The following is a 288,358-nucleotide window of genomic DNA, read 5'->3' on the forward strand; positions in this document are numbered from 1 at the left end:
AACATAATCATACAATAATCATAATGAGGCTGTATATTGGCAAGGAAGGGAAATGAGGGACATGATATGTATTATTGCATGGATAAATATACATGTAACTAATATAAAGCTGATTAGTAAAAGTAAATAGAAGATAGATAAATGGCAAATATACCGTGCACCAGATGTAATTATCGCAATGCACTCATAATGCAAATTACAAAAGGGGGTGGGGAGACGCTGTCTAAATATTAGAATCATACCTTTGAATGTGAAGGAGAAAGGAACTATACCAAAGGCCATTAAATTATGTAATTTGAAGGTGAACCCGTGAAATTATAGCGAACAATCATATCACATGTATAATTCTTTATAATGGGGGTGTTATATACTTATACGGAGACCACCCACCACCCCAGACAGATTCCAAACAACTGTTACAAATACATTAGGAAAAAAACAGTCCAGTAATTGTATAACATTATAGAACAGATATTTCAATGTCCTCGTTAAGGCCACCGGGTGATAGGGTGTCAAGGGTATATATCCAATATGTCTCCCCTTAACAGACCTTATGAAGTTGCTGTGCTTCCAGGAGACATCTGGGTACATGTTCCACAATCCAGACCTCTAAGTCTTTCATGGACTTTGTGATACTCCACAAAGTGTCTCGGAATGCTGTGTTTTTACTTTCCCTCTTCCACCAGTCAGCAGTGCTCACCAAACCATTTCCTCAGAGGCCAAATGATGCGGCCTATATAAAGTAAGTTGCAAGGACATGAAATGCAATATACTACAAATTCTGAGGAACAGTTGTAAAAGTCCTCTTATTTATGGTTTCCCTTTTGGTGCCAAATTATTTCTTTCCATGTTGGACGAAAGAACACATCTTGCACAGTGGCTTTTTGCACTGATACTGGTGGTGTTTGCTTGTCACGATAGACAACTGATGTCTGGTGTATCTGGGTTTGCAGCTATTCCTGGTGGTGGAGCTGCAATGGACTGTGGCCGTTTCACCCTATATGTGCCTGGTCTTGTCTAAACTTGGAAGCTAAGCAGGGTCAGCTCTGGTTAGTACTTGGAGGGGAGACTACCTGAGAATACCAGTTGTTGTAAGCTTTTCCCCCTCCAGAATCTGAGAGGGCTGTGTTTTTGAGAAGTATCTCAGACATAGGATGCTAGGGCGGTCTGAGTTGATTTGAGACACTAGACCAGTTTGCACGCCCAAAACCAAATGGGGACGTGAAATCTATCTTAGATCTCAAGGCACTAGACAGAAGTCTAGACGTCGTCCTCTTTCGGATGGGGTCGTTCCATCAGTGGTGGCTTCTCTGCAAGAGTTAGATTTCAGGTGTCCATTTTTTTGTTTTGGGACTCTGCCCAAAACCACCAGGGTGGCACCAGGAGTCATGCAGTTCAGGCAAAAGTGAACCACATTCTGTCTGGGACAGAGCAGCATGTGCCGTCTCTGTTGGCAGTTCATATTCCAGGTATAGAGACCTGCTAGGGGGTTTTTCTCCAGACGTCAGAGCGGTTGATACTGGGAGAGTGGTCGCTGCATTCTGAGATCTTCTTGGCAATCTGCCAGTATTGGGGAAATCTGGTTGTGGATATACTGAGGTTCTACGGGACCATTCAAAAAGTGCAGTGCTACTCATGCATGCGTAGGGGGCACCTGGCTGTGAAGCCGCAAGCTGTAACAGCCAGGTGCCCACACTAAAGATGCTGGTGCCAGGGAGAGAAGACGACCAGTGAAACCGGCAGTGGTGAGGACACTGCTGGACCGAGGGACAGGTAAGTGTCTATATTTTAAAAGTCAGCAGCTACAGTTTTTGTAGCTGCTGACTTTATTTTTTTTACAACTAACTGGGACTCTGCTTTAACCACTTGCCATCCTGAGGATTTACCCTCCTTCCTAACCAGGCCTCTTTTTGCTATTCGGCACTGCACTATTTCAACTGATAATTGCGCGGTCATGCAATGCTGTACCCAAACGAAATTTACATCCTTTTTTTCAAACAAATAGAGCTTTCTTTCGGTGGTATTTGATCACCTGTGCATTTTTTATTTTTAGCACTATAAACAAAAAAAGACTGAAAAATTTGAAGACAAATGATATTTTTTACTTTAGGCTATAAAAAATATATAGTAAACTCAAAGTTGGTCATAAATTTAGGCTAAAATTTATTCTGCTACATGTTTTTGGTAAAAAAAAAAAAAATCTCAATAAGTGCATATTGATTGCTTTGTGTGAAAGTTATATCGTCTACAAACTATGGTATAGATACTGCAATTTACGCCTTTTTTTTTTTTTGCTATACAGCGCTGCACTAGTTTAACTGAGAATTTCGCAGTCATGCAATACGGTACATAAATTAAATTTACTTCCCTTTTTTCACACAAATAGAGCTTTCTTTCGGTGGTATTTGATCACCTGTGCACTTTTTATTTTCGGCACTATAAACAAAACATTTTTTTTTTAATTTTTCTTATTTCTGTCATAAAAAAATCCAAATAACTAAAATTTCGGCATACATTTTGGCCAAAATGTATTTTGCTACATGTTTTTTTGGTTAAAAAAAAATCCCAATAAGTGTAGATGCTACAACTTTCACACAAATCAATCAATAGACAAACTATGGTATAGATAATGGAATTATCACAGCTTTTACTTTCTGACAACCCATCACATTTCTTGAGATGCTAAAATACCAGGACAGTACAAACACCCCTAAATGACCCCTTTTCGGAAAGTAGACACCCTAAGCTATCTGCTGAGAGGCATATTGAGTCCATGGAAGATTTATTTTTTTCCACAAGTTTTTGGAAAATGACAAAAACATTTTTATTTTTTACACAAAGTTGTCATTTAAATGATCTATTTCTCACACAAGCCTTGGGTATATGTGGAATTACACCCCAAAATACATTCTGCTACTTCTATTGAGTATGGGGATACCACATGTGTGATAGCACCAAACCCCCCCAAATGACCTCTTTTTTTTGTTTTTTAAAGTAGACACCCCAAGGAACTTAAAAAGAGGCATGGTGAGTATTTTGCAGATCTTATTTCTTTCTCTCAAGGTTTTGTATTCTAAAAAAAGAAAAGAAAAAATGTTTTTGTTTTCTTCATTTCCCAAAAAGTTGTGGCAAAAAGATTTGCAAAATACTCACCATGCTTATCAAATTCTTTGGGGTGTCTACTTTCCAAAAAGGGGTCATAAGGGGGGGGGGGTTTGGTGCTATCCTGGCGTTTCATGGCCTCCGAAACTGTGATAGGTAGTGAGGAAGTGTAATAAGGAAATAAAGTCCTTTAAAAACCTGAAGGTTCTTATTGGATTTTGGGGTCCTGTACTTGGCTAGACTGCCAAAAAGTCTCTCACATGTGGTACCCCCATACTCAGGAGAAGTAGCAGAATGTATTTTGGGGAGTAATTCCACATATACCCATGGCATGTGTGAGCAGTAAATCATTTAAGAGATCATTTTGTGTGTTAAGAAAAAAAAATATATATATATTTTATTTTTCCGGCATTTTCCAAAAACTTGTGGTAAAACAAATTCTTCTATTGACTCAACATGCCTCTCAGCAAATAGTTTGGGGTGTCTACTTTCCAAAAAGGTGTAGTTTTGGGGGGTGGGGGCATTTTATGCCCAGCATTAGACGGTTCTGCCACACATCATTCTAACCACCTGAAGACCAAACCTTTTTCTGACACTTTTTTTGTTCACATGAAAAAAATCTGTGTATTTTGCTAGGAAATTACTTTGAACCCCCCAACATTAAATATGTTTTTTATAGTAGACACCCTAGTGAATAAAATGGTGGGTGCTGAAATTTTTTAGGTCACATAGTACTCATGCAGCGATTTTTCAAATGCAGATTGTTTGCAAAAAATACTTTTTTTTTACTGCACAAAAACACAATATATTTGCCAATTATGTGGTAAAATATAAAAGATGATATGCCAAGTAAATGGATACCAAACATGACATGCTTTAAAACTGCGCATGCCCCGTGCATTGGTTCAATGATGACAAACTGCATACATTTTTAATATCCATATGCAATGCTTTAGGAGCATTTACAAGCTACCATTTTAGATTTACAGAGGAGGCCTAGTGCTAGAGTTACTTCCCTTGATCTGACGTTCAGGGCGATACCTCACACGCATGGTGCAACTGCTGATTACATACCGGCACAGGATCAACGCTCGCGCATGCAGGTGCACACACGTGGGGGGCGAGGGTGCTTTTTTTTGGTATATTTTATATTTATATATATTTTATGTATATATATATTGTATATTTTTTGCCCAAACAGAGGCTATCAATGGCACATAAATTACAAAACATTACTGTAACTGAATATAACAACTAAATGCAGCAGGCCAGTCACACCAAAACAGAGAACGAATGGAAAAAGAAGAAAGAGGGGAAGAGAAAAAAAAAAAGAGAGGCAGGGGTCGAAGAGCGCCAATATCGAACGCCATTACATCCCCAGACTAGCCGAGGAGAGTGTGGGAAAGGCATATTGCAACCACAGCTCCCATATTTTCAAAAATTTATGTTGGGAGTCGTTGCGGATACTCGACATCTGTTTGTTGAGCATCATAGTGGTCATACGATCCCGCACCCCCTGAAGAGGGACAACCGGACTCTTCCAGGCCTGAGCAATTGTTCTAGCGGCCGATAAAAACAGATAGGAAGCCAACTTCTGCTGATGAGCCAAGAGGCCCGGTATGGGGCAATGAAGCAAAGCATACTGAGCATCCCGGCGGATGGAGAGATGGAGCAAGGTGAAAAGGAGGCCAAACACACGAGACCAAAAACGAAACAGTCTCGGGCATGACCACCAGATATGCAATACATCTCCACGATGGCCACAACCCCGAAAACATTGATCACTACAGGCAAGGTTAGCCCGGGCCAACCGAGCCGGAACCCAGTACCAGCGAAACAATACCTTATAGGCTGCCTCCAGCATGGTCGTATTAAATGAGCATTTAGCTATGAGTGACCAGGCCTTATTCCAGTCCTCCGGATCCACGGCCACTCCCAGGTCGCGCTCCCACTGAACGACATATGAAAGAGAAGTATGCGGCGAGCGTCTATTCAAAGCTGCATAAAGAAGGGAAGTAAGGCCTGGGGTGCCTGGCCGTTGTTGGCAAAGCTGTTCAAAGGCAGATTTCTGGTACGGGAAGACAGACGTGCCCCGCAATGAGATCAGCCAATGCCACAATTGAAGGTAATGAAAAAACTCCGCCGGAGGGACATCCCGTGACTCCTGAAGAGAATTCCAGGTAGGGAAGGACCGAGAGGTCAAAAAGTGTCATACCTGGGAAAAACCATTGGTCACCCACCAAGAAAACGCCCTTGGTTGATCTAAACCTGGTGGGAAGAGGGGGTTGTTAGTGATTGGGAGCAAAGGCAAAAAAGGTGACATTAGGCCACTGGAGTAACGTACCGAGTCCCACACTTGCAAGCCATGGAGCAAAATCGGACTCAGTGCCGTGGGACGCAGGGCAGAGGGAAGCCATAGAAGTGTCGATATCGCAATAGGGGCACAATTGGGTAGTTCCAGGAGGACCCAGAGAGGTATGTCTGAGGAAGCATGCAACATAGATAGCGGGGCCATCTGGCTCGCCTGATATTTAGTAACATTGGGAACCCCACGTTCCCACCTTCTGAGCGTCCTTTCTGCCTTTTCTTCTCTCCCCCTTTCTATTCGCTCATCCCCTCCCCCAAGAACGGCCTTCTCCTTCTGGTGGGAGACTCTAATATTGCCCTCAATTCTGCCCTGGATAGGCAATATTCGCAGAGGGACAACCCGGCACCTGAGGCCCAGTTGCGTGAGGTCTTGCAAACCTGAGGCCTTATAGATGTTTGGAGGGAGCTACATCCCACTGCCCGTGACTTTACATACTTATTCTAATTCACATATTTCCCCTTGGTCCATAAGATCTCTATGCCTTCCTCTCCATGGAATGACCATGACCTACTGGTTTTTCTTGTGTCCTCCTCAGGCCTGGCCAAGCGTCCCTTTTTGTTGGAGACTCAATGAATCTTGACTACCCAAGCCGCTTGTCAGCATATTCATAGTCTTCTATACAGACTTATTTTTCTGACAAGGTGTAACTTTCCATTTTTTACAATAAAAAAACTTAGGTTTTTTTACATCATATAGGGGACAAAGTTCCCTATGTGATGATTTTTTTGGTGACAGGTTCTCTTTATTGAGGCATCCAGGGTCTAAAAGATCCTGCATGTCTCCCATGTGCTCCACTGAATGTAATGCATTACATTCTTTCCTGGCCTCTATGGCTGGGAATCTCTTAACGAGGACCCGGAAGTGACATAACATCATCCGGGTCAGGACAAGAAGGGGAGGGGAATGGATGTGTCCTCTCTAGCCGACGACAAGTGGAGCCTGTGAGACCTCACTGGGGGAGGGGGGATGGGAGAGAGGCTGGCACTTGAGGCCCCCACATATACGCAAGTGCCAAAGTAAAAGCCCATACTGGGTTGCCTACGCATGAAAATGTTGATTGCGGTGTACATATACTAGAACTCCTCCGTAACGCTAAACTGATGACCTATAAGGAGCTTTAAAAGTGTCGACCTATGGAAAATATAGGGTACTGACGTTCGTTCCCATTTCACGTGTGCACAAATTTAAGGTTTGAAAAGTTTGATATCTGTTTACTCGGTGCAACCTCATCTTTTATATTTTACAAAATAAGGTAATTTATTGCTTTTTTGTGTCATAATATTAACTTGCTTGTAATTTTTACTGAAATTGTGTGGTAAGATCACGCAAACCACCACCATTTTATTCTCTAGGGTGTCTGCTTTCAGAAAATGTTGGGAGTTTTTATGTACTCTTCAGGCCTAAAATGATTTGTGCAAAAAATGCAAAATACGGCTCTGGCAGCAAAAGGAATAAAGGATAAGCCCTTTCCTGATGAGCACCCAATTGGTGCTCATTACACTTCAAGGTCTCTCCCCTCCCTTCTAGTCCTCGGGTGCAGTGCTGGAGAGAGGCAGGTAGAAGAGGAGGAGATAAACAGCGCAATGTTAAAAATATTAAACGTTTAAGGCGCCATAAAGCCTCTTGTTTTTAAAAACCCCAGACATTCCTAATATCACCTGATTTAACCACTTCCATACAGGGCACTTTTACCCCCTTCCTGCCCAGGCCAATTTTCAAGTTTCAGCGCTCTCACACTTTGAATGACAATTGCGCGGTCATACAACACTGTACCCAAACTAAAATTTTAGCATTTTCTTCACACAACTAGAGCTTTCTTTTGGTGGTATTTAATCACCGCTGGGGTTTTTATTTTTTGCTAAATTAACAAAAAAGACCAAAAATTAAAAAAAAAACAACACGTTTTTATTTGTTTCTGTTATAAAAGTTTGCAAATAAATTGTTGTTCATAAATTTAGGCCAAAATGTATTCTACTACATGTTTTTGAAAATAACCCAAACTAGTATTTTTATTATTTAGTCTGTAGGAAAGTTATAGAGTTCTCAAACTATGGTATATATCTGAATATTGATCAATCCTGAAGTACTGACAGCCAATCTAATTTCTTGAGATCCAAGAATGTCAGAGCAGTACAGATATCCTCCAAATGACCCCTTTTTGCAAAGTAGACAGTCCAACGTATTTCATAACAGGCATGGTGAGTTTTTTGAAGTTGTAATTTTTTTGTCATAATTTTTTGGAATGAAGACATAAAAAAAATGATTTTCACTTTGTTTTTTTACATACTGTCACCAGTGCAGTACAGTGTCATCATATAACTGGCATGGCAGTGATCAGGGACACTGACTGGTGACTGTACGAAAAAAAAATTGATAATTTTTTTTATTTTTTATTACATTTTTTTTAAGATTTTTTTTTTTCATATTTCACTATGACCAAAGTAGTATAATGTTACCATAGTAACATTGTACTACTTTGGGGAAGTGATCTAATATATAAAATATATAATTTTTTTTTTTTTTTTTTTTACACAATTTGCTTATAGCAAAGAATTACTTTGCTATAAGCAAGCATTTACCTGAATGACATCGATTCATTCACGATTTTTTTTTTTCTTAACTATTATTTGGCCACAGCTAATCACATGACACAGCTAGGCTGTGATTGGCCCAGCTTGTGCATGTGATCTCTGTGACCATTCACAGCTAGCCACACTTGTATACAATGGATGGCATGATAGGAAGCAATCCATTGTATAGAACTGTCATGTGACCTGCTATGATTGGTCACAGCAGGTCACATGGGACTGGCAACAGGGCCGGTACACAGATCTGTCATCGGCTGTGTCTGAGGTACACGGCCGGTGACAGATCGTGCTGCTGCGCGGCTCTGCTGGCATGCAAACTGCGCATGCCTGAAAGAATGCCATATGGCGTCCACCCGGAGGGACAAGGGTTTTTGCCGGCCGCCATTCGACCGTAGGCTGGGCGAGAACTGGTTAAATACAGTTTTGGTTAAAAATATTTTTTTACCTGGACAAGTAAATTGTCATGAGGGACAAGTACATTGGGACACAGATTTAGTCCCTGGACAAGTAGTTTTTTCAAAAGTTTCCACACACTTTATCCCCCAATGGGCCCATATGTTGTGTTTTTTATGTCTTCTATGTCTGCTGATGGAGGCTGTTCCTCCTCCCTCGTGCTTCCTGTGTATATCTGTTCATGTGATGGCGCTAGTTATAGCCCCTGTATGTGCAAACTAGGTGCTTCTTGTACCTTTTGTTGTTATTGAAAAAAAATTATTCAAAAAAGTGTTTTATACTAATTGTACAGGACACGGGCTGAAAAATCATGTGCCTTGGCTAATAGGCTGGTACTTTCAGGTGATTGGACACTGGTAAGCTTTTGAGGATATGTCCCCTGACGGAAGCTGTATCCATACCTCACATCATGGGGACAGCTTTTAATGTTGCTTTGGGCACTGGATCCTGTGTGAGCGCTCACCTTGGCATTTTGTGCAAGGTGTGTAGTTATCCACAGGGTGCTTCACAGGTCCAGGGCTGTGGTGCATCCCAGTGAAACCCAGACCCTAAAGACCATTTTGGGGGTATTTCCACTGTGACAAAGCCTTGACCTTCCATAGGGATCAGCAACATGGCCAAGTTTATTACAGAGTTGCTGTAGCCCCACAATCCTGAATATTATATATATATATATATATATATACAGTCAGGTCCATAAATATTGGGACATCGACACAATTCTAACATTTTTGGCTCTATACACCACCACAATGGATTTAAAATGAAACTAACAAGATGTGCTTTAACTGCAGACTGTCAGCTTTAATTTGAGGGTATTTACATCCAAATCAGGTGAACGGTGTAGGAATTACAACAGTTTGCATATGTGCCTCCCACTTGTTAAGGGACCAAAAGTTATGGGACAGAATAATAATCATAAATCAAACTTTCACTTTTTAATACTTGGTTGCAAATCCTTTGCAGTCAATTACAGCCTGAAGTCTGGAACGCATAGACATCACCAGACGCTGGGTTTCATCCCTGGTGATGCTCTGCCAGGCCTCTACTGCAACTGTCTTCAGTTCCTGCTTGTTCTTGGGGCATTTTCCCTTCAGTTTTGTCTTCAGCAAGTGAAATGCATGCTCAATCGGATTCAGGTCAGGTGATTGACTTGGCCATTGCATAACATTCCACTTCTTTCCCTTAAAAATCTCTTTGGTTGTTTTTGCAGTATGCTTTGGGTCATTGTCCATCTGCACTGTAAAGCGGCATCCAATGAGTTGTGAAGCATTTGGCTGAATATGAGCAGATAATATTGCCCGAAACACTTCAGAATTCATCCTGCTGCTTTTCTCAGCAGTCACATCATCAATAAATACAAGAGAACCAGTTCCATTGGCAGCCATACATGCCCACGCCATGACACTACCACCACCATGCTTCACTGATGAGGTGGTATGCTTAGGATCATGAGCAGCTCCTTTCCTTCTCCATACTCTTCTCTTCCCATCACTCTGGTACAAGTTGATCTTGGTCTCATCTGTCCATAGGATGTTGTTCCAGAACTGTGAAGGCTTTTTTAGATGTCGTTTGGCAAACTCTAATCTGGCCTTCCTGTTTTTGAGGCTCACCAATGGTTTACATCTTGTGGTGAACCCTCTGTATTCACTCTGGTGAAGTCTTCTCTTGATTGTTGACTTTGACACACATACACCTACCTCCTGGAGAGTGTGCTTGATCTGGCCAACTGTTGTGAAGGGTGTTTTCTTCACCAGGGAAAGAATTCTTCGGACATCCACCACAGTTGTTATCCGTGGTCTTCCGGGTCTTTTGGTGTTGCTGAGCTCACCGGTGCGTTCCTTCTTTTTAAGAATGTTCCAAACAGTTGTTTTGGCCACACCTAATGTTTTTGCGATTTCTCTGATGGGTTTGTTTTGTTTTTTTCAGCCTAATGATGGCTTGCTTCACTGATAGTGACAGCTCTTTGGATCTCATCTTGAGTGTTGACAGCAACAGATTCAAAATGCAAATAGCACACTTGAAATGAACTCTGGACCTTTTATCTGCTCATTGTAATTGGGATAATGAGGGAATAACACACACCTGGCCATGGAACAGCTGAGAAGCCAATTGTCCCATTACTTTTGGTCCCTTAACAAGTGGGAGGCACATATGCAAACTGTTGTAATTCCTACACCGTTCACCTGATTTGAATGTAAATACCCTCAAATTAAAGCTGACAGTCTGCAGTTAAAGCACATCTTGTTTGTTTCATTTCAAATCTATTGTGGTGGCGTATAGAGCCAAAAATATTAGAATTGTGTCGATGTCCCAATATTTATGGACCTGACTGTGTATGTATGTATGTATGTATGTATGTATGTATGTATGTATGTATGTATGTATGTATGTATATATATATATATATATATATATATATATATATATATATATATATATATATATATATATTAACCTATTATTATAGGTTTTAAGTATCAGGAAACCGTGACGGTGCTTAAAGCTTTAGTAATTGCCCCACATCTGCACAAATGGATATAAATAAATAAGACCTAAATAAAAAAGTGAATAAATACCCAAATCTATGATTGCACACCAAATTGAAAAAAAAATTAAAGGTGAAAGCTGCTTGTTATCAGACTCAAAACTAGGTCCAAGATGTTACGAGAAAAAAACTCAAATGTTTGACTGACCTTTCATACGCTTCCCCCAAAACAAAAGTGTCAACAAATCAGAATCAAGGAGTGTAATCACAAATCGTCCATATCGAACATAATGCCCAAACCATTATCAGTACACACTTAATCCACATATATTGTGCTAAATCTGTGCCGCCATAGAATGTGCTCCTCCTCTCCACCAGACAGAAACACCTCACTCACCAGAAGATATTTAATAAAAAAAAAAGTCAGATTGCTTGCCCAGTACCCGCTGATCATCTCTACAAGTGGTGGTTGTTCTCCAATCCACTCTTGTACAGATAGATAAATGCGTGGACTATTCAATTAAACAGCTTTCCTGAGCCTTTACAAGTATTCCATGTATCCAGCCCATATAGGAAGAGAGATAAAAGAGCATCTCATACTGTATTATTATTATTATTATAATACAGTATTTATAAAGCGCCAATAGTTTGCTCAGCGCTGTACATTACAAAGGGGGACAGAACATGTGACAGAACAATACCAATACAATGCAAAACATGAGGGGATCGAGGGCCCTGCTCTTTCGAGCTTACAATCTAGGAGGGAGGGGATGGTGGCACAGGAGGAATTGTTAGGTGGAGGTATTACCATCAACTTAATAAAAAGAACTAATTAAAATGCACTTAGAAGTGTTAAAGTCACACAGGCTTGTAAATACAATACAGGATAGCTGGTTTGCCGTCCATTAAGCGGAAGTGACAAGTGACATGTCCTGGAAGTGTTGGAAACTTGTTCACATTTATAGTGCAAATGTTTAAAAATTGATGCTTAAATTCAACCACTCAGAGCTTAGTCTCGTAACACAGGTCCCACACATTTTTCCACCACTTTTTCCTAGAGCCCTTATAAGTTACTCAGGCGCCTCCCCCGCCCCATTGCCACAAGGACTTCAATACAGAACACTCACTGTACAGGTTGCTGTGTTTTCCTTCTCAGACATGCTTACTCCATTTCCATACTCCGTGAGTACTCCACAGAAAAATACTCTCACCTATAGCAATGGCAGGAACTACAGCAAAAATTCTGGCAAACATTTGCTCTACCGAAGGGCCACACAGCCCTCAATCACATAGTGATGATGCTTCCCTTGCATCAGAGCAGTACCCGATTTTAACACCAGGACCCTGCATCAGATTCTAGCTCTATCTCTGGCCCGCAAAAAGCGGTCTACATGACCAAGGCCTAGTTCACACTGGCATTAAAAGCAGGCGTTTGAGGGGTGTACAAATTCCTCAAATGCCTATGCAAACGATACTATGGGCCGGACACAGTGCTGTTCACATTATCAAAACATGAAGTGTTAGCATCGCTTCAAAATTGAAGCTTCATGTTGAGTCAGGAGGAGTTTAAAGCCTTTCAATGCCTCTCATTCAAGTCAAGTCATGGTGACGCTCCACAAATGCGTTGGCAGGTGTTTGAAGGGCATTTGCGGTGTGGTTGCAGCATGTTAATAACATTACAATTTACTATTTGTGTTTGTGGTTTAACGCTTGTAAAACACACATACACTTCAAAACTGCACATGGCATTTCAGGAGCGTTTTTAATGTATGTAAAAAGCCAGTCTAATGCCCATACTAAAGCTCATTAATACCTAACACCTATATGAACGCTATAGGATCATTTGGGCAGAGTTAGACAGGCTTTTCTGAAACTATGTCCCAATCACTCAGAAAAGTAGGGGCATTAATACTGTAGTCACTGTACAGGACTCAAGAATGGCAGGCTCCCTCTCCAACTCCGTTTTGATTGGACACAGCTGATCATATGATAGAGCCTGTGTCATCAACAGCATATGATGTCCTCCCAGAGCGAGAGAGCCACTGCCCACCCGTCAGTTTCCTTATATGGTGGGTGGGAAGCGGTTAAACGTCATTGTACCAATTTGAAATGTTCCTTCATTCAGAGATTATATTGAAAGGAAGTTTTAAAAGCTTTTTATTTGCAGGCCCAGCTCTGCCACCAGTAATTGCTGCAATTTCTGTCTGCCAAAACTGCATCTAACTGAACTGGAACAATGAACAGCCAATACAATCCTGTATTTTAGGGCTGTACATTAAATAAGCAATTACGTTCTGCCTTGATGTCTTGTGCGGATGCTCTAGAACAAATAATGAAATAAATCTCCATAATGGTTCTGATTTCTATTCACATGTGCAGAAGCTTGTGGCTCAAAGCCTGGTCAGCTGAAGCTGCCTGTAAGACGTCTCATGTATTCTCTTTGAAGGATGTCTTTGGCAAGGCACTTGACAAATTTATAAAGGATGTCACTGGAGGGAAAGTTCTTCCACAGCAGTCCATCCTTTTAGAGCAAAACCTGGTCCACAAAGCACATCACACTATCCCCAAAGCCCTCTTTCCAATTCACTAACTCCTAGGAGTGGGGGAAAATCTGCTACAATTTTACGATCTGTGGATCACAGGCGTCCCACATCTGTGGGTTCAAAGGATACCACAGTCATTCAAGAGGTACACAAGAGTGTTTAAAACTCTGCCCCCTCACCCACTTTTTTTCTCTCATCATATCAACAAAATCTGCCCAAGGACTGAGATTTGCAGAATGCTCTGAAGTATCTCTTGTCCTTGGAATTAGTTGTTCAGTAACTATAGAGAACAGGTTAAAAAGATTTATTCCAACCTGTTTATGGTACCAAAACACAGCGAGAGTATTTGTCCTGTCCTGGACTTGAAGGGAAAAGCTGCTGTTTGTAAAAACACTTGGAACTTTAGATCAAGCCGACGCCCCTTTGTGAGATTCTTCATGAGTCTCATGGTGGCTTCCTTCAAGACTGTCCGATTTTACCCAATTTCATTTGAGACCTATCAAACAAAACATCTTGTTGGCATGGAACAAGCTGGCTCATTCTCTCGATCTACCTATGCTCCTATTTAGCTAAATAATGAATTCCCTAACTTGTCAGATTTCTAACCCAGTCTTGATAATGGGGAAGTAGTTACTGCCATATCATTCAAAGGTGATTATGACATATGTCATTTATTCAGGGGGGGTAAGAGTGCTGCAATCCCTCGCACTTCAGGCAACATGGTCACTAAAGAAAGACAAGCCTTCCCATGATCATACAGGAGCCCATTGGTGTCCACATATAAGAAGTGGACCACTGGAAGATGGATCACCCCAGCCATCACCATCTAAACCAAGGGGGATAGGCCATTCACCCTGATATGTTCAACCTTATATGTCAGAGATAGGAGACTCTGGACTTGGATATCCTGGCCTCCACAATAGATATACTTTGACTAGGAGACAGCCATTGCCTTCTTCCCAGACCTTTCTAAGGACCCCTATTCAATCCTGTTTCTTTCATAGCTGTTGAAGCCCGGTACTTAAGGGACAGAGGGGTCTCTGAGTGTGTAATTCCTTCTATGCTAAAAGCAAGAAAAGCCACTTCCAAAAAGATGTACTTTTGTACCTGGAAATCTTTCTTTGCCTGTTGTGAACACAGAAATGTCAGTCTCAGAGATTATTCTGCCTCGCATTCTGGCCTTCATACAATCAGGACTTGACCACAACATGACCTTGTGTTATCTTAAGGGACAGATTTCTCTGCCCTGCAGGAACCATCGTTTGAACTTATAGGGGAAGCCCTCTTAGATGTTAAAGCAAACAAGGCTGCCACATTGCCAGAGAGATCTGTCCGATGTGTCTGAGTTGTGGTCTCTCTCTTCTAAGGAGCCATTCCTCATTCACAAAGACATGGTAGTCTGCTGTCCAAGACTATCTTTTCTTCCTAAAGTGGTGTCAGTTTGCCATCTTTATTCTCTGCTCCAAAGCGCCAAAAGGTGCTTTGGGAAAGGTGCTCTTCGCTTTCTGGTTGTAGTCAAAGACATCAGAGTCGACCTCAAAGCAAGCAGCTTCTATAAGGAAGATAGACTCCCTATTCACCCCACTTGCAGAACCTCTCAAGGGGTATCCTTCTTTCATGTCCACCATCGCTAGATAGAGTGTAAGCTCTGGTGAGGAGTTGTCTTATCCAAAGGACAAAACTCCTGTGCTTTTAAGTGCTCATTCCACCAAGTCAGTGGGAGTTTCTTGGGCTTTCTGGTACCAAGCCTCAGGTGCCCAGCTTTGTAAGTGTCACGTACCTGATAGAAGTCTGAATTGACGAGGTCAGCCTCTCTTGTATCTCCAACCCAGGCCCCACTGAAGGTGAAACAGATGGTGCCAAGGGACAGGAGGAACACGAATGCCTGTGGATCTTGTTTGTGGAACTTGCGGCTGTTGATGGGCATCCAGTCAGAAACAGAGCTGATGCCGGGACGGCCAGCTGGGGTTAAAGATGCACTCCACTGGAACTGCAAGATCTGTGTACGTGGCTTGCCGGAACTTCTGATAAGCGTGAGGCCGGAACACACTGTGACAACTGGAGCTGATGTAATGACAGACAGGACAGGCACTCGGCAGAACTGTAGAGCAAAAACTGGAGCCAGAAGCATAGTCAGAGTAATAGCCAGGGTCAGCAACAAGCAAGCGATGAGGTACCGAAACATCAGACTGGGACGAGGTCAGGGGGAAGCCAGGATCAGAAACCGATGAGCAGAAGCATAAACAGGATCCAAGAGCAGGTCAGTGGCAAGCCGGGTCAGCAACTGATACACACAGGATACAGCAGGAAACAGGAAGTTAGCTGAAGACCAGTCAGCACTGACAGAGAGTAAGAGCTTCCTTTTTAAATAGCCTGTCTGGCGCCAGAAACAGTGAGCACGCTCCTGCGTGTGTGTGCGCATTCTTGCACGCATGCTTGAGCCTATGCTTATTTCTATTAGCCAGTTGCTGTACAGGAATTCCCTTACAGTAAGGCTGCCACCTGATCCTCTGTTCATATCTTTTCAGAGTTCTACCAGGTTGATGTCCAATCCTCTACATGCAGCTTGTAAAGTCCTTCTCGTACAGTAGAGGACCCAAGTCACCCTTCCCCTGTTGCTGTATTGTTAGTCTGCATGGAATATTTGCTAAAAAAAACTGAGGTCTTACAGAGTAGGATAACAGGCATATGCCCAAAGGGGAGCATATCTAAAAGTCAATACTTTGCTTATGGTCCCAATGCAGGTTAAGCAGGGAAGGAAATAAAGGGGAAAGTTTTTTTTGTTTTTTGTTTTTTTTTTAATAAAGGTTCTTATGGCATGAACAATCTGGTTATTGCAGCTCTCTTTTCTGATCAGGGTAGTTTGATGCTAATACAAAGTCAAAAATTGGACAAGAGCAGGAGATTCAGTTAATGTTGTATTGCTTTATTCCATATAAAATATAGGACACAGTTAAGCAGCTCTTTGCCAGCATGGACCACAGTAAACTATCCTTAGCACATCATCAGTAGGGGCTGTGAGTTAGTGGTGAAGAGTCCCAGTGCCAGCTGTGACTAACCCAGTGCCTGACCCCTGCCTGTCTCACCAACGCATGACAAAGGACTTACTATCTCACACTGTGCTGTTACTTGCGTAACAATGCCGCTCTCTGGTGCGCCTTACACAAAGATTTAACAAAAAAGCTGTAATTTGGTTTTATGTCTGCAGCACATTCTCCCAAAAGGATTTTGTCTTCCTCCAGGTAAGTTTTGACGAACTTCAATCTGGCTTTTAGATGTTTGTGTCAGCAGTGGGGTCCTTCTGGGTCTCCTACCATTGCGTCCCTTTTCATTCAGTTGGTGACGTATAGTGCAAGCTGACACAATTGTACCATGTGCCTGAATGTGAGCTTGAATTTGTCTGTTAGTGCATCAAGGTTTTTTAGCCCTCATTTCATTGCAATCTTTGATCAATTTTTCTCTTTTGTCCACTCTCAGTGAGACTAGCTACAATGCATTTTTGCTGTAAACTTCTTGACTTGTACCCTTGAGATTGTCCATGCTCTTCCACAATTTTTGTTCTCAAATCCTCAGACAATTCTTTCTCTTCTCCATGCTCCATGTGGCATACAGAGATACACAACAGGTTGAATACATTTTTCCCCATTTTAACTGGTTGCCAGTGTGATTTCTATATTGTCAGCACCTGGTAATTGATACAGGTGAGTTTAATTACAGGAGCATCACAAACTTGGAATACAATTATTTCTTACAATTTTGAGAAGGTGCCAATAAATTTGTCCAGTCCATTTTTGGGGTTTTGTGTGGAATGTATCAGGTTTGGCTTTTTGTTTCTCCACTTTTTTGTGTTATACCAATTCAAACAAAAGAAATAACCATGAGACTGCCTAAACATTTGTAATTGCAACAATTTTCTTGGCAAAGTGGTGCATTATCTGACAGAAATGCAGGGGTGCCAATATTGTTGGTCATGGCTGTAGATATGACAATTCTCGGTTATCTTTTTCTCATAGGAGAGGTGTGGAGACCTAATCCACTCTGGTACCTCCTGCGTAGGGGTGTTTGGGTTGAAAATGCTACCCAATAACTGATGAAGGTGAATAAGTCTACAATGGGGAAAATATTTGATCCTGTGCAGATTTTTTAAGTTTACCCACTTACAAAGAAATGAAGATTCTATAATTTTTATCATAGGTGTATTTTAAATGATACAGTATACCAACCAAAAAATCCAGAAAAAACATGATACAAATGTTATAAATTGAGTTGTAGTTCAGTGATTTAAAAAAAGTATTTGGTCCCCAAGCAAAATATGATTTAGTACTTGGTGAAGAAACCCTTGTTGGCAAGCACAAAGTCATATTTTGCTTGGGGACCAAATACCTATTTTAATCACTGAACTACAACTCAATTTATAACATTTGTATCATGTTTTTTTGGTTGGTATACTGTATCATTTAAAATACACCTATGATAAAAATTATAGAATCTTCATTTCTTTGTAAGTGGGTAAACTTACAAAATCTGCGGGCGATCAAATATATTTCACTGCTGTATATCCTGTTTGTGCTGTCATTATTGCATGAGTTATGAAATATGCTGAAGTTTGAGTCTTGGCTGATAACCAGTCCATCAGGGATATGTATTCTCCCTACTTCCAGCTAACGTATTTATGACCCAATGTCTGGAAACTTTCTGTTCATCGAAGCGTATGCATCAGACATTTTTATGGGCCCTGCGATGTATATTGGGGATTATATCCTGCTAGTCCTGCTACCAGGCTGATAAGGGGTGTCTGCCAGCAAATAAGATTTTGTGGATTGTATGAGCTGAAGGCATGGGGGGAAAGGAAAAGGTCACTTTGGCCGTTTTTTTTCTCTCCTGACCAAATGCATGGAAGACTTGTGACCTGAACAAGATGGATGTCGCCTACAGCTTTTATGTGCCTAAATTGCATAACCACTACACCGGCTGCTTGTGGACTCACTCACTGTACCATACTATGGACACTCTTCAAGTGGCATCATCCTGTGGCATAAGTCCTCGTGGAAGAGCCTTATATCAAGGGAGGGGGTAGCAATGCGTGCCCTAAATGGTAACTGTGGCTATTTATAGCAGGGAAGAAAGAAACACAGCTCAATGCAGTACTAGCATTAGGACCTACCGCCACTGCCTACCAATAACAGAGAGCTACAACACTGCAACAGGCAATGAAGTTGGAATACCACTATACATGTATGGGTGACATGTTTCCTATGGTTGTGGTTTCCCAGGAGAGGAAGGAGTGATTACTGCTGGCTGCTGGATCTCCTGCAGTCTGGTACCAAATCTCTATAAGGATTAGTTCATATTGCACGCCATAGAAGTATTGGAGGCATGTTGGGCGTTCCTATACCGTTAGCTTATGGCCATAAACGGAGAGCTGCTGGAGGGAAGTAAATTCCTGAGACGATGGTCTCCTATATGACCAAAAAGTGCATCTGACCACCTTCATTGGGGGTCAAAAGGTCCGGTGAGAGCAATTTTTTTATATTCCCTGCAGGTACATGGTGAAGATATGTGACTTTCCTGGTTTGGGTCACAGCGTAAAGAAATTGAAAGGACTGTCACCTTTTCCTAAATTCAAATTCACTTGCAGACTTTTATTGATTTTGTGTTTTTCTATTTTTGATGTTTTGTAAAGGTAATGGGAACATAGCACCCGCCTTTAGGTGTAATATCTTATAGTTTGGTTTAGGTGCATGTTATAATATAAGCCTCTGATAAGTACATGCACATTTTATAATTTATATGAAGCACCTGTCTATTTATATTATTCATTTGAAGGAAATCACTATCTGAGAGAAATCCCCACTCACTACCAACCAGCATAAGTCAATAGCAATCCATATTAAATGCTACAAGAATTTCACATAATTTTTAAAATGGGATCATTAATTCAATATACATTTTTAAAAAGAGTATACATTCTACGTATGTTTATAATAACTACATAAATTCTGTAGATTAATAGCAAAAATGAATAACGCAATATGATCATAAATTTATAATACAACCTAAATTTAATTACTACATAATGTGTAACCTATATAGGGAAATAACTTTATAAACGATAAGCCATAGAATATAAAAAGGGCAGGTTTTAAATGGGCAAAAAAAAATAAAAGGAAGAAGGCCACTATTCCATAACAGCCTTCATGGATCTAAAGCCTAGGCCCAATTTTAAATACCACCAAAAGAAAACTCTGCAAGTAGAATTTAAATTGAACAAGGAGATGTAGACCATATAGTGCTGAGTCACTTTACACTGAAACAGTCCACAGAAGGTCTCAGAGTTTTGATGTAAACTATACCCAAAGGAGGCTCCTTTGCAAAGATATTTCAGATACTGTGTCTGAGAGACTTTTTGGATATTCACACTTGATAGCTGGAAATCCATACTATTTGTAGTAGAGGATATTTTTGTTAAGAAGCAGGTTGAACACATTATTTATAAAACAAATCTGGTAGTCCTTAAATAATATTGCAGTACCCAATTTTGTATAGACTATTCTAATTTAGGCTAAAAGCAGGTTCTCAAAGATATTTCCAAATGAACACTTTAGATATGCATATTTCTATAAAGGGTAGATTCAAAATGCTTATACATAAAGTTAACCATTTTAGTTTTTATTTTTAAATTACCTGATAATAGGTTTTATAAAACAATTAAATATTGGAAAACATTTTATATAATTTTATTCACGTGTCAAACAAGACTCGTGGGTCGAGTCTGACCCGCAAGGCCATTTAATGCAGCCCTCGCACCCAAGGCTTTTTTTTTTTTCTTCTAACCTGAACATGCCAGAACTCCATTTCACCACCTCCAGCTCTTGCTCACCACTGTCGCTTAAAAACACAGAAGCCTTTTGTGTTTACAAGGACAGCTTTCCTGCCTGCACTGCACTCGGGGAGATAGCAGGTGCAGTGTGGGATCGAGCATCATGTGGCAAGCTGCACTGTGATCTCCACGTGTGCCTGGGTACACATGAAGACCAATGGTCTCCCTGCAAGTGATGGATACAGACAGAGCTACAGTACCTACACTGCCTGGGAGGTACTATAACTGGGTAAGGTAGGGGAGATGTGAGTCAGCGCCCTTGAAATCCGCGCTCCTGTACATGGTGCGCCCCTGAACTCCGCGCTCCTGTACATGGTGTGCCCCTGAATTCTGCGCTCTGTACGTAGCACCCTCCTGAACTTTTCGCTCCTGTACATAGTGCCCCCCCGAACTCTGCGCTCCTGTACATAGTGCCCCTCCCCTGAACTCTGCGCTCTGTAAAATACGGCGCCCCTGAATTCTGCGCTTGTACATAGCACAAACCCAAAATGGCAAGCACTAAGTCCTGCTGCTGTAGCTGAAGTTATCTGCTTTATAGAATGTGGCGAGAGTTCAAAGCCACTGGAGCGTGGTCACCTGGATTGGTGAAAACTGTAAAGCCATGGTCCAATACAACTATCAAAAGGTGCTCAGAACTCAACTGTCCAATAAATAATAGTGCAACCTTGTGTATAAATAAACGTCAATATGGTCACCAGCTCCAATAAAAAGATAAAATCTTTATTAAAAATGCGTATGCTGAATATTTTATGTAGTTTACAATAGCATCCACCGATATATCCACCGATCAATATATTGCTCCTCAGATATAGGAGATGCCATAAGAACAGTAATAGCCACAAATGTGCAATCAAAGTTAAATTCCTTACATGTGAGGGTCCCATACTGGCGATGATGGGAAGTTACAATATGCGAGGTAATGTAATATGCAGACCGGCAATGTTTCCCCCCAGCAAAAGTGACTCAGATGATCACAATCGTAACAATAGCAGCTTGAGTTTCAAGCTTCCTTGCCATCCCGATCTGCAGATTCCTTCTCAGTGACTGTCGGCGGCCCTCTGATGTCATATCCAGGGCATCACTTCTAGTGTGCGTGGCTCTGGCCCCGGGACTATTTGCATCATTTTGGCACTATATTGAAGCAGTATTTTAAATTAATTTATAAGTTGATCATGTTGCAATATTCATTTTTTATCTGCAGAATTAATTTTATTTAGTTATTTTAAACATACATTTATTTTAACAGCATAAATTCTACATCTAGTATGTAGAATTTTTATGATCTCACGTAAGCTTTATATAGAATTTTTGTAACATTTACTGTTGATTTATACTGAGTTTTAATTACTCCTGCCAGTTGGTAGCAAGCGGAGATTTTTCTCAGATAGGGATTTGCTTCAGATCGATAAATGTGTAGTGGTATCCCAATTTCATCTTCTGTAGCAGAGCTTTAGTTCTGTTAGTTATCGAAAGGACTCTCAATGCCAGTACTGCATTGAGCAGCTCTTACTTGTCCCCTGTTTATTACAAGAAGCCATGGTTACGGTTTGGGGCAGGCTTGACAGAACATACCCCCTCCCTCGATGAAAGGCTCTGCCCTAAGAATAAATGGCAGCAAATGACACAGCTCAAAGAGTGTCCATGGCATGGTCCAGTGAGTGGGTCCCCGAACAACCAGCATTGGGACACTCCACTGGTAACTCACAGCCTTTTTGGAGGGGGTGGCTGACATGTGAAGCGCACAGTCACACGGCTCCTGAGTTCTGCTTTTTTCTCTATCCCAGGGGTCTCCACACTTCATAAACAAAGGGCCAGTTTACTGTCCTTCAGACTCTGAGGGGACCGGACTGTGGCCAATGAGAATAGAAAATGCCCAGGGAGTAAACCATGCCCCATCATTGGTATTCGTAAGAGGAATATTGCCCATTGTTGGTATGAAACAATAGTGCCCCATCATTGGTGTCAGTGGAAGGAATTATGCCTCGTTGGTGTCAGTGGGAGGAATAGTTTGCCATGGGCCAGATAAAGGCAAGCAAAGGGCTATATCTGGCCCTCGGGCTGCAGTTTGGAGACCATTTCTCTATCCTGTAACCATCCTGTGACCGCTGATCGCTGCCTCTGCTTCTTTCCCGGGTGGATCGGGTCCCTGTTCTGCTGTGATCTCCCTGCATGTTTCTTCCTAAACTCACAGCCTCTACTGATAATGTGCTATGGATATTCCACAGTGGTCCATTTTGGCAAAGAGTAACTTGCTTGTAAGTGCTATATTTTATATGGAATAAAGCAATAAAGCCTTTTAACTGGCTTTCGCACTCCTGTCCATTTTCTGTCTTTATATTGACTTATAACCTAGGGTCTGTGAAAATCAAGCCTGTATATCCTGTACTTTACTCCAGGATATGGAATTTACAAGTAAATCCAAATTCCTTTTTGTACTAAAGCCAGGTAAATATAACTTTGTGAGGAAAGAACAAACAGAGGGCGCACAGGCCTAGTGCATTACCATAAAAAATGTTTAAGAAATAAAGTAGGTGTTGTACTCACAAACGACAGTCAAGGCACATCATAAAAAAACAGCTGGGTCAACACCGCGCTGAGTAACAGTCCGCAATAGGGAGTGTAGATATCCAATAGGCTGACGCGTTTCGAGGAATTGCCTCTTCCGCAGAGCCAACTGACCAAATGTCTGCTCCCTCTTTTATATGCTCACTACTAGTTGAAGGTCACATGGGCCGTCCTGGACACTCCCCTATGCAGGTGGAGGAGTCACAGGGGCAATTGACATAGTATAACTAAACACAAAAAATCTATAAAAATATATATGTATAAATAAAACCATTGAAACTAGTGACAATCATAAAATCATATGAACCATAAGAAGTGTGGAAATGAAAAATAAATAAGTAGAAAGTTACTTACATATACATATATATATATATATATATATATATAAAAATCCTTCCCTGGTGATGCACTGCTAGCATTTAAATAGATGGATGAACGACACTACGAAGCTGCCTAGTTCTCTGCTTGCCATAGACAACCATGGGACATGGATTTAATGAAGAGAGTAGATCTGAAACCCAGCAGAGACACTTATTAATTCATAGAAATGCAGCCTACAGGGTGTGTACTATTCTAGTATAGTCATATGTGATGAAACTTAGGCATGTGTGGCAATGCAGTGCACCATGGATGGATATGCATATGCGATACTACATACGGGGATAAATAAGGAGATAAATCACTAGTATAAACATAAATGTTAATATAAAACATTACAAAAAACTTCTTAATATGGTTTACAAAGTTTAAATAAAATTAAATAAGTATTGTTACAATATAGTATAATATCTGGTAAAATTGCTATAGTGTATGGTATACGTGTGTATGCATAAACATAAAAGCATAGGAAATATATATCTTTTACACATTTTTTTATATAATTTTTTTTTTATTTCCTATATATTTATATACTGTATATGTGTGTGTGTGTGTGTGTTTTAAATATAAGAATTATATAGATGTCAAAGGTGTTATGGAACAAGCAAGCGGTTACAAGAAAGCAGTTACTCATATGGACGTGTTACACACACATGTGCGCACGCATGTGGTCCAGTGAGCTCTCTCCAAGCACTGCTTTCTCGTCATGCTAGTGCTTGTTCCGTAACACCTTTGACATCGATATAATTCTTATATTTAACACACATATATATCTTTTACACACTTTTTTATATAATTTTTTTTTTACATTTTTTATATATTTATATTTCTTATGCTTCCATATTTATGCATACACACGTATACCATACATATATTTATGTATTTTTATGATGTGCGTTGACTTTATTGTCGTTTGTGAGTACAACACCTACTTTATTTCTTATTAAACATTTTTTATGGTAATGCGCTAGGCCTGTGCACCCTCTGTTTCTTTCCTCATTCAGTATATTTGGATTCCCCCGGTCCATTTGAGGGCAACAAGGTGTGCATGTTCCAGGACATTCTTAATGTGGTTGTAGCCTGCATTGAGTCCATCCCCAAGCACAGGAGCATTTGTGTTTTCAAAATATAACTTTGTATTTCATATCTTTTACCTAGCAGGTGATGACTCCTGTACAAATATACCTTCACTGAAAATGTCTGTTAACAGAACTCCGTAGTCCAAGCTTAAATTGTACACACAGCTGAAACTTATCTTCTCCCTCTTAGCTCTGCACAGATTTTCTGGTAGTGTCATTACTACTTACAGCTGAACAAAAGTCTCGCTTTTGAGCAGACAAGTTCTGTATTGCAGAAGAAATATGCACTTTTTCTTCTACAGTTAGACACCTACCTGTCTGCGCACAGTCTTCTGTAGAATGTACACTGGGCTGCACAAGCACAGTGCCATTGTGCCGGGTTGACTTAAAAAAAAATTCCAGTATATATACCGCCATTTGTAAACACTATAACTTTCATGTAAACCAATTAATTTACACGTATTGGGATTTTTTTTTTTTTTTTTAAGCATACATAGCAGAATACATTTTGGCCTAAATTAGACAATTTGATTCTTTTTTTAAAAAAAAATTTTTTACTGGACATGTTTAATAACAAAATGTAAAAAATATTGTTTTCTCAAAATTGTCAGGCTTTTTTTATAGGTCAACAAATAAACGCTTAGGCGAGCAAATACCACCAAAAGAAAGCTCAATTTGTGAGGGGGAAAAAAAAGGACATAAATTTAATTTGGGCGCAGCGTTGTATGACCACGCAATCTTCATTCAAAGTAACGCAGCACCGTAATGCAAAAAATGGCCCAGTCAGGAAGAGGGGTAAATCCTCGGGCAAGTGGTTAATTTCTCTGTGTACAAATAACCTATTTTGTGTAAGATGTGTGATTGACAGTTAACTGCTGTTAACAAGTTGGCAGATGCTGTTTGTAGTCCATTTTAAAGGATGTTAAAATTCATGAATTATTTGTAAGTTTGTTTTTTTGTTTGTTTTTTTTCATAGGTCACCATCACGTGGATGTTTTATGTATTATCCTGCTGCTTTAAGTCAAGAATACTGCAAAGCTGGGACGCTAAATTCACCTTCGTTTAAAATATCTGTGTACGTGGTGAAATGTATCACTTAAAACAAGAATGGTGGAAGCAAGGGTCACCTGACCGGAACACTTGCCAGTCATCTGCTTTAGGATTGTGCAAAAATTAAATGCTGGAGTACTTTGAGCATTTTTTTTTTTTTTTTTTTTTTTGCTTCAGTATCGCTCCAGCCCTAGAGACATATTAAAATCAATAGGCAACTAAAAAATGCTTTAAAAGTATTTTGTTCTGAAATCCTCAGTTGCCCAGCACATAGACTGGACCAATCACCTGTGCTGCCATTGTAGTTGACTGAAGTCAAATTTGGTTAAGATGTGTTTAATTTTAAGGGAAACATGTTTAAAATGCATGTTACAAATTTATTGACACCACGTTGGTCATTTGTGTTACCTAATTTGGCTTTAACAGGTTTTTTTTGGGGAGAGGGAGGGGGGATTGCCAATGACATGAAGCGTCTCCCAAATGCTAGGTCAGCTTTAATAGTGCACCCACAGATCAGATGACACAGAGAAGAATGGAATAGTTAAACAAAAATAAAACCTTACAACAGTCTATTTGCAGCACCTGGGTGACATTACAGTTCCCCTGGCAAGATTCTGAGGATCGCCTGAGAAGATACTGCTGTTCTGTGCTGGAGCATCATCTTGTGAAATTTGGGATGCTTAGTATTCCAAGGATCTCATCAGAAACTTTGTATTTTTTTTTTTTTAACACTGATTGTGGCCTTTTGGCAACAAAAGTGGCAGGTTACTGTCTAATAAGTAGACCTTGATTTTGGGTGCAGTCTTTAAAATATGTGATTTTTTTTTTTTTAATCTCAGAAGGATATTTGGGAAAACCACTGAGTAGTTTTTTTCTTCATATAGAGGAGTAGTATCATATGGCAGCAAGTTAAATTGCAGTGACAAAACACTATAATTTGTGATCACTGCCACCCAGAATATACTTTTAGGTGTAAGACCACATTGCATTTGATCACCCTGGTATATTGTGGTTGATAAGGCAGAAGATCAGTTTCCACAGGCCTTGTATAAACAAACATATATGGTCTGAATCTCCCCAAAAAAAAGTCCATGCATATGCATGTAGAATGTATTAATTTTAAAATATGTCCTCTGAATAGATGTATACCATTTTTACACAGCTGGGTAAACATGCACTGCGTTCAGATCCATCACACAAAATCCCCAAAATTGTCTCTAAGGACATGCGTTTACACTTTAAAAAAAAAGAAAAGGACAAGTTTACACATTAAGACATACCTATTTACTGATCATTTATGCAGTAACTTTTTGTTCCTTGCCCAATAATCAATACAAATTTTACGTCCATATGAATGAGGCCTCAGAGTTAAAGGCATACCTACAGTTTAATGTAAACCCCTTTACCACAAACCTGTGGTTTGCCCATAAAGGACGAGAAACTGGTTCATTTTAATGCCAGCCCACACAGCTGCTTATTCTTTGCTTTTCTTCTGCTGTGTTTGCCAGGGGAAGCAAAACTTCCATGGTTGGAGTATATGACTAGCTCCCCTTTCCCTCAGCGTGGCTGCTCAGGCATAAAGTACTGTCACATAGGGGTTCTTTCTTAATTCTGCAGGCAAAGAAGAAAGATAATATAAGCAGCTGCAGAGGTCAACATTAAAGTGAACATGTTGCTTTGCCCTGCATTACAGCACTGCTTCAACCTTTAAAACAGTGTTTTAGGCTATGGAGACAATAGAGCTACATTGTGGATGAAAAAGGACAAGGCTCGCTAAGCAGCCTGAATGCATTTTGCATGTGATATTGGGAGGCTGTGTACATATTAATCTTCAGAAAGTTGGTGTGTACATAGAATTACAGTGGCTGAAGTGTTTTTGTTTTTTTTATGAACTGCACAGTAATGCAAATACATTAATGTACCTTTTTTGTGATGCATTCTATACTGTGACATTATTAGCTGTTTCTTGTAAGTACAAGTGTTTAACAGTTTTAGAGTATACGTTTTGGCCATGGAATGGCAAATAGTCCTCAAAGAACTGTAAGTGTGGAAATAGTCTGTGTTCAAGTGAGTTTTTGTCTACCAAAACACACTGACCACTGTGATTTATTTGCTGCACTCTTCCACACAGTGTTTTCCACAGAGTGAAAAATCCGGTATGCTTGACTGATTTTGTGATGTTAAGATCACCTCCAGTCACCTGAGATGCTCCTTGCTGCACCCTTAGAGGTCAGAGAGAAGCAGCGTACTAAAGTTGGTGATCAAATTGGCAAACATTGTTTGGATTAATCAGTCCTGCTAGCTAAGACTAGAACAGTGAGATCTAGTTGACATTTCCTCCCCGTTCTGTTGATGATTTTCTGCAAATTTGGTTCTATGGCTAAGAACCTGTCAAGTTCACCAAATGTTTGGGTTTTTCTTTTTTTGTAGCAATTAGAAAAAGTGTTCTTGACTAGTTGGCGTGGAAACATTTTTGTTAATTTTGAAATATTTTGACATGTTATTTGGTCCTGCTTGTTTTTTGTATATTTAGATGGTCTATGGTTTCCCCCCACCCTAGTGGTTTAATAAAGCATTTGCAGAGTGTTGGCATTCTTGTGTTTTTTTTTTTTTTTGTTTTGTTTTTTTTTAATCATTTTATAGAAAAATAATGGAGATAAATGCAGATGTATGTGTTTTAGCCAAAAGAAAATCCTGCAGAGATTGTGATTAGTTGACTGGGCCACAAGATGGCAGCATAATAATTTATATTGTGCTGTTTGAAATGTTTGTTCTTTGATAACAGGATAGATAATCATACAATCATAACTTGCATTTCATTTATTGTATGTGGAGACTTAAGAAAATAGGGTCTTTTATTAGGGTGCCCTTTTAAAGTAATGAATGTGTGTATGTATGTGTATATATTACTTTCTTTTTTATTTGCATGGCTTTTTCTTACTAATAACAGAAATTATTATAGTTAATGCTGCAACAGTTTTGTAGACCATGAGCTTTACTTCCTTGCTTTGTGGAATCCAACTGCGTACACATTGGTGGGGGTTTTTTATTCTCTTGGTAGACGTGTATTGACTTTAGATTTCCCATTGTTTTTACTGTAAAGCACCTCCTGACAGGGTTACCTAATTTATTTGTTCTATAGGAATGCTTTTGTTTTTTTCTGTCGCCACAAATAAATATATACACTCACAGGCCTCTTTATTGAGTGTATATACTATAGGTAGTTATTAAGAGGTTGTTAATTAAGTTATCGTGTCACCCAATGTTTGGTTTCCATTCAGTAGCCAAAAAAGGCATTCAAAAAAAGGGGGTTTGTGAAAAGAGATTCACAGAAAAGCGGCTACATTATGAACAGACCGTGACACTCAGAAAATTTTCCAAAAATTGTGCTTTATTACACAGATATAAATATGACATATGGGCATTCGCCCTGGTTTACCATCACCTCAGTATGAGACAATAACACACAGACCTAAAACCATATAAAATGACATCAAGACCGGTCTAAATGTATGTGCAACAGAAAAAGTGACTGCAAGAGTCTAATATCTCTGTAGTACAAACACATAGGTAAACACTTCCCAAAAGAGGTGTATCCAAAAATTATACCATAGGTATACCATAATATTAAATAATGAATTTACACCAATATCATGATGGTGAATCCCGAACAGGGAATCCAAAAATTATACTATGGATATACGTATATCACATGTATGAAATGCAGTAAGCACAATAAGCGTGAAGAGGGGAACAGTAAGCCTCAGGCCTGTTTGGAAAAAGACATAAATGTCAAATATATGATGCAATACATTCCTGTGTCGGCACACGTGGTTGGGGCCCGTTCATCTGTAATGTGAACAGCTGTGTCATAAAGCTCTTGAATGGAAATAAGCCCCAATTATTGAGTGTACCTGTTCAATTACTGGGTAATACATTGCTAATCAGCCAAGAGGCTACAATTTGCACAGGCTCACCAAAATTGGACAATAGATTGGAAAACCATTGCCTGGTCTGATGTCTCAATTTTAGCGGCGACTTTCAGATGCTAGCTTCAGAATTTGGCGTAAAACATGGATCCATTCTATCAATGGTTCGTGGTGGTGTAATGGTGTGGGGGATATTTTCTTGGCACACTTTGGGCTCCTTTGTACCAATTAAGCATCATTTAAACGCCATGACCTACCTGGGATTTGTTGCTGACCATGTTCATCTTTTTATGACTACAGTGTAGCCATCTTCTGATGGCTTCTTCCAGCAGGATAATGCACCATGTTACAAAGCTCAAATCATCTCATACTGGTTTCTTGAACATGACAATGAGTTCACTGTACTCCATTGGCATCCATAGTCACCAGATCTCAATCCATTAGGGCACCTTTGGGATGGTGGGCGTTATGAATGTGCAGCTAACATCTGCAGCAACTGCGTGATGCTATCATGTCAATATGGACCAAAATCTCTAAGGGATGTTTCCAATACCTGTTAAATCTATGCCATGAAGAATTAAGGCAGTTCTGAAGGCAAAAGGAAGTCCAGCCTGGTACTAGCAAGGTGTACCTAATAATGTGACCAGTGAGTGTAAGACCAGGTGCACTCACTTGGTCATTCTTATCCTAACCTTTTGTTTAACATCACACAATAACAAGAAATTTCCTTATGAGTAATGTGGGCTGTCAAGATACAATAAACCAGGGCTTGACAAATTTGCTTTGCATCTAGGACCCAGCTAAAAATATTAGCCAGTTTTGTTTTTTTTATTGATGAACAGCTTTTTTTCAATGACGGAGATGGCAGATCTTGAATTTGCACATGGAGGGGACTTTACCGGCTTGTTGGGGCTGAGGTTTTTAATATGTGAGTAGCATGCTGTGTGGACTGGAGTCTGCTTGCCTCCAGCACCACGTGTGGGGACTAGCGGCGAGGAGCAGGGGTGGACCACAGTATGCATGGATTGGCTGGTGTCGAGGGAGAGAGGAGTGTGGAAGAGGCTTTCCGTACAGTGGTGGTGGGTCTACTGGGGGAGGGTGCACGGGGTTGCTGGTGTGTGGAGAGGAACTTTGGCTCTGCTGTGGTTAAGCAGCAGAGCTGGAGGGTTTTTTTTTTTTGGCTGGATTGGGTGCCTGGATCTCCATGTCTGGGGCATCGGGCAATGGGAGTTGCTTGCGCCTGGTGCCGGGCGTGAGTGCGCTGGTGGAAGCCCAGGTGTCAGAACGTGGTTTCTGGTTGCCATGGCGACCTGGGATTTGTCAAGCCCTGCCCCCACACCATATACCCTGGTTCCCTCTGTATACACACGGGGTCTGGTTTTCCCCTCCCCCCCTCTATATACACGCTTGTCCTGTCCTCCCCCCGTATACACCCCAGGTGTGGTTCCCCCACCGTACATGCCCCGTGGTGTGTGTGTGTCCCGTATACGCCCCAGGTGTGGTGTGTTGTCCCCCCCCTGTTACAGCCCAGGTCTGGTCTACCCCTTCCCCCCCAGGTGTGGTCCTCCCTTCTGTATACACCAATGGCACACACATACTGGACATACATACATACACACAGGAGACACACACACCTCTGTCCCATATCCAGGTGAACTTACAGCCCAGGCAGTTCCTCCACCAGAACACCTCCACTGCGTTAGGGTCCTTCAAGGAGTACTACCAGTCCACCCGCTCTGTCAGATGGAGGCCACACAGAGCTGCATACAGGCCGCCGGGTCCCCACCTCACCCCTTGTCGACGACTCCACCTCCCGCACCAGATGAGCTTCAGGGTTTTTGTGTAATCTTCAGGCCTAAAATTATTCTTTTAAACGTGTGCAAAAAATGCAAAACCGGTTCTGGCAACAAAAGGATTAAGGTAAAAAAAATCCTGTGTACAACACTCAAACTCAGGGTGACAATGTTTGCCTTGCAGTGGAGCAAAAGCCAGCTCCAACACTGGTCTCGGTATTGGATTCTAGCTCTTTCAGGCACACAAGTGGCCCATTTGATGAAAGCAAAATACAGCCATCTTCAAGAGCCAAAAATGCCACTTTTTTTCTATTCCCGTTTCTGAATCTGAGTCGGATTCTGATATGCCGGTCCTAGAGATTGAGACACAGAAGAGAATAAAGAGGCTATTGAGTGAGATTTGGAGAAAATCAGGTTTTCTGTCCCAGTTTGTCACTATATTGAAGAGGGAGCTTCATAGAACATGCTTACTGATGTGAAGAGCTCATTGCCTCTGTCTGCAAAATAGATTGGCATTGTACACCCTAACTCTTCTCTATCTTGTCATGCTCCTATATGGGTACAAACAGACGTACAAAATCCTGCAAACATTACCTATTCATGAACTGATAGAATCTGCAGTATTTGACAATTGTGTCCCTCCACAAATGATTTCTCCCCTCCCAAAATATCTTTCTGAACACTATTCAGTGGGAAGAGTTTGCAAAGATGCAGGCTATTCTGGTGGTCGATTTTGCCATCTGTTTTAAACAAACATCTTGCTGTACCTATTGAAGCTGTTCCTTCTTTCAAAGATTCTGCAGGTAAAAAATATGAGGCACTCCTAAAAGCTCTCACTGTAATTTCAGTATGTCAAACTCTAGCTAACTGAACTAGGACAATGTACAGCAAACATGACCATGTATTTCATGATCATGCTGTTAAACAGCAATTGCGTTCTACTCTGCTATATTTTTGGTTAGATGCCCTAAGAACATGTCATGAGACAAATTGAAAAAAATGGCTCTAATTCCCATGCACAAAGTAGTAGAGCTAAAAGCTTGGTGAGCAGAAGCTGCTTGGAAAAGGAGCCTCACGCATATGCCTTTTCAAGGAAAACATCTGTTTGGTGAGGCCTTTAACCAGTTTCTCAAAAAGAGCTTACAGGTGGGAAGGTTTTACTTTCACACCGACAGGGCCCTAAACTCCTCTCTGTAGAGCTAGGTGCTCCTGCGTACAGAGCACCGGTCTGCTCTTACCAGGCTTCAACATCAAAACCTAAGTTTAGACCTTCCCTTTGACACAAGGCTTGGCCCTCAAATGCCACTAAGCCTTCCCCAAAGCCCTCTTTGCAATAAAGGGGTGCCCTCACTCCTAAGAACTGGGGGACGTCTGTTACAGATTGAACACATGGGTCTGGGATGTCTGTAACCCAGAGAGATGCAATCGGTGTCGGAAGGATATAGTTTAAAACTACCTCCCCACCACTTTCTTCTTTCACATTAACCAAAAACTGCCCAAGGGCAGATACTGTATATGTGCAGAGTGCCCTAAAGATTCCTGTCCCAGGAAGTCAGTGCGCCAATACCACCATAAGAGAAATTCAATGGATTCTACTCAATCCTGTATATGACGACACCAAAGACCAGCGGGGTATTCATCCTATTCTGGACTTAAGATGTCACAACAGATTCCCCCAAATTCCAAAATTTTGCATGGATTCTGCAGGGTCAGTAATTGCCGACAAGACTATTTTGATGTTCCAGGCTTTTGGCTGGATGATCAATTTCAGCAAATATGCTCTTCAGCCTTCATTTCGTCTGAAATTCTTGATCTGGTCCTTGACACATCCCAAGCAAATTTTTTTTTTCTCCCAGAAAAAAAAAAAAAGTGTTTTTTTTTTTTTTTTTTTTTTACTTATTCTATTCAGTCAAGCAAGGAATTCTCTATTTTGGTGGTTCTATTGACCCTGCAACACTGGGCCTCCTCCTGAGAAGACACCAATCAGAGAGCAATCAAGCAAATGCAATGGCTGTGGCCTACATCAACCATTAAGGGCACCAGGACTCTGGCTGCCTTTGGAGAATGCAAACCATATCATTTCATGGACAGAAGCTCACTGTCCAGAGATCTCTGCAGTCCACTTCCTGTAACTGGAAAGTGGCTTACCGTAGCTGACATAGCCTTGATCAAGGGGAATGGGCCCTTCATCTCGATGCGTTCAGTCTGCCTTGCCAAAAATGAGGAATTCCAGATGTAAACATCCCAGCCTCCCGATTCAGCAGCAAACTGTTTCTGGACCCAGGGATCCTCTAGATCTAGCCTCAGATGCTTTGATAATCCTCTGGTTTCAGTTCAAGCAAATTTACACCTTCCTTCCAGTGCAAAATCTACCTCATCTGCTCCGGAAAATAGAGGAAGACAGGAAAAAGGTGATTCTAATTGAGCTGAACCAGGAGAACCTGGTACACAGACCTACTCAGACCCTGGCAGACAATCCCTGGCCTCAAACCAGAGCTGCTCTCTCGAGGCTTTGTATTTCATCCTGATTCTCAGTCTCTGGCTTTAACAACTTTGCTATTGAAACTCAGGTCTTAAAGAACAAGCAGAGTTTTCCAAATCTGAGACTCCTACATTGTTAAAAGCAAGAAAAACGTTCTCCTGAAAAAAATCTACTAATGCACCTGGCAATTTTTTTGCCAGGTGTAAACACACTTCAATCCCAGATATTACTCTCTGCTTCTCATTGTGGCCTTCCTGCAAACAGGTCTTAATCAGAACTTGGCCTTAAGCACTCTTGAAGGTCAGGTGTCCACCTTATCTATTCTTTTTCAAAGGCCTCTGGCTTCACTCTTCCTTGTAAGACCCTATCTTCAAGGTGTACCTTATTATTTAACCTCCTCTTGCAACAACCTGAGCTTCCTTGGGATCTGGACTTGATTCTTCCTGCCTGGAGAAATCATGCTATAAACCTATTAGGGATCTTTCCCTAGCGCACGTGTCAAACACAAGGCCCATGGACTGAATCTGGCCTGCCAGGCTATTTTATGTGGCCCTCACACCCAGGCCATGTTCTCACACCCAGTAAGAACATAGCTGAATTCTGGCGCTCAGCCTCCGCTCCCTGCTTACCATTCTCACTTGTAAACACCGAAGCCTTCTGTGTTTACAAGGTCAACTTTCCTCTCAGTGGTTCTCGCAGATCCTTGCCTGCCCTGCACTCACAGCAGCGACAAGGGAGATGCAGTGTGGGATTGGGCATCACATTGTAAGCTGCACTGTGATCCCCATCTGTGCCCGGGTGCACCAACGATTTCCCTGAAAGTGAAAGACTGAGCCAGTTACACTGACAGGAGTTAATAGTGTTGGGTAGGTGAGATGTGAGGAAGCTTTTGAGGGAAGGGGTGGGGGGTGATGGCTGTGGAGGGAGATGTGTGCAGAGGTCAGAGCTGGGGATGGGTGGAAGTGAGATGTGGACTGCCTGTGAAAGAGCCTTAACAATTCCCTAGCTTGGTGGATCCATAGCCTTAACAATGGGGATGTCTCTCCTTCCATATCACTGGAAAGTAATAATAACAGATTCCAGTCTTTCAGGTTGGGGAGGAGTGTTCCAGTCCCTTGCAGTTCAGGGAACATAGTCATCAGTGGAAGCCAAGGTCCCTATCAACATCCTAGAGCTCAGAGCAATAAGGATGGCTCTTCAACATTGAACCCCCCTTCTTCAAGGATGCGCAGTTAGGGTCCTCTCAGTCAATGCCACAGTTGTGGCCTAAAACCATACATAGGTCACATAGGGGAGGAAGAATGAAGAGGGGATTCCATAGCGTAAAACCATTTAAAATCTTTTATTGTGTAAAAACAATTCATAAACTCCATGTAAGGGAGAATGTCACCAGCACACCAAGGCTCACCAATATGGGTCCAAATGTTTTTCATAAACGATCACAGTTACAGCAAGGCAACGTTTTGGAGTCTCACAGAACCTCTTCATCAGGTATGTTGGTCGTCTTGCGAGACAATGAAACGTTGCCTTACTGTAATTATGTGATCGTTCATTAAAACTTTTGGACCCAATATTGGTGATCCTTGGTGTGCTGGTGACATTCTCCCTTGCTGATTCTGTTCGGTTCCAACTGACGGACGCTGCAGCACCCACTTATACACACAGCCATTTTTAACGCAGGAACATATTTGTTGGGATTGTACACTCACATTTACATGTGTCGCCACTGACCCAAGTATACAGGCACAGTCCTCAAACGTTGGGTTGTTTCCAGCCACATCCTCCAAGCCGTGAGCACAGACCCAGCCGGAGACAACCCGGCGTTTGATGACTGTGCCTGTATACTTGTGTAGGGTGGGGCTTTGATGTGACATCACCATGCATGGCTGGATGATTGAGAGGACCCTGACTGTGCATCTTTGTAGAAGGGGGGTTCATTGTTGAAGAGTCATTCTTAGGCTTCATATACACAAGCAGCTCCTAAACTCGAGTTTAGGAGCTTTTGGCATTTTTTTTGCCAAAGCTCCTAAACGCAACTCCATAAAAGCCTGTGTGTCCATGTACACATAGGCTTTTAGCAGAGTTTATGAGCTGCCACATTTAGGTGAGGTTAAACCTCTCCTGAACGCTAAAGAATAGCGTTCAGGATAGGAACGATTTGACCGCCAACCGTGGGAAAACGCAGCAACCGCTGTACCACGTTTTTGCTGCGATTTGCTGTTTCCCACAGCCGGTGGTAAGGATAGGCTCGTGTACATGAAGCCTTATTGCTTTGAGCTCTAGGGTGTTGATAGGGAGCTTGGCTTCCACTGATGACTATGTTCCCTGAACTGCAAGGTGGGCCAGATTCCCCAGAGAACTCCCCTAGCCTATTACAATACTTTTAATATTCTCTTTATCCCAGTTTGCAGTTGACTGCATGTCTGCATAGTAGTACCCAAGCAACAGGTCTTCAAATCAGCCTTTTGCCAAGGTTGAGTAACATTTTAGGTGTGTTTTTTTGATATGAGGTATATTGTTTGTTTTAACAATTTTAACCTCCCTAGTGGTCTGATTATGTCAGTATTTCTTTGCTCAAAGCGGTACATTTTTTTTGCATGGAAATATGTAGGTTTTTTTTATTGTAGGCCTGTACTTTTTAAGAATAACTCGCTGAAATCTGTCCGAACAAGAGTCTAGTAAACATCCCGGGTATGTTAAAATTTGAAACTCGAAATCATAAATTATTTAATAAATATTCATAAAAATTACATTTAATTTGATAGTATAATCAAACCAAAAACACTGAAATTTGAAATATAGCCCAAATTCGCACATCACTGAGCAAAGTCGCAAAATCGGTTTCTGTGTCTGATGACTAATGACTAATTTCCCCACGAATCATCACTCAATTCTGCAAGTAGCTCTAATTTACTATTGCTGTTCTCTAGCTGGTCTAAAACCGCTTTTGACCTAAAGGGACGCTTTTTGGATGCCATGGACATTTCTCAGTTTCAAGGCAGAAAGAACAGTAAAAATGCAGGCAGGGCACTGGACAAAACACTAGGGACAAAATGTATGTGAAATGCTTTGATACAGTAATTTTATTTATTTATTTCAGGTACTTATATAGCGCTGTCAATTTACGCAGCGCTTTAGATATATATTGAACATTCACATCAGTCCCTAACCCTCAAGGGGTGTACAATCTAAGGTCCCTAACTTACATTCATACATACACATATTAGGGCCAATTTAGACAGAATCCAATTAACCTACCAGCATGTCTTTGGAGTGTAGGAGGAAACCCACGCAAGCACAGGGAGAGCATGCAAACTCCATACAGGAGGAGCCATGGTTGGGAATCAAACCCATGACCCATTTTACTGCAAGGCAGATGTGCTAACCACTAAGCCATTGTGCCGCCCATTTTAGTGTATTTAGTAAATGTCACTGTTTGACATTTTTAAATTTCCCACCAGTTCTGTCCCCATACGTCCTGACGTCGCAGGGAACGGAACCCGGAAGACAGATGCCAGCATCCGCCAGAGGACATGGCCGGGGACGCTGCAAGGGGGACATCGCGGGAGCGAAGGGCAAGGTAAGTGAAGAAGAGATCCCGGAGCAACGCTGCAGGGTATTCCCGAGTGTAGCTCAGGGTTACCGCTTGTGGTGCTGAAACTTTACCCCGAGCTACACTCTCTTCTTTAAAGAGAGGTTTTTACACAAAGTGGGCGGTTGGGGCGAGACCCATTTGTGTGTACTTAATCATCAAGCATTGAATAGCGCTTGAGAACTAATGAGTGCCAAGGTTTGATCAATTAAGAATAAATTCATATAAACAAGCAAACAAGTAATGGGGTTGGTGCCAAAAAGGCCAGTAAGGATCCCCACCACCTCCACCCAATACCACTGTAGCTTGGGACATCTCCATAGGAGATGGATATAGGATCCCTGGGGCCTATCCATATCTCGTACACTTTGAATCTCCCCGCACCCCAATATTATAGAGAAATATGGGGGTCCTGTATACCTTGTGCAGAATAAATATCTAAGTCTGAGAGGGGGATAGGGATACAATTTGTAGACACTGCAACACATTCTTCCCAGTGTCAGCTGAAATGGGGCCCACCTCTCTCAGGAGAGAGCCTTACATAACACGGAAAATTTCAAAAGAAAACGATCCAGCCATGTAAGGCAAGTATAAAATTTCAACCTTTTAGATAAAAGGGACCACACCACGGTATCAATAATGGGCATAGGGAAAAAGGAAACCCTTGGGCTAATAGGGCAAATTGTACCCATTAGGAATACGGTGGGTAGGATGGCCTGCAATGCTTTACAAGTTGATACTTCTAAAGTGGATAGGGGATGGCGGCCCTGGTTTGCATGTGATAGTATACGAAAGGAGAAGCTAGGTGGCGTCTCCAGGTCCCACCCGACCAGGTGCTGTAATTGGGCAGCAATGAAATAGATCCACGGATTAGGGACAGCTAGTCCACCCGCATCTTTGGGATACTGCTGCAATTCCAATTTAATTCTTTTTCCTCCAGATCAGATCCCATAATACAGCTGCGACCTTTATGAAAACTCAGGGGTATCCACACTGTGGAGTTGTAGAGAAGCTGTGGCATCCAGATCATTTAAGTAGGTTTATTAGTCCTTCAACAGAGGAAATTTACACCACACCTTGCATTGGGCTTGGAATTTGGAAAGTAAAGGCAAGATATTATCCAACACAGCCTCAGGGAGATCTAGACAGAACTACTAGCTATTTTATAGAGTAAACCACTTTAAGGTGTGCTAGAGATGGTGGCAAACGGCCAGGCATTGGATCCAAGGGGAGTTGCATGGATTTTCCCAAGTTATTATAAGCTCTGAGAATTTTCCAAAGGTGTCAATAACACACTGCATTCCAGCTGGAAATGATGTTTGAGTGTTTGTGAGGAATAAAAGCATATCATCTGTGTATAGAGAAGCGTTCAAGAAACCTCTGATATCTGAAGAGTGGAAAAGTAGGCAAGCCAGAGACTCTATGGAGATGGCAAAAAGCAGTGGGAACAATTGGTGCCCCTGTGTAGCTTTGTTCAGAGTGGGCTTCTCCAATAAATTTAACACCGTTCTTCCTATCAGTTCTGGTAAATGGGGTTAAAGGAAATGGTGTGGGAAAAGCCCTAGCAATAGCAGTCCTATTAAATACATTACTTGGATACCTTTTAGCCATACCTCCCATCAGTTCCCCTATAATAATGACTGATAGACCATTGTGCTGAAGAAGAAAGCTGGTCTGATTTGGTTAATTTGTGAATTTTATTCTTGTGTTCCATATATGCAAGATTTTATAGCCACTTTTATAAATATGACGAAAGCATTAAAATTGATATTCTTGGTCCACAGACACCCATTTATCAAAATAGTCCAAAGTATACTTGCCAATTTATACCTGAGTAAAATATGTTTTTTTAACAATTTGATCTGAACATAAAAAAGGAAATATGTACAAAACCACTACAAATTTCTTTTAATGCAAATAATGTGACATTGGGCTACAACCAAGTTTTACTCCTACAAGTCTGAAATTGAGGAAACTATCGTGAAAACGTTACTAAAATGTGTTATGTTCTCTTTAATAAGAAACATTCTTTCATCTGATCTTTACAAATCCAATGTAGTAACATCCGTGAAAAGAATTCTATACATAAACATAAAAATGTTGTTTTCCAAATGTTCGACTATGTCTAAAATTAACTGAGTCATGAAGCGCTTGTTTAAAAAATTCCCCATATTTGAAATTGCTTGCTTCTACCTCAGTTTTCAATAGGTCAGGAATAAAAGCCAAAGCAAAAGAAAATTTTGTTTTCGAACTATATGAAAAATAGATATGTTTGTGTGTTTTCTGTCACTTAAACATTTCTGTATTTAACCTCCCTGGAATTTCTGAGTGTAGCTCGGGATAAAGTTTCAGTACCACAAGCGGTAACCCCGAGCTACACTCGGGCTTACCATGCAACGCTTCTCCACGATCCCTCGATCACTTACCTTGTCCTGCGCTCCTGCGATGTCCCTCCTGCAGTGTTTACAGCAATGTAATCCGGCAGGTGCCGGCATCTGTCTTCTGGGTTCTGTCCCCTGCGAGCGTCGGGATGTATGGGGGACAGAATGGCGGGAAATTTGAAAATGACTAAAAGTGACATTCACTAAAATCACATAGTAAAACATTACTGTATCAGCCATTTCACATACTGTGCCCTGCCTGCATTTTTACTGTTCTTATTGCCTGGAAACTGAGAAACGTCCATGGCGTCCAAAAAAAGCATCCCTTTAGGTCAAAAGCGGTTTTAGAGCAGCTAGAGAACAGCGATAGTAAATTATAACTACTTGCAGAATTGAGCGATGATGCGTGAGGAAATTTGTCATCAGACACTGAAAACGATTTTGCGACTTTGCTCAGTGATGTGCGAACTTGGCGCTATATTTCAAATTTCAGTGTTTTTTTGGTTTGATTATATTATTAAATTAATTATATTTTTTTATGATTATTAAATTATAATTTAGGATTTCGTGTTTCAAGTTTTATCCTACTCGGGATGTTTACTAGACTCTTGTTCGGACAGATTTGAGTGAGTTATTCCTAAAAATTACAGGACTACAATAAAAAGACATATTTCCATGCAAAAAAAGTACCGCTTTCAGCACAGAAATAATGACATAATCATACCACTAGCGAGGTTAAATTCAATTTTTTTTTATTTTTTTTTCTGGAAAGTCATTCTTCTCCATGAAATCTTTGTGGAACCTTCTTTTTTAATTAAAAGACTATAATGATTTTTATATGTATATTTACAAATAAACAATATAATACATATAGCACTATGACACTGATTTTGCTGAGCATAGTGTTAGCTTCTCTCATTGATACAGTCTGTCTCTAAATAAAACTTTACATGGGGGATGGGAAGAGTTATTTGACTGGTTCAGCTGTCTGTGTATTTTGACCTTCAGCTATTCAGAATTGTAAACAGGCTTTCTTACTGATTCAATAAGAAGAGCAGAATAGTTTAAAAAAAAAAATTTGTTTATACTAATGCCCTTTAGGAGGATTTGGACACTGGTAAACAACCTGTTGGCCAGCCAGATATGGCCACTCCCAGCATGCTTTGTTTTTTGTTTTCTAGTTTCATAGAAGGATGAATGGATTTTCTCTATTGAGAAATGTCTACCCATTTTACTAACCATTCACTTTTCTTTTTCCAAGATTCTTTTTCTTCATTTCAGACTTTTGCTACATGCTGTTGCTTTATGCAGCTATCCAGATTGGCATATTTTCAGTAACAGATTTTGAAGGCTGAACCCAAACCCTGCTGAGCTGAAGATTGCTGGGCTTGCCTGGAGTGTGACTTGTGATGAGTTGAAGGTTCGAGGCACCTTCGCCAATCATTACTAAACTACGACTGCCAGATCTGAACCCTGTTGAAGTAAATGGGAGCTGAATGTTGAAAAACAGCAATGGCCATTTTCTAGGCTAATACAGTACCTTGTAAAAGTATTCATACCCCTTGATATTTTCCACATTTTGTCATGTTTTCAACACTGCTAGGTTGCGCCTCAGACTGTCCAGGAGCTCAGTGATGCCCTGGTCCAGATCTGGGAGGAAATACCCCAGGATCCCATCCGTTGTCTCATTCGGAGCATGCCCCAACCCAACATTGTCAGGCATGCATACAAGCACGTGGGATCCATACAAACTACTGAGTACCGTTTTTTGAGTTGCTGCAATGAAATTTCATCAAAATGGACTAGCCTGCTGCATCATTTTTTCACTTTGATATTTGGGGTATCTTTTAATTCAGTCCCATGTAGGTTGATATTTTTCATTTCCATCAAATGGGGCATCCTTATGTTCCTAACACATTACCCAGTCCATATCAGCATAAATATCCAGCATGCTCTTTTTTCCCATTGAGATCTGATGTGTTTTCAAAGTTCCTTTATTTTTTTTGAGCAGTGTATTTTAGACCCCTTCACCTTTTTTTAAGCTTTATTATGTTGCAGCCTGGTACTACAGTTGTTTAAATTCATTTTTGTTCTCAATTATCTACACTTTGTACTCTGGAATGACAAAGTGAAAACAGAATTTTAGAGAAGTCTGAATTTATTCAAAACTGAATTCTCATGTACTTAAGTATTCTGACCCTATACTAAGTACTGTGTTGAAGCACCTTTGGCAGCAATTACAGCCTCAGGTCTTTTTGGGTATAATGATGCAACAAGCTTTGCACACCTGGATTGGAGAAATTTCTGCCATTCCTCTTTGCAAATCCTCTCAGTCAGGTTGGATGGGGAAGGTCGGTGGACAGCCATTTTCTGGTCTATTGACAGATGTTCAAAAAGGTTTGAGTCAGGGCTCTGGTTGGGCAACTCTAGGACATTCACAGAGTTCCTAAGCCACTCCTGTGTTGTCTTGGCTGTGTGCTTAGAAACGCAGTTGTGTTTGAAAGGTAAACCTTAGGCCCAGTCTGAGGTCCTGAGCACTGTGGAGCAGCGTTTCATTGAGAATATCACTGTACTTTGCTCCATTAAGCTTCCCCTTAACCCTAACCAGCCTCCCAGTCCCTGCTACTGAAAAACACCCCCACAGCATGATGCTGCCCCCATTATGCTTCACTAGTAGGCAGGTAATGTGCGGTGCCTGGTTTTCTTCAAATAGAATGTTTAGTATTGCAAAATCGGAGAGGGTTGCAGTGATGGTTGGTCTTCTGGGACTTTGACTTGGCTCCAGAGATCCTGTGTAGAGATGGTACAGAGTGATCATCGGGTTCTTGGTCATCTCTTTTACGAAGGTCCTTCCCCAAATGCTCAGTTTGACCTGGTTACCAGCTCTTGGAAGAGTTCTAGTTCCAAATTTCTTCCATTTGAGAATTATGGAGTCTATTGTACTCTTGGGATCCTTCAGTGCAGCCTTGCCCAAATCTGTTTCTTGCAATAATCCTGTCTTTGAGCTCTGCAGGCAGTTTCATTTGACCTCAAGGCTTTTGCTCTGATACAGTATGCATTGTCAGCTGTGAGGCCTTTTAAAGGAGAGGTGTGCGCCTTTCCAAATCATGTCCAATCAATTTAAGTTGCCACAGGTGGACTCCAATCAGGGTGTAGAAACCTCTCTGCACCAATCAAGATAAATAAGAGGCACCTGAGCTAAATTTCAAGTGCTGTTGTAAAGGGTCTGAATATGCCAATGTGATGTTTGTTTTTCATTTACATTTGCAAACATTTCTAAAATTCTGTTTTCACTTTGCCATCACGGCGTACTGAGTGAATGTAAACAACTGTAATATCAGGTTGAAACATAACAAAATTGAAAAAATACTTTATAAATGCACCATACAGACCACCAGTGGATCTGGTGCGCATTAGCTCTGCCGCATTTCACTGTAGAAGACTCTTTCAAGGGGATCAGCTGCAGCTCTAGTGGCCTATGAGTCTTCTGTTGAGGAAGGTCTGCCTGGCAAAAAATCTCAGAAATTTTTGATGTATGATTTTGTTCCTCAGAAAACTGCTATAGCTCCCAATCTTACTGATGCAGTGCATGCTGCTTTAATAAGAGAATTGCCTGTAGCTTCTACTAGTGCTGCTGTTAGTCTGGGAGTTATGTGTAAAATGCATTAACCTGTGCCTCTGCTTGGAGCTGTGTCTGTTGTTTTTTTTTTTTTTTAAACATGTTTTAATTAATTAAAATGCAGCATAATCTTTTCACACATCAGGAGTGCCACAGATCATTTTCCTTTTCATGCTACTAATGGTTGCGGACCAGTGCTGGCACCCAAGGCAGCAGATATACATACACTCGGCAACACATTACATAATAAATGCTGAGATTATGCTGAGCAAGCTCAGTTGGTCTGTGTGTAAGAGCCCTAAATGCAGTCAGTGTAAGGTCTACTGCCCTGGTGTGCTGTAAGCAGTTCTGCTCTGTTGTAATGTTATGATGTTAGCAGTAAAATGGTTAAACAATAAATGTACTGTAGCCTTCTTTTGGGAGGTTATGACAAATGACCCTCCCCAAAAAGGATATTACACTAAACCTGTAAGTATATAAGAGAACCAGAACTTTTGCTAAGTGACAAAGTGGGTTTGATAATAAAGTTAGCAGTGCCTCCAACCAGGACAGGGCCTCTGTGCGCAGAGGGGATTCCCTACCTTAGAACCAGTAATCTAATCAAGGTAATTGAGAGAAGAGGAATGACTGCAACTAGCATGTAATAACACCAGTATGGAAAGAATACGAGAATTATATAAAAAGATTCATAACCGTACATACATTCAATATACAAACAAGTATCATCAAGGGACCCAACAAGCATCCTTGTAGAATTGTGCACATATATCCAGATATAGTCTATAAACCTCTTCTTGACTGCCTGTCAGGAATCAAGGAATGACCAGAAAGGTGTGGACTGACACAGGGAAACGCAGGTCTCAGGTACAATACAATACAGGTTATTATTAGCCACCCAGATATAGATCTATATAAACGCACAGTGAGCAAACCAACCTTCCACTAATCTTTAGGAGGTGCAGGAACACAGGCGTAGTCAGGGCTGGAGAGGTGGAACGGTCAGGCCGGCCGTAGGGTTCTGTAATGACCGTTTGGTGGTACCTCTAGCGGTCCATAGGGCAGGATTCCCCAGGGCGCGGAGTCTAAGCCCCAGTCTGCCTTTTCACCAGAGCCCCTGATGGTGGGGATGGACTTGGTGCAGGACTGAGACCAGGTCGCGGCCCCTGAGTACACCTGCTAGTGGTAGGGGGATCCGCCAGAGGTATGTGCAGGTACGGCTGGATCCGTGCAGGATGGATGGATGGCAGAGTAGTTAGCGTGGTCAGACAAGCCGGGTCGGTAACGGTGGAGGCAGATCAGTACAGAGCAGCAGGCAAAGAGTAAACATGTCACAAGCCAAGGTACAGCAACAGGAGGTCAAACAGCATAGGAGTAGGCAGAAGAATAGTCAGGGATGAGCCAGTAGTCAGAACAGGAGACTGTCAACAGAGATCAGGATCAAGCCGGGTCAGCAACGAAGCAGGAACACAGGATACAGGTACAGAGGCTCATGGGAAACCATACACCAAGGCCCAGAGCACAGGCCTGGTCATGCCTTATATACACCTTTCTGTAATCAGCCCCAGGTTTGGCTGATTGTGAGCTTCTGGCTGCTAAGAGCACCCGCTGGTCAGCTCTGGTACTGCAGCCCACACGGCAGGCGAGTCCCACCACCAGTGCTGAGAGCATTCCTGACAGTACCCCCCCCTCAAGGAGCGGCCTCAGGACGCTCCAAACAGTCCTTAGTGGGCAAAATGTTCCACCGCCCGGGTCAGGTAACTGGCTGAATATCCTACTGCTGGAGTAAACCGGCTGGCTGGGCTTCCTGCTGGTAGACTTCTCTTTGTGTAGGAGAACCCAGGAAGGCAGGTCACTGGGCACAGGATTTCCAGGAGCAGGCTGGGTATCAGTTATCGGCCAGTTTAACTGGACATCAGGGGCTGGCATGTCGGGCTGTGCAGCGGGCAGAGGCACGTCAGCGGGCACCGAGTCATCTGGCACGACAGCGGGCACAGAGTCACCGGGCACGTCAGCGGGCACCAAGCCATCTAGCAGAACCACGGGTACCGGGTCACCAAGCTTGACAGCAGGCACCAAATTAACTGGCACAACAGTGGGCACTGAATCAACTGGCACGACAGCGGGCACCAAGTCATCAGGTATAAGGTTATGTGGCTCAACAGCGGGCACTGGGTCCTCAGGCATCAGGTCATCTGGCTCGACAGCGGGCACCGAGTCAACTGGCATGACAGCGGGCACCGAGTCATCAAGCATCAAGTCATCCGGCTCAACAGCGGGCACTGAGTCAACTGGCACCGAGTCAACTGGTACGACAGCGGGCACCAAGTCAACTGGCACCGAATCATCAGGCATCAAGTCATCTGGCTCGACAGCGGGCACCGAGTCAACTGGCACCGAGTCAACTGGCACGACAGCGGGCACCGAGTCAACTGGCACCGAGTCAACTGGCACGACAGCGGGCACCGAGTCAACTGGCATCAAGTCATCCGGCTCAACAGCGGGCACTGAGTCAACTGGCACCGAGTCAACTGGTACGACAGTGGGCACCAAGTCAACTGGCACCGAATCATCAGGCATCAAGTCATCTGGCTCGACAGCGGGCACCGAGTCAACTGGCACCAAGTCAACTGGTACGACAGCGGGCACCGAGTCATCAGGCATAAAGTCATCCGGCTCAACAGCGGGCACTGAGTCAACTGGCACGACAGCGGGTACCGAGTCAACTGGCACGACAGCGGGCACCGAGTCAACGGGCACGACAGCGGGCACCGAGTCAACGGGCATCAAGTCATCTGGCTCGACAGCGGGCACCGAGTCAACTGGCACCGAGTCAACTGGCAGGATGGTACAGTGAGTGGGAGTAGGGTACCGACATGTGGCAGATTGCTGGGTATACTGGGCTGTCACTGGGAGTGCTGTCGGGAATGCAGGAAAAGAGCTTTGAGCAGAGGAATGATGAGAAACAGGACTGGTTCGTTGCAAGCTGATTGAGGCTGGGTGTAACAAGTCTGACCATGTCTGCAGTAAGGGTTGGACAACGCTCAGCTTACACAAGGCCTGTCTGGTCAAAGTTTGCACTGCGTTTATACACTTCTTTAGCACCTGTGGTGAACATGCTGAATAATGCTCCAAGAAGCAATCCGGATCATCCTCCAACAACCATACCAGTGATATTATTTGACTCGCCCTGAATGGAGGAAGAAATTCATCCCTGCTTTCAGGGGTACTAGATGAAGCCAACTCAATACAAGCCTGAATCAATGGTTGCACCTCAGAGAGCTCTAGGTCCTGACCTACTAGGGAATGAGCGACCCGTATGCACTCTAGTAGCTGATCCCTGGTATACTCCCGCAGAGTCTGATAGGCATATTCCCTGTCATCAAAGACTAGCATAGACAAATATATAACCTCATCAGGATGCATCCTTCACAACAAGTCAAGATGGCTTCCCTGTGCAGCCACTTCTGGTCAGGAAAGGCCTTGGTGTGATGTCAGGAATCAAGGAATGACCAGAAAGGTGTGGACTGACACAGGGAAATGCAGGTCTCAGGTACAATACAATACAGGTTATTATTAGCCACCCAGATATAGATCTATATAAACGCACAGTGAGCAAACCAACCTTCCACTAATCTTTAGGAGGTGCAGGAACACAGGCGTAGTCAGGGCTGGAGAGGTGGAACGGTCAGGCCGGCCGTAGGGTTCTGTAATGACCGTTTGGTGGTACCTCTAGCGGTCCTCAGGGCAGGATTCCCCAGGGCGCGGAGTCTAAGCCCCAGTCTGCCTTTTCATCAGAGCCCCTGATGGTGGGGATGGACTTGGTGCAGGACTGAGACCAGGTCGCGGCCCCTGAGTACACCTGCTAGTGGTAGGGGGATCCGCCAGAGGTATGTGCAGGTACGGCTGGATCCGTGCAGGATGGATGGATGGCAGAGTAGTTAGCGTGGTCAGACAAGCCGGGTCGGTAACGGTGGAGGCAGATCAGTACAGAGCAGCAGGCAAAGAGTAAACAGGTCACAAGCCAAGGTACAGCAACAGGAGGTCAAACAGCATAGGAGTAGGCAGAAGAATAGTCAGGGATGAGCCAGTAGTCAGAACAGGAGACTGTCAACAGAGATCAGGATCAAGCCGGGTCAGCAATGAAGCAGGAACACAGGATACAGGATACAGGTACAGAGGCTCATGGGAAAACATACACCAAGGCCCAGAGCACAGGCCTGGTCATGCCTTATATACACCTTTCTGTAATCAGCCCCAGGTTTGGCTGATTGTGAGCTTCTGGCTGCTAAGAGCACCCGCTGGTCAGCTCTGGTACTGCAGCCCACACGGCAGGCGAGTCCCACCACCAGTGCTGAGAGCATTCCTGACACTGCCCTATAGCAGAAATACTGCTACAGGGTGACACGGGTGCGCAAAATCACATATATTTATATATACGTCATTTTGCATTTCCTGGTAGCGGGCGCGCGCCCTACCTGCGCCACGGCTGTCAATCACTGGGTCCTGGACAGTGATTACTCGCCAGCACTTGGTGATTTCTGAGGATCTCCACCGGGGAGAACTGTTTTGTTTACGAAAAGTTCTCCTCCCTGTCAGATCGGGCACACTGCTTTGCACAGCACAGCCATCCAAAGCAGTGTGATTACAGTGAAGCACGCTGACACAGCCCCCTAGTATTTGATTGCCCCTCATATTAACCCCTTCCTGCCTAGTGCCGTTAGTACAGTGTCAGTGCTTTTTTTTTTTTCTTTCTTTAAAGCACTGATCACTGTATTAGTGTTACTGGGGATGTCAGTAACACCAAGTCAGTTCCCCCCTAGTGTCAGAATGTCCACCACAGTCCCGCTATAATTTGCTGATCGCCGCCTTTACAAGTAAAAATAAAATAAAAAATCCCAGTGTATATATACCGCCATTTGTAAACACTATAACGTTCACATAAACCAATTTACACGTATTGGGATTTTTTTGTAGCAAAGACGTAGCAGAATACATTTTGGCATAAAGTTCTGATCAAATTAGATTTTTTATTTATTTTTTTTTTTTTACTGGACATGTTTAATAGCAAAAAGTCAAAAATGTTTTTATTTCTCAAAATATTCACTTTTTCGTTTTTATTTTTTTTTATAGCGCAAAAAATAAATGCACAGACAATCAAATACCACCAAAAGAAAGCTCAATTTGTGGGAACAAAGAACGTAAATTTCATTTGGATGTAGCACTGCATGGCCGCGCAATTGTCAGTTAAAGTAAAGCAGTACCATAATGCAAAGAATGACCTAGTCAGGAAGGGGGGTAAATCCGCAGGAGGGCAAGTGGTTAACCAGTTGCCATCCCTCTCCTGCAAGTATGCTGCATCGGGGTAGCACTTGTAGGTTCAGTTACACACACACACACACGTGTCATTGAGCTTGCTGAGGTTTAGAAGCCTGCTAGGGAGCGCAGTGTGACCTTGATGTCCACTAGACACAGCGGGTCACTGTTACCAGTAACCGGGTATCATGATTGCTATGACTGGTCATAGTGATCATAATGTAAACCACTTGTTATGAATTAATTTCCATTTATGAACAGATTGGTTATGGTCTGAGATTGGCCCAAAGCAATCACATGGTACCTGGCTACTTTTTCCATGTGATTAGGTTAGCCAATCAAAAGCAATCAAGACCATTAACTACTCTTATGACATGTAAAAAAAAAAAAGTTTTAAAAATTTAGTAGACATTTTTTTATTTGTTACATGCTGTCATTAGTCCGCATCCTTGATCATTGCCACACCAGTCATGATGCTGTACTGCACTGGTGCACTAGTTTGTGAACTCTATATAACTTTCCTATAGACTAAATAATAAATATGGATTTGGGTTATTTTCACCAAAGAAATGTAGCAGAATACATTTTGGCCTACATTTATGCAGAACAATTATATATTTGCAAAACTATAAAAGAAACAAAGAACAACACATTTTTTCAAAATTTTCTGTCAGCTTTTGTTTATATAGCAAAAAATAAACAAACCCAGTAGTGATCAAATACCACCAAAAGAAAGCTCTATTTGTGTGAAAAAATTATCTAAATTTTATTTTATTACAGTGTTGCATGACTGCAAGTTCCAGTTAAATTAGCACAGTGCTGAATAGCAAAGAATGGTCTGGTTATGAAGGGGTTAAAACCCTCCAGAGCGCAAGTGGTTAATAAAGAGCTCCAGATGAATGTTGCAGTAAACCGCAGTTGCAGGAGCTCCTGAGGATGGTTGCGATCTGGCATTCAGTCTGGGGTCAGAGACCTGAAGACAAGATGAGCAGTGGTGAGGAGATATCTACCCTGCATCTTAGTTCTTAGTAGCTTCTAGTCTGTCATGCAACTGGACCTCTAACTATCAAGTGGCCGTCAGATTTCTAACCTGGCTCCAGGCCAGGGGTCCTCAAACTTTTTAAACGGGGCTAGTTCACTGTCCCTCAGACCGTTGGAGGGCCAGACTATATTTAAAAGAAAAAAAAATTGCTATTAGTAAAATACCTATATATATATTTATTATATACATAGCGCTACAAAAACAATATACCAGCAATAACTTTGCCCACACAGAGACATACAGACTGCACTGCACATCAATGCAGTCTGATCAGTGCCCATCAATGCAGCCTCACCAGTGCCCATCAATGCAGCCTGATCAGTGTCCATTAATGCAGCCTCACCAATGCCCATCAATGCAGTATGATCAGTGTCCATTAATGCAGCCTCACCAGTGTCCATCAACGCAGTATGATCAGTGCCCATCAATGCAGCCTCGCCAGTACCCATCAATGCAGTCTGATCAGTGCCCATCAATGCAGCCTCACCAGTGCCCAACAATGCAGTCTGATCAGTGTTCATTAATGCAGCCTCACCAATGCCCATCAATGCAGGCTGATCAGTGTCCATTAATGCAGCCTCACCAGTGTCCATTGATGGACACTGGTGAGGCTGCATTAATGGACACTGATCAGACTGCATTGATGGACACTGATCAGACTGCATTGATTCAATGCAGTATGATCAGTGTCCATTAATGCAGCCTCACCAATGCCCATCAATGCAGTCTGATCAGTGTCCATTAATGCAGCCTCACCAGTGTCCATCAATTCAACGCAGTCTGATCAGTGTCCTTCTCCTCGGCTGTCTGTCACTGGCCAGCGCAGGAAAACTGCAGGCAGCCCCTCCAGAGATCAGACTCCACCCCTCTATCATTTACTCGCCGCGCCAGCCAGATCTACATCCCCAGCACACAGTACTATCACTGGGGGTGGAGGCGAGGAGCAGGTGAGGGAGAGGCAGTGCCAGTCAGAGCGGTGCTGGTGGAATGAAAGTATGCAGGGGGATGCCAAATATTTCAAAACACCCGGCAGGCCAGAAAAATGTCCTCAGTGGGCCGCATGCGGCCCGCGGGCCTTAGTTTTGAGGACCCCTGCTCTAGGCTATGCTGTTAATTCAGCTATAGAATCCCAGACCAGAAAGGGCAGGGTTAACTAAAATAACATGAGCTGCTTATAAACTCTATTGTAATACAGGTTCGCCTACTAATATACTGGATGGTGACCAGTACTCACATACAGTAGCACAGACATAGCTGGCACTATGCATGTGTGATAACAATAGGATAGACGTCTATCAAAAGGATTGTGATATACAGTGAAGAAGCTGGGCAGCTGCAGTTAAAAAATTAGAACATATGAATACTTGCCTAATAGTCCCTGCGTCTGGTCTGGGTGAATACAGCAGCGTGTGTGTGTGTGTGTGTGTGTGAGGTTATGTGGCTCAATTCTGTTGCTCCTTCTTGGGAACTCCCCTTTTTGGATCACAACACTCCAATCGGTGATTATGACAGATAGGAGGGACAGGAAACACCTGTCTATAACCAACAAAACATCTATTTACAAATACAGATAGCAGAGGGCAGCAGACCCCTACATATTTTGCAAAGAACAAGCATAAATGTCTGATTATAGAAAACTGATATCAAGACAAATTCAGAGTCAGGCCAAGTGGTAGGCAGATTTGGTGACCACCTTGCTCCTTCATTAGGACAGGGTGCAGTTCCCAGGCCATAGATAAGGGGTTCAATTTTGGCTTGGATGCTAAAGAAACCTGTCCTGGCAGTGCCTGTAATCCCATGTGCAGCAGCAGTCAAACGCAGGGTTCTTTTCATATGAGCATCATCAGTTCAGTCATGTTTTCAGGTAAGAGAAAAATCATCTTTTTTTTATGTTGTTTTTGTAGTTGTTGAAGAAACTGCTCATGAGTTACAAAAGTATAAACCAAAAATGTATATCTTGCCTAAAAATAGACATAAATGGACTTGGATGTAAACACATGGTTTACAATCACCCACCCATAGACCTACATCATGAGTAAGTCTAGATCCGTTTGTAAAACAATGTTTTTAGGGCCCTTTCACATAGGCCTTCAGTATTTTACACTGGACCATTTAAAGCTCTATTGCTATACACAGCACTGTCTGTCATTAGTTTAAACATGCTTGCAAGAGGAGAGAGCAGAGTGAATAAGATGCAGCACACCAAGGAGATCATCATTCAGTCACAGTCTGTGGGCAGGTTGGTGACTAATCTGTGTTGCTTGCCTACAGTAGAGAAAAAAGGAGCTCATCAACTTGGTTTTGCTGTCTAATGGGGGTAACTGGATTACAAAGCTGTTTGGACACAACTGAATATCATTTGGCAGGTTAAAACAGTTAATTTTATATGTACATCTGTGTTTTGCTGTTTGTGTAAATCACACAAATGCTTGATCAATTATGTTCCATTATAGTCGGTGGAAATGTTCATGCCTCTGCATTTTTTTTTTATATATATAAACAAGCCCTGTCGTATAGTTGTATAGAAAACGCGTTAAAAAGTGCATGCAATGGGGGAGATTTACTAAAACTGGAGAACACAGAATCTGTTGCAAATTTGCATGGTAACCAATCAACTTCTAACTTCAGCTTGTTCAATTAAGCGTTGGCAATAAGACCCCTTTCCCATGTGTGAACTGTTTGTCCATTTTTCATCCATCTGTTAACCACTTGGTAATCGTGCTATAGTCGAATGACGGCTACAGCGCAGTTACCCAGTTCTGGGAGCGCGTCAGATGACATCCTCCCAGAACGCGCCCCCCAGTGCACCCCCAGGGGCATACCCCCAGGGGCGTGCACTCGGCGATCTCCATGATCGCTGTGTCCTGTGGACACAGCTGATCACGTGATGAGGTAAACGGCCAATCACAGACGCCTTTTACCATGTGATCAGCTGTGCTCAATGACACAGCAGATCACGGAGTAAATACAGTTGCCAGGTATCTGCAGCACTTTCCACACGCTGTCACAAGGTGAGGAAAGTACTGCCAATAACCGGTAGCTGTCACAGAGCAGATCAGCAGTGATGATCAGTGCCCTGCAGTGCCACCCATCAGTGCTGCCAGTCAAGACTGGCAGTCAGTGCCGACTATCCGCGACCATCATTGCTAAATATCAGTGCCGCCTCATCAACGTACATCAGTGAAAGAAAAAAATTACCTGTTTGCAAAATTTTATAATAGAAAGAAAAACTTTTTTTCACCTTTTTTTTTGCTCTTTTTTTTTGTTTATAGTGGAAAAATAAAATGCCCAATGTTGCATGACTGTGCATTCATCATTCAAAGTGCGCAAACGCTGAAAGCTGAAAATTGGCCTGGGCAGGAAGGGGTTATAAGTGCCCGATGGCAAGTGGTTAATGGATGAAAAACAGACATCAATGCATCTCTGTGGAAAAATGGATGATCATCCGTTTACATCTGCATCCATCAATATCAAGTTTTTGAAACAAATCAAACCCCTATCTTTTGTTCCATTAAAAAAAAAAAAAAAACCAACAGACGAAAAGTGGATGAACATAGACAAACGGTCTGTTTTTTCATTGATAGTGGGTGTAAAAAACTGATGTGTAAACTAATGAAAAACTGATGTAAAGCCTCTTCTAGCAGCAACTAAAGAAATAAAATTAAAGCACCTCAGCCTTTCTCAACCTTTTTTAACTTTTCATTCTTAGGCCTTGTTCAAATCTCATGATTTAGGATCGTGGGCAGAATCACTGAGACTCTGCCCTTAATCCCCAATCACATGACAATCATAGTACAAAGCTCTACGCACATTTGCATTCCATTATCCTTCAATGGCCCCTCAAATGCAACATGATTGCATGGCACACAACGCCTTTTTAAATCCTGTGAAACTTTTCACCTCAAAAGGAGCAGGAGCTTCTTTTTGTGTGACAGACGCGCATAGGGCTGCTCAATGCAACATGCAGAATTGCGTAGCAGGAATGTGATAATGTGAACGGAGCCTTAGGGAAACCCTTGTTCATGATGACTATATCTACAGCTCACAGTACATTAAAGTGATGGTCACTGGGAAGGTGATTTTCAGAAATTCCTCAAGTGATTGTATACCCATTAACACCCATCATACAAAAATAACATGCCTAAATAATAAAGTCAAACTTGTGGGAAAACTTTAGGCATCAACCCCTTTTGTTGAGTTTAACTATATTTTGTTTATTAAATAAACTTTAAAATGATTATAAAGGCTAATGTTTTTCCACAACAAAATAAAAAAGATGTTATACCTGCTCTTTGCAAATGGGATTCCACTGAATAGTCCCTTAACTCCTTTTTTTGGAGTCCCCCACTCGTGCTTTCTGCTCTGTCTTCCTGTCTAGCAAAAGCCACCCCGTCGCTCCGTACAGGAGTTTGACAACAGCAGGAACCTATGGCTCTGTCAGCTGTCAGTGTCTCTTGTGAGACCAGGAAGAGTAAAGAGCAGGACGGGGGGGGGGGGGCGCAAGTAGTAGGGAGTTTTTGTTTGTTTTTTAAATCTTAATGCATAAAATGCTCTAAGGTAAAAAAAAAATAAATAACTTGAACTACATTCACCTTTTGTAAAAACTAAAAGAATAATAAATTCTTGTCTTTTTGCATCTTATTTACATTGCATCCTGTAAAGCATTGCCTGGATCCTAAAATTAATACAAATAAAAAGTGCTGTGCAACACCACTATATCTGTTTGTATATGCATTGATCCTTTACACTCTCAGTAAGCTGTCTGCCCATACGGGCAAACAGTTACTGAATGGCAGGAAGAATGAATGAACTAGGAGAGCGCTCACTTGTGCCCTTGCAGTTCATTGAGAACTACAAGCCATCAGCTGCAATGGGTGACAGTACGTGTAGTCTGTTCATTCACAGGAAACGGTAAATGAATAATGCAGCCAAGTGGGCGGAGCCCTGTATGGATGTGCTGTTTTAAAATTGTGACAGTGGGAGATAAACCCCCAGGGGAAGAGAGGTTGAAAAATGTATTAAGGCACAAAGAATAATGCACTTATTAGAGCATAATGAAATGTCAGTATATCAGTCCAAATATCCATCAATCCATTCCTCCTGCAAGGGATCTGGTCCTCCAGCAGCTCACCGACCAACGGTGCTGAGCGGTGTATGGCTCCAGACGTTGGCTATTGTGTAGTTTCTAGCATAAATCATTTTACCATCATGGCACAGTTTGAGATTTAAGAAGGCTAGGGTGTGTCTATCCTGAAGTGAAAGAAAGTCCCAGATAAAGACACCCTAGCCTTCTTAGATCTTGAAATGTGTCATGATGGTAAAATGATTTATGCTAGAAACTACACAAAACCAATGACTGGCAATTCTTTTCTTAACCACTTGCCTACCAGGCACTTATACCCCCTTATTTACCAGGCCAATTTTCAGCTTTCAGCGCTGCCGCACTTTGACAATTGCGCGGTCATGCAACATTGTACCCATATGAAATTTTGATCATTTTTTTCTCACAAATAGAGCTTTCTTTTGGTGGTATTTAATCGCCACTGGGCGCTTTACTTTTTGCGCTATAAATAAAAAAGGTGCAAAAAATTTGAAAAAAAAAAAAAAAGTTTCTTTGTTTCTATTATAAAATTTTTCAAACAGGTAATTTTTCTCCACTGATGTGCGTTGATGAGGCAGCACTGATGGGCACTGATAGGCGGCACTGATGGGCACTGATAGGCAGCACTAAAGGGCACTGATAGGCAGCACTAATGAGATGTCATGGATAGGCGGCACTAATATGCAGCACTGATAGGCGGCACTGATAGGTGACACTGATGATGGGTACTGATAGACGGTACTGACTGGCATCACTGCTGGGCACTGGCACAACCGCTGGGCACTGACTGACTTCTGGGCACAGGTAGGTGGCACTTCTGGGCACAGGTGCGTGACACTGCAGAGTGGCACAGGTGGGTGCATTGCTGGGCACAGGTGGGTGCACTGCTGGGCACAGGTGGGCGGAGTTAGTGGGCGCACTGCTGGGCAAAGGTGGGCGGAACTTGCGGGTGGCACTGCTGGGCACCGATCATCAGGGCACTGATCATCAGTGCCCTGATGATCGGTGCCGATCCTCGCTCTGACAACTGCCGGTTCTCGGCAGTACTTTCCTCACGATCTGACAGCGTGAGGAAAGTGCAGCCGAGAACCGGCACTTGCATTTCCCTCTGATCAGCGTGTCATTGGACACCGCTGATCAGGTGGTAAAAGGCCGCTGTGATTGGCCTTTTACCACATCACGTGATCAGCTGTGTCCGTAGGACACAGCGATCACGGAGATCGCCGGGTGCCCGCCCCCTGTGGCGCGCAGGAGAGTGCGTTCTGGTGGGACGTCATATGACGTCCACTCAGAACTGGCCGGCCGCAGTGCAGCCGTCATTCGGCTATCTGCGGTTGGCTACTAGTTAATTATAAGAGTTGCTACTAACTGTGATTGATAAATAATATCCCCAGAAGTCCGTTTTTGAAGACTGAGCTATGTAGTCATTATCTCTCGTACAGTTGTTTTTCAAAGTGATAACCTTAAAAACAAATTTACAGTAAAAGGTTATCCTCTTGACATAATAGATGAAGTATTTTACTGATATACAGTGCCTTGAAAAAGTATTCATACCCCTTGAAATTTCCACATTTTGCCATGTTACAACCAAAAACGTAAACTGGGATTTTATGTGATAGATCAACACAAAGTGGCACATAATTGTGAAGTGGAAGGAAAATGATAAATGGTTTTCAAAATTTTTTACAAAAAATATTTGAAAAGTGGGGCGTGAATTTGTATTCATCCCCCTTTACTCTGATACCCCTAACTAAAATCTAGTGGAACCAACTGCCTTTAGAAGTTGCCTAATTACACCTGAGTGTAATTTAATCTCCATATACAGTTGTGTTCAAAATAATAGCAGTGTGTTGAAAAAAGTGAATAAAGCTGAAAATCCTTCTAATAGCTTTTATTTCTATATACACAAATGCACTGGGGAACGCTACACATTCTATTCCAAATCAAAACATGAAGAAAAATATATCAAATTGGAGTTGTTCCTCTAAAAAAAATTGAAGAAAAGTGAATATTAGACTGTTCAAAAAAAATAGCAGTGTTTGTATTCTTCTTTACAAACTCAAACATTCACTATATAAACTGAAAAATGTTTGAAGATTTTGCTTTCCTTTGAATCACTTAATTAATATTTAGTTGTATAAGCACTGTTTCTGAGAACTGCTGTACATCTGTGTTGCATGGAGTCAACCAACTTCTGGCACCTGTGAACAGGTATTCCAGCCCAGGAAGATTGGACTACATTCCACAGTTCTCTATTTCTTGGTTTTGCCTCAGAAACTGCATTTTTGATGTCACCCCACAAGTTTTCTATTGGATTAAGATCCGGGAATTGGACTGGCCACTCCATAACGTCAATCTTGTTGGTCTGGAACCAAGATGTTGCACGTTTACTGGTGTGTTTGGGGTCGTTGTCTTGTTGGAACACCCATTTCAAGGGCATTTCCTCTTCAGCATAAGGCAGCATGACCTCTTCAAGTATTCTGATGTATTCAAACTGATCCATGATCCCTGGTATGCAATAAATAGGCCCAACACCGTAGTATGAGAAACATCCCCATAGCATGATGCTTGCGCAACCATGCTTCACTGTCTTCACAGTGTACTGTGGCTTGAATTCAGTGTTTGGGGCTCATCTGACAAGCTGTCTCTGGCCACTAGACCCAAAAAGAACAATCTTACTTTCATCAGTCCACAAAATGTTGCGCCATTTCTCTTTAGGCCAGTCAATGTGCTCTTTGCCAAATTGTAACCTCTTCAGTACATGTCTTTTTTTCAACCGTGGGACTTTGCGAGGGCTTCTTGCAGATAGCTTGGCTTCACATAGGCGTCTTCTAATTGTAACTACTCACAGGTAACTTTAGACCTTCTTTGATCTTCCTGGAGCTGATTGTTGGCTGAGTCCTTGCCATTTTGGCTATTCTTCTATTCATTCGAATGGTAGTTTTTCGCTTTCTTCCACGTCTTTCAGGTTCTGGTTGCCATTTTAAAGCATTTGTGATCATTTTAGCTGAGCAGAGTATCATTTTCTGCACTTCTTTATATGTTTTCCCCTCTGCAATCAACTTTTTAATTAAGGTACGCTGTTATTCTGAACAATGTCTGGAACGACCCATTTTCCTCAGAATTTCAGAGAGAAATGCACTGTAATCAGCATGTACAACATTTGCTGCCTTCCTTCCTTTAAAAAACAGGTGGCAATTATTGCCCTTATTTAAAGAATGAATGACCTCACTAATAGAACTCCACACTGCTATTATTTTGAACATGCCCCTTTCAATTAGTGATTCAATTACACAGAATCAGCAGCATGTCATGACTGTTGGGTCTGTTGGATTTCTATTACTCTACTACACCTGCTAGTAAATTATTTGTCATGTAGAAATATCATTTCTACCAAAAACAGTGATTGATCCGGTTAGTGATGTCTGACTGCTATTATTTTGAACACAACTGTAAATACAGCTGTTGTGTGAAGCCCTCAGAGGTTTGTTAGAGAACATTAGTGAACAAACAGCATTATGAAGGCCAAGGAACACACCTAAGCTGACAGGCCGGGCAAGGAGAGCATCAATCAGAGAAGCAGCCAAGAGGCTCATTTGTACCTCTGGAGGAACTGCAGAGATCCACAGCGCAGGTGGGAGTATCTGTCAACAGGGCAACTTTTAGTCGTGCACTCCACAAATCCAGCCTTTATGGAAGAGTGGCAAGAAGAAAGCCATTGCTGAAAGAAAACCATAAGTCCTGTTTGCAGTTTGCGAGAAGCCATGTGGGGGACACAGCAAATGTGGAAGAAGGTGCTCTGGCCAAACGAGCACAAATTTGAACTTTTTGACCTAAAAGCAAACTATGTGTGGCGGAAAACTAACACTGCACATCACCCTGACCATACCATCCCCACCGTGAAACGTGGTGGTAGCATCATGATGTGGGGATGATTTTCTTCAGTGGGTACAGGGAAGCTAGTCAGAGTTGATGGGAAGATGGATGGAGCCAAATACAGTGCAATCTTAAAAGAAAACCTCATATAAAATAAACATGCAGCACTAAAAATGTAATAAGAGCATAGAACATCTAAATCATATATGACTGAGTCAAATTTCTTAATAATAAAATATAAATGACCAACTGTGGTTATCTCAAAGTCTATAGCAGCAATCAAAATGAGTAAAATAAATGGATGAATGCACTAGGGCGTTTTGCAAAATAGAGTTGTGGTAAACTTCCCAAGTTGGCATTTCAAGGTGCATAGAGTGAAGCAATATTCAATTAAGGTATACTCAGTGGAAATCCGTGATGGTGGTATTAGAATATATAGATGTAGATTGCACTAACCAGAGAGCGCAACTAAATGCGCATTTGAGTAAATTGGGACCAACTCCTGGTCATCTGCATCAGGTTACTGGAACACCGGGTCATCTAATGGGCATCAGTAGGATAAGCAGCACACCATCAGGGCATCCAGGCACCAGCATTAATCAGCCACACTCATGGTTAATGCCAAGTCACTATAGATATCCTTATAGGGGAGGATCATGACAAATGAGCCAGAGCAAAAAGAATTTCCATAGTGTAGTAACTTTTTATTAAATAAAGGGGTAACAAAAGTAGATGCAAAATAACTCACATTTAAAAAAAGGTCAAAGTTGCAGTAGTATAAAGATGGCAGCCGGCCGTTCACATAGGCCGTGCGGTGTGACATCTATGAGGCAGCTTCCTAAAGTTAAAAGAAAACCTGTTAGAGTCTGCAAAAGACTTGATACTGGGGCGGAGGTTCACCTTCCAGCAGGACAACGACCCTAAACATACAACCAGAGCTACAATGGAATGATTTAGATCAAAGCATATTCATGTGTTAAAATGGCCCAGTCAAAGTCCAGATCTAAATCCAATTGAGAATCTGTGGCAAGACTTCAAAATTGCTGTTCACAGACGCTCTCCACCCAATCTGCCAGAGCTTGAGCTATTCACATGTTAGAATGGCCCAAAGTCCAGACCTAAACTGTGGCAGCACAACCTACACAGGCCAGAGACAAATGGAGGGCAGATCGAGTTCATAAAGTGTATAGGCTCAAATTAGCTCCAATGGCAAATGCCAACATTTGTCTGTGAAAAATATTAGATAAGCAAAATAAGAAAACTATATTGGTATTCAGGTCCATAAATGTGGTTCAGGAGGGCAATACTTTTAATATGAAACCAGGATCAAGAACACAGGGACGTGACCTCAGACTAACTGGAGGAACGTTCAAAACTAATCTTAGAAAGTGAGAGGGTAGTTGATGCCTGGAATAGACTTCCAGCAGAAAATACAAAACGTATTAAAAAAAAGGGCAGACTCGATGGACCCATTGGTCTTTATTCTGCCATCACTTTTCTTTGTTTCTATGAACACTGTATAATAGACCGCTGTTCACGAGGATGTATACTTTGCCATCACATAGGTGGTTTGTCACCCTTGTAATAGCAATAACATAAAAAAATTTGTATTAAACCCAAAACCAAAAATGTATTCTATTGCAATCCTTAAAGTGGAACTATGCTCACCTTGGCTTCAGCGATGCAGTGTCCCGGAGCCCCCCCACCTGGCAGCTGACATCTTCGGGCGGGTGTCTTCTGGGTCTCAATCATCATCCGCTTTCTTTGGCCAGATGGGGATGACGTCACTCCCATGCATGTGCAGGAATTCAGTCCGATTTGACGTTGTTGATTTTGTACAGTGAGCTGCACGCCTCACTGTACAGGGGTGGACATGCAGGTACGTAACTTTATTGCAGACGAGACCAAGCATATCTCTTCTGCATTAAAATTCCTGTCAGTTTGCCCATTTTAATTTTTTTTAACTAACGTTCCACTTTAAATGTTATTGCTGTATTAGTTTTATTTATGAGGCTTTTTTTCTTTTATTTTCACCTGGTGGTCCAGTGACTAACACATTTTCCTATCTTAGGGCTCATTTTATATTTGCTTTGGTATCTGAAAAACGATACAAGACCATAGAATCAAAGCTTAATAACATTTTAAAGCCCAACACCCCTCGTGGATGCACACATACAAAAATGTTTGCCATAATGATATCAATAATTGTAGAGACTTAATTCACTGTTAACTCCAAACTGATGTCCTGTAAAGGCATTTAAAGTGCCACCTATAGACAACTTTCATCTATCATCATTTAAACATTACAAAGAACATAACAGAATATGCAAAAAAGAAATAAAACCTGCAAAAACGAAAACGAACGACAGATTGCAAAATATAGCAGGACCAACCCCAAAAAATTCTTGAAATATGTTAAAGGTCCGGTCCGAGCATGTAGGCCCTTTACAAAATAATCTAGAGCGGGTGACTGGGGACAAAGAGAAGGCAAATTTATTAAATACCTTTTTTAGCTCTGTGTATACAAAGGAGCATGGGGGAGCTCTTGTCCATAATGGGCATGGTACTGACACAGCTCCAGATGATCCAAAAATATTTAGACAGAATAAAGGTGACTAAAGCACCTGGACTGGGTGGCATACACCCACGGGTCCTTAAAGAATTGAGCTCTGTCATTTCAGAGCCATTGTTTCTCATTTTTAGGGACTTTAATGACTGGCATAGTACCACTGGATTGGCAGAAGGCCAATGTGGTGCCAATATTTAAAAAGGGGTCAAAATCTTTACCAAATAATTATAGACATGTTAGTTTAACTTCTATAGTTGGGAAGATACTGGAGAGTTTAATAAAAGACCACATAGATGAGTTCTTACTGGAAAAAAAATATTTTAAGCAACAGACAGCATGGATTCATGAAAGACAGAAGTTGTCAAACAAATCTGATTTCTTTTTATGAGGAGGTGAGCAAAACCTTAGACAGAGGGGTGGCGGTGGACACGGTATACTTGGATTTTGCAAAAGCGTTTGATACAGTTCCCCACACACGGCTAATGTGTAAGGTGAAGCCTACGGGCTTGGAAAAATCCATATGTAAATGGATAGAAAACTGGCTAAAAGATCGAATTCAGAGAATAGTGGTAATGATTCATACTCTGAATGGTCTAGGATTATCAGTGGTGAACCCCCAAGGTTCAGTGTTGGGACCCTTACTTTTTAATATATTTATAAACGATATAGGGTCTGGGATTAAAAATACCATTTCAGTCTTTGCAGATGACACCAAGCTGTGCAGTGGAATAACGTCCTTACAGGATGTCTTCAACACACAAGCCGACCTCAATGCACTGTTTAATTGGGCAACTATGTGGCAAATGGGGTTTAATGTTGATAAATGTAAGGTTATGCACTTGGGGGCTAAAAATATTCATGCATCATACATACTAGGGGGAGTACAACCGGGGGAATCAATGGTGGAGAAGGATCTGGGAGTTCTGGTAGATCGCAAGCTTAATAATGTCATGCAATGCCAAGCTGCAGTTTCTAAAGCGAGCAAAATCATCTCTTGTATTAAGAGGTATAGACTCCAAAGAGAAAGATATAATTTTACCCCTGTATAAATCATTAGTATTACCTCATCTGGAATATGCAGTTCACTTTTGGGACCAATTCACAAAAAGAACATTGGGGAACTGGAGAAAGTACAGAGCAGGACAACCAAACTGATAAGAGGCATGGAGGAGCTCAGCTATGAGGAAAGATTAGAGAAACTGAATTTATTCTCTAATGAGAAGAGGAGATTAAGGGGGGATATGATCAACATGTATAAATACATCAGTGGTTCATATAGTGAACTCGGTGTAGAGCTATACACCCTGAGGACATCACAGAGGAACAAGGGGGCACTCTTTACGTCTGGAGGAAAATAAATTTAATCTCCAAATATGGAAAGGTCTCTTCACAGTGAGAGCTCTGAAAATGTGGAATAGACTCCCTGAAGAGTTGGTTCTGGCCAGCTCAGTGGATTGCTTTAAAAAAGGCCTGGATTCTTTCTTAGATACACAGAATATAACTGGATACTAACATTTATAGGTAAAGTTGATCCAGGGAATATCCAAATCAGATCATGCTTTGCTGGGGTTTTTTGCCTTCCTCTGGATCAACTGTGGGTATAGGATTATAACTTTTTTGTTTTTTTCTGTTTTTTTTAATGGTTGAACTGGATGGACTTTTGTCTTTTTTCAGCCAGATTAACTATGTAACTTTGTGTACTGTAGTTATTTTTCATTTCATGGGGGCATGCAGTTTTGAGGCTTGATGTATTTAGTTTCTATTTTCTTGACACAACCTCCTGGTTTAAATTTTGCCCAAAAAATTGGGCTTATATTGTCTTTATGGGCACAGAAATGAATTTGAGTGTTTTCTTTTCTGAAAATATACTTTTGATAGACAGCACAAATACTCTGTGGCATAAAAAAATCAACTACCGCCATTTTATTCCAGAGGGACTCTGCTTTCAGAAAATAATATTTTGAGGTTTTAACTGGGTTTTCATGTAAAAAATTTACATTTTCCTATGTATGTCTAAATGATACAGTGGCTCTGTCAGCCAAAGGGTAATGATATACTAATTAATACAGAGCTGCATTAATTTGTGCCTTTTTTAAGTTCAGCTTTAAAGGCTATATGAAGACATGTACTGGAGGATACATTCGGGCAAGACGAGAACCCTTGTCAGGCTTAAAGCTGAATTCCAGCTATGAATATGCCAATCCCTGTGGCAGTGGAGAATCACTGTAGTATCCACTGCTATACCAGTGATCATCACTATCTTCCGGGCCCTGCACCAAGTGGCTGCCCTCCTCCATGATGTGGATTACCTTAGTAGTGGCAGCTATTACAGTGATTCTCCAATCCACATAGACCTGCCAGGTATGCAATATGCTTGACTAAATAAATATAAAAACTGTACAAACAACTACAAACCTAAATGGCAAACAGCCAATTAGCAATAATAAATGTGATTCACACTCAAGTAAACAATAAAGAACGTGATAAGTGCAGCACTGAAAATTAATAGACATACCTGTACATTGATGTACTAATGCAAACTCCATTAATAAACAAATGAACATATAAACAAAATGATACAAATATGTGAGGAACGTGGGCTTTTTTCAGTGGGAATGTGGGGGAATGCAGTTCTGGCACCTCCAGAAATGAATATGTAGTGCCAAAGAGTGCTGGGGTGAGCTGAAGTGTTGCTATTGATGCTGGCTGCTGGTGGAATCTATTGTCGCTGGTGGAGATCTATTTTTGTGTGGGGGTTTCTACTGCTGGGAAGGTCTACTGCTGCTGGTGGGGGTCAATTGTTGCTGTCTACTGTTGGGGAGAAATCTATTGTTACTGGCTGCTGGGAGATCTGTTGTTGCTGCTGGGGTGATATTTTGTTGCAGGGGGAATTGTTGCTAGGGGGAAGTCTATTGTTGTGTGGGGGATCTATTGTTCCTGAGGTAGTCTATTGTTTCTGGGGTGGTCCACTTTTGCTTTGGAGTCTATTGTTGCTCACTGCAGGGGATCTATTTTACCGTCTTTCTTGTTATCCTTAACAAATTCTGTGCAGCTTGGTTCTGTATTCTCTAAAAGGGGTGGTACTGGGAGGGGAGTAGGAGGTGGAACCAAGGGATGGTGCTTAGAGTTGAGTAGGAGGCAGAAATGAAGGGTGACTCAGAAGGCAGGAGTTCCTGCACCTATTCTCTGAGAAGAAAAGCCCTTCAAATAACACACAAAATCATAACATAATGTGGCTCAAAATGTACAATCCAACATGAGGAAAATTCCATGCACACACTGTCACTAAGGCTAGGTTCACATCTATGCAGATTGCAGCTGATGCATTTTTTATGCATGTTGCATTTTGTACTTTGTGTGACTTTACCTGGTTGTCAAGGAACGGGTGGCTGCTGGCATCCTTAACAACCAATAAACATGTTTTACTGGTTTTGTGTGTAAATACACTACTGTGCAAAAGTTTAGGTAGGTGTAAAAATGCTGTAAATTAAGAAAGCTTTCAGAAGTAGAAATGTTAATAGTTTATTTTTAACATTTACCAAATTAGAAAATAAATGAACAGAGGAGAAATCCAAATCAAATTAGTATTTGGTGTGACTACCCTTTGTCTTCTAAACAGCATCACTTCTTTGATTCCTCTAGGTACACTTGTACACAGTTTTCAAAGGAACTCCACAGGTAGGTTGTTCCAAACATCTTGGAGAACTAACCACAAATCTTCTGTGGATGTAGGCTGCCTCAGTTCCTACTGTATCTTCTTGAAATCCCAGACAGACTCGATGATGTTGAGATCAGTGCTCTTTGGGGCCCAAACCATCACTTCCAGGACTCCTTGTTCTTTACTTTGAAGATAGTTTTTAAAGACATTGGCTGTATGTTTGGGGTTGTTGTCCTGCTGCAGAATACATTTTTGGGCCAATCACACGTTTCTCTGATTGTATGGCACGATTGATAAGTGTCTGTATTTCTCAGCATTGAGAATCTCCAAATTCTCCAACTCTTTGCATAACTGTAGCCCCTAACTTGCAAGGAACCTCCATCATGCTTCACTGTTGCCTGCAGACACTCAAGCAAGCCGTGTTCTATGGGGGCACACTTGCGGGCAGCTCCTGAGCCAGTTGGTGTGAATAAACACAACCAGCGCAGCTTAGCCATGTCTGCCGCTCCCTCCTCACAGGTTTTGACTGAGAGCAGCAGGAGCCAATGACTGCTGTGAGACCAGAAACAGAGGAGAACTGCAGCTGGGCACAGCGCTGGATTGAGAGAAGACTTAGGTAGGTGTTTGGATGGGTGGAGGCAGAGGGTACAACAAGTTGTAATTTCCAGGGAGTACATTAGGGTAAAAATAAAAATTAACTTTAGAACCACAATAAAGCTAACGGAACAAAATAAAGGAAAAATATATTGCTGGGACATGATCTGGAAGTGGCCAAGGGACGGTTTGGAATTAAAATGTAGATGATGCTTGGAAATGCACATTAAAGAAAACTAGAAATATTTGTGATGCTTTGTTTTTAAAGGCACAAGCTTAAGTCAAATGACATATGACAAGTATACTTGTACTAAGCCAGTGACTTCTGAAAAGTGATGTAAGAATGAGAGCCCTAGGGCCTGCATCTTTAGACCCATATCCCCAATGGCAGCTTTTAACCTGATAGTTTTCTTTTAAATTCTGATTTGAAATGTTGCTCAGGTTTGCAATGATCATGAAGTAAGTTTCAATGACAAATAGATTTTATATGGGCATGGTTTTAATAATTGTATTATTCACGTACAGTGCCATGTCTGAAATACAGGAAACCTGTACTGAGGGGAATATGAAGGCTACCTTTTCTGGCCTTCTGAAAATTCTACTTAGCTGACTGTCTGTGCCTTCAACTCTTTCTTAGTCACTGACCTATTACAGTAGTGCAACTCATAAAAGTCAGCATAAATTTTTAAAGAATAAGTTCACCTCTCAAAACAAATGCAAAAGAAATGTTCATTTTTTTTTTAGGCGGTTCTCTCTACCCACACTTATTTACTTGGTTCTATACAGATTATAAATGTAATAAGTGATTATAACCTTGTCTGTACCTGAATTTAGCCAATCCTCATGTGGCTAATACCAACAGTGTTAATAGCAAAGGAAAAACAACTGTGCAAAAATAAAGATCTAATTTATTTACACAGCAAAGAAGCTGACTACTAATCAAATACAACAAAAATATAATACCAAATGTTACCAATACAAAGAAATAGTTACAGGAAAAAGACAGAGCAATGGGGATATACGTTACACAAACACCCTGATGTTTCTGAAGTCTGGCTCCAGAAAGCACACAAGGACAAAGAGAGTGTCTTCCTTGTAAAAGCTGTTTAATGCACTTTCCAAAAGACCATCCCTAGACCCACCCAAGTAAATTCACACCTTTATCTTCCAATGGGTGGGCTTCAGAGCAATGATCAGTTTAGTTGAAAGAAAAACAGGAGATTCCAGTTGCCTTCCATCCCCCTCACCTCCATTGAGTCTTTTGTGTAACCCCCCCACAGCAGAATAACCTTCATGAAGGTGAAAATTACTGTAGACCCAAAATTGCTATTACACAGGAAAACAGATGTGCATTTAGAATTTTTTTTTGTAAGAGCTTGGAAAGCATTGTACCTGCGACCTCTACCTTGCGGGTGAAATGCAGGACTCCTGCAGATTGTCAATGTATCTGTCTACTCATACCTCTTATGGGTAGGCAGTTACACAATGACTGGAAGACTCAATAAACTATCTAGAGTGCTCACTAGCGCCCTGGTCATGGGTGTATTTGCCATGAGGCACTTGCCTAGGGTGGCACTTTTCAGGGGGTGCGGCGCCGTGCCTTTGAATAAGGGATGTCAGTGATGTCACTACAGCAGAGGAATACAGTGAGGAGTGGGAATATCAGGCCTCCCCTGGACACTGCCGTCCTCTGGGATCATCTCTCAGCCCTGGCTCTCCACCACCATCCACTGCAGAGAGCTCCGGGAGCTCCGACCCTCGAGCAGCCTACAGCCTGGCTGGGCGCACTGCATTCTGGGAGTTGTAGTCCTTCCCCCGCCTCCGACCTGCCGACTCCACAGGAACGAACTACAATTCTGGCAGTCTGTGCGGGGGAAGGGCCATAACTCCCAGCATGCTATGCGCCCGGCCACACTGTAGGCTGCTCTGAGGGTCGGAGCTCTCCGCAGTGGATGGTGGTGGGGAGCCAGGACTGAGAGATGATCCCGGAGGAAGGCAGTGTCTAGGGGAGGCAGGGATCTCTGTCACAGAGATGGAAGGGAAATGCGGCTGTGAGGAGGATACATACCGGCAGTACATGACTCTCCCCTCAGTCTCTGCTCCTCCGCCAGGCCTCCTGAGGGATCTCCATCCTACTGCCAGGTGACTGACTCATACCACTAACTGACACCTTCTCGCCGCTCATATCACTAAATGACATCTTCTCGCCACTCATACCACTAATTGACATCTTCTCACCACTCATACCACTAATTGACATGTTCTCACCACTCATACCACTAACTGACATCTTCTCGCCGCTCATACCACTAACTGACATCTTCTTGCCGCTCATACCACTAACGACACCTTCTCGCCACTCATACTACTAACTGACATCTTATCGCCACTCATACCACTAATGACACCTTCTAGCCGCTCATCCCACTAATTGACACCTTTTTGGCGCTCATACCACTAACTGACACCTTCACAGAAAGATGTGGCCGACCACTAAGTTCCGCACAGCAAACGGTGCACTAGAGACAGTGGGGGTGCACTGGGGAGGGGGGACGGCGATTTTTGTGTTGCCTAGAGCAACACAAAACATAAATACACCACTGGCCCTGGTAGTTCATTGAAAACTACAAGCCGTCAGCTGCAAAGACTGTTGGTACTTGTAGTTCATTCATTCACAGATCTCTGTAAATTAAATATGCAGTTGTGTTGGAGAAGCCAGCACAGCCATGTTCTTTTCAAATTGTGACAGCAAGTGCGGGGAAATGATCCCTGGCTTGCTGTCACAATGAGGGAAGGGGGGGGGGGGATCAGCAAGAGGCTGCAGAAGTGGGAATATGTTACATGTTCCACCCTAAAAATGGGTAGAACATGTAACATGTTCCCAAAGGTGAACTTATCCTTTAACAGAATACTGTAGATAATTGGCTGAATGGTTAGACCAAGAATTAATGTAAATTGCAGTATACTAAGCAGGTAGAATGTTAGAAGCAATAATGCAAAACAGGTTCAGGATGGCAAAGAGAATGCATATACTGCAAAGGAATATTCAGCAGATGAAAGCTGCACAAACATAGATTTTTCACAACAATGTCTGGGTGGTTTAATTAGGGGTAACGTGGCTGTTTAGCATAGTTTCTATCAGACTCTATAACAAAGCTGAGAATCATTATTTAAGTATAATAGATTCAGAACACAAAAAAGGTACTTGTAATTATCCTCATAGACACTGTCAACGAGGAAGTCTGTGATAGCTCTGATAACACTGGTGAACAGCTGGAAGGATCCAAGGTCCAAGGGGCCACCCTACTGGAACTGGAGTAATCTGGTAGCAACTGGGGAGGTGTTCCCCATAGTAGTTGGGTCATCTGGAAAAGCTGCATGTTATTAGGCTCTGGACCAGTTCCCTGCACACTGGTTCTGACAGTGGAGGGACGTTCTCCTGGCTTCAAATCATTTACCCTCTGCCTCATCAGGTGTGACCTCCCTGAGCCGCTGAGGGAAGGAAGCTAATGAATTTATTCTCGTTGGGTGTCTCCAGGAACCCAGGGAGTTGTGGCAAATGAAGTAAAAGTGGCCTATGCCTGCATTTGAGCAGTTAAGCTGGGTACGTAAATCCGTTTGGTTAAGCAAAAAAAAAAAACCTGACAGATCACCATACTAAACATGCAATGTTAGAGTGGCGATCTCTCCCCCTGTGCCTTTGTGTTCTGACAGAGGGAATGCCCCGCCGCAAAAACACCCTGAGTGCTCACAGTGCTGCGAGAGCTGATTGGATGCTGGTTTTCCAGCACGTCCAATTGAGAAAAGCTGGTCAATAAAATAGCTTCTGTCGGAAAGACAACTATACACATTGATCGAATGTCAGATGGTTTCTGTTGAACCGGATACCAGCTGATATCCGGCCTGTGTGTACCCAGCCTTAGAGGAATTGATCTGCTTCCTTATTCTAAGTTAGTGACTGAGAATGTTCTGTAGACACTGTAAACGTATGACAGCCAGGTACTGGTGTACTCCAGAGGAGAGGTCAGCAATGGCAGCTTATATACCTCATTAATAAAAGTTTCCTTTTATAGCATATGTATAAAAATAAATTCCTATTACTTTCTGCCTTTTTGTCTGTTAAATATGCCATGAAAGTGTTTTATTATATCTGTTTGATAAGTGCAAAAAATACTTATTGATCATGTTGGAAATTCAGAGCTGTCCTGTATCTTGTCAGAATTCCTGTATTACCGTAGGGAATCTAATAATCCCCCTAATTCTAATTGTGGACTAGTCTATGGAAGTATTTTTTTTCTATATTATAGAGCTATAGAGAAGTTTAAAGCTGTAGAATGGGATGGTTTGAGTAGTTTAGCAAAAGACGACTGGACAGGGCTGACATCACTCAGTCCAGAGAAATAGTGTATGCTGTCAGCCCACAACACAACTTGAGACTGCATTTCTGGCAATTCAACGAGTCTTCTGTACTTGCAGGGTCTTTTTCTGTACTTGCAGGGTCTTCAAAGAATAAAACACACATGGAAATGTATTTATATTGCACATATTGTACTACATATTTTTAATTCATTTTTGTCCTGACATACACCTTAAATCCAACTTGACCTCTAGATTAGTATTATAATGTAAAGCTTTAATATGTGAAATATCATCATATGCAAACTAGTATTTTGGGTTAAAATCCTCTTTTACTGTGTGTCGAATGAGCGATGAACATGGTCTTAGGTGATTCAGATGAAGTGCAGAGGGTTTCCATAGGGAATCAATGATGAATTATTGATGAGATCAATGATTTGTAATTTCAGTAACTATTTCACAGTGACCATTGCCAATAAAACTTAACATTAACCATATCAGAAATACTTCAAATGTTACTTTGAACTGTATTTTCCTTTTGAAGTGTGAGAAGCCAGATGGTAAATAATTGCCAGCAAACTCACCCTGGCAGGACATATAATGACATAGGTGGTGGGGGTTTCATTTGGACAGGTACGGGGTGGTAAAAGATGAGAACCTTTCATCTTGTCTAACAACTTCTTTCCCTTTCTCCTTTTGTCACTACTTCCTCTTCCTTCATGGGACATCTCATAATTATTTCAGATTACATGACTTGTTCATAGACCAAGTGGGAATCGACAGGTACAATTCTAACTCAACAGTTTATTACAGACTGACACCTCTCATAAATGAGACACTTTTGCTCTAGCTGATTATTATGTCTGCTGCACATCAATACCTCTACAAGGAAGCATCACACATTGTAACTATCAACCAGTATGCAATTATGTGTACTGTACAATTCCAACCTGCTTAGATGATGAGCTGGGAAAGAACAACAACAAACTAACAATTGTTATGCATTCTGTGAATCATTTTCAACAGTTTTGTAAAACTTTAATGCAAAATAAGAATACATATAATTGTTGGTGAATGTGTATTAAAAATGTATCTCAGCTTCTGAAGTAGGTCTAGCAAAAAAAAAGGCAAATAGTCAATCAATAATTTGCCACTTTACAGGCACCCATTATTCTTTATAAAATACCCTGTTATTGGGGACTTTAACCACCTGCCCTCTGGAAGACTTACCCCCCTTCATGACCGGGGCAATTTTTGCTGTTCTGCACTGCGCTATTTCAACTGGTAATTGTGTGGTCATGCAATGCTGTACCCAAACAAAATGTATGTCCTTTTTTTCACACAAACAGAGCTTTCTTTTGGTGGTATATGATCGCATCTGCAATTTTTTACTTTTTGCGCTATAAATAAAAAAATACAGAAAATTAAAAAAAAACAATATTTTTCACTTTTGGTTATAAAAAATATCCAATAAACTCAAAGTTAGTCATACATTTTGGCCAAAATGTATTCTGCTACATGTCTTTTATTTTTTACACTGTCCTGTTTATTCACGTTTATTCACGTGTATTGTTATCACAGGGAATGTAACCATCCCCTGTGATAGCAATAGGCAGTTGCAGATATTCTTTTCTGAGAAATCTAGGGTCTATTAGACTCTAGATATCTCCTCTGCCAAAGATCAGTGTGATCAGATGTTTTCCCAATTTAAAATGGCGCTGCTAAAGTCCAGGGAAACAGAAATGATGAAATGCTGGTAGACCATAGAGATGATTAGAGCCATTCTGGTCTCTGGTCAGCTCTATAGTCAGCCAGCGGAACTGCCGCCTGCATTCTCAGATTCCCCTGTGGGACAGGAGAGCCAAGAAAACTGTGGAAGGTGGCAGGAGGGGGGGCTGTCCCTTCCTGCTGCTTGTAAAAAAGATTCAGCAGTTAATTGGCCACTAGGATTGCTTTTATATGAAAAAAGTATACCAGGGTGATGCTTGTAGCTGCAGGCATCATCCCGGTATACCCAATCAAAGTCCAGTGACGTACCAATACATTGCTGGTCTATGTTAGAGATATATGTAACAGCAAAGAACATGGGCATATGATAAATCGGGTCTGTGGACCAATATAACCGCAATTCATTCTTTTTTGTAATGTTGAGGGTTAGGCCCAAAAAAGTTTTAAATTCAGAATCCGTGATAGGCTTCCATGCAAATTGTCTGGCAAGAGCTGAATTTGGGTGAGTGGCGATGTATAGTTGTGTGTACAAATTGCTTTGGCCCACAATCAATTGGTACAAATCTTCCATGAAAAACAGTGGAACATCTAAATGCTAGTGATGACAGCAAATGGGTCTGATCCTGCTAACACTGCGTTTTTGGGGACACTATACAAAGCAGGCACCAGTATAGTTCTGTTCATGATCATTATATTGATCCGTACAAACACTATACTAGTAATGGGGGTGATCAGCGACCTATAGCGTGAGTGCAATAGTGTGTGGGCAATCTAACCCTAGCTGACCTTGTCTGGGAGGGGAGCTAACATTATCTGATGGCACTGGCTGGGTGACGGGGTGATCAAAGGGTTAAATGTGCTAATCTAATGTGTGCATGTAAAATGTAGTGCTTTTACTTGGTGCAGTGTTCTCTCTTCTCTCCCTAGACCAACCATCAAGGGGGGGGGGGGGGCGCAAGCGCCTTCACACCCCAAAATAAAAATTGACATAAGATTAGGTTGCTTTGCCCAGAGCCGCTGCTTGCCCGTAAAATGTGGGTAAACGGTCGGCAAGTAGTTTAAAAAAAACCTTAAAATTTGTATTTTTTTTGTAATTCTCAATTTGGTATTTTCATACTTTATATTTTTTAACTTTTTTTTAATACTTTTATCAGATTAGTACAATGTTACCATAGTAGTAGTCAGGGATTTTTTTTTTTCCTTCAGATTGATTCATAACAGCTTTGCTTACAATGTGATCGCATAGCAATTACATGATCACCGGGTCCCGTTCATTCCGCTGTGTCCGCCAGACACAGCAGTCACAGGTGGGGAGCACTGCCTACAGCCAGAGCGATGTATGGTACCTGTAGCTGCCACCCGGCCGCAGTACATTGCGGGTGGGCAGGAGGTAGTTAAAGTGTTACTACACCCACAACAGTAAAACCAGTCTATATGCAGTAAAGCATGCTTGTTATACTCACTGTGGAACCTAAAAGGTTAATCCTCCGCATTGTTTAACAAGGATGTTTGATTCTGTCTTCTCTGATCCTCCCCTTCTTCTACTCTACCCAATCCATCTGCTGATAGAACAGAGCCTTGGCGGCAAAGTGCACATGCTCAGTTTGGAATGTATTGTTAGAGAGTTTTTTTTTTTTTTGCTTGGAAGAGTGCATGTGATCAGCACAGAGCCAATCAATGCTGTCCAGACAGAGGGTCAGTGATTATGCAGCCTCATAGGAAAATCAGGGAAGAATTGAAACTCATCCTACATGTTTTAACCAGTGCTCTGCTGAACACTGATAGAAATCACAAGACTGTTCTAACTGCTGATGAGAAAAGGTATGTAGCAGTTTATTTTTACTAAAAATAACTTTATTTCCATGTTGTGTGTTCTGTGGGGGACCAGATATGGTGAATGCAGGGTCCAGGGTTTAGTAACACTTTAAGTGATCAACAGAGGAGGAATGACTAAACACCTGGCGGTAACTAACAGAACTGGTTGGAAGAAGGGAGAATTGAAAAGGGTTCAGATTTCTTTGTAAGCCAACAGCAACACAGTGATGAAGTCTCCGGTTTAACCATTTGTTGTCAGTCACCTTATTAGCAATACATTGACTTTAGCTTAAATTGATTGCAAACAAGTAGTTACATTTATCCATGAGATGGAGAAAAATGAATCTGTGTAGCCCAAACCCTTTTCTTCATTTTGCATCCCCACCCTGCCCACATCACATTAATATGGAAATTGATAGCTATTATTATTATTATTCAGTATTTATAAAGCGCCAACAGTTCACTCAGCGCTGTACATTACAAAGGGGGACAGAACATGCGACAGTACGGTAACAATACAATGTGATACACGAGGGGTTCGAGGGCCCTGCTCTTTCGAGCTTACAATCTAGGAGGGAGGGGATAGTGATACAGGAGGAGATGGCTGTGGGGGATGGAGTGGTAGGAAGAGTGGAGGAGGTCGGCAAATTAGCAGGGGGTGGTGTAGGCTTCCTTGAAGAGGTGGGTTTTCAGGGTACGCCTAAAGGAGAGGAGAGTAGGTGATAGTCCGATGGGTTGGGGCAGGGAGTTCCAGAGGATGGGTGACACCCTGCAGAAATCCTGGAGGCGGGCATGGGAGGAGGAGACCAGGGAACTAGAGAGAAGGAGGTCTTGTGAGGAGCAGAGTGTGCGTGCTGGGCGGTACTTGGATATTAGGTCAGTGATGTAATTTGGGGCAGCATGGTGGACAACTTTGTACGTCAGTGTTAGGATTTTGAATTTGATCCGTTGTGCAATCGGAAGCCAGTGAAGGGAATGGCAGAGGGGGGTGGCAGAAACGGAGCGGTTGGTAAGGTGAATGAGTCTAGCTGCTGTATTCAGGATCGACTGAAGCGGGATAGCCTGTGGCGAGGCAGGCCAGTGAGGAGGGAGTTGCAGTAATCGAGTCGTGATATGATAAGGGAGTGGATGAGCTGTTTAGTGGTTTCTGGGGTTAGGAACGTGCATATTTTGGCGATGTTGCGGAGGTGGAGTCTGCATGAGTTTGTTAATGATTGGACGTGGGGCTGGAAGGATAGGTTGGAGTCCAGAATGACACCAAGTACTCTGGCCTGCGGGGCGGGCCTGATTGTGGCATTGTTGGACGTGATGGAGAAGTCAATGGGGGGTGGTGTGCAGGCTGAGGGGAAGACCAGGAGCTTGGTTTTGGAGAGGTTCAGTTTAAGGAAGTGGAGCGACATCCAGTCTGATATGTCGTTCAGTAGGTTTGTGATTCGGGCGGAGACTGAGGGGGTGAGGCGAGGGGTTGAGAGATTTGTATGTCGTCGGCATAGAGGTGGTAGTTGAAGCCGTGAGAGTGTATGAGTTGGCCAAGGAGGAGGTGTAGATGGAGAAGAGAAGGGGCCCGAGGATGGAGCCTTGAGGGACCCCAACAGAGAGGGGGAGTGAGGGGGAGGTGGTAGCGTTATAGGCAACGCTGAAAGAGCATTGTGATAGGTAGGATGAGAGCCAGGAGAGAGCGGAATCTCTGAGGCCGAGGGAGTGTAGTTTTTTGAGGAGAAGGGGGGGGTCGACTGTGTCGAAGGCCGCAGAGAGGTCAAGGAGTCGGAGCACTGAATAGTGGCCATTATCTTTGGCGGTTAGATAGCTATTAAATATTATCAGAAACAAATCTACAGCTGTACACCTTCCTAGTCCTAAGGATTGAAGCAAACCTCTACAAGTGTGCCATTGCTGACCTAAAGGTGCTAACTGCCTAGACATCTCAGACATCAATATCAATATACCAGTTCTGATTACAATACTCACATGTAATCCAAAGCTGCCCCCTACAGTACCTCTTCCTTGCCTCAAGATGTCTTCAGACATGCCCGGCCTCACTTATCCTGGAAGGACTGTGAATGCTGGGTGGTATGGCCCCTCTCCCTGACCATGGTGTCCTGCACTCAGAGAATGGCAATGATCTCCAGAGGTAAAATGACAGAGCAGGAGACCTCTGAAAACATGGAAGTATAACAAAAACATAAATAACTGCAAACATGGGCCTCGAGAGGGTGGGCAAGAAAACTGTTTTTCAGGAAATGCTACTTTCAATGAATTAAGCAACATATTTTTCTCAGTTAAGGTTTCCTTATGTGGTTAATTACATTAAAAGTAAAAGTCCATATATGCCATGTCACCTTTTTACTTACGACGCACACTGATATCCAAGGATCACCAATTCCTTTATGGCTAGACCAGGGGTGGACTGACAACTCATGGGGCCCCCGGCAATAGGGGATCATGGGGCCCCTGTGTCCTTGCCCAAACTCAAGCCTATGAAAAAGGTACCAGGGGCATCTCATGGGGCCCCCTACTGACCCCGGGTCCGAGTTTCCAAATGGTCAGTCCGCCCCTGGGCTAGACAGCCTTACCTTACCTGCCTTCAAACAAAATATAGCAATTTGGTTTCAGCACACTGATACAAATCTTTTAAAATGTAGAGTGTTGTAGTTTATTGGTCAACGGTTGGAAATTTGCAGAATAATAAAAAATTGATTATATGTATTGTGAGCAGTAGAGAGTCTTGTGAAGCTTTCTGTTTGCTTTGCTCACCTAACTCCCTTCATTGCCATATCTGGCACAATCTATAACAGTTCTGAAACAACATTAAATACTAGTAAAAATAAATTATATGTTTTGCTGCTGCTGCTTCTTTATCTTGCTCCCCTAGACACTTTGGTAGGTGAAAGCCCCAAGCAATTGACATTTTGCTTGTCAAAGCACTGTATATCGTAATCAGAAATGACTGTTTACAAATGTAAATGTTCTTTATTGAATAGAAAACCTCGCTGTAACCTAGGAAATATAAGAAGAGAAAATGTCATTGCCTTCTTGGCTTGGTTTATGTTTCCACTGGGATCCACATTTCGAAAAATATGGGTAATCATGCAAGATATTCTGAAATTGCAAATCGCTGTAGCTTGCAGGACTGGCTTTGATAGATTTTGCACAAAACGGGCAACCTTGTGAAATCCTCTTCCATATTTATCAAGAACAATAGTGACAGGATAGACCAAATATTTGAAAAAGCCCTTTAAGCTTATCTTACAGTTCAAAAAGAGGTTGTGGCCAAAAATAACTGTGGTATAGACTAGAACGTAAACATGGATATCAAGTGCAAAGACCCTTATTTGACCAGTTTAAAGCATAGTTAAAAGATAAATAGCAGTAAATCACTAAAAGTATGCCCTATATGTAAATAAATGCAAGTCATCTGTTCATACTCTTGCAGAAGCAAGCTATATATTTAGCCATTCTACAAATCTCATTTTAACTCCAGGCAGAAAAAAGACACAGATTATCATCTCCCTGTATTTAGCAATACATCCTTTTTGTTTAACCACTTGCCCTCCCGTGGATTTGCCCCCCTTCCTGACCAGGCAATTTTTTGCGTTACGGTGCTGCAATACTTTAACTGACAATTGCGCGGTCATTCAACGCTGTACCCAAATTAAATTTGCAACCTTTTTTCCCACTAATTTAACTTTCTTTTGGTGGTTTTTGATCACCTGTGCGTATTTTATTTTTTGCGCTATAAAAAAAAACAGACCGACAATTTTGAGAAAAAAACAATATTTTTTACTTTTTGCTATTAAACATGTCCAGTAAAAAAAAATTAAAAATAAAATGTAATCATAAATTTAGGCCAAAATGTATTCTGCTACGTGGTTGCTAAATAAAATTCCAATACGTGTAAATTAATTGGTTTTTACTAGTAATGGCAGCAATCAGCAACTTATAGCGGGACTGCGGAAGGCATTCTGACACTGGGGGGAACTAACTTGGTGTCACTGAAATCCCCAGTGACACTAACACAGTGATCAGTGCTAAAAAAGAAGCACTGACACTGTACTAATGGCACCAGGCAGGAAGGGGTTAACATGAGGGGCGATCAAAGGGTTAACTGTGTGCTGGGTGTGTTTTACTATGAGGCGGTGTCTGTGTGCTTCACTATAAGCACACTGCTTTGGATGGCTGTGATGTGCACAGCCATCCAAAGCAGTGTGCCCAGGCTGACAGGGAGTAAACAAAACAGTTCTCCCCGTCGGAGATCCTCAGTAATCACCAGGCGCCGGCAAGTAATCACTGTCCGGGACCTGGTGATTGACAGCTGCGGCCGCGAATGGCAGCGCAGGTAGGGCACGCACACATCTCGTGTGCGCCCCCTACCCAGAAATGCAAAATCACGTATATATATGTGATTTTGCGCACCCTTGCCGCTCTGTAGCAGTATTTCTGCTATAGGCGGTCGGCAAGCAGTTAACGCAAGCAGTGTAAGTATCTAAATGTGACTTGTTATCATTGTTAACTTGTTATTTTTTTCTGCCTTTGTACTATTGGAAAAATTTCCCTTCACTTTCTGTTTCAGAAATGCAACAAGAAATAGAAGGAATTCTTTTAGACAACTGTCCTCAGAAGAGGTGTCCCCATTGAACTATTTGCCCTTACCGCTTGTTGTGGGGATAACTCTAAAATGTTGGGTTGCCAGTCAATTTTCTTCACGATGGTCACCAACACCAAATGAGTGGTGAATCTCCACAGTGACAGAGAGGCTAATTTACAGTATTAAAGATGATTTATTCCTGGAACAAATGGCAGATTTTTCAATTCCCCAGAGGATCCTATGCACAAAACATTTGCCCTCATCTAAATCTGTACAGGGGTTGTTAAGCTGTGTTGTTGGATAGATAGGCCTACCAGGCTAGCTATCAGGCAAGACAGTCCTGAATGACTGCTCAGAAAATAAGGGGACATGCAGTGCAAATTAAGGTTGCACCGCTCCTTCCCCTTCCTAAATTGATAGACAGAACATGTGTACTGTTCAGTGCCATGTCTTCTCATCCCATTTGTTTACATAGAGCCCACATAGCATTCACCTCCCCCTCCTCATAAACCACCAGACAACACAGTGCTGTGCAGTGCCATTTGGCACCATTCACCTGCAGACAGTTTGAGCTCAGGAACATGCATCAGTACCCACACCTACACAGATGTCATATTGGGAGCAGCATACAGGGCCTCACATGGGTTTACACTGTAATATGCCCAGGTGATGGAGGCCTTACTATGTTTCTTTAATTTTTATACAATGTATTTTACTTATTTTTATTATTTTTAACTTTTTTTGGGTTGGGGTGGGAAAGTTGGTGAAAAATCAAAGGTCTAAATAGACCCTGATGTCTCCTTTTTGAGACAGAGAAAGGGACTGATATCAGAGTCCTCAGTCCCTTCCTCTGCTGCACTGCAGATGACTGAACGAATGGTAGAGATGGGAACAAGATCTGCGTGTGCCAATGAATAAGGCAAAATGGGGTAAATTAGCTCAATATGCCTCTGTCTCTTAGCAACACTTCGTTGATAGAGGCAAATTACAAGGTCCTCCTGCGATGGTACAAGGTACCTATGATGGTGGCATCCTGTGTCCTGGATGCCTCGCTCCTTTGCTTTAGAGGTTGTGGCCAAGCAGGGACAGTGTTCCATGTTTAGTGGATATGCCTGAAAGTTAGGCGGTTCTGGATATGCACATATAACTTTGCCTATTCTCTCACCCAGATGAATCTCATAAACCAACAACAGCCCCTACTCGGAAGCCCAGTGGAGGGGGTGCCGAGACCAGTGCGAAGGTTGATAACGTTTATCTTTATGGCAGCTAGAATTTCCATTGCACGATCTTGGAAGTCTCCTGTGATCCCGTTTCACCTCTTGAGAGCCAAGTTGATATGGATCATGACACATGAATGCTTGTCAGCAATCCTACATGACATGATGGCCCTCTGTGAAAGGATTTGGGACCCATGGATCAGATATCTGTTGGAACTCCCTGTGATTCAGACAGTCTACCTACCCATGATGAAATGAGAGCACACTTTCATTCTCTCCTCCCCACGCCTCCTTTTTTTTTCTTTTGTCTCTCTTTCTTACCCACCCTCTTTCCCCCTTTTTTCATACTGAGTTTATTGGAGACATGCTATAGTATAGCGGGTCTTTCATAATACGTCATGACTTTATGTATTTTCTCTTTTACCTTTTACACTGGAATGTGCCTAGATGCATCTGTTGTTGGAACTGTTTTATACTCTTTTTTTCTTCCTCCCTTATGCTTAAGGGAAGCATTTTCACTTTGCTGAAAAATTAATTAAAAAACTATTGAAAGGAAAGGTCTAAATAGCCCCTTGATTTCTCCTTTTTGAGACAGAGAAAGGGACTGAGAACAGAGTCCTCAGTCCCTTTCTCTGCAGCCTCAGCTGCACTGCAGATGAATGAATGAATGGTAGTCCTGTACTGAGGCTCCTATTCACTCACAAACTGAAGCATTGTAAGCACAGTTTACTGTGCTTCAGTAAAGAATGAATGCAGGAGTGATCAATACCGATTGCTCACTGTGTCCATTCAGGAAGGAGCTGTTAAACATGACATGTTTACCAGCCCCCTCGCTTTCCATCCTGAAACTGATCTTCTGTCCCAGAAGCAACTGTAGTCAGTGAGGGGGGTTAGGTTGGCCAGCAGTGCTGCAGGGAGAGGGTGCCATGGGATCGGTGAAAGAGGGAGCCAGTATGGGGGGGGGGGAATCTATTTGCAGAGTTAAATTAACCTGTGGCTCTCCTGCAGCACCCAATGCTGGCAGGAAAGGAGAGAATAGGAGAAGACGGCAGCTGCAGAGGAGCCACAAGGGATCGGTGCTGCGGAGGATTGGCTGGATTACTCCTGTGTGCAGTTGAGACAGGACACAGTGGACCTCCCTTCCCTCGGGGCTCTTGCACCCAGCACACACTTGGACACATGATGATACTCCACTGTAACCACTGTATTATGCATTACTGCCCTACATGCTATTATATGATACAAAAGTTTATTTTAGAACAGCAACTTTGCAACTAGCTATTGTACAGACTACAATTAGTACAGACTACGCTCAGCTGAGTGAATATTGTCTTTGCACTTCCTTGCTACATTTTATGAATAATAAATAAAAAATATGTAAAAAATAAAATTTTGCCTTTAGTTCTTTCTTGCATAGAATACCTTTAGACTTTAATGCAACTTTAAAGGCTAATTTAACCTTTGGGGAAAAAAATAATAAATGCACATATTTTTACAGAAATAAATGTGCATTCATTATTTTCCCCCAAGGAGTCTGCAAAGCATTCCATCTGCAATCACTGGATTGTGGGTTCAATGTCAATCTCCTGCATACACTTACTCATCCTATCATGTACAGGCTTTCTGCTGAAAAGCTGGCGAAAGTGTCAATGAAAGTCAATGAGAACTTCAAGTTGTCTGCTGCCACCACAACTTGTTGTTTCTTCATTCACAGATTGCTGTGAGTAAATGACACGGCTGTGCGGCACCAATTTTGAAATGTGACCGTGGGGGAGAGGAACCACTACCCGCTGTCACATGGGGGTGGGTGCAGGGGAGGTGCAAAAGCATATTAGACCCTAATTATGTAACATGCAAAGGTGAACTTAGCCTTTAAAGTGGTTCTAAAGCCAAAACATTTTTACCTTAATGCATTCCCAGAATTACAGCAACAAATGTTCCACTAGCTCTTCTCTCCCCTAAACACTTCCCTGATGCCTCTCACAGTCCAGCAATGTCCCTGCCAGCAGCACCACTCTCCTATCTTCCTAGTTTCACAGGCTTCTTTTTTTGTTTATCTTGACCGCGGAGGTGTGAAAAAACTAAAACCCATAAGTGTACAAAAAACGTGCAAGTGCAAAAACACGAACACAAAAAAGTGCACTTAAGGGAGTGCTTTTGTCCACCCCCCGAAGGAGTAGGACTTCTACCCTCATCCCTTGGGGCGCAAGGCTCCTGACAGGGACAAAGGGTTTCCAACATGGTCCACCTAGCCAAAAGGCCTGGCGGACCCCTTTCCTTGTGGCTAGCCGAAGTCAACCACCAAGTACTAGGGCAGGGAGCTCTCCCAAAGACAGACCCCCCCCCCAGGAATGGCCATGCATCCTCCCCCTAGACTTCAGGGCAGGTCCGAGACCCACACCCTCCATCCAGTGAGGAAAAAAAACACACAAAAGTGAAAGGTGACCAAACAGTGAAGAAAACATAAATAAATAAGTGGCCATGCAATTGTGCACTGGCTAGGCCCTAGTTTCACAGGCTTCACTGAAAGCAATTGGAGTCATAGGTCAAATCCTTTGAGGAATGAGCAGAGGGTGTGGTTGAGCGAGTTCCAGCATAAGGCTGCTTGGGGGGGGGGGGGGGCTAGAATGGAGGGGAGATGGAAAAATCCAAATTCCTAGCTGCTGGGGATTCCGATTTTTTTAGATACCCGTCCTCTGTTCCCTAACACTGTACCATCTCTCTCACTGGGTGCAGCATGGAAGGTTTAGTTAGCCTCACCCCCCGTAGCCAGTGAGGGGAAATGGGGAATACATAAACCTGTCCCCTCATTACAAACTGTCGTTTAGTGGCAGTTCATCACAGCTCAAATTTTCAATGCTGTGTGATGTCCTTCACATTATGGGCGCACCGTGAAGGAGGTACCACTGTGAGATGGGGACATGGGGCAGAGCAAGGGACATGAGAACAGAGGAAGAGACATGGAAACAGCATGGGAGATGAGGACAGAGTAAGAGACATGGTGAGATAGGGACATGGGGACAGGTCTTTTTCTTTTTTCTGTAAGTTAAACAAACATTCTAAGCATCAGAACCACTATATATTAATGGAGCTCAAATAAAGTGTATGCTATATGGGGGTGTGGGGTAGTCAAAATGCACCTTCACTTGTGTAGACAAAATCCTTGCACTGGTCCTGGGTTTGAGCGATTGTGTGTGTGTGTATCAATGCACACAGCCTGGCTCTGGAGCGCACCCACATGGCTTCCCCATAGCACACAGCTTGCTATGGGGGCACTTACAGGTAGAAAGAGAGGACATGCTGGCAGGTGACCAAAAAGGGGAGGGGACCGGCTCTGTGCAATATCATTGCACAGGACAGAATATTTAATTTAAAAAAACTTTGGCTTTAGAACCACTTTAAAGTGGTTCTAAAAGATAACTTTTTTTTTAACCTAAAATAAAAAAATATATGATATTCACCTGCTCTGTGCAATGGTACTGCACAGAACAGCCCCAGACCTCATCTTCCGGAGTCCCCTGCCAACACTCTCTGCTCCACCTCTTTTGCATCTGCCACCATTGTAAACTGCTTGCTATGGGGGCAGGCATATGAGCTGAGCTATGTGTGTCCATAAACACATGCAGCGTTGCTTGGCCTCACTTCCTCTGCCAATACAGGGAGAGAGAAGAGAGCTGCTACAGTCAGGCACAGTGCTGGATCGAGTGAATTCTCAGGTAAGTATTTGAGAGGGGTCCATACTGCTACTGGGACTTTTTTTTACCTTAATACAGGGAATTCATTAAAGGTAAAAAATGTTATGACTTTAGAACCACCTTAAAGCGGAGTTCCACCCAATAGTAGAAGCTACACTTTTCTGCCTCCCCTCCACTGCCACATTTGGCACCCTTTGGGGGGAGCGGGTACCTGGTTATGACAGGAACCTCCTCCCACTTCTGGCTCAGTTTGCCACGGTGAACTGAGCCAGACGTTTGTTTCCCCCCCTCCCCCCAGCTCTCCGGGACACTTCACAGGTCCCGGAGGACAGCAGCCCATTGACAAAGTACAGCACGCTTGGTGCATGCACAGTGGACCTCTTTCACATGGGCGTTCCATATGTCCATTTTTCATCTGTCCTTTTATGGATGAAAAACGGACCCCTATGTATTTCTATGGACTTTTTGATGTAAACTGATGAACATCTTTTTACATCCCATAATGTCCGCATCCGTTAACATCCGTTTTTTGAACAGAAGAAAACTCTATTTTTCTTCCGCAAAAAACCCCGGAACGGACGAAAGACGGATGTCAATGGATTGTATGCAGCTCGGCAGGTCAGGAAAGGGCAAGTGCCCCCCCTCCTGAACTATACTAGGCCACATGCCCTCAACATGGGGGGTTAGAGTTTTTAGTCATCAGCTGTCAGCAAAATTGTTGGCAATTAAAAAATAATTTTAAAAAACGTTGTGGGGTTCCCCCCACCCTTACCAAGCCCTTTGCATCTGGTTTGGATTTTGAGGGGAACTCCCACGCCAAAATTAAAAAAATAGTGTGGGGTCCCCCCCAAGATCCATACCAGACCCTTATCCGAGCATGCAGCCCGGCAGGTCAGGAAAGGGGGGACACGAGAGAGCGCCCCCCCTCCTGCACCATACCAGGCCACATGCCCTCAACATGCGGGGGTGCTTTGTTGATAGGGACAAGGGTCTCTTCCCCACAACCCTGGGCTGTGGTTGTGGGGGTCTGCGGGCAGGGGGCTTATAGGAATCTGGAAGCGAGGGGGCCCCCAGATCCCGGAGCCCCCCCATATGAATAAGTTGGGGTACATGGTACCGCTATCCATTCACATAAAAAAAGGTAGTGTAGTGTGAATGAAGACAGGAGACATTCTTTGACAAGTCTTTTATTAAAAGAAGGGAAATAAAAGAATGTCTCCCGCAGTAGATCCAACGTCAATCACGATGCCCACCCCCCCCCCCGAAAACCCCCCCCCCACAAAGGCTCCACAACCGACGTTGGCTCCCGCCGTGTGACTGCGTCGATGGCTTGACAGTTCTTAAATATGTAAGGGGCAGGGCCACCCGGTGACATTACCCGTGTGACCGCACCCCTATGTGACATCATCAACTGGGGCATGCTGGATCAATGATGTCACATGGAGGTGGTGGCACATACATGATGGCCTCGCCTTGGGGCGGACTGACAACACATGGGGCCCGCGGGCAATAGGGGATCATGGGGCCCCTGTGTCCTTGACCAAACTCAAAAAAGCCTATGAAAAAGGTATCAGGGGCATCTCATGCGGCCCCCTACTGACCCCGGGCCCTCGGGCAGTGCCCGAGTTTCAAAATGGTCAGTCCGCCCCTGGCCTTGCCCCTTACATATTTAAGAACTGTCAAGCCATCAGAGCAGTCACACGTCGGGTGCGGAGCCTTTGTTTTTTTTTCTTTTTTACGGGTGGCGGCGGTGGGCATCGTGATTGACGTTGGATCTTCTTCTTTTCTGAATGAGTAGTGGTACCATGTACCCCATACCCATTCACATGGGGGGGGGGCTGGATCTGGGGGCTTCCCCTTGCTAATGGGGGCTTCCAGATTCTGATAAGCCGCCTGCCCGCAGACCCCCCACAACCACAGCCCAGGGTTGTGGGGAAGAGGCCCTTGTTGCCATCAACATGGGGACAAGGTGCTTTGGGGCGGGGAGCCCCCCGCCCCAAAGCACCCCCCCATGTTGAGGGCATGTGACCTGGTATGGTTCAGAAGGGGGGGGCACTTGCTTGTCCCCCGCCTTTCCTGAGCTGCCAGACTGCATGCTCGGATAAGGATCTGGTATGGATCTTGGGGGGCGACCCATGCCATTTTTTTCAAATTTTGGCGTCGGAGTTCCCCTCAAAATCCACACCAGACCCGAAGGGCTTGGTATGGATGGGAGGGGGGACCCCATGCCATTTTTTTAATTATTTTTCATTTCCATTTTTTTTTTGCATTCAGCTGTCAGTGGAGAACCCCGCTGACAGCTGATGACTAAAAACGGATGAAAAAAAACAGATGTAAACTCATCCGTTTTTTTCTTTGAAAAATGTGACTGAATGGAAGAAAAAAAAACGGACCGCCCGTGTGAAAGGACCCTATGCCACAAGGCTTCACTACTGGTTTCCCATAGTCAAGATGGCAGCGCCAGCACCCAACAGCAGATTGAAGGATCAACTCGGGGTGAGAACACTGCTGGATCCCTGGACAGGTATGTGCCCTAATATTAAAAGTCAGCAGCTGCAGTATTTGTAGCTACTGGATTTTATTTTTTTAGGGGCTGGTACTCTGCTTTAAGTCTGCTCTTCCTTAACTGTAGTTAAAAAAAAAAAAGGTTTAAGCCCAGTACACACAATGAGAAAATCAGACGATAAATACCGCTTTTGGAGCGATCGTCTGATAATCTGATAGTACACAGCTTTCAAGAGCCGATCACCACAGTTCATGTGAAATTATCCAAAGGGACAAGCACGAAATCTTTTATCTCGTATAACAGAACTAACGATTTTTGTTTAATCAGCACAGTTTCATCTGTAAAAAATTGAGTGACCGAGCCCACGCATGCTTGGAAACGAATGAATCCATTCCAATCGATTACATCAGGGCGGGCAGTTTTATTCTGCTTTATGAGAATTTTCATATTTTTAGTAACCTATTCTTTTTCGATTTGAGATTAGCATGTGAAAAAAAAAAATACGGACACTCATTCGAGCGCTATTCTCATTGTGTGTATGAGACATTAGTATCCTTTTAACTGCAACAGAGAAGAATGAACTCTCCTGCTGTGGGGCAGAGCTGTGTAAATCTCAGAAATGGATTGACATAAATACAAATCCTTTAGCAGAATAAACATCCCCATTCTATGTATTTAGCTGGGGAGTCCATCTGTGACTATTGCAGACAAGCGGCATCCTGGCAGGGCTGTGTGATTCCCCCGGGGAGCTGAGCCCTGGAGTGGTGCAGATCAGCCATACAAAGCCCAATCTTCTCCCGGCTCTGTAGATGGGGATGGCAGTCCTCTATAGAAGTGAAGACAGGAGCAGGCGGCGATCTTTGCTCTGGGAGTGTGCCTTGTATTCCTGCCAATGTACAGCAATGCTAGGTGTGTGCGGTGTGACAAAGGAGAGGCCACAGGACGACGACTATGTGCCGATCACATCGCCCGGACAGCTGCAAGTGACAGGGACTGCTGCCGCTCCATAGTAATCCAATATCTGCGGCTGGACAACGAGGACAGAGATAACTAACTGAAGAAAGTCATTGGAGGATTCCATGTCACCGCGATCTCCCCTGGACTGCCATCCATCCGCAGCGTCCCTGACACCCGACCTGCGTACACCTCCGCACAGACGCTGACAGTCCGATCTATAGTAATGGCACGGACATTCCTGGGATTCTAGGGACAGATCCCGGCCGCACTGTGTTCCTACATATCCTATTTATATCGCATTCGGATCTAAACTTAGATGTAGTCTACAGAAAGGAGGCTGAAGGCTGGAGACCATCCACTTCCTATAGAAGGACGGAGGAGGCTACACAGAGAGGAGAACCTCATCCAACATACAGAGGAGGAGTGAACATCCCACTCATCTACACAAAGCTTGAGGGAAGACCTTCCACCTACTCACTGAAGGATTGTCCTTCCCACCTACACACGCGTATGAAAGAGGGTCTTCCTCTCATCTCTGCTAAACCAGAGAAGTCTACATCCAAGGAGAGGATCCTATAGACAAGGTGAACTTCTCTATGCAACCTTCAAGAAGATCCTATAGACAAGGTGAACTTCTCTATGCAACCTTCAAGAAGATCCTATAGACAAGGTGAACTTCTCTATACAACCTTCAGGAAGACCCTATAGAAAAGCTGAACTTCTCTATGCAACCTTCAAGAAGACCCTATAGACAAGGTGAACTTCTCTGTGCAACCTTCAAGAAGATCCTATAGACAAGGTGAACTTCTCTGTGCAACCTTCAAGAAGATCCTATAGACAAGGTGAACTTCTCTATACAAACTTCAAGAAGATCCTATAGACAAGGTGAACTTCTCTATACAACCTTCAAGAAGATCCTATAGACAAGGTGAACTTCCCTGTGCAACCTTTAACTTGAAGCAGATCTCCAAAATATCAACCTTTTAAGTGAGAAGAATCACATCACTTATTGAAATTCTCAGATCTCCATACAAGTCCCAAACTTTCACTGAAGCTTTGTAACAACAACTTCAGCCCCAGTTGGCATCAACATCTCAGAAGGGATTATGCTGGAGATGACCTCCCTCCTCCAGATGGGTTAAACTCACCAATGGTTACCATGAGTTATGGGGAAACAAATCTAGCAGGCATTTTTTCCAGCTGCATAGAGAACTGGCTTTGTGAACTTGAAATGCTATAAAACGCCCACAGGTGGTTAGTACCAACGGCACCGCCTTCATCATCTTCATAGAAGTTTCCTGCACCTCAATGTGCCTGGTCCTCTGGAGATATATCCAATTCTTGCTGTGATCATCACTCAGAGATGACCTTAGTGTTCTCATGGCTCCTGCAGTAAATGTGTATGCAGTGCTCTGAGCCCAGGACACAGCAATGAACCTAAGATTTCTTCTGACATCCAGACATCTTCTCTGGATCCTCATAGGTAAGTGTCTTATCATCATTGTGTACCTTAGTGTCTGATTGTGTACTAGCTGTTCACACTGACGTTGCATTAGACATGCGTTTTGGCAAGGTTTAATATAATTGCTTATAATTATCCTCACGTTAGGTTGTTAGTTTCCTTGAGATGTTTCAGGACAACCAAGTATTAAACATGCTAAAAAGTGGTTCACTCGCACCCAGTAAGAATTTCCATATCTTTCAGGGTTTTAGGTACCAGGTAAGTAAAATAATACATTTCATGTGGCTTAATTGTGTCATGATTGTATTTATTTTGCAATTTCTCTAAAGCTATACATCTTTACTAACTGGTCAACTGCAAAGAAAAAATCCTTAGTACAGAGTTTCCAAATTGGATCCTCCAGGGGTACCTTAGTGAAGTATACAATGAGCTTTGTTCATTGTGTGCATTTTTTTCATTTAAATCTATTGCTGCAAGGTTAATGGAAATTGCTTGACACCATATATAGGGTTCAATTAATTATGTAGTAAGGGATGAAATGTACTGTAGACGGCTCCCTTGTGTCATGCCTAGGGTCTTTTGAACATGCATTTTGCTTTAAAGCAAGTCCTGGTTGCACCAAATTTGTGATCACCTTCAGTTTTAGTGAACCCTACCGCAGCTTTCCAGTCCATGCAGAGTATAGAACTCCAAGGAACATGACACAGGTCCTAGTGGTGGCCTCATGCCTGGATGCTTTCTGGTAAGTGTCACCAATTTCAGGCAGCACACAAGTGATGGAGCTGATCAAGGCAACCTACCTACCCACCTACAGTGTGGATAAAAAGTGCTAGTGGTAGATTTCCTTTAACCGTTCAGCTATTTGTATGATTTAAATCACGAAATACTTCAGCGTGTCTGAAAGTATGAAGATAGTTGTATAAGACAGTTGTATTATAGCACCTTGACAAAGCTTGAAGAGTGGCCACCAGTTCATTCCATTTTCTCTGCTCTTAAGGGTCAGAGTTATGAAAAATATTGTATTTTGATGACTGCACGTGGAAGAATGTACAGAAAAGGATAGTATTCAAGCTATACGTTCCTTTATTCCTGTTTCAATAAGTTATTGAACACGCCTTTATTGATATTTTTTGCACATTTTTATGCAGGACAAGCAAATATAACATACATGCATAAATAAATAAATAAAAAAAATAAATCCTGTAGCAATATCAATGGTTGGGAAAATATAAAGCTGCCAGAGGTGCTTGAGAAGTTGCAGCATTCACTTTATTTCTTCAAGAAAAGATGAAGAAGATAAAAGGTGGCCATGTGTAAGCACCCCTGGCAGTGTTTTAGTTTGTCCCAACCCCACTCATTCCCATTTTGTTGAACAATTTGGTCTGGATGCGAATATTGAGAAAAATATACCTAAAGGCATGTGGAAAAAAAAAGGTATCAATATACTAAATCTAACATTACCATAACCATATACTAACCACATTTATTTATCAGAATACTATACCTGGAATTCATAAAGAGTGACACTGTCTCATCCATGCAACAAATGAAGCTTGCGTCAGATTCATGTAACTGTTGATAAGATGTAAATGAATCTGTCGCAGAATTGCCTCAGACAGAATTCTGCCTCATACAGACCTATGTGTGTTGTACAATACTTACACGAGCAACACAATTTACTCCAACATTCAGCCCAGGTTCACACTGATGTGGTGCGGCACATCGCATGTGATTCGCATAGGAACCGTACCGCATTCCTGTGCAATTCACATGCAATTTCTGTGCAGTGCAATTTGAGCCATACATTTTGTATGGCTCAAATTGCAACACATCCACAGCAAAAAAGTGCAGGACAGGGTTGGACTGACAACTCATGGGGACCCCAGGCAATAGGGGATCATGGGGCCCCTGTGTCCTTGCCCACACTCAAACCACACCCAAAAAAAGCCTATGAAAGGCACCATGGGCATCTCATGGGGCCCCTACTAACCCTAGTACCCCAATGGTCAGTCCAACCCTGGTGCAGGACCCTTTTCTTGTCTGCATTACAATTGGATCGCATGTGTGTGAACACCCATGGGATCCGATTCTGCACATCGCACTGCAATTTGTGAACGTTGTGTCGTTAACTTAAAATACACCCACAACTATTCGTATGAATGGGGTATGATTATGATGCGGTGCGTAAATCGCACAGAAACTGGTGCGAATTCCAGACCCGGGCTAAAGAGGTCATATTTGCCTCTATTATTCTTATCACCAACGGCTGTATTTTGTGTTTTGCAGCCAAGTGCCTGAAATTAAAAATGTTTGCATATAACAATTACCTGAATTGGAAATAGCAAGGAAAGTGTTGCACAGCTTTCATGAATTTCATGCAGGACTTTCTGATACGGCCATAAGGCTAGAAAAGTGTGGTAAATGCTTTTATTGAATCGCCCTCCGTGCTTTTTATCTATAGGGGCCCATTTCACTTTCCACATTTTTGGAGGATTTCACTGTGATAAATCTGTCTTGGAGCTGGAACACATTCTAAGCTTTGCCTGTGTGGTTAACAAATGATTGATAGTTTGATTAATTATCAGAAAAAACAACAACATGAAAACATGTTTCACACATTCAAGAGCTTGAAGCAACTAGAAATGTTCACAATCAACAGCTAGCCTAGTCACTGGGATAAGCTTTGCATATGGCATAGATGAATGAAGACAGAGCTGTCATTTGTCACCCAGAAGATACAATTATGGAATATTGTTTATTTAGAAGGATTGACTTCTGAATCAATGTGGTGGACTGTGGTCACCTGAAGAAATAGCACACTGTGTCCTTTAAAGAGTAATCCATGGCGGGTTGCTTTTCAGAAAGCAGTGCAAGCATGGCTGATAGGCATTCAGGAGGTGATACTGCTGCCTTGTGAATATCCTCTTTTGTTTTTTTTTACATCTGAATGAGCCTTTTGAGAATACACACTGCAACTGCGAACCTAGCATTTGGCTCAGGGTTGCTGTATCTCCCCATTCACTCGAATATGTCACGTGGTACTGCCCTCCAAATGCAAGAGGATAGATCATTTTTGCCCTGCCAGAAAACATTGCAGCAGCAGCAGCATGTATACACCCCTGTCTATCTGACTTTACAGCTTGAGAGGGGTTGGTAAAAACATGGCTCAACTGTCTATATTTATGCCCCTGTCCCACCGAAACGCAAGTGCACACTAAGCTTAAAGGTTTTATACTACTTTATGATAATCACACAAAATAGCAACTTAAAGTGTTACTAAACCTAGGACCCTGCATTCACTATATCTGGTCTCCCACAGTACACAGAACATGGACATGCAATTATATTAGTAAATATAATCTGCTAAATACCTTTTCTTATCAGCAGTTAGAGCAGTCTTGGGACTTCAGTTGAGCACTGGTTAAAGCTTGTAGGAGTAGTAGTAGCGTTCTTTCTGCTCCAGGAGGATGCAGAACCCCTGACCTCTGTCTGGACAGTGCTGATTGGCCCTGTGCTGATCGCATGCACTCTCCCAAGAAAAAAAAAAAATCTCTAGCAATACACACCAAACTGAGCATGTGCAGAAGGACTACGGGTTCTGTCTGTCTTATCAGCGTGGACATTTGATCAACAGGAGGGGCAGAGAAACCAGGATCAAACAGCCTTTTTACACAATCTAGAGGATTAATCGTTTAAGTTCCACAGTGAGTGTAACACGCATGCTTTACAGCATATACAGACTGATTTTACTGTTGTGGGTTTTGTAACACTTTAATGTTTTGTCTAGAATTCAGCTGGTGGAAATGCTGACACTTGTAGAACCAGAGCAGCTTCATACCAGTCTTCTACTGCTGAGATACAGATCTAGGTCAAGAACATCTGAATTCACACGATAGTGTTTCAAAAATTCTGAATTCATTAAGGTTTAATAATCATTTTGCTAGAAACACTATACCATCTCCAACAGTGATATTGTCAGTCCAGGGCCCCCTGGTGCCCAGGCCTAGCTGCTAATATGGGCAGGACATTCTGGTTGCCTAGGGACTTTTTACAGTCATCGCGGTGACCTGGATTTGTTCAACCTTTATTTAACCAATCAGAGCAGATAACCAAGTTCTTAAAGCAGCACTAAACCCAAACACAAAATGTAATATATTGCAACCTACCAGTTCTAAAAAAGGGATGGATACTTATTTTCTAAGTATTTTGTCCTTAATTTTCACCTGTTGATCTTGCCAGTAAGTCTGTTATTTTTTAACAGACCAAGCTATCCAGTACAAATGACAGTTAGAGGGTGGAGACAAACCATTTAATACTGACAGGGGTGCTTACAATGGTAAACTCTTATTCATTTATATAAAACCATTATCCTAAAAGGGAAAAAAACTGCTGGAGTTTGGCTTTAATATGTTAGCCAAGTCCATTCAAATCTGCTAGAACATTGAACACTACCTTCTCCCCAGATTGACATTGAGATGCTGCTGTCCTAAGGTGTCTCCATTGCTCCTCCATCCAGAGTGCAGACACTCTAAGACAAGAGAGTGTGTTACTAGCCGGATTACTAGGTGAAAATAAAGGGTAAAAAGCCTTAAAAAGAAAACAAATGCAGCCACCTCATTTATGGCTTGGAAAGCCTTAAAATATTTACAGGCAATATTTTTAAAGAACACTTGTAGCCATACAAATCCCACGCTTAGTGCAAAAAAAACAAACCAAATGTGAATGGGAAGCAGTCTGTATCAAACTGCCTTAAGAAGACATATACAAACCATAAAATATATATGCAGTGCTATCCTTTTAACAATATGATTCTCATATGAAATCCAATATCATAGTTCTTGTATATTAAATCAAATCACCATGGGAATACATGTATAGTGAATATAATCACATACATGTAATACATTAACCAAATAGATCTATTCAAATGTGCATAAGAAGTGAACAAGATCATTTTCTACAAAACAATTCCATGCTGTTGCTCCATCACCATGACAAACTCTTACCAAAGAAAATAGACATAACAACCTCTGATGATGTCACTTATGACCAAACTCGTTGGGTGGAGCATAGCACACTGACTTCATCACATCCATGTTTTTGAAGCTTGTAGTTCTTCATTTCTTGTGAGATTTACTCTTATTTTAAATTAAACTGGTTGTGTTTACTTCCATTATTATTATTATTATTATTGTACAGGATTTATATAGCGCCAACAGTTTGTGCAGCGCTTTACAAAATAAAGGTAGACATTACAGTTACAATACAATTTGGTACAAGAGGAAACAGAGGGCCCTGCTCATTAGAGCTTACAACGTAGGAGATCTGGAGTTATTTTCTCCTTGCATGTACAATAGATGGCAATACACATTGTGGGTTGATTTACTAAAACTGGATCTAAAATCTAAATGAATAAGATCTAGTGCAGCTCAATAAATAAATAAATGTTCAAAAAAGAAGTACAGCCAAAGCTCGTTTGTACTTCTCCTGTGGATGACAGGAGTGCATTTCGTTCTGCATTCTTGTGACCCATTTTCAGCCGAAAGCGGGTTAATATCCGCTGTCAGCTGACGTCACTCAGCCGGCCCAGGCTGGGGAAAGATCCCGACTTTAACGTCGGCATCCACCCAGATGTCTGGAGTGGCATCTGGCTCAGCCTCTCAGTGAGCCGCTGAGAGCCTGAGCCAGCCACTCTCCACTCCCTCCACAGCTCAGAGCTCCAGTGACCTCTGGGGGGGCAGAGCTGACAGCGGTTACTGACAGTCATCACTCTTTGCTCAGAGTGGCAGGGAGAACTGAATGATCAGTGGTGTCTGATTGCTCAGTTCTCACCCTTAGAGCCATAGGGGCGGACAGGTGCAGCTTCGGATAGGTGCTGCATCCACCTAGGTAAATATGATTTAAAGAAAAAAAAAATGCTCATCTTTAAGGCTTTGACAATGAAATATGGAAGCTGATTGGTTTCTATGCAGAGCATCACCAAATTGCACGCTCTCCAGTTTTAGTAAATCAACCCCAGAATGTGATATGATGGGGTGGACATATGGCCAGTAAATACAGGGCATTGTCGATGTGATGGTCATCCACATAGAGCACTAAGTGACCTCTTTTCATCTGGGGGTCTACTCTCTTTCATACGTGTTTACCTTTGTTGCGGTAGTGGGGCAATAGCATGCAAGAATTTATTTTGTAGAGGATTATCTTCTCCACCAATTCATTTCTTATGAACTTTTGAATAGGAGTATTTATCTAATAAAATGTATGTATATTATTATATTCACTATGTGTATTTATGCTGATTTGATTTATAAGAACTATGATATTGGGTTTCACATAGGAATCACATTTGTAAATGAATTGTGCTGCATATACAGTATATTGTATAATATTTTTAAAGAACTATAGGTATAGTAACATAGACATTATGCAGCCTTGTGCAGCCTGTGTTCTTGTATTTTAGCAGAAAGAGGAAACTATGAAGGTAAATATACATCATTGTGACAATCTAAGATAATAGATAGTAAAGTATTTGAAATGAGGACAAATGAAATATTTGAACACCCCTTTGGTCTCGTTCTTGCATGACACAGTTTACATTGCCCTATTTGCTTTTCTTGGGATCTGTATAAAATATTTAATGTATGAGCAAAGTAGTGTTTGGATATCACGATGACCAAGCCATTCCGAAGTCCTGTTCCCAGCTGTCTATTTTCCTGCCTGAAAATACAATTCAAGTAGAAATCCCATTAATTCCTATTCCGCTAGTTCATATCTAGGCCCTGCAGCTTTCTAGGATTTTAAAACATAGGAAATGCTGCATTTTGATGCACTTGCACACAACTGGTAAATGCAACTTTCTTGCAGCTTTCTATTTTGTAACACATTTGAACGGCAGAGGACCCTATTCTGAATGCTTCTGCCTTACTTTAAATAAACAATTATTAAAAAATAATACATATACACTGCTCAAAAAAAATTAAAGGAACACTTTTTAATCAGAATATAGTATCAAGTCAGTTAAACTCCTGGGATATTGATCTGGTCAGTTAAGTAGCAGAGGGGATTGTTAATCAGTTTCAGCTGCTTTGGTGTTAATGAAATTAACAACAGGTGCACTAGATGGGCAACAATGAGACGACCCCCAAAACAAGAATGGTTTTACAGGTGGAGGCCACTGACATTTTTTTTCTCTACTCATCTTTTCTGACTGTTTTTCACTAGTTTTGCATTTGGCTAGGGTCAGTGTCACTACTGGCAGCATGAGGCGATACCTGGACCCTACAGAGGTTGCACAGGCATTCTAACTCCTACTCCTTCGATATGTGCTATTGCCAGAAGGTTTACTGTGTCTCCCAGCACAGTCTCAAGAGCATGGAGGAGATTTCAAGAGACAGGCAGTTACTATGGGAGAGCTGGACAGGGCCACAGAAGGTCCTTAACCCAACAGCAGGACCGGTATCTGCTCCTTTGTACAAGGAGGAACAGGATAAGCACTGCCAGAGCCCTACAAAATGACCTCCAGCAGGCCACTGGTGTGAATGTCTCTGACCAAACAATCAGAAACATACTTCATGATGGTGGCCTGAGGGCCTGACGTGCTCTATTGGGCCCTGTGCTCACTGCTCGGCAACATAGAGCTCAATTGGCCTTTGCCATTGAACACCAGAATAGGCAGGTCCTCCACTGGCGCCCTGTGCTTTTCACAGATGAGATCAGGTTCACCCTGAGCACATGTGACAGACATGAAAGGGTTTGAAGAACCTGTGGAGAATGCTGCCTGTAACATTGTTCAGCATGACCGTTTTGGTGGTGGGACAGTGATGGTCTGGGGAGGCGAGGGGCGGACTGACCATTTGGAAACCGAGAGCCCAGGGTCAGTAGGGGGGCCCCATGAGATGCCCCTGGTACCTTTTTCAGAAGCTTTTTTGAGTTTGGGCAAGGACACAGGGGCCCCATGATCCCCTATTGCCCGGGGGCACCATGAGTTGTCAGTCCACCCCTGGGGGAGGCATATCCATGAAGGCATGGAGGGACGCGGAGACCTCTACAGGCTAGAAAATGGCACCCTGACTGCCATTAGGTATCGGGATGAAAATCCTTATACCCATTGCCTTGGTGCAGTGGGTCCTGGGTTCCTCCTGGTGTACGACAATGCCCGGCCTCATGTGGTTCGAGTATGCAGGCAGTTCCTGGAGGATGAAGGAGTTGATACCATTGAATGGCCCACACGCTCACCTTACCTAAATCTAATAGAACACCTCTGGGATATCATGTTTCGGTCCATCCAATGCCACCAGGTTGCACCTCAGACTGTCCAGGAGCTCAGTGATGCCCTGGCCCAGATCTGGAAGGAAATACCCCAGGACACCATCCGTCGTCTCATTAGGAGCATGCCCCGACGTTGTCAGGCATGCATACAAGCACATGTGGGCCATACAAACCACTGAGTACCATTTTGAGTTGCTGCAATGAAATTTCAGCAATATGGAATAGCCTGGTGCATCATTTTTTTCACTTTGTTTTTCGGGGTGAATTCAGTCCTCTGGAGGTTGATAATTTCCTAACACATTACCAAGTCTATGTCAGTATAGATATCCAGCATGATATTTTTCCTCATTGAGATCGGATGTGTTTTCAAAGTGTTCCTTTAATTTTTTTGAGCAATGTATATTTTATACTATAATACATGCACATTTGTTCTGTAAAACAGTGCAAAGAACCAATTACTAAACGGAAAGGGCAGTACACACAACAGAAAATCAAATCCATCTTGTACTGATCAGGCTCCTGAAAGCCAATTCTGATTGTTGTACTTGGCCTATTGCAATAGTGTCTTTTGCACTAATTATCCATTACCCCAAATCCCCTTCAATCTCTCAGAAAAATCTACATTGCGTTGCTTTTAGAGCAGCTACTATTAGTCACATTTACCAGGATTTGTTCAATCTGTATAAGCAGCAAAATATCACAGAACAAGTGCAGTTGAATGTTACAACTGTCTAATAGCTATACTATGACCCGAATAAATGGAATTCTTCAAATTCTAGAACATGTAATGGCCCCATTTTTGTCCTCCTTGCTTTGTCCATCAAGGGACCCATAATCATGATAGTAACAGTCTGTAAGGGAGTCTCAGAAGTTCACACTTGACATTCATCTGGGAAAAAACAATCAATAGCCTGTTTACAGAACTCAGTGACTCATCCTTTATAAGAGGGTCAGTCTGATCTTTCAGTAAGAACAATTATACCTGCAAGCAAGTTGCACTGATGTAATATCCCTTTAGCTAACACATAGTGCTCTGTGAATTCTTTATTTTTGAAAAACAAATAGTGTGTGTGTGTGTGTGTGTGTGTGTGTGTATAAACAAACTTTTGTTTTCTCTGATATTAAGAAGTCTTGCCTGGGTCCTGAAGCCCAGAGATTTTGTAGAGCTTTGGCTGGGATAAAACCTTGGTTCCTGGGTCCATATATGGTAGCCAGGTAGTCTCAGATGTCCACAGGCCTTTACATGTGTGAGCTGCCTGATGCTCAGGGCTCCCTCTCTGTCTCTCTCCTTCTGAGCCTGCTGCTGGGTAAAAAGGCTGAGTGCTAACGTAACACTTAAGATATATTTACAGAAATCACCCCGCGCTCCACAGAACCTAGTGAGTTAGCTGCTATCACCTAATTCTCTATACCGCAAGATATGTAAAACAAAAATAATATAAGTGGTGAAGCGCTCAACTTAAATAATCAAAAACTAGTGCAATATCCCCATATATAAATATCACATCCCTAGTGGTATAATGATACCCAAATGATAACTCTTAAGCTATGCAGATATACAAATAATAATAATATAAATAATAATGAATGAAAAACTAGTGCAATATCTTCATATATACATAATATATCCCTGGTGATATAGTGATAAACAACTAATATCTCTTAGACTGTGCAAAAGTGATACTAAAATACAATTAATAATACCAATTTACATGAAATATTAATTACAATAAATTAAATAGTGATGCCACACTGTGCAAAATTATAGAAAAGTGTTCAAATAATGTCACTCCATGCTACAATAGTGCTCTTCGTGAAAATCTTGACGTGACTCCCCTCAATAGCAGAAATGCCCCCTCACCTTCCACATTCGACCCTTGCGGGTCACAGAGCTTTTTATATATATATCTCTGCCAGATATTAATCTCCTCCACTGCCTCCACCGACCTTGATCCTCCTCCAGGCAGTAAGTAACACTCCAATAACTCCCCTCATACAACGAATTCAAGCATCAGGGCAGGCCAGAGAGCTTCCTTCGTGTCCCAGGAGAGCTCTCCTGGGACACGAAGGAAGCTCTCTGGCCTGCCCTGATGCTTGAATTCGTTGTATGAGGGGAGTTATTGGAGTGTTACTTACTGCCTGGAGGAGGATCAAGGTCGGTGGAGGCAGTGGAGGAGATTAATATCTGGCAGAGATATATATATAAAAAGCTCTGTGACCCGCAAGGGTCGAATGTGGAAGGTGAGGGGGCATTTCTGCTATTGAGGGGAGTCACGTCAAGATTTTCACGAAGAGCACTATTGTAGCATGGAGTGACATTATTTGAACACTTTTCTATAATTTTGCACAGTGTGGCATCACTATTTAATTTATTGTAATTAATATTTCATGTAAATTGGTATTATTAATTGTATTTTAGTATCACTTTTGCACAGTCTAAGAGATATTAGTTGTTTATCACTATATCACCAGGGATATATTATGTATATATGAAGATATTGCACTAGTTTTTCATTCATTATTATTTATATTATTATTATTTGTATATCTGCATAGCTTAGGAGTTATCATTTGGGTATCATTATACCACTAGGGATGTGATATTTATATATGGGGATATTGCACTAGTTTTTGATTATTTAAGTTGAGCGCTTCACCACTTATATTATTTTTACTTAAGATATATAAATTATGCTTTTTGTTTTTGGGAACCCTGTTAGTCAGAAGTTGACTTAAGTTTAGTTAATGGCTTGCACAGCCAGATTTTTGTTTTATGTTATAGATTTGCTGCACAAAGCTCTCCTGTATTGAACCTGTTTGCTGGCTTCTGACTAAATGTGGAGGACAAACTGGCTTGGGCTGTTTCTGGTTGTCTATGTATTTTACATGGTTTGATGCTGCCTATACCAGTTGAACCTGTCCCCCTTTTAATAAATAAATAAATAAATATATATATATATATATATATATATACACACATACATACACACACACTATATTGTCAAAAGTATTGGGACACCTCTCTAAATCATTGGATTCAGGTGTTCCAATCACCTCCATGGCCACAGGTGTATAAAATCAAGCACCTAGCCATGCAGACTGCTTCTACAAACATTTGTGAAAAAATGTATCACTCTTAGGAGCTCAGTGAATTCAAGCATGGTACCGTGATAGGTTGCTACCTGTGTAATAAGTCCATCAATTAAATTTCTGTGCTATTAAATATTCCACGGCCAACTGTTGGTGGTATTATAGCAAAGTGGAAGCAACTGGGAACAACAGCAATTCAGTTACGAAGTGGTAGGCCACGTAAAATGACAGAGCAGGATCATCGCATGCCCAAGTGCGCAGAAGTCGCCAACTGTCTGCAGAGTCAATAGCTAAAGACCTCCAAACTTCACGTGGCCTTCACATTAGCACAACAACAGTGCGTAGAGAGCTTCATGGAATGGGTTTCCATGGCAGAGCAGCTGCATCCACACCTTACATTACCAAGTTCAATGCAAAGCGTTGAATGCAGTAGTGTAAAGCACACCTCCACTGGACTCTAGAGCAGTGTTCTCTGGAGTGACAAATCATGCTTCTCTGGCAATCCAATGGATGTGTCTGGGTTTGGCAGTTGCCAGGATAACGATACTTGCCTGACTGCATTGTGCCAAGTGTAAAGTTTGGTGGCGGGGAGATTATGGGGTGGGGTTGTTTTTCAGGGGTTGGGCTTGGCCCCTTAGTTCCAGTGAAGGAAACTCTTAAGGCATCAGCATACCAAGACATTTTGGACAATTTCATGCTCCCAACTTTGTGGGAACAGTTTAGGGATGGCATGTTCCTGTTCCAACATGATTGCGCACCAGTGCACAAAGCAAGGTCCATAAAGACATGGATGAGTGAGTTTGGGATAGAGAAACTTGATTGGTCTACACAGAGTCCTGACCTCAACCCGATAGAACACCTTTGGGATGAATTTGAGTGGAGACAGCAAGTCAAGCCTTCACATCCGACATCAGTGCCTGACCTCACAAATGCGCTTCTGGAAGAATGGTCAAACATTCCCATAGACACACTCCTAAACCTTATGGACAGCCTTCCCAGAAGAGTTGAAGCTGTCATAGCTGCAAAGGGTGGGCCAACTCAATACTGAACCTTACGGACTACGACTGGGATGCCATTAAAGTAAGTTTTGGACACGTCACCATTTTTCTAGGTAAATAATTTTCTAAAGGTGCTATTGACATGAAATTTTCACCACGTCGGTAACAACCCATGCAATACATACATACAGAGAAACCAAAACAATAAGTTCAGAAATTAGTTATGAGTAATAAAATGGAATGACACAGGGAAAAAGTATTAAAAACATGAAGAAATGGAGGTGCAAAAAGGCATGGCAAGCCAAGACACCAGCTGAAATCTATCAGTAATTAGAAAGCAATCCTGCCCCTTGTCAGTGCAAATTAATATCAGCTGGTTCAGTCTCAACTGATGGCCTATAAAAAGGTGTCTCATTGCCAAGGTGTCACACAAGAAACATCCCATGATGGGTAAAAGCAAAGAGCTCTCTCAAGACCCTCCCAACTTTATTGTTGCAAAACATACTGATGGCACTGGTTACAGAAGGATTTCTAACCTTCTGGATATTTCAGTGAGCACTGTTGGAGCCATAATCTGGAAGTGGAAAGAACATAATTTCACCATAAACCAGCCATGATTAGGTGTTCCTTGCAAGAGTTCTAACAGAGGAGTGAAAATAATTATTGGAAGAGTTGTACAAGAGCCAAGGACCACTTGTGGAGAGCTTCAGAAAGACCTGGAATTAGCAGGTACAATTGTTTCAAAGAAAACAATAAATAATGCACTCAACTGCCATGGCCTGTATGCATGCTCATCATGCAAGACTCCATTGCAGAAAAAAAAGCATGTTGAAGCTGGTTTAAAGTTTTCTGCACAACATTTAGACAAGCCTGTGAAATACTGGGAGAATATAGTCTGATCAGATGAGACCGAAATGGAACTCTTTGGATGCCATAATACACACCATGTTTGGAGGTCAAATGGCACTGCACTTCAACCCAAAACACCATACAAACAGTGAAGTGTGGAGGTGGGAACAGCATGGTGTGGGGCTGTTTTTCAGCATACAGTACTGGCAAACGTCATGTTACTGATGGGAGGATGAATGGAAAAATGTACCAAGACATTCTTCATTAAAAAATCTGCTGCCATCTACCAGGATGATGAAGATGAAACAAGGATGGACATTTCAGAAAGACAATGATCCCAAACACAAAGCCAAGGAAACTATCAAATGGTTTCAAAGAAAGAAAATAAAGCTGCTAGAATGACCCAGCCAATCACCTGACTTGAATCCAATAGAAAAACTATTGAAATAACTAAAGATCAGAGTTCATAGAAGAAGCCCACAGAACCTTCAAGATTTGAAGACTATTTGTGTGGAAGAATTGGCTAAAATCACACCTGAGCAATGCATGTGACTAGTCTCTCCATACAGGAGGAGTCTCGAAGCTGTCATTACCAACAAAGGATTATGTACGATTCAGTTAGCATGTTCAATACTTTTTTCCGGTGTCATTCCATGTTATTACACAACTTAATTTCTGAACATATTTGTTTTAGTTTCTTTGTATATATGGATTGCATGGGTTGTTACCAACATGTGGTAAAATATTTCATGTCAATAGCACCTTTAGAGATTTACTTACTGAGAAAAATGGTGATGTGTTCAATACTTATTTTATCCACTGCAAATATGTATATATATATATATATATATATATATATATATATATATATATATATATAAAATTTGTAAAAAGAATCATTTACAAATATATAACAAACCATAAACCTTTTGTGAGAGAAGTGTGAGGGGTGCTGTCCTACTGCTGTCCTCCTGAAAATGGCAGTCGCCTAGCTGTTTTGCTGTCAAACTGACATCAATACATTTAAAATTAACCAGGAACAAATATGCAGATCATGAAAGATCTTTCTCTGCACACTTGTTGAGGTTTAGGGCTCATGTACATTGCAGCTCCTAAACTGGTGTTTTTTTCAGCAGCCCCTGAACTCTCCCTAATGTTTTCCTATGTGTCCATGTACATATCGTCGTTTACAGTAGTCTACAGGCAGTTGAGTTTACAGTAGTTTTTTTGAATGCACCAAACTTGTGTTCAGGAGTAGATTTTACTGGTGTTTCCAATGCCAAATGCTTGTAAAATCATGTACACGCTTGTAAGCGCGGTTAACCGCGTTTATAAGTATTTGTGTTTAGAAGCATTTTTTAACTGTTCCATGTCCAGATGCTGTCCAGAGCCTTTTTTCATCATCAGAAATTCATGCAAAGTGTTTTCCATGTGTTTAAATGGACCTAGTACACCAGGGCAGTCAGTTCCAGGTTTCACGTGAAGGAAAAAATGGTAGAATGTGCTGCATTATGCTCATGATGGGATCCATAGTGAATACAACCAGAAAAGACAGGTAAGCTCAACACATACTGCTCTCTCTGCTTCTGCTATCTCCACTCCTCTCAAAATATCTGAAATAGTTAATTGTTTACTATTTTTCAGTGCATTCTGGACATTTGGGAAGGTATTCTGAGGTTATCTTTTAAAAACACATCTAAACGCAAACGCACATAAACGCGGTATGCAAACGGCTAAACTGACTTTTTTTTAACCTACGTTTTCCAGCAGTCAGTTTTGATTTTTCAGAAGAGTTTTCCAAATGCCCCGTGTACATGAGCCCTAAGTCTATCAAATTATTGAAGGCAGAGTATCATAGTGATGATCAGACACACCTATCCATTTCAGAATGGCAGCCTCCATGTTTAAAGAAAAAGATGACATTGTATAACAAGAAGGGATCAGATTTGTGAATACAGGAGGCACAAAACATGTGTAACCTTTCTCCTGAATTTTGCTTTTGTTTACTAACTCTTGCTTACATTGACACCATTGAAAAGTAAGTACACCAGCTGTCATGTAATTCAGGTTATGTAGCAGTAACATCAAGTACGGGGTAAATGAAGGAAAATAAACTGGATTGTGCACTTCAGATTTCCTTATTAAAACTTTGAGGCTGGCCTGTCAAACTGTTGCCAAGAAAAAAAAGAGTGCTGGTATATGCAGCAGTTCACTAATTAAATAAAGTAATATGTTTCCACTCAGTCTGTCAGTGTCCAAATTAATGTTATAATGTCGTACATAATTCACCCGGGGCATAGTTGTATTGGATAACAATCTCTACTGTTTAGACAGAAAGCTTTTGAGAGCTGCCAGCTCCATACAGCTTCCTGCTGCAGTGTTGGAGATTTAAATAAATGATGCCAAAACCTCTGAATTTCTACTACTGATCACTGGGCTATGGCAGGATGAATCTGAAAAAATAACAATGACTTCTGCAATGACTCAGTATACTCCGCAACACTGTAATCTTGGCTCATTTGTTCATTTTAAAGTTGTACTTTTACAAAACTTAGGTAGCTACTGAAATACAAATGTCATTTAAAGTGTACTTCCACTTTTCAAGCCAAATTGGCATAACCCCTATTTTATATTTGGTGCATGTTACCATTATTATTGCATGAGTTATTTACAAATTACTGATTACCTCCTTCGTGTGCCTTTTACGTAAAAAAAGCCTTACATGCTCTTCTTGCTTTGTAATGTTTAGACCAGTGTTTCTTAACCTTTTTTCAGTCAAGGCACCCTTTAAACCTATGGACAGTCTTGAGGCACCTCATTTTAAAATAGGGTGCCTCTAGTCTATACTATCCATAATTTTAAAAGGGCACCCTATTCTAAAATGTGAAAAATTATTCTACTAGTTTTATATAACGCAGAAACATCCACACATGTAGGACACCCAGTGTTAGAGGTGATTTATTCTTCCAAAGCAAATACACTTTTGCACACTGGTACTGACTAGTATTCCATTGTTTCTCTTCTCCCTCAGGTTTTCTCCATCACTGAGCTAATGTGACCCCAGCACTGATGGAGAGGGGCAGGGGAGGGTCAAACTAGGATGCTGTGCAGGCAGCTGACATCCTCCCTATCAACTGATGATGTCATTGGTTGTCAGGATGCCAGCAGCTAGAAGGTTGTAATAGTGCACAATTTTATTATTTATTATTTTATTTTAGGTTCTTATATAACACTGTCAATTTATGCAGCGCTTTACACATATATATTGATAGTCACATCAGTCCCTAACCCTCAAGGGGTGTGCAATCTAAGGTCCCTAACTTACATTCATACATATACATATTAGGGCCAATTTAGACAGGATCCAATTAACCTACCAGCATGTCTTTGGAGTGTAGGAGGAAACCAGAGCACCCGGAGAAAACCCACGCAAGCACAGGGAGAACATGCAAACTCTATGCAGGAGGCACCATGGTCAGGAATCAAACCTATGACCCATTTACTGCAAGGCAGACATGCTAACCACTAAGCCACTGTGCCGCCCAATGCAAACCTGTGGCTTTGTGTAACTAAAAGGCAGGCTTGTTCCATCTGCTGGCTTGTATACAAGTTTTGGGAAGTTTTTTAAACATTTTGCAAAGGCACCCCTGAAGAAACCTCAAGGCACCCCAGGGTGCCTGGGCACCCTGATTGAGAAAGAATGGTATAGACAGAGACTGTGAAGTAGTGTTTAACATAATTACATCTCTCTGTACTGTTTTCACAGTTCTCCATTATCAGCTGTAAACTAAATTTGAACACTGTCTGTCCGAATAGAGGGTTAAACATTAAAGTGGAGTTCCAGCTGAAAAAAAATATAAAGGTCAGCAGATACAAAAACTGTAGCTGCTGAATTTTAAAATAATGACACTTACCTGTCCCTCGGTCCAGCGGTGTCCTCACCACCGCTGATTTCTCCAGCCGTCTTCTCTCCCTTGCGCCGGCATCTTCAGTGTGGGCACCCGGCTGTGACAGCTACAAACACACCAGAAAGAGAAAAATGCACCTGAACCTTTTTTTTCTCAATGCAGCCCACTGCAAAGCATGGTAGTAGATTTCTGTGGGTTACTGCAATACATGGGTATAAAGCCAGCCATAGGGGAATAACACATGATAGTTTTTTTTACTGTAGTGTCAAGCATCTCCAGAACATTTGATGTCTGTCAATGTAACTTACCCAAAGTTTTCAGTGTTCCTCGCAAATCTTGCCATCACTTTCCGAATACATTGCAAATAATACCTTCTCGTCCTTCCCAGGATCCCTTCAACATGCTGTAAATTACTGACATAACCTCCTGATAGCTTTGTTTTGGAAATTTATTGCACTTAAAAATAGCTACTAAAAAGGTTGTAATATTATTATACAGGCTTACGAAAACAGAAAAGTAGTGAAAAATGTTGGAATATGTTTTACCAGATGGAGGTTGCTGTGTTACAGGGTTTTCACTGTAGTTTAAAACAACATAGCTGTCAGTTGAAGCCTCGAACAAATAATCCTCTGTGCAGCATTACCATATTCCTATAAAGCCAGATTTAAGTGATTTTGTTTTTTCAGACCATTTTTAGTGGAAGTGCCGATGTTTAGCTGCTTCTTGCATGTTCACAGACCATCATATATAGAAATCCATCTGACTTATTGTGTTGGAAAATAGAAAAACAATAATGGTTTCCAAAAGTACAAACCCATATCAACCAGCTGAAAGAACCTCTAAGCTGGTAATAAACCATAAACTGAAATTCCGTTCTTATGGGAAAAAGCATGCTGCACATTGTATGACACATGAAAAAAAGTTATCAGAAGCAAATATTCTCATTGGAAATATCAGCCCTTATATAATAAGTTGGACAGCCATTGCTAGGCTCCAAAATCATAACTTAAATGTATTAAAGTATTCAGTATGTATGACAAAGTAAATATATTATTATTATTATTATTATTATTATACAAGATTTATATAGCGGCAACACTTTGCACAGTGCTCTACAACATGAGGCAGACTGTACAGTTACAATACAATTCAAGATATGAATATGTCAATAAATTTCTACTTCTGTTCAGCGACTCTTGTGATCAAAGCATTCCTGCCAGACAGCATGGCTAAGTTGCTGGCCTCACTTTTCTTAGCTGCAGTTAGACAATACAAATTGGTCACTAGCCTGTCCCAGCTTGTTAATGGACACTCTGGAACCTGAACCCCCTTTATTAAGGCCACCCCTCTGCTCTCCACAGTGTTTGAATGAGTAGCCACAAATGGAAGCTACTAGTTCTAGTACTATGACAAAGAAGCTGGGCTATACATATTACTTGGGGGCCCCACTCTGGCTACCATAGTCATGTGAGATGGCTACCGCTATTATCTGGGTGCAGACTGGGGATGAGTCTGCCCTGACACAAAGAACACTGTGGATATAAAGTGAAATCACGATATATGGTAAAAAATATATGTTAAAATTACTTTTTTATCTGAAGAATATATTTTAAAAAAATAGATTTTTTTAACATATAAAAAAGTAATTTTAACATATTTTTACATATATTTGTAATTGCCTTCCAAAAATATAGATTTGTATTTTTAAAGACATACAGTATGTTTGAAATGTATTTTTAAAAATAGTTTTCATGTATTTTGTAATAAAAATTTCAACATACAGTATATTTATTGAAATATATTAAATATGGGAAAAACGCAAGTTGTTGGCAAAAATTGGGTTAAAACAGGTGGGGAGATGCATTGCAGGTCGTATACAAGTGCGGATTGGGTTTTAGAGGAAAGGGAGATTTAGACACGTCTAAATTCACTCATATAGCTTTCCATTATTAAAATAACAAAATACTTTAGTGCAAGCTTGTAAAAATGTGAGTCAAAGTTGACTGAACATCAAAACTGCAAGAATAAAGTAAACAATTTAACTTCCAAGGTTTCCACTTGTTGAAAATTTGCTTTCATAAATCAACCATTTCTCTGCATTTTTGTTTTTTTTATTGGATCAAAATTTTTACGGAAAACCAGATCTTTAAACCTGATCTTTATATAATCAGTTATTCGGCTGATGGAAAGCTGTGTGCAGTGTCCAGTAACATTGCACGTAGGAAAATGAAGCCTAATTTAACAGGCTATCACGTTTTATAGGTTGCGCTGTATGAAATGACATTTTCCCTTCTTTAATCAAATGAGATCTTCATTAATCTGTCAAAACACTCATTTGCATTTTATATATTAATAATCTTGAGTCAGTAAATATATAGCTGTACAATACAAAAGACGCAAATATTAGGAATGCAAATAGAACATTATCCAGTGTGTACCGGATTCGTTGTTCATTTTAATCAAGTCTTGATATCATTCTCTGTTCTACTATGAAATCTGTTTGATTTGATTTAAATGCTAATTACCTCTCTACAGATTTCTAGGCTGTAAATGTAGCATCCATTCTGCTGCAATGCTTGGGTGAAAAACCTTTTTTTTTTCATGTTCACTTTGGAGTCCAATAAGTGGCGTATCTGGAACAATTACATTTCAATAGTGTACAGATCACAGACATTTCACTGGAAGCTCATCAAACCTCAGAGCTGTCTGGCTTAACCCTTTGCAGGAAAAATTGTCAGCAGCGTGGATAGAGGCTGCTAAATCAGAACACTCTCTCCAGGGTCAAGGCCATTCATTTTAATCACAGTAAGCACCGGATGTGATACTGATACCCTGTAACAGAACTGAGTGCCTGGCTTTAATGTCACACAACATTCCTTTCCAGATCTGTTGCAACGCTAGTGTTTGTGCTTGCAGAATCCTGTCCTTGCTAGCTGTGTTAGAGTTCCTTGTCCTTAAGACCTTACTCACATGGTCACAACATACCATTTGCACCCAGGGCCACTCATCTGTTCCTAACTGCATGGAGCCGCAAACAGCCACTGCGCTTGTTTTTTTATTTGTACAGGCTTCTTGACTGCGGCTGATCACACCTGCAATCCCCGTCGCAGATTTATGTTGGTGCTCTGATTGGCCCTGTGACTGAGACCTTAAAAAACATATAAATATTCATAATGATATGTATGGAAAAAAAAAATAGAAAAATTAACACAAACTTTAAGAGCAGCTCCAAGCAAGAAGACAACCAATGAACCGCTAATAAATTCCAAGTAAAACCAAGTGATTCAAGCAGCCAAAACAAAAAAAAGAAAAACAATTTAAATATTTTTCCACACTATATCAACTTTTCAGTGAGTATAACTGAATAACAACAAACCAAAAAGCTGCTCAACCTCAGGCTCCATGTACACTGCAGCTGATAAACTCATGTTTAGGAGCTTTTCTGCATTTTTTTCAGCAGCCCCTGAACTCTCCCTAATGTTTTCCTATGTGTGCATGCACACGTCATCATTTACAGTCATTTAAAGTAGTTTTTTTGAACGCACCAAACTTGCATTCAGGAGTAGATTTTATCAGCGTTTCAAACACCAAAAGCTTGTAAAAACGCATCTAAACGCGGCTATCCGTGTTTATAAGCTTTTGCTTTTGGAACATTTTTCTTCCATTTCCAGATGCTGTCCAGAGCCTTTTTTCATCATGAAAAATGCATGCAAAGCGTTTTCCCGGTACTCAAATTGACCTGGTACACCATACTTTGAGGTTTCGAAAATATGTTAGACACTGCTGCAATAATGTTTGCACAGAAATGAGCTGGAACACATCCAAACACCACAAAGAAAAAACAGCTAATCTCAACAAATACTGCTCTCTCTGCTTCTGCTCTCTCTATTTCTCTCAAAATGTCTGAAATAGTTAATTTTTTACTGTTTTTTCAGTGCATTCTGGGCATTTTGGAAGGCTTCTAATATATGCAAACGTGGCTAAACAGACGTTTTTTAACCTATGTTTTCCAGTAGTCAGTTTCCAACGTTCAGAAGTGAAACGTCCCGTGTACATGGAGCCTTACACATACTCATAACATATGCACAACCTTAATAGAATAAATATATAGCGCTTCCTCTAAATTCCCAAAAATCACATGTGAATACAGACAAATATTATATACATAATGTGAACAATCCTAATTGCAAAGTCTCTTTTGATGCTTCTTCTTATTTCTGCTTCAAACAATCAAACAATCCATTATAGCTATATGTCTTCTTAAAATTAATCCACCAAACACAAGATGTGCCCTCACCTGGAGTTTTTGACCTCACACAAAGTTAGGTCAAAAAACGTGTGTGTCCCTTGATGTGGACATGTAATGCCGGATGTATTTTGTATATACTTCCTCCAGTTTTCCTCCTAGTTGTGAACAGTCCCTTTAATACATCCTCCTCCACTCAGCATGCATATGTCAGAAAAAGTGAGTAAAACACAATAGTGCTTTATGCTTTTAAAACTCTGCTTTATTAAAAAACATAAAAATGGCCACTCACATTATGCAGGTGCTCAATTGTACCTAATATCATGCGCATGTAAATCCAAAATATCACCTCGTGTACACATACAGATAGCCTTCACTTCCCTGATCTGATATCAGTGTATCGGCTGACTGCAAGCACCGTGACGTCACCAAGCCCCTCCCCTACACATTACGCCACAGGTTCACGTGGCTTCCTCAGGGGGATATGATTGGATGCTACCACGCTATAGATGTTTATATAGCCAAGACTTATGGCCATTTTCTTGTAGCCTAAGCATTTCTTACTTCCACAATTTTAACATTATGTTGATGTACCCTCCCTTCGTGGATCTATCTACGTACAGTTATATGAAGCTCAAACCTAACTATTATACTGTGTATCAAACACAATTACAATATAGCACTAAAAATTACAAGAAAATTAAAAAACATAACCCTATATTAATCCACAGGTAATCAGTGAGTTATTACATATGTACATGATTAAAATATAAAACCAAAAAGACAAATACCAAAGGTATAAATCATCATTATATAACTACACAACTATAACGTCACTAAGGTGTATTACCATATCCCATAGATGAAATACAATGATGAACTTGAGGGATACTCTAAAAATCAATATACAAATATTATAACCGTGTGGATTTAATGACAATTATATCGCAAGGCTAGTTCAGCAATAAATAAGCTGGGGCCAGGTGTACAATTTTATTAATAATTACTCAAAAAACAGGTAAGGTCAAATTCAGCAGTTAAGCCATTTGTTATTAAGGACCCTAACTGATATATCCATCGTGATTCCTTTTCGCTCAATTCCCTGATCTTATGGTCCCCTCTCCCCCCAAAAAACTAATTGGCTATAATCCCTTTGATGGAAAACTCTATAATTGGATCAATGCCCTCTTACTCCTACCTACATAAAAAAAATCCACAAGGACATGTCAATACATACACTACTCCTTAAGTGTGGCAAGATATAAAATCCTTTCCCGTGTTGGGATTACTAAACGTTTTTCTCCTCTTATTATTCTTTTTGACCCTTATGCAACTGTAGCAATTACCACAAGCATAAAAACATTTTCCATCAAAAAATTTTGAATTTTTATTATTTGAGGGGGTCTATTACATTGTGAACCAATCTATCCTTTAATATGGGTGCTTTCTTATATATAAAGTTCGGATTTGTAGGTATATGTGCTTTTAAATGTTTGTCATAAATTCCAAGTGACGCAAAGTCAGGAGGTCCTACAGGAATTTATGTCAAAAGGCCAAATCCACCCAAAATGAAAGGAGAACTCCTTCTAAAAACATGATAAAAATGTAAAGCCTATTAAAAGATTAAATAAACAGCAATTTGCAGTCCAAATATTTTCCCCACAGTAGTTTATTTCTGCCAGTAAATGTCTTTACCCTGTTTGCTAGCATCATTTGTTCTACCTCCTCTGAGTTCAAGTTGCCCTAGGCCTTTCCCACCCAGCTATAATATTCAGATTCAGTCCAAAAAAAATGTTTTCATACAGTACTTTTTTATGCCAGTGAATGTCTTTGGTCTGTATGCCAGCATCATTTATTAAACCTCCCCTGAGCCATGTCATCCTAGACCTTTCCCAGCCAATGAATGGACAATGAAAGGAGAAGCAGTGTTGTGAAGCACTCATCATTGCATTACTCTGCTTTCCCTTCTTATCAGCTTGCTTGTTATCAGAACATGAACTGATTGGCTCCTTGTGCTGTTTGTTTTTCACATACCTCAGCCCTAATCTACAGAGACTGCAAAAGGCTGATAAAAAGTTAACCTCAGGTCTAAGCCTAGTACACAGGATCAGAAAATCGTACGGAATAACTACTACTACTTTCAAAGTGACTGTATGATAATCTGATCATTAGTACACAGCTTTTGTCTGGAATTATTAGACGAGACAAGCATAAAAATTTTTCTTGCATGATACCAGATCAGACGATTTTCGTTAATTCAGTACAATTTTCAGCCAAAAACACAATACAAATACAATACAATACAATACAATACCTTACATGACTTTTGAATTTTTATTCTGACGTACAAGAATTTTGGTAACTTTAGTAACCTCTTCACTTTCAATAAGAGATTAGCATGCAAAAAAACGGACGATCATTCGTTTGATATTCTCATTGTGTATACGAGGCTTTACACTGCTTGCATGTAAAAAAAATCTATTTACTGATGTTTTAATGCTTATGGTTCTGCATTTATCTGTATCTATTGTACCTGCCTAAGGTTTAGCTTTAATATTTTTGTTTAGCAGGTGGACAATAAAATATATCACATATTGGCTTCTTTTATCTCTTGGGGACTCCCATGGGAGTATTTTACACTGTAGTTTTGATTTAAGTGTCCTCTTAGAAGGACACAACAAAAGGTTGTTCTGATTCTGCTGAATCCACCAATTATATGTTTATTGACAATATGGAAAATCAATCAGGGGAGCATCACACTATCAGCTGTAACATTCAGACTAGTAATTGCTGCAACAGTTGACTATTCCTAGGATTTCTTAAGTTTAGTTCCCAAAAAGGATGAGAGAAGCAGGCAAAACTGAATTTTTCTACATTACCCTAAAGCTAATTTATCCAATCTGGAGTCCATCAAGTTATGATGAGCACATCTGTTAACAGATCAGCCTATATATATATACAGTATTCATCATGTGCCCAATTAGCTATAAAATTTTTGAACCTTAGCTATACTCATTTTTGAATATCATGAATCTCTGCACACTATAAGCATAGAAATGTACAGATAAAACAAAACAGTTGTGATTTGCTGAGTCTTTTAAAATAAAAAAGCAGCTTTTCGTTTCACCTGAACATTTCCATATTTCAGTAATGCTGACAAATGTGAATCATTCATTTCATGGATCTCAGTAGATTGAACAAGTCTACATGAGCAGAGGTAAATTAAATATTTGCACAATTGCACATTGATTTGCTCATTTCTCTGCTCCAAAGATATAGGCAGACAGAATTTTATTCAAGTTGCTAGCAACCATAAAAAACTGAATGACAAGTTAGGGGGGAGATTGTTTTTAATCTGAGTTGTATAACATGTTATTGCATGCAGTTTTATTAGCCAGCCTCATACAGGGCTTTTGCGCTGGACTGAATATTCTGTTGTGCCAACCTTTGTGCTCCAGTGTACATGCTCAAGGCTAGGGGCTCAGTGAGAGGGATGTAGCCATCTGCTATAGATAGATGCCAAGATAAAAATCACAGAAATGTAGTCTTTTGAACCATATTAAATACAACAATTACATGCTGGTCAGAGTGCGCCGTTAGAGCCAGTAAGCCTAAAATGTGCTGCTTAGAAGTGTGTTGATAATCATACTAGGAGGATACTAGTAAGAACTGTAAAGGTTCCTCCCGCACACTTTGGTGCTGTGGAAATGGACATGAACACAACAGTATGCAGAGATAAGCTCAGCCAGTGCAGAGATCCCCCTTCCACTTTCTATACGTGCATACCCTGCAGATACAGCAATCCTGTCACCTCATTTACTGACCACAGAGGAAGTAGAGTATTGCTGTCCACACACATTATAAGAAATGAAAATCAACTATATATTTTATCATATCAAATGATCATTTGCTTGACACCAATCATTCTATCTACCCAGAAAAAAATCAGTTTTACAAATGCAACTGTAGCACCCTCCTTGCATAGAATGCTAGGTACATTTAGTTTTTAGCGCTTCCTGTAATCAAGGGAGCAGTGATAGTTTGATCTGTTCAGGGTTTCACAGGCTGGGTTTAATTGCTTCGTCCTGCATCTAGAAGACGTTTCTAGGGCTTAGGCAGGGAGAATTCCAATGACCAGCCCAGGGGCAGACTGAAAACTCATGGGGCCCCTGGGCAATAGTGGATCATGGGGCCCCTGTGTCCTTGCCCAAACTCAAAAAGCCTATGAAAAAGGTACCAGGGGCATCTCATGGGGCCCCCTACTGACCCTGGGCCCTCAGGCAGTGCCCGAGTTTCCAAATGGTCAGTCCACCCCTGGACCAGCCTGAGTATTGACCAGGACTTAGCCAATCCCTGGGAAGGTGTGCCCAGGGGGTGGTTGGAAAGCTGATAAATAGTCTGGCACCCTGCAGAGATTGTTTTTCCCTAACAAGGAGAACTTCAGGCCTCAGGAAAATATTGCCCCTGAGGCAGTATGAGGACTGTGTGATAAATATACTAGAAATTTAATGCAAAAAAGACATGCTTTGCCAATGCCAAATCTGACTGAACTCCTGCACATGTGCAGGTGTGATGTCAGCCCTTGCCCAGCCAATGAAATCGACATCCGGAAGCCGGCCACCCAAAGATTTCAGCTTGCTGGAACCAAAGTAATTATAGTTCCGTTTTAAGGAGACAATTCCTCCAATTGCTAAGTAACAACCATTTTGGAGTATCCCGTGCCCTAATCCCTCATCTGTTACAAGTTTTACCAGCAATAAATCGCAAAAAGACAACTCGTAGACTGTTTATTGGAGCCAGAGTCAATGGACTGCTGCTTAATTTTTAATCAGGCTATAAAATATTTTTTTCAACGAGAATAATAGTTTAGGATTTTACACCCTATTTAGCGCAAATAATTTTTTTTCCAAAGCTTTTGTAATGACCAATCCTATGATTATATGGCTACGTAATGATTCTGATGTTACCAGTCCCTTAAGCTGGCCACAGAATGTGCAATAGGATATTACAGACGCCTTTAGATTTATTAGGAGTTGTGTAGTAAAGGGGCCAAGTAAACAACCTATGCAGTTTATATTCCTTAAAGAGGAATTTCACTTTTTTTTCTTTTAAAGTCAGTAGCTACAAATACCAGTTTCTGGAATTCAGCACTGTCTTTTCACTGCTGCTGGTCCCCGGCGTCGCTATCTTGGATGTGGGAACTGACTGTGGCTTCCTGAAGAACCACGGCTGGCTCCAGACTGTGCAAAGCTCACATGGCGTTCTGGGAATGGTACCTCAGCCTCCTGGGACATTTGAGGTAGGGTGGCAGGAACAAGTCAAGTCACTTGTGAAAGTGGGCACCAATAAAAATCGATACTCCCTCCAACAACCCCCCCCCCCAATAAACATTTAATATTTAGTTACAGGCTAAGGAGAGGGAGCAAACCAGCTGGACTCCACTTTCTGAGTGAAGTTCCACTTTAAGGCTGTCTCTTGAATTATATTTAATTGAGTACATTTAAAGACGACTGTACAGCCAGACTATGGAGTTTATTTACTAAAACTGAAGAGTGCAAAATCCAGTGCAGCTCTGCATAGAAACCAATCAGCTTCCAGGTTTTATTGTCAAAGCCTAATTGAACAAGCTGAAGTTAGAAGCTGATTGGCTACCATGGAAAGTTGCACCAGATTTTGAGTACACCAGTTTTAGTAAATCTACCGCTATAGCATGCTGTAGGGGTTTCCTGGTTGGCTATGGCAGCTCTGCCACTGGAGGAATAACAGCTGATTCAATGACTCACTTCTTTTAAAGAGATTCTAAAGGTTCATTTTTTTTCAAATAACAAACATGTCTATACTTACCTGCTGTGTGCAGTTATTTTGCACAAAGCAGTCTGGATCCTCCTCTTCTCAGGTCCCCCACAGGCTCTCCTGCCTCCTCCTGTCTGTCAGGTGCCCCCACAGCAAGCAGCTTACTATGGGGGCACCCGATGCTCCATGTGTTCATTCACACAGGGAACCACGGCTTAACCCCGCTCCTCTCTCTCCTCATTGGCTGACTGGCTGTGATTGACAGCAGCGAGAGCCAATAGTTCTCGCTTGCTGTCTCAGCCAATGAGGAGGCAGAGACACGGGGCAGCCGAGGCTGTCATTCGCATTGCTGGATCGCAGTGAGGCTCAGGTAAGTATTGAGGGTGCCGGGGGAGCTACTGCACATAGAAGGTTTTTCACCTTCATGCATAGAATGCATGAAGGTAAAAAGCCTTCAGCCTTCACAACCACTTTAAATTCTTGAAACTTTTAGGTATATCTCTTAGATTGTAAGCTCCAAGGAGCAGGGCCCTCCTAATCCTCTTGTATTGTTGCTGCATTGTCTTTCTTCTATTGTAAAGCGCTGAGCAAAATGTTGGCACTATGTAAATCCTGTATAATAATAATAATAATAATAATAATAGTATTATGCTTTTTTCTGCTTCAGATAAACAGATTTGTAATTTAGCTTTACTGTCTCTTTATGCTTCCTAATTATAGCTGGAAATGGCTGCACTTCCTAAGCAGAAACAGATGGATCTGTTTTGAAGTTAACTGGTGTGACCTTTTGGGTCTTGTGCTGGATAAAAGTAATACAAGCAGCCTGTCAGCTCACACTACAAAATCAAGGTCACCATTCACAATTCATCAGTGTCAGGTGTTGACTGGACTTGTAACGAGTTTCCATCTCACGCTTTGTGTTAAGTCCTTGCCGTTCTAAAAGAACAAAACTGTCCATCCAGATTATTTAAGGTAGCTACATACATCAGACATACCGTAACAGACCGTTTATTTTTTGCACCCAGAGCCAATATGTTCAAACCGGGCAGTCATGTTTTAAGGGAATGTCTAGTCTTTTAAATTTTTTTTAATATATATTAATTAGAGAGCTGGTTGATGTAAACAATCTGACCAATTTGTGTTATAGCGGAGTTCCACCTGAAAAAAAAAATAAAAGTCAGCAGCTGTCACAGCCGGGTGCCCACACTGAAGTTGCCGGCGTCAGGGAGAGAGCGCTACAAAAAAATGTAGCTGCTGACTTTTAAAATACAGACACTTACCTGTCCCTTGGTGCAGCGGTGTCCTCTCCACCGCTGGTTTCACCAGCCGTCTTCTCTCCCTGGCGCCGGCATCTTCAGTGTGGGCACCCGGCTGTGACAGCTTGCGGCTTCAAAGCCGAGTGCCCACTGTGCATGCACGAGAAGCGCAGTGCTTTGTGAATGGCCCCGTAGTCTTCTGGTTCTTGTCACGTGTCCCAGAAGACTACAGGGAGGGAGGGGGGAGAACAACTTCTGCTTCCAATCGCCTAGGACAGGGGTGTCCAAACTTTTTTCAAAGAGGGCCAGATTGGATGAAGTGAACATGGTGGAGGGCCGAACATTTTTCCGAACATTCTTTGAACCATTACAATTAAATGCAAATAAATTATTATATGCCAAGTTAATTGCAAACGACATACTTTTCATTTCATAACATTAAGATCAACTGACAGCTGAGTTTTCACAATGTATTGAAAATAAATAAAAAAAAACTTAACATTATGCACTAATGTGAAGGGTGAAAAAGGTAGCTGGAGCTGAAGTCTCTGTTCGGCAGCCGGGAGGGGAAGAGAAACACACTTCAGGCTGGAAGCCCGGCCCTGACGTCACCGCCCTCTGTCGCTCCCAGCGCGGCGCAGTCACGCATGCACACTGCTCTCAAGCAGAAGACTGTCTGCCACAGAAGGGAGGGCCGTGCGACAGCCGCATTTACACAGACCAGGGAGAACGCGCCGCAGTCAGGCATGCGCACTGCCCTCTGCTCTCAAGCAGAAGACTGTCTGCCATAGAAGGGAGGGCCACATTACACAGAGCAGGGAGGGCTGTTGGAGGGCCGTATTAAACCGACCCCCGGGCCGTAAATTGCCCGCGGGCCGGACTTTGGACATGCCTGGCCTAGGAGATCGCAGCCGAAGTGGGAGCAAGAGGTGCCAATCCTTAATGGGGAGTGGGGGACAAAGGCTTAAAGTGGAATTTCCCCTTTTGGGTGGAGCTCTGCTTTAATCTTAAAAAAAAACTTTCTATGTATAAATTGTAAATATAAAAGTACATGGGAGCAGGCATAGTTGCTGATTACATATTTTGACTCTGCTTCCTACTTTAAACTGCTCCCCATTGGTTGTTGTTCTTCTTCTGCAATCTAAGCACTAAAAGTGTGATCTCTATAACTGATCCAGTTGTGGTGAGACAGCTTAATTTACAGTCTAGTAGCTTGGCAGACAGTGACTCAATCCAAATGATATCATGCAGATTGTTTAAAGCTATTATCCAGATGACATAATGCAGATTATAACAGATGAACATCAGATAGGTCCAAAATCAGAGTGTATCTAGCTCCAGCAGAACACGGTGCATATGGAGTGTCTTCTATCTATGAAGTGAGGAAAGGACAAATTTATTTAATGGAAAACAACAATGCATGTGTAGCATGATAGTTGTCTGTTGCTGCTCCTTCTCACATTCTATTACTGCTCCTTCTATTATTCAGAAATCTTAAAGTAGAAGCAGGGGTGGACTGACAACTCATGGGGCCCCTGGGCAACAGGGGATCATGGGGCCCCTGTGTCCTCGCCCACACTCAAACCACACCAAAAAAAGCCTATGAAAAGGTACCAGGGGCATCTCATGGGGCCCCCTACTGACCCTGGGCCCTCGGGCAGTACCTGAGTTCCCAAATGGTCAGTCTGCCCCTGAGTAGAAGTAAACTCCCACTGGACACTTGTACCTATAGGCAAGCTTATAATAAAACTTACCTGTAGGTACAATGAATATCTCCTAAATGTGCACAGTTTAGGAGATATTCAGAGTCCCTGCAGCCGATGACATCGCATGCGCTCTGAAGGAACGGCATACCCATGCTATTCCTTTGGAGCCCTGTGCTGCGGCCGAGACTCTCGGGTGCATGTGCAGGAGTGACGTCATTGGGGCTTGGCTAATCAATTGGCCAGAGCCCGTGAACTCGTATGGTAGACCAGGTGAAGGGTGAGGGCTTCGTAAGTAAGTCTGCGATGCTTACTAGCACATTTTGCTATTATTTTGCAGGGGAATGTACTTTAATTAAAGCATTGTGCACTCTGTCTTCATGACGTCTTATCTCACCAGGCAGAGTAATTGTATTGGCCACTCCACTCTACCTCTACTGGTTAATCTGCAACTGTCTCTCTACTGGTTAATCTGCAACTGTCTGCATTTAATAAAATGTGAATGTCGCATCAAAGATTTATTTAAGTGGTTGTTTTGAGGCTGGGAATGATCTTCCCGAGTACATAGGAAAGTGATAGAATCCCCCCCAATATTACTCCTTCAGATACAGTATTGGTCTAATGTGAACGAAGGCAAGGACAGAGATCAATCGTGCAATGTGTGTCACACTTACTTTCATCTAATCACTCTAAAAGGAAAGTAGGGGCTCCTTGAGTTCCCTATGCTATATAAAATGTGGTTTTCTGTTTGCAAATTCTGGAGCTTATTTTTTTAAATTTTACCTAAAATGTTAATTTTAGGGATGTGCAGAATGATCCCAGCAAAATTGACTGAGAGATTACCATCTTCATTAAATTAGATGCTCAGGAAAACGTTTACTGAAAAAAAAAATCTACAGTACTTCATTTTATTTAGTGATCCTTGTATTTATGTTGTTTTCCCTTTATAATTGTTATTATTATTTTCTTATTTAGAGGTGAGCTTTTAGGAGAATATATAGGATAGTTTATTTTATTTAGAGATCTTTGCATTTTTTTTTCTTTTTTTGTATTTGTAGTGTACTGGTCTTTTCATTTATTTTCCGCTGTCTATTCTTTTCTGTGAAGGAGAAAAAAACATACAAGAAATGGTGTTTATGAGGGGCATTTTTGGAACAAGAACAGCTCCAGGATAATTGAAATTTGCTGTAAACCTCAGGAATCATTTAAATCCCATTGCACTATAAAGCGATTCTAAACCTATTTTTTTTTCTTTAAATTACAAACAGGTTATATTTACCTGCTCTGTGTAGTGGTTTTGCACAGAGCAGCCCAGATCCTCCTCTTTTCGGGTCCCCTGGTGGCGATCTTGGCTCCTCCCCACTGCCAAGTGTTCCCATATCAAGCTGCTTGCTATGGGGGCACTGGTGCAGGCTTGATCCCAAGCCATGCTGTGTGAGTCTACTGACACACAAAGTGCATCTCGGCCCCATTCCCTCACCACTGGAATTGATTGACAGTAGCAGGCGCTAATGGCTTCCACTGCTGCCGAGCTTCCTGAGAGAGGGGAGAGAGCACAGCATTGGATAAGGGGGGGGGGGGGGGGTTGGGGAGGGAATTGGTCACAGAAGGTTTTTTACCTTAATGCAGAGAATGCATTAAAGTAAAAAAAAAGAGCATTCTGCCTTTACCAACACTTTTGTTTGACTCCCAATGCATTTAGCTGATTTGGTGACATTTTGCTTACATTTCATGATTTTAACAAAATTTCAGGGCAACAAGAACACTTGTTCTCTCATCATTAGTTATTGTGGTGCGCCCAAAGATTGCCTCCATCAGCACAGCCCATATGTATTTCTGTTCTCACTTCTGAAGTGAGATTTGAGGTTTATTGGAATGATTAACATGGGCAGTAAGAAGTCAGAGGCAATGACAAATTGGCACCATTGGCCACAGGAATGTATGGCATGCTGTAAAATGTCTATAAAGCCCCGTCTCCAAAGCAAATGTTTTTCAGCTATTCTTTTCACGGAGCTATTTGATGATATTAGTGAGGGAAGTTTGGTCTCTGCAGTCAGCTTCTCCTTCTAGTGACAAACTGTGGGACAGGATAGAAAGCCAGGCAGGTGTGCTCTTCCGTTTCCTAGAGCCTCTTGTGTACTTATGGCACTGTTCCCTCAGGGAGATTTATCAAGCAAATTACCTGCAAAGTCAGGAGCATACCAAGTGCAAATCAGGCTGTCCTGTCTAGAAAAGAATTTATGAGACGTTTTACATGAATTTGCAACTGCTATGGATGCCTTCCTATGTAGCAGACTACATCTGCTTTTATATATATTGTATCTAACCCTCGGTTCATACCTGTGTGGGTGGTGCCACTGCGGGACCCGCACAAATACCTGCAGCCGCACCACCCACATAGAGGAATGGGGGACCCGCACAAATACCTGCAGCCGCACCACCCACACAGAGGAATGGGGGACCCGCACAAATACCTGCAGCCGCACCACCCACACAGAGGATTGGGGGACCCGCACAAATACCTGCAGCCTCACCACCCACACAGAGGAATGGGGGACCCGCACAAATACCTGCAGCCGCACCACCCACACAGAGGAATGGGGGACCCGCACAAATACCTGCAGCCGCACCACCCACACAGAGGAATGGGGGACCCGCACAAATACCTGCAGCCGCACCACCCACACAGAGGATTGGGGGACCCGCACAAATACCTGCAGCCGCACCACCCACACAGAGGATTGGGGGACCCGCACAAATACCTGCAGCCGCACCACCCACACAGAGGATTGGGGGACCCGCACAAATACCTGCAGCCGCACCACCCACAAAGAGGAATGGGGGACCCGCACAAATACCTGCAGCCGCACCACCCACACAGAGGATTGGGGGACCCGCACAAATACCTGCAGCCGCACCACCCACACAGAGGAATGGGGGACCCGCACAAATACCTGCAGCTGCACTACCCACACAGAGGAATGGGGGACCCGCACAAATACCTGCAGCTGCACTACCCACACAGAGGAATGGGGGACCCGCACAAATACCTGCAACTGCCCCACCCACACAGAGGAATGGGGGACCCGCACAAATACCTCCAGCTGCACCACCCACACAGAGGAATGGGGGACCCGCACAAATACCTGCAGCTGCACCACCCACACAGAGGATTGGGGGACCCACACAAATACCTGCAGCCGCACTACCCACACAGAGGAATGGGGGACCTGCACAAATACCTGCAGCCGCACCACCCACACAGAGGAATGCAGGACCTGCACAAATACCTGCAGCCGCACCACCCACACAGAGGAATGCGGGACCTGCACAAATACCTGCAGCCGCACCACCCACACAGAGGAATGGGGGACCCACACAAATACCTGCAGCCGCACCACCCACACAGAGGATTGGGGGACCCGCACAAATACCTGCAGCCGCACCACCCACACAGAGGAATGGGGGACCCGCACAAATACCTGCAGCTGCACTACCCACACAGAGGAATGGGGGACCCGCACAAATACCTGCAGCTGCACTACCCACACAGAGGAATGGGGGACCCGCACAAATACCTGCAACTGCCCCACCCACACAGAAGAATGGGGGACCCGCACAAATACCTCCAGCTGCACCACCCACACAGAGGAATGGGGGACCCGCACAAATACCTGCAGCTGCACCACCCACACAGAGGATTGGGGGACCCACACAAATACCTGCAGCCGCACTACCCACACAGAGGAATGGGGGACCTGCACAAATACCTGCAGCCGCACCACCCACACAGAGGAATGCAGGACCTGCACAAATACCTGCAGCCGCACCACCCACACAGAGGAATGCGGGACCCGCACAAATACCTGCAGCCGCACCACCCACACAGAGGAATGGGGGACCCACACAAATACCTGCAGCCGCACCACCCACACAGAGGAATACAGGACCTGCAGGGGGGTGCCAATAATTATAATGGCATGTCGCCCGCACTGGAAATTGCAACTGTACTGGGAACCTCAGTTCCCATGCGGGCTGCGATTTTCAAAGTAGTGCAGGTAATTCTTCCCTGTGTGTCTCGGGGCACGGGAGACCATTCAAATGAATGAGTGGCATCTTGTACAAAGAGGACTAACCGTAGGGTAAATGCCTGCCAACCTCTGCGGGGTATAGTAGCCCCTATGCAAGAACATTATTTGGGTAAATCTATCTCTAGTGGAGATCACGTTAGTAACATAAGAATCCATACAGTTCTCCCAGTCCTCATTAGTAAGGTCAGGGATAAACATTTTATACTTACCAGCACTGTACAATGGTTTTGTAGAGAGCAACCCTGATCCTTCTCTTCTGGGGTCCCCTGCTGGTGTTCCTGGCTCCATCTGCCTTTGAGTGCCTCCCAGTAAGCTGTTTGCTGGGGGGAGGTACTCGTACAGGCTCTTTCCTGAGCCATACACTGTGTGTCTATTGACAAGAACAGTGTGCTTGGCCCCACCCCCGCTCCCTCAATACTGGATTTAATTGACAGCAGCAATGGCTCCTGCAGCTCTCACTGAGTCCAGTGAGCAGGAAGAGAGAGAGAGCAGAAGTGCTGCTCTTGTGCACAACACTAGACTGAGATTGGGCTCAGGTGAGTATTTAGGGGGTAGGGGGGATCTTCACCTAAAGGGTTTTTTACCTTAATGCAGAGGATACTTTAAAGTGTTACTAAACCCACAAAAGTAAAATCAATCTATATATGCAGTAAATCATGCTTTCTATACTCACTGTGGAACCTAAGGGGTTAATTCTCTGCATTGTTTAAAAAGCCTTTTGATCCTGTCTTCTCTGTCCCTCCTCTTGTTCAAATGTCCATCTCGTAGCCACTCTGCTCATGCTCAGTTTAGAGTATATTGCGAGAGGTTTTTTTTCTTGAGAGGGTACATGTGGTCAGCACAGGACCAATCAACACTGCCCAGACAGAGTTCAGGGGTTTTGCATCCTCCTAGAGCAGAAAGAAAACTCCTCCTACAAGCTTTAACCAGTACTCTGCAAGCCTGCTCTAACTGCTGATGAGAAAAGGTATATAGCCGTTTATATTTACTAAAATAATTGCACTTCCATGTTGTGTGTACTGTGGGAGACCAGATAGAGCGAATGCAGGGTCCTGGGTTCAGTAACACGTTAAGGTAGAAAACCTTTAGCCTTTACAATCACTTTAATACATACCTGGCTGAAGAATAAAAAATAAATTAGTGTAACAAATGTATTTCCTCACACTGAAATCACCGTGCTCATTGTTAGGGGTTAGGATCTGTTTTCTGAACTGATACAGCCATATAAATCCTGGTGCCAGTGCAGTTCTTGGCTGTGTTGTCTCCCTGTTGTGTTCCCTTCTCCTGCCTTCCCATTGAGCCCTCATGTACACTTGACATTTTTACAGCTGCTGTTTTTGGCGTTTGATGTTTTTTTCTACAGCCAGTAAACTCCCCCCCCCCAGCATGTTATCTTATATGTCCATGCACACATAGACTGTAATCAACGTTTTTTTGGCTGGGATGTTTTTTGGCTGGAAAAAAAAAACAGGACTAGTGGGTTTCTATGATATTAAAGGGGTGTCTCCTGAGAACAACTGACCAATCATCCAGTTTGAGGATGGGTGCTAGGCGGCCCCCAAGTTAATGGTCCCAACTGGTCATTACCTCCAATACATGCATTTGGCATTCTAGCAACTGGCAGACAGGGGCGGACTGACCATTTGGAAACTCGGGCAGTGCCCGAGGGCCCGGGGTCAGTAGGGGGCCCCATGAGATGCCCCTGGTACCTTTTTCATAGGCTTTTTTGAGTTTGGGCAAGGACACAGGGTCCCCATGATCCCCTATTGCCCGGGGGCCCCATGAGTTGTCAGTCCACCCTGCTGGCAGATTAATATTCAGAATTATATTTCAAACCCAGGGATACCAAACACAGCGCACCCTTGTCACCCAGGAGGGAAGAGACTGCTTTCTCCTCTCTCCTGTGTGCTAATATGACCTTGATTGGCTCAACATGAATGATCTTTCCATATATATACCTAATATTAATGTGCCCAGTTCCTGTTGAATGTTATGAACTGTATGTGAAAATGGTTACATGTGGAATGGAGATTTTATGGCACGCTCTGCATTCCTAGAGCCCTAATGGCCTAACAGGTCATGTGCGACGGCTGACTGAGTTATTGATTTACGATAGGGCAGAGGAAAGTGGTTTTTCATTCGTTCCTGAAAACCAGACATCCTGCACAAGACTAATTAGCGGTTTACAGCTCTGGAGCTCATCTCTTTGTGTTTTATTTAAGATAAGAGGCTCTTTTGAAGTTGTTACAACTTACAGCCACAAATTCCATTTTCAAAATGAGGGAGGAGAGTTGATTGTTCATAAAAAACAACGTGGCTCATCACAACCTACGCTCTAAAACATAGGTCGTTGCAGACGCTGTGCGGGCCACATGTAGACCTAGCAGTTGGATTTCTTCATGAAAGCATACGGTAATTTCTTGACAGCAATTAGTTAGCTAAGTTTTAGGCGAGTATGTGTATGTAAGCTGTTTAGTGTTAATAACATGTGAATGTGTATTCATTTTTTGTTAATCGTCTTTCTATTTATAGTTTTTAATTATAGATCCCTGGGGCAGCGGTGACTACTTCTCATAAATATAGGCTGCATTCTCTGCCTGCCTATTAGTGTGGCACTGTAATTGCATTTTTATAGTTCCTTTCTTAAAGTCGTAATAAACCCAAAAGTAAACATTTTATTATATTGCAGCTTACCAATTTTTAGATGTGATGGCTGCCTTAGTTTTCTTTTTAGGCTTTCTGTCATTTATAGTTATCTGGTGATCCAGCCAGTAAGTCTGTTGAACAGGCTCTCCTGCAAAGGTGTGTTGACACAAACCATGTACCGCTGACATGTGTGCTTACAATGATCAGCTTTTATTTATTCTTTTAAAACTTTTATCCCAAAATAAAAAATAATGCTGCTGTAACTGCTTATAAAGTGTTAGCTGGAGTTCAGCTTCAATTTTGTTAGATTTACTAGCAGATTTAGATACACTAACACTCCATTCATCTCAGACTGACAATGCTGCTGTCCAAAGATGGCCCCTGTACTCCTTCATCCAGAGTGGGGCACTCTAACACAGGAAGTGTGCTACTGGCCAGATCAAAGTGAAAAAGAAACAGAGGGAAAAATTAGCTTAAAAAAGAAAACTAATGCAGCCAGCATATCTAACGATTGGTAAGGTGCAATATGTTACATTTTTGTTTTTGGGTTTATTACCACTTTAAGCTGGTTATGCTAGACTAAGCAAGAGGAATCAGTACATGTATGGCTAGCCTTAGGCTACTAGAAGATCAGATGTGGCAGAAAAGGAAAATTCTGCTTCAATTTATAGAGGTTCACGGAAGTCAAATCAGTACCAGACAGAATCCAATTGGTTGCTATGGGTAGTGCGCTCTACAATAACCCAGCACTCTTATAAACATCAGTACCTCTTCTCTGGGAAAAAATACCGGCCTTATGATCTCTTTTATATAAATAACACTGGCAACATGTCCATTTTTCTCAGCCAGGTTGCTGCAATTCCTGCCAGGAGGCAACCATAGCACCCAGATGTAAATATTTGACATTTGTGTATTGTGTTGAGATGCATTGACAAGTGCATACTGCCTTAACTCAACCGGCCTCAATGCGTACTTACTGTCTGCCAGTGTGAATGGGACATTAAGAATTTATCATTTTATAGCAACTGGAAAAATGAGTTTTGAGTGGACTGACTCTGTAAAAAAAAAAGGCTACAACTCTCTTTCTAGCCTTTGCAGACACATCTCATATGTTTGCTGTGACATATCCAAATCATGAATAATTTATTGGCAATAGGTTCATTGTACTACAGCGTGCCTGACCTTGGCTTCCAATAGCAATTCAGCAGCTTTGACATCTTGTGCTTTCATGTATTCCCCAAACTATAGAAGCTCTTTTCAGTATGGCATTCCTTATTAAAATCATTTTACAGATATTTCTATTGTAGCTTGGATTGCAGCGACATGAAAAATAGCTACAAGTAGTAAGTGGTAAGTTTGGGAAAATGCTAAGCACACAGTTGAAACACACCTACAATACATATTTACTTTTAGCTCGATTTCATTTTTCCACTGCTCAGTAAACTGCTTTTGCTTCTCATATAATATAATATACCATAAATAATTATCAAATGCATCCAAGTCTTTGGAACATTTAAATAACATGATATTTATTAATAATAAAAAAATAAGAATTATCTGTATAAACGTTTACTTAACCCAGGACCCTGCATTCACTATATCTGGTCTCCCACAGTACACGAAACCTAAAAAAGCAATTATTTTAGTAAATAGAAATGGCTAAATACCTTTTCTCATCAGCAATTATTATTCTTATTATACAGGATTTATTTAGCGCCAACAGTTTGCTCAGCACTTTACAATATAAAGGGAGACATTACAGCAACAATACAGTTCAATACAAGAGGGTTAGGAGGGCTCTGCTCCTTGGAGCTTACAATTTAAAGCAGTTAGAGCAGTCTTGTGACTTCTATCAGTGTCCAGCAGAGCACTGGTTAAAGCTTGTAGGAGGAGGTTTTATTGTCCCCTGACTGTCCTATGAGGCTGCAGGATCCAGACTCTCTGTCTGGACAGTGCTGACTGGCCCTGTGCTGATCACATGAACTCTCCCAACAACAACAAAAACCTCTCTAGCAATACACACCAAACTGAGCATGTGCAGCTTGCCCCCAAGGCTCTGTACTATGAACAGTTGGATTGGGGACTGGGGAAGAATGGGAGGATCAGAGCAGACAGGATAAAACACCCTTTTTACACAATGCAGAGGATTAGTCCTTAGGTTCCACAGTGAGTATAACAAGCATGCTTTACTGCATATACAGACTGATTTTACTGTTGTGGGTTTAGTAACACTTTTTAATCTGAGTGTCCAGTACTTCCTTAGTTTATCATGTATCCTGTTTCATAGGACCATTGTACAAGGCTACAACCTAACCAGATGCATAATAAATTAAGGAAGCAATGACACGTGGATTAGAGATAATGTGAACAGTTACTTTTAAGATTTCATATTGCTAATTCTCAATCATTTGTGTCAATGAAGGCTTCAGCTTGTATAAGAGCAGTGTGAACATCAAGCTTTGTTGAAGTCTTTAAAGTGCCCTTCAGCTCCTGTTTAGTAATGTTATACACAGATCTTAATGGGAGTGCTAATTGCCACTTTAAACAAGCTGCTAACAGGCTTCGGCAGGCTTTCAACAATCTTCAAGTAGTGCTGAAGCCTGCTAGCAGCCTTTTTACCATGGCAATCAGTACTCCCATTAGGACCTTACATTTACAGTCTGGAGCTGAATGGTACTTTAAAGCTTTAGCAAAGCTTGTTGAAAGCTTTGCAAATGCTTTGTAAAAGCTTGCTGTTCACACTGCTCTTATAGAAGCTGAAGCCCATGTGAAAAAGACCGTAAGTTGTTATTTCTTAATATCTGTAACTAATGAAGTAATGGACTCTTCAATAAATTATAAATGAAATTGTTTGTTTTTTTAAGGTTTTATACTGATGATTCTTAATTTGCGATCAATAAAGGCAGGACTTGGGTTTTGAGGAAGTGTTTCTCAGATGGATTGGCTTACTTTATGACCATCCAGTAGCAGCCATTAAGTCGGGAGGTAGAATATCAGCTTCCTTTTCTGTTGGCAGAGGCACGAGACAAGGTTGCCTATTGTCACCCGGTCTGATGATGGAACCTATTGCACTGGGCCTGAGAAGTTCCCCCTTGGTGTGGGGTATTCGGGTAGGCAGTTTGCTTGAAAAGACTGCATTATATGCGGATGATGTAGTGTTTTTTTAGAGGATCCTGTAATGTCCTTACCCGCTGCCACTGGGGATGTCTTATATCTTCTGAATGTATATGTATACCAGGTTCTCTGTACAGCATGTTTTTCCTCTCTTTTGTATTTATTATTATTGTTGTGTAATTGGATGACTAACTGGCTTATTGGCCATAGTTGTTTCTTGTTGTTAATCTGTATTTTTTCTGGAAAATTAGTAATAAAGAGAATTTAACAAAAAGAAAAAAGTAAAGGCAGGGCTCGACAAATCCCAATCGCCAAGTTGCCACAGTGACCAGAAACCGCATCCTGGCGCCTGGGCCCCCCACCAGTCCACTCTGCCCGGCACCCCCCACCCCACCCTGACTCCTCTGCTGGCTTTTCTCTCCCCAGCCCCACAAAGTGGAGCCCAACCCAGCCCAGTGTCCCGGGAATCCTGTAGCCCCTATCATCACTCCCCGTGCACAGTCCAGGTGGAGCCCCCCAGTGCACACCTCTCCTGGGCAAACCAACCCCCCAAAACTCCATGCACAGCCCCATGAAAGCCAGTCCCCAGAGTACACTGCAAGGCCGCCCTTCTCCCTCCACTGACCACAACAACCAGGCAGAGACAGGCTCAGCTACCCCTCCTGGCACCAGATCCTCTCCACTGTCAACATCTGGAGGAGCCGCTACTGGACAGGTAAGAGCTGGGAGGACTGGTGCTTCCCAAGGTGTTTGTGGGCAGCACAGTGGCTAAATGGTTAGTACTTCTGCCTGGCAGTAGGGTCGTTGGTTTGAATCCCAACCATGGCACCACCTGCCTGGAGTTTGCATGTTCTCCCTGTGCCTGCGTGGGTTTCCTCCGGGTACTCTGGTTTCCTCCTACACTCCAAAGACATGCTGGTAGGTGAATTTGATCCTGTCTAAATTGTCCCTAGTATGTGTATGTATGTGAGTTAGGGACCTTAGATTGTACACCCCTTGAGGTTTAGGGACTGATGTGAATGTACAATATATATGTAAAGCACTGCGTAAATTGACAGCGCTATATAAGTACCTGTAATAAATAAATACTGCCCACAACCTGTCCCACTGCCCTCTCCTATGCCACCTCCCCCTCCTGTTTTGCTGCCCCCCTCCTGTAATGCTTCTTCCTCCTATCCTGTGGCCCCCCTCCTGTCCCGTTGCCCCCAACCTTTCATGCTGCCCTCCACCTTGCTCCTACATTCAAAGCAAATATGTCAAGCCTTGAATAAAGGAATTAACTCCATTCATTCCTAAATGGTAAGCTTAACTCTGCTTAGCTGTACTCTGCTTAACTTATCTGCTTACTCTTCAAAATGAATGGAGCCATGACATGCATGTACTTTAAAAGGATGAGCCCATGAAGGATACATGAAAAGGCAATGCAGCACTAGGTGGGGTAGCACTAGGTGGGGTAGCACAGTGAAAACTGCTTGTTGCAAGCAGGAATGTAAGTATTTGGATAGGTACTGATTGAAGGATAATTATTCCAAGGATTAATTTGTCCTTTAAATGATCTAGTCTAGCGGCTTGGCTGGATAGATCATTTATAACAATTTACAGATGAATTACAATATATAAGAGAGGCAAGAGTCATGATGGAAATTTGAAAAACGTATTGTTGGTGAATGGTATAAAATACACCTATATCTGGCACAAGCCCTCAGAGTTTTACTGTTTAGTTTGTGTCTTGATATTATTTCAAGGATCCATTTTGAATTTGAAAATCTTCTAAAAAGGAGGACTGTAATACTACCGTTTTATCTGCAAAACGTGTTACGCTGTCTATCTGGTCTCGTGATGTACACATAACTGTGCATCCTCAACGTTCAGCCTAGTACTTCTCAGTTCTACTTTACCCTCCTTCTCCTTGGACAGAGTTGATGAGCCTGAATCGCTGTCTAAGTCTAGGTTCACATCTATGCAGGTAACGTTTGAGCCAGTTCTGCATTGCGTTTTTGCACTTGCATTTTTACAGCGTTTTGTTATGCATTTTGCGTTTTTAAATTTTTTAAATTTTTCTTGCTGCTAGGCAGATTTAAAATGCAAAATACATCAAAAACGCGACAAAAATGCAGCAAACATGCAATAAATGCTTTTCCACAGAAATTCCATTGAAGTGTATAGAAACAAAAACGCAACTTTTTGCATTCAAAAAAGTCCCTGACCCTTTCCAAAAAAGGCACCGGGTGAAAACGCACAGGTGTGAACATGTCCCATAGGAAATCATGTTAAATGGACTGTACTGCGTTTCTGCAAAACGCTGCAGAAAACGCTTAGGTGTGAACCTAGGGTGAGGCTGGAGGTCTGGAAGGTTGACTTAGGAAGCTGCACTACTGAACCAAAAACAAAATGTATCGCCTGCCTTAACTGCAGTGCGTTGTGGGAAGATTATGCAGAATAACAAATCCTTTGGCAGGTAAAACTGAACCTTTATGTTGTTTTCCATAATGTATATTTAGTCTTTCCATTTAGCCCCACCTTAAGAATGTCCGTTTGCAAGCTTTATTCATATCCTATACTGTCTACAGATAGACTTGAAAGGCAGCAGAATTCTTTGAATAAAAAAGAAAATAACTCAGAGTTGCAACATGCCTGCTCAGGGCTGCTACAAGTAGGTCATAGGCAAATGAACTTGCTACACATAATTATGCACACATTTATCAGATGTATCTTCTAGTTAAATCACAGCTCCTGCAATTATATACACAACACACTGGACTGAAATGGTGCAATATTCCAGTGATGTGTGTGCATGTACCTCTAGGTGCTCTGGTTTTATGAACTGTGCGTGTATATTTTCTAGGAAAAAATTATTACAATACTCTTTTGTCACAACATCACTCTTTTATAATTAAAGTGTTACTAAAACCACAACAGTAAAATCAGTCTGTATATGCAGTAAAGCATGCTTGTGATACTCACTGAGGAACCTAAGGGGTTTATCTTCTTCTGCATGTGTAAAAAGGCTGTTTGATCCTGACATCTCTGATCCTCCCCTTCTTCCAGTGCTCCCCTCTTATCTCCTTATAAGACATGTCGTGTGGAGACACTGTACATGCTCAGTTTGGTGTGTATTGCTAGAGAGGTTTTTTCTTTTAGTTGGGACAGTGAATGTGATCAGCGCAGGGGCAATCAGCACTGTCCAGGCAGAGGTCAGGGGTTCTGCATTCTCCTAGAGAAAACTCCTCCTACAAGCTTTAACCAGTGCTCTGCTGAACACTGATAGAAGTCACAAGACTTCTCTAACTGCTGATGATAAAAGGTATTTAGCAGTTTATATTTACTAAAATAATTGCATTTCCATGTTCTGTGTACTGGGGGAGAGCAGATATAGTGAATGCAGGGTCCTGGGACAGTTCTATGTTATTAGGGCCAGATTGCACTATATCACTATAAAATATAGTTTGTTCTGTCTCTGGCCACACAAGCAGTATTTCATGTACCATAATTAAGCTGGTACCATGTTGCAAAAGCAGCGCCATTATTAGGGACAATGGTACTATGTTCAAGAGCATCATATTCATATTTGCAATCCTTAGGTGCTGGTTAATAACCCACTTTAATGACTATACTTTGTGATTTTAGTATTCTAAGGAAGCTGCATAAGTACACAATAAAGTATTTGGAACACTTTTCCGCAGTGTGCTCCTCTTAAAAAATCCTGCACCTAGCTTATGAAAGCCTTGTGGCTGTTCTGTTATAAGTTCCAAAACATGCAACAGATCCAGTGGTGCTTATTTGCTTCACTTTCACAATAGACAACTATTGCTCTGACAATCTCAAAAAGAATGAACTCCAGTTCACAGATCAGAAAACTGAAGGAAATTAAGACCACTACCCCCAACCTGTCACTGATTGCTAAGACACTGTCAACTATGCACCCTCGCTGGTTGCTAGGACACTGTCGGCTACACAGCCTAACTGGTTGCTGTACATATTGCGGTATAAATGCAGGCCCCAGTTCTCATCCACTACCCCCAGCCTGTCACTGGTTGCTAGGACATTGTCAACTATGCAGCATCACTGGTTACTAGGACACTGTCAGCTACACAGCCTTATTGGTTGCTGTACATGTTGCAGTACAAATGCAGGCCACAGTGCTCATCCACTACCCCAAACCTGTCACTTATTGCTAGGACACTCTCAACTATGCACCCTTGCTGATTGCTAGGACACTGCTACACAGCCTAACTGGTTGCTGTACATGTTGCGGTGCAAATGCAGGCCACAGTGCTCATCCACTCCCCCCAGCCTGTCACTGGTTGCTAGGACACTGTCAACTATGCAGCCTCACTGGTTGCTAGGACACCACACAGCATATCTGATGACACAAACTATCTGCTCCAGTGCACAACATCAAGATCAAATGACAGCCAGCTATGTATTTTGCATTTGCCCCTGTTTCTGATTGGCTGTTTAACCAGCAGCTGAGGACAGGTATAGATTGCACAGTACAGCCCTTTGTCAGTATAGCTGGATCCCATTTCCTGGAGTAGAGAAGTTTTCAGCTGGTTGCTGTGATGGTGTTTCTGTAGCCTTCACTTGTTGTAGGACCTTGTTTTATAGGGGGTCTGGAAGACATGGGGCCCTGGACAATTACTCACTTTGCTCCTCCCCCATATGTCCACCCCAGGGGTGGACTGACAACTCATGGGGCCCCTGGGCAATAGGGGATCATGGGGCCCCTGTGTCCTTGCCCAAACTCAAAAAAGCCTATGAAAAAGGTACCAGGGGCATCTCATGGGGCCCCCTACTGACCCCGGGACCTCGGGCAGTGCCCAAGTTTCCAAATGGTCAGTCCACCCCTGGTCCACCCAGACCCCTAGTCATAGCAACTAATTTGTTGATTTTCTGAGGCAAAATTTCACAGAACGCCTACAAAAAAAAATAGTCACATTTCTGGAAATTTTAATGCTGTGTACTATTTTTGCTGTTTATTAGAAAAAATCTATTGGTAGCTGTCAAACACACAGTCAATAAAACACAGTCTATGAATATCTGAACTATAAGCTTTCTGCAAGGAAGACTAGGAACATTTCTGAAGTAAGAAGAGAAAGCGTATTAGCTATACAGAGGACATGCAGACAGGCAATGGTTTCTGCTAAATTTAGGTTACTAAGTCCTGGCTGAGAGATAACTAAAGACTTAAATTTGTAAGCAAAGTCCATTCTAAATGGCAACATCCCTTTGTGAAATTGATATATGATGAACTCCATACCTGACAGCCGATGGTCACCCAGCACACATTTTGAATTGAGAGCTCCCAGCCGCCGCAGGCACAAATAATCAAAACGTTTGTAAATTGTATAGCAGACTGTTTAACACTTTACACAATGTGATTTCTTTTTTTTTTACTGGAATAACAAGAAATTAGAAGGGGCTGTTTAGATTTAACTAACAACACGTTTGGTGCGTTTTCGGGTCTACTGGACTTGAACAGTCTCTGACAGGCAGGAGAATTCCAATAAGCATGCAGCTAGTGAAGTCAGAGAAAAGCCAGAACTCCTGATCTATATGCTTGCTCTTGGACAGTTACTCAAAGTAGAAAAACCTTTTAAATAACATTGCAGCCAGGAAGCTAGCATTTTCAAGAGAAGAGTCCAGTAATTCCAGCCTGCATATTTTGTCAGCCCAGGTTTCCTATAAACATTTCACAAACCTCAGAAATTTAAAGGGTAAGGATCCGTTCACACCAATGCGTTTTTTTAGTGTTTTTTTGCGGAAATGCACTACAGTCCATTCAACATGGTTTCCTATGGAACATGTTCACATCCAGGGGCGGACTGACCATTTGGAAACTCGGGCACTGCCCAAGGGCCTGGGGTTAGTAGGGGGCCCCATGAGATGCCCCTGGTACCTTTTTCATAGGCTTTTTTGAGTTTGGGCAAGGACACAGGGGCCCCATGATCCCCTATTGCCCGGGGGCCCCATGAGTTGTCAGTCCATCCCTGGTTCACATCTATGCTTTTTTCAGCTGCTGCGTTTTTGGAAAGGTTCAGGGACTTTTTTAAAAGCCAAAAGCAGCGTTTTTGCTACAATAGAGTTTGATGGAGAATCTGCTGAAATGCATGGTAGTGCGTTTTTGCCACGTTTTGCATTTTTTTTCTGCCCAAAAAAAAAACATTTCACTTTAAAAAAAAAAGGCTGATCAAAACGCAAAACGCGTCCAAAACACATAGAAAACGCATAAAAACATAAATGTAGAAAAACGCAAAATGAACTGCGAAAAGCACTGCAAAATGGACAAAAAGCAAACTGTATAGGTGTGAACGGAGCCTTAGTACTCCGTTTGACCATCTTTCGCCCATATTGAAGGTGTAATGTGAAACATGGTCACAGTTTGTAGTCCCCACCCCACACCACCTGAATCCAGGGGTTCCTTTCTCTGGAGTGCCCTGTGTATTTTCACATTTGGCATCGATATGCATGACTCCCCTTACACAGCCACATCATTCATAAACAGCATCTGTAAATGAAAGGACCCCAAGATCCCAATGGAGCACAAATACAGTGGTGTCCAGAGGCGGACTGACCATTTAGGCACTTGGGCACTGCCCGAGGGCCCGGGGTCAGTAGGGGGCCCCATGAGATGCCCCTGGTACCTTTCATAGGCTTTTTTGGGTGTGGTTTGAGTGTGGGCGAGGACACAGGGGCCCTATGATTTCCTATTGCCTGGGGGCCCCATGAGTTGTCAGTCCACCCCTGGTGGTGACCCTGCACTTGTAGTCCAATAATACATCCCCCAGCTCTGTGAGTGAATGTCCAGATCTCAGTATGGACCTGTGCTGGAGGAATAGTCTTCAGGAGCTGGAGCCATGCACCTCTGATCCACTGACCGTGGTTGCAAAGCTTTGCAGGCTACTATGCAAAGAAAATATTAATTGCACATTTATTTTGTAGCCAATGTGGGTGCATTTATAATTTTGTATTTTATTGATTTGTTTATTTGCAAAAGGCAGAATTAGCCTTCAAACAGCATAAGGTAGAAAAGAAAATAAATAAAGAGGTGTCAGTGGCTAAATGGTTAGCTTTTCCGCCTGGCAGTACTAGGGTTGTTGGTTCAAATCCCAACCATGGCACCACCTGCCTGAAGTTTGCATGTTCTCCTTGTGCCTATGTGGGTTTCCTCTGGGTACTCCAGTTTCCTCCCACACTCCAAAGACATCCTGGTAGGTTAATTGGATCCTGTCTAAATTGCCCCTAGTATGTATATATATGAATGTAAGTTAGGGACCTTAGATTGTACACCCCTTGAGGGTTAGGGACTGATGTGAATGTACAATATCTGTAAAGCGCTGTGTAAATTGACAGCGCTATATAAGTACCTGAAATAAATAAATAAATGTCACCTTCAGCAAAACCCCCCCTGTCAATGTGATATTAGATCTGGAGCAATAGGCAGCTAAATTTATACACAAGGATTGCCAGATAGCTGCTGGAGCTTTTCAGAAAGCCTTGGGAATTTCATAATGTACAGTATATCTCCAATCCTGCAGAGAAAGTCTAGCTCCAACCCGACACTTCCCACTCCCCACTTTAAATGGACTGAGAGCAAGGCCTGGCAATAATGATGTGGATAGTGTAGTAACTTAATGTGGGAATACACAATTAGAAAATCGACCGATCGGTCATTCGACGACCGAGAAGGGTTTGTTTGTTGGTCAAAATCATGGCCCACATTAACCAATCTAAAAAAATTGTTCGTTGGGCAATACGTAGTTTTGACATCTTCTGTACAAGTGGAAGTGTGCGTGTGACCTTGAAACCACGCCCTTCCGGCCAGAACGAGCGATATACACAACAATTAACAGCAATGAGTATAATATAGTTTATTACATTATCTATATACATAAATAGTGATACATAAAAATATAATATGCAGAATTCTGGTTTAATTATCTCATTAGGCCAATCTACTTTTAACATTTGGATTTTTCGTTCGTGTTTACGAAGATTCCTTGGACATAAACATCCGGGTCATCTTCTGTTTCCGCTCATGTGTGATAGCGCTTGATAGATTTTTTTTGTACAACCGTCATACCACAGCATAGAAAATCAGTCGTTCATATGCGAAACGACAACATTTTTCACTGTTGTTCAACTGGATTTTTTCATTCACAATATTGTTATCGGTTAAAACATCCTTCTCATCAACGAAGAGAAAATCATTCGATCAGTGGTTTTGCAAAAATTTGCAGACGATTTTCTTATCATGTGTATGGGGCATTGGAGCAACCTTCTTCCTTGAAACTGATTGCAGTAAATGGGAGGTGTTGACTATTTCTTGTTGTACACTATCCTCATTGGCCTTTGCACTGTCAGGCTAAAAATAATTTTGAATATTTTCAACATAATTTTCAACATTTTCTGCTACATAAAATGTTATCAGAGTTTTAGCTTAGAATGTTTAAATTGGAACAAAGCAGCATAATATGGGATAACAAGATGACCTTGGTTCTTGAGTGTCTAAGGAGGTTTATAGATTGGTCAGTGAGTGGTAGATATGTAAAAAGTGATTTCGGCAACATGGCTTTTGCAGCAAAATGACTCGTTTCACTGAAGTGGAAACTTTCAAACTTAGGGGAATTTTGAAATCCACTTTGTTTTTTTCTTAAGGCAGGCATGTCTAAAGTCCGGCACGCAGGCCAATTGCGGCCCATGTTCCGGTTTAATACAGCCCCACAGGTAATTTGGCAATATCTAAAAAGGAGAAAAGCGCCTCTAAGTGCAATATGTGGTACATTTATTGAGGAACATAATGAGAAACACATGATGAAAGAAAACGAAAGGCTTAGGCATATGTGGTGAAAGCGAAGGACATGGCGGCGTCCTCGATGTATATGCCGTAGTAAGCACTGGAGGAGACTCGAGATGTTCACAGGGAGCCGGCCAGCATGTGTGAGATCCAAAGATGGCGTCCGGAGTCCACCCTGGAGCACAACATCAATGTCAGCATGATGATGTAGGTATGTGCAGCATGCAATGCGACACGTTTCAGAGCATGCTCGAGGCCGATGAAGGGCAAAGGTGCCTCTCTTCTCAAGCATTGAAGGAAATCAGTGAGAGTAATTTTGCTTTTTTTTTAGGGGGAGAAACAAGTCCAGATTTCAAATATGTCATGACCAGTATCAGTCGCTCCTCTATCCATTCATTTTTTTTTGCCGCAAAATGGTCAGCTCTCACACATGTTCACTTCATCAAATCTGGCCCTCTTTGAAAAAAGTTTGGCTACCCCTGTCTTAAGGATAGTGTAGTTTATATTATGAAGTGTTCTTCATATAGATCTATTTTTCCTTTTTCTGTTATTAATTGTTATGAGTGTAATGTCAGTTTAATTTTTATTTGACATTTTTGCTGTCTGTCATTTTTCTTTCTTTGAAAACAAATCCTAAAATAATGAGGCTAATATGGGGCTCTTTTTTGGCAAAAGAAAAAGGCATTTTGGATTGTAAACTTTTACAAACAGAGCCTAACCCTCTTGTTTTACATTGCATTGTAACTGTACCGCCTTCTTTATTATGTAAAGTGCAGTGCAAACTATAGGTGCTATATAAATATATTATAATAATAATATTATTATTCTCCCTTTTCAATGTAGATCATCTCTCGTTTTTTTATTGCTGACACTTCCATTATAGTGATGGCACGCCCTGCATATTTTATGTTCCGAGGTTTCAATCAGAAGTCATAAAAAAACTTGTCTAACTGGTATACACACCAACATCTCTTAGGTGACCAAACTGGAACTGAAAGTGACTAAAAGAGGAGTTCCCTAAAAGTTACTGTGCCATAGAAAAAGTAAAACACCTTAAGGCTAGGTTCACATCTATGCAGTTTGCGTTTGCTCCGTTTCTGCAGTGCTTTTTTGCGGTGTGTTTTGCATTTTTGCGCCTTTATTTTTGACGCGTTTTACATTTTTTTTCCAACTTGTTGCTGAGCAGATTAAAACGCAAAACACATCAAAAGCGCATCAAAAATGCACTACATGCATTTGTGCAGCGTCTCCATTGAAGTCTATTGAACCAAAAAGGCAGTGTTTTGCGTTAAAAAAAAAGTCCCTGACCCTTTCCAACAAACGCACAGGGTGAAAATGTGGAGCACTTCCGCCTGGCAGTACTAGGGTTGTTGGTTCAAATCCAGCCACGGCACCACCTGCCTGGAGTTTGCATGTTCTCCCTGTGCCTGCGTGGGTTTCCTCCGGGTACTTCGGTTTCCTCCCACACTCCAAAGACATGCTGTTAGGTTAATTGGATCCTGTCTAAATTGGCCCTAGTATGTGTATGTATGAATTGAGTTAGGGACCTTAGATTGTACATCCCTTGAGAGTTAGGGACCGATGTGAATGTACAATATATATGTAAAGTGCTGCGTAAATTGACGGCACTATATAAGTACCTGAAATAAAATAAAATAAATAAATATAGATGTGAAAGTTTCCCATAGGAAAGCATGTTAAATGGACTGCAGTGCATTTCTGCAAAATGCAACGGAAAACGCCTAGGTGTGAACCTAGACAAAGCCATCATTAAATCATGTCAGCTGACAGTCATGGAGCATACGGTGCACCCCGAGTTATGGATCATTTGTACTATGGTCAATAAACTGCAGATCAAAGTGCTCCTTTTTTAATATTTTTTTTTACTGTCAAGGTAGGTTACAAGAAATGAACATCATGTAATCCAATTTCTTTTTGCAGGAGGATTAAATAAGAACAGTATTCAGATAACAGAACATGTACATTTACAGCACATCTTTTCATATTAGATACTGTACAGAGAGATGCAAAGGTAATAGGATTCAGGTACATTACCAGGCCAACCTTTGCTGGTGCTCGGCGGTAGGAAAAAAACAAAAAAGCCAATCAGATGAGATTTGGGAGACAGAGGAAAAGGTTGCTGGGATAGAAAAGAAATGATCCCCGACATTGCTGATCCTTTGGGTCAGTAAAAGCATCAAGCATGGCACCTGTCTCAAGAGTACTTAAAGTGTAACTCTAGTTTTTGTTGAAAAAATATTCACAACTAGACTAATTGATATACATTGAAATTAATTTAATCCATTTTTTTTTCAAAACTTCCTCTGTTTTGAAGACGCTGCTGTGGGATTCCTCATGCCCTCTGAGAAGCTGATTTCTAGAAGAGGCTATGTTTATTATTAACACCTGGTGCCAATTCCATGTTATAACGAGGAGAGATGCAGGATCTGCATTCATGTGACCATATCATATTGTTAATCCCAGTAACACTTCTAAACTCCAATCTTTTATCTCTTACAATAGCCTTTACTACAAAACTATGCCAAGACAAAATAGTTGTATTTTATTACATTTTCATATTTCATTGCCCCTCCTTGTAAATCTTTGTATAAATATCTGAGTTTCAGATCCATTTTTCACAAATGTATAAAGCCTGATGAGCGGATCTGACTTATCCAGCAAGCTTGTATTTTTAGTAACTCAAGTTAGCAAATGAAAAATATTGCACATCAAAAATGTGGTTTTTGAGGGTGTTTGAGGGTTTTTTTATGCCCTAAACATCCCACCATGTTAGTCTGTGTCCAAGCACACATAGGCATTTACAGCTAGAAAGAATAAAAAAAAAAGGACCAGTGCATTCAATGGAGGAACATTTCATCGTAAAAACAATTGACACATGTAAACGCATCTAATCATGCTTAAGTGTTAAGTGAGTTTAGCGCTTGGTGTTTCATTCATTACAATGGTCAGAATCTAGCCAATGGAATTTGCCCAAGCACTTAATGTGCCTAGATGCATTTATAAACCGCAGCTTTAGGCACATTTTACCACTGTTTTTTCCTCCCCTTGAGCAAGGCGTCCTCTGTGCATGAGGCCTTGAACTTCAAATTTTCGACATTTCCCAATTATGTGACCACCGTGACGGTGAATCATGGCGGTCACATGACCCTAAAACCCCACCCTGCCTTCTGGCTTCTGAAACCCTTAAAGGGCCAGGAGGCGCTGGTGCCAAGGGGTTAAGGCATTCCTTTCATTAAAGTGGGGGTCTCCAAACTTTTCAAAGGGCCAGTTTGGGGGGCCAGACTGAGGCCAGTCAGGTAGAAAATGTCCCAGACCTAGCATCAGTGAAAATAAACATTGCCTCAGGGTTGGAGGTCAGTTGCATAGCACCTATGGTCAGTAGGAGGAGGAATAGTGCCCCATCATGGGAGTCAGTGGAAGGGATTATGCCCCACTGTTGGTGTCAGTGGGAGAAATAGTGCCTCATATCTGTTAGAGGAATACTGCCCCAAGGGCTGGTTATATATCATCTGGCCCTCAGGCCACAGTTTGCAGACCACTGCATTAAGGTATAAAATGTTTAGGTATCAGTATCCCCCCTCACTTCCCCTTTTACTTACCTGAGCCCTCATTCACTCCAGCGTTGTGCATGTCTGCAGCTCCTCTCTCCCCTCAGTTCCAAGTCTCACAGGCTTTGTGAACCAGGATCCATTGGCCCTCGCTGCTGTCAATCAAAGCCAGTGATGAGGGAGCAGGTGTCGGGGACAGATTTCTATGTCTTTGTCAATGAATGCAGACAACAGGGGTGGGGAGCAAGCCCTCACAAGTGCCCCCATAGGAAGTAGCTTCCTATGTGTGCACTGGAGAAAGAGGAGGAGCCAGGAGCACTGGCAGGGGCCCCGAGAAGAGGAGGTTCGGGGCCACTCTGTGCAACAGTATGAACCTGTTTGTTATTTGTTTTGAAATTACGTTTAGAACCACTTTAATTACAACATTGCTTACATAGCAATATCTAGTGGTTAGACACTCAAGCTGACCTTTTTACTTTAGTAAATCAGAGTCACTGACCTGAAGCAAGTATGCAGACCAGTTCTAATATTTGCTGAAAGCCCATTCCATGTCTGTGACTGAAAATACTGAAGATCAGGATTGGCACCCTGCATATTTTGCCTACGACATGTTTCCTTTAATGGGAATTTGAGCTTGCATGTATGAAATACTGAAAGTCCCCTGTGACTTCCAAAGTGAAAAGGGCCTGACCAACCTCCCCAGACTAACCATTACAAGCTGGAGGTCGTGTGAACCGGGTCTTATAGTTTAGAAATGAGCTCACTTGCTGAGAAATCTTGCAGCGTGTGTGCCCATAGGAATGCAGTTGGCAATAAAAACATAGAGGTACTACTCCTTCACGCTCTGTACAAAATTAAAAAGAAATTTTGTCTGGAGGCCACTTTAGGTTTTGAGACAGGTTAGATTTTAGCGGCATTTTAGGAAACTGGTTACTTTTAACATTTTTTTTTACACTAGCATGCTGCTTTGTGCTTACCGTTGTTACTCTGCACACGTGCATGAAGTTATTTCATGGTGTGATCCTTCCACAGTATACATACATTTGTAACTAACAGCATATTGTGTCTGTGAGCACAACTGCCCATTCTTCCATGCTCTCGTATTACTATACCATATATAGCTGTCTCAGCTGAGCTTACAGTGGCACCGCCTGCTATAATGGCATCACTCTCCGAAATGTTTCAGTTCCAATGGATACATGCCACAGCCCTTAAAGAGGACCTGTCCCCACACCATTCATTTCAACAATAATCATAGTTAGTCTGGCTGAAAAAACACAAAAGTCTATCCAGTTCAACCAACAAAAAAAAAATTATAATCCTATACCCACAGTTGATCCAGAGGAAGTCAACAAACCCAGCAAAGCATGATCCAGTTTGCTCCTGCAAGGAAAAAAATTTCCTTCCTGATCCCCCGAGAGGCAATCGGATATTCCCTGGATCAACTTTACCTATAAATGTTAGTATCCAGTTATATTCAGTGTATCTAAGAAAGAATTTAGGCCTTTTTTAAAGCAATCCACTGAGCTGCCCAGAACCAACTCTTGAGGGAGTCTATTCCATATTTTCACAGTTCTTATTGTGAAGAAATCTTTCCGTATTTGGAGATTACATTTCTTTTCCTCCAGACGTAAAGAGTGCCCCCTTGTCCTCTGTGATGACCTCAGGGTGAATAGCTCTACACTGAGTTCACTATATGAACCACTGATGTATTTATACATGTTGATTATATTCCCCCTTAATCTCCTCTTCTCAAGAGAGAATAAATTCAGTTCCTCTAATCTTTCCTCATAGCTGAGCTCCTCCATGCCTCTTATCAGTTTGGTTGCCCTTCTCTGTACTTTCTCCAGTTCCCCAATGTTATTTTTGTGAATTGGTGCCCAAAACTGAACTGCATATTCCAGATGCGGTCTTACTAATGATTTGTACAGGGGTAATATGATATCTCTCTCTGGAGTCTATACCTCTTTTAATACAAGAGAGGATTTTACTTGGTTTAGAAACCTCAGCTTGGCATTGCATGCCTCTAAGATTACATTTAATGTATTTTATGCATGTTATTTGTCTGTAAAAGCATCTCTTGTGTAGATATCCAAACACCCCAAGGCTGTTGCTGGGCACCGTCATCTTAGATGTGATGTCAGCAGCCCCAGCATATCATAGAGCTGTTACTCAAGTGACACTCTCTATAGCATTCCCGTTTTCTCATCCCACTGGCAGCTACATAAAAGGTTATGTAGAGAGGTAAAGGGAGGGGTGTAGGAGCTGGGCCAGCACAGAGAGTAATTAGACACTTCCAGAAGAGGAGAGGGCTATGATGTGCAAGGAGGGAGGGGGCAGTGCTAAAGAGTTGACTCTACCTGGAGTAATCAAATTTTCTAGTTCAAAGGCACATTGGAAGCGAATAAAAAATATAAATTGCAAAGGAAAAACACTGAAAATAAACATTTTAAATAATTGTTTTTCTGTCCTTTCTAAAGTTCTTCTTGTAGCCAGGTCCTCATACCAAGAGGGTTAGTATGGCTAGCAGTGAAAGGCAGGGAGCCCCAATATCTGAACTTGCTCAGGTTACAGTTTTAAAATACGCAGAAACTGATATTTTTCTTTTTTGAGCCAGGGCTTGATAAAGAAAATTTTATATTACAAGTGCTCCCATTAATGTACAACTACAAATCACATTTCTTTGTTTTTCTTTGAATCCCAGACAATTCTTCTGGCAGTTGTGGCTGCAATCTTTCTTGGTCTACCTGACCCTGGCTTGGTATCAGGAGATCCCCAAACTTTCCACTTCTTAATAGGTGATTTAACAGTACTGATTGGCATATTCAAGGCTTTGGACATCTTTTTATGTCCTTTTCCATCTTTATAAAGTTCCATTACCTTGTTACGCTGGACTTTTCACAGTTCTTTTCTGATCCCCATGGCTCAGTATCTAGCCTAGTCAGTGCTTCCATGTAAGAGCTAACAAACTCATTGGCTATTTATACACTGACACTAATTGCAATTTAACAAGCCACAGATGTGAGACATTAACCTCTAATTGGCATTTTAGCCCATGTGTGTCACCTTGTGTGTCTGTACCAAGGCCAAACATTCCAGGATATGTAAACTTTTGATCATGGCCATTTGGGTGATTTCTGTTATCAATATGATTTAAAAAGGAGCCAAACAACTATTTGATAATAAATGGCTTCATATGATCATCATCTTTCAATAAAAGAACATTTTTTGGCATGATCAGTCATATTTTCAATATCAATGCCAAAATTTCACAATTTCTGCCAGGGTATGCAAACATTTGAGCACAACTGTTTATGTTTTTTGGATTTAGATACACTTTACAGGATACGTTCACTTTCTGGAACATCCTACATCTTGCAACCATGTTTAGGGTGGAGCATGCAACATGTTCCAGCTCCTACATCCAGTTCCCTTATTTGTCCCCTCATTGTGACAGCGAGTCAGGGATCCTCTCCCCTCATCAGTTGTCACAATTCAAAAGCAGAGCGGCAGTGCAGGGCTCCGCCCACACAGCCGCATCATTCATTTTCAGTTTTCTGTGAATGTATAAACTTCCATAACTGTCAGCCATTGCAGCTGATGGCTTGTAGTTCTGAATGGACTGTGAGGTCACTGAAGAGCCATCTTGTAGTTCATTTATAAGTCTTGCAGCTTGTAAACAGTTAGCCCATATGAAGGTACAGGCTGTAAGCTACAGAGCTTGTCTGCAGGAGTCGTACATTGTACCCCTGATCCAATGATCACAGGTGCCATGCCAGGCTCTCAAGGGAAAAAATAAAAAATGGCCATTTTTTCATGCAAAAATATTTGAATTTATTATTTTTTTCCAAAGAGGTGAACTTATCCTTTAAGCATTGCCACTATTGCCTGTGTGTTGCCCTTGTAGCGTTACAAAAGCTTGTTTGTTGCCTACTGTATATATTTCCATGACCATCCATTTAATGCCCACATATTTCAATGACTGCCTGTTTGTTTCCTATGAATTTCCACCACTAATTGTTGCCCATGTACTATCGCAATTGCCTATTTGTAGTCCACATATTGTAACATTTACTTGCTTGTTTATGACAAATCACATTTGCCGCCTACATATTGTGACAACTGTCAGTTTGCCACATGCAGGCAAATTATGCTTTTTAAGTTGTCACGGCAAATTATGCTTTTTGAGTTGTCATTAGAAAGATAAGATTTGCCTGCTACGGATGTCTACAGACATTTATGACTTTTGTGACAAAAAGCTTGAGTCATTTTCAGTTCCTAGTGACCTTTGATGCTCATATTGCCTTGCGTGCCGTGCCATGACACAAGTTCAATAAAAGATGAAGTAACACAGTGGTCCCATTTCCTGAGTGTACTGATGTGGGATACTGCCATTTGTCACATATTCTTCCTCAGTCTGCTCTAAATACACATAGGGTTGTGGTCACATCACACACTCTGGAAAGCAGAAGGAAATGGATAATGTCAGTTTGAAGGTCTGTCACTAACTGATAGAATTAGGGAGCGAAAATGGCAATTATAGGAACAAAAGTGACTCAAGTTTGTTGCTTGCCAACCGAAGTTTAGTTAGAAGTTTCCTTGTCTAGTTACATTGGTACCCCTTGTATTCATTGGACTAATGTAAAGCCGGCCATACATTGATTGAAGTTTAGCAGGTTCAGCAGGGACCGGAAGGATTTCAATCAATGTGTGGGCACTGTGGCTGTACAGAAGTGGATCTACCGATCAACTTTTATACAACCGCTCCCTTGAATTTTCCCCACTTGATTAACACTGCAGGCTATAGCCAGCAGGACTTAAGGGAAGCTTTAGAATACAATAGCTCATTGTGTAGCACTACCCACTAAGGGAGTTGCTGAGTTTTGGGTCCCCCTATAGTCCTGCACACCCAGGCAACATGCATTTTCTTCAGATCTTGCACTGGAGACAGTAAACAGTCCTTGAGCTTGTTTTTTTTGTTTTGTTTTATAAAGGAGTATTGAACTTGGATAGGGTTGAGGGGTGTATAGGATGCCCAAGGAATCTGCAACTTAAGGACAACTTCTTAGCAACTATGTACAAGTCCACAGACAAAGATTATCTTCTTAGAGAGCTCTCCAGCCCTCCTGGTGTACCACCTCAGACCCCAGATGTAATCTCCTCTTCACCCAGCTGCCTGAGAGAATCACTGAGCAAAAGAGCCCAGAAACTGCCACTTTAAATCAACAGTCCCAGATGGGGGTTAGTCAGGTGCCACCAGAATTCCCTCTTCCCTTATCCAGCTCAGGGTGTGTGGGATTACGCACTCAGTCCTCTCCTGCAAGCTTGTGGGTTGGTGGCTGCCTTCAGGCCTTATGCTGGGCTGGCTCCTTTCCTGCTTCCTAGGCTGTCTTCTCTCAAGGGACAGTTGAGACCGAGCAATCCTCCCTTCCAACTCCTGCCTGCAGGTAAGCCTCTCTCCTGGGCCCCTCCCAGGCTCCACATTCCAGCCTTAACTCCATCTTCCACCCGACACTACTTCCCTGCTGAGCAAGCTCTCTCATAGTTAAGGGCTGTTCTGACCCCATGCCAAGCCTCCTGCTTGGGGATTGGTCAGAATCCCTTGAGTATGCAGATCAGCCCCTCCTCACCCACACCCACTGCTTTCTAGAAATTTCTTAAGCTTCTAGAGCAGGGGGAGGTATCACGGAACTGACCTGCAGAGCCCTCAGCCCTGACCCAGGGTAACCTGGCTGAATCATCCTAGGTTGCTATTTAGCCTCTATTTAAAAAAAACCTGTCTAGCTCCCCCTAGCTAACTAGAGGGACACTACATTCAGGAGGATTCTCCCATCCACACTGAATATGTGGATGGATGAATTGAGTAAGTTTTTTCATTCAACCCCTGTGTAAGGTACAAAAACAATGTGGTGGTTACTGCTACTACAGTGATAGCAGCAGTCTTCTTACCAGTGCTGTGTGGCTATCCTTCTGCATAATAAACACAGACAATCTCTTGGTCTGCACTGCTGGCATTCAAAGAAAGCCTTGTATTTTTATCAGTGAATAAAAGGCGTTCCCTGATTGGACAAGGTAGAAATTGTGATTTCATCAACCCTCCTCTCCACCTTGTCCAATCAGAATACCCCTTGTATTCATTGAAACAAAATGGCAACAGTGCCGATCAATCAACACCCTGCAGTTACTAAGCAGAAAGACAGCCACTCTGCACTGGACCCAGAAATCTGCTGCTATTGCTGCAGTAGCTGCAACTACTACAGTGATCTGCAGCTTACAACAGAATTGGTCAGGTATGAGATATGAATACATACGTTGCTCCAGGCAACAAAAATTACTTCTACACTTCAGCTTTAACCTTCGAAAAACTTTATAACACTTTTCACACAATTTTCAAATCCAGACTCCCAAGCCGTGCACTATGCAAGGCTATGGCTATTCAAAATTCTGTACTGTTAAAGCAATACAGCTTAGTCAAGACTGTGATTGGACGGTGGAAGGAAAGCAGCTCACCAATGAGATTATCTGTGTGTTCTCTCCTCCATTCACCAAGTTCCAAATGTTAGATGTACAGCACTCTACAAGGCAGTATCCTGATAGGCTTCATCTCCCAGTCTGAATACTGTTGTTGAGGAATTACAGGAGGCTAGTACAAAGACAGATAGAAGTACATTTTAAAAATATATTTATGTTTTTAAACATGAATAATACAGATCATTTATATCTGGCCACACTTATACTTTGCATCTCATATTTATTGGGCTTACACAGGAATATATCAAGTCCATGTTCAGAAAAAAAAGGCTTCAACATTATGTCACCGGCTGAAAAACCATCAATCTCTGCCTGCTGTCAGGTCACATTTTGTCTGTTATTAGAATAACTGGCATGGCACAAGGTGTTGACGTACCTTAAAATAGAAAGTCACCCTTTTCTTTGTTCAGATGACTGGATTTGACCTATACAAGTATCCCTGCACTTGATTTTCTTTGTCCTAAGCTCTGTAACCCACATGTACCATTCATTACATGGAAAACCGGGTGTACGACACAGATAAACCATTTATACGATTTAACAGGACATTCTGACAACTTAATTGCATACATAACAGGCATAGACCTGATAAGGTTTAAACCCAAATATTGACAATCTGGCACTAAACATTGGACTGCTTTGTTCGATGTAATATGTGATCCCAGAGTAATTGAATCATGTGTACACTTAATATCTCATGTAGTGATTTGGCAATAACAGTACAAACATTACACATTCTGTACACGGCGACCAAACTACTATAATCTTAACAAAGATCCATTTACATTAGCTTCCTTTTATTTCACCACTCTAGATGTGGGTCCTGTACACATAAGCTGATGTCTGATTCTTGTGACTTTCTAGCTTGATGCGCAGTTAAAGGTCCCATTAACACCAGTGTATCGATCTGTAAACCCATGCAAAGGAGTTGTCTTCGCCCACATGGGGTGTTCCATGCAGACCAGGGCAGGCAACCTGTTCAAATCAATGACAAGCAGCCAACTGCACATACCTGCAAAGACACTCATCCTGGAGTGTACATCCATGAGGGTCCGACACACAGATCAAAATGGATTGGTGCGACCATGTGGAAAAAGCCTAAAGCTGAACTCCAGGGAGATATAAAGAATACAAATGAATGCATCTCTGTATCAAACACAGGTGTACCTCGGTTTACGAACCCTCACTTAACGTAGTTTACGAATGAAAATCCATTGAAAAAAATGCCTCAGTTTATTAATTGTTTTCGCAATACGAATGGATTAATTGGTTTTCAATGCATTTACAATTTTTTTTAATTATGTCCCTGTACAGTACTATGCCTTTAAAGTGCACTTTATAAAGAGTTTTGAACAGATAAGAATTTATTTTACTTTTTTATGACCTCCAGAACAGATTAATTGGTTTTCAGTGCATTTACAAATTTTTTTTGCAATACAAACAGATAAATTGGTTTTTAATGCATTTACAAATTAATTTTTAATCATGCCCCTTTACAGTATTTATGCCTTTAAAGTGCACTTTATAAAGAGTTTTGAACAGATAAAATACTTTTTTTTTACTTTTTTCTGACCTCCGAAATGGATTAATTGGTTTTGAATGCATTCCTATGGGAAACCGCGTTTTGGTTTACGAATTTTTCGCAATACGAAGAGTCTCGTAGAATGCATTAAATACGTAAACCGAGGTACGCCTGTAATGCATTCCTAAATTTATTTTTTAGATGCAAGTAGTGTAAGTACCTGAATGTGAATTGGTATTAGTCTGCAGACCCTGTACAACAGAGCTCAGACCAGGAGAAGGAGAAGCAGCACAACAAGTCAATCAGTGGTTCTGTAGTTCAAGGAGCCTGCTGATAGGAGGAGACTGCACAGTGAAAGTGAGAGATGAAATCATCAGTCTGCTGCATCTCCTTTGACTGTCCAGTAACAAGCTGGGGAAGGCACAAGACCTGTGAGTGTTACTGATAGTAAGCAAAAGAAAAAATATTTTTAAGTTACCAAAATCTATATAAAAAACTGTAAAAAATAAAAAAAAACACCAGTCACCACTATAAAAAACAAGACAACATGGCTGGCCTCTTTTTTTTTTTGTCTATCCTGCACTACTATGTTGCAGCTGTAATACGACTTGAGTCTTTTAGATTCTGAAGCAGTGTGAAAGTTGCAAGTAAGATGCACTGCATAGTCTCACTGGAAATTAGACGCCAAGGGGGACACAGCAGTGTAAACCAAGCCTAAATAGCATTAGATCACAAATTGATAATTTATTTCAACCCTGATTTCATATACAGGCCACAAGTGAATACTGGACAAATGTTTTATCCCTTCCTACTCTACCCAGAACTTAAATATTTGGAGCCAGTCTCTAAAGTCAACCCTCCCATTCCCAAAGCTTTATGGTCCTCTTATTTAGCTGTTTCAAATAAATTCCCACTTTCCTGAAAAGGTTCAGGCTAGACGACACTGTTACTTATACAGGCGTACCTCGGTTTACGAATGCCTCGGTTAACATAATTTTCAGTTTACAAATGAAAATCCATTAAAAACAATGGCTCGGTTTACATATTTTGTTTGCAATACGAATGGATTAATTGGTTTTCAGTGCATTTACGTATTTTTTTAAAATCATATCCCTGTACAGTACTATGCCTTTAAAGTACACTTTATAAAGAGTTTTGAACAGATATGACTTTTTTCTGACTTCCGAAATGAATTCATTGGTTTTCAATGCATTTACAAATTTTTTTTAATCATGTCCCTGTACAGTATTTATGTCTTTAAAGTGCACGTTATAAAGAGTTTTGAACAGATAAAACCTTTTTTAATTTTTTTCTGACCTCCGGAATGGATTGTTTTCAATGCACTTACGAATTAATTTTTCATCAAGTCCATGTACAGTATTTATGCCTTTAAAGTGCACATATAAAGAGTTTGAACAGATAAAATACTTTTTTTTTTACTTTTTTCTAACCTACGGAATGGATTAATTGGTTTTCAGTGTATTTCCATGGGAAACTACGTTTCGGTTTACAAATTTTTCGCAATACGAAATGTCCTGCAGAATGCATTATATTCATAAACCGAGGTACACCTGTATACACATTTCAACTAATCAAGAAAAGCCAACAGCTAAGCTCTCATCTCCATCTCCAACTACTCCCTAGGCCTGCTGACATATGTAGAGAACAGTGACACATGGCTGTGAAGGACGGATATATGTTTGATGTGTTGGCTGTGATTGACAGAGTGGCTTGACCTTCTCTATGGTATGCAAGGGGCAAGATGGAAGCGCCAGTGGGTAGTAACTATCTTTCTGGGGACAGACTGGAGCAGAGCTTTTGTTCACAGTTTAAGCACAAGTGAGTTTGTTATAAGCCAGATAATGTATATTTGATAGATACTGGCAAAGTATAGGGTTACTTTAAATATCCGTTTTAGCTGAACCTTGCTTTCTGGCTTCATTCAAGCATTTGTACAAAAAATTTCATACTGAAAAGACCTGTGGGTTTAAAAGTGCAGTTTAAAGGCTAAGAAAGGATGCCCCCCTTCCCCCATGGAATTATGCACCCCTGCTCTTCTAAGTATTATATATATTTGGTTAAAAGTGTGCCAGATACCATATCTAATTTCTAGGTGCATATTACCTGCATTAGGAGGATGCCTATCACTGCACACTAGAAAGCATACTGAAACTGCTGCCTGCTCGACTTTGGCAACATACCAGAACTTCAGAACCAAAAATGAAGTTCAAAGCTAAAGTTAAAAACACAGCTTATAATATGGTGTTATGTTTAAATCTTACTGGTTGTCATGGGTTATTTCTTGTAACCTCCTTTATTTTGACGTTTTTTCCCATTTTGGAAACATTTGGTTTGGTACAGATGTCAGCTGCAATTCAATGAGAATCAGCCTTCACCAAACTTTACTGTACCAGGAAAAATTCACTAGAAGTCCACCCAGACTGACCTTATTCTGACATGTTTCACCCAGAAGAAGCTTAATCATAGAGATCATATTTATCTATGAATACGCCATTCCTGGGTGAAACATGTCAGAGTGCTGCTTGGTGTGGGCAGAATTTCTGTGATTTCTTCCTGGAACAATATATTTTTCTGAAGGTTTATGTCACCTGTGACGATTGCGACGTCAAACCCCAGCCATTCACTCCAAACTCGTGACTGAAGGACTAGCCAATCTAAAACCGCGATGTCACGTGCGTAACAATGCCACGCTCAGTTGCACCCTGCACAACGATTTTCCAGCTAATGGACCACAATCGATGTACTGGCAGCCTGAGCGTGATTGTTACTGGATCAGGTTAATTACGCAACTAACCCTTCACGCTGCCACCACTGCCACCTTTTTCTACAGAGAAAGAGGAAACTCGGCAATATCAGCAATAACACTATGATGGTTGAAATAATTGTCTGTATACCACTGTCACCGCAGGCAGGTTATACAGAGGGTTAAACACACACAGTAGCGCTCTTCAGCGGCAGGAATTTGTAATTTGCATTAAAGAGCTTTAGAAACAGTTCAACACTTTCAGAAAGTAAGATTTATTACTAAAACGTCAAAAGGGTGTAATAAAAATATTTACAGAAAAGGATGTAGCCAATATATATATAAATATACAGAGAACAATAGCACAGCAAAGAGATAACAGAAAGGAATTTAGAGGGTTAAAGTACTTGCCAGTCAGCTTTGGTTTTAGCAGCTTCAAGTTTAATAAGTCAAAAGGATTTCTTGCCTCTACTGTCAGTTTCGATGGTAAAACAGGAGACTCTTCTTTTCTCTCTCAAACACACCACCCCAAGCATAACAGCCTTTTTCTAGGATCTCAGCAGGGTGTCTCCTTACAGCAGAGAGCCAATTGCCTCATTTGGGGAGGGGTGTTGGGGTGGAGACCCAAGCTAGAACAAAAATCCCTCCTAGCTTATATTATGGCCCATAACTTTTCCTCGGGGCATTTAGCAGCCGTGCCACTAGTAGATTAATATGCAGACACATCTGCGGAATGGTTAGATGAAGTATGAAATATTTGCGTGAATGGTTCAGGAGATATAATTTTCTGCTTTTCTATATATGCCAGCTAAGGAGTGTAACCTATCAGGAATCTTGTATCAAAGTGACCAATCGGAATATATGCCTGGTTTTTATGTAAGTCCCTCATATTCCAAGATATGAAATCATAGGGGAAAATGGATGTTGAATGTGGTGTCTAGTTTATTACTTCTCTGAAATGTCTTTGAACTCAGTGAAGGGCTTGGTTTACGCTTTTACGATATCCCAGATTGCACAACTAACAGACAGCTAGGCCCCAGCTCCGTTGGGGGTTCTATAGCTCAGAGCTCTCCTGTTGTGCTTTGGCTGCCTGTGACCTCTGTCATCACTCAGCCCACAGGTCACTCCATAGCGAGGGGGGGGAGGATGATTGGAGGAGGCAGCCTGCTTTGGGAGTGAGAAATGGTACAACATGGAAAATTCTTAACAAAATGGAGGTTCGTATCCACCTCTGGGTGCACAATTGCAACATCACCAATTTCTTTGTTTGTTCCATGTGTGTAGTGCTGACAAGCTCTATCAGCCAGCACCTACAGCCACAGAAATTGGCGTACTGTGAGTCACACCAAAGGTGGCGACAGCCTTCCATTTAACAGACATCTGGGCCTTTCCTTACTTTCCAGAGGATCAATCAGAAAAATTACATGAACTGGACGTTTCCAGAACTCTAAAAAAGTATCTGTCCGCAACTGCTCCTTTCAGATGATCTGATAGGCTTTTTGTGATTCCAGCTGGAAAACACAAGGGAAGAGAAGCTACTGCAAGGACTTTAGCAGGATGAATTGTTAAACTCATTCAGAGAGCATACAGAGCGAGGAGTTGGGAGCTGTCAGGAGTCGCCACGATCTGCGGCTCGGTGCAGGCGCATTGTGCCCGTTCACGCTAGTGTACGGGCACTAGGTCCTGGCCGGCCGCGGCGGAGACGGAATCCGCGCATGCGCACTCGAAGCCGCTGGTGCGCGCCTGGCACCAATGACAGCGCAGGGTGCGGTATTTAAACCGCCCTGCACTGACAGGAGTTGCTGTTTGGTCTCCCTGTGTTCCTGATTTGCTGTTCGTGATTCCTGATTGTTGCTGACCCGGATTGTTCCTGACCTTGCTGTATTCTCCTGCTCTGACCCCTGGCTTGCCCGACCTCTCTCCTGGATGCCCCCTATTGGACCTGATATTCTGTTGCTGACCTGGTATGTGACCCGACCATTCTCTGCCCGCTGCTTTGTACTCCCATGGCTACCGACTTGGCTTGTCTGACCACGCTCTTGCTCATCCATCTATCCACCTCGCTCTGGCATATCCGCCTCTTCACATCAAGCCCTCCCCCTTCAGAAACCTCTGGCGGATCCCTCTACCACGGGAGGGTGTACTCAGGAGCCGCAACCTGGTCTCGGTTCGCTCCAAGTCCATCCCCACCATCAGGGGCCCTGGTGAACAAGCGTACCGGGACTTAGACTCCGCGCTCTGGGGAAACCTAGCCAGTGGGCTGCTAGAGGTACCGCCAGGCGATTCCTTACAGGAGCCTCCCATAGCAGTGACTGCAGAATCTACCGGGGCGATGGCAGCCTCATGGGCAACCCATTGTAGAATATCAATGGAAACCATCTGTCAAACGGTGTCATGGTTGTCCCGGCCCATCTTTGTAAAGCATTACGGGGTAGACCCAGATTCCTTACCAATAGTGGAGTTTGGAGCTATCCAGTCTCCTTTAACTTCCTAAATAAATTTTGTTTTGATGAGCAGCACCCACCCCCCACCCTGTCAGCTAGTTATTTATCACTGGTATGTTGCCATCTTGGCACCAGGAAAACGGAAAATTGTATCAAATACTTACCGTAATTTTCCTTTCCTGACGCCAATCTATGGCAGCATACATACCCGCCCTATATATACCTCAGTAAGTAGCTCATTACAAAGAATGAGGGCGGGCCTAACTACTCCTTTTTTATTCACTGGTCCTGAGGGAGTGGATGAGAGGCGGAGCTCTATCACAGGTATGCTGCCATGGATTGGCATCAGGAAAGGAAATTTATGGTAAATATTTGATACAATTTTTCTGCTTTATTTGCTATCAGTAAATAAATAATGGCGGAATATTATAACTGTAGTCTCAGGTTGACATGCATCCCTCCCCTCAAGTAAATAAATGTCATCAAACACTGAGGAGTAGACTGCTGGGAAGTAAAATACACCATCACAACCTTCACAACAGCGTTTCCAGTGTCCCAAGGTTTCCTCTCCTTTTCTTGTTTCTCTTCTATCATGTTTTTTAAATGAAAAACACAGAAGCTGATGGATGGAAAATAATTGTAAAGCTGTTAACCTGTTCTAGGTGTGTCTGAAAGCTCAGCGAGGCAATGCAAACTGCACCTGTGCTGAGAACAGAAGCATGTTCTTTCTAAAATGGCTAATGGCAAATGTGTCCATATACAGAACAAACATTACCTACTTATTAGTGTGTATATACCCTTCAGTGTCAGGAACGCTTCTCCAATCAGTGGGGAGGGGGACTTGTCTAATATCATTTGCACGTCAGTTTATAGATAATGTAGGAAATTGCTGATGATTACTAATTGTAGGCTGCTATATAAATTGTCATGTATCACTGATGCGGCATTCAACAAAGAAGCATTCACTGAAGAACATTTCAGTGTTCATCAACATCAAATTTCTGCAGAAGACAGTGGTTAACAGGAGCAACAACGCAGAAGGTATAGAGGAATGCCCATTTTACTCACCATTGGGGATGAGCATGAGTTTGGTTCACACCTGGATTTGTACCAAACACAGAGAGAGAGCTGTTCCCGCCCACTGCTACCCAATGAACTCGGCATTCCCTTCCTGGAAGCTGCACCTACACAAAGGTGTAGGGATGCTTGTAACATCTTTGACCTAATATAGCCACATGGCCATACTGAGTCAATGACATTGGCCTTACATGGTCATGTGGCCATATGAGCGCAATGATGTCACGAGAATCCCTGCCCCTTTACTTACTCCTGCTACCTATACTTACACCAAAAATTAAAGTGGTATTAAAACCAAAACTATAATATATTGCAGCTTACCAATCATTAGATGTGGTGGCTGCATTAGTTTCGCACTTTTAGTCTTTTTTCCATCTGTTTTCAACTGGTGATCCAGCCAGTAACACTCCTTTGGTGTGAATTAAATGGGGGTGGACTCCTGCACTGCCAAATATCCTCACAAGGGATGAAGTAGCTGCTAACACCCAAAGAAAATGAGCTGAAAAAATTATTTTGAACAAAAGGTGTAGCGCTGTAAACACTGAAATACCATATTGTCAAATCATCAAATAAATAATATTAAAGTGAAAGAATATTAATAAACCTTCCCCCCAGCCCGCACACCACCCCCCATTGACTTCTCCATCACGTCCAACAATGCCACTATCAGGCCCGCCCCGAAGGCCAGAATACTTGGTGTCATTCTGGACTCCAACCTATCCTTCCAGCCTCAAGTCCAATCACTAACAAACTCATGCAGACTCCACCTCCGTAACATCGCCAAAATCTGCACGTTCCTAACCCCAGAAACCACTAAACAGCTCATCCACTCCCTCATCATATCACACTCGATTACTGCAACTCCCTCCTCACTGGCCTGCATCGCCACTGGCTATCCCCGCTTCAGTCAATCCTGAATACGGCTGCAAGACTCATTCACCTCACCAAGCACTCCGTTTCTGCCACCCCCCTCTGCCAATCCCTCCACTGGCTTCCGATTGCACAACGGATCAAATTCAAAATCCTAACACTGACGTACAAAGCTGTCCATCATACTGCCCCGAACTACATCACTGACCTAATATCCAAGTACCGCCCAACACACACACTCCGCTCCTCACAAGACCTCCTTCTCTCTAGTTCCCTGGTATCCTCCTCCCATGCCCGCAATTTATGTATGGGGAGCACAGTGACTAAATGGTTAGCACTTCTGCCTGGCAGCACTAGGGTTGTTTGTTTGAATCCCAACCATGGCACTACCTACCTGAACATTGCATGTTCTCCATGTGCCTGCATGGAATTCCTCCCACACTCCAAAGACATGCTGGTAGGTTAATTGGATCCTGTCTAAATTAGCCCTAGTATGTGTATGTATTAATGTGAGTTAGGGACCTTAGATTGTACGCCCCTTGAGGGTTAGGAACCGATGTGAACGTACAATATATATATGTAAAACACTGCGTAAATTGATGGCACTATACAAGTACCTGTAATAAATAATATAAGGTTACAGCAACAGTTTTCTTTTGTGATAAAGGTATTCCATAAATTAATAAAAACTGGTCATTAAAAAAGTAAATTATGCGCTATTACGAATAGCTTCATGACATCATTACATGTAAAGGCCTAGGGGTGTGCCTTCACGACACTGAGAGAAAGAGCAAGCTGACAGTGGAAGCGTACATTGAAGGATCCAATCCATGCCATCTGCCTGGACAGTTGAAGATGGGAACTTTTTAAAGCTATATAGGCTCATGTCTGGTCTTATTACATGTGAATGGCTTTCTACTTTTTGTTTTTTAAAATAACAGAATACACTATAAACGTTCTTATTGTCTTTAAACGTGTAAATAATGCATCCACCCTCCTGAGCTGCTGAGGTTCTCCAAGAGTCCTTGCTGATTAAGAACGAAAATAGTCTAGTTTTGGGGTGCGTATTGACTTTTGTTGTAGGGGTCCATATAGTGAGGTGAGAGGTTGTCCATAAGGGGTTCACCGTGGTGGAGGTGTTTTCTACTTACCTGGGAGAGATATATATCACAAGTTGTATGGGACTACTACATTCACGATTATATGGAATTTTGCTTGTTTATGATTGTTTTTTCTGATTATTTGACAATTGCTGAAAATAGAACATCAGATTACAGACATTGGTTATTACTTACAAATAAATCATTGGTGATAGCGCAGCAGTTACTCTTTTATACACAGTGAAGTGATTTTTTTTTACTTCATGCTTGCAGTTTTAATTATTCACGCTCTTGTGCACAGATAATCACATACACAAAAGCTGGTCATTGTAAGCACCCCTTTCAGTATTAAATGGTTTTCCTCATCCCTCTAACTGGTACCTCTGCAGAACAGCTTGTTCTGTTGAAAAATAACAGACTTACATTCCAGATCACCAGATAAAAAGAAAGGAAAGAAATCTAAATAAAGAAAATGAATGCAGCCACCACATCAAAGTATTAAACCACTTAAACGATTACTTTTGTTCAGTCTTTTCAGAAATAAATTGTACTAACAGTAATAGGCTGGGAAATCGTATTGGTTCCAGTAATGATGGTTCATTTTTAGGATTTCTGGAGGTAGCAGAGGAACTGACTCAGTTAAAGATTAATAAAGCTATGGGCCCTGATGGTATTCATCTCAGAGTTCTGAACATTGAGGTATAGGTGTTGGACCATTAACTGATCATTTTAATCAGTCTCTTCTAACAGGAGAAGTTCCCCAGGGCTGGGGGACAGCTAATATTGTACGTATCCACAGGAAGGGCAGCAAGACAGAAGCTGGCAATTATGAGCCAGTGAATTTAACATCGATTATAGTCAAGTTATTGGAATCACTCCTGAAAAGAAGGATCATTGATCACTTGAAAACACACAACTTGCTGGATCCAAAGCAGCATGGCTTTACTGAGGGCAGACTAATCTGATTGGATTTTTTTACTATATTACCAATGTTTTGGACCAGGGTGGTGCTGTGGACATAGTCTATCTTGATTTCAGCAAGGCATTTGATACAGTTCCACATAATGACCTGATACAAAAGTTGTACAAGCTAGGACGTAGTCCTTGGGTGGTTCAGTGGATATGCAGCTGGCTAAAGATAGATACCAGAGTGTGGTTGTAAATTGGGGTTCACCCAGAAAAGAGACCAGTCACCAATGGTGTACCACAAGGCTCTATACTAGGTCCTGTTCTATTTACTCTGTATGTAAGTGATATAACTAAAAGTTTGTTGAGTAAGATATGTCTTTTTGCTGATGACACAAAGGTGTGCAACAGGGTTGATATCCTTGGAGGTGTACGTAATATGGAACATGATTTAGCATTGCTGGAAGATTGGTTAAATAAGTGGAAATTGCACTTAAATGTTTCTAAATGTAAAATAATGCACCTAGGGAAAAAGAATCCCTTGAGAGAGAGTATAACATTGGGGGTACATTGTTGGCCAGCACTTCAGAGGAAAAGGACTAGGGTACTAATTTCAGATGATTGCAAAATTATCAGTGTGGCCAGGCAGTGGGGAAAGTGAATAGAATTCTACGATGCACGACTAGAGTGGTCACCAGCAGGAGGAAGGAGGTCCTGATTCCTCTATATAGATCTTTAGTTAGACCTCATTTACAATACTGTATCCAGTTCTGGAGACCTTGCTTACAAAAAGATATTGATAAGACAGAACAAGTCCAGAGATGGGTAACAAAAATGGTGACTGGTCTGGGGGATAAAACATATTAAGGGCAACTTCAGGAACTTAACAGGTACAGTCTGGAGGAAAGAAGGGAAAGGGCAGACATGATTGAAACTAAATACACCAAGGGTGTGAATAAGATTCAGGAGGGCAGCATTTTCAACATGATGAAACCAAAATCAAGAACACGGGCACGTGACCTTAAATTAACTGGAGGAAAGTTCAAAACTAATCTCAGAAAGTTTTATTTTACTGAAAGAGTAGCTGATGCTTGGAATAAACTTCCAGCAGAGGTAGTGAGCCGGTCAACAGTAAATAGCTTCAAACATGCTTGGGACAAGCACAGATCTATAAAAAGTTAACAAAACAAAACAAAAAAAAAACAACCCCCCCCCCAAACACCCCCTCCCCTCCAAAAAACAAAATCAGGCAGACTCGATGGACCACGCTGTCTTTTTCTGCTGTCACTTTTCTATGTTTCTATGTAATTGGTAAGCTGCAATAACATAAATGTTTGCTTTTGGGCCTAACACCACTGGGGATTATTTTACGGGTCTATTTATATGGATTTTTCCAAATAAATATTACATTTAGACCACAAAACTTTTAATTAATTTCACAGGCAACAGGTAAAGTTTAATGAACAAAGTATGAGTTTTTGTAGTCAACCTCTTGGCATTCCATTTGGTGTTTGTATGCAGCATCTGTGGATGTATTCCGGTTCTGTGCTTTGTAGCTTGCTAATAAACGCAGACCTCTCTGTCTGGCATATACAGCTATTAGGAGCAGGCTAGAGCATAAGGCACAGGATCTGTTCCTATTAATGGTATAGACAGAGTTAGTATTTAACTACTTACCTGGTTGAGGAGCATGTTTTCTCATACTACCCAGTCTCTTTCTACTATATCCATTAATCAGCCCACTTTGCCTGCTTTGGGCATAGCTTCAGCTAATTTCTTCCCTTGACAATTGTGACTCAGAAATCTCCTGTGGTTGTGATGTCTGTAGTGACGCCAGCAGTGGATCCTCGCTGGCTCTGTTAGAACATGTGAGGTTTCATTGGGTTGTTTGTGCAGGTTCAGCTCTCAGGGACACATTAACAATGCTTAACTGTTATTGCTTTTAGCTGTTCCCTATTCCCTTGTCTGCCTTCTAAAAATGTCCCCATTTACTTCAAATACAAAATCTTTCCATTTATAAACTAAAGTTTTCTAAGTCTAAAGTACATGATCACTCAGTATAAAGTGTAGCCAAAATTACAAACATATATTTGAAAGTGTATTTTCCTCCAAGCATAGCAAGGGCCTACTTATAGCAGCACAACATCATGCAAATGCTGGCAGACCTAGTACACTAAAAAGAATGTATCCCGCAGGCCTCCTCTGTCTGACTGCATTATCTAGGAAGTAATAGTAATTAATATTATATATGATAAAAGAAATGTTATCCCTGCTTACTTTTCATCTTCATTTAGGTGCTTAAGGCAATTATTAGACAGAAAGATTTCTGAGCATGAAGCCTCTTCAGCGATCACCATTTCTGGGCTGGAAAATCAGATGGCCTCTGTACATTGTTACATTTTGTTTTCACGGTTCATCTTTTATAGTTTTGCCATCTTTGTTACAAGGATTTGAAAGATTTGGAATCCTGTTAAATATTAATCAGCTGGTGGAAATGTTTAGCCAGGTCTGTGTTTCCGTAACTGGCATCTGCAAGCAGGGTTGGACTGGGATTCTGGGGACCACTGGGGGATTTCAGATCTGGGGCTCTCCCTCACCGATCTGTCAAATTTTTAACACAACTACAGCCTTCACCCATCAACATTGCCATTATAGGGGTTAGACTCAAATATGGAAGCACTACATGATTTGAAGGTGTGAAAGTGAAGACATGTTTCACGTTAAAAGTGGAAGTGATTTAACATTCTTTTGCTTCCGCTGAGTAATGAGACACCTAGCTAACTGGTGAGAAGGTTCACATTCGTCATTCTCTGCATGTGCTGCTAGTAATATGGAGTCAAATCAGAGTTTACTGAGTTTCAAAGTTGTACAGTATCAGGTTATGATGGTATATACAATTTCCAGGAAAATGTTGTCAACTTAGTCAACCAACTGAAAGAGACAACAGGACATTTGTGCAGGTTTGTGACCCATAATAAGAAAACAACTGCTGCAAAAGTGACTGCAGAGCTCAATCTCAGTATTCAAAAGCCCATGTGCACAAAAACTGTGCGGAGGGAACTCCATAAGCAACATATTCATGGTGAGCTGCATTTGCCAAATCACTAGTGACCGATAGTAAAACTCAGAAGAGGAGAGAGTGGTGCAACACCTATAAATCATGGACTATTGATCAATGGAAGACTGCAATATGGTCCGGTGTAATCAGCTTACCACTATTCCCAACCACCAGATATGTTTACGTGTGGCGAACACCATCCCAAACTTATGGCTAGGACTGTCTTGTGCCAACAGTAAAGCATTGTGGAGGTGCAATCATGGTTTGGGAAGCTATATCTTGGTATTCTGCATGCCCTATCACCACAGGTAGTCATTGCCAGTGACTATGTACAAATTCTGGCCAGCTTTTTGCACCCCATGGTGCAGACATTGTTTCCTGAGGACAGCACCATTTATCAAGACGATAATGCTTCGATTCACACAGCTGATGTTCTAAAATGGTGGTTAGACAAGGATGCAGATGAAGCCTCGTACCTTTCCTGGGCACCACAGTCACCGGACCTCAATATCAAAGAGCCACTATGGTCAATTTTGGAGAACAAAGTTTCTGGCTCGTTTTATTGCCTCTGCCTGCAAGAACTGGAAAGATTTTTGCATGAAGAGTGGTATCATATTCCATTATCCACCTTCCAAGACTTATATTTGTCAATTCCCAGGAGAATTCAGGCCATCGTGGATGCCAAAGGCAGTCCAACATCATATTTGGAAACAATTAGTTTTTTTTTACCTGGTATTTCCATAATTTTTTAAAACCCATACATTGCCATTATTTCTAATTCCGCCATGTAATACAAAAGATTAGTAATTTGTATTATATTTATAACACAGATTTTCATAATCAGAGAATTTTTCCCATCTGATTTATGTATTTGTGCTTAGTAAACAACACAAAGATGTATAGAACAATGAAGAAACATATGACAGGAAAACTGAATACACAGTAACCAATCAAGCGCCTCTAAGTATCAACATGATGACCAGTGATTGGTTAAGCAAGTTTTGCAAAGTATTATGGTCAATAGTACAGATCTTAAAATAATTGTATTATCCAGTCCTCAAGATGTTGACATTAGTTATTCAGAACAAAATTGTATACATATACAATATACAGACAGATGATTTCCTCTACTTTCTAGATTATTTTGCCCAGCAAATACACATTTTGGATTTGTATAGCAGAAAAGAAACAGGTGACAGGAAAACTGGTGACACAGTAGTTGGCCAAACAGGTGTGGCTAAGTATGATCAGAGCTTTGCGGGAACACGGAGGAACACAGCACTGGGGCACCCCCAGCACTAAATGTATGTAATGGCAATGGGTGTTGGGATGTGCTGGAGGATCTATTGATGCTGGTTGCTGGGAGGTCTATTGTCATTGGAGTGGATTCATTTTTTCATTTATTGTTGCTGGTGAGGTATCTATTGTTGCAGGGGATGGATCCTATGTTTCTGGTGGTCTGATGTTACTGGGTGGGATCTACCGTTGAGGAAGGGGTCTGTTGTTGCTGGCTGCTGGAGGGCCTATTGATGCTGGTTGCTGGGAGATCGGTTGTTGTTGTCGGGAGTCTATTGTTGCTGGGAGGTATTTTGTTGCAGGTGGTCAATTGTTGCTGGGGGGGGGATCTATTGTTGCTGGCTGCAGGATCTCTTTTACTGCTTTTCTTGAAATGATGAGCAGTGGTAAAAAACTGAAAACATTGTATTGCAAAGTCCACAAAATGTTGACATTAGTTATGTTGAGTGTAAAGTGGAGTTCCACTCACGCTGTCAAAAAATAAAAGTCAGCAGCTGCAAAAACTGTAGCTGCTGACTTTTAAAAAACAGCCACTTACCTGTCCCTCTGTCCAGCGGTGTGTCCCCCGCAGCCTGTTTCACCAGCTGTCATGGAATCCAGGAGGCCGGCATCTTCAGTGTGCGCACCCAGCTGTGACAGCTTGCGGCTTCAAAGCCGGGTACTCACTGCGCATGCGCAAGTAGTGCTGTGCTTCATGAATGGTCCTGTAGTCTTCTATGGTCCCAAAAGACTACAGGGAGGGAGGGAGGACACCTTCCGCTTCCCATCATCTAGGCGATCGGACTGGAAGTGGGGGCGGGTACCTGTCAAATTTGGGTACCTGCTCCCCCCCGCCCCCCAAAGGTGCCATCCCTTAATGGGGAGTGGGGGAGCAGTCCTTAAAGCGGAACTTCCCCTTTTGGGTGGAACTCTGCTTTAAGATCTGGTTCACACCACAAATACGCACTCCGGATGCATTCCAGATACGTTTTTGCTTACAGTTACACCATACTTACACCATACTCCGTTCCGGTGCAGTTTTGATGCAGTTTGCTATGTTCCAGTACAGTTTGATGCAGAAAAAATGCAGAATGTTCTACTTTTTTTCTGCACCAGAAACTGACTGGAACTGACTGCACTGGTGTGAACGTGGGCCATTGGAATACATGGAAAACACAGCCCTCAGAGTTACTGTATTGTGCTCTTTAACTATACCCACAACATTTTAACTAACATGTCAGCCTCCATACCCTTTGTAAAATCTGCAGGATGTAGTTATTACTGGCTTAGTTACCTTACTTTTTACAGCTTGCTGACATCTTACAGGACTATTCTATGCCTCCATGGGGACAGGGCAGTGAAATCTGGATAATTGTCTAATTTTTGTAGTCAGGTTTAAAGAAGATTATTTTGCGGCATAGAAGAATGATCAAATTTATCAGGGATGTCATCATAATCTAAACGTCAGCTGATATCCCTCTCTGTATTTAGGGATAAGGGATTCCCAAGGATCCTGAGCAATAGAATACCTTAATCTCTTTCAGAAGAGCATTTAGTGCATGCAAGAGTAGGAAGTAGTTTATATCCAGCAAAAAGCTTTTTATATGCAGAGTTATGGTCATACAAAATCCTATAGCAACAACTAAGACAGTTCTCACATGCTATAAGTATTTGTATTTCACATAACTGATGATCAATCATACAGCATTATGACCACTGACAGCTTAAGTGAATATACAGCTTATACCTATGCACAACTGTTTTGCTTTCCATTTCAATTTTAAATTGAATGGGTTGTTTTACAAGGTGAGGGTTCACATATACTTTAACAATATCAAAATCAAAAATTTTTTTTGGATGGTGACAATCGTCATAAGAAACAGTTCAGCAAGCTAATCTCCAAACCGAGTCAAGAACATGAATAAAAACCTGACAGGAGTTGTAACCATTCCCCTCTCTATCCAAAACAAGAAATAATGATTTCAGATTCACTTTAAAGCGGAGCGCCACCCAAGAGGGGAAGTTCCACTTTAAGCCTTTGTCCCCCGCTCCCAATTAAGGATTGGCACCTTTGGGGTGCAGAGGGGAGCAGGTACCCGCTCCCACTTCTGCTGTAATCGCCTAGGCGATCGAAAGTGGAAGTTGTCCTCTCCCCCTCCCTCCCCGTAGTCTTCTGGGACACGTGACAAGTCCCAGAAGACTACGGGGACATTCACAAAGCGCAGTGCTTCTCGCACATGTACAGTGAGCACCCAGCTGTGAAGTCGCAAGCTGTCACAGTTAAGATGCCGGCGCCAGGGAGAGAAGAGGGCCGGTAAAACCAGCCGTGGTGAGGACACCGCTGGACTGAGGGACAGGTAAGTGGCTGTATTTTAAAAGTCAGCAGCTACAGTTTTTGTAGCTGCTGACTTTTATATATTTTTATTTCAGGTGGAACTCCTCTTTAAAGTGATAGTAAACCTCACTTAAAAAAAAGAACGTTTTCCCCTGAAAGGTAATGCCATAATGTCCTAGTATGCATTGCATACTAGCATTGCATACTAGCACATTATGAAGGACTCCTTTAAAACGAAGCCCTCCAGCGGCATGCAGTCACCACTACAGAGGCTTCCATCTTCCCCTGGTCTTTTTTCTGGGTTTGCAAGCTCCAGCCATCTGACAGGACGAGCCGCGATGATGCCACTCCTGCACATGCGTGTGGGAGTCCCAGACCATAGTACAGTGCTAGCCGTGTCGTTTTTTCAGAGTACATTCGATGGCTGTCAAAAGAAGCAAATATCTCCTAAACGTGCAGATATTCATCTTACCAACAGTTAAGCTTTATTATAAACTTACCTGCAGGTAAAATTATACAAAAGGAGTTTTCTACCACTTTAATGAGTTTTTACATAATTTAAAATTACGACTGTATCAAGAATCGCCCATGCCCCATACCCTATGACCCCATAGATGCTCAAAATTTTATGAGATTGTCAATCAGTGGGGCTGTTAAAGTGGAGCTCCACCCAAAAGGGGAAGTTCCGCTTTAAGGACTGCTCCCCCGCTCCCCATTAAGAATTGGCACCTTTGGGGAGTAGGGGGGAGGGAGCGGGTACCCGAATATGACAGGTACCCGCTCCCACTTCCGGTCCGATAGCCTAGGCAATCAAAAGTGGAAGGTGTCCTCCCTCTAGTTTTTCGGGACACGTGACAGGTCCCAGAAGACACAGGACCATTCATGAAGCGCTGCTCTAATCGCACATGCGCAGTGGGTACCCAGCTGTGAAGCCACAAGCTGCACAGCCGGGTGCCCACACTGAAGATGCCGGACTCCTGGAATACAGGACGGCCGGTGAAACAGGCTACGGGGGACACACGGCAGGACCGAGGGACAGGTAAGTGGCTGTTTTTTAAAAGTCAGCAGCTACAGTTTTTGTAGCTGCTGACTTTTATTTTTTGACAGGATGAGTGGAACTCCGCTTTAAGCATCTCTCAGTTCCACATTCTAATGGACTACAATGAAAGAGATGTCACAGATCCGTCTACAGTCCAGCATGTCACTCTACTCTGTAGCAGCTAGAATAAATTGTCCTAGAAAGTCTATTGAAGGCAAATGTTATATTTAATTTAGACTGAAAAGAAACAAACTCATTTTTTAGTGCCAAGGACAAGTATTGATGGGCAATTATCGGTTTTAGTCATCCCTATTATCTAGAAATCAATTGACCAATAAAATCTTTACAGGAAATGTGTATATGTATGTGCTCAGCTCCGGACTCTTGGTTAATATGCATATTTCTAGGGTATTGCCTAGGACATTTCTCTTCTCTGGCACTTAGAATCCAATATTCCTGATTAGCTTTCAGGAAACAAAAGCTGAATGAACAATATTACCAAGGCATGCATGGCCACCGATCACTATAAAATAGTTTGAGAGATGTTATAGTCTCCTTTATGGAGAATGGCATGCTTAGGATTATTCATCAAGGCAACACAAACAATAGCTACGGAGTGCAGTAACCAGATAATGGAAAACTCAAATCTATATTGTCCTTCCAGGATGCTACGCTTTTAGTATTGCCGTAGGTTCCTGTTACTTCCTTGCTGCTGTTTTTGTCTTTTTAGATTACTCAAGTTCATAGACAGAATGTATCCGTATAGAGAACCACATACATTAGAAGGTATTTGTATATTAAGAAATATTCAATATAGTTTAAAAGCTGTGTCAGTTTCATTCCCGGAATGCCCGTGGCATAGCTGTGTGGTGAGGAGTCACACAGCTATTCACACTTGAGCATGTTCTAACTTGTACTCACCTGGGTCGCACACCAGTTGACTCAGTCTTTTTGGAGTAGTAGAAGAAGCAACACGTGTGCTGTTGGCGGAAAATGAGTGACAGGAATCTGGATCAGCATCACATTTTGCATGAAAATTGGAAACTTTAGCTCTGTTACAACAACCTTATGGTGAACATTAATTTTTTTTGTTTTACATATGCAAAAGATACCAAGTTGGCACACCAGTTTAGTCCTCTGTGTAAAAATGCCACAAATATGGAAGCCCCTGCTTTGTTGATACCCACCAGTATTACTGTGAACATTGAGGGTCACACTTTAGTGTTTGATTGCAGTGCATTAATGCACGTCATAATTTATTATTTTATTGAGCTGCTTACACATCACAGTGAATAATAAAATGCACATGACCTTTTTTATTTTACAACGCAGTGCGCCACATCACACAGTATATGTGATGTGTTACATTGTGTATTGAACTCTATGCACATATTCGCCAGCTCACCAAGGATCTTCCAAGTGTCATCCAAAACTTATATTGCAGAAAGATCACATCACAAAAAAACAAGTGCAATGTTTTGGAGCCACGCTGGACCCCTTCATCACATGCCTGATCTTGAAACGTTGCACTTGCTTTTTTTGTGATGTGATCTTTCTGCAATAAAAGTTTTGGATGACATTTGAAGATCCTTGGTGTGCTGGCGAATATGTGCATTGATCTATGATGCTTCCAGTATCCAGCTGGTAGTCGCTTCAGGACCCACTGCTGATGAGCCTTGCTTCCAGGAATGTGTGTGATGGGAACATACAGTGCATTGGACTTTGTCGTACAACGCATTGGGATGCCATTCAAAATGAATGGTAACACAATACATCACATATAGAGCAGGTGTGTTGCCATGTGTTTCGTAACATACATTAACATGTGCATTTTAGTGCATGTTGCCTCAATGCACGAGTGTGCATGGACCCTGAAGTAGGGGATCTTGAGAGATAACCTTTCAGTACTGAGGGACATTCACACTTCCACATTGTGGTAATGATTGCACCATTTAAATGGCACATTAGCACACTAAGGCAGTGCACTGCAATGCACAGCAATGTACTGCATTAAAGGAGAAGTATAGCCAAGGCTTGTTTGGCTGTATTTCTCCTGTGGATCACAGGAGTGCAATTCGTTCTGCACTCCTGTGATGCGGTTTAAGCTGACAGCCCCCTGTTGGCTGACATCACAGAGCCAGTCCGGGCTGGGGAAAGATCACGACCATATGGTCAGGATTCACCCAAGATCTTGGACCAGCACCTGGCTCAGCCTCTCAGTGAGCCAATGAGAGCTTGAGCCAGCCGCTCCTGCCGCTTTACAGCCCAGTGCTGCAATGAGCGCTGGGGGGCAGAGCAGAGAGCCGGAGACTAACAGTCTCCTGCTCAGAGTGACAGGGAGAACTGAGCGATTAGTGTTTTATTGCTCAGTTTTCAGCCTTAGAGCTGGTGGGTACCGATGCTGCATCTACCTAGGTAAGTATGATTTTTTAAAAAAATCCAATACTTCTCTTTACAGAAAAGTAATTTTAAAATGTTACTAAACCCAGGACCCTGCATTCAATATATCTGGTCTCCCACAGTACACCCTGTTCCAAATTATTATGAAAATTATATTTTTCTCATTTATCTAAATAATTGATGTAAATAACAGTCAGCATAATTCTCATGTTATCAACTATTAAGAGTACAATTAAAATTTTATCGAACAAACCTAATGATAACAGTATTTTTTTAAACATAAAACACTTCCAATGCACTGTTCCAAATTATTATGCACAGTAAGTTTCAAAACACTTTATAGGTTGTAAAGAACTAAAAATTGTCATTTGTTGTGTTTGCAGCATATTTACTGAAATCAAAAGCTAATTCAATCAAACTTTTAGCAACATTTTAACTTTTTAAACATTTTAACAGGTCACGTTACATTGTAACATAGGACCCCTTATTTGATAGCAGCTTCACAAGTCTTGCATCCATTGAACTTGTGACTTTTTGGATAGTTTCTGTTTGCAAGATGTCAGAATAGCTTCCCAGAGCTGCTGTTTGGATGTAAACTGCCTCCCACCCTCATAGATCTTTTGCTTGAGGATGCTCCAAAGGTTCTCAATAGGATTGAGGTCAGGGGAGGATGGAGGCCACACCATGACTTTCTCTCCTTTTATCCCCATAGCAGCCATTGATGCAGAGGTATTCTTTGCAGCATGAGATGGTGCATTGTCATGCATGAAGATGATTTTATTACGGAAAGAATTGTTCTTCCTTCTGTACCAGGGAAGAACGGGGTCAGTCATAAACTCCACATACTTTGCAAAGGTCATCTTTACACCTTTGGGGACCCTAAAGGGGCCGAACTGCTCTGTTCCCATGATTCCGGCCCAAAACATGACTCCACCACAGCCTTGCTGACGTCGCAGCCTTGTTGGAACAGGGTGGCCGTCCACCAACCATCAACTACTCCATCCATCTGGACCATCCAGGGTTGCACGGCACTCATCAGTGAACAGGACTGTTTGAAAATTAGTCTTCATGTATTTTTCTGCCCAATACAGCCGTTTCTGCTTGTGAGCATTGGTTAGTGGTGGCTGAATAGAAGGTTTATGCACAGTTGCAAAACTCTGGAGGGGTCTAAACCTTGATGTCCGTGGGATTCCAGAGGCACCAGCAGCTTCAAATATCTGTTTGCTGCTATGTAATGGTGTTTTAGCAGCTGCTCTCTTGATCCGATGCATGGATCTGGCAGAAATCTTCCTCAATGTGCCGTTATCTGCACGAACCCGTCTGTGCTCTGAATCAGCCACAAATCTCTTAATAGTGCGATGATCACGCTTAAGTTTTTGTGAAATATCTAATGTTTTCATACCTCGTCCAAGGCATTGAACTATTTCACTCTTTTCGGCAGCAGAGAGATCCTTTTTCTTCCCCATATTGCTTGAAAATGGTGCTCTGCTTAATAATGTGGAACACCCTCCTTTAGTAGTTTTTCCTTAAATTAGGCTCACCTGCCAATCTAATTATCACAGGTGTCCGAGATTGTTTTCAGTGATCAAAAGAGCCCTGACACACAATGCCATCCATGAGTTAAACTGAAAAACAAAATATTTAATCTTTGTGACACTTAAATAGAATTTGCATAATAATTTGGAACAGGGTGTACAAACAACATGGAAATGCAATTATGTTAGCAAATATAAACTGCTAAATACCTTTTCTCATCAGTTAGAGCAGTCTTATGACCTCTATCAGTGTCCAGCTGAGCACTTGTTAAAGCTTGTAGGAGGAGTTTTTTCATTCTACTCTAGAAGGATGCAGAACCCCTGATCTCTCTCTGGACAGTGCTGACCACATGCACTCTCCAAGGAAAAATAAAAAAAAACTCTCTAGCAATACACACCTAAACTGAACATGGGCAGAGTGACTCCACACAATATGTCTTATCAGGAGATAAGAGGGGACACTGGAAGAAGAGGAGGATCAGAGAAGACAGGATCAAACAGCGTTTTTACACAATGCAGAGTTTTAACCCCTTAGGTTCCACAGTGAGTATAGCAAGCATGCAATCCCTCCCTCCCACCCCCTCTAACTAACCATAGGTATGAAAAAACCTATTCACCTATTCAAAGGCCCACTTTACCTAACCTGAAACCTCAGTCTTGGGATCCTTCTTTGGGTGTCCACTTCACTGTCTGCACAAAGTGAACATCTGTCGGTGGAGGTGACATTTCTAGCAGCTCTCATTGGCTGCAGATATAGGAATACTCTTGGGGGTGATAAGAGGACCTGTACCCTAGAAGATAAGGAGCAGGGGAAAATGTTTGGTCCCCAGGGCAGGAAGTTAAATTGGCTCATAGAGGAAACTAAAGTTGGGCTTAAACAAATTTATCCTAGTATCAATTTACTCATACTTGCAGAATTATGAATCGATGCTGTTAATAAAGTATGAGGCAAGTTTTTTTTGGCCAGAATGGAGAGAGATTAGAACAGCTGTCAGGATACTGTAGTCTGGGTGCCCATTAGGGACACTCACCTTTCCTGTGTGTCCTGTTTACCATTATTACTGAGAGTAACATTGAAAGAAAATCAAAATTTTTGGGTTGTCACCAGAACAGAAGTATAAGGGAAATCTAGGGCACTAGACCTGGTGGCAATCAGGGATTTTACCACTTTGGAGAAAATCTTCCTGTTTAATCATGGGACAGGGAGTGAAGATAAAACTCCTCAATGGGAAACTGATGGCAAAAAAATCCAGACAGGGGTTTTTACTCAGTCCAAATTGAAAAAAAAAGTTTGCCTCAAGTTCTTCCTGCCTGCCTGTCTGCCTGCTTGTGGATCCTATCCACCATTTGCCCCATTATTCCAAAGATATTGGCACTGAGGTGCTCTCATTGGATAGTGAGATGATGGTTGACCAGTAATTTACCATGATGGCCTGTAAAGCTGGCTGTACACCAATAGAATATAGTTCAAAAATTTTAATTTTTGGAACATTTGATTGATTTTCTAATGGGTTGTGGGGTCAAATCGACAATAGTTTTCAACCTTGGTGATGAGAAAATGTGAAGGAGCAAGATGGAATTTTTTTCTCAACTGAAATTCTGATTGTGAATGTGGTTTCTGTTCAGGAAAGATCATACATATTTTAATACACATTCTAGGTATAAAACAAACCTGTTTAGTATGTCTGAGATTCCATTCAATTGCAGGTTTGGATGGAATTTTAGGACTTTTGAGCAAAATTAGTTGTCTCAATAATGGGAAGATTTAATTTTTCTGAATTTCTGTCAAAATGTTCAAACAAAATTCTTCTGGTGTATGGCCAGCTTTATATACCACACATGAAAGATAAAGGTAGCTTTGAAAATTGCCAACACTATATGATAAAGTAATTGTAAAATAAAAAGGGGGATTTATGGAAAAGGGTTCAAAGTGGATTTTTAAAAATACTGGCAGAGATGAATCGCTTTCTTACTTTCTACCTAAAACAAAATAGCCTCATATGACTATTATTTGCTTTGATGGTATTTAATATCCAGTTTTTGGTATGAGGCATATCTAAATATTCCTTATTTTGTTTTATTTGAAATGTATTTTGTGCAAAACATATTTAAGCAAATCATTGGGACTATATCATATTGCCAGCACTTATATCTTACCTCGGCTTGATTCCTGCTTATTTAGTTAATACAGGAAAGGTAGTGAGTGTGCCAAGACATCTTTACGCCTTGTGCCAGGAACAGTGCTTAAAGTAGTACTAAAGCGGAGTTCTGGCCCCGTTCTCAAAAATTAAAAGTCAGCAGCTACAAATACTGTAGTTGCTGACTTTTAATATTACGGCACTTACCTGTCCAAGGATCCAATGGTGTCCTCACCTGAGCTGATTCTTCAATTGGCTGTCAGATGCTGGCTCCGCCATCTTGACTAAGGGAAGCTGTTTTCTACTGTGCATGCGAGAATTGCACTGCGCTTTGTAAATGGGCTGACGTCCTCGGGGACCTGTGAAATGTCCCAGAGGGCTGCAGGGGGAGGGGGGGCTAACTTCCGGCTCAGTTCACGAACTCAAAACCAGGTACCCGCTCCCCCCCCCCAAAAGGTGCCAAATGTGGCAGCGGAAGGGGGGAGGAGGGAGTGGGTGGAACTCCACTTTAAACTGCCCTATTTTTTGCAGAATCGTACATAAAGCTTTCTATACAAAATACAGTATGTACATAAACACCTGGGGTGTATTTAACCTGGTATTAAACCCTGGACCCTGCATTCACTATATCTGGTCTCCCACAGTACACAGAACATGGAAATGCAATTATTTTAGTAAATATAAACTGCTAAATACCTTTTCTCATCAGCAGTTAGAGCAGTCTTGTGACTTCAGCAGAGTACTGGTTAAAGCTTGTAGGAGGAGTTTTCTTTCTGCTCTAGGAGGATATGAAAGTCCTGGCCCTCTGTCTGGATAGTGCTGATTGGCTGTTTGCTGATCATATGCACTCTCCCAAGAAAGAAAAAAAAAACCTCTCTAGCAATACACACCAAACTGAGCATGTGCATGTGACTATGGATTCAGTCTGTATCAGGTGGTCATTTCAACAAGAGGAGTGGCAGAGAAGACAGGATCAAACAGCTTTTTTACACACTGCAGAGGATTAACCCCTTAGGTTCCACAGAGAGTATTACAAGCATGCTTTACTGCATATACAGACTGATTTTACTGTTGTGGGTGTAGTAACACTTTAAACTTGTGTTGCATTTGACAAGGAGTGAGGAGGGGTTATGTAACTTTCTTACTGCCCGTTTTAACCTCTAAAAACGTACACAACCACCATTCTGTTGAATGGATCACGTTAGGCAGTGACATTGGGGACAAAATTTACCATGGTGTGATGAAAAGCATGTCAGCCACATGTGTACTCCCCTGTCCACTGCCTTTCTGATGTAGCACCTTCCTATCATAGGCTGCTAGGCAAATTTTGCTTTGGCTCCTTCTGTAAATGAACAAAAGTCACAAAGCTCTAGTGCATTACCGTCATCATTTCTTTCTTTCAAAAGCCAAGGAATGAAAGCGCAGTACGAACTCCAGAAACCACAATGGTGATCCAAAGGATGGAACTCACAGATTTCCTTCATGAATCAAACTACTTCTTACATGTTTGAGGGGCATGCCCTCTTGTTCAGAGCAAGAAAAAGTTAATTAAAAAATCCACTTGCATCTTCTTACTCAACAACCCTTCTGCTCAGGGAGCACGGTCTGGTCTGAATTTCTGGTCAGGGAGCAACGGTCTGGTCTGAACTTCTGATCAGGGTGCACGGTCTGGTCTGAATTTCTGGTCAGGGAGCACGGTCTGGTCTGAACGTCTGGTCAGGGAGCACGGTCTGGTCTGAACTTCTGGTCAGGAAGCACGGTCTGGTCTGAACTTCTGGTCAGGAAGCATGGTCTGGTCTGAACTTCTGGTCAGGGAGCACGGTCTGGTCTGAATTTCTAAGCAGGGAGCTCGGTCTGGTCTGAACTTCTGGTCAGGGTGCATGGTCTGGTCTGAACTTCTGGTCAGGGAGCACGGTCTGGTCTGAACTTCTGGTCAGGGAGCACGGTCTGGTCTGAACTTCTGGTGAGGGAGCACTGTGTGGTCTGAACTTCTGCTGTGGGAGCACTGTCTGGTCTGAACTTCTGGTGAGGGAGCACTGTCTGGTCTGAACTTCTGGTAAGGGAGCACAGTCTTGTCTGAACTTCTGGTGAGAGAGCACGGTCTGGTCTGAACTTCTGGTCAGGGAGCACGGTCTGCTCTGAACTTCTGGTCAGGGTGCACGGTCTGGTCTGAACTTCTGGTGATGGAGCACGGTCTTGTCTGAACTTCTGGTCAGGGAGCACGGTCTTGTCTGAACTTCTGGTCAGGGAGCACGGTCTTGTCTGAACTTCTGGTCAGGGAGCATGGTCTGGTCTGAACTTCTGATCAGGGTGCACGGTCTGGTCTGAACTTCTGGTGAGGGAGCACTGTCTGGTCTGAACTTCTGGTGAGGGAGCACAGTCTTGTCTGAACTTCTGGTGAGGCAGCACGGTCTGGTCTGAACTTCTGGTCAGGGTGCACGGTCTGGTCTGAACTTTTGGTGAGGGAGCACTGTCTGGTCTGAACTTCTGGTGAGGGAGCACGGTCTGGTCTAAACATCTGGTCAGGTAGCTCACTGAATAAAGTTACAGAAGGATCACATGACTTTGGCTTCAGGACTAGATGTCCCATTATAATCAGCACATCATAACAAAGAGCATCAATGCCCGTCCTATGAGTTAATGCTAGTCTCCCACATCTGGCAGTAGTTCACAGTGCATGCATGATTGTCCTATCAATTAACCACTGCTTTCTCCGTACATGTCAGACTGTGGTGCTGGGCAGGAGTGTGCACATAAGGGTTACTATGGCATGGTTCCAGGGAACCCCATAAAGCAGCAGAGCCACCCTTCATATGGAAACCTAGGGTATTGAAGTTCTATGGGGGATTTACAAAGAAGTGACAGGCTGCTGTCAAACTGTGAACATGCTGTGGTATACTGCTATATATCGTTGTACATGGAGGGTTTAATAACACTTGAAGTGTCTTTCACACGGGTAGCTAGATAAAAAATAGGTGGTTGATCCAATTTTTACCACCCGCACCCACCTAAAACCTAACATGGCAGCTGGAAGGGTTAGTACACATGCTCACCTGCGATGCTTTGCTTTGCAACCACAGCAAGTTTACATCGGCATCCTAAGTTTGATAGGCAACTCTCACTACTCAAGCTCACCCATTGAAGTAAGTGGGACCATGACACAATTTCGAGCTAAATGTTTGACTTTCAAAAATAGCCAAAAAAGGCATTTGGGAGGTGTTATTGTCGCCTCCTGAACACCTGCAAATCACCTCTGAAAAGTGATCCACTGCAGATCACTTTTTGGAGGGGCAACAGGGACTGCTGTTTGTGTGACAGAGACCTACCATTTCTGCAGAGATGACAGAAAGCAGCAACATGCACTCGACCCACTTTAGAATATACTGATTACATGATCAGCCAGCTACCGGTATGATGGGGTCCTCTGGAAATGTACATTATGTAGCAGAAAAACTTTTCCTTGACTACCACTCTAATCCTGTTGTTGAGCGACTAACAAGCTAACAACCTAAATCACCGGTAGATATTATGAAATATCCTATAAACTCTTCGAAATGCCTGACACTGATACCAAGATCATCCTGCATGCCAGAGTATGACAGGCACATTAATTACAATTATGAAATACTGTGTGCTTGTCAAAGCCTAGGTGTCTGCTCATCTTGTATTGATCACACTTATGTGCCATAAATACCTTGCAAGTACCAACGAATAGTACAGAAGATGCATTAGTACATAGACATGATTCATTCTATCTACCTAAATATTATCTATTTTATCACCTTTCTTTCTTTTATTCCTTCTTTCTTTCTACTCTATCTTATCTATTTTTATCTCTTTTCTTTCTTCCTTCTGTACCTTCTTTACTTATAATCTGTTTCTCTTTCTTTTCTTTTCTTTCCTTTTCTTTCTTTCTTTCTTTCTTTTCTCTTTCTTTCTTTCTTTCTTTCTTTCTTTCTTTCTTTCTTTCTCTCTCTTTCTCTCTCTCTTTCTCTCTCTCTCTCTCTCTCTTTCTCTCTCTCTTTCTCTCTCTCTTTCTCTCTCTTTCTCTCTCTTTCTCTCTCTCTTTCTCTCTCTCTTTCTCTCTCTCTTTCTCTCTTTCTCTCTCTTTCTCTCTCTTTCTCTCTCTTTCTCTCTTTCTTTCTTTCCCTATAATCTCTTCCTTTTACTTTTGCCTTTTCCTTTCCTTCACTCCCTCCATCCATCCTTCCATCCATCCCTTCTTTTCGTCTTTTTTTCCAGAAGCTGCTAACTCGGACAGTGAAAAAAATGTCAGTGTTCCCCTTTCAGATGATTTCAGTACACTGTTTTGCCCTTTTAATCCTACTGTCTGGCACATCATTCAGTCTGGCTGAATATAGAACTTTCTTTTGATGTGATCAAGACATTGACAGTGTTATTATGTGAGCTAATAACCTGATCTGCAATCCCTTTAAAATACCTTATTACTTATTTATTTAGTGATGAACTGTCCAAAACCTATGAATTCAAATCTGATAAACAAAGCTTCAAATAATCTGACATTGTGCAATGCATTGACTTTGATTCCACTGCTTCACATTGAGATGCAGTCTAGTGTGGGGCAGCAGTATTGAAAGATGTAAATGGCCAAATTGAGCAGATTTTTTTTTCTGGTGAGATAAATGAGTCCAGATGTGAGATTCTAAAGGTTACCATACATGGAACAATTGTAAAACAATTTGTGCTTGGAGAGAAAATGATTCTAGCAGACCAGTGCCAAATATTGGGATGTAAATTGACTAGAAATTCTCATGTTTCCTCTTCATCGTTGTGAACCAAGTGTAGCTGTAGTACACCATAATGATCATGCTCTTTTGTATAATCCTCACCTCTTCTGCAGTCTCAATAATTTTTACTAAAAAAACAATGCTAGAATAAACTATTGGAGGCAGTGTGCCGTTTGCTTCACATTTATAGCTACAATACATGACAAGAAGAGAAAGGGGAAATGTGAACTTTCCTGAGCTAAGGGTTAGTTCACACCACAGTTTCTGCTTTCTGAGTGCGTTTCTGCATGCAGGTTTTTGGTATGTTCTGGTAATTTTTTTACAATATTATTTTTTACAATTTTTTTTAGGAGCCCTGTTTGGGGGCTTTGGTGAGATATCAGGGGTCTAAACAGATCCCTGACATCTTACCTTTGAGACAGAGAAGATTGAGGACACAACCTTGAATCTTTATCTCTGTAACCTTAGCAGCACAGAATCAATGGACAGGAATAGCTCTGTACAGAGCTTCCCATTCATTCATAAACTGAAGTATAGTAATCACAGTTTACCAGGAAAGAGCAAACAGGGGTTTACCAGGAGAGAGCACACAGGGGTTTACCAGGAGAGAGCACACAGGGGCCCAGAGAGAGCACAGGGGGACCAGAAGAGAGGACAGTGACCCTAGGCAGCAGAAATAAGATGGATAGGAAGGGCAACAGGGTGTCACATACTGTAGAGGAACTGATCCGTCCATTTCTCTCCTGCAGCCGCCGAATGCCTGCAGGAGGAGAGGAGGATAAGCGGGCATTCAGTGGTGGCAGGAAGGAAATGGATGGATTGTTTCCTCTAAATGCCTATCCAGGCGGCCTCATGCAAATGCACGGTGGGCCCTATGGCCAGTCCAGGCCTGCACATATGCCACAGTCCTTATACCCACAAAATATTCTTTAGTTACTATGCCACAACGAGAATCTAACAGATATATACAATGCTCATATACTGTATATATTTTTTTTTTATTAAAATCTTACATTACATATGTTTTTTTGAACAGAGAACACACACACCAGACTTTTTTGAGCCTAAATAGTTGGGGAGTACTTAGCAACCAGCAACTGCTGAGACTATGAACACTTTGGACAGGATTATATACTGTACAATACAGCATAAAAAGTGCAGGGGTCGGGAGTATGTAATGTACAGGGCACAGCAGTCAGAAATATGTAACGCGTTAGAAGAAATGAAGGGGGGGGGGTTGATCAGCGCAAAAACTGTTCAAAGTCCTGGGCTATCCTGGTGTGGGGTGATGGTAGTGTTGTGGTTAAACTTGGGTGGGCGATGCTTCCAAAAAGTACTGTAGGCTGAGAGGAGAAGAAACACCTCTAAGTGCAGCATAACACTTTATTCAGGTTAAAAGATAGAAACACTCACATAGTTGAGGTTAATATAAGCATTAAAACCGTAGTACGGTGTAAACATCGGTCAGGTGGGTGTACAAGGTGAAGAGCTTTCATCAGAATGGAGGATAGTGTAGTCAGCGTGCCGCTGGAGCAGTATGGTGGCTGGAGGGGAACAGCTGTGGAGCCGGCCGGCGTGCATGTCCTCACTCAGAGCCGGGTGGAACGCACGCTGGACCACAGCGGCGACGTGGCCGTGATGACGTCAGATACCCAAGATGCACTGCGACGCGTTTCGGAGCATGTGCTGGCTGGGAAAGGCGGAAGTGCGCTCCTTTATCAAGCAGATACTATACTAGCGACACCCCTGCTCCTAAACATACTGCCCTAGGCACTGACTCTTGGGAGTCTGTATAGTAATATAGTCCTGATGCTGGTCCAATAGATTAAACACTTCGTGGCATATTTATGAAGCAGTGAATGTGACATTTGTGATGGAACGTGGCATCCGACCCCAGCCCTCCTCACCAACTTGTGACAAAGGACCAGCCGATCTCACACCGCGCTGTCACTTGCGTAACAATGCCACTCTCAGCTGCTCCCTGCACAAAGATTTTCCAGCTCACGGTACCACAATCTATGTGCCAGCAGCCTGAGAGTGATTGTTACTGGGTTAGGATAATTACGCAATTAACCCTTCACACTGCCACCACCGCCATTTTACAGAGAAGGAGAAAACTCATACATTTTAACAATAACACTATGATATTAGCATAAGCATCTGAACACACACTGTCACCACAGACAGATATATTCAGAGGATTATTACATACAGTAGCACTCTTCAAGAGACAGAGATTCTTTAATTTGCATTAAAAGCTTTAGAGACAGTTTCAACACTTTTCAAAATAGGGTTTATTACTATAAATGTCAAAATGGTGCAATTAAAATATTTACAGAAAAAGATGTTACAAAGACATAAAGAGTACAATAATGCAACAGAAATAAAACAAAGGAGTTAAGAAGGCAGAATACTTGCAATGTCCTGGTTTAGCAGAGTCCAGTTGTCCGAGCAAAAAAGTTGCCTTGGCTCTCAAGTCCGTTAGATGTTTCTTGATTGATGTTAAACGAGAGCTCCCCTTCACCAGGCCTGTCAGTCCTTTTCTATGATATTAAAGGGGCGTCGCCTGAGAACAACTGATCAATCATCCAGTTTGGGGATGGGTTCTAGGAGATCACCAAGTTTATGACCAAGTCCCAACTGCATATTCATACTAATATTAATAACCTCCAGTATGTGCAGGTGGCATTCTAGCAACTGGCAGATTAATATTCAGAATTATATTTCAAACCTAGGGATGCCAAACACAACGTGCTCTTGTCACCCAGGAGGGAAGAGACTGTTTTCTTCCCCTTCCTATGTGCTAACATAGTCATGTATGATCTTGTGTGGCTCGGCATGAAATGATCTATCCAAATATATAGCTGATATTAACCTTCCTAGCGGTCTGATTATGTCAGTATTTCTGTTCTCAAAGCGATACATTGTTTTCAATGTAAATATATTGTTTTGTTATTGTAGGCCTGTAATTCTTAGGAATAACTCACTGAAATCTGTCCGAACAAGAGTCTAGTAAACATCCCGGGTATGTTAAAATTTGAAACACGAAATCATAAATTATAATATAATAAATAATCATAAAAATAATAATATAATAATAATAAATTTAGTTCAATAATGTAATCAAACCAAAAACACTGAAATTTGAAATAGAGCGCCAAGTTCGCAGATCACTGAGGTTAGTCGCAAAATCGTTTTCAATGTCTGATGACGAATTTCCTCAAGAACTATTATCACTCAATTCTGCAAGTGGTTCTAATTTACTATCGCTGTTCTCTAGCTGGTATAAAACCGCTTTTGACCTAAAGGGACGCTTTTTGGATGCCATGGACGTTTCTTAGTTTCCAGGCAGAAAGAATGGTAAAAATGCAGGCAGGGAACAGGAGAAAGCACTCGGGACAAAATGTATGTGAAATGGTTTGATACAGTAATGTAATACTATCAGATTTTAGTATATTGAGTGAAGTCCCCCGTACATCCCGACGCTTGCAGGGAACGGAACAGATGCCGACATCGGCTGGAGGACATGGCCGGGACCGCTGCAGGGGGGGACATCGCGGGAGCGCAGGACAAGGTAAGTGTTCAAGAGATCCCAGAGCAACGCTGCAGTGTAATCCCAAGTGTATCTCGGGGTTACAGCTTCTGGTATTGAAAGTTAACCCCAAGCTGCACTTGGGAATACCGCCAGGGGGGTTAATGTGCCCAGTTCCTGTTGAATTTTATGAATTGTGACATGTGGAATAGACATTTTGTGGCACGCTCTGCATTCCTAGAGCCCTAATGGCCTAACAGGTCATGTGTGATGTCTGACTGAGTTATTGTTTTATGAGAGGTCAGAAGAAAGAGTCTTTCCCATATAGACCTCCTGCCAAGACTAATTAGCGGTTTACAGCTCTGGAGCTGGCCTTTATCTGTATTTTATTTAAGATAAGAGACTCTTTTGAAGTTTTGTTACAACTTACAGCCACAAATTCCATTTTCAAGATGAGGGAGGAGGGGAGAAAGGGTTCATGAAAAACAAAATGTCTGAGACCTTAACAAGATGGCTGTCGCATACAGCTTCCATGTACTATTGCGCATAATCGTTACAACATTCACCAAATATACAATGCAGGTAAATCTTCCTGGTGCATGAGTTTTAAAATACAGTGATTGATTAATCTGCAGGGAATGTTCGGCAAATGTCCCATTCACTGCTTTATAAATATGTCCCTTGGCGTAATTGACCTACAACTAATATAGTGCTTACCATGACATCACTGCCTCAAAAACTCAAAGACTGAGAATGTAATGAAACCAGAGACAGCCAAGCAAGTGACATTTTTCAGAAAAGCAGGTGAGCAAGCAGTGACATCCAGATACTTCTTCTGGTTTACCAGAAGGCTAACTTTTGCCCTGTGTGCTTCTGTGGTATTTGCCCGTTATCACTACAGAAATAAGGCTTAGGAAAGGCCGGTGAGAAGTAACTGTATTATAATCTGCCTTGCTAAATGTTGACAAGATACTATTTTTTTAGAAAAATATAAAAAAATTACAATAAAAATAAAAATTCAAAAGATACCAGCCTGGCCTACCATGCAGGGGTGGACTGACCATTTGGAAACTCGGGCACTGCCTGAGGGCCCGGGGTCAGTAGAGGGCCCCATGAGATGCCTCTGGTACCTTTTTCATAGGCTTTTTTGAGTTTGGGCAAGGACACAGGGGCCCCATGATCCCCTATTGCCCGGGGGCCCCATGAGTTGTCAGTCCGCCCCTGCTACCATGCATACAGACTATCATCCCTAAAGCATGACAATTAGTGCGTCTGGAGTTCTGTGATATATGGACACCAGACCATATGCCTGTTAGCATTTGGATGGAGTTGAGAAGGGGCCTGGAAAAAAAACCCAGCAAGGGATCTTACTCTGGAAACATGAGCACAGCACTTAAGGTACTGTGCTCTTCTACACCTCTTTGGAATTTGCAGGAAACTGTCATAAGTGAAACACAGAGGTTACCAATGTCAATCTGTCTTCCTAAAATTTCTAGTTAAAAAATGTATATTAAAAAAAGTAAAAACAAAAATATCTCTATAGTCACTTTTTTATAGACTGAAGCAGACTTTTTTACTGATTTACCTTCAATGAGCAGGTCCTTTTTTTTTTTTAATAATTTAACTTTTAGCCCAGGGGATGTACCTCTATGTCCCTATGAGCAAGTGGATATACAATGATCATGGCTGCAGTGTAAATTTTTACAGCCAGCTACTGGCTTTCAGGTAAAAGTGATCGGAGCGGCCTTTCACTTTTACAAGGCATCACTTTTACAATGCCCCCCTACTGCTACCGCCTACTGCTGTTTACGGGCTCTCCCATCTCATTGGGGGGCATGGGACTGTACAGGTTGTTGGGTTGTCTAAGAACAGTGGAGAAGGAGGAACATCATCAGCTTCCTCTGTAACAAAAGAAGCAAGAAGCAACACGTATTACGTTTCAGTTCTTTGTTTACTGGCCATTACCAGTCAGACCAATCTGTGTTTGATTGGCTGCCTTGAAGGGCAGAGGAGAGATCAGGGGTCCCAGATCTCAAAAAAGAGTACCTGTTACTTTCTAAACTAAATTTTGAGTACCTGTCCAAGCTAAAGTTAAATAAAATAAACAACAAAATAAATAAATAAAGCACCCCATGCTCACAAATGCAAATGAACACATAGGTCCCACCTATAATAGGCCTGAATTTCAAACAGCATTGTAAAATTTTGCTATAATTGGGCTACAAGGCTACTTGTTGATGTCAATCACCCCTGTCACTCCACCTACAGTAGCTAGGACAGCTGGGAGTTGAAGTCCAACAAAGATTTGTAATGGTTGCGAAGCAACCAGAGCGCCACTGTTATACTCTGCTTTTCGCCCAGCAAGCTGCATAGAAGAAGAAAATTGTCATGTGACTGCAGGTTAGAACCAGCAAAAAGTTCATATGTAAAGCTTTTATTTTCATGTATCCTTTACACAGGAACATCTTGCAGTGCTACCCCCACAGGAGCTGCTGATTGTATTGGGTCTCTGTTCTTGCCTTGACCCTCCTAAAGGCCTCAGCCCCCCTGACACTCCAGTTTACACTTACAGGAACAAATAGCAATTCCCGTACTTGTAGTACTTAGTGGCCAAACCTTGAAATTAGACATGAAACAGGTTAGCAGAATCACTGCGTATCTTATTTCTTAGCAAAAATGTATCACGGAGTATAACAATTTCCTGCTCAACAGCAGTGTGAAATACCCAGTTAACATTCCACTGATTCAACAACAGACATGCAGGCATGGGATGCCAGAACTTCACCTGGGTCAGCATAAACAATAGCCTCCCCAGCTGCAACAACTGGCAACCCTAATTAGTACTAAAGAGGTTGGAGGAGGGCTATGCTGCTGATACTCGCTGGTAGAGGAGAGCTAGGCCAACACCACACATTAACTATTGAAATAAAACCAGCTAACTCAGTGGCTGAATAACTAAAAGAACAAGTCACAGTTCTCCACATTAAATCTTCCACCGGCTGGCATTGGGGCCCTTAGATATGTTTTTGCACCAAGAGGTGTTTATTAGAACTGCATGCAGTAAGGTGGTTTTTTATTAGCAGGGGTGGACAAAGGTAATTCTGCTCACAGTATATCTTTTTCTGCGGACAGCTGAAATGATGGGTCAAGGACCCTTTCATAATATATAAAGGGAACTGTTAACATTTTTAACTTTTTATGGTGTGCATCCTTAAATAATGGTTCGTTTAAGATTGGTGTTGTATAGACTATTGGAATAGTGTTTGCTGTGAACACTGTATACACAGGCACTAAATGTAGCCTGGTCACATCATTCCTGCTTTTATTACACCTATACTTGTGATTTGTGTATCTGTCAGTCATCTGTCACATTGAGCAGTTGTTATGTTGATAACTATGATGTTGAACTTCAGAATTGACATGTAAATATATACATATACAGACATGACTTTGTTATCCTGACACACACCATTATTTTTGGCTGAAAGGTATTTACAGTACTTGCTATTGAAACTGAATAACCATTTGTTTTCTCTTGTGGCAGCCCCTCCGTTGATGGCTTTTGCAAGCTGTGATGAAGCTTCCTATGCCCATCTACTGAATGAGTACTGCCTGCAGCAGTTCCAACTGGAGATGCAAGGTTTGGGGGTTCAGCTGTGGTGTGACTGGAAGGCAACAATAGGGTGAGTCTGCCTATCAAGGATCCAGCATAGTTACATCCATCTAATATATATATATATCTTAGATTATAAATTCCAAGGAGCGGGGCCCTCCTAACCCTCTTGTATTGAACTGTATTGTTGCTGTATTGTCACCTGTTATATTGCAAAGCGCTGAGTAAACTGTTGGCGCTATACAAATTTTGTATAATAATAATTTTATATATATATATATATATATATATATACCGTATTTTTCGCTCCATATGACGCACTTTTTTTCCCCCAAAAAGGGGGGAAAATGCCAGTGCGTCTTATGGAGTGAATATGGAGTGGCCGGTCCGGTATTTCCACCGCCGCCGTGTCAGAATACCGGGCCGGCCGCTCAGCTCTGCACTGGGACCTTACCTGTTCCTCTATTCAGCAGTGCGCTGTCTTCCCGGTTTCTGTAGTGTGTGTGACAGCCGGGTCCCAAGTGCGCATGCGCAAGAAGCGATGCTCTTTGTGAATGGTAAGGCGGTACCTGGGACACATGACAGATCCCAGAAGCCGCCAGACCAATCACAAAGCGCAGCGCTTCTCGCTCATGCGCACTGGACATCTGGCTGTCCGCCGAGCGCCCACACTACATAAGCCGGGTAGACAGCGCGCGGCTGGATAGAGGAACAGGTAAGATCAAAGAACAATTTCGCGGAAGTAAGAGCAGGTACCTGCCAAATTCAGGTACCCGCTCCCCCTCCCTCCCCAAAGGTCAGCAGTCATCTCCTGTACTGTCCGCAGTCTCTGGTCATCTCCTGTACTGTCCGCAGTCTCTGGTCATCTCCTGTACTGTCCGCAGTCTCTGGTCATCCCTGTGCTGTCCGCAGTCTCTGGTCATCTCCTGTACTGTCCGCAGTCTCTGGTCATCTCCTGTACTGTCCGCAGTCTCTGGTCATCCCTGTACTGTCCGCAGTCTCTGGTCATCTCCTGTGCTGTCCGCAGTCTCTGGTCATCTCTTGTACTGTCCGCAGTCTCTGGTCATCCCTGTACTGTCCGCAGTCTCTGGTCATCTCCTGTACTGTCCGCAGTCTCTGGTCATCCCTGTACTGTCCGCAGTCTCTGTTCATCTCCTCTACTATGTCCGCAGTCTCTGGTCATCTCCTGTACTATGTCTGCAGTCCATTAGTTCAGAATTTTTTTTTCTTGTTTTCTGCCTCTAAAACCTAGGTGCATCTTATGGTCAGGTGCGTCTTATGGAGCGAAAAATACGGTATATATATATATATATATATATATATTATCATGCTCATATTTTTTATGTTATTCTACATAATTTCAAACAACAGGTTCTAATGCTTTCTGTTTATGCCCCACCCCATATGCCATGTCCTGACCCCCAAAACCTTAAAACCTTTACATCCCATATGCCATGCCTTGACCCCCAAAACCTCTCTAATACCTACTGAAACTTCTCAAATTATCAACTATGAGCACTATAAACACTCACAATTATACACAATGTACTGTTCAGTCCAGTTAGAGTTATTTAGAGCTATCCTAATGGATAGCAAAATGTAGTGCCCACCAATATTAAATTTGTTGGAAAATCCTAATGTGACTTCATTTTGTGCATTATATCAGTCCTTTGAGCAAGTTGAAACATTGGTGAGTCCCGCTGTCAGTAGCAGACATTCCATGTTTCCATGCTGACAGGTTCCCATTACAAGAAGTACATTTGGTATTTATTCCATTTTAATTGTTTGGGACTTATTGTAATTCATTGACACGTCATTCAGGATTAGTAATCAGAGCCACTAGTTACAGAATACTGTATGTTTAAATTCCTTTCGTTGACTCTGAATTAGATGATTTTCAGATTGGCAGGACCCACTGGATGAAAATACAAATGTCCTCATTTACGTTGTACTTTAAAACAATATGAAGTCAAGCAGACTTTTTATCACTGACTTGGTAACACTTTCTGCCCCAAACTTGAGGGAACTTTTTGGAATGCACATTATACACCTCATTTGAATGCCTGGGTATACGGGGCTACAGAGAGAGGAATGGGATATAAAATTATAATCTTAGTTAAATATTGGTAAGGTTGAATAAAGACACTGGTCCATCCAAACTGAGTGTGCGTGTGTGTCTACTGGTTTCCATTTCTCTGTAGATTGTGTTGGCTAAGAAACACATCTAAAGGTTTTTTTAATCTATATACACTCTCTGCTTACACTACCAATTGTGGAAGGGAGGTCAACATCCTTACTGCCAAACTGCATTAAGTGGCCATGTGTCTTTTTTAGAGACCTAAGTCTAAATAGTTTTCTCCCAATGCTAGAATCCTCATCCAAAGATTTGTATATTGTTATCGTATTCTCTCTTAAACATCTCTTCTCCAGGGAGAATAAGTTTAAAGTTTGTAGTTGTTCCTCATAACTAAGGTCTTCCAGCTCTTTTATATGGAATTTATCCAGTTCAAGCACATCCTTCCTGAGGACTGGTGATCAGAACTGGACATAATATGTAAAATGTGGCTGAACCAGAGTTTTGTAAAGCGGTGGAAGTATAGTTTTACCTCTTGAGTAAATACACCTTTTTAATGCATGCTAACAGTCTTCTGGCTTTGCTTGCTGCAGCTTGGCATTACATGCTATTGCTGAGTCTGTCATTTACTAGGACCCCCAGATATATTTCGATCCCCGATTCCCCCAGAGGTCCCCCCAGTGTGTAACTTGCATGCACGTTTGTAGCTTCCAAGTGCATTACTTTATATTTTTCTACATTGATCCTCATCTGACATTTAGCTGCTCATCCCTCTGTTTTATCTAGGTCTTCTTGTAAAGTTGCTGTATCTTGTTGTAAAGTTATTGCCCTGCTTAGTTTTGTATCATCAGCAAACACTGAGATTGAACTATTTATTCCAACCTCTATATATCGTTTATGAACAAGTTAAACAGAATTAATCTTAGGACAGATACACACAAGCATGCTTCTTTGGAAAGGGGACTTTAGCAGGACCATATATATTTGAAACAGCAACTGTTAAAATATAATTTTATTTATTTTTATCTCATTAAAATAGGTCAAACAGATACCATACATAAAGTTACAGCATGGTATGCACATTGGTGTCATTAACAAAGGAAACTGCTTCATCTCTACCCAGGAGAATTATCTCCAAAAAAATTGTACAATCCCAACGCTTTTCAGTTCACAATTAGAATCCTCTTCAGGGGGAAACAACAACAAGAATAATACAGAAGAAGCTTCTACAAAATAAGATGGATAAATATAATCAGTATAGGCAAACTAATATTTGCTTAGTAAACAATCCTACTCATATATCCAAATTGACTTATATAACCACTTGTCAGTTATGAAAAACAATGTTTCACAGAACCCCTCCAGCATTGCTGGAGCATAAGGATATCTTAGTGATCCCTTGGCAGGTGGAAGCTAGTAAATAAAAAATCATAAATGCTAATAATTACCAAAAATAACTATATATCACCATCTAGTCCGGGCTTTCTCAACCTTTTCAATGCAGAGAAACCCTTGACATAACTTTCCAGTCTCAGGGAACCTCTGCTAAAAATTTCTACAATTCATGATACATTAGTCTGATAGTCAGATGTAAGAATGCCCCTTACACTTGTGGTTATTGGGAAGAATTACCCCCTTACAGATTGCTAAAAACATCAGTGGTGTCAGTGGGAACTTACCTGAGAGGCAAAAATTGGTCATTGCTCAAGGAACCCCTAGCAACCTCTGGAGGAACCCTAGGGTTCCACGCAACCCTGGTTGAGAAACCCTGATCTATTCAATAAGTATCCAAATATAAGAATACACCTACACTTTAAAGGATTTATCTATGAATGGTGGACTGAAACAGGCTTGGCTCCTGAAACTTGATAAAGGTGGACATCATACGTTCCTAAAGGGCAGTGAAAGGATTCATAACTATGATTAAAGCATTCATGTAAGCAACAATCAAACAGTACATTCACTCTAATGTATAAAGAGATTATATAGGGTGGATTTTATAGCTCCCACATAGACCCAACAAAATTTCAATACTTGGCAGGAAATATATTCATTAAATAAATAACACAAAACAGGAACTTAAATCATTCTTACATATATTGGTGATGTTACTTATAGCCTTCATGAGGTAAATAAGTTCTCCCAATGGCACTCTTTAATAACTCCATAGAGGAACTTTACCTGAAGTTTGAGCAGGTCTGTATGGGAATTAATACCTATAAAGGGGAAAAAGATGTAGTTAGTTTTCCATCTTGGCATCAAAGCATCAACCGCCCTTAAAAGAAACCCCCAAGCTGGAATAAGGGAATGCTGACTAAAAAATGAGTAAACAGATATCCACCATGAAAAACAGACCATAACCACATTACATATAATCTCCCACTTGATCTGTCTCCATCAGTTATACATACTTGGATAGAATGAGTGCCAGTATGACAGTCCGCCATCCACCAAAAGTCCCAAGACAAAAATCCAAGTAAACCAGCTTAGCATATATACACTGAAGAGCCACGACCTCTGAATCAATCAATTAAATCCTCATTAAACTTGTAAATAACTTGTAAATAACCACTTCACACCACCTGTAACAGAGAGAAAACTCCCAATCAACTAAAAAATGTCCCCCGCTGACTTCCGTACCACTGTGAACGTCACTTCCGAAGTGACATTGTTACACCGCTCACGCCAGGTCATGTGCAGTCAGCGTCAGCACACATACATGTCCCAGGGTTGCTAGGCAACCCAATTGTCTTAGCCTGGATGGTGTGAGGAGATGGATAAGCACAGCTAAAACACCCCAAGGGCTGTGCAGGGAGATGATACACTTCCACAACCAAACCAGCCAAGAAGAAGGACCAACAATGCCCCCACCACAACTATAACCGTGTGTGGGGGCTACGTGTACCAGATACGTAACAGCGACGCCTGGAGGATGAATGAAAAGATGGGTTTACAAAAGCATAATAAAAAAAACACTGAAATGTATTGAATACAAATAATAAAAAATTGATTACCTACAAATAACCACCAAACATTTGAAACAAGAAGAGCATCAGAATCGGAGAAGGCGAAACATGGGAAACCCTCCTTTTATCCCTCCCCCATCCTAAATGCTTTACATGAAAAAAATACAAATAATACAAAAAAACTAATTAGACTTTATCATCAGAACCAAAAAATTGTAATGTAAGAGGGAACTCAAAAAAATTAATTTCCCAGAGCACAATGTCAAACTAACTCTTGATTATAAATCCTGTTCTGATTTTCCTGAAGTGAAACCCTCCAGGAATGGTCTAAAGCTAATTTTTTCATTCAAGCCTGGGAAACAATTAGCCCTTAGGAAATAATTCAGTTTCATCTCGTTTTGTAATAGGAGTTCGTTGGACTAACCCCCTCTATGACTAGAGTACACTCTATCTAGTGCCCAAAATTTCAAATCCTGCTTTCGATATCCATGTGTATTGATCATGTCTGCCAATTGGTGAATATATGTTACAAATTGCAGCAGCATGGGTATATTTATAAATCCTATGCCAGAATTCACAAATAGTTTTTCCTACATAGTAGGCTCCACATGGACAGGGCATGATATAGACCACCCCCTGTGTATGACAGTCCACAAAATGTTTAAGATAACAAGGTTTGTCATTGGGTAATTTAGGAAAGTTACATGATCTACAGGGAAACATGCCCTTTTCTGTAGGAAAATTGATTGGTCTTGTTGTATCGAAAGTACTTTTATCCACTTTATCTCTCAATGAGGGAGCTCTTTTTTGTCATCTGAGGCATATGTGGAATATGTTTGGCAATTTTTGAATCAGATGTCAAAAGATGCCAATACCGATTGATATATTTCCAAACCATTGTATGCTGGTTATTAAATGTCATGGTGATTCTGACTGGGGGAATTTCCCTTGATCTCTTTAGGTCGATAACAAAAAAGTAGTTCTCTTCTAGATTAGTTTGAAGCTCTATTAAAGGCCATACGTAAGCAAGTTTTGGAATATCCACATTCCAATAGTCTTTTGTCTTAGTACAGAACATTCGGAGGCTTTGTTTGAATTTGTCTTTCAAGTACTTACGTTCATCTTGCAGCACAATGTTTTAGTAACACTTTAAGTTGAGCAGCACAATAGCTAAATGGTTAGTATTTCTGCCTAGCAGCACTAGGGTTGTTGGTTTGAATCCCAACCACAGCACTACCTGCCTGGAGTTTGCATGTTCTTCCTGTGCCTGTGTGGGTTTCCTCCCACACTTCAAAGACATGCTGGTAAGTTAATTGGCCTTGGCATGTATGAATGGGAGTTATGGATCTTAGTTTGTAAGCTCCTTGAGGATTATGGACTGGTGTTAATGTACAATATATGTAAAGTGCTGCGTAAATTGACATCCCTATATAAGTACGTGCAATAATAAATACGTTGATTTTTAGCACTATTTGTTTGCTCTAAATGCTTGAGAATTTCACACTTATGGCTCCCATTGATACTCACAATGCCCTTTGGTCACACCAGTGACCCTTGGTTTTCTTGCAGTGTCCCCTCTGTACTCACCGAGCCCCTCTCCACCTCCAGCCTATTAATAAGTCAGCATCACCACATCTGATGTATTAGCAGAAGTTGAACCAGGAAGCAGTAAAGCTAAAACTGGAGGTAGCACAGTGGTCTCCCCATATGTACAGTGTGGTATCTGTCCGGGACTCAGTAATTTAGGACTTTCCCCCTTCACAGACTAGTATTTGACAGACCTTCTCCTTCCCCCACCCTTCTCCCCACATTAATTAGTTACTTCTACTAATGTCTACATGTTTTGTCCATGGGTCCTCCACTCCATTTCAGCAGGGGTTGCGGTGGCCATTTTGGGGAAACCTGGTTCACAACACAGGTTAATGTTTTCCCAAGAACATAATCACACAGGGTGCTGGGAGGTAAACCTCTGAGCTACCATGAAGGACAAAGTGCCAACAACTGTGGGCTCCATCCACCAACTTTCAGAAAGCCTATCTCTCATTTAGCTTCTATGATCATCTCCACACTTGGGCCCTAAGCATAGTGCAAAATGTGTCATTTTGATTAAGACCATATTGTGTAGTCTGTGCAAGCTGATTAAAATGTCATCTTCCTAAAATAATTTGTGACAGCAAGACCGTATTTTCACACATCTAGAAATGATGGGATATGCATGTAGTATGTCTCTTTGAATTGAATATCTCCTGATCTACACACTTGTCTGGGATTTCCAGAATTAGAGCGGGCATTTCTGTGATAAGGAATTTACTGTTATGATGTCATATTATTCCAACGGGCCATCTCTGAATGTTCTTGTACGACCCATATTATATTGATGTCCTCTGGGATTTTATGGTACAGTTATTTCATGGAAAGCACACCAGTTGTTTATAACCTTCTTGCACAGTTTAGTATAGAAGGGTTGTCTATGTGACTCCGGAGGGGAAATGGAAAAACGATCCCTCTCAGTTGTTGTGACAGGGCTGACAGCTGTGACAATCATTCATGGTGACATAATGAAAACACTCCCCCATCACTACAACACTTTCTAGATGTTGCTTTTATGTAAGCAATGTTTTCTTTATTGCTCTTTGCTGCATCCAGGTCACACTGATTGTGGTGAATCTGTTAGTAAGCATAACTAATAACATAATCAGTATGCTTAATATAAAAGCTAAATTAATAAAACAATAATGTTTTTTTTCTAAATTTTAATATTCTGCCACCAAAAGCAAAAAAAAAATTTACTGAAAAAACCACATACACATAATCACAAAACCCCACAAGATATAGGCCACAATTGTCAATATAACTTGTGACCTTCCTACATCATTTTATTATGAGAATATGAAAGTTTTTTTTTCTGTTGCTTGTCTCTTCTTGCCAAATGGTGGCTTCCTCATAGAGACCCCCGTTGTACAAATTATGAAAATAAATATTTATAATATTTTTAGTATATTTTTTCCCACTCTTCTAAAACAAAGTGTTTATTTTTCTGTAATGGAGACGTTTCAGGTGATATACTGTCCTGTCAGTGGAAAAATAGCATGTCCTTTTGCCACCGTGACAAGAAGTGAGGAGAAATCTTCCCAATGGGTTAAACACAATAAAATAGGTTATAAGGCTTACCCACTTTTTTCGGAAAATTATTTTGGCTCCAGTCAGTCTTTCAATAATCGTTACAGTACAAGCACAGACATACAAATATACATGGGAAAATAAAGGAATAAACATACCAGGAGGTTATTGACCAGTATGGACAACCAATAGTTATGGCACTCATTCTCACTCATTCCTTCCAAAATCCTCAGTACAGTTTTAAATATTAGGCTGTTGTTTTTCATTTTTTAACCTAAGCCAGCTGGATCTTATGTGTTTTTTATTTTAAAGTGACATGTGGCTAGGTTATTGACATTCAAGTACTTCTGTATTCTATACAAGTGAGCTTTCAAACAATCCTTCACTAACAACTGAACCTACAGGCACTGTGGAAAGGATAAGCTCTAACGAGCAGGGCCTTCTGTTTCCACTTGTACCAAATTGTATTGTAACTGTAATGTCTACCTTCATTTTGTAAAGCGCTGAGCAAACTGTTGGCACTATATAAATCCTGTATAATAAAAAATAATCTTTAGTTTAAAACAGCAACACTTAGGTTGATCAAGTCATGCTCTCAGCAGCACAGTTTATCTTGCACCCTCCAAACAGTGATTTGGCAGTCTTTTATTTGCGATTAGAAGGTGTGAAGACTACTAAATTAACGCTGGGAAATGGAGCAGAGCGTTCTGAGCTGTTGAGACAATTACTTTAATTACTTCAGTGCTTCTGCTACGAACCTGAAAGATGAATTGCTCCACAGTGTCTACAATTACAGAGATCAGTGAGACTTATTTTAAAGCATTTACTGAATGTTGGGAATATGTAAATACTTGAATGACAAAAGGTTGGCCGCAGGTTCACTGAATTCCAAGTAGATCTAAATAAAATACTAATTATTTCAGTTATGTATGAAATAAAAATCATTAAATTTGATTTTGAAATCAACTAGTGTTAGTTCATAAATTCAACCTAATTTTAGCATCTTGTAATATCCTGCACAATAGCACGGTATGCATATGTGCTGAGAGGACAGAGAGATGACTTCATCAGCCTGTTGCTGCTCCTTCACTGTCAAGTCACATGCTCGATGGTCAGACGTGATTCAGCTGTGTTTCTTAACTACAGTGGAGAAAAGTCAGTCATCTGACTGTTGTTCTCTATGGCAGGGTTGTTTAAATCTTCAGACAGGGTTGGCAAAAACCATTGGTGGACTCAGCAGGTCACATATATGTATTTTAATGGTGTATGTAGTTGTTTGGAGTTCAACTTTACACTAAAAAAAATATAGTAGGACTACCTACTATATAAAGGGCTGGTTATCCCCCCAAATGTCTTTGATTTGGGTAAAATGGAAGCACGGCTCAATTGGAAATTTACTTCTGTTTGGGACCCTAGCTGAGATATCTACCCCTATCTTCATTATGGCTATGGTATCCTGAGTTTAGTTTTTTAGCTAAGCTACTATTGGCAATGGCCAGAATTCTCTGTATTTTTCTATTACAAATACATTAAAAGACACAAAAGATACAAAAAAAAAACCTGCCTACCAATCTGTAACAATTACTTACAGTGCATGAACAAAAATTCTCATTATTTGTATCTCTAGTATCTATAGGCAGTTTTAAGCTACTTGAGATAGGCCGGTTAACAATCTCATATCTCCTATGGAACCCAACCAGCTCAGGTCTGTGCTCAGGATAAACAGACTATCTGATTGAAAAAAATCTACTACATGTTATGTAGGGAAAACCCTGTCATAAGTGGCCCCAGCAGTATCCATCATCACCGTTTATCTATTCCCTGCCCCTTCTCCATAGCACCACTTAGCCAATCCAAGCTGGCAGGTTTGTGTACTTGGTGTCTAACAACATGTATAGAGGCAATTAGATGGGTGTGATTGCCATCAGGTGTATATAGAAAGCCTTAGAGATGAGTTCTACAGATCTGGTAAAATAAAGTTATACAATGCGATGGAATATGTGTACTTATTTCATGAGATCCGTCTTGCATAAGTATAGGAAAATATGGAAAAGGGCATCAATCTCCTAAATATGAAATTAACAACCATTGAAGTATAAGGGGGATGCCCAGATGTTGTCTACATTGCTTGTTAATTGTGGCATCAATCATATGAGATCACTTGCAAATCCAACTATTACAATTCCCTGTGTTCAGTATCAGATGGAATTCTACTATTTTCCTTAAAAAAACAACCAAATGCACAATTGAAAGTAATCACTCAGCCCTAATTTATCTTCCCACAGTCACATCCTGTTTCATTCATTGCACCTGACAAATGTACTAACATCCAGTACACCCAGGCCTTTTTATTATGTATAGGACTGCACAACAGCTGGATGGGTCAACCACAAACTATATGGAGGGTCTAAAGTCAGAGATTGTATTAGGAGCATCTGTGCAGAAATATCAGCATACAACTATTCTATTGAACAATAAACAATGAGTGGACCTGCTTCTTCATTTAAACGCAATGGGAAGATGGGGGTGTTATGATCTTAATTTGTTAAATCAGACTTAATCTATGAAGGCAACAAACTATCTGCATCCCATCGCCCATGTGAATGTAGCCTAAATAGACAAGATCATATCACACTTTTCACATGTACTGTATATATGTAAAATCTCTCATTTCTATACAAAATTTGACATTCGACTTCATGCATTTTCTATAAAGGTGAAGCTAGATTGTTATTTCAAGGCTTTTCTTCCATGTCTGTCAATGTAATGAGGAGTGTCGAAGTGAGTTCTTGAATGAAAACATCTTTCTCTGGCACCAGAATTGATTTCATCCATTTAATTGTGTTTTCTGCATGAGCTTCTCAACCCTTGTCCTTTATTTGGATTTTTTTCATGCAAACTAAGTCTGGCCATCACATATGTATCATATCAAGCAATCAATCTCAGCCTTGCTGGAGCATTCTGATGTGCTCTTTGTTTGAACATGTTCTCATACTGAATGTCTAATCACACAGGAGACCAATGAGAAAGCTATATGGTGACTGAATATACGCTAGATGATCATGGGACCAGTATTTCTTTGTCACTAACCCAATGTCCAGGCAGATGTTCATAATGCAGGGGTGTTTGTTATCCATTCAAAGCTCATCTTTGTTGCATTAAAACTCTAAAGAGCTCATCTATATAGTCAGCTTAAAAGTACCCACAGACGAGTCACTCAGTCTGGCTGTGTATTAGCTGGATTAAATGACAATCTCATGTCTGTGGGAGCCTGGCAATATCCCAGGCCAGTGGCTTTAGTGAGGAATGAACAACTGAAAGGTCAGAAAACCAGTCTCGATCATTAGTGTTCCCCCAGATAAGCCAGCAGCCTCTTCCTTCCCACGTGCGTTGCTGGCTGATCATCACCCAAGTGGTTGTCCTAAATAACACACAGCCCACACGTAGGAATTCTCCTGTAAACTGAGGACTGCATGCAGGGCAGTGCAACAGGCTCACTGAACTCCAGGAGTAGCAGGACTTTTAAAAATATGCTGGTTTATAAGGGGTTAAGTCCAACGAAGTTAGGGTCCATGCATACTGGCTTAAAAGAAATGCTGCTCATAGAGGAGTTTAGCGTTTTGCCTGTAGAAGCAAACAATGTTATCCTATGTGTCCATGCACATTGTGTCGTTTAGAGGCATATTTTAAGCTCAGCGTTTAGAGGCAGAAAAAAATCCTTATGTTTTGCATTTTTTAAATCATTTTTTTGGCAGAAAAAATGCTAAGCGCTCCTAATTGCTGCTAAATGCTCCTAAACACTAGTATAGAAAAAGCTCAAAAGTAGAATTTGTTTTCTGCCAAGAGCACTGGAGTGTTTTTAAACCAGTGTGCATGGGCCCTAAATGTCCTCTTGTGAATTATCTGTTTTATTTACTATTTACATTTTTACTGAGCGCTGGGAGTACAGCTCTCACTATACTTCTAGTACCCTGAAAGGAGAGATGTGCATGGCTACCCAGCAGCTTCACTCCCCTTCCCCTCCCCTCTGCTGTCCTCTTACGGAATACTTTGTATTTTGTGAATTGGTTCTTATAATACATAGCCTTCTGTGACTGGGCAAGCGGAGGGGTGGGCAGAGCAGCAGCATGATCAGAGACCTGAAGGTAAATCTTCGGAGCCCCAAAAGTATAGCGATAGCTATACTCCTGGTACTCAATAAAAATGTAAATAGTAAGTAAACAAAATTATTCCAGGAGGTGGCATACACCTGGCTGGACTTGACATCCTATAAGCCAGCAGACTTTTAAGAGTTTAAGAGTTCTTTCCTAAAGAGACCCTCTCACAAATCAAAGTGAGAGCTCCATGGTCCCCTGAAGTTCTCTCTGGTTTCTCCTACTGACTGTGTAAGGAAATTCCTGTACGGCAACTGGCTAATAGAAATGAGTATAGGCTCGCGCACACGGGTGCACACACGCCGGAGGGTTCCCACTGTTTCTGGCGCCAGACAGACTATTTAAAGGAAGCTCTTACCCTGTGTCACTGACTGGTCTTCAGCTAACTTCCTGTTTCCTGCTGTAGCCTGTGTGTGTCAATTACTGACCCAGCTTGCCATTGACCTGCTCTTGGATCCTGTTTATGTTTCTGCTCATCAGTTTCTGATCCTGGCTTCCTCCTGACCACGTCCCGGTCTGATGTTTCGGTACCTCACCGCCTGCTCGTTGCTGACCCTGGCTATTACTCTGACTACGCTTCTGGGTCCAGTTTTGGCTCTAGAGTCCTGCCTGTGCCTGTCCTGGCTATCATTACATCAGCTCCGGTTGTCACCTTGTGCTCCGGCCTCACGCTTATCAGAAGTTCCGGCAAACCACATACCCAGATCTTGCAGTTCCAGTGGAGTGCCTCCTTAACTTCAGCTTGCCATTCCAGCATCTCCTCTGTTCCTGACTGGATGCCCTATCTGATGTACTGAGGTTACATCACCAGCTGCAAGTTCCACAATCAATATCCACAGGCACTCGTGTTCCTCCTGTCCCTCGGTACCATCTGTTTCACCTTCAGTGGGGCCTGGGTTGGAGATACAAGAGAGGCTGACCTCGTCAATTTAGACTTCTATCAGGTACGTGACAGACTGCCACATCATAGCGAGAGAAAGTGGAAGTCGGAAGAAGGAACCAGTGAGAGCTGCTGGGGACCATGGAGAATGACACTTCCCAGAAATGTTGGTTTCCAAGCAGACTTTGGGGGACCATTTTTAGAAGTTGGTGTGGAATTCACTCTCATTTTTACAAGTTTGTGCTTGTTTGGGATTATTTAATTATATGACAGGGTCACTTTAACTAATGCCCCCTCCCCCTTTCCCAGCTGTACATATTTTCCTTGTTTCCAAGTTGTTCGGTTTGGCAGCCAGATACAAAGCAAGCGTGCCCTGTGTATTTGATCAAGAAAGCAGCAGTGTGATGTTCCTGATTAGCGGAGGTGTATGTATCACAGAATGGCTGGTCAAACTGACAGATCCTTAGGCAAAAGAGTAAACGTGCATTTCAACTCTCTGATTAGATGTATGCCTGAAGTTCTACTGTAAAAAACATCAACATTTTCTCTGAAGAATAAATTACTGTTTGCGGGGCCCAGACAAGCGGAAGAATTCAGGCAGCTGGGATTTGTGTATATATGCTCCTTATAGTCATAACTGGAAAAGGAAAAAGAATTTTTAGCTTTCATGATGCAATGAGGGCTCTGTATAGAAGCTGTGCTGTCAGTCAGCTTTATGTAGAGAAGGGGTCATCAAAGATGACATTTATCAGAGTGTCAGTTTCATGAGTGCGTATTGGCTTCAGTTTAGAAACAAAGTAATTTGGTGGCAGTCATAATTAGTGATATACCAAAAATAGATTTTGCAGTAGTCTAGAGCTCTTATTTAACTAGCCTCTTATCTTACTAGAGTTACCAAAGCAATCTTTGTTTTTCTGAGTCCCCTTCTGTCATGTTCGACGGGCAGTAAGGCCACCAAAAGCAGCATACACTATTTTGCCAAAAGTATTGGGACGCCTGCCTTTACATGCACATGAACTTTAATGGCATCCCAATTTTAGTCCGTAGGGTTCAATATTGAGTTGGCCCACCCTTTGCATCTATGACTCTTCTGGAAAGACTGTCCACAAGGTTTAGGAGTGTGTCTATGGGAATGTTTGACCATTCTTCCAGAAGCGCATTTGTGAGGTCAGGCACTGATGTCAGACGAGAAAGCCTGACTCACAGTTCCTCCATCCCAAACTCGCTCATCCATGTCTTTATAGACCTTGCTTTGTGCACTGGTGCGCAGTCATGTTGGAACAGGAAGGGACCATCCCTAAAACTGTTCCCACAAAGTTGGGAGCATGAGATTATCCAAAATGTCTTGGTATGCCGATGCCTTAAGAGCTCCCTTCACTAGAACTAAGGGGCCAAGCCCAACCCCTGAAAAACAACCCCACACCTTAATCTCCCCTCCACCAAACTTTACACTTGGCACAATGCAGTCAGGCAAGTACTGTTCTCCTGGCAACCGCCAAACCCAGACACAACCATACAGACAGAAGAGTGATTCGTCACTCCAGAGAACACGTCTCCACTGCTCTAGAGTCCAGTGATGGTGTGCTTTACACCACTGCATCCAATGCTTTGCATTGCATTTGGTGATGTAAGGCTTGGATGCAGCTGCTCGGCCATGGAAACCCATTCCATGAAGCTCTCTATGCATTGTTTTTGTGCTAATCTGAAGGTCACATGAAGTTTGGAGGTCTTTAACTATTGACTCTGTAGACAGTTGGCGACTCCTGCGCACTGTACACTTCAGCATGCGCTGACCCCGTTCTGTAATTTTACGTGGCATACCACTTTGTGGCTGAGTTGCTGTTTTTCCCAGTTGCTTCCAGTTTGTTATAATACCACTAACAGTTGACCATGGAATATTTAGTAGCAAGGACATTTCATGGATGAACTTATTGCACAGGTGGCAACCTGGTCTGATCTATATAGTTGTATATAAAATACAAAATGTATCTTTCAAAAAGTGTTTCACTGTGTTAAACCTTTCATCGACTTTATAAACTGTTGCATTTGTATACTTCAAAAGCCAATATAAAGGAATAGCAGTGGGGAAAAAAAAGCACTTGTGGGTTTAACTTAAATTTTTTTTTGTATAATTCTCCTTTATGGGGACATAGTAAGGGGCGTGTCCTATGCCTACATACATTTACTAATAGGTGTTCCTCATTCCCGTTTCAAAAAGTTGGGAGCTGTGGGCTGCGCTCCAACTCCATGCCACATGCTAGGCTTGCAATTGTGCTACGGTGTTCCCAATCTAACAGCCTGGTCAGCTGTCAAAAAAAGGCATTTAGGAGATGACAGTATCACCTCTTGAATAACTCTCCGGAATGACTGTCAGGCATTTGTGCACTGCTTTGTGAAAAGCAAACTACCGCAGATCACTGCTCACAGAGGGAGACACGTGCAAACAAGCTGTAACTGCTTAAAAGGTGTTAGCTAGATGTTCTACCTTAATTTGTTATTTACTTTTCTCAAATCCATCTAAATCTATTAGTTCATCTAACAGTACTCTGTTCTGAGAATGCTGCTGTCAAAAGGTGACTCTTCCAAACATAGTGGAGCCACCCTAAGTCAGTGTGTTACTGGTCAGATCACCAGGTGAAAATAAAGGGGAAAAAAAAGTAAAACTAATGCAGCCACCACATTTAAGGATTAGTATGCTGAACTATGTTATAGTTTTGTTTTTTTATTATATTACTTTCACTAATGAGCAGCAGTCAGTAACAGCTGTCTGTATAATTAGTGTCTGCCATACACAAGACACTCTTATCAGTACGCACCAGAGTTCTGTGCCCTTTGTTGAGTTCAGTGCACTACTTTTTTGTCTGGTTGATGTAGTGGCTCTAACCTTTCCCTTAGGAGGATTAGGGGGTCAGAGGTAGTTATTGAAGCCCCAGGATGAGTGATTTAGACTCTTCAGATCCTAGCTGATAAACCACGTCTCCCTCAGGTGCTCCAATACCATAATGCCAAGATAGCATTCAGTGACCTCTGTCTTGGAAAGCATCAGCATCATTACTACCCATTCAGTGAACTTTAGGAAATGTTGTCAGTGAAGCTGAGCACAAGCTGGCTTTTATCATCTCAAATGAACCCAGGTCCATCTACATGTATTGTTAAAAAGTCCACTTTTACCCTATGACAGCATGGCTTGGGACATCTCCAATCTCCCCCAGCTGTTCTTCACTGATTACCCCAGGCTAGCAATGACAATGAGTGTCTTTCAGCAAAGCAGCCGGCTGATTTCCATTCCTGATCTCTAGATACTAGTCAAGATACAAAAATAGCTGAAAGTCAGTGTATGTGCATATCTAGAGTCCATAGTGGTTTATGTAGGAAGGATTAATGGCTCTGTCTAAACATACCTCAGCATCTTCTTAATGGGTTCTGTATTTACATAGACATTAATTCATTAAGATCAACCTCTCCCAGATGTCTTTTTGTTTACTCAGAATAAGATGAAAAATGCTTTATGGTGTAATGATACACTCGAACTCCTTGATTCTTCTCTGTAATTTCCACTACCCAGGTGATAGCAGTGGACCGTGAAAAATCACTCAAGGCGCATTCTGTATTTCATGTAAAACAACAGGGCATGTATATTAAGTAGTGTACGAGCAGGTAGCTGATCATCGCCATTTATTTGTCATTTACTTATTATCACTGATCCCCTATTGTTTTGTTTTTCTGTTCAAAATCAATGCTCTACAAACAGGAATTTAACCACTTCAATATGCAATTGTCAGCTTTCAGCGCTGTCACACATCAGTTAGTCATGCAACACTGTACCCAAATGAAATTTTTAGATTAATGATTAGATTAGAGACAGGGCTTTCTTTTGGTGGTATTTAATCACCAGTGTTTTTTTTTTTTGCTATATAAACGAAAAAATACCCAACATTTTGAAAAAAAAATTTTTTTCTTTGTTTCTGTTATACATTTTTTGCATAAATATAGGCCAAAATGTATTCTGCTACATTTCTTTTGTAAAAATAACCCAAACCAGTGTATTGTATTCAGTCTGTGTGAAAGTTATAGAGTCTACAAACTGTGGTATATACAGAATATTTGAAAATTGGTCATTTATTGAGGCCCTAAATGCCAGGAAATTAAATAAAATTGTTTTTTTTTTTCACAATTTTGTTCTTCACATACTGTCACCAGAGAAATATAGCATCATCATATGACTGGTGTGACGGTGATCAGGGACTGGTGACAGTATGTAAAAACAAAAAAAAAAATTATTTTACATTATTTCCTTTTCTTTTTTTTTTCTTTTTTTCTCTCTACTTTTTTTTCTACACTATAATTTGCTTATTATAGTGATGATCACTGTTATAAGCGATCATTAATGGCATCTATTCATGTGCCATTGTGTACAGTTGTGATAGCTGGCTCTTTCTGTACCATGTGATCACTGTGACCAAGCACAAAGATCACAGAGCACACAATAAATGGCTATGAATGAAAGCTGTTGTGTACTATTGACATTTGATTGCTGTGATTGCTGTCTTTGGGTGACAAATCGCACCTCTGTGCACACCTGGAGAATGTCATATGGTGTCCACCCAGGATAACAGTGTTCCCACTCTGCTGTCATTACACAATAGGCCAGGTGGTAAATGGTAAAACTGAGCATACATTATAGATTTCTTTCATTCAGCCTGCAGCTAAATGAAAGAAATCTAACAGATTATCAAGAGTGGATGAATTCCCCCTATTGGGGTATAGTAAAAGCCACAAGTGCCAGCTGTCATGATACCACCCAAAAAGTGCTTTCAGCTGACAGTTTTTGTCCCAATTCCTTCATCAAATGTTGATTGAGGCAATTGAGGCAAATTTTTATTTGTTATTTGTTGAGCATTGATTGATTGTGAAGCTGGCAGGACCACCCACTTTTGGCCAAATCTGTTTTTGGCCAACTTTAGCCTAGTCCTCACCTGGTGTAAATTCACATTATAAATACCTTGATTTTACAGGGTGCTTTGATTTGCCTTTAATATTTAAAACTCAGCTCTGGGTTTAGGATTCTCCTCTTTATTTGCCTCCATAGGGCACTCCTGCATCCATAAAATATGTTATACTTATCCTTTGAAGGTGTCTTCAGATCTTCAGACTGTTGACATAACAGATCCTTTTTATCTTTTTTTTTTATCGAGTGGTGGGCAGATCCTTAATGCTGCAAAGAGTACCATCCCTGTGCCACTCTCTGCAACATTCTCCTGGTATTCCTGGGCTCACAGGAAATGGACTGAATGACGCTGGCTGGACTTAAATCTCCATGAAACAGCATTGGATTGGTAAGCAAGTGAGCCTGCGGAGAACACTGTCAGAGACAGGGTTAGTATAGCAGTTCAGAGCCGCTTTTTTTTTTTGGAGGCTGAGGAGTAACATTTTTTTCCTTTTTTGTCCAAGCTGAATTTGGGCTTTAGTTATAGTGTATTAGGGCTGCAAAAAAAGTGATTTAGTTAAGAAACTGTGCTAAGAGAAATAAGCTGGCTGCCCTTTTTTCTGTAAATGCTACTTGCCTGGCTGTCATAGTGCTCCCAACATCCCAAATTGTGTGGCAGAAAAGTGTTGGCGTTCCTTATCTCTTTGCTTGTTTAGTGATTCAGAAAGTAGTGGAGCCAAATCATCATTATGACAGGCAGGCAACTATAATTTAAACTAGAAGATGTAAAACGGAAGCCTCTATAATTCTCTTGTGACAGGTATACTTTATAGTAGATCTCTCACTGTGAACACCTTGCTGAAATCTCATTCCCCAGAACCTACTTCATTCTTCTGCCAAGTCAAAGGACAAACAGATGAGGTGTGACAGTGTGAGGCCCCTTCCATTGAGAGGTACAGTAGATTTGACACAGGAATCACACATTTTCAGGGCTCTGGAATATTGATTCAGAACAGACAATGGTGGTTTTTCAACTTTCTTTGGTTTTGTAGTCTTCAAAGAACTCTGAGAGGAAAGAAGTTTACACCCTAGTGTCCAAGTCTTGCAGGAGACTGGTAGGCTGTGAGTGAGGTCTCGTTAGGTGACAGATGTGCTCCACTCAAGAGGCAGCACTCCATGCTGCAGAAGCAGTTCACTGTCCATAGGACTGAAAGAATTAAGACAAATAAGTACAGCCTGGAAGACTGCAAGAGACAGCTAGGCGAGTCCAGGAGACTGAGGAAATCTGGAAGTCTCAGATGGGTGAGAGAGCCCGTGGTGTCAGGTGAGCCCTTACCAAGAGGCTAGGGAGTGGGCTCAGGCTGCAGGGTGCTGCAGTTAAATGGGCTGGGAGAGTTAGAAGTGCTAAGATAGGCAGGAGAGCTTAAGGGCACCCAAGCAGGCTCACTCGTGAGTCACTGCTCTGTGTGTCCATTCACACACAGAGCAGTGACTCAGCCCTACCCCCTCTCTCTCCTCATTGGCTCACTGGTGCTGTCTCAGCCGATAAGGAGGGGGAATTCCCAGAGAGCCGAGGCTCTCGTGCATATTGCTGGATTGCTGGGGCTCAGGTAAGTATTAGGGGGGCTGCTGCACACAGATGTTTTTTTACCTTCATGCATAGAATTCATGAGAGCAAAAAACTTTCATCCTTTACAACTACTTTAAGGCCTAAGCAGCGCTTTTGAAGAGCGAGCCAGGGGGCTCTGTATTTTTTCAATGCCTGTTTTGATGGTGAGAATCCCCTGCGTGGACAACTGTTTTGTTGAACTGTAAATAAAAGTGGGATGACAAGCCTTAAAGCAGTTGTTAAAATAAAACAGATGTTATACTTACCTGCTCTGTGCAATGGTATTACACAGAGCCGGTCCATACCTGTTCTTCTGCTGTTCCTAGGCGGCCCACTTTCCTCCTCCTCCTGCATATTCACTCATAAAATGCCGTGTATTTTGGGGGTACACATGAGGGAGTGCTCCCTAGCTGGGCTGTGTGCATCCATACACACACACACAGTGCAGCTCAGCCATACCCCCTGCTCCTTCCTCATAGGATTTAACTGACAGCAAAAGGGCCCAATAGCTCCCAGTGCTCTCAGTGTAGCCTGTGAGAAGAGGAAGAGGGGGAAGAAGAACGGCAGCCGGGTACAGCGCTGGATCAATAGAAGACTCAGGTTAAAAAAAACCTTTTTGACTTTAGAACCACTTTAAATCACAGTTTGGACTGGCAAGGACTCACTGAAAAAGCTACCACCACCAAGCTAAATCACCCTTATAATATCACAGAGGGATCAATGAGGTCTTTACATTAAAAAGCATTGAACAGTATTTGATAGCGCATGTTGGAAAATCTCTGTCCGTTAAATAGTACTTTTGCCCACACTCTAACTAGTAATTATTTGTCATTGATAGGACAACTCTTAAAGGATAAGTTCACCTTTCATAACATGTTATGTATTCAGGGTGTAACATGCAACATGTTATGAAAGGACCTCCCTCCGCTCCTCCCTGCTCCCCCGTTTTGACAGCTAGTAGGGAATACGTTTACCTTCAGGAACATGTATCATGTTCCTGCTCCTAAGAAAGTGACTGTGCGAGGCTGTGCCCAGATGGCCACATCATTCATTCACAGAGTTCCGTGATTGAATCAACTACAAGTACCAACATCCTTTGCAGATGTCAGCTTGTAGCTCTCAATGAACTACTATGGCGCTGTGGTCGTTCATTGAGTCTTCTTGTCAGAGTGTATTGGCTTGCTCCTACAGGATGTACAGGCAGGCATATACAGTATATTGGCAAGTCTGCAGGAGATCTGCATGTCACCAGCGTTTTGCTGATCGCTGCATTTGATGCAATGCTGTACAGCATGAGTGTCAAACTGGCAGCTCTCCAGCTGTTGCGAAACTACAAGTCCCATGAGGCAATGCAAGAGTGACACAGTCAGAAGCATGACTTCCAAAGGTAGAGGCATGATGGGTAGTTTCGCAACAGCTGGAGGGCCACCAGTTTGACACCCCTACTTTAAAGGCTCCTGCAACAAAAATGCATTTACCTGCTAAAAAATGTGCTTTTATTATTTTTTTGTCAAAAAGTGAACTTATCCTTTAATGGTGAAATATTGCAGGCTACTATTGATTTTTGCTTAGTGCACATCACAGTTATTCGGAAATCTTAAACCTTTGCATGCTTGGCAAAGGCAGGCATGATAATTATTAGAAGGCTGCTGATTGGTCACTTTTGGAAGCCTGGATGTTTTCTGTTTTCTTTTTTTTTTTTTTTACAGATCAGACCCATGACTTCAAATTGCCTTTCAAGTAGGATTAACTAAAAGACTCCTTTTTTCATTTCGGTTGCAAAATGTTGATATATTTTCCTTCTTTAAATCAAAAGCACCATAGAAGGCTCGTTTCTGCATGTTTGCTTGAATTCTGGTGTTCCGTGAAAGAATACACAGAGATTTGCAATAAATATTTACTGAATACCAGCATTTAAAATGGAAACAGTTATTGGAATTACATTTTGTAAACATGTTGTGTTTGTTACCATCATGCTCTGTTCCCTGAGATTGTATGATGGGTTTCACAGCAATGCAATGACATGGTTTATCAGATGTAATAATATTTTACTTTGGGGGAACGAACCTGCAGTTCTAACAAACCTCTCTTCTTTACCAATTAATCACTGTCCATAGTCCCTTAGTATGCTGGAATTGCTAGTTCACCTTCTGACCCACAATCTGCATGTAGCAGATTTTTGACGTAATAATTGTTCCTGGTACTGTCTGTACTGGCTGGTGATAAGCCATTATCTGCTCTTTCTTTGCTAAGCAATTAAACATCTTAATAGGTAAAGCAGATAGAGTAATGCTTATCAGCCACTTGTGCTTTCTATTTTAAACCGTCAAAAGTAAAAATGCATGTGTTGTCTGAGATATTTATTTTCTCATGCTTTCTGAAACCGGAGGCTAATCCACAGTCATTAATAGGAGTTATCTAAATAGGAAACTATATTCATGGCCGCATTAATAGAAACCTGTAGTAAAAAAATGCAAGCTGCCATTGCTGACCTATCTGCTGAAAATGCTAATTTTCTTGGCTGTCATGCTGATCAGGCTTTTTTACTTTTTTGGACACGGACTTGGAGACCATGTAAAGGAGGAGTTCTGATGTTCCAATTCGCTTGCTTGTTTTTGGGCCATTGACTTAAGCCAGCCATACGGATCAAGATTCGGCTGGTTCAGCAGGGACTGGACAAATTTCAATCCATGTATGGGCAGGGAGGTTGTATTTAAATTGATCTACCAATCTTCTGTACCAATGCTCTGTCAGATTTTCCCCTGCTCAAGCAATGCTGCGGGCTAAACCCTGCAATACTGATCTGTGTATTCTGATAACAGGGAAGTCTACCCACTATCAGAATACAATAGCTCAGTGGGGGATTCCCCCATTCACATCCAGTGTGTGAATGGGGAAATTGAAACAGTTTTTTCATTCATCCCACTGGTTGAATGGAAAAAAAACAGACTTATCTATGGGCTGCTTTAAATTATCCTTCCTCTACTCTCTTGTGATTTTTATGATTCAGCTGTACTTTGGATCCACGTGTACACTTTATTACTGTGCTTTCTTGTAAATCAATAAGAATCCTAACTACCCAAACATTTGTAAAACATACATAAGCATCAACAAATCCTGAATACATGTATTTTTAAAGCTACCTAAACACAATAATGAGGTCTTGGAAAACATCATGAAAATAATGTAAATAAAATAGAATCAGGAACACCATGGTGAATGAGATATTAGCTGCATTTCTAATGATTCCCATAATAAATTCTGCCAATCTTGGGTGTCCTCCTGTGCCTCCCAATGTTTTGTTGCATCACTCACAACTTCTTAGCGTGACCTTAAGCCCTTATTCACACTAATGTGTTTTCTACCTCACGTGCCGTCACGCTGCACTGCATGGCAATGGAAATTACATTCTCTATGTTGCCTGTTCACATCAATGCAGTGCAGCCGCAGAGCATTTTTTAAAAGGCACAGGCATTTCTTTGGTGCAGTTGCAGTGCTTTTTCTGCCACATAGACTTCAATGGGAGCACATGTAAATTGCAGTACATGCTTTTTTAGTGTGTTTGTGACAGTGTTTTGAGTATAAAATCCAGTCTCCTTCTCCTACTAATACAAACACAACATGAAAAAGCCATCATAAATGCACATAGTGGCACTACAAAAATGCAATGAAAAATTCATGATAGTTACGTAGTTAGTCTGGCTGAAGAAAGATAAAAGTCCATCCAGTTCAACCATTAAAAAAAAAAAGTTATAATCCTATACCCACAGTTGATCCAGAGGAAGGCAAAAAAACCCCAGAAAAGCATGAGCCAATTTGCTCCTGCAGGGAAAAAATTATTTCCTGATCCCCCGAGAGGCAATCAGATATTCCCTGGATCAACTTTACCTATAAATGTTAGTATCCAGTTATATTATGTGTATCTAAGAAATAATCCAGGACTTTTTTAAAGCAATCCACTGAGCTGGCCAGAACCAACTCTTGAGGGAGTCTATTCCACATTTTCACAGCTCTCACTGTGAATAAACCTTTCCATGTTTGGAGATTACATTTCTTTTCCTCCAGATGCCCCCTTGTCCTCTGTGATGACCTCAGGGTGAATAACTCTACACCAAGTTCACTATATGAACCACTGATGTATTTATACATGTTGATCATATCCCCCCTTAATCTCCTCTTCTCAAGAGAGAATAAATTCAGTTCCTCTAATCTTTCCTCATAGCTGAGCTCCTCCATGCCTCTTATCAGTTTGGTTGCCCTTCTCTGTACTTTCTCCAGTTCCCCAATGTTCTTTTTGTGAATTGGTGCCCTAAACTGAACTTTATATTCCAGATGAGGTCTTACTAATTATTTGTACAGGGGGTACTCTCTGGAGTCTATACCTCTTTTAATCATGCAGCAGCAGTACTAGTGTGAACCTAGACTGAAATGTATTTCCACTTTTGCATCCAAATTATTATCATTATTATTATACAGTATTTATATAGCGCTAAAAGGTTTGCTCAGCGCTGTACATTATAGTGGGGGACAGAACATGAGACAATACAGTAACAAAACACGAGGGATTCAAGGGCCCTGCTCTTTAGAGCTTACAATCTAGGAGGGAGGGGATAGTGGTACAGGAGGAGATAGGTGTGGGGGATGGAGTGGTAGGAGGAGTGGAGGAGATCGGCTGTTAGGTGAGGGTGGGGTAGGCTTCCCTGAAGAGATGAGTTTTCAGGGTGCGCCTAAAGGTGAGGAGGGTAGGTGACAGTCTGATGGATTGGGGTAGTGAGTTCCAGAGGATGGGGGAAGGCCTGGAGAAGTCCTGCAGTCGGGCATGGGAGGTGGAGACCAGGGAGCTAGAAAGTAGGAGGTCTTGTGAGGAGCGAAGATTACGGGTTGGGTGGTATTTGGGTATCAGGTCGGTGAGGTAGTTTGGGGCAGCATTATGAATGGCTTTGTATGTCTGTGTTAGTAGTTTGAATTTAATGCGTTGGGCAATCGGGAGCCAGTGAAGGGATTGGCAGAGGGGGGTGGCAGAAGAGGAGCGGTTGGTAAGGTGGATGAGTCTGGCCACTGAGTTCAGGATAGACTGAAGTGGGGATAGTCTGTGATGAGGTAGGCCGGTGAGAAGGGAGTTGCAGTAGTCCAGACGTGAGATAATAAGGGAGTGAACGAGTTGTTTAGTGGGTTAGGGACTAACGTATTTTGGAGATGTTGCGGAGGTGGAGCCTGCATGAGTTTGCCAACGATTGGACATGGGGTTGGAAGGACAGGTTTGAGTCTAGAGTGACACCTAGAACTTTGGCTTGCAGGGTGGGACTGATGGTGGCGTTGTTGGTCATGATGGAGAGGGGGGGGGGGGCACGGGCTGGGGGGAAAATCAGGAGCTCGGTTTTGGAAAGGTTCAACTTGAGGAAATGGAGCGACATCCAGTCTGATATGTCGTTCAGTAGGTGGGTGATACGGACGGAGACTGAAGGGGTGAGGTGAGGGGTGGAGAGTTAAATTTGCGTGTCATCGGCGTAGAGGTGATAGTTGAAGCCGTGGGATTGTATCAGTTTGCCGAGGGAGGAGGTGTAGATGGAGAAGAGAAGGGGCCCGAGGATCGATCCTTGGGGGACCCCAACAGAGAGGGGGAGAGAGGGGGAGGTGGTAGCGTTATAGGTAACGCTGAAGGAGTGTTGGGATAGATAGGAGGAGAGCCAGGAGAGAGCGGAGTCTCTGATGCCGAGGGAGTGTAGTTTGTTAAGGAGGAGGGGGTGGTCGACTGTGTCGAAGGCCGCGGAAAGGTCGAGGAGTAAGAGGACTGAGTAGTGGCCATTAGCTTTGGCGGTTAGCAGGTCATTAGTGATTTTGAGTAGGGCGGTTTCGGTGGAGTGTAGGGGCTGGAAGAAATACTGTAGTGGATCGAGGAGGTTGTTGTCAGTGAGGTGGGCGCTTAGGCGATTGTAGACTAAGCGCTCAAGGAGCTTGGAAGTAAATGGCAGCAGGGAGATGGGTCTAAGGTTGTTCAGGTCGTGGGGTCCAGGGAGGGTTTTTTGAGTATGGGGGTGATGTGCGCATGCTTTAGGGGGGAGGGGAATGTGCCAGTAGAGAGGGAGAATTAAGATAACACCTATTTTCTTTCTTGGTTTTCTTCTTTTCCTTCTTGTACTTAAGCTGAGCAAACACTTAAACAATTTTGTTTGACGTTTTTCATTGGAAGAATGTTATAAGAATGTTCATTCGTTTTCTGATCATTAGTGGGTCAAATCAATATTTGTTTTCTATCACAGTGACAAAAAAATTCAAAATGGCAAGATGGAAAATTTTTCAAATGTATGAATCTCTAACAGTGTATGTGTTTTATGTTTGTTAAAGTCCATTCATTGCAAAATCATCTGTTAAAACCAAACGACAGGTATGACAATTGAATCTTGACTCCTATAAATAATTTTTAAGTCTGGAAAGTTTATATAAGATTCCAGCCAAGGAGCAAAGCATGAATATTTAAGGTGTCCTTTTGTAAAACAGAGATCAACGGCGGTCCTAAGGATCAATGCTGATCTCAGATCATTAGTGGTTTAGGAAACAGAGATGATCAGTAGAGAACATGCTCTCCACTGATCATCTCAGCACACAGACTGCCAGTATATGAAGGAGTGATGTCAGCCCTTCACTGGCAATCTGTGTTCTACCTCCAGATTCTCCAGCCCAGAGCTGGAGAATCGGGGGAACCACAAACAAAGCAGCAGTAATTTACCTCTGCTTAGTAAACGGTGTTTGACTGATCTCTTATTGTAATCTCGCGAGATTGCAGTAAAAGCAACCATTTTCTGGCGTTCAAAGCGTTTGTAGATCGCTTCTCTCCTCATTCGGAGAAGCGATCTACATCGCTTCATAAAAAGGCATTCAGAGAAGAACTCTCTCCTCTGAGAATGCCAGAGAACTGAGCAGCGGTCATTTATCCCTGCATGATAAAAGGACACCTAAGTTGCAACTGGTTCTAGAGTTTTGAGGAATCCCCAAACCTGGGCTATGTATTTTTCTGCTCCTTTTTTTCAGATCTTCTTGACCTTTAACATACACCATGTATATTACTGGCATAATGTTTGCTACGTCTGTCCTATCCTACATATTTTTCTTCTGTATGGACTTTCCCTTGTTTTAACACCAATAAACATTTTGTGAAGGAAATCATTTTCAGGTCTCATTTTCAGGTGTATTATAGCTACAGCTTAGAGTACATCAATATGATCAAGTACATTGTAGCTATTGTGATAAATACAATTAAAAAAAAGAATGTGGTGGACTCAGCGCATTTGACACCCAAGACTGATCATCACCTCTGCTATATAGGATACATTTGCAGCATTAATTTAAATACCCACACATACGCCATGATAAACTGGCAGACTGGACAGTTAAACAAAGCTCCTGTCTTCCGTTTCAAAGTACTCTCTTTTGTAAGCAAAACTTTCTGACCCTCTTTCATGCTATGTTGTCCTTGGTTTGGTAGTACTGTGGAGCGTCTGATAAAAATATGTACTATTTAAAGTGTTACTAAACCCACAACAGTAAAATCAGTCTGTATATGCATTAAAGCTTGGTATACTCACTGTGGAATCTAAGGGGTTAATCATCTGCATTGTGTTAAAAGGCTGTTTGATCCTGTCTTCTCTGCTCCTCCCCTTTTTCAAGCGACCACCTCTTATCTCTAGACTGATCCATAAACATGCACATGCTCAGTTTGGTGTGTATTGCTAGAGAGGTTTTTTTTTTTCTTGGGAGAGTGCATATGATCAGCACTGTCCAGACAGAGGTCAAGGGATTTCCATCCTCCTAGAGCAGAAAGAAAGCTCCTCCTACAAGCTTTAGCTAGTGCTCTGCTGGACTCTGATAGAAGTCACAAGACTGCTCTAACTGCTGATGAGAAAAGGTATTTAGCAGTTTATGTTTACTAAAATAATTGCATGTCCATGTTCTGTGTACTGTGGGAGACCAGATATAGTGAATGCAGGGTCCTGGGTTTAGTAACACTTTAACAAACAAAAGTTCTTTACTACACTTACCTTTTCATCCAGCCTTTAATTAGTGCATTTATTCTGAAAAGCCAGTGTAAAGGAAAAGAAGAGGTTAAGAGAAAATCCCTTTTGGGTACAGCCAATCATTTTAGGGTATGTATTTTATAAAATGTCCAGGTGGGCATGTGGCGGCGTGTGAATTTTTTGTGCCTACATATTACTTAAAGTTTGCTCTCTTTGACATCTCACAAAGTTTGGTGATATGGTTATGGACCTTACCTGTTGGTAATCAAACTGTGAATTAGGCAAACAAAGTCTCCTTCAGCCAAGCAATATGGATCTACAGTCAGTTCAATTCCCCAGATGAAAATCAGGTTCTAGCATAAGCCCATCTGTATGTGTAAGTCATTATTGTTGTGAGCAACGTCATTGCCAGCACTTGGCTTTTTGCATGACCTTAGTGTCTTTGTTATCCGTCTTCCATCCATTTTGCCATGTGGTCCACCAAAAGCTGGAGAATGTTTTCAAGTAGCAGTCTCTGCTCATGTATGACATCCTAGACACACAGACATGGATCTTTGTGCTCAGTCGGTTTGGTTCTTCAGTCCTGTCACACGGCAGTGTCTGAGCTTTTTACAGTCTCCGTGACAACAGACTTTCTCATTTGCTTTCAAAGCACATGGTGGGTGAAAGAAAAACTTTTTGAAGGTCATCTTGCTTGAAAATAAATAACTGAAATTCTGCATGTACAAGTACATTTACCTGGAACACAGCAGGTTAAAAATAGTTTTGTGGATAGTTCTTGTAAAGTTAACTGTAATCTGGGTAGAGCAGTGAATATAGAATTCAGAAGCCATTCGGTCCAAGCAGCAGGCACTGTTGAAGATGGCCAGGATTCAGAAACAATGCTGTGAAAGAACAGAACATCAGAAGAGTGACAGGTTACAATGAGTTTCTACAATTAAGAAATTTTGAAAGCCTGTTTTAGAATATTTTGGAAGGATCACCTCTTGTGTGAATTCATATTTGATTGTTACCGTGGCAACACAGTGATAAGAGGTGAGATCATTAGGGATGACAGTCTCAAACAGCATACAAAACAATGTTAGCTTGGGCTGCTAGGGATAGCAAGAACAATTAAATGCCAGATAATACATTTACAGTGACAGCATAACTGCCAGAGTTCTCATGCAAATTTGACTTCGTGTTAGCTGGTATTTGCATAGGCATGCCCTCTCTGCCTTTCACATGGTCTGGTGACAGGTCAATCAAGAATGGAGAACTGCATTAGGGGATGCGAGATGGGTGTGTCAATTCTTTCCTTGAAGAGAGGGCTGTGGAGAGCTTTGCTGGCATTGTGAGGAGAATAACTGCCCATATAAAGGTATAACATAGAATTTCTACTAGCCCTGGTAGCCTCCAAGTGTAGATCGGCTCTAACCATCACTGTAGCAGAGTAGGCTATAGCCTGGAAAATGTGCAATTTCAGGACCAGTGTACCATCTGCGTCACTTGAGATCACTATTATTCTCTTCCTTCTATCCTTTACATGGACGCACATTCACATCACAGGGGAAACTTGGGTCTCCTTGTACCATCCAAACACATTTCTGAAGTCTATCCTCTGTCATACGCCCAAAGACAAACATTATGTGTTATGAAACAAAGCCACAAACAGAGCACATTGACATATTGTTTGAAGCCATTTATTATCCACTTCCATTAAAACATAATGCACTTACATGAAGCGTGTTGAAGGATAGGTTAGAATCACATGAAATGTCACAGGTGCACAAAGAGTATCGGTATCAGAAGTGACTGTGATGAAGGCATTTCTACGTGCATGGAAACATGTCCCCAGCATGTTTCCATGAACGTAGAAATGCCTTCATCACAGTCAAGTTCAAGGCCAACCTAGATAAGGGTTGTACACTATCTTCTTAGCTGGCATATCTCAGCCACTTCATAGATGCATGTTGTGTTTTTATTGAAGAAGATCATAAATAGTTGTAAGCACTACATGCTGTATTATTTGTGATTTCCTATATTTTGTATAATTGATATCGGTGACATACTCATATGTAAAATATTATGCAACATTGCTACCAACCATGATTCTTCATTCTAATGGTTAGTATGTTGGTGAGCATTTTGTGTGTCCTTTCATGATAGCATATCTTTTCAGGTCCTCTCTCATTTCTTCACAGATCCAGGGCATTGACTAGGCATAATAATACCAACTCTTTGCTATTGCACAAGGTATTTCATGTCAGTAGCATTAATGGGACAACACAAGATGAATTTGACATAGAAGTTAATTGGTTTAGGATTTACTTGATAATTCCTAAGCTGAAGAGCTGAATTTCCAATAGTCCATAAGTTCACAAGCCCACAGCACTGCTCACAGGTCCTGTGCTATATCCATCTCAGTCGCAGGTGCCATCTGCCGCCAGGATCCATCAGTATCTCCCCAGGCGACTTCCACTAGTACAAAAATAAAGCCTCAAACTAACCCAAATAACTAAAAACAGCTTTATTAATCCAGCAGAAAAAGGGGCACTCCACCAACACCTCCCTCTGATGCATTTGGCCCCCCTCCTGCAGCAAAATGTTTCAGAGAGAGCTGTGTGACATGTCTGCATTTCTGCTGGATCAATATAGTGGTTTTGAACTATTTGGATTAGAGATGTGCAGTCACTCATAGTACGTCTTCACCTCCTTCACTCAGTTGTTCCTGAAATACCATCATTTTATAAGGGGAGGGGGCAGCAAAAAGCAATTTCCTTGGTGTTCTCTGTAATACCACCTAGCTCAGGGAACGTTCTGTAAAGTTCTGCAGTCTGAATGTAACAGACTGGATCAGGAGAACATTTTCTTATATCAGCTACCTTCAGGAATTTGTAGCAGTGCCATGTGTTATAGCTTATGGAAAGAACACCAACCCAGTCCAAAACAAAATTATTACAAACCCATTTGTATGCCCATTTGTATGGACCTCTGGTGCTTTGCAAAGGTGTCCTACATGATAAGAGATTTGTTTTATATTTAGTTCTACTTAGCCACATGGTGTAATTATTTTTTTAATGTATTTCTTTCAAGCACAATCATTTTTTTTACACTAGATTCAGTCACATTAAAATACATACATTACAGAGCCATGGTAAGGTGCATGAATTGTCACAATGGGAATTGTCAGATAACCTGCTGCTCAGAGCCCATTTAATGGTCATTTTTATTAGTCAGTTTCATATTAATATTAAATAGTTGGAGATGACAGCATTTATAGCGGCAGGAAAAATCGATATATTAAAGAACAAATACCAGCACCAGGCGTATTAGGTAGCATAGATACGCATTAGTAAACTTAGTGCCAGCTTTCTAATAATGGATCTCCTACTAGGTATTACTGTTAGAGAAGTACCTATTAGTAATGAGGGCATGTTATTGTACATTACATTCATCATTTAGAATTTACTGTAATTTTATCACATATGGACACTTTATTCATTTACTAACAGGTATATTATCTGCTATTATTGCCAGTAGGAAATTGCATGTTGCCTGTGGATTGTAGGAAGTCCAAGGCCAAGTAAGGAACTGCTGACAAAGTAAATAATGTGTAAGTTCATAGGGACATGGTGCTGGAGGTGCCCTTTGCTTGCTTCTAGCCTATAAATAGGTCTGGTTGCAATCCTTCTGCATGTGAACTTCTGTGGCTTGATGTGCCACTGTTTGCGACCCATGGACAAGATTTCTTCCTTCCATGCATTTTTTTACAGTAATAGATTTATATATCATTCTTGGCCCATCACTATTTGACAAACACATATTTAAATTATCTTCTTATTATCCGTTGCATTTGTCTGTATCATCCACCAAATCCAAATTTAATCTTAAAAGGATGAAACAAAAAATTGCTGAACTCTGACCTTACTATCAGTCTTGCAGAATTGTACAGGCTCCTCTCCTGCTCTGAAATGGCTTTATGTAGGCCATAGATGGGTCAAAAACGGGACTTTTAAAAAAAAAAAATGAAAAATCGGTCGTTCAATAGGCCGACGTTACCACCAGCGGTAAAATAAATTGGACGATTTTTGTCCCATCTACGGCCGGCATTTAATTACTTCTGTCCCTGCAGAGAGCTCCGCTATTATATTTGGCATTAAAAAGTATAGCGGATGCAACAATGTATCTATTTGTATCCATTTTGGATACAGATGTTTTTATTCGGATACAAATAGATACATTGTTGCATAAATAAAAGAAATGCAGCGCTCATAAAAAGTGAGTGAATAATATTAAACACAGTCCGGTGAAAACAGTGCTCCTTGTTTCCCAGTGCAAATGGTAGAATTTCACACTAACCAGAACGCGCATAGGTAATGCGCATGTGTATATATATATCCTGAAGATCCTCTCTCCACTTAGGTCTGGTCAGGTATATAGCTGGGAAAGATGGAGATCCTACGCCCTCATGTGGTGAGAAATAATCCGGCAGGTCAGAGCAGTAACGATCTATGGACACCGAGTGGGAGATAGGGGAGAAGAGACCATTATAGTGCCGCTCAATGCGGTTTTGATTTTTGTCCGCTTGTGGAGGAAACAAGCGTACGAAAATCAAAACCGCATTGAGCGGCACTGTAATGGTCTCTTCTCCCCTATCTCCCACTCGGTGTCCATAGATCGTTACTGCTCTGACCTGCCGGATTATTTCTCACCACATGAGGTCGTAGGATCTCCATCTTTCCCAGCTATATACCTGACCAGACCTAAGTGGAGAGAGGATCTTCAGGATATATATATACACATGCGCATTACCTATGCGCGTTCTGGTTAGTGTGAAATTCTACCATTTGCACTGGGAAACAAGGAGCACTGTTTTCAACGGACTGTGTTTAATATTATTCACTCACTTTTTATGAGCGCTGCATTTCTTTTATTTATGTATCTTGGGACTTTTATGTGTTTTCCTATAATGTTCAGCTGCTTTCCATTGTAGATGAGCGCTTACTATACACTATTATTATTCTCAGATACAATGTTGCAACCGCAATACTTTTTAATGCCAAATATAATAGCGGACTGGAATTCTTCTTCTTCTTCCTCTTCCTCTTCCTCCTCCTCCTCTTCCTCCTCCCCTTCCTCCTTCTTCTTCTCAGATTTTTTATCGGTAAAATAATTGGCCTATTTGCCCATCATTGCCGCGAAAATTGGCCGATCAGCAAAATTGGCCAATTTTTTTCCAACTTTACCGATAAAAAAAAGTGCCAAAATCCAGAAAAACGGCTGACCAATTAACCCATTAACGGTGCGAAAATCGGCCAATTTTTTTTCCGGTCGATTTTCAACCTACACACTGTGAGATTCTCAGTGTGCATTAGAACCTGCAGCAAGTCAGGCAGAGCCAGCTTTATTTCCTGGCTAGAGAACGTGCGGCATCATCCTCCCCAGCCTTATTGTCCATGGCCCACCCATTTCATTCGTTGGATTCAGTTCTTTCAATCATGAAGACACTTTGGGGTTTATTTACTAAACCTGGTTGACTCAGAATCTTGGGCACCTGTGCATGGTAGCCAATCAGCTTCTAACCTCAGCATGTTCAGTTAAGCTTCAGCAATAAAACCTGGAAGCTGATTGGTTTTTATGCAGAAGTGGACAAGATTCTGAGTCAACCAGGTTTAGTAAATAAACCCCTTTGTCACATATGGGCTATACCTAGGGGGATCTGCATGAAAATACAGCCTGCCCATGAGTGGCAACCCCTGCAGACTAACATCCACCCTTGAATTTTGTATTTGTTTAACTCCTCCCAAGAGTCAGCCCCCCAGGACTGATGGCTCTTGAGAGGAGTACTGAGGCAGGGTGCTGTAATGTTTTCAGGAAGCCTGCCGGTGTCTACCACTAGCCATGATCTGCCTGCTTTGCACACAGAACAGTGATAACATTACTGGGTCTAAAATAAGGTATATAGTGAAAAAGTAACTTTATTATTTAAAAATGTTATTTAAACATTTTCCTGTGTTAAAAATGCATGCTGTTTGAGACAGTTTTTCACTGAGCCTATGGCTCAAAAATCAGACTTATGTTGACTGACCGCTTAAATTGTAGCAGCATGTTGTACTATACACTAAACAAACATGGAATATTATAATGGTTTTTGGTAAATGTTATTATTTTTTTCTCTATATTAACAGGATTTTTTTAAAATAAGTATTTAATTTTTCTAAAATATTTACTTTAAATATTATTATATATTAAAATGTTTTTAATATAAGGTGCACTCATGACACCAGTTTTTCAGAGCATTCTTTAACCACTTTAGTACGACGTTATAGCTAAAAGACAGCATGGCTCTCTTGCTCTGGGAGGGTGTCCATAGACCTCCTCCCAGAACTCCGCTCCCTGCACGAGCTCTGTGACCCATGTATCCTTTGGACACAGCTGATCACAGAGAGTGGTAAAGAGCCAATCAGAGTGGCCCTTTACCATGTGATCAGCTCACTGGTGGACTGACAACTCATGGGGCCCCCGGGCAATAGGGGATCATGGGGCCCCTGTGTCCTCGCCCACACTCAAAAAAAGCCTATGAAAAGGTACCAAGGGCATCTCATGGGGCCCCCTACTGACCCCGGGCTCTCGGCCAGTGCCCGAGTTCTCAGATGGTCAGTCCGCCCCTGGATCAGCTATGTTCAGTCACAGATAATCACATGTAAACAGATAAGCACGCTATGTCTGTGTGAGGAAAAGCCGGCCGATACCCAGCAATGCTGTAAGTACTTTGTTTACACTGATAATCAGTGCCCTGATTTTCAGTGCAGCTCCATCAGAACCCATCAGTGCAGCTTATCAGTGCCACCTATCAGTGCACCTCCCATCAGTGCCTCCTCATCAGTACAGCCTTGTCAGTGCCCATCAGTGCAGACTATCAGTGCCCATCAGTGCAACCTCATCAGCCCACATCAGTAAAGAAGAAATATTACTTACTTGCTAAATTTTATAACAGAACTAAAGAAAAAAAATTTTTTCCCCCATAATTGTTAGTCTTTTTTTTGTTTGCTTAGCAAAATATTAAAAGCTCAGTGGTGATTAAATACTGGGGATGCACCAATACCCTTCTTTTATGGATGCAAATTGCACTGCAAAGAATAGGATGCAATTTGAACGGGAATGCAATTCCTGTACAAATTGCATGCGGTTTCCCAACTGCTCCTGAGTGAACCCAGGCTGTCATAGTCTGAGTTCACACAGGAGCAGTGCAGGAAGGTTTCCATGTGATGGTGCTGACCAATCCAAAGCTCTTTATCTCAAACTGTTATCCCTGCAAGGAGAAGAGAGAATGCGTCCGGGATTTCGAATCCCCACTGCTTCCTCTCCTCTCCTACCGCTGAAAATATGGAACATCTGCCACCGTAGTATACGTCCCCACATGCCCACTTTCTGCTCAAAGTGGGATGCCTGCGGGGAGGTTTCTTGCACTGCTCGGGCTATGACAAGCCTCTGTTCATGCAGGAGCAGTAGGGAAACCGCATGCATACTAATCTTTGCAGTGCAATTTGAATTGATACAAATCGCTCCGCAAAGTATCAGTTTCTGGCATCAGGAGCATTTTCAAGAGTACAAGTACTCGTGAAAATACTCGTGAAAACCCAGCAGTAGGTTATACTCTTTTTGACTACCTTTTTCTAAGTCTCCATACAGCTTCCTATGAGCAGAACAAGAAGCAGTGAGTCACAGTGTCTATTTTGAGTTTCAGCTAATCAGCTTAGTAATTAAGATTTATTCCCATCAAAGTTGACTGCTGACTGAAAACAGTACAGAGAAAATATGTAATAAATATGTAAAATATGTAATAAATGTAATACATATTTCATAAACATTTTATATGTTTAGTTAATACAGATATTACATGTAATCTATAATGCTTTGTATAAAATGTTTATTTTATTCGTTATTGGGCTATCAGTACAAAATTGATGCTTTTGTCCTTTTCCCCTCCAGGATCTATATTGATGTGACGAACTGTACCTATCTATTGGCCAACCATGAGCACTGTTTCTGGCCGAACCACATAGTGGATAATTTCTTCACAAATATCCACAGAAACTATTTCAAGAACTGTGCCCTGACTGGCAGGCTACCAGCTGACCCGCCATTCCCTGTCCTGTGCTCTTTCATCTTTATCCCCATCCTTATAACTCTCCTGATGACAGCACTTGTAGTGTGGAGAAGCAAACGCAGCGAAGGAATTGTCTGACAGCTATGACAGCGACAAACCCTTTCTAGAGACTGCCTTTTCATCCAAGCTTTGGGAAGAGTGGAACACTGTTACCTTAATTCTGCATTCTGTTTGAAGCACAAGTCTCTAAAATGAAGCCAGTAACAAGTCGTGAAGTTTCCAAGATGGCTTTCATTACAGCCTATTGAGATATATTTGACTGAGTGGCTCTTAATATAGAGCAAAGGACATAAAAGATTGAAGCTGCAAGCATAAGGACTTTCCACCAGTTCAATTTAGCGGTACCATTTGTGTTAGAAGAAGATAAAGCAACAGGGTTTTTCCATTATAACAGTAACTCTGATGTGGATTAAAGACTTAAATGACTGAGATAAAGTTACTAAGGCTGCTGAAAGACACAATATGTAGTGGCAAATATTAATGCAGATAATGTTGCAGTATATGTGAATTTCTTTGTAGCATAGTTCCCAAAATGGAACATAGTAAAACCCAATTAATATCTGTTGATCAGAGCTGCCTTCTCTGATGCTCATAGATATTCTATAATATTATATATGGCATTAATTACCCTAAATAAATAAGGAAAGTACTTCTGTGCAGAAAATACACATCGACCAATCAGAAGTCATCATTCATTGCTCTGACAAATCTGATGAAAGCTAAAATCCAACTGGCTGCTGTCACTTTCTGCATGGTCTGGAGTATCAAACAACCTTGATTCAGATTTATTTAGTCAAAAGGTACAGATAGCAATGATGAAGCACAAAAGGCAATTTACTCACAGCAACTATTTAAAATAGAAGTATGGGTTATAAAAAAATAAACATTTATACTCACCTAGGTGGATGCAGCATCTATTTGATGCTGCATCTGTTCCCCCGCAGGCTCTAAGGCTGGCCATAGACGGTTTGAATCTCAGCCATATCGAACCGTGTGTAGGCAGGCTGAATGTACCAAGTTGATTGATCGCTACTATAGCCAATAGCAATAATCATTGTCTTCTCCCGGTGGGAAGGCTTCCTCCAATGGGAGAAGACAATTGTTTGGCAGGAGGGATTCCCCTGTCAGCACTGTTTGTGTTGATGAGGGAATCATGAGGATTTCTTTCCTGCTGCCCATGGTTGTAGAAAAGAAATTCATACCATCTATGGCCTGCCTTACACTAAGAACTGAGCAATCAAACACTATTTACCGTTCAGTTCTCAGTCTTCAGGCTGCAGAGAGCCAGTGACTGTCAGGACGAGAGCTGCTGGCTCAGACTCTCAGTGGCTTGCTGTCAGCCCAGGCATCTGGATAGATCCCAACCATGTGATCGGGATCTTTTGAGAGCCTGGACCGACTCTGTGAAGTCAGCCAACAGTGGGCTTTAGCGAACTGCACTCATGTGATCCTCAGAAGTATAGCCAAAATAGCTTTGGCTACACTTCTCCTTTACAGGTTTCTGTAGCCTGCTCACTTAATAGGTTGTATCTAAATGGTTTCTGTGGTTTACTGCCCTATTGAATAAGGCAACATGTGTCTTAGGGTAACCACCTAATTTATAGCATTTATCTGAAATGCCTTTTCTTCCTCTTTAATTCCCAAATGTCACACTTGAGGTTGTGGCCATTGCGCTTTGTTCATACAACGTGGCTTTTCTTAAACAGGGAAAAAAAATCATTTTATTTAAAGAAGCACTGTTGTTAAAATGGTGTATCCTTTTCTTTTATGTGTAAAGATAGCTTTAAGTGAAGCAGAGAAGTATTTTCTATAGCTAAAATTTGTACTAATGTCTATTTTTGTTTCCTAAGAAGAACTATACGTGTGTAATTAAATTGTTTCCATTGTTAGTATCTTTTTATTGATGTGATGTTCTTCAGACTATCCTCAAAGTGTCTCACAAACATATTGTTCTCGGTATTCAGGCCTCCTGGACAAGAAAGGACTAATTACGTTACGTCCAACTTGCCTTCTTTTTGGGTGGAATGTGTAGAAGAAAATGGCTGTGTCACAAGTAATCTAAACTGTGCCATGGTACCGTAGGGTTCGTGCAACTCCAAGTCACCAAATCAGAGTAGAGATTTGCAGAGCAGGAACAATAACTAATGAAACCTCATAGGAAAATCTTCAGAGATTCTCTTGTCCCATTAAACTTCATCTACAAGGCAGTCTTTCCACACGGACATGCCTAATTGTAAAGTTCAAACTAATGCTGCACTATGCAAATGAACTACAAAGCATTCTGTCACAAGTGCCTGAACTATACATACATTCATGATATCCTATACATTCTCCATATGCAATAAACCTTTGTGCAGTTATATAGAGGAAACTTGGCTCCTCCATCAGTCATATCTGCTGCAGCTACAGTTAGAGATATGCAAATATGCTGTGTTCTTCTGTGGGGTTCAAGCAGTGTTTCTCAACCTTTTTCCAGTCGGGGTGCCCTTGAAAAGTCATGAGGCACCACTGTCCAAGGCTTGGTCCACGTTACTGTGTGTCGCGGAACGCACGCAAACTCGCGCTCATTCTTGACACACAGACAAATGCTCTGCTCTTTAGGGGTATCCCCACACCTTGACAAACGCGGGATGTTTATGGTGGGGTGCAATTTTAACAGCTTTCCCATCGCCCTATAGCAGATAGACTGCTACAAGGGTGCGCAAAATCACGTATTTATACATGATTTTGCATTTCCGGGTAGGGGGCTTGCACAAAGCACGCATGTGCCCTACCTGCGCCACCATTCGCTGCCTCGGCTGTCAATCACTGGGTCCCGGCTGGTGATTACTCGCCGGCGCCCGGTGATTGCCGAGCATCTCTGATGGGGGGGGGGAGAACTGTTTGTAAACAAAACAGTTCTCCGCTCTGTCAGCTCATGCACACTGCTTTGGATGGCTGTGAACACTGCTTTGGATGGCTATGTAGAGCACAGCCATGCAAAGCAGTGTGCTTACAGTGAAGCACAAACACACAGCCCCTAGTATAACATACCCAGCACACAGTTAATCCTTTGATCGCCCCAGATATTAACCCCTTCCTGCCCAGTGCCATTTGTACAGTGTCAGTGCTTTTTATACTTTGTATGGGTGTCACTAGGGATGTCAGTGACACCAAATCAGTTCCTCCCAGTGTCAGAATACCCTCTGCAGTATCGCTAAAAGTCACTGATTGCCGCCATTACTAGTAAATAAAACCCCAAAAAATCCCAGTATATATACCGCCATTTGTAAACTATAATTTTCACATATACTAATTAATTTACAGGTATTGGGATATTTGTTTTAGCAAAGACATGGAGCAGAATACATTTTGGCTTAAATTTGTGACGAAATTAGATTTTTTAAATTTTTTTACTGGACATGTTTAATAGCAAAAAGTCAAAATATTTTTTTTTTCTCAAAATTGTCTTTTTTTTATAGCGCAAAAAATAAAAAATGCATAGACACACAAACACACATACACACAGACACATGTACACACAAACACTCATGTACACACAGACAGACACATGTACACAGACACACGTACACACAAACACAGGCACATGTACACAGACACACACACACAGACACATGTACACACACACAGACACATGCACACACACACAGACACATGTACCCAGACACACGTACACACAAACACTCATGTACACACACACACAGACACATGAACACAGACACACGTACACACAAACACACATGTACACACACACACAGGCACATGTACACAGACACACGTATACACACACAGACACATGTATAGAGCCCTATAGAAAGTTACAGTAGATCACCTTCCATGACACAGCTGGGTACTGCACTCTAGGGGGAGGCAGAGAGCACAGAAGACACTCCCCCTCCCTTTGCTTTCACTGTGCTCAGCAGTGTGACGTCCCCCAGTGCTGATGTACAGTGCGGCTGGGGATTCAGTGCCATGCTCACCAGGGCCAGTTCTTCGCCTGTCTTCAGGTCCATGACGGTGGCATGTTAACTGTGGTAAGCCAGCTGTGACCACTAGACCACTTCACAGCCGGCTCCCCACTGCATGTGCACGAGCTGTGCTGAGCCTTGTGAATGGACCCGCAGCTTCCTGGGACCTGTGAAGTGTCCCAGAAGGCTGCGGGTGTGAGGGGGGAACACAAACTTCTAATCAGATTGCTTAGGTGGTCGGAGTGGTAATGGAAGTGGGCACCTCTCAAAACTACCCCCTCCACCCCCAAAAAATATATATAATCCAAATATGGCAGGGGTGGGGAGAAGGAAGAAAGGCAGAACTTCTGCTTTTGGATGAAGTTCCACTTTAAGGACGGGGCAGCTCCAGAGGAGAGAAGACTATAATGACCTGGAACTTCAGGTCATCAACCCAACAACAACTGGAAAAAGGTATGCTTATTTAAAAATTAAAAAAAATAAAAATATGCGGGAAGCCTAGCCATGACTGGTTCTTCTTCAGCCAGCCTGTTATGGGTCAATGCTGTTAATTGGTTCTTACACTATGTACAATTATGTCTAGTTTACAATTAGTACAGATTGCTAAAAAAGAGAATGGAACCCCTTAGATTGGCCTTCAGATTGATCAGCAGGATTTCTTCTTTTGGTGATCTTACTCTGGCATTCAAGGATTCCAGTACCCACAAACCAATGCCATTGGCGCTCTTCCAACTTGGCTAAATCATTTTGCTTGCGTAACAATTAGTTTTGGTGGACTTTTGTAATGTTATGTATATTAATATTGGATGCTGAAATATCTTGACATCCACCATGATGAAACAGTACATTTGCTTTGAAAATGTTATCCCATCATATCCAGTAAGCTCTAGAATCACACACAAGGACAAAAGATAATTTTGATGCCTTATTTAGTTGCTTCCATGCCTAAGCACCTATGGGGGAGATTTCTAAAACTGGAGAGTGCAAAATCTGGCACAGCTCTGCATCAAAACCAATCAGATTCCAGGTTTTATTGTCAAAGCTTAATTGAACAAGCTGACATTAGAAGCTGATTGGCTACCATGCACAGCTGCACCAGATTCTCAGTGCATCAGTTTTAGTAAATCTCCCCCATGGTGTTCTGTCAAGGGAGTTGGTGGACTCAAGTAATTCTCTGTTATTGGGACTCACTGGGATTTTACATATCAGACAGCCATGGCTAAACGATTGGTAATTTTTCTTGCAGCAGTAAGGTCTTCAGTTCAGTAACCACCAGTTTACAAACTGGTCTGTGGTTGTGGTCTGGTTGTGTCTGCATGGAGTTTGTATGTTTTCCCTGTGCACCTCAGGCTGCTTCTGCTTTCACATACAACCCAAAAACATACTAGTAGGTTAATGTTTTCACCCAAAATAGTTTATATAGCATGAGAGTGTGTTGGCGTAACTGTGGTAGAGACAAAAAAAATGGATGCTTCCTGGAGCAGGTTCCTGAAAATGGTTGCAGAATTTGTCACTAATGTTTAAATAAACAAGCGACTGGAGCACTTCCTTAGTCATAGTCAACATTTCAGTTTTGAGAAGAAAACCAGGTACAATGTGCAAGGACTGTACTCAATTTAACACCACTATATATCATATGCAGAAACTATTATGAGCAAATTGTTCCTTTAATTGTCATTAAATCTTGTCAATGTGATTTATTATGTTTACTCCAATTTGTTTAGTAGAATCATTGTATAATCTTTGTACAAGTGTTGTAAAAATCACTGCCCTTACTTTGTATAATAAATGTCATCATTATAATCAAACGTATTATATCAAAGCTTAAGTCAAATATTCTTCATAGGAATTCTGTATTTGTGCACAAATGATGCTTAAAGCAGAACTTCACTGCATTTGAGAATTTCAAACCAAAAATGCTGTTTAATTCATTTTTAATTTTCAAAGTTAATTCCCCCACCCATCCATGTCTCTATGCTTCATTTTGCTGAGAAATCACATTGAAAAACACCCCCTAGCATTTCTGGCCTTGGCCATCTTGAGTAAGGGCAGATGATTCATGTAGCATTTATTTCCTGGAATCCATCTGCCCTTATCTCAGGCATACAGGTAGGAGGGTGTGCTTAGCTAAGAAACCCCTCTTATCCTCCTGAAGACTCCTGGGATGAATGACATCATTTACCTAGGCATTGAAACCATGAAGTAACTGAAGAAATGTAAAAAAAAGTTTAAAACAAGTAAATATGATTTATTTTCTTATCTATTTATTAATGCAGCAGCATAAAGATTAAAATTAGTCAATGTAGACTGAGAGGGCGACGTTCCACTTTAAAGAGCGATCTAATCATCAATATTTCAAATGGTTCTAAAGCCTCAAGGTTTTTTACCTTAATACATTCTATGCATTAAAGTAAAAAAATGTTCTCTGGTGCAAGATCTCCCCAACTCCCCTTATTCTTACATGTACCCAATCCAATCCAGCGATGTGCACAATAGCAGTGGCTCTTGCCACTGTCTCCCTCCTTTTTGGGCAGACTGATAGCAGAGGGAGCCATCGGCTTCCGCTCCTGTCAATCAACTCCAGTGAGGAGCAAGTGGGGGGGGAGGGCGAGTCCCGCTGGGTGGTGTGTTCCTATTGGCTCCTACAGAGAGGAGGAGCCTGGAGCACCGACGGGGGACCCAAGAATAGGAGGTTCAGGGCCTCTCTGCAATTCCATGACACAAAGCAGGTAAGTATAGAGATGTTTGTTAAAAAATGTTTCTTTACAATCACTTTAATAAGCAGCACTTAAACAACATTTTACATTTTCACTTCTTTACTGAACTAAGGGTTTAAACTATCATTGATGGAATTTGGATCTGGAGGGTAAGGATGTCTTGAAAAAATGTAAATTGGAGTCAAGTATTGAAGTCAGTGAGTTCAGAGTTCCAAGCAAGTTAGGTGTTGGCTTGGCCTGTCTTTACATAAAATAGTCATATATATTAGATACAAAGAAAACAAACAGAGGGCGCACCGGCCTAGTGCATTGTCCTAAAAAATATTTATTAAAAGGATAAAAAGTAAGTATCATACTCACAATTGACATACAGGACAAAGACACATCACACTAAACAGCGGTGTCCAATCCACACTGCATATAAGTCCATAAATGGAACCCTGGACTTCCAACAGGCTAACGCGTTTCGAGGACTCAGCCTCTTCCTCAGAGCTTTGATGTGCCTTTGTCCTGAGTGTTAACTGTGAGTACAATACTTACTTTTTATCCTTTTAATAACTATTTTTTACGATAATGCACTAGGCTGGTGCTCCCTCTGTTTGTTTTCTTTGTATCTAATATATATGACTATTTCATGTAAAGGCTAAGCCAACACCTAACTTGCTCGGAACTCTGGGCTCACTGACACAGGACAAAGGCACATCAAAGCTCTGAGGAAGAGGCTGAGTCCTCGAAATGCGTTAGCCTGTTGGAAGTCCAGGGTTAAATTTATGGCTTTATATGCAGTGTGGATTGGACACCGCTGTTTAGTGTGATGTGCCTTTGTCCTGTATGTCAATTGTGAGTATGATACTTACTTTTTATCCTTTTAATAAATATTTTTTACGATAATGCACTAGACCGGTGCTCCCTCTGTTTCTCTTCTTTGTATCCAGTGACTTTGGACTACACCGGTCCGTTGAAGGCAGCAAGGAGTGAATTTTCCAGGACATCTAAATTGTTACCATAGCCTTTGCTTAGTCCATCCCCAAGTGCAGGAGTACAGAGTTTGCTGTGTTTTCGTAGTCATATATATTAGTTTGGGTTACCCTCTCTTGTGTTTGCTCAGTGTATTCATCAAAAGAGATTTGGGGACAGTAGGCTGCTTTGTGCTCAAGCTTAGAGGAAGAAGTACTATGAAGTTCCAAGCACCACCAACATCAGACTTAAATTATAATATTTTCATGGAGTTTGAAGGATTCTCTAATCCTTCAGAACCTCAGGGCAAAACATCAACCAAGAGCCCTACCAAAAGGCCAGCCCACAGACACTGTTGGAAATTAGTTCAGTAAAGGCCTGGCTGGGCTGTGCCCCTTGGAAGCCATGGGACTAGTTACAGAAGCAGCTTGAGAGGGACAGGGCAGATAGAAGGCAGTGCAGCACAGAAGAAAGTGGTCTTTAGAAGACTGGCTCGTTGGTGTGAGACTGAGGCAAACTGTGCATCAAAAGGTGCAGATTACCTGTGTACCAAGAAGACCTACCTGGAAACTGTTCAACAATGAGTCCCTCAAATGCAAGAAAGCTTAATTTGTGCACAGGTGCTTTGGGTTGGATGAGACCCTAGAAAAATTTGTGACACTTATGACCTGTGCTCAGACCAAACAATAATTGGACCAGACACTATACATTTCGGCCTTTAATGATCACGACAAACTTCAAAACACAAACATCAGCAGGTGAAGGACCTTATAGTGTGACTAAAGGCAAAACTTTCTTAAAAAATAATAATAATAATATGACAGTTCTTATTGCTGTCTGTCACCCTCTCCATTTTCCCTGTTTATTGTTGTCCTTAAAAGTGAAAGTAAAAGAAAATTCTAAGTTATGGTTTTTCGCCAGAACAATAATAGAGGTAACAGTTCCAATGTGAACACTAGTTCTGGTGATCTTGGGATTCTATCACTTTGGAGGGAATTTCTCTCACTTCCTATTTTGGCTATGGGGCAGGAAATTAAGGTAGATCTCCCCTGTGGGACACAGATGGCATACAAACTTGAAAGGGGTTGTAATCCTCCCTAATGTCACCCAAAATAAAAAAAAAAGTTTTGTCTGTAGTTACACTTTAACCTCCCTGGCAGTCTAACTAATCTATATTTTTGAACGTCAATTCGGGTATGATAAAGTTTGAAACACAAAATCACAAATTATAATATAATAAATAATTATAAAAAATAATAATAAATTTAATTCAATAATGTAATCAAACCAAAAACACTGAAATTTTAAATAGAGCACCAAGTTCACACATCACTCAGCTGAGTCGCAGAATCGTTTTCAGTGTCTGATGACGAATATCCCCACAAATCACTATCGCCTAATTCTGCAAGTGGTTCTAATTTACTAAATAAATGGATATGCAGCGCTGAACAGTAAGAGAAACTTATAAAGATAAATTGTTGCAGGAGCGCTAATATGAGCGCAACAGTAAGTGCAGTGAAATCACATCTATGGGTGATGGAATTATACCAACATGACAGTAATAAAAATCAAATCTTAAGATAATAACGTCCATAGGATGTGGTAATCCGTGCTTCATGACTTGTAATATCCGTGCCAGAATCCGGTAAAGTGCACTTACCAGAAGTACATATAATATGCGCCTTATATGTATATCATTAATGGTGGGATCATCAGGGTCTGGTCTAGGGCTGTATGGTCATCAGGCTCAGCAGTGGACACACAAGATGATGGCTCACACTCGGGGGTCTCACTCTGCTCACAAACTCATCAGGCAGCACTTAAATACTAGCAAACACAAATGCTCCTGCACTTGGGGATGGACTCGATGCAGGCTACAACCACATTAAGAATGTCCTGGAACATGCACACCTTGCTGCCTTCAAATGGACCGGGGAAATCCAAATATACTGAATGGGGAAAAAACAAAGAGAGGGCGCACAGGCCTAGTGCATTACCATAAAAAATGTTTAATAAAAAATAAAGTAGGTGTTGTACTCACAAACGACAATATAGTCAAGGCACATCATAAAAGAACAGCTGGGTCAACACCGCACTGAGTAACAGTCCGCAATAGGGAGTTTAGACATCCAAAAGGCTGACGCGTTTCGAGGACTTGCCTCTTCCTCAGAGCCACTGTGGCTCTGAGGAAGAGGCAAGTCCTCGAAACGCGTCAGTCTTTTGGATGTCTAAACTCCCTATTGCGGACTGTTACTCAGCGCGGTGTTGACCCAGCTGTTCTTTATGATGTGCCTTGACTATATTGTCGTTTGTGAGTACAACACCTACTTTATTTTTTATTAAACATTTTTTATGGTAATGCACTAGGCCTGTGCGCCCTCTCTTTGTTCTTTCCCCATTCAGCACTTAAATACTGGCTCGCGTTCCCAGATGGCTCCACTTTATGAGGCTCTCAATAATCAAGCCAAAGGACAAAAATGGTTCTCATAGTGTAGTAGGTTTATTTGGTATTGAAGTAAATCCAGGTAAATAGAGGGTAGAAAAACTCACATGAAGTTGTAAGTGGCCTTCCTGCTGGCCATACACATCAAAGCGTTGTTCTGGAGGGCTCCACTGATGCGTTTCGTGCAACAAGCACTTTGTCAAAGTGCTTTGGCACCAGGCGGGCTATTTAAGCTGGGCTAGTGCCTTACATTAGTGCCATTTGGTATATTACATTTAAGCACCCGTGTATCCTGTTACCTGTGATTCTGTTGCTGATCTGATCTGTTACTGACCCTGCCTAAACACTGCCTGTACCAACCCCTGGCCTGACTATTCTTTTGCCTACTGTTTATGCTTACTATGCCTGTTAGTTGCCGACCCGGACTGTCTGACCTTGCCTTACTCTGCCTCCTGCACCCAAACCAGCTGATCCTTGCCAGTATCCAGCTCCTGCACTTATGCTAGCGTGCCATCTGCCAGTCTGCTCCTGTACCTCTGCCAGAGTGTCATCTGCCAGTCCGCTCCTGCACCTTTGCCAGAGTGTCATCTGCCAGTCTGCTCCTGTACCTCTGCCAGAGTGTCATCTGCCAGTCTGCTCCTGTACCTCTGCCAGAGTGTCATCTGCCAGTCCGCTCCTGCACCTCTGCCAGAGTGTCATCTGCCAGTCCGCTCCTGCACCTCTGCCAGAGTGTCATCTGCCAGTCTGCTCCTGTACCTCTGCCAGAGTGTCATCTGCCAGTCTGCTCCTGTACCTCTGCCAGAGTGTCATCTGCCAGTCTGCTCCTGTACCTCTGCCAGAGTGTCATCTGCCAGTCTGCTCCTGTACCTCTGCCAGAGTGTCATCTGCCAGTCTGCTCCTGTACCTCTGCCAGAGTGTCATCTGCCAGTCTGCTCCTGTACCTCTGCCAGAGTGTCATCTGCCAGTCTGCTCCTGTACCTCTGCCAGAGTGTCATCTGCCAGTCTGCTCCTGTACCTCTGCCAGAGTGTCATCTGCCAGTCTGCTCCTGTACCTCTGCCAGAGTGTCATCTGCCAGTCCGCTCCTGCACCTCTGCCAGAGTGTCATCTGCCAGTCTGCTCCTGTACCTCTGCCAGAGTGTCATCTGCCAGCTGCTCCTGTACTGCTGTCAGCGTTCCATCTGCCAGCTGATCCTACACTTCTGCCAGCATACCATCCACCAGCTGCTCCTGCACTTCTGCCAGCGTGCCATTCACCAGCTGTTTCTGCACTTCTGCCAGTGTGCTATCTGCAAAAGTCCTACCAGGCACTCATGCACCTCTGTGCTCCAGCGCTCCCTGTTACTCTGCCAGGGCCCCCGAGCCAGAGCTGTAAGGGAAGCCTTCCTCTGCATTCAGGTTCTACCACCAGGTATGTTACAACATCTAAGCCATTGTTATTCAAATGAGGGTGTCTATACCCAGCCTGCTCCTGACCTCAACCCGAAAGAACACCTTTGGGATGAATTAGAGAGGAGACTGTGAGCCAGTCCTTCTTGTCCAACATCAGTGCCTGACTTCACAAATGCGCTTCTGGAAGAATGGTCAAACATTCCCATAGACACACTCCTAAACCTTGTGGACAGCCTTCCCAGAAGAGTTGAAGCTATTATAGCTGCAAAGGGTGGGCCAACTCAATATTGAACCCTACAGACTAAGACTGTGATGCCAATATAGGTAGGCATCTCAATACTTTTGGCAATATAGTGTATATGTGTATATATATATATATTTTTTTTTTTAATTTACATACTTATCTGCATTCCCTAATGTGACCCCGGTGGTCCAGAGGAAGCTAATAAATAAGCTTTTTCTTCCTCATTCTGATGCTTGTGTTGCAGTTACATAGTTACAATGTACCATCTGAGACCATATAATCTGTTAACTGTTGCTATCTGGTTATTTACATTTTATCAGTGTTTTGCTTTTATGCGTTAACTTGGGAATATATATCCTAAACCTTCTTTCTGTGGTCTGCTCTTTTGAACAAGCCTAATACAGAGGTGTTACTAAAGATACTAAAGAATTGGGTCTCTTGCATTATTATTCTATACTGTTGAAATATGTTTGAACCCAGAGTGTCAGAGGTGTCAGGAGGCTTGCAAAGTCAGGGCAACAACTGGGGACGCGCATTATCAAGTGGCTCCTGCGGGGGTAGTGCTACACAAGTGAATTGTGAATTTTTCAATTTAAACATTCTAACTTTCAGTTAAAACACATCTCAGCACAAGAATCAACAAATACTGTATAATAATGTCTTACATTTTTAAATAAACCCCTCCACTATAAGTGACAGTGTATTTTATTATTGTTGAAAGAAATTAAAATTAGGAACTCACAGTTTATGAATTAAATAAGTAATTTCAGTTTTGCATTACGAATGAAAGGTTTATAAATAACCTGTTACATATTTACAAAGGTTTTAGGAGAAAATAATTGTGTAATGATGAAGTGAAGGAAGATTTCCTTATTTAGATAAATGTGTTAGTGAGGATAATTCATGATTGACTGAAAAATTCACTTTTAGTCCAAGATTAGGAAAGCGCACAATAGTCTAGATACCAAATGTATTACAGCTATCAGCAGGTCTTTTTATGATGCCAAGACACGAAGTTGGATGATCTGTATTCAAGTACAAATGGAAGACTTGAAAAAAAGATGGTTACCCTTGAAATTGTTATCCAGCTCAGTAGGCGAAGTTGTCGCTATGGTTGGTATGTACATAATTAATGGTAGTGGCATATATTGGATGTGTCGGCACTTTTTAAAGAATGTACATTGCATAAACGTGCAGCAGTCATTGGTGGCCATGGTGAAAGGTGACTGTTGTCTTATAGTGTATCTGGACCCAAACACATTGCATATTGTTTTTTAATGTCAGAAAGCTTGATCTTTTTTGCTATATTTTCAGTTTGATATAACCACCATAAGTATAGCCCTAGGGTGAGAAACTTACTTAGTTCAGCTACAGCATTGTTGCCATTTCTTTTGCATTCCTAAATTGAAATTCATGCAAATGTTCCAACACGCATTGTTGGCTCATTCCAACACAACACTGGCCCATCAGTCACTGCAGTAAAGCTGTAATGTTCAGCCTCTGATGGAGTGTGCATATATCCATGTGAAGTTTATATATAAAGTCTATGGGAATTGCAGGATGTACACAGAGCTGGGAGAGAGTCATGAACAAAGTAAGGGTAAACTTAAAATTTAATTTAACCACTTGATCTCTGGAAGGTTTTGCCCGCTTCATGACCAAGGAATTTTTTGCTATTCATTACTGCGCTACTTTAACTGGCAATTGCGGTGCCTTGCAGCATTGTACCCGAATATAATTTATATAATTTTTTTTACACAAATAGAGCTTTTTATTTTGGTTGTATTAGATCCCCTTTGGGTTTTTCATTTTTATTAAATTTCTATGAAAAAGGACAGAAAATTTTGAAAAAAAAGATATTTTCTACTTTTTGTATAAAATATATCTAAAAAAATTAAATTTATTTATAAAATTAGGACAAAATATTTTCTGCTACATGTATTTTGATAAAAAATCCTAATAAGTGTATAATAATTGGTTTGTGTGAAAGGTATATCTTCTGCAAACCATGATATACTGTATATACTGGAATTTATGGAGCTATGACGCTATGCTAGTAATGGCGGTGATCAGCAACTAGTGAGACTGTGATAGTGTGGTGGGTAATCTGGCACTAGCTGATGCTGGCTGGGAGGTACACTGACTGACATCAATAGTGACACTAATATAGTGATCAGTGCTAATACTGTACACTGTCACTGTACTAATGACACTGGCTGGGAAGGGGTTAACATCTAGGGTCAATACAAGGGTTAACTATGTGTCTAACAATGTGTAATGTGTGTAAAATGTGCTGCTTTGCAGGGAGAAGAAACAGCCACATTGGTGCTTCTTGTACAGAGCTCTGACTGACATCAATAGTGACACTAATACAGTGATCAGTGCTAATACTGTACACTGTCACTGTACTAATGACACTGGCTGGGAAGGGGTTAACATCTAGGGTCAATACAAGGGTTAACTATGTGTCTAACAATGTGTAATGTGTGTAAAATGTGCTGCTTTGCAGGGAGAAGAAACAGCCACATTGGTGCTTCTTGTACAGAGCTCTGTGTTGTTTACAAACACAGAAATCTGTGCTGTGATTGGACATCTTTCGCTGGGACCTACTGACAAAATTTTTCTGTGTCCAACTACAGCGTGGGTCAGCAGCTGGTGCACGCATGGACGCCTCAGAGCTGGAAGCAGGCTTGCAACATTTATTTACATTGCTGAGCCTGCAGCTGCCACCCTGTCACAGTAAATCTCCTGTGATGGGGTGCCAAATGGTAAAAAATATACAATCCCTTTTATCTTACAGTACTCTACAAAGTATTCTTTTCCATTTCTTCTATGGCATCACAGACATAAATGAGGAAGATTCTCTTCAATGGGGCCCCAGAAAGAAAAAAAATATCTAACAAGAAATGTAACACTTACCCACTGTACTGAAAACTAAACAAACTTTTCACAGCTGGAGTTGGGTTTTAAATTTGCCTAAGAGACAGGAATTACTAGCCAGCAGAGCTGTGATATACTGAATATGTTTCAGTTCATAAATTGTAAGCCTGCAATGGCATGCACATGAAGGCCTCAATATAGATGGGGGTTAACAACAGGAAAACACCAAAACCAAAGCAACAATAGCCTGCTTGTCTGCTCTACAGAATAAAATCCATTTTGGAATACATACATCATCGTACTCTCTTCCAGGGGTCACATATGAATCATATTAGCAGGTTACTTTTCCGCACTGGGGGACCAATAAAATGACATGATATGAGTGTCTGAACTCATCTTGCTACAATACATACGAGGCCCTAAATGGAAAATGTAAGAAACACTTGAACACGGCTGATGGTTTTTTTCTATTGAACGTAAACTACAGTGAAGAAAAGGCTGTAAATGATCACTGTCAAGGTTTTTTCTTTCTTTTCTGGTACAGTTAGCTCTTGGATTGTTCTGATTTACACTGCCTCTACCACTCAGCCTAAACTAATTTCTTTAGTATTTAATCCAAATGTATATCTTAATTAGAATCAATTTACAAAGAGTTAACACAAGAATAAGGATTTTAAATTCACCCATGTGACTGTAGTTTTTTTAATCTTGTTGGCTGAAATTAAAGTGTTACTAAACCCACAACAGTAAAATCAGTCTGTATATGGAGTAAAGCTATACTTACTCACTGTTGAACCTATGGGGTTAATCCTCTGCATTGTGTAAAAAGGCCATTTGATCCTTTCTTCTCTGTTCCTCCCCTTTTTCAAGCAACCACCTTTTATCTCCTGATAAGACAGACTGAACCGTAGGCATTTTGCACATGCTCAGTTTGGTGTATATTGCTAGAGAGGTTTTTTTTTTTTTGGGAGAGTGTATGTGATCAACACAGGACCAATCAGCACTGGTCAGACAGAGGTCAGGGGTTTTGCACCCTCCTAGAGCAGAAAGAAAACTCCTCCTACAAAATTTAGCTAGTGCTGTGCTGGACACTGATAGAAGCCACAAGACTGTTCTAACTTCTGATAAGAAAAAGTATTTAGCAGTTTATATTTACTAAAATAATTACACTTCCATGTTCTGTGTACTGTGGGAGACCAGATATAGTGGATGCTGGGTCCTGGGTTTAGTAACACTTTAAGATTCTTTCCCCAGGGTGTCCATTTTGTAAATTGAGTCTGTTGCATTTGAATTTGTAAATAGACTATCTACAACTTAGAGAGATTGTTATAACAAAATATTTTTATATACTCTCTATTTTCTGTAGTTTTTTATTTTTATTATTTTTTTGTTATATGATAGATGACAGATGTATGCACCAACATTTCAACAATACTGCCTAAGTGCTTGTGATTCTGTAATTGTTTTTTTCATTTCCTCTGCCATAAAAACTTTCCATTTATAAATAAATAGCAAAAACGACTCACTCCCACTGTATGAAATGTATAAGAAATATAAAAAATAAAATAACATGGCAAAAAAGAGAGCTTTGGGTAGTGTTCCCTAATTACATAAACAATATATGAAATAACCTTAAATTTAATTAAAACAGAAAAACCCAAATCTTTAAACTTTATTAGCCAATTATCCCATAGTATCCCCCCCCCCCTCCAATAACAATAAAAACACTGAAAATAAAGAAACAACATATATGACCGCTCAATATTACATAAACTATATACATATTTAGGGCAACACTTCCTCCATGTTCCCCTCCTCGTTGGGCGTTGTATGGGTCACATAGAAGGCATTCCCCAGGATGGGTACTTCTAGGCTAAACTAGGCACCTGTAACAGGATCACTCTACTTTATACACATGGGGTACCTTTACTCTGCACCATTTCATCAATGCGTTGGGACAAGGCTAAGACCTTCATGGGGGAATATGCAACCTTAAGGAGCCTATGGTGTGTAGCAGGCTCATATTCCATCTAGTGGGTGTTGGAGGGTTGGTGGTACCAATGGGCTGGTACTATCTCCCTCAACTCCTCTCTCTCCTCTGTGAGGGGGGTGGTGGGAAGGGAGGGTCCTCTATCTAGGGGAGGGGTGTCTTATGGGTCCTTATGGGGGTATTGGGGGGTTGATAGGGCTAGTGGGGTGGGTTGTGTCTAGGGTTAGGTGTTGGAGGGTTGGGTTAGGGAAGTCCCAGTGGACTATTTCCATCCTCGGTTCATTCTGGGGGGGTAGAGTCCTCTGTCAGGCAGGACTGTCATGTCTCCGATGTATTATTACTGTCTATGATGCATAATAAAATTCCTTTGAGGTTAGTCTTTTAGGTGGGCCCCTTTCTTCCCCCTTTATTGGTTTTTGGCAACCTTAAGGTGGACCTCTACCCTCGGGTCCCTGTGACAATGTGCACTCTCACTGTAGACTTACAATTAGGAGGGATACACTGAGCCTTGTCCACATCCACCTGTCCAGCGTTTTCCACTACCATTCCCAGAAGCAGAATGGGGCCCTGTCATGCACTTAGCGTGGTCTCCTTATGTGCACTTGACTTGACTGTTGAACTTCCGTACCTCTGTACAGAATGGGGACCCCTGCATTGCGAGTCTGCCCCTGTTGCTATGGGAGACTGCTGGCGGAAGACATGTTGACAACATCTCTCTTGCTGCTAACAGGTACATGCTTCCGGCATGCTGCATTAACTGATTGCAGACTTCTGTTACCCATGGTAACCATTTGCTGTATTGCAGCAGGATGACTCTTCATACCCCAATATGCTAGTGACCCAAAACTGTAGAAATGTGCCGGTTACAGTTGCACTCAAAATAACTGAACAAATAACTTCAGACCAGGCAGTAAGCAAAGTTTCAAAGCTTTACTTAAGAAAAGACTCTGAGCATAACAAAGTCCACAGTATAATAAAACAGTTCTTGTTCTTACATTCCTAATCCTAACTCAGGCTTTATGCTGCCCCAGCGTGCCTGCAAAGGTAGAGTCTGTGTATTCAAATGTCCATAGGTGGCATCCCCCCCGGGTGTCTGGTGTCTTAAAGGGCAAACCCCAGGTCCCAATGACCAACATCATGGCAGGCTGCCAGCAGGGTAGTGGGGAGTTATGACTTCCAAAGAGGAACTTGGCTTCTTTCCCCCTTCCTTCCTTTGGCTCAGGAACACTGTCCCTCTTTATAGAGAAAGGAACAGTGAATCGGACCCAAAAAGCCCACCAAGAGAAAAACCCGGGAACTAAGGTTAATCCTTACAGTCCCATCCAGGGCAGCACCTAACTAGCTCAATTGCAACCCATTTACACACATATACCCCTAATCACCATTATCAGTATCAAGCAAACATACTGTATAAATAAACCTGTGGGATAATGGTGTTTCCCACTGCACACTGCAAAGAATGAACAGACCACTCATTTCCTTAGAGTAAGAATTAGAGTGGAATACAGCGAAACAAAAGCACCAAGATAACAAAGGCAATTCAGCAAAAACATTTTGGTATGAAAGATTAAATGAGCACCAGTGCAAAAATACAAAGATATACACCGTGTTCCAAATTATTATGCAAATGATATTTTTCTTGTTTACCTAAATAATTGATGTAAATAACAGTCAGCATAATTCTCATGTTATCAACTATTAAGAGTACAATTCAAATTTTATTGAACAAACCTCCTAATGATAACAGTATTTTTTTTAAACATAAAACACTTACAATGCACTGTTCCAAATTCCAGTAAGTGTCAAAACACTTTATAGGTTGTAAAGAACTGGAAAATGTCATTTGTTGTGTTTGCAGCATATTTACTGAAATCAAAAGCTATTTCAATCAAACTTTTTACAACTTTTTAACTTTTTAAACATTTTAACAGGTCACGTTACGTTGTAACATAGGACCCCTTATTTGATAGCAGCTTCACAAGTCTTGCATCCATTGAACTTGTGAGTTTTTGGACAGTTTCTGCTTGAATTTGTTTGCAAGATGTCAGAATAGCCTCCCAGAGCTGCTGTTTGGATGTAAACTGCCTCCCACCCTCATAGATCTTTTGCTTGAGGATGCTCCAAAGGTTCTCAATAGGATTGAGGTCAGGGGAGGATGGAGGCCACACCATGACTTTCTATCCTTTTATCCCCATAACAGCCATTGATGCAGAGGTATTCTTTGCAGCATGATATGGTGCATTGTCATGCATGAGGAAGATTTTATTACGGAAAGCATTGTTCTTCCTTCTGTACCAGGGAAGAAAGTGGTCAGTCATAAACTCCACATACTTTGCAGAGGTCATCTTTACACCTTCGGGGACCCTAAAGGGGCCGACCCGCTCTGTTCCCATGATTCCGGCGCAAAACATGACTCCACCACTGCCTTGCTGACATCGCAGCCTTGTTGGAACAGGGTGGCCGTCCACCAACCATCCACTATTCTATCCATCTGGACCATCCAGGGTTGCACGGCACTCATCAGTGAACAGGACTGCTTGAAAATTAGTCTTCATGTATTTTTCTGCCCAATGCAGCCGTTTCTGCTTGTAAACATTGGTTAGTGGTGGCCGAATAGAAGGTTTATGCACAGTTGCAAGACTCTGGAGGACTCTACACCTTGATATCCGTGGGACTCCAGAGGCACCAGCAGCTTCAAATATCTGTTTGCTGCTATGTAATGGTATTTTAGCAGCTGCTCTCTTGATCCGATGCATGGATCTAGCAGAAATCTTCCTCAATGTGCCTTTATCTGCACGAACCCGTCTGTGCTCTGAATCCGCCACAAATCTCTTAATAGTGCGATGATCACGCTTACGTTTTCGTGAAATATCTAATGTTTTCATACCCCGTCCAAGGCATTGAACTATTTCACTCTTTTCGGCAGCAGAGAGATCCTTTTTCTTCCCCATATTGCTTGAAAATGGTGCTCTGCTTAATAATGTGGAACACCCTCCTTTAGTAGTTTTTCCTTAAATTGGGCTCACCGGCCAATCTAATTATCACAGGTGTCCGAGATTGTTTTCAGTGATCAAAAGAGCCCTGACACACAATGCCATCCATGAGTTAAACTGAAAAACAAAATATTTCATCTTTGTGACACTTAAATAGAATTTGCATAATAATTTGGAACGCAACGTAATGTATTAAGATATTTGCAAATTTGAGTTAATTCATGTTTTGGATTGTCTTAAAGAGACATAAACATAGAAAATATGCTCCAAAGACATGCTGGTAGGTTAATTGGATCCTGTCTAAATTGGCCCTGATATATGTATGTATGAATGCAAGTTAGGAGCTTTAGATTGTACACCCCTTGAGGGTTAGGGACTGATGTGAATGTACAATATATATGTGTAAAGCGCTGTGTAAATTGACGGCGCTATATAAGTACCTGAAATAAATAAATAAATAAATAAAAATATAATCCACTGCAAGACAAAGTAATTAACTTCCAAAGGGCAATTGCAAAAGCATTGTATGGAGATTACACCTCATCAGGCTTTCAGGTGTGTAGGCATGTGACACAAAAGAGAAGATGCAATCCCATCACAATGTAAGTTCTGCAGAATACTGAGGGCGATAATGAATGCTAATTCATATATTAAATAGTCTTAAAGACACCTAGCCATGAATAGTGTAATTCCCTATTAACCTCAGTAAGCACCTGCCAGCATCCACATATGCTTATAGAAGCATTCAAATCTAATGTAGCAATCATAACAACTTGCCAAGATACTTGAATGGTATTACATCACAGCCCATCCAGTGTCTGAAAAAGACTTAAAAATCTTAATGCAAATAAGTCCCCAGGAACAGATGGTTTACTTAGTCTTCAAAGAACTAAGTCAGGTTATAGCCAGACCACTATTCCTAATTTTTATGGACAGTATACTGACAGTAATGGTACAAGCTGATTGGTGAAGGGCTCAAACGTGGTTCCAGTATTTAAAAAAGGGCAAAAATATAATCCTGAAAACTACAGGCCTGTCAGTCTAACCTTGATAGTATGTAAACTATTGGAGGGGATGATAAAGGACCATATCCAATAATTTACTGATGAAAACCAAATCATTAGTAATAATCGGCATGAATTTTTGAAAGGTCTTTCCTGCCAAACCAATCTGTAAACATTCTATGAGGATTTGAGTTGCCATCTAGATAAAGGGAGGCCAGTGAATGTGGTATATATTGATTTTTCAAAAGCATTTGATACAGTCCCTCATAAATGATTAATTTACAAACTAAGGTCTGTAAGCATGGACTACAGGGTTTATACATGGATAAAAACTGGTTACAGGGGCACATACAAAGGGTATTGATAAATAGTGTATACTCAGACTGGTCCAGAGTGGTAAGTGGGGTACCTCAGGACTCTGTACTGGGACCAGTTCTGTTTAATTTATTCATAAATGATAGAGAGGGTGGAATAATTGGTGTAATCTCAGTGTTTACTGATGATACAAAGCTAAGTAGGGCAATAATCCCACACCAGGATACAGAAACTGTACAAGAAGACCTCAAAAAAATAAAGGGGTGGGCAGATACATGGCTAATGGGTTTAATGTTGTAAAATGTAAAGTAATGCACTTGGGGGCTAAAAATATGAATGCAAGTTACACGCTAGGGGGAGAACCCTTGGGGGAATTCAAGATGGAAAAAGATCTGGGATTCCTAGTAGATGACAGACTTAGCAATGACATGCAATGCCAAGCTGCAGCAAGCAAAGCCAACAGAAAATTAGCATGCATAAAAAAGGGAATCTACTCAAGAGATAAACTATTATCCTGCCACAGTTGGAGTAAGCCGTTCTGGTCACCAGTCCTCAGGAAGGATTCAGTAACAAAATGTTAGCTGGGCTGAGTGATATCTAATTATATTATATCCTGCCAGCATCCCAGATGTAACAATTGCAAACACTGGATCCTGACCCCCCCCCCCCCCCGGGACTTTTAAGGCAGAAGCAAAATAATATTTATCATCTAAACAATATCACTCTTTATTACAAATACGTCAAATTGACAATAAAATAGACCAACAGGTCAATAAAACGAACTGCATTGCATTCAGGACAATGTAGGACTTTGCTGGCAATACATAATAAGTGTACCCAATTACATAAATATACACTGAACATAGACTGCGAGTCGTCTAACATGACTTGGTCAGATGAAGTTTATTCTTCTGGTAGATCCCAACATGTTTCGGAAAGTAGTTCTTTACTCAGGAGGAAGAAATGGGTACATCAGTTCTATAATGTGGTATACAGAAAACAGTCATGTATCAAAAGAAACAAAAACAGTAACAATACAAGACAAGCCAATATGTGCATGATAGTACAGAGTAAACCAGTACAGAATAAAGCAGCCTTTCTCAACCTTTTCAACACAGAGAAACCCTTGACATAACTTTCCGGTCTCAGGGTCTGCTAAAAATGACTACAATTCATGATACATTAGTGTGACAGTCAGAGGTAAGAATGCTTCTTACACTTGTGGTCATTGGGAAGAATTACCCCCTTACAGATTGCTAAAAAGATCATTGGTGTTAGTGGGAACTTACCTGAGAGGCAAAAATTGCTCATTGCTCAAGGAACCCCTGGCAACCTCTGGAGGAACCTTAGGGTTCCACCGAACCCTGGTTGAGAAACCCTGGAGTAAACAACCTTCATATGCAGTTACATAATCAATGCGAGTAATGCTGCAAGCAAAAGCACCAAAAGATGAATCATACAAAGCTGATGTCTTCCAGCGTCTACAAGGAACCATGGAGTGATCACCCCAAAAGGTCCATCATACCACCACAAGGATCCCAGAAACAACCCACAGTAGGTCTAAGAAAAATGGCAGAGCTGCAGCATCAAGGTAAATATGTATGTTTTTTTTTTTTTAATAACCCCATGCTTCTCCTTTAACTTCATGGAATATTCAAGATTCCATGCAAAGAAAAGGGAAGGTTTAGTGGCCAATAGAGACGATATTGCCAGTGTCCCACGCTTTTGTTTTACTGTTTCACTGTGTTCCACTCTTACTATAAGGAAATTAGTGGTCTGTTTATTCTTTGCAGTGTGTAGTAATATTGAGCGGTTATATGACTAATGCCGTTTCTTTATTTTAAGTGTTTTTAGTGTGCTTTGCTTTTTATTAATATTAAGGTATTTTGTATATTGTTGGATATTTAATTTGGGAGTAGTGCCCAAATTCTTTGTTTGCTGTGTAATGTGAATTTTTGGGGACAGGCCCAACATCTTGCTTTTTGTTTCCACTCAAGGAAATATATAAGAAAGTCACACAGGGTTTGTGTCTAAATGTGATGGGTCCCCATAGCAAAAACCATTAAAGTGGAACTTTACCCACAACAACTTGAAAAGATGTTCTTTGGCAAGGAACATACATTCTACGTTAATAGCTATGCTACCAAAAAGGAGTGTGTGCTGTAAATTGCCTTCAGCATTGTTTCTGTTTCTTCTTGCTGGAGGCTGCCATTTTGCAGAAGCCCAGAGCCCCTAAACAGCAGTAAATCTTTAGGCTGTCAGCAGATCGGCTTCTACATTTTCGGCATAGTGCTGAAAAATAGAGAGCAACTAAGCATGTGCAGAGCACAGTGAGACATTGTATTACTGGATGTTAGACAGTATAGGCACTTATTTTGAATGTTCTCCATAGCTATACTTGCAAAAGGGGCCAGCTTGAAGTGATCTAGCAAGACTTCTTTTTCTGACTTAGGTTCTACTTAAGGACCCCCTTGTCTGTTCTATCTCCATGATAAGGGCAAACCTTCCACTAATGCAAAATCCTGTTAACTTATAGCAATATTATATTGTTTCTCAAATTACACATACATTCACTTTATTTCAACGTAATTTCATGCTATTGCTATCTGCATAAACTACTGTGTGGGGACACAGTGCTGCCCCAGTTATTTGGTTTGCTACACCATTGAGTGTGAACCAAGGTATCGGGTACCATCGGGCTGTAAATATGTTGGTGCACTAGGAACCGAAGGACAGATAACAGAGATGTGCCTTATATTTATGTTATGTATATGTGATTTTGCATTTCTGGGTAGGGGGCGCCGTTGTCAATTACCAGGTTCCGAACAGTGATTTCTCGCTGGCGCCCAGTGATTACCGAGGATCTCCTACGGGGGGGAGAACTGTTAATAAACAAAACAGTTCTCCTCCCTGTCAGCTCCTGCCATGCAAAGCAGTGTGCTTACAGTGACGCACTAACACACAGCCTCATAGTAAAACACACAGCACACAGTTAACCCTTTGATCGCCCCATATGTTAACCCCTTCCTGCCCAGTGCCATTAGTACAGTGCTTTTTATTAGCACTGATCACTGTATTGGTGTCACTGGGGATTTCCACCCAGTGTCGGAATGCCAGCCGCAGTCCCACTATAAGTCGCTAATTGCTGCCATTACTAGTAAAAAAAAAAGCCCAGTATATATACCGCCATTTTTAACCCCTTGGCGTTTGAGCCTCCCGACACTTTAAGGGTTTCAGAAGCCGGGAGGCGGGGTTTTAGGGTCATGTAACCGCCGTGATTCGCTGCCACAGCGGTCACATGATCAGGAAAGGTCCCGATCGAAAGAGTGAGTACCGGACATGTAGGGTGTGTGCTCTCAGCACATATGTTTTTCTTAATTGCGTGCAAATGTGCGGCCGCTCGACGTCAAAGCCCAGACTCCGGGAGACTGCACATTTGCGTGCGGCCGGTGCGAAGAGGTTACACACTATAACTTTCACATAAACCAATTCATTTACACATATTGGGATTTTTCTTTAGTAGACATGAAGCAGAATACATTTTGGCCTAAATTTATGATGACATTTGATTTTTTTAAATTTTTTTTACTGGACATGTTTAATAGCAAAATGTCAAAAATATAGTTTTTTTCTCAAAGTTGTCAAACGCACCGGCAATCAAATACCACTGAAAGTAAGCTCTATTCGTGGGGAAAAAATTTCATGTGGGTGCAGCATTGCATGACTGCGCAATTGTCAGTTAAAGTAACGCAGCGCCGTAACGCAAAAAATGGCCTGGTCAGGAAGAGGGGTAAATCTTCTGGAGGGCAAGTGGTTAAGCATGTTACAAGAAATATTTTTTAAAAAGCTAAGAAATGTTAGTTCAAAGATTAAACTTTTTTTGTAAAATTTCTATCTCATTTTTTTTCTGTTTTGATTTTTATTTACTAAATACCTTAAAGTGGAACAAGTTGAAGCTTTTATTAGCATTTAGTGGTTGTTTTCTGCCAGAAAAACGTTCCCAAACACTCTGCAGAAGCAATTTTTTTTTCTGCTCCTAAATGCTCAAGCTTGAAAAACTCTACTTTCTTAAAATAGTGTGCATGGGCACATAGGATAACACTATTTAGCTTCTAGGAGCAGAAAAGAATGCTGATAACAGCTTCTAAGAGCTTAAAAATGCTAGCGTGCATGGAGCCTGATTGTTGATGTGGTTTCAAAGTTACAAATTGAAGTTAAGTGACTGTATTGAGAAAGGAAAATTGAGAAAAGTATGTTTGAGGGCTGATTCACACCAGATCCATGTTTTCAATGGATTCCAATGGCCCTAGTTCACACCAGTGCAGTGCGATCCTGTGCAATCAACAAAAGTATAACATGCTGGATTTTTGCTGCATGGAACACATGTGGAACATGGCAAAAAGCATTAAAAATGCACCTGGATGCACCTGTCCTGAAACGAAATGAAGAAAAAATGGTAAAAATGCACCGCAAAACATCACAAAATGCATGTAAACATGCTTGCAGAAAGCCATCTGCAATGTAGAAATTGTGGTGTGAACCAACCCTGAATGTGCAATGTGCGAGATGTAATAGGCGTGCTAACAGTCCCATCAAAGGCTTTATGTCTCACTGTATGTATCAGCAATTGAACGATGCTGGACTGAGGCTTTAAAAAATGTCAGGTGTTCATTAACTGAAAGAGGTGGGACAATCAAAGGATGGGAATCCCTTAACATAGAGCTCTGGCTGGGCTGTCAGAGTGACATGAGGATGTGGATACGAACTGGAGAGTGACAGGAGGGCATGTCTGTGGGTTATATGTGTGTCTAGTGAAATGAATGTACCTGACATTACCTACCTACCTACCTAACCTACCTATGTGTGTGTAAGAAAACGAAGATGAGTAGGATACCAGCTTTTTCCAGACTTAAATGTGAAATTGTTAGCAAAAAGAACTAGTGTGGTCAACCAATAAAACATTACAAGTAGAAATGAACTTGTGGTTTAATTCAAACACATGTTCAGACCGAACCATAGCTGTTCAGGCATTCTGACAAATGCTTAAACATCATTTTCCCATTCGCCAGGAGCCCAACATCATGTATAATAGCAGTATTACCACTGCTTTTATACATGACAGCTTCCCATCCACATACATGGTCAGGAATCTCCGGATATGTAAGCAAATTCTATGTCAGACCCTTTGGATTTTCAGGGGCAATCCCATGCAAAAATCCTGAGAAAAGCTTGAGGGGAGGGGGGAGCGTGCATTCCCCCTCCAGAACCATACCAGCCCACAGACCTCATGGCAAAAAAACCTTTACTCATTCCCCAAAAATGTAAAGCATATAGAAAGACAGAGACAAGTCCATTATAAAAAAACCCCAAAAGTTTCACAATGTACATTCACTGTCAATCACATCATTTAGTGATGTAGAGCTGCAGCAATCATGATGCCCGATGTTTGGCAACAGAAAAGAAACGCTGATAACACACATCTGGTCCCGTCGATTCACTCTCACTAAATGACAGGTCTAGCAGTCCTTTGTATTGTATTTGTATAATCTGTCATCTGCCAGACCTGTCATTTGGCGGGAGAGAAATGGCAGAACAAGACAGGCAGTCAATGGACATTGTGATTTATGTGGATGGACATTGTGGAAAATATTTTTGCTTTTATTAAAGTGCTTTAATACTATTGGGGTTTTCCAGATTACAACTCCCCCCTCCCCCCCCCAACCACTGGGCCAGGGTTGTGAAGAAGTAGTCCTCGTCTTCATCAACTTGGGGACAAGGTGCTTGCCCCCCTGGCAAGGTACCCTTCCCATGCTGGAGCATGTGACCTGGTATACAGTAGCTCTGATCAAGAGGTTACTACTCTTGAAATGCATAAGCTATGCCCTGGGGATGGGCATCGCTCAAGCATCGGGACTGGATTGATTTTGCTTGCACTTGTTCACTTTTGTGAGTACATTGGATTTTATATTCTTCTACAATAAAGGTTCTCAAGATAATGAACTCGGTTGGTGCGCCCTCTTTCTTTGTTTTTGGTTCGGGAAGTAGGGGCCTGCTTAACCCCCTCCTTTCCTGACCTGTCCATCTACATGCTTGGATAAGGGCTTGATATAGATTTATTCTCTCTTAAGAAGAGGAGATCAAGGGGGAATATGATCAACATGTATAAATACATCAGTGGTTCATATAGTGAACTCGGTGTAGAGTTATTCACCCTGAGGTCATCACAAAGGACAAGGGGCACTCTTTACATCTGGAGGAAAATAAATTTAATCTCCAAACATGGAAAGGTTTCTTCACAGTGAGAGCTGTGAAAATGTGGAATAGATTCCCTCAAGAGTTGGTTCTGGCCAGCTCAGTGGATTGCTTTAAAAAAGGCCTGGATTATTTCCTAGATACACAGAATATAACTGGATACTAACATTTATAGGTAAAGTTGATCCAGGGAATATCCAATTGACTCTCGTGGGATCAGGAACAAATTTTTTAGAAGCAAATTGGATCATGCTTTGCTGGGTTTTTTGCCTTCCTCCGGATCAACTGTGGGTGTAGGATTATAACTTTTTTCTTTTATGATTGAACTGGATGGACATTTGTCTTTTTTCAGCCAGACTAACTATGTAACTATTTTTGGGGAGACATTTTTTTTGTTTTGCACAAGAGTCCCCCTGAAGGGCATGAGATGAATTTGGGGAGAAACCCTATTACGTATGTGTTTGTGTGTTTATGTGTTTGTTTGCGTGTGTGTGTTTGTGTGTAGGAGGCACACCATTAGCATCTATATCAGATCCCAATCTAGGATAAAGGTCTGGTATAGATGGATGGAATGCCCATCAGTTTGGTTTACAAACAGAACAAAGCATCCAGCTGTCATTTTGCTGGCAATTTAAACACACATGTCATACAGGTGCACCTCTTCACAGGTGGGGTCAGGGTGGACCACCGGCATATTATTTACAGGAATTTTGCATTTTTAATGTTTCACTTTAGGCATTACTAAAATGATACAAAACTATTTAAATAAAGTGTGACACAAGTATTTAATACAGAAAGAGTGACAATTGTGGGAAAAGAGAAGAAAGCAGAGAAACAAAAAAGCGTAAAGAACGAAAGACAGAACACGAGTGGATATTGTTGAGTGATCCTGGGTACATATTTCATACATATTTCTGCATTTAAAGGTGAATACTGTGTGAGCGTAGTGAATAAAAGAACCAAATACAAGATGTGAAGTGTATTGTATAACTGTGCTTAATAATGCATAGTGTCTTGGAATAATAGTCTAGCCCTAGTAAAAGCTCCTTCTATTAGGTTTATTGGATATTTTTTGCCAGCAAACCTTGCTTTTTCCGCACACATACTATATCCATATCTTCTAGCATTCTGTTGACTAATTCATCTAATGTCACCTGGTAAATACACCATATCTCATCTTATTTCCATTGTTTTCTTATTGGTTAATGAATTCCCCCTTTACATGCTATAATACATTAATAAGCACAGTTATGCACTCACACTCCACATCTTACATTTGGTTCTTTCATTCACTATACTCACTTACTATTCACCTTCAAGGCTCCATTCACACCAGTGCTTTTTTTTTATAGTGCTTTTTGCAGAAATGCACTACAGTTCATTTAACATGGTTTCCTATGGAACATTCATATTTATGCTTTTTTGAGCTATTGCGGTTTTGGAAAGGGTCAGGGTTTTTTAAAAGCAAAAAGCAGTGTTTTTGCTACAGTAGAGTTCAATGGAGAATCTGCTGAAATGCATGGTAGTTTTGCTGCGATTGTGCCACTTTTGCATTTTTATTTTGCCCAGCAAAAAATAATTCCATTTTAAAAGAAAAAAAAATGCGGCAAAAATGTGTGTAGAAAAACGCAAAACAAACTGCAAAAAGCACTGCAAAATGGACAAAGAGCAAACTGCATAGGTGTGACTGGAGCCTTAATGCAGAACACAATTGGGATATTTTCTCTAACCTCCTGTTTCATTTCAAATTTTCCCAGTGGTACATAGACAGCAAAAAATAAACTGAGCAGGTGTTTTACCTTTCCCTACTCTAGTCAAAGCGAAGAAAAAAAGAAAGCTTTTTAGTATGTATACACTCTAATAGTGAGGAACTGATGGAAGGAGATGGAAAGGACTGCACATGTTTTTCTGTTACTGAAAGCAAAACTTTACTCACCAAACAATTCAATTAAAGGTACATTTTCATTATGCTACTTCCTACAACTGCTTTATTTCCACACCAAAACAGCCCTAGCATCTTGTGTCACAATACTTTGGTGACCTCAAAGATAACAGCAGTTTCGCCAAAAGAAGAGCCCATAAGAGCTGTGCCAGGTGGGTCGCCCTATTGGTTTAGCTTTTTTTTTCTCATCTTCCTTCTGATTGGATGGAGGTAACGATGATGAATCTTTGTCCAGTGAAGATACTGGATGCAGAGAGTTGGCATTGATAGATCAGAAAATAAACTGCTGTTCAGCAGATAATGCGAATAGAAACTTGGATGAAATTTTTGTTATTCGGAGATTCAGATGTATCCAAATTTCCAAAATTACAATAGTAACAAATTTAAACAAATGCAAAATAATGAAACTAAATTTGAACTGAATTGAATTCAAAATGAATTAGAAAATGGAACTGAATTTGAAAACAAATGCAAAATGTAAACATATTGCTGTATATTTCTGATTTCCTTCAAAGACTATGGGGTTGATTTACTAAGACGAGAGTGCAAAATCTGGTGCAGCTCTTCACAGCTTCCATTTTTTTTGTCAAAGCTTAATTGAACAAGCTGAAGTTAGAAGCTGATTTGCTATCATGCACAGCTGCACCAGATTTTGCACTCTAAAGTTTTAGTAAATAAACCCCTGTGTGTATTAGAATATAGCTGTCATCTGAAATTCTAAATTTCAAACAGAATAGAATAAAACAGAATACAATAGAAAATAAAAGAATAGAATAGAAAAGAGTAGAATAGAAAATAGGGGAATAGAATAGAAAAGAAAAAAATAGAATAGATTACAATAGATTAGAATAAAATAGAATATAGCCGTCTTCCAAAATTCGAATTTAGAAAAGAATAGAATAAAGCAGAATAGAATAGAAAATACAGAAATAGAATATAATAGAAAAGAGTATACAAGAAAATTATAGAATAGAATAGAAAATAAAGAAATAGAATATAATAGAAAAGAATAGAGAAAAACAGAAAAGAAAATAGAATAGAGTAGAAAAGAATAGAAAAAAAGAATAGATTGGAACAGAATAGAATAGAATAAAATAAAATAGAAATAATATAGCTGTCTTCCAAAATTTGTATTTCGAAATTTGATTTTCTAATAAAAATAGAATATAGCTGTGTTCTGAAATTCAAATTTCAAAAAGAATAGACTCGAATAAAATAGAATAGAAAAGAATAGAGTGGAAAAGAATAGAATAGATAATAAAAGAAATAATAGAAAATAATAGAATAGAATTAAATAAAATAGAAAGATTATAGCTTTCTTTTGAAATTCAAATTTCAAAAAGAATAGACTAGAATAAAATAGAATAGAAAAAAATAGAGTGGAAAAGAATAGAATAGATAATAAAAGAAATAATAGAAAAGAATAGAATAGAATTAAATAAAATAGAAAGATTATAGCTGTCTTCTGAAATTCAAATTTCAAAAAGAATAGACTAGAATAAAATATAATAGAAAAGAATAGAGTGGAAAAGAATAGAATAGATAATAAAAGAAATAATAGAAAAGAATAGAATAGAATTAAATAAAATAGAAAGATTATAGCTGTCTTTTGAAATTCAAATTTTCAACAGAATAGAACCAGCTATTCGTCACAATGAATTTGAATCTGATATTTTTTATTCAAATTCGATTCGACTACTTTAAATCCATTGGAAAAATTCTAATCCAGGCAAAAATGAATAAACAAACTCAGTTAATTTGTTATGAATGCAACGAAACAAAATGAGTAATTTAATGAATCGATCTGAAACTAAACATATTTTCACGTTCTGCACGTCTTATGTTCACAGTGTGGTAGTTGTGTGTAGACAACAAGACCGGCTGAACAGAATTACAAATCTTTTGGCAGATAAAACAGTAAGCATACATATTTCCTGGTGTATTCAGTCTTTAGTATGGAGTTCCACTTGAAATGACGCTTTCTGTGGTGCTAGCCAAAAGGAGAACAGCTGAACATCACTGCTCTTCAGATGTTGACTGTTGTCTTTCTAAGCTGCGCTTGACAGCTGGAGTCTAATTATCTGCTATGAAAAACAGTCACACTTTCATTTTTCTCTGGTCTGTAAATGAGTTCTTCTATTACTTGCTCTGCAAGCACGTCATCTGTTTCTGGTCAATTAAAGGAGAGCTCAACAAAACAGAATTTGCCTGAAAAATGGCAATTTAGGAGAAACATTCTGTGAAAACAGTTTTCTAGGGTCTCCATGCCATCAATTGGTGCTGTCAGGAAACGCTTCATTTCAGGCGTGTTATAGATCAGATTGTCTGAACATAATGCAGTACAAGGCCCCTGGATTGTTCTGTGTGTGTGCCATCTACCAGCACGATGCATGCAGGCTTTTAGAGGAAGGCCCAACGTTTCAGGGAATCAGAATCCGGGATGAATATTAGTTTACTTCCCATTACCAAGCAAGTAGGTGAAAGGGTTAAGGCCATGTCACGTTAGTGAATTTGTCACTGATGGTGAGGTGCCAACAAAAGAAAGCTCTCATCTGCACCTATGGCATTGTTTGCTCAATGGCTTAAAAGTGATATTAAAGGTTCATTTATTAAAAAAAAATATAACCTGTCATACTTACCTGCTCTGTGTAATGGTTTTGCACAGAGCAGCTCCTCTTCTTCTCGGGTCCTCCGCTGGCGCTTCTAGTTCCTCCCCCTTGACCAGAGCACCAAATAGCAAGCTGCTTAGTATGGGGGCACTGGTGTCTGCTCGCCCCTGAGCCCTGCTCTATGCATCCATAATACACAGAGCCATGGCTCTGGCACTGCCCCCACTCTCTCCCCATTGGCTCGCTGGCAGTGATTGACAGCAGTGGGTGGGAGTCAGTGGTCCTGCTGCTGTGTCTTAGCCAATGAGGAGAGAGAGACCCAGAACAGCTATGGCTCCCGTACACATCGCTGGGTCAAGAGGGGGCTCAGGTAAGTATTGGGGGGGGGGGGCGAACACAGAAGGTTTATTATCTTCATGCATATAACACATGAAGATAAAAAAAAACCCTTTGGCCTTTGGAACTACTTTAAACACTGCAGAATCTTGTTCACCAGCAATAAAGCAGTGACAGGGCAACACTAGTTAGATCAGCGAGGCTTCGTCTACACACGTGTTTGGGGGCAGTAAAAACATGTAGCTAAACCACATTTTTACCACCTAACTGCTTCCCCTTAAAGTGTTACTAAACCCACATCTAAAATCTGTCTGTATATGCAGTAAAGCATGATTGTTATACTCCCTGTGCAACCTAAGGGGTTAATTCTCTGCCCCTTAGGTTAAGTTTTTTTTTTCTTGGGAGAGTGCATGTAATCAGCTCAGGGCCAATGTGAACTGTCCAGACAGAGGGTCAAGGGTTTCACATCCTCTTAGAGCAGAAAGAAAACTCCTCCTACAAGCTTTAACCAGTGCTCTGCTGAAGTCACAAGACTGCTCTAACTGCTGATGAGAAAAGGTATTTAGCAGTTTATATTTACTAAAACAATTGCATTTCCATGTTGTGTGTACTGTGGGAGACCAGATATAGTGGATGCAGGATCCAGGGTTTAGTAACACTTTAAGCTGCAAAGAGAGCAGATGGGGGTGCACACCGGGATGCTTTACAAAACTCCCTCGCCCCCATCATGTTTGGTGGGTAGTTCACTTCTCAAACATGATTAAGTCAACTCAAAGAGGCTGTGCCGCAACCATGTGCATTGTCGCAGTGCAGGCTCTGAGGGGTTAAAGCAGGTGGAGAGAAGAGTAGTGAGCATATAAAAGAGGGAGCAGACATTTGGTCAGTTGGCTCTGAGGAAGAGGCAAGTCCTCGAAATGCGTCAGCCTTTTGGATGTCTAAACTCCCTATTGTGGACTGTTACTCAGCGCGGTGTTGATCCAGCTGTTCTTCTATGATGTGCCTTGACTATATTGTCGTTTGTGAGTACAACACCTACTTTATTTTTTATTAAACATTTTTTATGGTAATGCACTAGGCCTGTGCGCCCTCTTTTTGTTCTTTCCCCATTCGGAGAGAAGGTGCTATAATGCCTGTGAAAGATCCTCTGAAGAGAGAGCCACTGTGGATCAGAGGGTAAAGAGGCAAGAGAGGGAGCAGCGCTGTAGAAATGGTTGACCTACCATGGATGGCTGAGCTGGTCTGGGATCACAATACGATACTGCACTGTCACTGAGGTCCAAACCTTAGCGCTATCTGCAGGAATGAAGAAGTATAGGGGGATTTTTTTTAACCTGTGATTCTGTTCTAATTGATTGTATTTGCTATTTTCAACAGCTTGTAATAAGAACTGAGCTTTTGTTGAAATCCCTGAACAAACCCTGACTCCTTATATTTAGTGCAGTCTGTGTGTTCATGCTTTCGGGATACATGCAGTCATGCAGCTATCTGTACATGTCCTTCACACACACAGTAGTTGCTATGCATATTGTGGAGAACGTCTATTATATTATTGTAAGTTATGTTTTGTTAATTGCTGAGAGGGAGATGAAGGAAAAGAGCAAGTTTAAGGACAAAGCATTTCTTAACCGGAGGCATAGGAAAAATGTGTATGACAGTATATGTGGGTATAGGAGCGAGTGATGTAACCGATGATTGAATATACGTGGGTATAGGAGCGAGTGATGTAACCGATGATTGAATATATGTGGGTGTAGGAGCGAGTGATGTAACCGATGATTTATATATACGTGGGAATAGGAGCGAATGATGTAACCGATGATTTATATATACGTGGGTATAGGAGCGAGTGATGGAACCGATGATTTATATATACGTGGGAATAGGAGCGAGTGATGTAACCGATGATTTATATATACGTGGGAATAGGAGCAAGTGATGTAACCGATGATTTATATATACGTGGGAATAGGAGCGAGTGATGTAACCGATGATTTATATATACGTGGGTATAGGAGTGAGTGATGTAACCGATGATTTATATATACGTGGATATAGGAGCGAGTGATGTAACCGATGATTTATATATACGTGGGTGTAGGAGTGAGTGATGTAACCGATGATTTATATATACGTGGGTATAGGAGTGAATGATGTAACCGATGATTGAATATACGTGGGTATAGGAGTGAGTGATGTAACCGATGATTTATATATACGTGGGTATAGGAGCGAGTGATGTAACCGATGATTTATATATACGTGGGTATAGGAGCGAGTGATGTAACCGATGATTTATATATACGTGGGTATAGGAGCGAGTGATGTAACCGATATTTATATATACGTGGGTATAGGAGCGAGTGATGGAACCGATGATTTATATATACGTGGGTGTAGGAGCGAGTGATGTAACCGATGATTTATATATATGTGGGTATAGGAGCGAGTGATGTAACCGATGATTGAATATACGTGGGTATAGGAGCGAGTGATGTAACCGATGATTGAATATACGTGGGTATAGGAGCGAGTGATGTAACCGATGATTTATATATACGTGGGTATAGGAGCAAGTGATGTAACCGATGATTTATATATACGTGGGTATAGGAGCGAGTGATGTAACCGATGATTTATATATATGTGGGTATAGGAGCGAGTGATGTAACCGATGATTGAATATACGTGGGTATAGGAGCGAGTGATGTAACCGATGATTTATATATACGTGGGTATAGGAGCGAGTGATGTAACCGATGATTGAATATATGTGGGTGTAGGAGCGAGTGATGTAACCGATGATTTATATATACGTGGGTATAGGAGCGAGTGATGTAAACGATGATTTATATATACGTGGGTATAGGAGCGAGTGATGTAACCGATGATTTATATATACGTGGGTATAGGAGTGAATGATGTAACCGATGATTTATATATACGTGGGTATAGGAGTGAATGATGTAACCGATGATTTATATATACGTGGGTATAGGAGCGAGTGATGTAACCGATGATTTATATATACGTGGGTATAGGAGCGAGTGATGTAACCGATGATTTATATATACGTGGGTATAGGAGCGAGTGATGTAACCGATGATTTATATATACGTGGGTATAGGAGCGAGTGATGTAACCGATGATTTATATATACGTGGGTATAGGAGTGAATGATGTAACCGATGATTTATATATACGTGGGTATAGGAGCGAGTGATGTAACCGATGATTTATATATACGTGGGTATAGGAGCGAGTGATGTAACCGATGATTGAATATACGTGGGTATAGGAGCGAGTGATGTAACCGATGATTTATATATACGTGGGTATAGGAGCGAGTGATGTAACCGATGATTTATATATACGTGGGTATAGGAGCGAGTGATGTAACCGATGATTTATATATACGTGGGTATAGGAGCGAGTGATGTAACCAATGATTTATATATATGTGGGTATAGGAGCGAGTGATGTAACCGATGATTTATATATACGTGGGTATAGGAGCGAGTGATGTAACCGATGATTGAATATATGTGGGTATAGGAGTGAGTGATGTAACCGATGATTGAATATATGTGGGTATAGCAGTGAATGATGTAACCGATGATTGAATATATGTGGGTATAGCAGTGAATGATGTAACCGATGATTTATATATACGTGGGTATAGGAGCGAGTGATGTAACCGATGGTTTATATATACGTGGGTATAGGAGTGAATGATGTAACCGATGATTTATATATACGTGGGAATAGGAGCGAGTGATGTAACCGATGATTTATATATACGTGGGAATAGGAGCGAGTGATGTAACCGATGATTGAATATACGTGGGTATAGGAGCGAGTGATGTAACCGATGATTGAATATATGTGGGTGTAGGAGCGAGTGATGTAACCGATGATTTATATATACGTGGGAATAGGAGCGAATGATGTAACCGATGATTTATATATACGTGGGTATAGGAGCGAGTGATGGAACCGATGATTTATATATACGTGGGAATAGGAGCGAGTGATGGAACCGATGATTTATATATACGTGGGTATAGGAGCGAGTGATGTAACCGATGATTTATATATACGTGGGTATAGGAGTGAGTGATGTAACCGATGATTTATATATACGTGGGTATAGGAGTGAATGATGTAACCGATGATTGAATATACGTGGGTATAGGAGTGAGTGATGTAACCGATGATTTATATATACGTGGGTATAGGAGCGAGTGATGTAACCGATGATTTATATATACGTGGGTATAGGAGCGAGTGATGTAACCGATGATTTATATATACGTGGGTATAGGAGCGAGTGATGTAACCGATATTTATATATACGTGGGTATAGGAGTGAATGATGTAACCGATGATTTATATATACGTGGGTATAGGAGTGAATGATGTAACCGATGATTTATATATACGTGGGTATAGGAGCGAGTGATGTAACCGATGATTTATATATACGTGGGTATAGGAGCGAGTGATGTAACCGATGATTTATATATACGTGGGTATAGGAGCGAGTGATGTAACCGATGATTTATATATACGTGGGTATAGGAGCGAGTGATGTAACCGATGATTTATATATACGTGGGTATAGGAGTGAATGATGTAACCGATGATTTATATATACGTGGGTATAGGAGCGAGTGATGTAACCGATGATTTATATATACGTGGGTATAGGAGCGAGTGATGTAACCGATGATTTATATATACGTGGGAATAGGAGCGAGTGATGTAACCGATGATTTATATATACGTGGGTATAGGAGCGAGTGATGTAACCGATGATTTATATATACGTGGGTATAGGAGCGAGTGATGTAACCGATGATTGAATATATGTGGGTATAGGAGTGAGTGATGTAACCGATGATTGAATATATGTGGGTATAGCAGTGAATGATGTAACCGATGATTGAATATATGTGGGTATAGCAGTGAATGATGTAACCGATGATTTATATATACGTGGGTATAGGAGCGAGTGATGTAACCGATGGTTTATATATACGTGGGTATAGGAGTGAATGATGTAACCGATGATTTATATATACGTGGGAATAGGAGCGAGTGATGTAACCGATGATTTATATATACGTGGGAATAGGAGCGAGTGATGTAACCGATGATTGAATATACGTGGGTATAGGAGCGAGTGATGTAACCGATGATTGAATATATGTGGGTGTAGGAGCGAGTGATGTAACCGATGATTTATATATACGTGGGAATAGGAGCGAGTGATGGAACCGATGATTTATATATACGTGGGTATAGGAGCGAGTGATGTAACCGATGATTTATATATACGTGGGTATAGGAGTGAGTGATGTAACCGATGATTTATATATACGTGGGTATAGGAGTGAATGATGTAACCGATGATTGAATATACGTGGGTATAGGAGTGAGTGATGTAACCGATGATTTATATATACGTGGGTATAGGAGCGAGTGATGTAACCGATGATTTATATATACGTGGGTATAGGAGCGAGTGATGTAACCGATGATTTATATATACGTGGGTATAGGAGCGAGTGATGTAACCGATATTTATATATACGTGGGTATAGGAGCGAGTGATGTAACCGATGATTTATATATATGTGGGTATAGGAGCGAGTGATGTAACCGATGATTGAATATACGTGGGTATAGGAGCGAGTGATGTAACCGATGATTTATATATACGTGGGTATAGGAGCAAGTGATGTAACCGATGATTTATATATACGTGGGTATAGGAGCGAGTGATGTAACCGATGATTTATATATATGTGGGTATAGGAGCGAGTGATGTAACCGATGATTGAATATACGTGGGTATAGGAGCGAGTGATGTAACCGATGATTTATATATACGTGGGTATAGGAGCGAGTGATGTAACCGATGATTTATATATACGTGGGTGTAGGAGCGAGTGATGTAACCGATGATTTATATATACGTGGGTATAGGAGCGAGTGATGTAACCGATGATTTATATATACGTGGGTATAGGAGCGAGTGATGTAACCGATGATTTATATATACGTGGGTATAGGAGCGAGTGATGTAACCGATGATTTATATATACATGGGTGTAGGAGCGAGTGATGTAACCGATGATTGAATATATGTGGGTGTAGGAGCGAGTGATGTAACCGATGATTTATATATACGTGGGTATAGGAGCGAGTGATGTATCCGATGATTTATATATACGTGGGTATAGGAGCGAGTGATGTAACCGATGATTTATATATACGTGGGTATAGGAGCGAGTGATGTAACCGATGATTTATATATACGTGGGTATAGGAGCGAGTGATGTAACCAATGATTTATATATATGTGGGTATAGGAGCGAGTGATGTAACCGATGATTTATATATACGTGGGTATAGGAGCGAGTGATGTAACCGATGATTGAATATATGTGGGTATAGGAGTGAGTGATGTAACCGATGATTGAATATATGTGGGTATAGCAGTGAATGATGTAACCGATGATTTATATATACGTGGGTATAGGAGCGAGTGATGTAACCGATGATTTATATATACGTGGGTATAGGAGTGAATGATGTAACCGATGATTTATATATACGTGGGAATAGGAGCGAGTGATGTAACCGATGATTATTATTATTATTATTATACAGTATTTATAAAGCGCCAATAGTTCACTCAGCGCTGTACATTACAGAGGGGAACAGAACATGTGACAGAACAATACCAATACAATGCAAAACATGAGGGGATCGAGGGCCCTGCTCTTTTGAGCTTACAATCTAGGAGGGAGGGGATGGTGGCACAGGAGGAGATAGCTGTGGGGGATGGAGTGGTAGGAAGAGTGGAGGAGGTTGGCAAGTTAGCAGGGGGTGGGGTAGGTTTCCCTGAAGAGATGGGTTTTCAGGGTGCGCCTAAAGGAGAGGAACGTAGGTGATAATCTGATGGGTTGGGGCAGGGAGTTCCAGAGGATGGGTGACACCCTGGAGAAGTCCTGGAGGCGGGCATGGGAGGAGGAGACCAGGGAACTAGAGAGAAGGAGGTCTTGTAAGGAGCGGAGTGTGCGTGCTGGGCGGTACTTGGATATTAGGTCAGTGATGTAGTTCGGGGCAGTATGGTGGACAGCTTTGTACGTCAGCGTTAGGATTTTGAATTTGATCCGTTGCGCAATCGGAAGCCAGTGGAGGGATTGGCAGAGGGGGGTGGCGGAGACAGAGCGGTTAGAAAGGTGAATGAGTCTGGCAGCCGTATTCAGCATGGACTGAAGCGGGGATAGCCAGCGGCGAGGCAGGTCAGTGAGGAGGGAGTTGCAGTAGTCGAGTCGTGATATGATGAGGGAGTGGATGAGCTGTTTAGTGGTTTCTGGGGTTAGGAACGTGCGGATTTTGGCGATGTTGCGGAGGTGGAGTCGGCACGAGTTTGTTAAAGAGTGGACTTGGGGCTGGAAGGATAGGTTGGAGTCCAAAATGACACCAAGTACTCTGGCCTGCGGGGCGGGTTTGATGGTGGCGTTGTTGGACATGATGGAGAAGTCAATGGGGGGTGGTGTCCGGGCTGGGGGGAAGACAAGAAATTCGGTTTTGGAGAGGTTCAGTTTAAGGAAGTGGAGCGACATCCAGTCTGATATGTCGCTCAACAGGTGTGTGATTCGGGCGGAGACCGAGGGGGTGAGGTGGGGGGTTGAGAGATAGATTTGTGTGTCGTCGGCATAGAGGTGGTAGTTGAAGCCGTGAGAGTGTATGAGTTTGCCAAGAGAGGAGGTGTAGATGGAGAAGAGAAGGGGCCCGAGGACAGAGCCTTGAGGGACCCCAACAGAGAGGGGGAGTGAGAGGGAGGTGGTGGCATTATAGGTAATGCTGAAAGAGCGTTGTGGCAGGTAGGATGAGAGCCAGGAGAGAGCAGAATCTCTGAGGCTATAAATATATACAATAAAATAATTTTAAAAAACCTAATTTCTCCCTAAATTTAGGCCAAAATGTATTCAGTTATATATTTTTGGTTAAAAAAAAATCCCAGTAAGTGTATATTGTTGATTGGTTTGCGCAAACGTTATAGCGTCTACAAATTATGGGATATATACTCAAATTTTTTTTATACTAGTATGGCAGCGATCAACAACTTATAGCGGGACTGTAATAGTACGGCAGGCAATCTGACACCTTGTGGGGACCAGTGACACCAATACAGTGATCAGTGCTAATAATATACACTGACTGTACTTATGACACTGGTTGGGAAGGGGTTAACATTTGGGGGCGATCAAAGGGTTAATGTATGCCTAAGGCCTGGTTTACACCAATGCAGTTTGCTTTTGATCTGTTTTTGCATGTTGCTTTGCATATTTACACCCTTTTTTGCATCTTTGTTTTGTTTTTTGTGTGTTTTTTTTTTGTGTCTTGTTACATAATTCATCTGGTTGAAAAAATACAAAAGTCCATCCAGTTCAACCATTAAAAAAAAAAAAGTTATAATCCTACACCCACAGTTGATCCAGAAGGAAAAAAAAACCCAGCAAGGCACAACCTAATTTGCTCCTGCAGGGAAAAAAAAAATCCTTCCTGATCCCCCGAGAGGATGCAATGCATCCTGGGGAAACTTGCTTCGTATTGAGAGAAAAAAATTCATAAACCGAGGCGTTATTTTCAATGGATTTTCATTCGTAAACTGAAAATTACGTAAACCGAAGCGTTCGTAACCGCGGTACAACGAGGTAAAAATCAGCAATGGCAGCATCCATGTTTCTAACCTCAAAGCTACCCTATACCAGGGGTGGGCAACTGTGGCCCTCCAGCTGTTGTAGAACCACAAGTCCCATGAGGCAATGTAAAACTGACAGTTACAAGCATGACTCCCAAAGGCAGAGGCATGATGCGACTTGTAGTTCATATATGTGGGTGTAGGAGCGAGTGATGTAACCGATGATTTATATATACGTGGGTATAGGAGCGGGCGATGTAACCGATGATTTATATATACGTGGGTATAGGAGTGAGTGATGTAACCGATGATTTATATATACGTGGGTATAGGAGTGGGTGATGTAACCGATGATTTATATATACGTGGGTATAGGAGCGAGTGATGTAACCGATGATTTATATATACGTGGGTATAGGAGCGGGTGATGTAACCGATGATTTATATATACGTGGGTATAGGAGCGAGTGATGTAACCGATGATTTATATATACGTGGGTATAGGAGCGAGTGATGTAACCGATGATTGAATATACGTGGGTATAGGAGCGAGTGATGTGACCGATGATTTATATATACGTGGGTATAGGACCGAATGATGTAACCGATGATTTATATATACGTGGGTATAGGAGCGAGTGATGGAACCGATGATTTATTTATACGTGGGTATAGGAGTGAGTGATGTAACCGATGATTTATATATACGTGGGTATAGGAGCGAGTGATGTAACCGATGATTTATATATACGTGGGTATAGGACCGAATGATGTAACCGATGATTTATATATACGTGGGAATAGGAGTGAGTGATGGAACCGATGATTTATATATACGTGGGTATAGGAGCGAATGCTGTAACCGATGATTTATATATACGTGGGTATAGGAGCGAGTGATGGAACCGATGATTGAATATACGTGGGTATAGGAGCGAGTGATGTAACCAATGATTGAATATATGTGGGTATAGAAGCGAGTGATGTAACCGATGATTTATATATATACGTGGGTATAGGAGCGAGTGATGTAACGGATGATTTATATATACGTGGGTATAGGAGCGAGTGATGGAACCGATGATTTATATATACGTGGGTATAGGACCGAATGATGTAACCGATGATTTATATATACGTGGGAATAGGAGTGAGTGATGGAACCGATGATTTATATATACGTGGGTATAGGAACGAATGCTGTAACCGATGATTTATATATACGTGGGTATAGGAGCGAGTGATGTAACCAATGACTGAATATATGTGGGTATAGAAGCGAGTGATGTAACCGATGATTTATATATACGTGGGTATAGGAGCGAGTGATGTGACCGATGATTTATATATACGTGGGTATAGGAGCGAGTGATGTAACCGATGATTTATATATACGTGGGTATAGGAGCGAGTGATGTAACCGATGATTTATATATACGTGGGTATAGGAGCGAGCGATGTAACCGATGATTTATATATACGTGGGTATAGGAGCGAGCGATGTGACCGATGATTTATATATACGTGGGTATAGGAGCGAGTGATGTGACCGATGATTTATATATACGTGGGTATAGGAGCGAGTGATGTAACCGATGATTTATATATACGTGGGTATAGGAGCGAGTGATGTAACCGATGATTTATATATACGTGGGTATAGGAGCGAGCGATGTAACCGATGATTTATATATACGTGGGTATAGGAGAGAGCGATGTAACCGATGATTTATATATACGTGGGTATAGGAGCGAGTGATGTGACCGATGATTTATATATACGTGGGTATAGGAACGAATGCTGTAACCGATGATTTATATATACGTGGGTATAGGAGCGAGTGATGTAACCAATGACTGAATATATGTGGGTATAGAAGCGAGTGATGTAACCGATGATTTATATATACGTGGGTATAGGAGCGAGTGATGTGACCGATGATTTATATATACGTGGGTATAGGAGCGAGTGATGTAACCGATGATTTATATATACGTGGGTATAGGAGCGAGTGATGTAACCGATGATTTATATATACGTGGGTATAGGAGCGAGCGATGTAACCGATGATTTATATATACGTGGGTATAGGAGCGAGCGATGTAACCGATGATTTATATATACGTGGGTATAGGAGCGAGTGATGTGACCGATGATTTATATATACGTGGGTATAGGAGCGAGTGATGTAACCGATGATTTATATATACGTGGGTATAGGAGCGAGTGATGTAACCGATGATTTATATATACGTGGGTATAGGAGCGAGCGATGTAACCGATGATTTATATATACGTGGGTATAGGAGCGAGCGATGTAACCGATGATTTATATATACGTGGGTATAGGAGCGAGTGATGTAACCGATGATTTATATATACGTGGGTATAGGAGCGAGCGATGTAACCGATGATTTATATATACGTGGGTATAGGAACGAATGCTGTAACCGATGATTTATATATACGTGGGTATAGGAGCGAGTGATGGAACCGATGATTGAGTATACGTGGGTATAGGAGCGAGTGATGTAACCGATGATTGAATATATGTGGGTATAGAAGCGAGTGATGTAACCGATGATTTATATATACGTGGGTATAGGAGCGAGTGATGTGACCGATGATTTATATATATGTGGGTATAGGAGCGAGTGATGTAACCGATGATTTATATATACGTGGGTATAGGAGCGAGCGATGTAACCGATGATTTATATATACGTGGGTATAGGAGCGAGTGATGTAACCGATGATTTATATATACGTGGGTATAGGAGCGAGTGATGTAACCGATGATTTATATATACGTGGGTATAGGAGCGAGCGATGTAACCGATGATTTATATATACGTGGGTATAGGAGCGAGCGATGTAACCGATGATTTATATATACGTGGGTATAGGAACGAATGCTGTAACCGATGATTTATATATACGTGGGTATAGGAGCGAGTGATGGAACCGATGATTGAGTATACGTGGGTATAGGAGCGAGTGATGTAACCGATGATTGAATATATGTGGGTATAGAAGCGAGTGATGTAACCGATGATTTATATATACGTGGGTATAGGAGCGAGTGATGTGACCGATGATTTATATATATGTGGGTATAGGAGCGAGTGATGTAACCGATGATTTATATATACGTGGGTATAGGAGCGAGCGATGTAACCGATGATTTATATATACGTGGGTATAGGAGCGAGTGATGTAACCGATGATTTATATATACGTGGGTATAGGAGCGAGTGATGTAACCGATGATTTATATATACGTGGGTATAGGAGCGAGCGATGTAACCGATGATTTATATATACGTGGGTATAGGAGTGAGTGATGTAACCGATGATTTATATATATGTGGGTATAGGAGCGAGTGATGTAACCGATGATTTATATATACGTGGGTATAGGAGCGAGTGATGTAACCGATGATTTATATATACGTGGGTATAGGAGCGAGCGATGTAACCGATGATTTATATATACGTGGGTATAGGAGTGAGTGATGTAACCGATGATTTATATATACGTGGGAATAGGAGTGAGTGATGGAACCGATGATTTATTTATATACGTGGGAATAGGAGCGAGTGATGTAACCGATGATTTATATATATAGGTGTGTATAGGAGCGAGTGATGTAACCGATGATTTATATATACGTGGGTATAGGAGCGAGTGATGGAACCGATGATTTATATATACGTGGGTATAGGAGCGAGTGATGGAACCGATGATTTATATATACGTGGGTATAGGAGTGAGTGATGTAACCGATGATTTATATATACGTGGGTATAGGAGCGAATGCTGTAACCAATGATTTATATATACGTGGGAATAGGAGCGAGTGATGGAACCGATGATTTATATATACGTGGGTATAGGAGCGAGTGATGGAACCGATGATTTATATATACGTGGGTATAGGAACGAATGCTGTAACCGATGATTTATATATACGTGGGTATAGGAGCGAGTGATGGAACCGATGATTTATATATACGTGGGTATAGGAGCGAGTGATGGAACCGATGATTTATATATACGTGGGTATAGGAGTGAGTGATGGAACCGATGATTTATATATACGTGGGTATAGGAGCGAGTGATGGAACCGATGATTTATATATACGTGGGTATAGGAGCGAGTGATGGAACCGATGATTTATATATACGTGGGTATAGGAGCGAATGCTGTAACCAATGATTTATATATACGTGGGTATAGGAGCGAGTGATGGAACCGATGATTGAATATACAGCTAATAAAGCTCAAAATCCTTCTAATAGCTTTTATTTCCATACACATAAATGCATTGGGAACACTACACATTCTATTCCAAATCAAAACATGAAGAATTGTAAGGTTTGGATGCAGCTGTTCGGCCATGGAAACCCATTCCATGAAGCTCTCTGAGCACAGTTGTTGTGTTAATCTAAAGGCCACATGGAGTTTGGAGGTCTTTAGCTATTGACTCTGTAGACAGTTGGGGACTTCTGTGCACTGTGCGCTTCAGCATGCGCTGACCCTGCTCTGTCATTTTACGTGGCCTATCACTTCATGGCTGAGTTACTGTTGTTCCCAGTTGCTTCCACTTTATTATAATAGCACTAACACTTGTCAGTGGAATATTTAGTAGCAAGGACATTTCACGGATGGACTCAATACACAGGGGGCAAGCTATCATTGTACCACACTTGAATTCACTGAGCTCCTGAAAGTGACCCATTCTTTCACAAATGTTTGTAGAAGCAGTATGCATGCCCAGGTGCTAGATTAGATAGAAACACTATATATACCCTTTTTTGTGTGATCACATAATTTCTGTTCTCAGTTGTAGGAGTGGCTTAGAGAGCTGGTGGTAGAGACTGCGGGGGGGGGGGGGGGGTGTTGGCAGGAGGCAGAGAAACAGCACTACACTGATCTTCCCAGTGTAGGGCTGTGCAGGGGGTATCAGCAGAAGTCTGACCAAATGGATTATAGGTAGGCAGTGCTTCCAAGTAGAATGCAAAGTAGAACGCTGACTACGCTGAGATGGATGTGCTTCCATGTCCTGACGTGGTCAGTTTGAAATCAGGGGGAGTGAGAGGATCGCCAGGTATTTCACATAAAGGAAGCAATGCAAAGAGAACAGGATACTTTTGCATACATGCACGTGGCAACATAGACACATATCAGAAATATGAAATGTTGAGGTAACATTAATGCAGCTATCATTATTAAAACATTATTTAATGTATTTTTTAAGCAAACAGTTTAAGTCTTTGAATTTGAACTGGTATCGGCATCTTGCAAGGAGTTAGAAGCAGCACAAGGAGCCAGTAAGGTATGCTGCAGTGCAAGGAGAGAGCAGAGTGACAGAGAGATGAACTCATCAATGTGCTGCTTCTTTTTTCACTGTCCCTTCACAGGCTGGTGATGGGAAGAAATTAAAATAAAATTGTAGCAAAGACAAATCAGCTTTGCTGTGGCAAAGCTGTGTACATTTCAGAGCAGAATGGACAGAAATACAAATACTTTGGCAGATAACACAGCTTTCATATATGTATTTCAACCGTTTTCCTGGAGTTTTGTCTTTTATTGCAGTACCCCTAAAGTTTACCTACATTGCTGCAGTACTGTATGCTGAAATAGCAGATTTAGGTGTATAAACCTTTTTTTTCTATTGTAAGGGACATTTTCATTGCTATATAATAAATTCCACTACCCACCTCAAATGATCCTTTTCCTCATACTGCATGTTCACCAAGTTGGTGTTACTTTATTTCCATGAAAATGTAATATTCATGTCATAATGTGCCTTCATGATTATAAGGTAATGTAATACAATATCAGACTGCACTTTGTAAATACTTTTTCAAAGAATCCACTGAAAGAATATCAGGTTTTCATTTGTAATGGCTTTTATTTGATTTTGTTTAACTCCTCACACTAAATGTATTTATAGAAACCTGCTTCATTCCTTATTTACCTACATGTCCTTCCAGCCTGGCCTTTGTATCCCACACCATCTTGTTTTTTTTTTCTCCAAATAAAAATTTACAAAATGTGATTAGTGGGCAGCTTATTCTTTCTTTTTCTGTGCTGACCCCCTGATGATGTCTTGTACATGAGATGTGGCATGGCTTTATTTAACAACAAGCCACACCAGATCCTGCATGGTGCATGAACCAGCTTATCTAGCACGTTCTATACAATGCAGAGAAAAGAAATCCTTTTCCCCAAGATCTTGTGAGGACAACAGTGGGCTAAAGCCTGGTCTGGTCACACGATCGGCTCACAGTGCTGGCTTCACGGGAGAGGAAGAACAGCCAACAACAGATGCCCCATAATAAGTCTCCACCGGGGCGGACTGACCATTTGGAAACTCGGGCACTGCCCAAGGGCCCGGGGTATGTAGGGGGCCCCATGAGATGCCCCTGGTACCTTTTTCATAGGCTTTTTTGAGTTTGGGCAAGGACACAGGGACCCCATGATCCCCTATTGCCTGGGGGCCCCATGAGTTGTCAGTCCGCCCCTGGTCTCCACGTGATGTCACTGCCCAGGCACTGTAGCCTGAAAACACATTTACGGGAATTCATAGAGTGCCTACAACATTCTATAGAATTCTGATGTGTCTCCACACAACAAATTACAGTAGGGCAACAGATTCATGTACTGTAAGCAGGTCTAAGGCACACACTGGTGTGGAAGGGCATAATGTTCACACACACTGGACTGGCATATGGCCAATATGGTGCCTATATTTAAATGGGATCAAAGTTGTCAAACAAATCTGAAGTAAGCAAAATCTTAGACAAAGGAGTGGCTGTCGACATAGTATACCTGGATTCTGCATATGCATTTGACATAGTTCCCCACACACGGCTAATGTGTAAATCAAAGTCTACAGGCTTAAAAAAAATTAACTTTGTAAGTGGACAGAAAACTGGCTAAAAGACCATACTCAGAGAGCAGTGGTTAATGATTCATACTCTGAATGGTCTATAGTTATTAGTGGTGTACCTAGTACTGGGACAAGGTCATCCAACGCCCAGGGCAAAGATGCCAAACGGCGACCCCCCCCCTCCAGCCTGCATCCAGGTGGAGTAGCAGGTGGGGTGTGGTAAATTGCGATGCGTGCAGCGTGTCTTGCCGAAACATATGCAACATATGAGTTTAACCACTTGCCCTCCAGGGGATTTACCCCCCCCCCTTCCTGACCAGGCAATTTTTTGCGATATGGCACTGCGTTACTTTAACTGACAATTGCGTGATCAAGCAATGCTACACCCAAATGCAATTTACGTCCCTTTTTTCCCATGGATTGAGCTCTCTTTCTGTGGTATTTGATCGCGTGTGCGTTTTTTATTTTTTGCACTATACAGTTGTGACCAAAATTATTCAACCCCCAATGCTGTAAAGGGGTTTAGGGACTATAGTGTACATTTGGAATTGTATTCAGAATCAAATCCTACAAGGACGTTGTAACTACCCAAATGCAACTAAAATGACATCAATTGTTTATGTAATACAGTAGTAAATGGTTCTTATGTGGTTTCTTCATTGCCACAATTATTCAACCCCTTAAAGACTACCACTCTGAAGAACAGAGGTTCATACAGGTGCTTTCCATCAGGTATTGAAAACACCTGTGGATGTCACCGAGCAGCAATCAAGCATAATAAGCACCAATTAGGCAGCTTTAAAATGACTGTGATACTCAGCTCCTTCTAGACATTTACTGGTGTGGTTACAAACATGGTGAAGGCAAGAGAATGGTCCAGGAAGACAAGAGAAGAGGTGATTTCTCTTCACAGGAAGGGCAATGGCTATAAGAAGATTGCAAAGATGTTAAACATACCAAGAGACACCTTAGGAAGCATCATTCGCAAATTCAAGGCAAAGGGCACTGTTGAAACGCTACCTGGTCGTGGCAGAAAGAAGATGCTGACTTCGACTGCTGTGCGCTACCTGAAGCGTAGAGTGGAGAGAAGTCCCCGTGTGACTGCTGAGGAACTGAGAAAAGATTTGTCAGATGTGGGTACAGAAGTTTCAGCCCAGACAATAAGACGCACACTGCGTAATGAAGGCCTCCGTGCCAGAACTCCCAGGCGTACCCCCTTGCTGTCTCCAAAGAATAAGAAGAGTCGACTGCAGTATGCCAAAAGCCATGTGGACAAACCACAAAAGTTGTGGGATAGTGTTCTGTGGACTGATGAAACAAAATTAGAACTGTTTGGGCCCATGGATCAACGCTATGTTTGGAGGAGGAAGAACAAGGCCTATGATGAAAAGAACACCTTGCCTACTGTGAAGCATGGTGGAGGGTCAATCATGCTTTGGGGCTGTTTTGCTTCTGCAGGTACAGGGAAGCTTCAGCGTGTGCAAGGTACCATGAATTCTCTTCAGTACCAGGAGATATTGGATGGAAACGTGATGCAGTCCGTCACACACCTGAGGCTTGGGAGACGTTGGACCTTTCAACAGGACAATGATCCCAAGCATACCTCCAAGTCCACTAGAGCATGGTTGCAGAGGAAAGGCTGGAACATTTTGGAGTGGCCATCGCAGTCACCAGACTTAAATCCGATTGAGAACCTCTGGTGGGACTTAAAGAAAGCAGTTGCAGTGCGCAAGCCTAAGAATGTGACTGAACTGGAGGCCTTTGCCCATGAAGAATGGGCGAAGATACCCGTAGATCGCTGCAAGACACTTGTGTCAAGCTATGCTTCACGTTTAAAAGCTGTTATAACTGTAAAAGGATGCTGTACTAAGTACTAAGATTGAATGTCACTTGGGGGTTGAATAAAACTGATAATGCTGTGAGCACAGAAAAGACATTTGTGGTTATTTCATTATAACTGTTATGTTATATTTGTCTGACCTACAAGTGCCTCTTTAATGTAAATGTAAGCAAGATGACTGAATGATCAAAAGCAATGTCAAACTGGCCAAAACACTCAATTTCAGTGGGGGTTGAATAATTTTGGTCACAACTGTAGATAAAGACCGACAATTTTGAGAAAAAACACAATATTTTTGACTTTTTGCTATTAACCTCCCTGGCGGTATGATTATTTCAGATTTTTGGTGCTGAAAGCGGTACCATTTTTTTGCATGGAAATATGTATTTTTTTTATTGTAGGCTGTAATTTTTAGGAAAAACTCACTGAAATCTGTCCGAACAAGAGTCTAGTAAACATCCCGGGTATGATAAAATTTGAAACACAAAATCATAAATTATAATTTAATAAATAATCATAAAAATAATATAAAAATAATAAAAAATTTAATTCAATAATATAATCAAACCAAAAACACTGAAATGTGAAATAGAGCGCCAAGTTCGCACATTGCTGAGCTCAGTCGCAAAATCGTTTTCAGTTTCTGATGACGAATTTCCCCCACGAATCATTATCACTCAATTCTGTAAGTGGTTCTGATTTACTATCACTGTTCTCTAGCTGATCTAAACCCGCTTTTGACCTAAAGGGACACTTTTTGGACGCCATGGACATTTCTCAGTTTCCAGGCAGAAAGAACAAGACAAAATGCAGGCAGGGCGCAGGACAAAGCACTAGGGACAATATGTATGTGAAATAGGTTGAAACAGCAATGTTTTACTGTGTAAAATGAAAAAAAAAAAAAAATGACATTTTTTAAAATTTTTAAATTTCCCGCCGCCGGAGGCGCCCGTACGTCCCGACGTCACAGGGACAGGACACAGAAGCCGGATGCCGGCATCGGCCGGAGGAGATGGCCGGGGACGCTGCAGGGGACACATCGTGGGAGCGCAGGGTAAGGTAAGTGAAGAACACATGCCGGAGCAGCGCCGCATGGTATTCCCGAGTGTAGCTCGGGGTTACCGCTTTTGGTACTGAAATGTTACCCCGAGCTACACTCGGGAATACCGCCAGGGAGGTTAAACAGGTCCAGCAAAAAAAAAAATTTAAAAAATCAAATTTCGTCATAAATGTAGGCCAAAATGTATTCTGCTACATGTCTTTGCTAAAAAAAAATCCCAATACATGTAAATTCATTGGTTTACGTGAAAGATATAATGTTTATAAATGGTGGTATATAGAAGGGGATTTTTTTTTGTGTGTGTAATTTGTGCTAGTAATGGCGGCGATCAGCGACTTATACCAGGACTGCGAGACTGCAGTGGTAACTCTGACACTGGGGGGAACTGACTTAGTGTCACTGACATCCCCAGTGATACCAATACAGTGATCAGTGCTAATAAAAAGCACTGACACTGTACTAATGGCACTGGGCAGGAAGGGGTTAACATGTGGGCCGATCAAAGGGTTAATTGTGTGCTCTTTTACTATGTTCTGTGTCCGTGTGCTTCGCTGTAAGCACACGTCTTTGCATGGCTGTGCTGTGCACAGCTATCCAAAGCAGTGTGCACAAGCTGACAGGGAGGAGAACTGTTTTGTTTACAAACTGTTCTCTCCCCCTTTGGTGCGAGTAATCACCGGCTGGGTCCCGGTGATTGACAGCCGCAGCAGCGAATGGTGCATGCTCCCTACACAGAAATATATAGTAGTTCTGCTATATATGGACAGGAAGCGGTTAATAGTGGCACACATTCTATCCTAAGAATGTGTACCACTATAAGAATGTGTAACACTATCCTACATATTCTATCTAAGTCCTGTATAATAATCCTGCAATTAAATATGGGGCTAACAGTGATGTAGAAAGAAATGCCCCAGCATCAATGTGAGGATAAAATGCCACTGCATTGGTGGTATCATGGTAAGGAAAAATGTCCCAGTGTCTGTGTTGTCACTGGAATGAAAAATGTGGTGTGGGTCTAAGAAGGACTGATTTGGTGGTGGTTTGAAGGGGGACGGGAGCTGGGAGGTGTGATGATTGTGCACACTAGAGACATGGACGATATACATGACAGCCTTCTTGTTAGGTCTCAGTCATGTTCTCTCCTGTCCTCCCTCCTCCCTTTTCAATGGAATGCATAGCTATAAGTTGAACGGAGGTCAAAAGGATCTCATATCGTAAATAAAACACAGATAGATCAGCTCCAGGGCTGTAAACCGCTAATTAGTCTGGTTCCAGGGGTCTGCTTTGAAAATTACTTTCCTCTGCCCAATCGTAAAACAATAACTCAGTCAGTCATGACCTGTTGGCCATTAGGGCTAGAGCGTGCCATAAAACGTACATTCCATATGAGTCATTTTTCATACAATTCATAGACTTCAGCAGGAACTGGGCACATTAATATGAAGTATATATTCAGATAGATCATTTTAGTATGAGTCACACAAGACCTTACATCACTATATTAGTACCTACAAGAGAGAAGAAGCAGTTTCTTTTATCCTGGGTGACAAGGGTATGCTATGTTTGGTATCTTTGCATTTGGAATATAATTCTGAATATTAATCTGCCAGTTTCTAGGATGCTACCTGTACCTATTGGAGGATGTTTACGTTAGTATGAAATTGTAAGGCGACTTCGTCATAACCTTGGTTACTGCTTCTCAGGAGACACCCCTTTGATATGAAAGGAAAAGACTGACAGCCTGGAGAAGACAGCTCTCGTTTAACATCTATCAGAAAACATCTAAGAGACTTGAGAGCCAAGGCAACCTTTTTGTTCGGACAATTGGACTCTGCTCAAACCAAGGACTTTTGCAAGTATTCTGCTTTCTTAACTCATTTCTTTTATTTCTCTGTTGTTTTTTTGCTCTCTTTATATCTTTGTTACATCTTTTCTGTAAATATTTTAATTGCCCCATTTTGACCTTTTTAGTAATAAATCCTATTTTCTGAAAAGTGTTGAAACTGTCTCTAAAGCTTTTAATGAAAACTAAAGAATCCCTGTCTCTTAAAGAGTGCTACTGTATGTAATAATCCCCTGAATATATCTGTCTGTGGTGGCAGTGTGTATTACAGACGCTTATACTAATATCATAGTGTTACTGCTAAGATTTGTGAGTTTCCTCCTTCTCTGTAAAAGGTGGTGGCGGCACTGTGAAGGGTTAATTGCGTAATTAACCTGACCCAGTAACAATCACTCTCAGGCTGCTGGCACATAGATTGTAGTCCCGCAAGCAGGAAAATCTTTGTGCAGGGCGCAGCTGAGAGTGGCATTGGTACGCAAGTGACAGCATGGTGTGAGATTGGCTGGTCCTTCAGTCACGAGTTGGTGAGGAGGGCTGGGGTCGGACGCTGCATTCCATCACAGGAGGGTAGGGGTTTGTGGGGTGCATTTATCTAGGGGGGCCTGTGTGGCTTTGAGGGAGTAAGGATTTGTTCCCAAGTGCAGCCAGGGGGGGTAGTAAAACCAGGTGCTTGAGCCATGTCTATACCTCCCCAGACTGCCCACCTGAAGCACCACCTGGAGAAAATACAGAAAAGGGCAACCAAACTGATAAGAGGCATGGAGGAGCTCAGCTATGAGGAAAGATTAGATTAACTGAATTTATTCTCTTGAGAAGAGCAGATTAAAGGGGATATGATGACCATGTATAAATACATCAGTGGTCCATATAGTTAACTTGGTGTAGAGTTATTGATTTTCAGGTCCTTACAGATTAGGGGGTGGGGGCACTCTTTACATCTGGATTTAGCCTCCACATATGGAAAGACTTCTTCACAGTAAAGCCAGCCATAGAAGGATTCCCCCATCAATGCAGTCAGTGCTGATGGGGGAATCCCTCCCGTGGAGCCATTGTTTCCCTCCCCCCCCTTGCCAGGAGAACACAGTGATTACTGCTAGCGTGCTCATGGCTGTATACATGCCGTGGCAAAACATTAGGTTAGGGTCCCCAGAGCTCCCATTTAGGTCAGTATCTCCAGAGCTCCTCCTTAGGTCAGGGACCCCAGAGATCTAGCTTAGATCGGGGTCCCCACAGTTCCACCTTAGATCAGGGTCCCCAATGATCTAACTTAGATTGGGGTCACCAGAGCTCCACCTTAGGTCAGGGTCCCCAGAATCCCCCTTAGATCAGGGTCCCCAGAGCTCCCCTTTAGATCTGGGACCCCAGAGATCTAACTTAGATCAGGGTCACCAGAAACCCCCTTTAGATCATGGTCCTCAGAGATCCTACTTACATCATGGTCCATTTCTTCTCATGCAGCTACAGGACATATACGAGGAAGCTGGAGCCCTAAGATCGGGCAGGTTTGGAGGAGGAAGTTTGGTTCTCCTACTCTGAAGGCCAGGGCCTGGGGGCAAAGCAATCACCTGTTTGGTTGCTGTGACACGGTCTTAGCAACCAACCACTAGCGCTGACAGAGTGGGCAGCAGCAGGGAGGGTGGATGCTGTCGGTCAGCATATATCCACTGACAACCGTGTTGTTGCTGAGGATTGCGGCTGCAGCAGCAGTGTCACTGAATGGGCATTTGTAAGTGGATGCCCCCACTATCTACGCTCTTGGTAGCAGAAGCAGAGTAAGAACACTGTGATAGATTGATTGGTGTAGCAGTGTATGGTGCAGCTTGCAACCTGGCACCTCCTCCAGCCTCAGAAGACTGCGCCCAGGGCAAGTGCCCCTCCCTGCCCTCCCTTGTCCCGGCCCTGGGTGTACCCAAAGGTTCAGTGTTGGGACCCTTACTTTTTAATAAAATAAAAATTACATAGAATTTGGAAATTTAAAGTACCCTTTCAATGTTTGCAGATGACACCAAGCTATGAAGTGGGATAACTTCCTTACAGGATGTCTCCAACTTACAAGCCGACCCCAATGCGCCAGTTAATTGGGCAACTATGTGGGAAATGAGGTTTAATGTTGATAAATGTAAAGGTATGCACTTGGGGGCTAAAAACGTTAATGCATCATACATACTAGGGGAAGAACTGGGGGCAGATTAATCTGCATGTTCTTGTAGATCATAAACTTTAAAATAGCATGCAATGTCAAGCTGTGGTTTCTAAAGCTAACACAATATTTTCTTATATTAAAAGAGGTATAGACTCCAGAGAGAGAGACATCATTTTGCCACTGTAGAAAGCATTAATAAGATCCGATCTGAAATAGGCAGTGTTTTTTTGGGCACCAATTCACAAAAGGGATATCAGAGAACTGGAGAAAGTACAGAGAAGGGCAACCAAACTGCTAAGAGGCATGGAGGAGCTCAGCTATGAGGAAAGATTAGAGAAACTGAATTTATTCTCTTGAGAAGAGCAGATTATAGGGGATATGATGACCATGTATTAATACATAAGTGGTCCATATAGTGAACTTGGTGTAGAGTTATTGACTTTCAGGTCCTTACAGATTAGGGGGTGGGGGCACTCTTTACATCTGGATTTAGCCTCCACAAATGGAAAGACTTCTTCACAGTAAAGCCAGCCATTGATGGATTCCCCAATCAATGCAGTCAGTGTTGATGGGGGAATCCCTCCCATGGAGCCATTGTTTACCCCCCCCCCCCCCCCGCCAGGAGAACACAGTGATTACTGCTAGCGGCTGTAATAGCTGCTAGCATTAATCACATGTAAAATCCATCAAGCTGGTTGTATCCATGTTGGTTAATCAATCAACTTGGGAACGTTCAGCCTGCCCATAAATGGTTCAAACCTTGGCCGGCCCCTGCTGAACTGACCAAGATTTGAACGGTCTATGGCAGGTAAAAATGTGAAATAGACTCCCTTTAAGAACTAGTTCTGGCCAGCTTAGTAGACTATTAAAAAAAAGAGTTGGATGCATTTCTAAATGCATAAAATATAACTGGATATTAACATTTATCAATAACAGAGATTGGTGATCCAGGTAATATTTGATTGCCTGCATGATCAGAAAGGTTTTTTTTCCCCTACTGGAGCAACTTGGACCATGCTTCCTCTGGATCAGTTGTGGGTATATTATTGTGTATATAGATGTTTTCTGTTTTGTTTTTCTTTTATTGGTTGAACTAAATGGGTGTTTTTTGTAAATCATGTCTTAGCCTTATAAAATAAAGATTGTGTGGTTAAATATTTCCAGGGTTTGTTTACTTTCCAACTAGAGATATCATGTAGGCTAGTCTTTGTGCACATTTTTAGATGGAAATAAGACATGCAAAATCCATGTATGCCAATGTGTTTAATAATGTCCATTGTAAGAAAATCAAATGCTTCTTACAAATAGGATATCATTTTGCTTCATGGTACAGAATAATAAAAAGATATGCCATGCTGCTCTTTCATTGCTAGGCAACTATATTTCTGTACATTACTCCTATTTATGTACATTGTTCATTGTCGCAATGTAATCTGGCATAGGTAAAATGACATTGTTAGTAGAAATGGGAAATTCAAAATCATCTATCCTGAGAACAGTGCATTCTGGTCCTGAGCTTTGACTTTACCAACTTTTCTGCAGCTGCCTTGGTAATTATGAATATGACATGCTTAATTAAATTCTATCTGCGCACGCTCAGCAACAAAAATGACTTAGTTTCAAACTGTTATTAAAGCAGGATATTAAAAGCAGGCCAGGGAAAAAGGCTTGCTAGTTGTCTTTGTGTCCCTCGAGGAACTCTGAAGACACACATTATGGCATCATGACATGAGGACCAAGTGGCTTTGTTCCACTGTCATGAATTGAATCCATAAAAGAGAAATGCTGACATTTTCATTAGGATTGACTTGGCTCCCTGCAGGCTTTATATATGAGCTATAGAGAACAGGCTGTACGAGGCTCCCACATCCTGGAGAGCACTGGTGGAAGATGAAACGGATATATAAAAAGAAGCTAAAGTGTTACTCAACCTTTGTGAAAGTTAGCAGTAATAAATGAAGCATAATACACTTCAGTTTTCACTTGTTCATGATATTTCTATCCTTTTTTTCAGATAATAATGTCCTTAATTGCCCTGTCCTGCATTAAAAATACTAATTTTCTTAAGTTAAATATATTGCTGACCTCTTCTATCATTTTTTTATGGTTTGTAAGCTATAGGAGCACTATGACCATGCTCTCCCTCTCTTTTTCTTTCCCTTGTATGGCACAGCGTACGTTGATTTGATGTATCAAGTGCTGACAAAGAGTGGTATTTCTGCAGTAATTACCACTCAACATCCTATTCTAATTAGCACTTGAGTCATTACAAATCTTTAAAGGCAATGTGGCATGTGATGCTTGGTGCTAATTACAAGCAATGCCACATCTGTTTTTCGAACTCTTAAAGTGGACCTGTCAGCAACTTTACAAGTCTGCCGGATTACATACTTGATATGCCACAATATATGACAATTGTATTACTTTTCACAAAATCTTTATTTTATAATAACAATAGCTAAAGAGCTATACTATTTGGGGGATAGGTGTTATTGGGAAATAGGTGCTATTTGGTGAAATGTTTACATCAAGCATTTCGTTAGTTTCCCCTCTGTCAGTACTCAGATTGTAAATGAGAGTCAGCAGCAGCAGGCTGATCTGCGTGTACCATTTCTACGCACATCCCAGAACATGAAAACTTCAGCTGAGAAACCCAAATTTATATGTGTGTCAATTAGGGGAAGGATTTTTAGCCTAGAAAAAGATACTGACCTTGGATCTAAAAGATGGTGCTAGTTTTCTGGGGAGGAAGAAAGATCAGCTGGAGTACTATGATCACTTTGCATGCACGTAAGAACAAAAAACCAACACCAAGTCTACTATGAGGAAAACAAATCAAAAGAGAAATCCAGTCTTCCAAAAATTCTAATTGTTTTGATAATATTCTAACTGTAATACTTTTACCGTAGTGATTGGTGAATCTGCTTGAGTTTGATATCTGCAAGTTGCAAACCTTAAAGTCAGTGGCAGGGAAACTTGAAAATCAGTTCCATTTTCAAGTCTTTCATGCCATTTTCAATAGGTAAGCGATTGTCAAGAAGAGGGCATGGGTAGCTGAACAGTGCCAGCAAGGACTTCTACCGTTGCAAATTAAAATGTAAAAAAATATGTTTGGCTGGGATTAGCTCTTTAACCACTTGCCCTCCAGGGGATTTAACCCCCTTCCTGACCAGGATATTTTTTCCGTTACGACGCTACGTTACTTTGACAATTGCGCGGTCATGCAGTGCTGCACCCAAATGAAATTTACGTCCTATTTTTCTCACAAATTGAGCTTACTTTTGGTGGTATTGTTTATTTTTTTGCTCTAAAAAAAAAAAACAATTTTGAGAAAAAAACCTTTTTGCTATTAACAAGTTCCCGCCCGGCCGCCAAGCTTGTCCTTTCGGGTGGACGCCATATGGCATCCTTTCAGTCATGCGCAGTTTGCCTGTCCACAGAGCCGCGCAGCAGCGCGATCTGTCACCGGCCGTGTACCTTGGACACAGCCGATGACAGATCTGTGTACCGGCCCTGTTGCCAGTACCATGTGACCTGCTGTGACCAATCACAGCAGGTCACATGACAGTTGTATACAATGGATGGCTTCCTTTCATGTCATCCATTGTATTCAAGTGTGTCTAGCTGTGAATGGTCACAGCGATCACATGCACAAGCTGGGCTAATCACAGCCCAGCTGTGTCTAGTGATTAGCCATGGCCAAATCACAGCTAAGCGCCAAAAAAAACCCTGAGTGAATCGATTTCATTCAGGTAAATGGTTGTTTATAGCATAGAAATTCTTTGCTATAACATAAATTGTGTAAAAAAAAAAAATACTGATCACTTCCCCAAAGTAGTACAGTGTTATTATGGTAGCATTATACTACTTTGGTCATAGTGAAATATGAAAAAAAATCTTAAAAAAAAAGAGAAAAAATGTAATAAAAAATAAAAAAAAAATTATCAATTTTTTTTTTTCGTACTGTCACCAGTCCGTGTCCCTGATCACCACCATGCCAGTTATATGATGATGCTGTACTGTATGTAAAAAAAAAATAGTGAAAATCATTTTTTTGATTTCTTCATTTCCAAAGAATTATGACAAAAAAATTACAACTTCAAAAAACTCGCCATGCTTGTTATGAAATATGTTGGACTGTCTACTTTGCAAAAAGGGGTCATTTGGGGGATATCTGTACTGTTCTGACATTCTTGGACCTCAAGAAATTAGATTGGCCGTCAGTACTTCAGAATTTATCAATTTTCAGATCTATCCCATAGTTTGTAAACTCTATAACTTTCCTACAGACTAAATAATACATCCTAATTTGGGTTATTTTCACCAAAGACATGTAGTAGAATACATTTTGGCCTAAATTTATGAAGAACAATTATTTATTTACAAAGTTTTATAACAGAAACAAAGAAAAACGTGTTTTTTTTCAAAATTTTTGGTCTTTTTTTGTTTATTTAGCAAAAAATAAAAACCCCAGCGGTGATTAAATACCACCAAAAGAAAGCTCTAGTTTTGGTACAATGTTGTATGACTGCACAATTGTCATTCAAAGTGTGAGAGCGCTGAAACCTGAAAATTGGCCTGGGCAGGAAGGGGGTAAAAGTGCCCGGTATGGAAGCAGTTAAACATGTCCAGTCAAAAAATTAAAAAAAATCAAATTTTGTCATAAATTTAGGCCAAAATGTATTCTGCTGTCTTTGCTAAAAAAAAATTCCCAATACGTGTAAATGAATTGGTTTACGTGAAAGTTATAGTGTTTACAAATGGCGGTATATATATACACTGGGATTTCTTTTATTTTTTATTTTTGCTAGTAATGGCGGCGATCAGCAACTTATATCAGGACTGTGGTGGGCATTCTGACACTGGGGGGAGCTGATTTGGTGTCATTGACATCCCCAATGACACCAACACAGTGAAAAAAAAAAAAAAGCACTGACACTGTGCTAATGGGACAGGGCAGGAGGGGATTAACATGAGGGGTGATCAAAGTGTTAACTGTGTGCTGTTTTACTATAAGCTGTGTCCATGTGCTTCACTGTAAGCACACTGCTTTGCATGGCTGTGCTGTGCACAGCCATCCAAAGCAGTGTGCACGAGCTGACAGGGAGGAAAATTGTTTTGTTTACAAACAGTTCTCCTCCCCGTCGGAGATGCTCAGCAATCACCGGGCACCGGCGAGTAATCATCGCAGTATCCTTATTTTACTATTACCAATCATAATATTTTCAAAAAATCATGGTCTGTATTTCAATGTATATGGTCACTGGTTTGGTGTGCCATACCTTTAGTTGATGTTTATACTTCATATAGATTAACCTTTCCTTTGGGTGGTGCCCCACTGGGATCCTTGCAGTAACCCCTTCAGAGCTGGAGATGTGAATTTAAAGATCTTACGCTGATTTTGGCTAGACTGCCTCTGCTTTGTGGATGTCTACTTTTGAATCAAGTTACACAGATACACCTACTAATTGTATGTTTTTGCAATTATGGAGGCATATGCTTACGAAACTCCTCTTCCCCTCCCCTTTCCCCTTGTCCTTTTTCCTGTTATTTTCTGCCATGCCATACATCCGTTTACAATGTGTATATTTGCTGTAAACTTGATTGTATGTAATTACTGATATGACATTATTGTATTGTAGCTTCATTATACCAGTAATTTTCCCTGAAGAAGGAACTCCATTCCGAAACATGTTGGGAATTATGGGAAGATTATATTATCGCCAAGCAAGACATGTATCTATATTGTTGTATTTCCAAATACACTTGGGTATATGCCGGCTTAATTAATTGGTGTATCATATTGTATTTTACCTTTGTCCCATTGGCCATTTGGCCATTTTTTTTTTTATTAATAATAAAGATTACTTGTTTTTTAATATATTTCATATCTTCTGCCTCTAAAGTCCGCTGGGGAATCCTTTGACCTTTTGCTCACCTTTCTTTTGTAAATTGCAATTGGTATCTGCGTAAATAGTCAATATGTTTGTTTGCTCTCATGTGGTTGCACTGAGCAGGTTAGATACTAAACCACGGGGAGCAGAAAAGAACTGTCAAAAGACCTGTGTAACAAGGTAACGGAACTTGAAAAAGGGGGATCTTTTGATACCAAGCCAAGCTAAGGTAGACCAAGAAGGATTTCAGCTACAACTTGCAGACCTCAGGAGAAATAAAGGCTGCTCTGGAAAAAATGGTGTGGTTGTTTCAAGGAGCACAATATGATGATACTTGAAAAAAATTAGCTGCATGGTCGAGTTGCCAGAAAGAAGCCTTTACTGCGCCAATGCCGCAAAAAAGCTTGGTAAGGCGTGTCAAGGTGTTGTCGGGCATATTGTAACCAGGAATTTCTGTGGCACTGGCTATAAGGTAAGAAATAAATATATATATAATTTATATATATATCTTTAGGCATGCTCTGTGAATGGGAACACATAACAACAAATGAACAGTGGGGTTTTCTCAAAGTGGAAAAATGATTTAATTTACATGGGAGAAACTACACAAAAGACCTAGTGCAGCTCAACAAAGGTTCTTGACATGCCAGAAACAACCAGGCTGGGGCGGACTGACAACTCATGGAGCCCCCGGGCAATAGGGGATCATGGGGCCCCTGTGGCTTTGGCCACACTCAAAGCACACCCAAAAAAGCCTATAAAAGGTACCAGGGGCATTTCATGGGGCCCCCTACTGACCTCGGGCCCTCGGGCAGTGCTCAAGTGGTCAGTCTGCCCCTGCAACCAGGTCTTCGTGTTTACAGACATTTTGGGAAGAAGCATCACAATGATAATGATTTGTGATTTATGTCAATGAGGTTCAGAGAGACAAATGAAGGGGAGATCACAACAATGTTCTCAAATGCAGGCAAGTTTGAAGAACAGACTAGACTGTTCTATTTATAGATTTATATTTGTGAACTCCTTGGACAATGTTTAAAAATTGTGTTTGGATTTACATGGCAAACATAGCCTGATGCTTACTCCTACAGGATCTGTTAAGATTTTGGCTGTGCAATCCATTAACATTATAGACTTTGCTCTAAACGCATATTTGGGTTGATTTACTAAAACTGGAGAGTGCAAAACTTGGTGCAGCTTTGCATGGTAGCCAATCAGCTTGTTCAATTAAGCTTTGACAATAAAACCTGGAAGCTGATTGGTTTCTATGCAGAGCTGCACCAGATTTTGCACTCTCCAGTTTTAGTAAATCAACCCCATACTGTCAGTGATGTTGTTCTTTTTTCTGTGTTTACCTATCATGTGAAGGCTCTGGCCCTTTAAGACCGTTTCATGTGATGCAGTTAAAGCGGAGTTCCAGCCTTTTTTTTTTCTCCTTTGAAAGACAATGGTCTCCCTCTTCACAGTCCGTTTTGGCAATATATATGTAGATTTTTTTTCTTTAAATACCTTTTATTGATAATTTCTGACTCCGCTTTCTGTCTCAGCCGCCTAGGTGATTACATCTTCAGGCTTTCCCTAGGGCTTCTGGGATATCGGCGTCATCTATCCCAGCAGTCCTCGGGAATGCCTGATACCAAAATCTCGCATTATTATGAGACCAGAAGTGACGCGATCGCGGGGATTTCTTAACACTGTGCAAGTGCGAGATCGCTCCTTCTTCACATTGCGCAGGAGCGAAAACGGGAAGTGCATGCTGAGTAGCCAGCTGCACAATTTCCCAGAAGAATGTCTGAGCGAGCTTCAGGTGCCCACACTTAAGATGACAGCGCTCACAATATGAGGGTGCAGCAAGTAAATGTATTTTTTATAAGGAAAATAAAGGATTACAAGTACAGGTGATCTCAACTTGCATTGCCTAAGCTGCCACTCTCACGTGGGTGCCTTTAGAAAAAAATATTATTAAATGGCTGGAACTCTGCTTTGAATTTTTCCACTTTTATAATTCATACAGTCTGTATCATCTCCCACTTCCATCTTGCTTACTGAACCATAAACACTAATAAAGTCCTTCCTGTGCTCTCATCTTCCTACAAGCCCTCCTAAAGACCTGTCTATCCAGCATCCAGTGCTTGAGATATGTTAGATTTCACTAGGTAATGGACTAGAGTCTGAATAGGTCTTGTAACTGAACTGAACACTAAACACATTGCTTGGCAGGGTTCTATATTTGTCTGGAGTTTCACTTCAACCGTTCTGCTATGAGTACAATTAAGTGAAAATGTACAAGAAGAGAAAGGGAGGTAAAGAGTTTGTTTATACCGCAGCTTTGGTATACTTTGACAACCTCTTGACCGACTATTGGAGTCAAACGGGTGGTCTGGGGTGATGTACTAAATGAATGTTTAAAAACATCCATCTGTTTACAGCGTTTGCACACACCTCACCGGTCCTGGCAACCGGCCTTCACTTCCAAGCTGCGGCTCTAGCGTGGGTTCCTCCCCTCTGTCTCCCGAACATCGCGGTGACTTCAACTGGGATGCCACGATCAAGTGGTCCCTGCTTGACAGGCGCTCCTCTCCTCCACAGCTCCCCTCTGAGCGGATGGGCTGTCCATCTGGATACCTGGCATCCTAAAGCCACAGGCTTGTGTTTTATATTTTATCCTGTTATGCACCATCCTTGATTAAAGGTACACCTCACAGAAAGGTGTTTATATGATTACACATTCCACAGTGCCTGGCTCTTTTCAGTACACACCTCACACTGCTTCTGATCATGTCATTGGATAATACAGATCACAGACAAAATGAAAAGATCCAATCAGAGTGGCACTGTACCTAAATACAAACAATCCATTTTCCCCATTCACTGACAATCTGGCTCATTTGAAAAAATTTTTAAAGTGAAAAAAAAGCTAAGGTAAGAATCCTTTTTTTATAAATCAACCCCCAGAGTTTATAGATGCATAGACTGCACATCAACTTAACACACACTGCAGTCCTTACATAACTAAATATTGTAATAAATTACTATTATTTTTTTCACTACTAATATTATCTTGCTATTATTACTATTATTTACTATTAATATGATTTACTATTATTATTATGTCTTACTATTAGTCACCCCTTTCAGCTGGCGGAAGTTGGCCGTTTAGGTGGTTCCTAACGCTGGGTGCTGGAAGTAGGCTTCTCAATAATGAGATGACTGGTGGCCATAGTGTTCACATGATCAGAAGCCCGACCCTGACTCCTGAACATAAGCCATGATCAGGAGCTATGGTTGACAGCGCAGTCACTAAGCTGGGGGTTCCAAATAAGTGAGCTCCCAGCAGAAAGCAATGCTGCCTGCTCTACGCATGTACAGTGGGGATCGGAAGTTTGGGCACCCCAGCTAAAAATTTGTATTAATGTGCATAGAGAAGCCAAGGAAAGATGGAAAAATCTCCAAAAGGCATCAAATTACAGATTAGACATTCTTATAACATGTCAACAAAAGTTAGATTTTATTTCCATCATTTACACTTTCAAAATAACAGAAAACAAAAAAATGGCGTCTGCAAAAGTTTGGGCACCCTGCAGAATTTATAGCATGCACTGCCCCCTTTGCCAAGCTGAGACCTGCCAGTGTCATGGATTGTTCTCAATCATCGTCTGGGAAGACCAGGTGATGTCAATCTCAAAGGTTTTAAATGCCCAGACTCATCTGACCTTGCCCCAACAATCAGCACCATGGGTTCTTCTAAGCAGTAGTCTAGAAAACTGACACTGAAAATAGTTGATGCTCACAAAGCTGGAGAAGGCTATAAGAAGATAGCAAAGCGTTTTCAGATGTCAATATCCTCTGTTCGGAATGTAATTAAGAAATGGCAGTCATCAGGAACAGTGGAAGTTAAAGCAAGATCTGGAAGACCAAGAAAAATATCAGACAGAACAGCTCTCAGGATTGTGAGAAGAACAATTCAAAACCCACGTTTGACTGCACGATCCCTCCAGAAAGATCTGATCTAGCAGACACTGGAGTTGTGGTACACTATTCCACTATAAAGAGATACTTGTACAAATATGGTCTTCATGGAAGAGTCATCAGAAGAAAACCTCTTCTACGTCCTCACCACAAAAATCATCGTTTGAACTTTGCAAATGAACATATAGACAAGCCTGATGCATTTTGGAAACAAGTTCTGTGGACCGATGAGGTTAAAATTGAACTTTTTGGCCGGAATGAGCAAAGGTACGTTTGGAGAAGAAGGGGCACAGAATTGAATGAAAAGAACCTCTGTCCAACTGTTAAGCACGGGGTTGGATAAATCATGCTTTGGGGTTGTGTTGCAGCCAGTAGAAGGAAAAATGGATTCAATAAAATTTCAGCAAATTTTGGGTGGTAACTTGATGCCATCTGTGAAAAAGCTGAAGTTAAAGAGAGGATGGCTTCTACAAATGGATAATGATCCTCAACACACCTCGAAATCCACGGGTGATTACATCAAGAGGCGTAAACTGAAGGTTTTGCCATGGCCTTCACAATCTCCTGACCGCAACATAATTGAAAATCTATGGATAGACCTTAAAAGAGCAGTGCGTGACAGACAGCCCAGAAATCTCAAAGAACTGGAAGACTTTTGTAAGGAAGAATGGGCAAAAGATACCTCAAACAAGAATTGAAAGACTCTTGGCTGGCTACAAAAAGCATTTACAAGCTGTGATACTTGCCAAAGGGGGCAGTACAAGATATTAACTCTGCAGGGTTCCCAAACTTTTGCAGACGCCATTTTTTGGTTTTCTGTTATCTTGAAAGTGTAAATGATGGAAATAAAATCTAACTTTTGTTGACATATTATAAGAATGTCTAATCTGTAATTTGATGCCTTTTGGAGATTTTTCCATCTTTCCTTGGCTTCTTTATGCACATTAATACACATTTTTAGCTGGGGTGCCCAAACTTTCGATCCCCACTGTATGTGGCAACCCGGTGTTAATGTATATGTAAACCCTAACCTTGTAAAACAACCTATACAGTTTAAAATAGAAATGACAGGGAAAAAATGTGTGTATAGATATAAAAGAAACATTATAAATACTTTTCCCCCCTTGTTTATAAGTGATCACATACTCTCTGTTCTCAGCTGCATGGAGAAGTGAGGGTGGAGAAACATCAGTACAGTGGTTTTCCCAGTGAATGGCTGTGTGTGTATGTGTGCGTGTGTGTGTGTGGGGGGGGGGGCAGCACAAGTTTTAGCACTGGAGGACTAAGTTTCCAGCTCAAATTGAGAACTGCCCATGCTTTGCTCTCATGTTTAGTGTGGTCATTTTTAATAGGAAAGCAGAGGGACTGGCAGGCACACCAGGGATTTCACACAAAGGAAGCAATACAAAGAGAGCAGGATACTTTTTCATACTAGTACATGGTACAGCAGGCATATGAAATGTTGGGTTTACACATTGTTTAAAGCCCAGTTCTCTGCTGTCAAGTATGTGCCAGTGGGAAGAGGTTATTGTACTAAATCTATCAGCATAAAAGTCATGGTTCTAAGGTGTTCAACATTACAAATTATTTTGATATTAGTATGTCTTAAAACAATTATATAAAACAATTTTGGGCACACTATTGCATGACTGAATAATTAGCAAACTATAGCTATCACAGCATTCAAAATGGAAAATTGAGCAGGAAAGGAAGGGTGTAGCATGTTAGTACTGAGGTGGTTAAATGACCTGAAACCCTCATTTGTCCCAGAGTTCTATAGTATGGGATTCTAACATGAGTAGACTATGTAGGTAGGCCTTCACACTACATACCTATTGACAAAGTTTGTTGATTGGTCCGATTAGAGATGAGCGAATTATTCAAAAATTCGATTCGGCTGATTCGCCGAATTTGCGGGAGAAATTCGATTCGATGCGAATTTATTCGCCGCGAATTTAACTTATTTAAAGGGTTTCTAGGCTTCAGAGAGCCTTTATATTAGTGCAGAACACTGTACCTTTAATTTAAATGCCCTTGGAGTCTGCTGGGGAAGAGAAATAATACTGTCAGTCAGTATGACATGCAGATGAGTGCCGTCGATCTTAGAATCACCGCACACTTCACTCATTTGGGCAGTCACGGGGCACGACGAAGAAGAAGAATGAAAAGAAGAATGAAAAGAAGAAGAAGGAGAAGAATGAAAAGAAGAATGAAAAGAAGAAGAAGAATGAAAAGAAGAATGAGAAGAAGAATGAAAAGAAGAAGAAGAATGAAAAGAAGAATGAAAAGAAGAAGAAGAAGAATGAAAAGAAGAATGAAAAGAAGAATGAGAAGAATGAAAAGAAGAATGAAAAGAAGAAGAAGAAGAATGAAAAGAAGAAGAAGAAGAATGAAAAGAAGAAGAAGAAGAATGAAAAGAAGAATGAAAAAAAGAAGAAGAAGAATGAAAAGAAGAAGAAGAATGAAAAGAAGAAGAAGAAGAATGAAAAGAAGAAGAAGAAGAATGAAAAGAAGAATGAAAAGAAGAAGAAGAAGAATGAAAAGAAGAAGAATGAAAAGAAGAAGAAGAATGAAAAGAAGAATGAAAAGAAGAAGAAGAAGAATGAAAAGAAGAAGAATGAAAAGAAGAAGAAGAAGAATGAAAAGAAGAAGAAGAAGAATGAAAAGAAGAAGAAGAAGAATGAAAAGAAGAATGAAAAGAAGAAGAAGAAGAATGAAAAGAAGAAGAAGAATGAAAAAAAGAATGAAAAGAAGAAGAAGAAGAATGAAAAGAAGAAGAAGAAGAATGAAAAGAAGAAGAATGAAAAGAAGAAGAAGAAGAATGAAAAGAAGAATGAAAAGAAGAAGAAGAAGAATGAAAAGAAGAAGAAGAAGAAGAATGAAAAGAAGAAGAAGAAGAATGAAAAGAAGAATGAAAAGAAGAAGAAGAGGAATGAAAAGAAGAAGAAGAAGAAGAATGAAAAGAAGAAGAAGAAGAAGAATGAAAAGAAGAATGAAAAGAAGAAGAAGAAGAATGAAAAGAAGAATGAAAAGAAGAAGAAGAATGAAAAGAAGAAGAAGAAGAATGAAAAGAAGAAGAAGAAGAATGAAAAGAAGAATGAAAAGAAGAAGAAGAAGAATGAAAAGAAGAAGAAGAATGAAAAGAAGAAGAATGAAAAGAAGAAGAAGAAGAATGAAAAGAAGAATGAAAAGAAGAAGAAGAAGAATGAAAAGAAGAATGAAAAGAAGAAGAAGAATGAAAAGAATAAGAAGAAGAATGAAAAGAAGAATGAAAAGAAGAAGAAGAAGAAGAAGAAGAATGAAAAGAAGAAGAAGAATGAAAAGAAGAAGTATTCCAGTACAGCAAAAAGTGTATCTGCAGAGAGCTCCGCTATTTCTGACAGTTCTCTGACAGTTCCTTCACATTTACAGCGGTTGAAACATTGTATCTATTTATTTCCGAATAAAAACATCTGTATCCTAAATGGAAACAAATAGATACAATGTTTCAACCGCTGTAAATGAACTGTCAGAACTGTCAGAAATAGCGGAGCTCTCTGCAGTGACACTTTTGCCGGCTGATCGGGAAAAATTCGATTCGTGCACCCGAAGTTGGCTAAAATTCGGATTCGATGCGAATCGAATTTTTCCCGATATTCGAAACGAATTCCACTTCGCCTGGTTCGATTCGCTCATCTCTAGGTCCGATCAGTTCTGAAGCAAATCTTACTGTGTGTGGCCAGCTTTAGGAGAAATTTATTATCTAAACACTTTTAATCTAATTCATCAAGCTGAATTAGCCTTGGAGATGCCTAAAAGTGCACTTAAGGCATGCTAAAATAGCCTCTTAAACAATATTTTCATATTTCATTTAAAAGCGCTTTCTATCATGCCTTATATGATATAGATAATTCAGAATATTTATAGTAGCTTAAAATGAGGAACATGAAAATCATGATTAGCCACAATAACCTGAATATGGCTGGGCCATGAATGGTAGCCATAGGACGTTGTGGTGAACTGGTGTGAAGGAGGGGGATTTCTATTCTATTCATTTCTCATTTTTTCATGTCTTTATTTTTTTCCCTTCTCTATCTCTTCTTTTCCTATTTTTTCTCCCCAAGCTGCACTTTCTCTATCTTATCCTCAACCCCCCTCTCCTTCCCCTCTTGGTACTACCCTATAGAATCCTAGAGTGGATTACACCCAGCCATAGATAGTTTTCAGCTCTCCTCCCTACCCCGATGAATGCGAAGAACAGAAGTCACCTAGACTTTATATAGACAGCATAAATCTTTTATTGTCACCTTTGGTCTCTGAGATAACTGTCATATCTCTAGAATCATATCTATCAATCTTTAACCATTCAATTATTTTTTTTTCAATGCTGGAATAAAAATTACAAGTGTTTAGAACTGTCCGGTCAAAAAGGGGTTTTAAACATAGAATATAGAAAAAAAAAAAACAAGAACACAAACTGTATATAAAAATGCAAAGGGAAAGGCACAAATCATTTTTATTAAAACACAGCTAGTGCTCTGGAATGATAAAATTGCAGTAGGCTTGGTGTAATCTCCGGTTGCAGCTCACCCAGACCTCTCCTAGGCCATCTCCAGTGCTGTGTAAGCAGCTTGTAGTTTTTCAGGGAAACAGTCCTCCAGGAAGATAATCAATATTCAAATAACCTTTCCATAGCTACAGATTGCTGGTTGTTTCATTATTTGCTTGATCTTTTTGTGGCATCTGATCCTTTCTTCTTATTTTTATGTTATTTTTGCATTAACCCCTCCCTGTATTTTTATTCAGATCAAGCTGTCCCCATGGCTCTCAGGTTTTCTGACAGTAGGTAAAGCTTACGGTTTTGTGAATAGGAATGCCACCATTAAAAAAACACTGGATTTAGCAGCAACTGCTTAAAACTAAACTACAGGCAAATCTAATGCAGTTTTGTGTTATTAAATGTAGCCCTCTTTTGGCGGGTGTGGTTATGACAAATGGTCTTTCCCAAAGAGGGGATTTCCTTCCTGTGAGGGTGGGCAGCACCAGGGGCGGACTGAGCATTTGGAAACTTGGGCACTGCCCGAGGGCCCGGGG

At 41.5% G+C, this 288,358-nt stretch overlaps 1 protein-coding gene across 1 annotated transcript; it reads left to right on the plus strand.

Annotated features, from left to right (window-relative positions):
* Window positions 1-86,242: 86,242 nt before the first annotated feature.
* Window positions 86,243-224,653, plus strand: RAMP1 (receptor activity modifying protein 1). Its single transcript, XM_089672397.1, has 3 exons — window positions 86,243-87,785; window positions 182,911-183,049; window positions 218,696-224,653. Exons 1-3 carry the CDS (start codon window positions 87,734-87,736, stop codon window positions 218,949-218,951), a joined length of 447 nt encoding a protein of 148 aa, XP_089528523.1. The 5' UTR covers window positions 86,243-87,733; the 3' UTR covers window positions 218,952-224,653.
* The last annotated feature ends 63,705 nt before the right edge of the window (window positions 224,654-288,358 follow it).

Source organism: Staurois parvus, unplaced genomic scaffold (assembly GCF_062004578.1).
Source record: "Staurois parvus isolate SC_StPar_1 unplaced genomic scaffold, SC_StPar_1.0 ptg000011l, whole genome shotgun sequence".
In the NCBI taxonomy this organism is placed as follows: domain Eukaryota; kingdom Metazoa; phylum Chordata; class Amphibia; order Anura; family Ranidae; genus Staurois; species Staurois parvus.

What these genes read in the sequence shown, in the direction of transcription:
- RAMP1 (XM_089672397.1), top strand. Translation starts at nt 87,734, where the DNA reads ATGAACCTAAGATTTCTTCTGACATCCAGACATCTTCTCTGGATCCTC. An exon ending in TCTTCTCTGGATCCTCATAG is followed by an intron (nt 87,786 to 182,910) that starts GTAAGTGTCTTA and finishes CTCTTGTGGCAG; the next exon opens with CCCCTCCGTTGATGGCTTTT. An exon ending in GACTGGAAGGCAACAATAGG is followed by an intron (nt 183,050 to 218,695) that starts GTGAGTCTGCCT and finishes TTTCCCCTCCAG; the next exon opens with GATCTATATTGATGTGACGA.